The sequence below is a fragment of the Schistocerca piceifrons genome, chromosome 9 (assembly GCF_021461385.2).
Source record: "Schistocerca piceifrons isolate TAMUIC-IGC-003096 chromosome 9, iqSchPice1.1, whole genome shotgun sequence".
NCBI classification, from domain to species: Eukaryota; Metazoa; Arthropoda; class Insecta; order Orthoptera; family Acrididae; genus Schistocerca; species Schistocerca piceifrons.
The window spans coordinates 102,921,326-103,209,683 of NC_060146.1; the positions used below are offsets into that span (position 1 = coordinate 102,921,326).

The 288,358-nt window shown below is 41.5% G+C and overlaps 3 protein-coding genes and 1 pseudogene across 5 annotated transcripts; 2 read left to right on the top strand and 2 right to left on the bottom strand.

The window, feature by feature from the left end:
• Positions 1-32,273: 32,273 nt before the first annotated feature.
• LOC124717361 (sex-regulated protein janus-A-like) lies at positions 32,274-81,002 on the top strand. 3 transcript variants are annotated; one of them, XM_047244192.1, is made up of 5 exons: positions 32,274-32,399; positions 41,707-41,842; positions 72,234-72,389; positions 74,770-74,871; positions 80,820-81,002. In XM_047244192.1, the coding sequence occupies exons 1-4, from the start codon at positions 32,320-32,322 to the stop codon at positions 74,860-74,862; spliced, it is 465 nt and encodes a 154-aa protein (XP_047100148.1). In that variant the 5' UTR covers positions 32,274-32,319; the 3' UTR covers positions 74,863-74,871; positions 80,820-81,002. The 3 variants fall into 3 exon arrangements, with proteins under 3 accessions (XP_047100148.1, XP_047100150.1, XP_047100149.1); XM_047244194.1 differs by having other exon boundaries at positions 32,291-32,317; XM_047244193.1 differs by lacking the exon at positions 32,274-32,399 and adding an exon at positions 32,621-32,758.
• Positions 81,003-91,614: 10,612 nt separating this feature from the next.
• Positions 91,615-92,049, bottom strand: LOC124716737 (molybdenum cofactor biosynthesis protein 1-like). The gene has a single exon (XM_047243280.1). The coding sequence runs from the start codon at positions 92,047-92,049 to the stop codon at positions 91,615-91,617; it is 435 nt and encodes a 144-aa protein (XP_047099236.1).
• LOC124717062 (molybdenum cofactor biosynthesis protein 1-like) lies at positions 91,911-203,608 on the bottom strand. The gene is made up of 9 exons (XM_047243745.1): positions 203,091-203,608; positions 202,643-202,754; positions 182,249-182,416; positions 167,717-167,943; positions 155,379-155,603; positions 146,215-146,360; positions 134,387-134,472; positions 120,937-120,994; positions 91,911-92,399 (listed from the first exon to the last, which is right to left on the bottom strand). The coding sequence occupies exons 1-8, from the start codon at positions 203,175-203,177 to the stop codon at positions 120,939-120,941; spliced, it is 1,107 nt and encodes a 368-aa protein (XP_047099701.1). The 5' UTR covers positions 203,178-203,608; the 3' UTR covers positions 91,911-92,399; positions 120,937-120,938.
• Positions 203,609-215,808: 12,200 nt separating this feature from the next.
• Positions 215,809-215,926, top strand: LOC124717443 (annotated as a pseudogene).
• Positions 215,927-288,358: the final 72,432 nt, after the last annotated feature.

Here is a 288,358-nt window from a genome sequence, read left to right on the forward strand (position 1 = left end):
GAAGCAATATATTCGATACCTCATCCAGAAACGCACCCTCTCGAAACCTGGACAGCAAGCTACACCGCGATGCAGAGCGCCTCTCTTGCAGAGTCTGCCACTTGAGTTTATTAAACATCTCCGTAACGCTATCACGGTTACCAAATAACCCTGTGACGAAACGCGCCGCTCTTCTTTGGATCTTCTCTATCTCCTCCGTCAGACCGATCTGGTACGGATCCCACACTGATGAGCAATACTCAAGTATAGGTCGAACGAGTGTTTTGTAAGCCACCTCCTTTGTTGATGGACTACATTTTCTAAGCACTCTCCCAATGAATCTCAACCTGGTACCCGCCTTACCAACAATTAATTTTATATGATCATTCCACTTCAAATCGTTGCGCACGCATACTCCCAGATATTTTACAGAAGTAACTGCTACCAGTGTTTGTTCCGCTATCATATAATCATACAATAAAGGATCCTTCTTTCTATGTATTCGCAATACATTACATTTGTCTATGTTAAGGGACAGTTGCCACTTCCTGTACCAAGTGCCTATCCGCTGCAGATCTTCCTGCACTTCGCTGCAATTTTCTAATGCTGCAACTTCTCTGTATATTACAGCATCATCCGCGAAAAGCCGCATAGAACTTCCGACACTATCTACTAGGTCATTTATATACACTCCTGGAAATTGAAATAAGAACACCGTGAACTCATTGTCCCAGGAAGGGGAAACTTTATTGACACATTCCTGGGGTCAGATACATCACATGATCACACTGACAGAACCACAGGCACATAGACACAGGCAACAGAGCATGCACAATGTCGCCACTAGTACAGTGTATATCCACCTTTCGCAGCAATGCAGGCTGCTATTCTCCCATGGAGACGATCGTAGAGATGCTGGATGTAGTCCTGTGGAACGGCTTGCCATGCCATTTCCACCTGGCGCCTCAGTTGGACCAGCGTTCGTGCTGGACGTGCAGACCGCGTGAGACGACGCTTCATCCAGTCCCAAACATGCTCAATGGGGGACAGATCCGGAGATCTTGCTGGCCAGGGTAGTTGACTTACACCTTCTAGAGCACGTTGGGTGGCACGGGATACATGCGGACGTGCATTGTCCTGTTGGAACAGCAAGTTCCCTTGCCGGTCTAGGAATGGTAGAACGATGGGTTCGATGACGGTTTGGATGTACCGTGCACTATTTAGTGTCCCCTTGACGATCACCAGTGGTGTACGCCCAGTGTAGGAGATCGCTCCCCACACCATGATGCCGGGTGTTGGCCCTGTGTGCCTCGGTCGTATGCAGTCCTGATTGTGGCGCTCACCTGCACGGCACCAAACACGCATACGACCATCATTGGCACCAAGGCAGAAGCGACTCTCATCGCTGAAGACGACACGTCTCCATTCGTCCCTCCATTCACGCCTGTCGCGACACCACTGGAGGCGGGCTGCACGATGTTGGGGCGTGAGCGGAAGACGGCCTAACGGTGTGCGGGACCGTAGCCCAGCTTCATGGAGACGGTTGCGAATGGTCCTCGCCGATACCCCAGGAGCAACAGTGTCCCTAATTTGCTGGGAAGTGGCGGTGCGGTCCCCTACGGCACTGCGTAGGATCCTACGGTCTTGGCGTGCATCCGTGCGTCGCTGCGGTCCGGTCCCAGGTCGACGGGCACGTGCACCTTCCGCCGACCACTGGCGACAACATCGATGTACTGTGGAGACCTCACGCCCCACGTGTTGAGCAATTCGGCGGTACGTCCACCCGGCCTCCCGCATGCCCACTATACGCCCTCGCTCAAAGTCCGTCAACTGCACATACGGTTCACGTCCACGCTGTCGCGGCATGCTACCAGTGTTAAAGACTGCGATGGAGCTCCGTATGCCACGGCAAACTGGCTGACACTGACGGCGGCGGTGCACAAATGCTGCGCAGCTAGCGCCATTCGATGGCCAACACCGCGGTTCCTGGTGTGTCCGCTGTGCCGTGCGTGTGATCATTGCTTGTACAGCCCTCTCACAGTGTCCGGAGCAAGTATGGTGGGTCTGACACACCGGTGTCAGTGTGTTCTTTTTTCCATTTCCAGGAGTGTATATTGTGAAAAGCAATGGTCCCAAAACACTCCCCTGTGGCACGCCAGAGGTTACTTTAACGTCTGTAGAAGTCTCTCCATTGAGAACAAAATGCTGTGTTCTGTTTGCTAAAAAATCTTCGATCCAGCCATACAGCTGGTCTGATATTCCGTAGGCTCTTACTTTGTTTATCAGGCGACAGTGCGGAACTGTATCGAACGCCTTCCGGAAGTCAAGGAAAATGGCATCTACCTGGGAACCTGTATCTAATATTTTCTGGGTCTCATGAACAAATAAAGCGAGTTGGGTCTCACAGGATCGCTGTTTCCGGAATCCATGTTGATTCCTACATAGTAGATTCTGAGTTTCCAAAAACGACATGATACTCGAGCAAAAAACATGTTCTAAAATTCTACAACAGATCGACGTCAGAGATATAGGTCTATAGTTTTGCACATCTGCTCGACGACCCTTCTTGAAGACTGGGACTACCTGTGCTCTTTTCCAATCATTTGGAACCTTCCGTTCCTCTAGACACTTCCGGTACACAGCTGTTAGAAGGGGGGCAAGTTCTTTCGCGTACTCTGTGTAGAATCGAATTGGTATCCCGTCAGGTCCAGTGGACTTTCCTCTGTTGAGTGATTCCAGTTGCTTTTCTATTCCTTCTTCGAGTGTGTCGATGATTGAAAACGAACTGAAGTTCAGGCTTTGTTAAATGGACTGAAACGGAAATTTCCTTCAGTACTTTTACTGGGAGTGCCAGTCCTGACAAAATACTACCATCTGGTAAGCAAGATGTATGAGACAAGCGAAGTACCCTCAGACTTCAAGAAGAATATAATAATTCCAATCCCAAAGAAAGCAGGTATTGACAGATGTGAAAATTACCGAACTATCAGTTTAATAAGTCACAGCTGCAAAGTACTAACGCGAATTCTTTTCAGACGAATGGAAAAACCGATAACAGCCGACCTCGGGGAAGATCAGTTTGGATTCCGTAGAAATGTTGGAACACGTGAGGCAATACTGACCCCACGACTTATCTTAGAAGAAAGATTAACGAAAGGCAAATCTACGTTTCTAGCATTTGTAGACTTAGAGAAAGCTTTTGACAATGTTGATTGGAATGCAAATTCTGAAGGTGGCAGGGGTAAAATATAGGGAGCGAAAGGCTTTTTACAATTTGAACAGAAACCAGATGGCAGTTACAAGAGTCGAGGGGTATGAAAGGGAAGCAGTGGTTGGGAAGGGAGTGAGACAGGGTTGTAGCCTATCCCCGATGTTATTCAATCTGTATATTCAGCAAGCAGTAAAGGAAACAAAAAAAAAAAAAAAAATTCGGAGTAGGAATTAAAATCCATGGAGAAGAAATAAAAACTTTGAGATTCGCCGATGACATTGTAATTATGTCAGAGACAGCAAAAGACCTGGTAAAGCAGTTGAACGTAATGGATGGTGTCTTGAAAGGAGGGTGTAAGATGAACATCAACAAAAGCAAAACGAGGATAATGGAATGTAGTCGAAATAAGTCGGGTGATGGTGTGGGATTTAGATTAGGAAGTGAGACACTTAAAGTAGTAAAGGAGCTTTGCTACTTGGGTAGCAAAATAACTGATGATGGTCGAAGTAGAGAGGATATAAAATGTAGACTGGCAATGGCAAGGAAAGCGTTTCTGAAGAAGAAAAATTTGTTAACATCGAGTATAGATTTATATGTCAGGAAGTCGTTTCTGAAAGTATTTGTATGGAGTGTAGCCATGTATGGAAGTGAAACGTGGACGATAAATAGTTTAGACAAGAAGAGAATAGACGCTTTCGAAATGTGGTGTTACAGAAGAATGCTGAAGATTAGATGGGTAGATCACATAACTAATGAGGAGGTATTGAATAGAATTGGGGAGAAGAGGAGCTTGTGGCACAACTTGACGAGAAGAAGGGATCGGTTGGTAGGACAAGTTCTGAGACATCGAGGAATCACCAATTTTATATTGGAGGGCAGCGTGGAGGGTAAAAATCGTAGAGGGAGACCAAGAGATGAATACACTAAGCAGATTCAGAAGGATGTAGGCTGCAGTAGGTACTGGGAGATGAAGAAGCTTGCACAGGATAGAGTAGCATGGAGAGCTCCATCAAACTAGTCTCAGAACTGAAGACCACAGCAACTTTTACTTAATTTTGTGCTACAGGCGTTAATGCGCACATCTGTGCTATTCTGAATTGCCGTTTTTTTCATTTGTTTGAGCAAATAATGGAGATGCTGCGCTTTGAAATTAGTACGTAATCGAAAACTACGTTTTTAATCAGTTCAGTGTTTCGTTTTACACTGAAGAACGCAGAGGAAAGAGCAGACAGGGGGAAAGGAAAAGATTATGTTCAAAGCCTTACAAGGTGGAAGACCTGTCTGATGACGTGACAGAAGAAGAAACAGAAGTCGATATTATACTGAACAACGAAAGAAACTGGTACACCTGTCTAATATCGTGTAAGGCCCCCACGAGCACTCAGATGTGCCGCAACACGACGTGGCATCGACTCGACTAATGTATGAAGTAGTGCTGGAGGCAATTTGTAAAACTCTAATTCCTCTCTCTCAGACCTCTCCCTATGGGGGAAGGGGGAGAGTTTTAGTTTTAGCGAATCAAAATTTAAGAAATAAATATTTTCTCTTTATCCGTAACCATTTTCCACGCAAAAATGAGAACATGGGTTTTCTTGAATTACAGGGCCAACTACCAAGAATCAAAACAAATATTTAAGACAAAATGTACGAAGCTTTTTATGTACAGTCTGATTCTGCAATAAAAAATGGGGGTTCCCATTTGAAATTTTAAAGTTTCGTCCCGCCACACCCGCAGTGGGCTGGGGTGGCGGGCTAATTTTAGCACCAGCAGATGTTCCCCTCGAATACAATCAACGTTGGAATCTACACATTTTTTCATGTGAAGCTTATTTTTCGAGTTATTCTGGTTTGTCAACTTAAAATTTACACCCTGTATATGACACTCCCTCGTGGGTCAAACAAACCTGCAACCACTCGTGCCGCCCTTCTCTGTACACGTTCAATACTCTCTGTTAGTCCTATATGGTATGAATCCCAAACACTTGAGCAGAGATTGTGAGCGATCTACTTTGTAGACTGATTGCATTTCCCCATTGTTCTGCCAGTGAATCGAAGTCAGCCACCTGCTTTATCTACAACTGAGCCTATGTGATTATTCCATTTCATTCCATCACAAAGTGTTGTCAGTTATCTGTATGAGTTGGCCGATTCCAAATGTGACTCATTGACATTTGCAACATCCACACAACAACACTATCCTTAGATGTGCTATCCATAGTAATAATTCTGTAAATAATAAAAATATAAAGTGTCTAAAATCCTTGAATTTGTAAAGAAAGCAGTCTGGTGGCTGCTTGTCACACTACAAACAACTTGTTTTACTCAACTAATCAAACAAAGAGGCACTCACAATAACGACCATTCACTATAAACACTTTTAACAAACTGAGCGAAAGGGGCTGGGAAGCAGAAGTACGGAGAATGGAAAGTTTTGTCGTTATGTGCGTTGGAACATTGGGTGATGTATTCTGATGCCCTACAACACCGACTGGGGATTGATATACTTTAATTGGCATAATAGTTATAATCATTTTTAAAAGCATAAGGAAGCTAAAAATGAGTACCACGGGATACATAAGTTTACACTTCCTTTTGGGCCAGATCTGGGCCACGGTTGAGGAATGTGGTACATGGGTAATGTAACAACAGCACACTTTGTTGCTGAAGCAAGACGTCATCTAAAGCGAAAATATCGTCCAGGATGAATGGGTTAAGCAAAGTCCAGGAAGGAAAAATAAACTTTTTGAGGTTTTCAAATGACATTGTACTTCTGTCAGACACGGCAAATGGCTTGCAAAAGCAGTTGAACGGAACGGTTAGCGACTTGGAAAGAGGTTATAAGATTAACATCAATAAAAGTAAAACCATGGTGATGGAATGTAGTTGAATCAAATCGGGTGTGCCGAAGGAATTAGGTAGCAAGCGACACACTAAATATAGTAGACAAGTTTAGCTATTTGGGCAGAAAAATAATTGATGATGGCTGGCAATAGCGAAAAAACATTTCTGAATAAGAAATTTTTAACATCTGATATGGATTTAAGTACAATGGAGTGCTTTCTGGAAGCATTTCTCTGGAATGTAGCATTTTCCAGAAGTGAAGCATAGACGATAATCAGTTGAGACAAGAAGAGAATAGAAGCTTTTGATAAGTGGTGCTACAGAAAATTTCGGAAGATTAGATGGGCGATCGAGTAATTAAGGGGGTAGGACGTCAAACGGGCCGACGTGGAGCAGGAGAGGCACCACAGGACATTTTATTTTCTACTGTCTATACTTTTACAAATAAATTCATAAAACTTTGTCAGCATGACCAGGAAGGATTCAGGATTCACACTCATAGCAGTGGAAGTGCAAAAACATAACAAAATATTTTTTTTTAGATATGAAATATCATCATTTTTTCACTTACTGTTGGCTGCATTTGTTGCTATAGGTACATTTTTCTTCACAAGTAAGATTCTTTGATGAATTTTGCACAGCATACAAACCATACTTACAGGTGTATGAAACTCTAGAATTTTTCAAATCTATTAAAAACTGTGATAAAAATTGAGATAATTAACTACAAAATTTGATTTTTTTTCTAAACATAAAGTTTAAAACGTAACAGCCCATTCACATTTTCATAAATTAAATAGATTCTAGAGTTTCAGACACCTCTAAGTATGGTTTGTATGCTGTGCAAAATTCATCGAACAGTCTCTCTTACTTATGAAGAAAAGTGTACGTAAAGCAACACATGCAGCCAATAGTAAGTGAAAAAAATGATGAAATATCACAAGCAAATATATATATATATATTGTTACGTTTTTGAACTTCCGCTGCTACGAGTGTGAATCCTGAATCCTTCCTGGTCATGCTGACAAAGTTTTATGAATTTACTTGTAAAAGTATATACAGTGGAAATTAAAATGTCCTGTGGTGCCTCTCCTGCTCCAAGTCGGCCCGTTTGACGTCCTACCCCCCTTAATGGGGAGGTACTGATTAGAATTGGGGAAAATAGAAATTTATGACCCAACTTAACTAAAAGAAGGGGTCGGTTGGTAGGACGCATACGTAGCCATGAAGGAATTTGGAAAAAAAAAAAAAATTTGGAAATTTGTGGCAAGGTCTTGTGGGACCAAACTGCTGAGGTCATCGGTCTCAGCGCTATAGCCCTTGGTGAGCCTTGGCTTCTTCAACGATCTTCCCCCACACTTCTCGGTTATTTGCTGCTCTTTTCCATCCCCGGACTCCCATACTGGTGATATCCATTATTACCTCGTCGATCCATCTTCTTCTAGGTCTCCCTTTTCGCCTAACTGGATGGATCATGCCTTTCATCATTTTCTTTGGAATTCTATCCTCTGCCATTCTCTTCAAGTGTCCTAGCCATCGTATTCGCTGTGATTTCACAAATTTTACTATGTCCCTGCCTTGTATTAACTCTTGTTATTCGGCATTGTAGCGTATTCTCCAGTCTTCTTCCTCCCTTATTCTCCCATAGATTTCGCATAGTATTTTCCGCTCAATGGTTCTTAGTACATTTTTATCGTGTTCTGTCAACGTCAATACCTCTGAGCCGTATGTTAGTTGCTTAGTTTTTCTTGTAACAAGCCTATTTTTGAAAAGTTGCATATTTGCAAAGTAAGCTCTGTTTCCTGCTTGTATTCTTTCCCTTATAGCCTTTCCAATACTGTTATCATTTGTTATTAGAGCTCCCAAGTAGTTAAAAGAGGACATTCCATTGAAGCATTTCCCATTGATGTTTAGGTTTTGGGGGTTCTTCTGGCCTCAGATTGTGACATTACCATATATTTTGTTTTGTTTTCATTTACTATGAGGCCAATATTTAAGGATTCTGTTTCCATTGCCCGGTATGTTTCTAGGTGTGTATTGGTATTTCCTCCTACTATAGCAATGTCATCAGCGTATGCACATATCTGGCTAGTTTTCATAAATAGGGTGTCTCTTTTGTTGATTTTATTTTCTACACTATGCAGGGCTATATTGAATAGGACAGTGGAGATACTATCCCCTTGCTTCACACCTTTATTAAAGTCAAAGTTTTCACTTGTTCTGTTAAGAACCTTTACTTTTGCTCTTGCCTCTGTCATTGTCATTCTGATTAGTCTCATTAATTTAGCACATATAGCAGCTTCTTTCAGTACTTTGTATAGTTCTTGCCGATTTATGCAGTCAAAGACCTGTTTGAAGTCGATGAATAGGTAATGCAGATCTATATCATATTCATAGAACTTTTCCATCATTTGTCTTATCACAAATATTTGATCAGTTGTTCATCTGTCTGGTCGAAAGCCACACTGATATTTCCCTAGTATGCCTTCTCACACTTCTGTATCCTTTCGTTTAATATACTTGTGAAGTTCTTATAAGCTGTACTTAGGAGTGTTATACCTCTATATTTTTCACATGCTGTTCTGTCTCCTTTCTCATAAATGGGGATTATCATTCCAATTTTCCAATTATCTGGCATAGTTTCTGTTTCCCGTATATCTGATATTAATGTGTGCAGTTCCTTTATTACAGCCTCACCACCAGTTTTTATTAATTCAGCAATTATGCTGTCTTCCCCAGGGGCTCGATTGTTTTTTGACTTGTGCACAGCCTGGGAGACCTCTTGTAGTGTTGGCTTTCTTGCCTCATTGGTTTCATTGTCTACTTCCAGCTCCACTCTTCCCTCCTGTGCAGCTGTCTCTTCATCTTCTAGGCTGGTGCTTAGTGTATCTTTGAAATACTCTGTCCATCTTCCCACTATCTGTTCTTCCTCCCTTATCATCTTCCCATCTTTAATGGAACAGGCCATTGTTTTTGGTTGGAATCTATTCTTCATTTTGCCTGTGGCATGATAGAACTTTCTTATTTCACTCTGTTCCTTTAGTTCTTCGAATTCTTGAAATTTCTTCTTATTCCACTCTCTTTTCCTTCTCTTGCACAGTCTGTTAGCTCTTCTCCTTGTCTATATTGTTCCACATTATTTCTGGTTTCTCTCTGTAGCACTTTTGTTCTTGCCCTGTTCTTTTCCTCTATTGCTGACCTGCAATCTTCATCACACCATTCCTTGGTTCTTCTGTTCCTTCTTATGCCTATTATTTCCTCTGCAGCATCCTTAATGGCTTTTTCAAACCTGTACCACCTTTCATCTACTCCTACTGTGGCCTCTTCGTTGCTCAACTTTCTGCTTAGTGTTACTTGGTATTTTTTTTTACTTCATCAGGGATGTTCAGTTTGTCTGTATTCCATATCATCATCTTTCCTATTCTGTTGCCATTTGTTAGTGACAGTTTCTCTCTCAAGACTGGTTTTATCACAAAGTGGTCTGAATAACACTTTGGTCCTTTGCAGCTCCGTACATCCGTAACTGACGTGGAGTGGCGTGCAATCACTAAAATATGGTCAATATGATTGACTATTCCATTGGCTGCAGACTTCCAAGTACCCAGATGGATCCTTTTGTGTGGAGAGCAGGTACTTCAAATAATCATATTATTCCTTGCTGCAAATTGGCATATTAAGTCTCCGTTCTAGTTGTTTTCTTCATGTAGTGAATATTTTCCAGAAACTCCATACGGATGTTCATTCCTCCCTATTTTTGCATTAAAATCTCCTATTACTAGCATCAGGTCATATTTAGGTACTGCTCAGCATACTTTTTCCAAGTCTTCGTAGAACTGTTCTTTAATTATATCCTCTTTTTCCTCTGTTGGTGCATGTGCATTAACTATAGATATATTCCTAAATTTACCTCTTAGTCTGAGTCTGCACATCCTTTCATTTATGGGTTCAAATTCTAGAAGGCTTTTCCTAACTTCCCTAGTTATTATAAACCCTGTTCCAAGTTGGCCTGTTCTTTCTTCTGGTCCACTATATACCAATGAGTACTCAAGTTTATCTATCTGCCCATTCCCCTGCCATCTTATTTCCTGTAGCCCTACGATATCATATTTGAATTTTAAAAATTCATCGCCTATTTCTTTCATTTTTCGAGGCTGAAGCATTGTCCTCACATTCCATGATGCTACTGTTAGGTCCTTTATCCGTTTCCTTTTCCGGGGTCCTGATACATGCTTTCCATCCAGTTTCCAAGGCTTCTGTTGAATTTCCGTATATTCTTTTTTTTACATTATGAGGTTATTAGCCCCATGCCCAACCCCCAACCTGGAGGACCAGGATTAGTATGAGGTTTACTCCTCTAGGGAAGCTGGCTTCACTACGCCTCTAGAGCCCTCCCTGCCCTATGTTGTGGGGCACACTTTGTCTGGCTCCTCTGTCGAGACCAATCCGGCTTGGGTGGCCCTGCCAGTAGCTATGCTACCGCCGGCATAGCTCTCGACTTCAACGAAGCACGCAAACGCTCCCGCCTGGCACTGAAGGTGCCTACTATAAGGCGGTGTCCCCTGGGAGGGTCCTTAAGCTTACGCGGCGATGAAGGAATTGTCTCTGGTAATTGAGGAAAGTGCATGTGTGAATGGGGGAGGAGGTAGAGATTAAAAGTTATAAAGGAAAACCGTGGGATGACTACAATGAGCCGGTTGGACTGGATGTGGGTGAATACTTCAGAGATGAAGGAACTTGCACGTGGTACATTAGCACGGATAGGTGCATCAAATTAGTCTTTGTACAAAAGACCAGAGCTACAACGTGTCAAACAGGGCCTTTAGTTTAGCCTCAGTCCTACAGATTTTTCTGTCTGTGATCGTCTCAGAAGTGATGTGTACAGCACTCTCGTTGATATTTATTTATTTTTTATTTACTTATTTATTGATTTATTTAACCTGTCAAGATTAGGGCCATCAGGCCCTCTCTTACATCTAACCAAGCATTCTACTTATATTACATTCATATGTTTTGGTAGGCGTGTTAAACTACATCTAGTACATAAAGTGAAATACACAATTACAAAGGCACACCTGGAAAAATATATACATATAGAGCTTATATTCGTAGATCATAAGTACTGTTATAATTAGACATTATTGAAGAGACAGGTTTTAGATAGGAGTAATAGCAGCAGGAAGTATGACTGATGGTGAAGGGAGGAGAAGAATAGAGACATGATGAAACATAAAGGAAATATAAAGGAAAAGAAGATTGCGTGGCTAATAGAGATAGATGAAGAGGAAGGTATCTCAGGAGCGAGATAGGAGACCTTAGCTTTGCTATTTGACAAATGAGAGGATTATCCTTGTACATTAATTTTGTGGAGAACGTTATGAGGATGATAGTAGAAAATGCTTCAACTTCTTCTTAAAAGCAGCAGGGAATTGAATTTTGCGCAAGGTAAGGGGCAGTTTGTTCCAGAGGCGGACCGTGGCAACTGAGAAGGAGTTTGCCAAAGTTTTTGTTTTGTGAGTGGGCACAGTTAGGATACCAAATATGGTGTTGGTGGCAGTAGTGAATTATACAGACTTTTCAAGACTTGTGAGATAATCTGGGTGTGTATGTGAAAGAATTTGCAGCTCAGTGCAGAGACAAGTGTGGTATTGCATCCAAATGCGGATAAGACACTTCCACAAGTACAAGTTTATAGGGTATTGTGACACGCAACAGAAATAAAGGTTGTATCAAAAAGAATCATCCGGCTTTAACAAAATCATAATTATTATATTATTTGAGATATGTGCGTGAGCAACATACTGTAGAAAAGAGCAAACTCTCAACTTTTACATGATTCCCGTTAGGCAGCAGCAGTATGCGCTAGGTAGTAGCAGTTCTTGGCAAGACGGAGGCTGACAGTTTTCTTCCACAGTTAGCGTTTAGTGATGAGGCAATATTCCATTTAAATGGAAAGATGAACCGTCCTAATGTGAGAATATGGGGTACGGAACAACCGGTGTCTGGACATTTACCACACCGGACATTTGCCACAGCGGACATTTGCCACGGTTTTACCTGCTCCGAAGGGTCGGGTCCCCCCCCCACCCCCCCCCACCCCCCACCCTCCTCATCCTTGCTTTCGAAGCTCCGAACGCGACATCAGTATGGAAGATATTACAACAAGCAAGGGCAGGCCTCCTGCTCATTACAAAGGTTACGCGTGTCTTAAACAGAGGGAATCTAAAGAAGGTGTTGTTACATGGATGTGCTTACCCCGAAAAGCGGATGATTGCAAGGGAAAGTTGCTTTCGAGGAACGCAGAAGTGTTGAGCGTATTAGAACATCTCTGTGGACCACGTGACGATGCAGCTCTGAAAGTGAGAAAACAAGTGGAAAGGGCGGAGAGAAGGTCTCGAGAAGAAACTACACAGTTATCGGAGATGTACGCGGATGAAATGGGAAATCTACACAATACAGTTTGTGACTTTGTTACAGTGATGCCTAATTCAGAATCTATGAAGAGAACCATGCGTCGTCAATGGAGTCAAGATCAATTGATCTTCATGAAGATCTATTAAAAATGGGAGATGGCAGTAGTTTTCTTCTGGAAGACGATCGATTAGAGGCGAGAATAATTATTTTTAGTGGAAGCAAAGGAAAAGAAATTTTAAAAACATGTGCCCATTTTTTTATGGATGGAACATTTAAGAGATGCAGCAAGCAGTTTGTACAGACCTTCACCATACACGTAGACTTAGGAGGCCTGATTAAAGAAACAAACATTCTTCCTACTGTATTTGCACTGCTCCCTAATAAGAAGAAAGACACATATGTTCGTCTGTTTCGTCTGATAAAACGGGCAGTCTCTGAGTGGTGTCCTAAACAAGTAAAGGTGGACTTTGAGGCAGCTGCGATATCGACCATTCGTCAAGTTTTTCCCACAACTGAAATATATGGATTCTATTTCCATATGAAGAAGAGTTTATGGAGAAGAATTAAAGTTCTCGGTCTAACTGAGGAGTACCGCTAGAAAGAGGATTTAGGACTTCACGTCAGCGTGTGTGCAGCGCTGGCAGTTGTAAAACCGGAGGACGTAAGCAATGGATGGATTGAGATTCATGCAGAAGCTCCTGATAACGGAAGGTTCTCTCATTTTCTTGACCACTTTGTGGATAACTGGCTAGAGAATGAGGATATCGCAATAGAAATGTGAGACTGTTACGGAAAACGGCACCGAACGACGAATGCTGTTGAAGGGTGGCAAAACAAAATAAATAGTATTATTGGATACCCTCACCCTAGAATCAGTTATTCGGTGGATTGCTTGAAAAAGGAAGCAGAGCTCACAAACTGCATGTACATGAAATTGGAAATGAATCTTGAAGGTAAGAAGAGGAAGAAGAAGTACTTGGAGCTGGACAACAGGATAGAGAGAATCGTAAAGAATTATGAAGAGACTGGCAACATTAGGCCTTGCTTGAAAGCCATTGCCCATATTCAGAAACTGGACTAAAATACGTTAAAATAATGTATTAAAAACTATGAAGACCACTGAGTCTTCACAGATTACAGAGATAAAATTATTAAAACATTGAAGCAGCATTATCGGAGCTAATATTAAGTTGTAATTGTAAATAGAGTGTAAATTAGTTCAGCGTGTTTAGGCTGATTTTACACACGCCAGAATGGTAGATGGTCATTTATCATTTTCACGGTCCAAAGCCTGTGCAAAGTGTGATGCGAATCAGCCTTTAATGTAAAAATTAAAAAGTGTTTAAAGCCTCACAAAAGTATCCCTATTGTTGTCACGTTAAGATAACTTTTTTTCTACCTTCCAATATTATGGCCAAACTATTAAATAATTGTGAGTTCTAAAATAATTTTCTGAAGCTTCAGAATCGCAACTATCACCTAAAATATCATGGTTTGTTAAACTGATAGTATACGCTTTTGTAAAAGAAAATGGGAACTGAACCTTTGAATTGCACCTAAAATTGACATCCCAAAACTGATCTGATCCTAAGGTTGACAATTTAAGTTTAGCTGCAAACATTTATAGTAGATGTAGATCTACTTAAGTACATTTAAATATAGTCCTTTAAAAATTAAAATTTCTTACTAAATTGTTGATTATCTTTAAACAGGTCAGTAAAAGCAAGGAGCTTACTACTGAAAATTAATTGTTACTAAAGAACATCAGAAACAAATGTATTAGACCTACTTTTCTTATACATACATTAGAGATTTTTTGAAAAGATATTTGATCATTTCCTCTGTCACTGACAGTGTAATTTCAGTTGCTTTGTAACACCAGGGATATCTACTTCTAAATTATGTTTGCAGCTGTTCTCATTTCGAATTCTAGAATATTTACTTCGTCTTCTTTGGTGAAGGAATTTTGGAAAATGCGTTTACTAACTCCACTTTAGTGGCACTGTCTACAGTAACATTACCGTCGCTGTCGCGCAGTAAATGTACTTACTGAGCTTTTCCGCTGGTTTACTTAACATGGGACCAGTATCTCTTTGGATTTTCCGCCACATTTCTAGAACGAGTTTCGTTGTGGAAGCTATTAAATGCATCTCGCACTGAAATCCGCACCAAATTTCGAGCCTCAGTAAAACTTCACCAATCTTGGAGATTTTGCGTTCGTCTAAATTATACGTGCCTTTTGCGGTGCTCCTGCAGCGGCTTTCTGTCGTGTTTTGTGTTCCATGGGGTATCAGTTCCGTCTCTTATTAATTTATTTGGTATGAATATCTCGAGTGCTGTTGATACTATTTCTTTGAACTTAAGCCACACATGGTCTTAATTTACATAGTTTGGAAGGATTGGAGACTACCTCTTGGAAAGACGTCACCTGAATTTTTAGCTGCTTTTATAAATAGATATATTTCGCCTTTAGTTTTGGTGAATTTTTTTGTTACGGAAGTGAGCCTCGCTACGACTGCGTGTTCACTAATCCCTGTATCCGTCGTGATGCTCAGGATTATTTGTGGCTAAGAGTTCAAGTGTGTTTTCGTAACCATTTACAATTTGAATGGCCTCGTCAACTAATTGTTGAAAATAATTTTAAAAAAGCATTTAGAACGATTACGGACGTTGTTTTCTATTTACAATAGGGTATGAAAATGTATTTTTGTCGGTCCGCAGCTCGTGGTCGTGCGGTAGCGTTCTCGCTTCCCGCGCCCGGGTTCTCGGGTTCGATTCCCGGCGGGGTCAGGGATTTTCCCTGCCTCGTGATGACTGACTGTTGTGTGATGTCCTTAGCTTAGTTAGGTTTAAGTAGTTCTAAGTTCTAGGGGACTGATGACCATAGATATTAAGTCCCATAGTGCTCAGAGCCATTTTGTATTTTTGTCAACATGCGGAAGGTAGATTGAAGTAACTGCCAACTATAATTGTATGAGTAGGGTACCTATTTGTGATGAGACTCAAGTTTTCCTTTCTTTGAACTGTTCAGCAAGTGTTTCATCTGAGACAGGGGGTCGGTAAAAGGAGCCAGTTATTAATTTATTCCGGTTGTCGAATATAACCTCTGCCAGCCGCGTGGGATTAGCCTAGCGGTCTAAGGCGCTGCAGTCATGGCCTGTGCGGCTGGTCCCAGCGGAGGTTCGAGTCCTCCCTCGGGCATGGGTGTATGTGTTTGTCCTTAGGATAATTTAGGTGAAGTAGTGTGTAAGCTTAGGGACTGATGACCTTCGCAGTTAAGTCCCATAAGATTTCACACACATTTGAACATAACCTCTGCCCATACTAAGTCACAGGAACCATCTGCTTCAAAGTCGATTGTGGGCTTACATTATTTTTCTTTAAGTTGTCCTTCTTGTTTCTGTTGTAGTGCAGATAATTACAATTACGGCTTTTCCCTCCAGAATCTAAGATGCTTTCTCTGTGACCCTGTGAATACCAGAGCTAAACAATGTAGTACAACAATATACGTTATAAGCGTAGCATTCTGTATTACTTCATTTCCTTATTTCTAACGTTTTAAAATTATAAGTCGACTTTAGATGACATGTCGATCATAGATGTTCTTATCTCTATTTAGTGAACGTGTTTTCAGTTACGTTTTGAACATTGTCCCGCTACACTTTATTAACTAATGTTTTTAGAGAGTAAATTAATGTGGAGTACGTCGTTCTTCTTTTCAAACATTCACAAACCCATTTATTCTTTCCCTATTGTCTTTTGGGTATGAAGCTGTAGTAATTAAAGTAGGCACAAATGCAGAGATCAAAAAGAAATGATTAGCGTACATTCGCATTCTCGTTTCATCGTGAAAGGAAGCTACCGTACAGACAGAGGAATCTGTATTTATACTTGGCAGAACTAATTACATACTGACATAATCGTCGGTATTGCTTTCGTTTCCCAAAAGTTATAAATATTTCGATTTCGGAAAAGAAGCTCTGTATTTGGCCAAGATGTCGAAGAAGAAGGTCCCTTACGTACTGGTTGTATCTGGTAAGATGTGGAGACGGAGGTTTGAAAGCGGACAGAGGTAGTGCGGGGAAGGGCGTCCCTTACCTGAGGGATCGCTACTCAAGCTACCTGGCGAAGGGGCATGTCCGGCGTGGCAAATGTCCGGTGTGGCAAATGTCCGGCATTCGGAACAACCACGTGAAAGAGGGACTCTCCAAAATTTAATAGGTTGTGTGCAGTTTCACGGGAAAAGCTGTACAGTCCATTTTTCTTTGCCGAGAACACTGTTGCAGGAAGCACATATCTCGATATGCTTGAGAATTTTCTTTTCCTACAGTTGGAGACTTCATTTACCAACATGGGCACCACCACACTGGCATCTGGAAGGGCAGGAATTTTTAAATCAAAGGATTACTGAACAATGGATTGGTTGCCTTGGACCAAATTATCCAGCCTTACATTAGTGGCCTCCAAGGTCACCGCACCTGACTGTGTGTGATTATTCCTTGTTGTAGTTTATAAAACACTCTGTTTCTGTGTTACCGCTACCAACAACAATGAATGAACTGAGACTTTGCGTAACAGTAGCCGTGGAAGCTGTAACTCAAGACATGCTCGCTGCAGTGTGGCAAGAACTTGAATACCGCATTGACGTAAGACGTGCATCAGATCGGGTTGACGGAGGAGATAGAGAAGATCCAAAGAAGAGCGGCGCGTTTCGTCACAGGGTTATTTGGTAACCGTGATAGCGTTACGGAGATGTTTAGCAAACTCAAGTGGAAGACTCTGCAAGAGAGGCGCTCTGCATCGCGGTGTAGCTTGCTGTCCAGGTTTCGAGAGGGTACGTTTCTGGATGAGGTATCCCCCTACTTACACCTCCCGAGGAGATCACGAATGTAAAATTAGAGAGATTCGAGACGTCACGGAGGCTTTTCGGCAGTCGTTCTTCCCGCGAACCTTACAGGAAAGGGAGGTAATGCAGTGTCACGTAAAGTGCCCTCCGCCACACACCGTTGGGTGGCTTGCGGAGTATTAATGTAGATGTAGATGTAGTCTAGCATGATTCGCTGGAAGAGCGATTGCCGGTAAGCCTCCGTGTGGATCGAATCTCTCTGATTTTATCTTCATGGCCATTTCGTAAGATATTCTTGAGAGGAAGTACTGTAAGATATTGGTTGACTCTTCCAGGAACGTACGCTTTCGGAACTTTAGTAGACCACAGCGCGATGCAGATCGCCTCTCTTGCATCGTCTTCCACTGGAGCTGGTTGGTCATCTCTGCGACGTATTCGTACGTACTAAATGAACCCATAAAGAAAGCTGCCACTCTTCTTCGGATTTTCTCCCCTCTATCAATCCCATCTGGTACAGATCCCATACTGACGGGTAATATTCAAGTATTTGTCGAATGAGTATTTTGTGAGCTACTACCTTTGTTGATGAACTACATTTCGTGAGGAGTATAGGTTAAAAACAATCTTGGTTGCAATTTTATTTTTTTTATTTTTCAACCACGCGTTTCGCCTTATTTAGACATCTTCAGGTTACCTTAATTTGGTATTTCTTAGAAGGAACCTTTAGTCAGTGTAGCCAAAGGGCATCGAACATATCAGGCCAACATCGCCCTCGTTAAACTCAATAAAACTTATCTAAATGGACGCCAGTGACACCAAGACCTGCATAACGCGTTCCCGTTCACAGGAGCGAGTAATATTCATTATTCTGTTACTCGCTCCTGTGAACGGGAACGGGTCATGCAGGTCTTGGTGTCACTCGCGACCATCTAGAAAAGTTTTTACTGAGTTTAACGAAGGCGATGTTGGCCTGATATATTCAACGATGCCCTTTGACTACACTGACCCTTGGACACTTATTTCGATGTCAGCCATTTTTTCGTTTGTGCGAGGATTTAGAGAAGGAACTGCAGTCTTCCTCTGTGAAACAGCTTTGGAAAGAGGTGTTTAGTATTTCAGCTTTACGCGCGTCAGTCTCTGTTTCAATGCCATTATCATCCAAGAGTGTCTGGATATGCTGTTTCGATCCACTTACTGATTTAACGCAAGACCAGAACTTCGTAGGATTTTCTGTCAAGTCGGTACACAGAATTTTACTTTCGAATTCACTGAACGCTTCACGCATAGCCCTCCTTACGCTTACTTTGACATCGTTTAGCTTATGTTTGTCTGAGAGGGGAATGGGGGTTGTTGGGGGGAGGGGGAGGGTTGACAGTTGCACACAAAGTATCCTCCGTCACATACCGCGAGGTGGTCTGCGGGGCTTTAATGTACACCACTGGCCATTAAAATTGCTACACTAAGAAGAAATGCAGATGATAAATGGGCATTCATTGGACAAATATATTACACTAGAACTGACATGTGATTACATTTCCACGCAATTTGGCTGCATAGATTCTGAGAAATCAGTACCCAGAACAACCACTTCTGGCCGTAATAACGGCCTTGATACGCCTGGGCATTGATTCAAACAGACCCTGGATGCCGTGTATAGGTACAGCTGTCCATGCAGCTTCAACACAATGCCACAGTTCATCAAGAGTAGTGACTCCCGTATTTTGACGAGCCAGTTGCTCGCCCACCATTGACTAGACATATTCAGTTGGCGAGAGATCTGGAGAACGTGCTGGCCAGGGCAGCAGTCGAACATTTTCTGTATCCAGAAAGGCCCGTACAGGACCTGCAACAAGCTGTCGTGCATTATCCTGCTGAAATGTAGGGTTTCGCAGGGATCGAATGAAGTGTAGAGTCTCGGGTTGTAACGCATCTGAAATGTAACGTCCACTGTTCAAAGTGCCGTTAATGCGAACAAGAGGTGACCGAGACGTGTAACCAATGGCACCCCATACACGCATCCAATGTGTGTTCACCACGATGTCGCCAAACACGGATGCGACCATTATGATGGTGTAAACAGAACCTGGATTCATCCCAAAAAATGAAGTCTGTGGTGCAGCGTCGTTGGTAACTGTAGCCATGGTCTCTGAGCTGATAGTCCATGCTGCTGCAAACGTCGTCGAACTGTTCGTGCAGATGGTTGTTGTCTTGCAAACGTCCCCATCTGTTGACTCAGGAATCGAGACGTGGCTGCACGGTCCGTTACAGCCGTCTGGATAAGACTCCTGTCATCTCGATTGCTAGTGATACGAGGCCGTTGGGATCCAGCACGGCGTTCCGTATTACCCTCCTGAACCCACCGATTCCATATTCTGCTAAGAGTCATTGGATCTCGACAAACGCGAGCAGCAATGTCGCGATACGATAAACCGCAATCGCGATAGGCTACAATCCGACCTTTTTCAAAGTTGGAAACGTGATGGTACGCATTTCTCCTGCTTACACGAGGCATCACAACGTTTCACCAGGCAACGCCGCTCAACTGCTGTTTATGTATAAGAAATCGGTTGGAAACTTTCCTCATGTCAGCACGTTGTAGGTCCGGCGCCAATCTTGCGTGAATGCTCTGAAAAGCTAATCATTTGCATATCACAGCATCTTCTTCCTGTCGGTTAAATTTCGCGTCTGTAGCACGTCATCTTCATGGTGTAGCAATTTTAATGGCCAGTAGTGTAGATGTAGAACAAACACCACTGCGCTGGATGAGAGAGAGAGAGGAAACGCCAATTTTAGAATCTTGTCCCCTCTTCATAAATTTCTGTGGACGCCTGTGGTTGTATCAGATTGTATTTTCACTGTCGCTGCTTTGATTTTTCTCGATCAGTCGATAATAGCTGACGTCGAGAGATTGTGAATAAGATATTGGCCCCGCCTTCTTTGCCAGCCTCCTCCACTTTCGTCTCACACGCCGCTGCTACGTAAGACCTCCATGCAGCAGCGAATACTCGATCGCTGCTGCCCTTCGTTCTACAACTTGTTGTTAAACCTAAATCGCACTACACTGACTTGTGACCGCTTTGAGTTTCCCGTCGTTTCGAGTCAGACGAAACTCACACACAGGAGTGGGTATGATGACAGTTTTTCATACCGGAAATTATCAGGTTTCTAAATTACCACGATTAGTCGTAATTTTTACTTCATACTTGGTGTTTCTTCACTCAAGCCGTACCCAGACCTATACTGGTTCTGCAAACAAGTATGCTGTATGAGTGCGAAAAACCACAGGATTGTTACTGTTTATCATGATTAACATTTTTTTGAAATTTTTGAGAAATCGTTATTTTCACTAACAGAAGCAATAGTTTTCTATTATGTTGCCTCATCTGGTAAGAGGGTTTGAGCTGATTTGGGGTGAGGGGCCCAAATAGCGAGGTCATCGGTGGTCGCATCGGATTAGGGAAGAATGAGGGAGGAAGTCGGCCGTGCCCTTTCAAAGCCGTCACCTCGGCATTTGCCTGAAGCGATTTTGGGAAATCACAGAAACTTCAATCAGGATGGCCGGACGCGGGTTTAAACCGTCGTCCTTCCGAATGCGAGGGCAGTGAGCTAACCAATGCGTCAGCTTGCCCAGTCATATGGCAAGAGTGTTGCGCAAAAGAAACAGGAAGGACAAAGTCCCGTAGGCTGGCGTCATTCCGTCGGTCACGTGATGACGTGCTGGCACGGGATTGGCTGCCTTGAAGTGGCGTGATACTCACATAGCAGCACAGAGCAGGGTGTGGTCGCATCCACCTCATCTCAGCACACAGATCGTTGGGAAGAGTGATATTATATTTCTCTAAATACAATTTTAATAACATTCTCGGATTAACACATTAATTCAAGAATGCAAAATTAGCCTCTCAGACAGCGCAATCTTTATGGTTAAAGCCTAACACAAATGTGAAGCTAGTACCGGTATCTATTCCCTTTGTTTCCAGCGTCTCAAGCATAGTAATACGGAAAATATAATAATAATAATAATAATAATAATAATAATAATAATAATAATGCTGCCAATAAAACGTGATGTAGTTGTTGATGTGGTCTTGAGTCAAAGACTGGTTTGTGCAGCTCTCCACCCTACTGTGTCCTGTGCAAGCCTCCTCATGTCGGCTAAATACAACCTCTATTTGAATCTGCTTAACTGTATTCATCCCTTGGCCTCCCTCTACAATTTTTACTCAGCACACTTCCCTCTACTGTCAGACTACCGCTACTTTCATGCCTTAGGACGTGTTGTACCAACTGGTCCCTTCTGCTAGTCAAATTCTCCTATAAATTTCTTTTCTCCCCAATTAGATTCAGTACCACCTCATTAGATACTCGATCTACCTATCTAATGTTCAGCATTATTCTGTAGTACCACATTTTGAAAACTTCTATTCTCTTCTTATTTGAACTGTTTGTAATCTACGTTTCATTTCTGTACAAGGCTATACTCCACACAAATACCTTCAGAGAACACTTCCTGACACTGAAATTTGTATTAGATGTTAACAAATTCTGCTTTTTGAGAAATCTGTTTCTAGCTACAACCAGTCTGCATTTTATATCCTCTCTGCTTCCGCCATCCTCAGTTACTTTCCTGTCCAAACAGCAAAACTCATCTAAAACTTTTACATGCCTCATCTGTGAACCAATCACCTAATTCTTTAAAGATTCAAACTCATGCATATGAAACACCTTCAAACGTCTGATTAATATGCGAATGAGGTAAGGTGTTAAATATTGGATATTAACCATGTAAGGAAGAAAAAATTTAACAAAGATTTAAAATTACATTTAAAGTTATGTTTCATGCTCTTCAATTTCATAACTGCAATATGGTCTGTTCACTAGCTGTACATAACCTTCTGCTCTCTGTATTTTATCCAAGCTACCTTTAGAATTTAAAAGACTGTATTCCAATCAATATTGTCGAAAGCTTTCTGTGGGTCTACAAAATTATAAATGTAGGTTCATCTTCATTTCAACTGTCTTCTAAGATAATTCATATTCTCAGTATTGCTTTGTGTGTACCTTCATACTCCAGAACCCAAACACATATTCCCCAATATCAGCTTTAACGGTTTTTTCCATTCTTCTGTGAATATTAGTGTCTGTATTTTGCAACCATGACTAAACAATTGATGGTTTGATAATATTCAGACCTATCTGCAGTCGCCTCTTTTGAAATGGAATTAATACATTCTTCTTGAATTCTCAGGGTATTTCGCCTGTCTCTTACATCTTGCATATCAGGTAAAATAGTTTGTCATGGCTGGCTCTCTACAGCATCTAATAATTCACACTGAATATCGTCCAGTACAAGGCCCTTGTTTCCACTTAAGTCCTCAGTGTTCTGCCAAAATTCTTCTTCCAGTGCCATATTTTCAGTTCATCTTCATCTAATTCCTTTTCCCTTCCCATAACAGTACCTTCAACATAATTTACATTGCATTGCTCTTCTGTGTATATCTTCCACCTTTCAACTTTGCCTTCTTTGATTAGTACTACCTTGCCATTGAAGTTCTTGACATTTATACAGCAGCTTCCCTTTCTCAAAAGGACTCTTTAATTTTCCTATGGGCGGAATTTATCTTTGCCTAGTTATGCATGCTTCTTCATCCTTGCATTTCTCATATAGCAGGTTCTGCTTAGCCATTTTGCACTTGCTGTCAATCTCTTTTTTTGGACATCTTTATTCCGTTTTCATGGCTGCAGTTGCCGTAGTTTTATATTTTCTTCTTCATCAATCATTTCAATATCTCATGCATTATCCAACTGTTTCTACTGGTCCTTTTCTTTTTACTTGTTTGATACTCTACTATCTTCACCATTTTATCTCTCAATGTTACCCATTTGCCTTCTGTTGGGTTTCTTAAGCTTCTTGCAGTCGATAGTTGCCTACTTCTTCCTTGAAATACTCATCAACCTCTGCTTATTTCGACTTATCTGTGTCCCATCACGTTAATTTCTTACCTTTCTGCAGTTTCCTCCGTTTTAATGTGCAATTCATAACCAATAAAAATATTTGCAGAATCCATATCTGCACCTGGAAATTTTTTGAGTTTAATATCTAGTTTCGAAATCTCTGTCCTACAATCAGGTAATATATTTGAAATCTTTCTTGTGTCTACAGGTCTTTGCCATGTGTACAGCCTTATTTCATGATTTTTAAACCATGTATTAGCGATGATTAAATTATGGTCCATGCAGAATCTGCCATAATCTTTCATTCTTTCCCCCAGTCCTTGTCCTGCTACTCCTTTTCCTTCTTTTCGTTTTCCTGCTACCTACTTCCACTCCTCATCAAAGTTAAATTTTAGTCTCTCTTAACCATCAGAATACTTTATTTTATCTCACCCAAAATTCTTTCAATCTGTACATCATGCGCAAAGCTAGTTGTGATATAAACATGTAATTTTGTAGTGGGTGTTGGCTTCATTTTTTTCTTGACTACGATAATGCATTCACTATGCTGATCATAGAAACTTAATCTACAGCCTTATTTTCTTCTTCATCATTAGACATATCCCAGCACTATCCCCAATTGATTTGATATTTATAACCCCGTACTGACCTGACCAAAACTCCTGTTCTTTCTGCCACCGCACTTCACTAATTTCAAATATATCAATCTTCAAGCTATTCATTTCCCTTTTTAAATTCTGCAAACTACCTGCTCGATGCACCCCACTTGCAAACAGCACTTGGCAAACACAAACAGTGACATATCCAAGTGCTAGCCAAGCTCTACAGCGCTTAACTTAGGTCATCCAATGGAGATCGGTGTTACCACTGTGACAAACCCATTGCCTACATGTAGTTATAGAGTTATGAACCCTGAAGTGCAGTAGGCACGCTGCACAATATTGTGACAACCTGGGGTTAGAGTATAATCTTGTTTCTTCAGTACTAGGCTGTTAAGTCAGTTCTACTGGTTAATTTGAGTTTTTTGGGAGCTTAGAATGCTGACTGTGGATGGAAATTTATCCAAATAAACCAAAAAAGAAACTTCGTTTTACTTTAATTTTACAGGTCAGCCCTAAACACTGGATGGTGTGAATATAATATAATAAATCCATTCACATGATCAGACTTTACATTTTGTAAGCCAGATGACTACAAAGTTCCTATTTTAATCAGTCACACTTTTTATGGTTATTTTTGTGAATTCCAACAAGGTTTATGTGGCCAGTCAGACTTTTTCGTTCTCTTGCAGTATTCAGTGACAATCTAAACATTATCACTATATGAATGAAAATATCTTTTGTGAATATTTTCAGCCATAATTTCCCGATTTGTTGAATCATATGCAGATGTCATTTTCGATCGTTTAATCGAAAAGAATGTATCCATATTCATTATTAATAGTACAGAAAGATTTACTTTGCATTTATTTATCAAATATGCTTGTTTTTTGGGTTATGAAAGTAGTGTGTCCTTCAAAATATACTGAGTCAACTACCAATGCTTTGAGATACAATAAAACTGATAATACCATGTTAAAATTTATTCCTTGGATATAATCATCTGATGAGGGGCATAGAATAAGTCATATCAAATACGAAAATTTTAAAACCTTGGCCACTTCTGAATAAATTTCTGCAAACAACCACGTTTGCTGCATTTAAATATGACTGCCATCAATGTTTGTACCATATCATAGCTCAGAAAAGAAAATACACACTGTCATCTGAAGCTGTCAAACCAAAAAAATGTCTCCCTTATTAGTTGGTTAGTAAATAACTGCCTATAACAGCTCATTTTACAATGGTGATGAGTAATGTCATTCTTATGGCGTCAGGTTAGACTTACACAATGACTTTTCAATCGAATTATCGTTTAAACAATTTCAAATACAACCAAAATGATGTTCAGGTCTCCTTTCACACTGTCTCTGTTGTTTGGAGGCAGAACGTGTTTCTATTATATTGACCAAACTGGGTTTGTGTGGGGACAGAAGGGCTAAAAGTTACGAAAACGATAATTACTACAAAATCAAAATTGTACATACTTTAACTGGTATATCGAAAGACTGTATCTGATTAGCACATTACGTATTAGGCGTTGGATTTTGTAAGGTTAAGTTATCTCGAAATTTGCTGCTACATCCTTATTTGTGTTTTAGTTAATTAATAATGACTAAAACATCTTCTTTTAGATTAATCAGATCACCTCCATCACGGCATTTTGACCCCGTAGTTTGATCAATCTATCTCAGATGCTTAAAAACTATATTTAACGAAAGTACCAAAAAGCAAAGTGAAACACACTTTCGTATCAGAGTTAGTGGGATTAGTCCATAGAAGCCATCCTCCACACACATAATGTTACTGTGGGTGGTTCTGATTTCCACTAAGTGTTAGTAATGCTGATGATAGTTTCTAAATAAGTAAACTTAAATTACAAAATGAAAGCTGATAAAGTAGATATAAGTGAAAAGATTTATATGAAAAGATACAATAAATTGATAGCATTTTTATGTTGTATCAGGGACTGTTTCTTATGCTATGAGTGACTGAAATCAGGAAGTACCACAATGGCTTGACTACCAGATTTATGAGAGCACTGCTAAAGATTCGGTCATAACTAAATATTTATGACAAGCAAGGCTATAAACATAATTGCTGCTCATTTCATTTGCACCAAGTTAATTTGTGCTCCCAGGTTTCTGCATAACCAGACCCTCAAAAATCGTGGCTTATTTCAAAGAAACCACGAAGTGTTGGTAACAAGCAAGACTATAAATATGATTGCTGCTCGTTTCACTCGCAGTAATTTAAGCTTTACTCGTACCACACCCTCAGGAATCGCGACATATTAAAAAAGAAGTCAATTATTTGTGATAAGAAGAAAAAATATCAAATTCATATGATATAAATGTCTTCACTGGTTGTTTCACTAGCAGCAGTTTCATCATTCGTTTTTTAATCAGATTGAAGCCATGAAAGCGAAGAAACTCATTCCATGCAAATGATATTCGAATATTGTGGGACATACATAAGAAGATCCAGATTGAGTTACAAAAGCAAAGCTGGAGAAAAAAGGTATTTGTGCGTTCCAGGATACTATCCTACTTCTTTCAGTTCTGTAACAACACATCTCTAACCACAGAGAATGCATTTCATCTTGAAATCTCCTAAGGACTGATGTGTCTAAGCGATATTTAATTATAACAAATCGTATATAGAGTGATGTGTTTGAGATAGATCTTCTATTTGACGTTGCCTTGGAATGGCATACTGTCAAAAAATCCAATTTATAACATGGAAACAACGAAATATGATGAATGCAACAGTGTGTCTCAAAATTAGTGAGTGAGGGATGTCACATGACCGATTTCTGATTTCAAGCCACTAATTTCTGATTTCAGCCAAATGCGAGCCACAGAACATAATACTTCCTAATTTTAGTCACTCATGAAACGTTACGTTATAACCAGTGATTAGTATGTGAAAATTTAGGTTATGAAGGTACCACTTTTGTTCCAGCTGGTAAAGATTGAGGGGCATTAAAGGAGTAAAGTAGGGATCATTTCAGAGCAGCCAGTAAGTGATTCCATCTCAATGAATTTCGTACTAATCATATCAAACTTTAAATAATCTCTTTAGCTTATCAATTAAAGAGGATGGCAATGACTGCTTCAGTTAAACTTCTTGACATCTGTCTTTACACGAAATTAACATGGAAGAATTATACCAAGTATATCTCTACTAACTTAGTATGTGTTACATATTTGTTAGATAAACTAAGGTCATGTATTAATGTTAAGCTATTGCTCAGTGCATGCTATACCTTTTTCCAAGCACAATTGACATGCCATTGTGTTATTGAAGAATTTCCCTGGAGCAATAAAAGATCACATTTGGCAAAAATAAGGAGTTCAGATGCATCTGTGGGGCTATAAATAATGAGTCTTCAAAAGCTATTTCAAAAAAATAAAAATATCAACATCTACATCCCTCTTCATATTAAGACATCTAATACATAAAAAAGAAAAGTAACACCATTACAAACTAAAACACTGTCCATCAATGTAATTTTGGAAATTTGTGGTAAGTTCGTATGGGGACAAACTGCTGAGGTCATTATTTTATCTAACTTAAACTATCTCATGCTAAGGATAACACACCCATTCATGCCTGAGGGAGGACCTAAACCTCCAATGGAGGTGGTTGGGGGAACTGCAGGAACTGTGGCAAGGTGCCCCTGACCCCGCGATGTAGCCATGTGGCCCATCAATATAATACACACCTAAAACAGAAGACAGAGATCACAGTCGCTAGACTTAAGGAAACTCCAGATAGTTACAAATACATGAGGGTAAAACAGTTTAATATGTTGTCACTACAGGCACACAATGTGTACCAATATGTTTAAAAACGTCACACAGAAGTGGCTTTGAGAGAAAAAACATTTTATACAATAGAAAAGTTCGAAATAGGCTTTAAAAATTATCTCAGACACTAACATAGTATCATTACATTAAACGTATGTATGTGATTCTACAGAATACATCATGCGCAGTATGATGGACAATTTAATGTCTGACAATAATTATGTAAAATATTTTTTTAGACTGTGTGTGTTATTTATGTAATTGTATTGCTATGTCTGTGTACTCAAAAGATGATGTTGGTTGCATTATTCATGCATAGAGGAGTATAATAAATAAATAAATGAAATGAAAAATCCTTCATCTGAAACACTTGATTAAATAGAAAGCGCGTATTTGTAATTGACCTTGATCTTTTTTCCTTTCAGATGATTTTACAGTCATCTCGAATACAAGCTGCTGTGGCAGACATGTCCATTTATGGAATTTATCAAAATATTCTATTTGTTCTGTTCGACTGACGTAGAGACCCATAAATCTTCCTGTCCATTCCAAAAATTGGGAATCTAGCACTTTCTGCAGTGTTCGCTTATTTTTACATGATATCCATCTTCTCACTGTCATTTCTGGGGGTGGTAGATTTCATATTTCCACAATATTATTTTCCAGTTAATGAGAACTAATGAAGTAGATATATATGCAAAACAGAACTAAGAGCCCCCTTGGTTTCCAGAGCTCTTACTTCCACAACAAATGTGTGCAAAGTTAACATATTTATAGAAATACCAGTAACTTGATGTTTTTAATTACTGGATCTTCATTGTTTACTAGTCATGGCGGACAGACTGTGTGAAGATAACATATGCAGGGGTTATTTATCATTTTTCATATAAATAAGGAAATATATATATACTTACACACTGAAGAGCCGAAGAAACTGGTACATCTGCCTAATATCGGGTAGTCCGCAGCTCGTGGTCGTGCGGTAGCGTTCTCGCTTCCCACGCCCGGGTTCCCGGGTTCGATTCCCGGCGGGGTCAGGGATTTTCTCTGCCTCGTGATGACTGGGTGTTGTGTGGTGTCCGTAGGTTAGTTACGTTTAAGTAGTTCTAAGTTCTAGGGGACTGATGACCATAGATGTTTAGTCCCATAGTGCTCAGAGCCATAATATCGGGTAGGGCCCCCGCGAACATGAAGAAGTTTCGCAGCACGGCGTGGCATGCACTCAACTAATGTCTAAAGTAGTACTGGAAGGAATGACACCATGAATTCTGCAGGGCTGCCCATAAATCTGCTAGAGTGTGATGGGGTGGAATCTGTTCTGAAGAGCTTGTTGCAAGGCATCCCAGATATGCCCAAACATGTTCATGTCTGGAGAGTTTGGAGGCCAGCGGAAGTGCTGGACGTGTGGGGTGTTGGATTGACCTGCTGGATTTTTCCCAGTCCGTCGGAATGCGCAATGGCCTTGAATGGATGCAGGTAGACAAGACGTTTACATATGTGTCACCTGTCGAATCGTATCTAGAAGTATAAGGGGTCCCATTTCATTCCACCTGCACACGCCCCACGACATTACAGAGCCTCCACCAGGTTGAACAGTCCCCTGCTGACATGCAGGGTCCATGAATTCATGAGGTTGTCTCCATACTCGTACCTGTCCATCCATTCGATACAATTTGAAAAGAGGCAACATGGTCTCAGTCATTGTTGATGGGCCCTGGCGAGGTGTAAATCTTTGTGTTGTGCAGTCGTCAATGATACACAAGTGGGCTTTCGGCTCCGAAAGCCCATATTGATGCTGTTTCATTGAACGGTTTGCATGCTGATGGCCCAGCATTGAAATCTGCAGCAATTTGCAGGAGGGTTGCACTTCTGTCACACTGAACGCTTCTCTTCAGTCGTCGCTTGTCCCATTCTTGTAAGATTTTTTCCAGCTACAGTGATGTCGTAAATCTGATGTTTTACCAGATTTCTGATATTCACCATATGCCTGTGAAATGGTCATATGGGGAAATCACCACTTCATCACTACCTCAGAGCTGCTGTATTCCATCGCTCCTGCACTGACTATAACACCGTGTTCAAACTCACTTGGATCTTGATAACCTGCCATTGTAGCAGTAGGTACCGATCTGACAACTGCCCCAGACACTTCTTGTCTTACATAGGAATTGCCATATTCTGTCTGTTTATATATCTCTGTATTTGAAATCACATGCCTATACCAGTTTCCTTGGTGCTTCGGTGTTTGTTTGTGTTTATGTGTGTGTGTGTGTGTGTGTGTGTGTGTGTGCGTGTGTGTGTGTGAGAGAGAGAGAGAGAGAGAGAGAGATTACTCTTTCATATCTTGTGCAGTTTTCGTTTTGAATGGTCCTGGTGACAGGAACTGCACTTTTAAGGCAATGAGTTGAATATTTTTAAAGCAACCATTGAAAAACTATCTTGTGTTCGAGACAGTCGACAACATGGTGTATCAATGTTCCTCTTGTTGTGGGTGTCATGATTATGTATGTCTTGCCTCATGCAGATAACACCTTGGTTTTCTTTTACACTGATGTGGCATAAAAACAAGTATTGGATGTAGACTGTCATTATTCCTAATTGGGTGAACATAGGCTTGCAGTGCTGCAGTCTTTAGCTTGATGCAATGATTCTGACTGTTTTTTTAATGTAGCACTGCCACCTTCTTGCAACCTTCAGAGTATTCCCATAACAGTAGGCCATGATTGATGTGGCTATGAAATATTGCATAATGCACTGTTATAAGGTATGGGTCAGCTAATACACCTTCTGTTCTCCTGAGAAGGTATATTATTGTCCGCGCAAACTAAGTGTGAGCCCGTGGTCTAGTGGTAATCGTCGTGCATTCTAAACTTATAGTCGCCTGTTTCTCGTCCAACTGCAGTTTAGGAGAAAGGATGATCTTCACTATTCAAGATTAAATCTAACTTTGGCACTCGGCGAAGTGGCTGAAGCGAGCGACAGTGGAGGCATTTCCCATTTACAGTCGTTCCCATAAGCCACGGCGCCGAGTGTCAACATACTTTCTGCAGACAGTACATCGGAGAGCTGGTAGCACACATACACTGTTTGCTCATTCATTATTAATTTGCTGCCAATCAGGAATCCCAGCAGTTTGATAGCCTCCATATTGTCGTGGTATGCAACATTTGTAAGGCTGCATGACAGATTTTGTTGTGTTTTTTCTTCTTTCGTTTTTATTTTATTGTCGAAGAACCATTTTTGATGTTTTGTAAGAGCACATTTGTTGCTTGCAGAGCTTGTGCAGCAGTGCACTGGCAGCAGTGCACTGGCAAAAAAATAAGTTAAAAGCTATGTGAATGATTGGTGCTGTACAAACAAAACACAGAAGGAAACATATACTGCAGACTGCCCAACCGAATGAAATGCTGGACAAGGAAATATGCATTTGTGGTTGGACATTTAAAAAAGTAAAATTCGTAATGTCCTGTTGGTGCTGAGTTTACTGAAGACATGATACATGCACGGATTGGAGAAGGATAGGAGGAAACTGTCTCTGTTATTCTCCTTGAGTTATTTAGTGAGATTACAGACTACATAAATCTGGCAAATCAGTCGAGGATTATACACTTCAGAAAAGTTGCAGTAACATTTTGAGGGAACAGAACACTTTCTCATATGGTTATAACATTTTTTTTTTTAATAAACAGTAAAAGTAGGGTTCGATGGAAATTATATCTTTTTTCTCTCGGATGATGTGAACTCGGATGCTGGTTGGACAGTGGAGTTAGGAATTAGTCCTTAATTTCCTCTTTTGGCTAAAAACAAGACGTTTACTCCGGAAGACTGCACGGTTTATATATCTTGATAGCTGAAACAAGGGCCGGCCGGAGTGGACGAGCGGTGCTAGGCGCCACGATCTGGAACCGCGCGACCGCTACGGACGCAGGTTCGAATCCTGCCTCGGGCATGGATGTGTGTGGTGTCGTTAGGTTAGTTAGATTTAAGTAGTTGTAAGTTCTAGGGGACTGATGACCTCAGAAGTTAAGTCCCACAGTGCTCAGAGCCATTTGAACCATTTTTTGAAACTAGTAAAGAATTTAGGAAAGTGTTTTTTACTGAGTGACTAAAACAGTCAAACAACACTTCGAAAATGTGCCTCTGTTTAATGGTTCTGTTTACATTTAAATAAGAAACTCTCGTATTACAATGAGCCAATAATAGCAACCAAAGTATTTAGCTGTAAAAATGATATGTAAAATTTATGATAAAGAGAGTGACATTTATAATAAGTATCCTTTACTTCCAAAGCAGTTCGTATTTTTTCCTTGAGTTTCATTCTTCTACACATTTTTCTAGTGCACACTGTGCACATTTTTATAAGTGAATGCTAATAAGCAGAGGTAAGTTACTGGAAATTTCTTGTTTAGTTATTAGTGTAAGATCTACGGTCTCTATTGGATTGGCTTGGCTTTGTCAATAATGATGTTTAATTCTGTCATCAAATGCCCCCACTTTCGAGGTCAGTATGTTAATCTAAAAGGCCATGGATTCATGTCAGTAAATAACAACTCATTTTTTCCTTCACATTTTAAATTAAACAAATAAACTGGCTTGTTCTAGTGCGTAGTTCTGTTGCTTTGTTGTCTTTGGTTGCCGGTATTATTAAAATCCACTGCTCCGGTATGTCTTCATTTATTAAAATACAATCTCTGAAACGCAGTTTATTTGGAGGCGTACGAAATCCAGTGCTGTGTTTATCTAGGTTTGTTGTTTTGAGTATGCGTATGGTGTCCATTGTTATGTAATCGTATCGTGTTAAGAAGTTATTTGTGTGTTCGAAGTTTGCTTGCGCGATTACTTGCTAGTTGCAAGCAGTTATTATTATCGGTGTACTGCTACAAATTATTCGATTGTTGTAAAAGATGTCTCCAGGACTATTACGAGTCATATCGTCTCAAAATTGATGAAAATTCGTCCTAAAATAAGTTTCGTTCGTTGTCTGATACTATTGTTGTTATGTATACTGTCTGATGTTTTGGATTCCGGAGGAGAAAAACCTGTAAATTAACTTTGTAATCATTTATTTGATGGTTTCAGGAGAATTAGTGACATCCAGTACCGGTATGTAATTTCACTAAAAAAATAAAACCATTACCGTTGGACCCCTCCAGTTCTGTAGGACTGCGGTTTTGTTGAAAACACATTTTTAATTTGAACTGAATCAATCACCCCTTTTGTGTGTAATCATGCTTATCTCTAGATGTCGGTATATTCATTTTATTACGCATTTTATCGCAGGCTTGTTTTACGTGAATTTTCATTGCTCACATCGAAATAACTATGACACATTGCCATTATTTCATCTGAACCAAGTATGTAAAGATTTGTATTTACGAATACCGGTACATGAAATGTGTAGCTATTGTAATTAGAATTGTGAATAAGTTTTATTTTTATTGTAGCGTAAATCATTGGTAAGGTCTTGCCATCATAACTAATATCTAAACTCCAGAAAGCACGAAGCTGATATTCTGATGTGGGTGTGGAATCTGAGAAACAACCAGTATTGAAGAATATCGCTATCAAAAAGATATTATCTTTGGAAGTTAATTTAACAAAGTTAACCATGATAATCTCATGACACTTCTTCAAGAAACAGGACTAAATAATAAATGTGTTTAAAAAAATACTAAATCTGTTTGGAGTCCAGTGAACAACATGAGCCATAGGTAGCCTATATGAAGTTTTGATGTCATACGGCATCTAGGATATTATGTTTGTTTCGGTAAAATATTTTGATTGTGTGCTTTGATCATAATATGAAGTTTATTTTTTGTGGCTGGTAGCTTAGACCGTATTGTTTGCTATGTGTAACTTAAGTCTAGGCCAGCTGGAGATGGTGATGCACTGGGGGATGCTTGTGGTATACAAGATGTATATATGTGTTCTTTTACATTGACAGGCTGATTTGTAGACTAGTGTAAACATACATCTAGGATAGGTTGGGTTGGTAGGTCATTCCATAGATACATTTAAGTAACTGTGTGAGGCTCCACTTTTGAATTATGGTCTGATATTTTCAAGTTTTTAATATGTTTGAAGGATTAATAGAAAGAACGTTCCGGGCCCAAAACTACCTTTTCCCACAGAGATCCTGTTAGTCTCTCGCTTTTTATTTCGCTAATGTTATTAGTTACGTGAACAGTTGGTCGGTTCTGTGAGTCTTATATCTCCACCACGTTAAGGGTATTGTTGTTCATAAGTTTGGTATCACATTTTTAACTAATCCTGCTGTTGGCATTTCAAAGATTGATTTGGAGACAACAGTTCATAACGTGTCCTTTGTCTTTCCTTTCTCCAACCAGTCAGTTATAGAGAGGTCTGTGTGGTTTAACATGAACTCTAAAAACAGTGGGGCAGCTTTGTAGTTTTTATATTAACAGATTGTTGCCAGAGGTTAAAGATGTGATAAATGACAGAAGAAAGCGGTTGTGACATTTTGAAAACTTAAAGTAAGTGCAATTTTAGGCTATGCCTTCTTAGTCAGTGTCCACGTTCGCAGACTAAAATGTAAAAATCTTTTTATGTATCATGATATTATGTCTTAGAGTTGAAGTTTGTTGCCTACATAACAATAGGGGGAACAATCTTACACATGAGGTGACATCAGTGCAAGAATCCACATATTAAACAATGAAGTTATTAAGGAATTGTTTTATGAAAAGACAGTATGGCTGGTCACTACTGACAGTCAAGGAAGCAAAATCCCAGGAGGTTCTACTGCCGATTGACACTTTTAAAAGTGAAACGCTAATCTTATCTTTCAGAACTATTCATCCTTGCCCTCACAACCTGTCTGTCTGCGTGAGGTAGGAACTAAGTTAAGGGGCCATTGGAAGTGTTCAATTCCACCCGTCTCCTTTACCCATGACATAACGGTGTGTGTGTTTTTGAATTGGTTTGTGTTTGTAGATGTCAGGTTGTTGTATTTGATGGCGTCCTCTGGTAGTGGATCTTCACATGTTGAGTTTAACATGTGGTGTTGGGTTCATTCAAGTCTTGGTTATCACTGTTGTAACATGGGTTTATTTGAGTCTGGGTAGCCAGTGCTGCAATGTGGATTTGGAAATCTTTGCATTTTTCAGTGAGGGTTTTTTATGTGCGTGGCATTTTGTTAGGGTCGATTAGTTTGGGATGTGTGTGTGTGTGTGTGTGTGTGTGTGTGTAGTGGTAGTGGCGGTCAACCTAGGTGATTTTGTTGCAGGCTTTTTTTGGTAATAAACTTTTATTTTGGTTTTATTCTGTAGTAATACTGATGTTCTGTCTGTTTATCGTACTTCGGTTGGTTTTAATTGATCTGGTGTAGCCTATATAGGAGTTTTTGCGTTTTCGAATTGAAGGTTTTGGTTTTTGTGATGTTTTTTGAGTTATGTAGGTGTGTGAAGTGTACATTGTTTTCATTATTATTTTATTATTATTATTATTGCTGGTAGGTATTGAGAGCTGCATTTGAGCTCCATAGGTCAAGGGAAATGTCTGATTCCACTCTTTGGAGTTGTAGCTATTGGTTCCTTGATATCAGGGCTTCATTTCAGCTGTCTAGGTCGAGGGAAACATCCGATTCTGCTTTTCGTGGCACTTAGTTTAGGGAGTACATGCGCTGATCACGAGAAAAGTACCTATTTTTGAAGGAAACACCTATTTCTGATGATATAAGCATATATATGTGCAGAATACCAAAAAACTTTGTATTTCAAAACTTGAGTGTTACAGTCATATCTGATGCACTCGTCACCAAAAAAGTACATATTTTCATTTGGATGCCAAAAAACTGTCTCAAAAAAAAAAATTATTTTTATCAAAAATGATGTATTGCATATGTATGCACGGAACTTCAAAAACTATTTTTTTTAATTATTTTTTCAAAAAGAGATGGATTTAATAACATAATTTTCTCAAGAAATCAATTTGTTTATTTTGCACAGATATACATTAAGGCTCGAATCACAGATTAGATAAAAACAGCTACCTCGAGTTAATTTGCAGCATTAGGATAGATTTTTCGAACATGCTCAATGAAATTGTGGAATGGATTTTCCCCAAAACGTTGACGCCAGAGAAATTCCGCCAGGTAGTTATTCAGCATAGCACGGTGAGTTCCGAAACGCCTTATATTTTTTTCTTTAGCTTTTTGACAGACTGACTCCATGTGATTTGTGGTTGCGTTTGTAAAGGGATTGACAAAATAAAGCGAATGATTAACAGCCAGATGATTGTAGCCCAAGTTACCTATGGTGTTGTAAGCTTCCCACAAATCAGAAACTACTGTGGTTCCAGGCAAAACATACTGTTGCAAAATTGGCAGCAAATGGGTAGCACAGCAACCATAAAGCTTGGCTTTGCCTCAACGTGATAACCACCAAAGACCCATTGCTCCGGCCCCGTATGACCTCAATGGCACTTTCTCCTGACAAAGCAGCTCTCGTCTATTTCAACAGTATGGCAAGGGCCACCCAAAACTATTGGCTGAATTAAGAAATATTCATGGCAGATATCCCTACAAAATTGGCACCAATCGACCACAGTGTGCTCACTGCCAATTTGGAGCTCACTCATTAAAAACTTTTGCTTATTGAGTTTGAAAGCCCACATGTAAGACAGTCGCAAAATTTTAGAAATGTCTAAATGACTGCCAGCAAAAAATGACATTTTCCTGATGGAACATTTCTTTCTACAGTCCCTGCCAACGGAGCAGCGCCAAATTTCGACATCTTTCCCTGTAGTTTTCTCCAGCTTCATCTCGTTGTATCCAACACAATACCCATTTTCACACACCAAATTGTTCTTCAAAAGACCTTGTTGCCTAGCCCATTGTATAAAGCTTTGGGTGTTCTCCGTAACATGGTATAAATCTTCCATTACAAAGTCACTCAAATCTGGAAAATTTTATACGAGACTTCAAAACAGACAGCCTCAACAGAAAAATATAGGTTGTTGGGCGCACTAATCAAGCTACATAACTTTGAGCAACTGGGAAATATACCATATGCAACAATATGCAAAGCCAACAATAGCTATCACGGTTTGGATTTATGAAACTGTAAGCAATACCTATGGGTAAAGAACTCTGTGAAGAAATATATTAAAGTGTCTGCAGCACATTGGCAACATGAATAAGTTGGTGAAAGCAGACCGTTAATGGGTCCTTCTGCTACTTCTTCTTTTTTTTTGTATTCTGTGCATACATATGCTTATATCTTCAGAAATACGCGTTCCCTTCAAAAATACTTTTCTCGTGATCAGTGCATGTACCCCCTAAACTGCATAAGTGCCCTTTTCACTATTGCAGATATTGGTTTTTTGGTATTGTGGGCTTGGTTTGAGCTATATAGGTCGAGTGAACTGTAAGATTCCTGCTGGCTTTGTGGCTGTAGCATTATGTTGTAAGTTGAGCCTTTTTTTGGGGTGATGTGATGTTTTGTATTGTTAAATTTAGCTTGTCCCTGTCCTAGACCCCCTATTTCCTGCGGTTGTTCTTTAATTTCATTTTATCGTTGAAGTAAAATTACTTTCACTGTTACTATTTTTCTGCAGGTTTGTTGACATGTGTACATAGTGACAATATTGTCGACATTTTGTATACTCTGGACGTAGGCATTTCTGTTATATTGATGATGTCGTGGGTCAAAGCAGATGGATTAAATCAGATGCTTCCCTAATGCCGAGTTCTGAAGGTTTAATTGAATCTACTGACACTGCCTTTGACTGGTAGCATGCTACTGATGTGGTGTGTGTGATATCCATGCACAAAACTTCCACATGAACACATGGGTTGTTTCACAATGCCATACTTAGTTTCAACCAGTCAGTGGTCGTCCGCAGACTAAAGTCATGTGCTGAAGCCGACAGTAGATATAGATCTGTTTCTGCTGTTGTGTTCAATGTTGTTGAGAAGAGAATGGAAACCAGTATGTGCCTTTACCCTAAAGGCGACAGCTGGCTTGTCAAAATTGGATACAGCGTTGTGAAATGCTTGTGAGATTATGTCAAAAAATATATAAAAGAATGTTAGATCCCTTATCTCTAAAACAGTATGTCATTTTTTTCCATATTTATTTTGCTTCTGCATTATTTTTAAATGCAAGTTGGTGAAGCCTATGATTGTTTCGTTATGAGAATAGATAAAATTCTCATTGCAGTGTGTGGTTGATTTCGATGAGTGATTTATGTCCAGCATTTTGATGATGTGATAGGTGAAAGCAGACAGTTGGTACTGATAAAATCAAGATTTCTGTTATGAAAGCTAGGACTAGTGGGTCAGGGAAAAAACTAACTAGTCGTTCGGTCATTTGAGATAAAATTTGATATTTGCTGGATGAATTCCTGAATGTTTAATGGGTTTAAAAACATTTATAATTTTTTTATTGTTAACATTTAGAAACAGTGGCTATTTTTTGTTTTTACAGGCATCTGTGGTTTTTTTAAAAGTATTCAGTACTGAGTTGCCCCAGACATTTCAAATAAGAATCATTAACTGGACTATAAATTAAAACCTTGATAACTATGCTGAATGTATTCCTTAATATACTTTTAATGGCTCAAACTTGTTGATTGCAAGCTAAAAAAAACTCATTCTTTAAACTATTTAATTGGATAGATAAAAATTCTACTCACCAAGCGGCGGCAGAACACACATGTAAAAGACGGTTGTAATTGGCAAGCTTTTGAAGCCAGTGGCTCCTTCTTCAGGCAGAAGGGTGGAAGGGGAAGTAATGGGGTGAAGGAGAAAGACTGGAGAGGTCTAGGAAAAGGGGTAGATATTGGGAAAGTAACCCAGAACCGCGGGTCAGAGGAGACTTGCCGTACGGGATGAGAAGGAAAGACGTTGCTTACAGTAAGTCTCCTGTGACCTGCTGTTCTGAGTGACTTTCCCGATATCTACCCATTATCCTAGACCTCTGCAGTCCTTTTCCTTCATCCCTCTTCTGTCTTCTATATGTGAGTTCTGCTGCCACTTGGTGAGTAGATTTTTTATCTATCCTAATTGTATTTTCCCAAGTAAGAGTAATTTCTCAGCCTTAATATTTATTGTGCTGTTGCACTACACAGTATAACTACTTCTAATAGTGAGAAGCTTACACAAAGTGTACACTATTTTTAAAAAATGGATTTTTTGAATTTTTTCATTCTTTGACCTGCAATATCTTTGTAAGGAGAGCAGATAAAAATCTGAAAATTACACACTTAATGGATCTTTATGATATCAAGCTTAAATTGGAAGTAACACACAGAAAATATTGTGAGGAAGGCTAACCAAAGACTGCATTTTATTGGCAGTACTAAGGAGATTGCCTACTCTATGCTTGTCCGTCCTCGTTTAGAATATTGCTGCGTGGTGTGGGATCCTTGCCAGATAGGACTGACGGAGTACATTGAAAAAGTTCAAAGAAGGGCAGCTCGTTTTGTATTGTCACGAAATATGGAAGAGAGTGTCACAGAAACGATAATGGATTTGGGTTGAACATCATTAAAAGAAAGGCGTTTTTTGTTGCGATGGAATCTTCTCATAAAATTCCAATCACCAACTTTCTCCTTCGAATGCGAAAATATTTTGTTGACACTGACCTACATAGGGAGGAACGATCACCACGATAGAATAAGGGAAATCAGAGCTCGTACAGAAAGATATAGATGTTCCTTCTTTCTGCGCACTATACGAGATTGGAATAATAGAGAATTGCGAAGGTGGTTCGATGAACCCTCTGCTAGGCACTTAAATGTGATTTGCAGAGTATCCATGTAGATGTAGACAAGCCTGTACAAATCTTTGTGTTGTCGTATTCCCCCTTCCACCAACATCTGTTCACTCACAATTAGTTAATAATGAGCCCTTGAAGTGTGCAGCTGAACAATGGAGTCTCAAAACCACGAGAAGAGTTTTTTTAAGTGTTGGTAACTAACCTTGAAAACTCGATAATGCGTCATTTAATTGCCAAAGTCAGGATAAATCTCTGAAGGACAAAAGCAAACTTTGGCAGTTGATGAATGTGTAGTTCTTGCCGACTTTTCTGAAAACTGTTCCTTTGTTGTTCAAGTGAAATACAAGGGCACCACTAGGTAAACAAACAGGCCACAGTTTGTCCATTTGTGTTATGTTATAAAGATCCAGATAAACTAGAGTCATAGTTTTTGTGTTGTAAATGATTACCTTGAACACAAAGCTACAGCAGTGCATGTTTTTCACCTGCAGTCAACAAACTACATAAAACAGCACAACAATTCCATAAACAAACTGATGTACTTCTCTGATGGTGCTGCAAGCCAATATAAAAGCAAACAAATATTAACATCTCCTTTCTCAAAGAAAGAAATACTGTTGGCTTGATGCAGAATAGCACTTTTTTGCATCATGCCATGAGAAGAAAGAGTGTGATGGCATCAAGGGTACAACAAAGCAAGCTGTCACAAAAGCTAGTCTGCAACGGACCTATGAGAACCAAATCTCGACACCTCTAGAAATGTTCAAATTCTGTAAAGAACAGGTAAAAGGGATTACTTATGCTTCATTAAATGTGAGGAAATATGAAAACTCTATGCCAATGTCTTGGAGGAAAGACTCAAAACTTGTCAGAAGAAGAAAGGCACCCGATCTTTTCATTGTTTTATTCCTCAGTCATACAACTTGCTCAACTGTAAGTTCACGTCGCGGCATCCTCTGATAGTGAACGTCATCACTGTGGAAAACTTGTACCACTGACACTTCAAAAGTAAGGACATAGTAGCTTGTGTCTATGGCAAACAGTGGTGGATTGCCAAAGTTGGTAACATTGCTCGTCAAAACCAAGATGTGGATGTTACATTTTACCAGCACCAAGAACCCCACTTAAAAAATTTGAAAAGGATCAATTCGAGAGGCCCGTTGAAAATGCATTGAAGGAGCTGTCTTCTTCCCTGAAATTAATGACGGTGACTAGGCGAACATTTAAGCCAGTGCCCAAAATGAATGAAGAAATATCTGTGTTGTTTAGTGAAGAACTAGTAAAAACAAATAAGTTGAGAACGTGATAATGTAATGAATTGTCTCATTTTTTAAAAAAGTTATCCTAGATATTTTTAAATTATGTAACTTATACACTTTTTCCATCAGCCCAGATATTGCAAACATTAATAAACGTATTTTTGAATCATTTGTAATTTTTATTCGCCCACGGAATCTCAAGGTTGAAATTTATACAGAAGTTTTATATCATAAAGGTCTATTAAGTGTGTAACTTTCAGATTTATATCTGGTCCATTAACAAAGATATTTGCAGGCCAAAGAATGAAAAAATTCAAAACATGTTTTTAAAATGTTTTTAAGTATACGCTTGTCATAATTGTTTCTAAAAAAAAAAAAGGTATCTCTACTGAGTAATGTAATAGCACAAAATGTATTAAGGCTAAGCAATTACTCTTTGGTAAAATAATATTAAAAATGGGTTTTTTAAATTTGCAACCAACAAATTTGAGACATTAAAAGTGTATGAAGGAATACATTCAGCAGGGTGATCATGGTTTTAATTTATAGTCCAGTTTCTGCTGAAATAAATACTTCTTATATGAAAGGTTTGGGGCAATCCATTACTGAATAATTTAAAAAACCACGGACACTTATAAAAGTGAAAGAATGCTTGCAGCCGGAAACAAAAATGGCTGCTCTTTCTAAACGATAACCAATAATTTTTAAAAAAAATATCTTTGTGTCCACCAAACATGAAGGAATTCACCCAGTGAATTCTTTCTATGAGGATGCGATTCTCTCTCTGTGTAATTGTATGGCTTTGGATACAATTAATTGATAGTTTTATGTTTAGGATGGTGTATGATCTCCCACGGAATGCCTGCATTCACTTAATAGACACACATTTCAAAATCCAAATATTAGATCATTATTTCTCTGAAAGAAACATTGTTTCCAGTATAAATTTTAGATGCAGAATTGTATTGTTTACATTGTGACTGCATCCCTATTCTTCTCTCACCTGTTGTATATAAATATTTCTGGAATAATTTTAACATCTGTTTAACAGGACACTAATGACAGCAGCAGAGAAGCTTGCCGCCGTTCCTGATGTGGATATCGACCCAGAAGGAACATTTAAGTATGTTCTAATACGTGTCTTTGGTCCAGAGGGTCCTGATGGCAAAGAACCAAGCAAATTAGTGGTCAGTAACTGGTAAACTAATATTTGGTCTACTTGGTGATACATTATTATTTGAGAGACAGTCCTTAGCATCATTTTTCAATTTTTTCAGTTGAATTTTTCTATTGATGTCAGTGACTTGCAGTGGGGAATTGTAGCCTAAGGTTGGTTGGTTATCTGCATAAAATAGTGTTTCACTGTTTACTGTTAAGTTGAAGTGAGATGGTGGATGGCGATACAATTAAAATACACAAAAGATTTTCACTGAAACACTGTTGAGCTACACAGTTATGACCCTGTGTGCTATGGTATCCTTGCCAGATAGCGTTGACAGAGGATGTGAAAAAGCGTTCAAAGAAGGGTAACTATGTTGTTTTATTGCTAAGAACATTGCTTCATGGACATGAAGGGTGTATATGACCCGAGAGATCTGGGAAAAACCCGGGAATTTTTTAGAATTCTGGAAATTTTTCATTTTTTTGTTTTCAGTTCAATTTTTGTAATTTTGATTGGTAAGGACCGATACTTTAACAAAGGATATTACTGTGTCCCGATACTGCAGCAGTAAAACATGAACGAGAGAAAAAATGAAAATAAAACTTAAATTGCAAGGGAAATGCACCATATACAGCAACAAAACAGTGCTCATACAAGTGTCTGCCAACAGCAGAATGTGTCAAAGGCTTTAGGAAGGCTGTGCAATGCTTCCTAACAACAAATTGCCTCCGCTGAACGTGACGTCACAACTGTTTACGTTGGATTCGTTTTAGCAGTTACGAGCGGGATCATGCGCATGCACAGTTGAGCAGTACCTTCTCCAGCTTCTGGCTACGGAAATGTCGCTGTTGGCTGTGTAAGCAGTCGCAGCAAGCAGCTAGATGCTACCGGGAAAAATTTTACTGGAGCGCCCAAGCTGCCAGATTTATGCATGCGCAGGAGGCCCAAATCGAGGGGTTGGGGGGGGGGGCAAATTCGTATTCTTGAGGGGGGGAAAATCTTGTTTCACAAAGCAACTAGCATCCAGCGCACGTTAGGTTGTTAGTTTATCGATTATTCATATGACTTTGAAATGCATCCCTGTCAGTTGCTGAACATTTTTAACACATTCTAATGGTCATTCCATGTCAGTTAACCTGGAGCTCCACCTCTTAGTCACAGATTTGACTGAAATTCAGTACACTAATTCTACCATGTGTGGAACACTCATGTTCAAAGTATTAGTTTCCCCTGCCAATTAGTTCCAGAATTATGACTTGTGAAAGAAGGTGGCGTGACCCAGAAAATGTAACCCGCATCTGGCAATCTATCTTCAGACCCAACTTCAGGTCTTAATAACTTTGGAACTATTCCGCACCGTCCAGTGAAATTTTAACAACCCAGTAACATCCACTTAGAGAACACACACTATGAATCGAAACACCAACAAATTTCTGAGGGAAAATAAAAAAATCCAAAATGTGATTAAAAATGTAATACGTTAAAAGGTACATATGGTAGGTGCCTTCTGTGCCAAATATAATTCACTCAAAAAGGGTATAAATTTTTTTGTGGTAAACTTAATGTGGCCCAAATACACACAGAACTCATCATGCCCATATCAGTCACAAAAATTCAGTTACATGTACACGAAAATACAAAAATTTGAGAAATTACCTGAAAAACATGGATTTTCAAAGTGTGGTAGCACAAAAGGGATAAGTGGTACCCAAGCCAAATTTCACACACTGCGTAAGTAGACCATAACGGTATATATCTCAAAATTTGAACATCATATTGCAAGACATTTGTGTACAAGGGAAGTTGACAGATGTATTTGGTGATGTGGCCATTGTTCCACAACACAATTTTGTAAAAACATATCGTAAACTGTTCTGCCTCTTTTTATCCTCTCCCATGACTGTTTTAAACACTAAGCAACAACATATAGAGAGATTAACACAACCTATCATTAATGTTTACTGCACCTTAACTGCTAAAAACCAGTCGATTGTACGTCGAACAGACGTTCTCCCACACTTCACCTCTACTGTACTCTGTACATTGAGTGGCATATTATACTGTCTTCCTGACACTGTGGTAGGAACTGAAATTGTCATAAGAATATGTTCAAAAGGAATCCAACACCTATCTGCCAAACATGGCCAATGAAATATCTTGCTGGTCCTGCTGGTGCCATGAAGTTCACAAATACATCACCTTCTGCTTCACAGCACTCTGCAACACATCCTAAGTACCATTTGTCATCATAAACAGCAATAACATAGCAACCTGGTTGTATGTTGCTGCTTTTGCTTCTGAATCCTGAGTCAGACACACTGTGAAGACACATGTTGTGCATGAACCTATAGTTATAACCGGACAGTCTGCTCATCTGCACATTGTCAGAGTCCGCTGGAGAGAATTGATGATGGATCCTTGTGTCTGCAACAGTTTTAATGTGTTCTAGTCTGCTTTTTAGCAACTCTTCGACTGATTTCACCTCATGTTTCGAAACATAAAATGATTGTATGCTAGAGATATTTTTCTGTACCCAGGTAAATAATTGAAGAGGTGTTAGAATGTGACCTTCTGTAGGGTGCTGCAGACTAGCTCGTGATGCCATGCACTTAATGGTAGCACCAATACCATCACTTACATTTTTACCATGACTTGTTGCAAAAAAATTCCATTCTGCGTGAATCTGAAAATCATGGTAATGCATGCATAAATTTTTGAGATTTTTACAGTTTTTGTACTGACTAGCTGCCCCATCACTGAAGTACTTTGCAAAATGTATGTGAGGCAGCTTGTTTTTCACACGTCATGACAGTGCGAATGTGGACATGAACTACAATTTTATCATGAATTAAACAGTCACTAAAAACACACAAGTTCATGACAGGCACATCACCTGATTCACCTCTATAGTAAATCTCAAATGGCTGGAGAGTTGCTTGACTGTTGAGCCAATGATATCCTTGGATGGCATCTTGAACTATAAATGCATAATTTTCAGAAAAGTCTAGTATTACTATTGTTGTGTCGGTATCTGGGCCGACACCGTGAAGTGGAGATGGCTGAAAAGGCAAGCTAGACTAACGCAGACGGGCGTGAAGTACTGGAACAGGATACGTAATTAATGTTAGGAAGAAAAGTACGGAGCAGGTTTAATACTTAACTTTACTCATTCCTTGTGGTACATCGATCTTGACGATACACAGAAGACTTTAAGTACAATCACTGTATGGCTAATGGCGCCTTGCTAGTTCGTAGCCATTAACTTAGCTGATGGCTATTCTGTCTCTCGGCTAATGAGAGAGAAAGGCTTCGTACATCTGGTCGGTAGCTAGGTTCTCGTACAACTGGGCGGTAGCTAGGTTCTCGTACAACTGGGGCGAGTGCTCTCTCGTATCACGAGACCTGCCTTGGTGGTGGCGCTAGGTCTGCGATTACACAGTGGCGACACGCGGGTCCGACATGTACTAAATGGACCGCGGCCGATTTAAGCTACCACCTAGCAAGTGTGGTGTCTGGCGGTGACACCACAACTATAATTTCATCTTGTTTCAAATTATCCTTACAAAACTGGAGATAAGCCGATTGTGCTGTTGCTGTGAAGCTGTGTGTGGTCAGTTTGTCCGTTTTTTGACAACACATTTCAACAAAATCTTCCACTGTACTTTGCTTTGTTTCAAACTTGTGCGATCCATGTGTGTCCATTGTTTATAAGAAATAAGTTCATCGTCATCCGTAAGGAGTTCACCATACAGTTTGTTATTCATGTGTTCTGCAAGATTTGCCTTACCAGGACACTTTTCACACCTGTGTCATGCTCTGGTAGGAACTGATGTCACACACTAGCAGCTTCATCGCACCTTTGTAATCTAGACCAGAATCCTTTATAGCAGCAAACATCAGCTTAGCATTTTGATGGGTCTCACATACACAAACATTATGTGTGCCCCTTGCACTTACAGGCACAACCCATTTTGGCCGAAGATTGAAAAAAGATGATAAACCTACTTTGGTATTGGGATACTATTCCTTGAGTTCTACATATAGTTCTGATGTGTTGCATAGCAACAGTCTTTTTTGCATCTGTACACGTACGTTTCCCATTTTCAGCGTTACATAGTCTTTTTTTCTAGGCATTATTTGGCTGTAGTCATTATTTTCATAAAACTCCGACACTAGCACCTTTATTTCTGAACTCAAATGCTTACCCTGAGCTGCCGAAGTTGTGGAAGCACTCCTTGGGTTGCTTTTATTTTCCTAGCTTGCTTTACCATATATGTAGAAACATTGAATTCCTTTGCAGTGTAGCTACTTTTTTCTGGCGTGTGGATATGGCAAATTTTTCTTTCAAATCATGCACAATTTTGTCCAAATCGGAGCATTTCTGGCATGATTTCTGTTCCTTTGGAGCAGATAGTTCTTCCTCTTCCACCATTAGTGTATCAGCTATTTGGTGTTTTAATTCCATTTGAGCTTCTTGTAGTTTTCTTCTACCATAGCTGGGCCTGTCTCTTTTCCCAACTTTGTGTGTCTTCATGGGAGACAAACCAAGAGCAGTCACTGAAGTATTTAATTGCTCATCCACTGTGGTTGTAGGTGGCTTATACTCTTTGTCACTGTCATGTAAATTATCAGAATATTCTTCATTTTTTAGCAGTGTAACACACCTGGAACATAACTTTTGTCCTGGTTTCATGTTAAGTCCCATGCACTGATTCACTTTCAATGCTGATTTTATATCAATTTCTCTGAGGCTACACTTCACTCTCTTCTTATGAATCCGAAATGGATCAAAACAACTTCTTTATAGGAAAGAATACTTATCCAGAAACATTTTCATATGATGATGATAAACACTAAAGTTTCCTGGAACTGTACTTCTTGTGGGGGTGTATCCTGGATCTCCATAGCAACAAATCTTGGTCCGATTCATCCAGATCATACAGTACAAAGCGAATGCCACATTTTGTTCCATATATTGTTTTATGACATTCAGATGCTTGTGCTCTACCAATACTGCAACTTGTTTGAACAAAAGCACCACTTGTACACTCTTCTGCCTCCATACTGATTTTCCACAACAGTGCTAACCAGTCTGAACTAGAATCTTAAAAACACGAGTAATCTGTAATTGTTGCTTGTTTCGTTTTTTGTTCCTGCCTAACAATGACCGACTCTGGCCCTGAAAACTACCATTGTTTAATTTTCTGTTGCCTAATGGTTCCCAACAATTGCTTTATCTGAAACAAGCTGTCTGCATCATGACTGTTACTTGCTAAATCGTGTCAAAAGAAATGTAATCAAATAAATCTGTCAACTTTTATTGTATACAAATGCCTTGCAAGAACAAGTTGAAATTTTGCCACTCATTATATTATGGTCTACTTATGCAGTGTTTGAAATTTGGCTTGGATATCACTTGTCCCTTTTGTGCTACCACACTCATAAAATCCATGTTTTTCAGGTAATTTTTCAAATTTTTGAATTTTCGTGTGCATGTAACTCTGTGAGACTGATATGGGCAAGATGAGTTGTGTGTGTGTTTATGCCACATTAAGCTTACCAAAAAAAAAAAAAAAAAAAAAAAAAAGTTTTTGAGTGAATTATATTTGGCATAGAGGGCACCTGCAATGTGTACCTTTTAACATATTACATTTTGTAATCACATTTTGGAATTTTTTATTTTCCCTCAGAAATATGTTGCTGGTGTTTTGATTCATAGTGTGTGTTCTCTAAGTGGATGTTACTGTGTTGTAAAAATTTCACTGGACTGTGCGGAATAGTTCCAAAGTTTTAAGACCTGAAGTTGGGTCTGAAGATAGATTGCCACATGTGGGTTGCAATTTCCGGGTCACGCCACCTTCTTTCACAAGCCATAATTCTGGAACTAATTGGCAGGGGAACTTAAAATTTTGTACATGAGTGTTCCACATTTGGTAGCATTGGTGTGCTAAATTTCAGCCAAATCTGAGACTATCAGCTGGAACATTTTCTTGAATTGGTTGAATGGACATGGAATGACCCCTAAGTTGATTCTGAATGAATCGTAAGTTGATTTGTGAATGCGTGCATAGTGTACATGTTGCCTCTGTCAGTGGAATCTGACAGCTGAGCGGAGTAAGGCTGAACGGATGAATGCCAACCGCTGTCTGATTGTGTGGTTGATTGGATTTGCGAATGATGAGCGTTGTTACAATTACTAGCAAAATCCATAGATTCAGACTACAGGAGTGGAAATAAACGAATAACAGGTAAGAAAGATTACAACTATCTTCTCGGTGTATTCAAGAAAATGAAATTTTGAGAGAAAATTTTTGGACAGATTGCTATACTAGTAAGGGCCACTTGTAAAGCCCCTGGCTAGCAGCTGCTTTTAAGTTCTGTTTTGGAAGAAGCATGGAAAATGCGTTGTACGAACATGTAAAAATGCCTAACCGGAGAATAATCGCGGAATAGCTAAACTGGTGATTCTGGTAGAGTTAATGAAGTTAACCTGCAAATAAGCTTTGACATTGGCAGGAATATTTACAGAATTAGTGATAACAAGACTGTTTGTTAGAATGAGGAAGGATAAGAAACGGGGGCATCACACAAATTATGGAACAATATGACGATTCCAAGTTTGTATAAAAATTTCGTACTACTACTTTTCGATCTTGTGCTTGAGAAACTGGAGCGTATGAATGAAGTGTGAAACTATTTCCTAACGTAAAGCTTTTTGCTTGTAGTAGGCCTAATAGGCATTTGATATTGGTACTTCGTGAATTATATTCTGTCGTTACAATAAAGACCGTTTGTGCCAAAACAGTCTCGTTTATTTTGTGTGTATTACAATTTTTGCAGTATTAGAAAGGCCTGTTTTATTTTATCTAGCAGACAGTGACTAAAAATAGACATAATCAGATTGGGAAACCACACCAGTCTTGAGTCCTATTTGTATTAACAGCTTTTTCAGTATTAGACAAAGACATTTCGACTTTTCATGTAGCAAAATGTTTGATGAACTTTGATGAGGTAATAGATTACTTCGCAGAAAGGAAAGCACACCATGTAAAACTGTACTAAGATTAGAGAGAAAAAATTCTAGGAGCTAAGGATTGAAGAAACGTGTATTGCCTTGCTCGTCTAGTGTCTTTACTGGGTTTATATATCCTACATTTAATTTTATGTCACACAAAGCAGCAAGTTGTTAGCTGATAGGGAACAAAGAGTGCAAATTTTCTGAAGAGTTTCTTTTTTTTTTTTTTTTTTTTTTAAAAAAAAAAAAAAGAGGGACAGAATGTCAAACCAGCCAACTGTAAGGAGGAGAGGCACCACAGGACATTGTAATTTCCACTGTACTGAATATGGTTTGATGGCATCCATTACAAAATGTACACATTTCAATTCCACAGAGCGAAGTACAGTGACGTGCGATAGAAGAATGCTGTGTGAGGAAAGAGGCACTGCACTTTGGCACACTTATGACATGTCTTACATTTCCTCGAACACATATGTTGTATGCATCATACTGTTCAGAAAGATGTGTGCTACAAAATGAACATATTTTTGAAAATTCGTTTTTATTTTTTTAACGTCCTATCTCAAACGATCGAGGGAATGGTGGGGTATTGCCCCGGTTCGGAAATACTAGAGGTCTGGGACTGATGCGCAGAGTGGTCTGAGTTACAGTGAGGAAGTGGGTAGTCTCCACGTGACCCGTGTTTACATTTAGTGTCATTGTAACTGCTGTCTGCGTCACGTCTACAGTGCAGCGAGCTAAGTTAATTTAAGTATTAACTGTGTTTTTCTTACTTGTCACTTTTTCTTCCATGTGTTTTTGCTTTTAGAAAGCTTTAATTGTCAAGTGCTAGTAATAGTGTTCCATAGATTTCATGTTTGTTTTGAATACAGTCCAGAGACAGGTAGTGCTATTTTCATTGTTTTCTACAAGAAGTGTCTAGTAACCACTGTTGTGGATTGGCAAGAGAGCCAACCCGGTATGAGAGGAAGCCGAAAGGCACGCGTTTTAGCTCACGCAGGCTGGCTTGAGGTCTGGAACAGGTCAAGGAAATTAGACTAGCAAAAAAGGACGTAGCTGTGGAATACTTAACTTTAATCCATAAATGGTGAACATCGCTCTTGACGGTACATGTTTTACAGCATCATTAGTAACTGGTAATGGTGCCTTGCTAGTTCGTAGCAAATGAAGTAGCTGAAGGCTATGCTAACAATCGTCTCAGCAAATGAGAGCGTATTTTGTCAGTGAACCATCGCTAGCAAAGTCGGCTGTACAACTGGGGCGAGTGCTAGGAAGTGTCTCTAGACCTGCCGTGTGGCAGCGCTCGGTCTGCAATCACTGATAGTGGCGACACACGGGTCCGATGTATACTAACGGACCGTGGCCGATTTAAAGGCTACCACCTAGCAAATGTGGTGTCTGGCGGTGACACCACAACCACAGTTTAGTCAACTATCAGCCACCTTTAGTGAATTAGCAGTCTAGTTAAAAGTTGATTAACTCTACAGTAAATTGATTTCTTAGGATGGATAGGATGTGTGACTGCTGTGTACGGACGCAGGAGGAGCTGGCCACTGTTCCCGAACAGCTGAACGTGTTGATGGCCGCAGTCAGCCATCTTCAGGCTGCTGCCTCGGAGTGTAGCGGCAGTGGGGAGTACGGTGCGTCGCATGGTACACCCCGCGTGTTCCATGCTTCACCCACAGTCCCTGCTGTCGAGACATCTTTGCAGGTACTGGGCACACTTGGGCCACCCTCTCCCGATGGGGAGTGGCGGGTTCAACGGCGTGCACGGTGCACGAGGCGGATGGTCAATGTGGAGGCTGGCCTTCTGGCATCACCCACTCTGCCTGCGTGTGGCCATGTGGCCGCTCCTTCATCAAGGTCCGAGCAGGGGGGAGGGGTTTATTAGTGATAGGGAGCTCCAACATTAGGTGGGTGATGGAGCCCCTTAGGGAAATAGCGGAAAGGTCGGGGAAGAAGGCCAGTGTTCACTCTGTGTGCTTGCCGGGGGGGGTCTCATCCGAGATGTGGAGGAGGCTCTGCCAGCGGCGATAGAGAGCACTGGGTGCACCCGACTGCAAATTGTTGCTCATGTCGGCACCAATGACTCCTGCCGTCTGGGTTCAGAGGTCATCCTCAGTTCATACAGGCGGTTGTATTTACTCGAATCTAAGCCGCACCTGAAAAATGAGACTCGAAATCAAGTAAAAAAATTTTTCCCGAATCTAAGCCGCACCTGAAATTTGAGACTCGAAAATCAAGGGGAGAGAAAAGTTTTAGGTCGCACCTCCAAATCGAAACAAAGTTCGCCTAGTTGTAATATGAGACACAATTTAGGTCGAATGAATGACGATACAGCTGCAGTAGTTTGGTTCGAGTCGTAATCTTAGCAGTTACGGTTTACCAGGTAGCCATTGCTACGCGTCACGCGCTCCGTCCGTATTGATACGGATATCCTTCCTTTTTCACGTGCTTCGTCTGGTTTGAATTGATTGCTTATTTTTCTTTGATCTGATAAGTGCCGTTCTCTTTGTTATAGGTGTTTACGTCACTCTAAGCTGAAAATGCATTACTGTACTGTGTCATGCATTGTTTGTCGCATTCTAATAGTGCGTGTTTACGGCCTGTCGCCGCTCGCGGCGTGGCTTGCTTTTGTGCGCGCTACCGCCGCTTACAAATAAAAAATAGAGAGGAGTCGTCTCATTAGCGAAACATTTGTTGTTACTTACACTACTTCTTTCTTTGATAATGATCAACAAGAACCAAATAATAGACTGCGAATGATAGATGATGTTCTGAACGAAATTTTAGCGAAAAGTTTTCTCCGTTTGAAAATCTTTGCAGGCGCCTCTTTAGTTCATTACATTCTGCACAGAAATTAGAGTCATCTTAGATTTAAAAATCTAGTCAGTTGCCGTGCTTCATTTCTGACTGTATCACTATCAGGCATAAGAATAACACGAATATAAACATGACATGATATGTATATTCTTCCGCGTTTGCTGTTGTCTCACTCTAGTTTCGTAGTTTATTAGGCAGACAGGATTTAAATGAGATAGTAGCAAACATGAAACAATACATGGCAAAATGTTTATATTCGTATTAATCTTATGGCGAAGAGAATACTACATGTGATTCACAATTCATAAAAGCTCCTATTAGCAACCATCTCTTCTCACAGGTAGAAAAAAATTCAGAACGTAGAGTTGGCCATATTGACAAACATCCCAAACAGTCTTGCCAGTCGGATTTTCGTAGTACATTGAAATGCTGCTACATTCGAAGATCAACAATACAGAATTTGTATTTACTTCGTTGGATAATGTACCAAAACGCAGTGGTCAAAACTCTGGGCGGAGGAAAAAGGCTCGTCTTCCACTTCTTTTTTTTTTTTTTTTGATTTATTTACTGACGCAGAGATTTTGGTGCCAGTATTTATCTTTGTGCCCTACAAAGCATGCCTGTGTGGCGCTACATATATTCGACGGCAGAAGTTAGTTGTGGCGGCACCCACCAACATTTTTCAGAACTCCCGCTTGCTTTGCACTCGATTCTAAGCCGCAGGCGGTTTTTTGGATTACAAAAACCGGAAAAAAAGTGCGGCTTAGATTCGAGTAAATACGGTAGCGGAAAGGTCGGGGAAGAAGGCCAGTGTTCACTCTGTCTGCTAGCCGGGGGGGTCTCATCCGAGATGTGGAGGAGGCTCTGCCAGCGGCGATAGCACTGGGTGCACCCGACTGCAAATTGTTGCTCATGTCGGCACCAATGACTCCTGCCGTCTGGGTTCAGAGGTCATCCTCAGTTCATACAGGCGGTTGGCGGAGTTGGTGAAGGCAGAAAGCCTCGCTCACAGGGTGGAATCTGAGCCAACTATTTGTAGTATCGTTCCCAGAACCGATCGCGGTCCTCTGGTTTGGAGCCAAGTGGAAGGCTATCTGGTGGAGAAATGTAGGGTCCCCCTGAGTAGGTCAGGCGTGCACTACACGCAGGAAGCGGCTACAAGGGTAGCGGAGTACGTGTGGAGTGCACATGTGGGTTTTTTAGGTTAGAGAATTCCCTCCCTAGGCCCGACAAGACACCTCCTGAGACACGGCAAGGTAGGAATAGGCAAAATGCAACAGGGAATAACAATATTAATGTGCTACTAGTAAACTGCAGGAGTGTCTATAGAAAGGTCCCAGAACTGCTCTCATTAATAAACGGTCACCATGTCCACACGGTACTAGGGACAGAAAGTTGGCTGAAACCAAATGTAAACAGTAATGAAATTCTAAACTCAGATTGGAGTGTATACCGCAGAGGCAGGCTGGGCAGTGAAGGGGGAGGCGTGTTTATAGCGATAAGAAGTGCAATAGTATCGAAGGAAATTGATGGAGGTCCGAAATGTGAAATAATTTTGGTGAAGGTCACAGTTAAAGCAGACTAAGACATGGTAATTGGATGTCTCTATAGGCCCCCTGGCTCAGCAGCTGTTGTGGCTGAGCACCTGAAGGATAATTTGGAAAATATTTCCACACCATGTTATAGTTCTGGGTGGAGATTTTAATTTGCCTGATATAGACTGGGAGACTCAAATGTTCATAACGGGTGGCAGGGACAAAGAATCCAGTGAATTTTTTTTAAGTGCTTTATCTGAAAACTATCTTGAGCAGTTAAACAGGGAACCGACTCGTGACAATAACATATTAGACCTTCTGGTGACAAACAGACCCGAACTATTTGAAACAGTTAACGCAGAACAGGGAATCAGCGATCATTAAGCGGTTACTGCATCGATGATTTCAGCCGTAAATAGAAATATTAAAAATAGATAGTAAGATTTTTCTGTTTAGCAAAAGTGACAAAAAGCAGATTTCAGAGAGCCTGACAGCTCAACACAAAAGTTATGTCTCAAGTACAGATAGTGTTGAGGATCAGTGGACAAAGTTCAAAACCATCGTACAATATGCGTTAGACGAGTATGTGCCAAGCAAGATCATAAGAGATGGAAAAGAGCCACTGTGGTACAACAAGCGAATTAGAAAACTTCTGCCTAAGCAAAGGGAACTTCACAGCAAACATAAACATAACCAAAGCCTTGCAGACAAACAAAAATTACGTGAAGGGAAATGTAATGTGAGGAGGGCATTGCAAGAGGCGTTCAATGAATTCAAAAGTAAGGTTCTGTGTACTGACTTGGCAGAAAATCCTAAGAAATTTTGATCTTACGTCAAAGAGGTAGGTAGATCAAAACAAAATGTCCAGACACACTGTGACCAAAATGGCACTGAAACAGAGGATGACAGATTAAAGGCTGAAATACTAAATGTCTTTTTCCAAAGCTGTTTCACAGAGGAAGATTGCACTGTAGTTCCTTCTCTATATTGTCGCACAGATGACAAAGTGGTAGATATCGAAATAGACGACAGGGGGATAGAGAAACAATTAAAATCGCTCAAAAGAGGAAAGGCTGCTGGACCTGATGGGATACCAGTTCAATTTTACACAGAGTACGCGAAGGAACTTGCCCCCCTTCTTGCAGTGGTGTACCGTAGGTTTCTAGAAGAGCGTAGCGTTACAAAGAATTAGAAAAGGGCACAGGTCATCCCCGTTTTCAAGAAGGGACGTCAAACAAATGTGCAGAACTATAGACCTATATCTCTAACGTCGATCAGTTGTAGGATTTTGGAACACGTATTATGTTCGAGTATAATGACTTTTCTGGAGACTAGAAATCTACTCTGTAGGAATCAGCATGGGTTTCGAAAAAGACGGACGTGTGAAACCCAGCTCGCGCTATTCGTCCAAGAGACTCAGAGGGCCATAGACACGGGTTCCCAGGTAGATGCCGTGTTTCTTGACTTCCGCAAGGCGTTCGATACAGTTCCCCACAGTCGTTTCATGAACAAGGTAAGAGCATATGGACTATCAGACCAATTGTGTGATTGGATTGAAGAGTTGCTAGATAACAGAACGCAGCATGTCATTCTCAATGGAGAGAAGTCTCCCAAGTAAGAGTGATTTCAGGTGTGCCGCAAGGGAGTGTCGAAGGACTGTTGCTATTCACAATATACATAAATAACCTTGTGGATGACATCGGAAGTTCGAAAATTGTACTGAAATGCAGGAGGATCTGCAGCGAATTGACGCATGGTGCATGGAATGGCAATTGAATCTCAATGTAGACAAGTGTAATGTGCTGCGAATACACAGAAAGATAGATCCCTTATCATTTAGCTACAATATAGCAGGTCAGAAACTGGAAACAGTTAATTCCATAAATTATCTGGGAGTACGCATTAGGAGTGATTTAAAATGGAATGATCATATACAGATGATTGTCGGTAAAGCAGATGCCAGACTGAGATTCATTGGAAGAATCCTAAGGAAATGCAATCCGAAAACAAAGGAATTAGGTTACAGTACACTTGTTCGCCCACTGCTTGAATACTGCTCAGCAGTGTGGGATCCGTACCAGATAGGGTTGATAGAAGAGATAGAGAAGATCGAATGGAGAGCAGCACGCTTCGTTATAGGATCATTCAGTAATTGCGAAAGCGTTACGGCGATGCTAGATAAACTCCAGTGGAAGACTCTGCAGGAGAGATGCTCAGTAGCTCGGTACGGGCTTTTGTTGAAGTTTCAAGAACATACCTTCACTGAGGAATCAAGCAGTATATTGCTCCCTCCTACGTATATCTCGTGAAGAGACCACGAGGATAAAATCAGAGAGATTAGAGTCCACATAGAGGCATACTGATAATCCTTCTTTCCATGAACAATACGAGACTGGAATAGAAGGGAGAACCGATAGAGGTACTCAAGGTACCCTCCGCCACACACCATCAGGTGGCTTGCGGAGTATGGATGTAGATTTAGATAGATGTAGTGATTTTGCTGTTTCCTCTTCATTTATTGCTCCCATGTCAAATGAAAACAAAGCAGATTTCTGTGGCCGGGAGCTATCAAGTGAATTAAAGTACATTCACTTAATTACGGAAGGCTAAAACGTGTTCTTAGTTCCAGATTTTATTTTATTTCCACCTTTCTGACAGTCTAGCATTAATTGCCTTGCAGAACAATGAAGTTATTTTTATTGGTTTGCCAAAGAAATTTTCTTTTATTAATCTTTTCCGCTAAGGCAGACAATATATTCGAGACAAAGTGTTTAATTACACACACTGAATTCGCTGCTTTTCAGGTGCACGTGTTCAACTTCTAGCACGTTTGGCATTGTGCCATAATAAAGAACCAAACATGAGATAGCACAGTACTGGTACTCCAAGAAAATTTACATCCTGAAAACCACATTGAAAAGCTTAATATCAGGTCATGGCCTACTTCACTGGGAGTCTGGACATACGAATGTGCGTTGTAAATGTGCACATTTTAGTATTGGTCACGAAATTCCAATTCTCTTGGAGTATCCTATGATGTATTGTTTCTTTTGTGACATAATATAAGATCTTTTAATGTTTTACACGTACGAACATACGGGCTCCCTACGACATCATAGCTGTACAAGCACGGTGACGCCTGTCATCTGGCGCTCTTTGGCAACTGCAGAAACGAACCTATTTCTAACAGATCGTGGGAAAATATTCCGAATGGTGGTTTGAAAAGCGTTACCATCAAAGTACCATTCTGGCGGTTACACCGGAACTATGTGAGATGATGTACAATGAATTTCTTAAATCACAGAGTGTTTGACTCTCATTTAAAAATCAACTCTTTGATGGTGAGCCATTGAGATGTATTTTGAGCCTGGAAGATGCCATTTAGATGAATTTTGAGCCCGGAAGATCAGACATTTATGTTGTTATTAAAAATTTTACTGGCACCTTTGTGTGATACATCTTAAATTGTAATACACGCATAAGAGACCAACATTGTATGTGAAAACTTAGCGTCTCTTGCAGCGTATTAATCTTATAGATCAATATTATATGTGAAAGCTTTGCATTTCGTGTAGCAACACTATGTATATTAATTTAGACCGTTAACTTTTTCTGTTTGTGTGTTCGCACTACTTAACAGTGATGTTGCTATTGGTCAACTACATCACGTGTCCTAAGCTCTGAATACCTGCTGTGATCGGCTGGCAAAATCACGTGACATGAGCTATGACTGGCTTACAAAAGCGCATCGCAATATTTATTTCAATGCTTCTGAAAGTAACATGCAGTGTTTGGTGGAATTCCAATTTATACTTTTGTAATACGAAAATATGCAGCATACGTGTTGCTGCACATCAAAGATCTTTCCAAAACGTGTTTTTTTTTTTTCTAAAGCGCCAGGAAATTCGACGCCCGTGTATAAAACCATAATCATTCAAAGGACTTATAAGTTATACAGTTCCAAGAGAAAATATACTGTCAGTTGACAGGGAAAAAGTATGTGCTCACCTGGGAGAAAGTGTATTTTTAACTGAGAAATCCGGAAATTTTTTTTCCTTGTCCGCGTATACCCTGACATGATATACGAGTTGGGGTGGCAATCATTAAAACAAAGGTGTTTTTTTCTATGATGAGATGTTTTCAGGAAATTTCCTCTGAATGGCAAAATATTTTGTTGACACTCACCTACACAGGGAGAAATTATTATCGTGATAAAGTAAGAGAAGTCAGAGTTCCCGCAGAAAGATTTAAGTGATATTTTTCCCCAGTGCTGTTGAAGAGTGGAATGTTACAGAAATAGTCTGAAGGCTTTTCGATGAATCCTCTGCCGAACACTTAAGGGTACAGGGTACTTATAAATGGTGGGAAAATCAAAATTTTTTAAATGACTTTATTAAATTTTATAGTCTTTCCTGATTACATTTATATATACACTGTAGGGTTTGAAATGAAAAATGACCTATACATAATTTTAAAGTTATGGTCATGTAGGAGGTGCGACAATAAAGTAATGAGACCGATTTTCTGTGCAAGATGTGGAAACCGTGCGTAGGCACAATATCTGTGACCTTGGTCTATAAGCTGCTTCTAGTCCAGGCGGCACATTGATGCAACTGCTCAGTCATGAGTTGTGCTGTAATAACTTAACACGTGTTTGTGTGTCTCGTCACGGAAATGGAACTGCATAATATTGCACAGCAGTATGCCATTTCTTTTTGCGTTAAATTGGGTGAAAATGCAATGACAACTTATGGTAAGCTTCAGAAGAATTTTGGAGAGGAGGTTATGTCAAGAGCTCAAGTTTTTCATTGGCATAAAATGTTTAGTGAAGGCAGAACGAATGTTGAAGATGAAGACCGCAGTGGACAACCGTCAACCTCACGGACGGATGTCAACTTGGACAGGGTGCGTGAACTCATACGATCTGATCGAAGATTATCCATGAAAATGATTGCAGAAGAACTGAACATCAATCGAGGAACGGTTCGTCTAATAATAACATTGCTGATAATTGGATTCTGCATCATGATAATGCGCCATCCCATACTGCTCTGTCAGTACAGCAATTTTTTACCTCAAAACAAATTTCAGTACTACCAGAGCCACCGGCGGTCAAGGAACACATTTTCAAACAACACAAGATGTCCAAAAAGCTGTGACGAAGGTCTTGGAGGATATTACAGAAGATGAGTTCCAGAAATGTTACCATCAATGGCAGAAGTGCTAAAAAAAGTGTTGCAATCAGAAGGGAACTACTTTGAAGGAGACAACACTAAAATTGACTAAAACGATAAGCAACATTTTTTTTCACATCAGTGTCATTACTTTATGTTCGCACCTCGTCTACTGCCATGCCCCCTTTATCTCTGTTACAGAAACCAGTATTATTTTGAAAAGAACTGTGCACTTTCTTTCTGTTTCCAGCGATTATATGTATGATACATTGTATATGTTGGCAACAGCACAAGTTTCTAGTGTCTGTAAATGATTATCTTTGCAAGTATTTACTTCTGTGTTCTTAAGCAGTTTGTTCACGTGTTAATAAATGTTTGTTTCCCAAGTGCTACATATATTTGTGAATAAATGTTTGTTTCCCAAGTGCTACATATATTTGTGAAAATACATATTTTTTAGTGTGCAATAAATACGAACTATGCCACACATCAAGAAATTCAATAAAAGGAAATTCTGTGGTAATCAGTTAACAAACAAAACAAGCCACACTGTTGAAAGTAACCTACGTGTCAGTTCTTCAGTGAAGAAATTCGCACATGGCACGCCTCCTGGTGATTCAAATTTTTGTGTCAACAATGACGTTGTTTGTAGTGGATTTGTTGTTGTTGATGTGGGTATCTTATTGCCTTTGATAAAAGAAGTGTAAAAATGTAAACGATGTGATGGTGTAGTCTGGAAATAACTGAAAAACAAAGTAGCAGGAAGGGTTTAGCGTCAAAATTAGTTGGTCTGTGTAGATCCTGCAATAAATCTACCTCGAAAATGACTTCGAACATTGTGCATAATTCGTATGATGTGAATTTGAGGTTAGTGTACGCAACGCGTGCAATAGGAAAAGGAAAAAAAGGCTGCACAAACGTTTTGTCATTTGATTGACCTTCCTCCTCCTCCCAGTAGGTTCAGCGAGTACATAAGAATACTTTTAGGTGCCTTGACGGTTGTGTCTAAAGCATCTATGAAATGTGCAGTAGAAAAAACTGTGTAATATTTGTGAAACCAGGGGCCTCGCTGTTGCACTTGATGGGACATGGCAACATTGAGGACATCGTTCCTTGAATGGCGTTTTAAGTGCTAATTCTGTGGAGAATGGAAAAGTTATGTTGAGTGCTTATCTAAGTACTGCCACACCTGCCATAGTAACACTGAAGGGCATATTGAACATCAGTGTTCTAATAATTATGATGGTTACAGTGGAGGTATGGAGTGTGATGGAGCTCTAAAATTATTTCAGAGGTCGGTGCCCATTTATAACGTTAGATATACAAAGTACCTAGGCGATGGGGACTCTAAAGCTTTCAATAAAATTAATGAGTTCAATGTTTATGGTGATACCTTTGTAACAAAACTGGAGTGTTGTGGATATGTGCAAAAGAGGATGGGTGCTAGATTGAGGAAGCTAAGAAGACAAATGAAAGGAAAATTGCTATCTGATGGAAAATCCCTGTCTGGCTGAGGCAGAGTGACAGAAACTGAAATAGATCTTCTTCAGAGCTATTAAGGACTGGCCATTAGACAAACTGCACCTCTGAATGATGTTACAGCAATGAGAAAAGCTGTATGGGCCACCTAATTTCATAAGTTGTTCACAGATGACCATCCTGTTCATGGACTTTGCCCTAAAAGAGCAGATTCTTGGAGTGGTTACCACAAAGCAAAAGAAAGTGGTCAAATATACTATCAAAAGATCATAAGCATCATCTTCTTGAGCCTGTTATGAATGGAATAAAACCAATTTTTAGAGACCTGAGTGGACCCTGTTTTGCTTAGTAAATGTCTTCCATGGGGGGCACTCAGAATACAAATGAACGTTTCAACCATTCCATATGGGAAAGATTACCCAAGAATGTTTTTATAGGGCTAAATACATTAAAAGTTGGTGTACTAGATGTTGTGCTTTGTTTCAATGATGGAGTGATAGGAAGGTTGGAAGTCCTGAGAAATTTAGGCATAAAATGTGGCTCTAATATGGAAGATCAATTTCTTGCGTGTGACAGACAATGGGTGCACGAAGCTGAAAGATTCGCTCTTCAAGTTATCAAAGAAGCAAGAAGTGCTAAAAGGAATCCCAAGAGGAAGCTTGAAGATGAAGAATTGCTGCAGGATGAAAACTATGCTTCAGGAATATTCTGAGGCTCAGTTTAATTGGACTCATATGTTCATTCGCAATTTCTCGCAAGTTGTGTTCTTCAGAATTCAGGTACAAATATTTCCTAAAGTTTATAAAGTTGGTAGCCCTGCACCTGCTATACGGACGTCTGAGTCACAGCTCTCGTACAAGATAAGTAATGTAAGTAGTAATAAACTGTTTTTAACACTTTAAACTAATTTATTACGTTAATTATAGTGCTCTTCAAGCTTACCATTAAAGGTTTTTGTCTTACTCGCGTATTTTCACAGTAATCATGTAAAGTTCGTTTTGTTTACATTTCGCGGCCAGACCGAACTTTTGAGCTTTAAGATTAAACTTCATACCGCAATTTCAAGTGCATTTACAGATAGTTTAGTGTGCTAAATACGTTTGCTGCCCCTTTATATCTGTAGAGTATCGTCATCTCTTAAATAATTTCCAGTAAAAAAACTTCTGATCCACTGTCTACATAGTCGTGAGTAGGCCTAATTTTTCGTACACATATTTTCATTGTTTTCCGGTAACTTCAATTGTCTTTCTGTCACTAAAATCGATTTGTACCATGAGTGTAAAGTGCCTGACGTGCTGTAGAATTGTTGGCTCCGGGGTCTGGTGTGATGGATGTAGTAACTTTTTTCATTGGGGCGATTGTAGTGGCGTGGGAATTGGGAAAATGAGCGAGACTCATCAGTGGCTCTGTAGGCTATGCAGTAGAGATAGAAAGATTGTGGAACAGGAGGGGAAAATTGCTGCCCTTCAGGCTGAGTTAGATGAGGCTAGGTGAGAACTGGGCAGGTTAAGGGGGGAGAAGGGTAAACAGGGGTAGGAAGTGGCAACAGGCATAAGGAACAGGCCAAGAAATTCTTCTGACAGCTTTGTTATTAAGGTACAAAATAGGTTTGACCTGTTGCCTCAGTCAGGAACTGATGAGCCTCTCACAGAAGTAGATGTAGACAGGGCTCAACAAGCTTTCAGCAGCAAATTGAATAAGAATGTAGGGAAGTCTGCAAAGAGAGAGTCTTGTTGCTAAGCAGTTCGCATGCTAGGGGTGTGGGCCAAGTTCTGCAGGATGAATTAGGGTCAGAATACCAGGTCACAAGTTTTTTCAAACCTAGTACTGGGCTGGGGCAGGTTACAGAGGATTTAGGTTCACTATGTAGAGGCTTTACTAAGGAAGATACCGTGGTTATTGTGGGTGGGTCGGGCAACAGTATTGACAGAGATCTGGGGTACAGCATAGGGTGTGACCTGGCAAAGATTGCATCAACATTGAGTCATACCAGTGTTGAGTTTGTGTCGGTTCTGGAGCGCCACGACTGACCCCATTTGAGCTCTTCTGTCAGGAGAGTTAATTTGGAGTTGGAACGGCTACTTGGATCTGGTGCAGGGTCACACATTGGTGTGGTTCCTGTTGATTCACTCTGTAGGTGGGACTATACTAGACATGGCCTACACCTCAACAAGAAAAGGAAGGGTAAACTGGCTGGGCTGATGGCAGGAAATGTAAAGGGGGGAGGAACTACATCTCATGATGGAAACTTTTTTTTTTTTTTTTTTAGTGTAAGATCAGTGTCCAGTGGGAAACTCAGCCAAGCAAGTACTAAAGATGTTAAAAAAGTTTAAGATACTCACAAAAGTAAAGTGAAAAATAATGTTAGTATATTTCATCAAAATATTGGGGGATTGAAGAATAAAATTGATGAGCTTCTGCTTTGTTTAGAAGATATAGAAGCTGAGAATGTAATAGATGTACTATGCCTGTCTGAGCATCACATTGTCACTGATACGCAAAAGGTTAGCATCAATGGGTACAAATTAACTGCACATGTAAGTAGAGATAATATGATGAGAGGAAGAGTTGCCATATATGTCAAAATCTTCCACATTGTAAAAAATTTAGAAACTAAAAAATTTTGTGTAGAGCAACATATGGAAGCATGTGCCACTGAACTTAAACTAAATTATGGCACTTTCATAATTGTAACAGTGTATAGACCCCCCTCAGGGAATATCCAGCTATTTCTAGAAAACTTGGATGTTTTGTTGTGCTATCTGTCAGACAGGGGGAAGCAAATTATCATTTGTGGGGATTTCGATGTTGATTCCCTGAAAGAGTGTAATAGGAAGAATGACCTTGTAGTATTACTCAGTTCTTTCAATTTGAGCTCCGTCATTGATTTTCCTACTCGGATAACAAAGAACAGCAGTACATTGATAGATAACTTTTTTATAGACCAAGATAAGTTTAAGGACATAAATGCTTATCCAGTTGAGAGTGGTCTTTCAGATCATGGTGCACAGCTAGTTACAGTACATGACATAGCTCCATGCAGTATATCAAATCAGCTTTTCAAAGCAGTGTGTTCAATTAACAATATAAATATTGCAAACTTTAGGGAAAGCCTACAGCAGCTAGACTGGGATGAAGTGTATAAGGAACCCGATGCAAACTTGAGATATAACTTATTTCATGATACATTTTTAAGGGTATTTGAAAATTGTTTTCTCAAGAAAATAGTTAAACATAATTCCAAGAAAACATATAAAAAACCTTGGCTAACTAAAGGAATAAGAATATCTTGCAACCATAAAAGAGAACTGTATCTAACAGCAAGAGGGAGACCACGAAATTGTTCAATATTACAATAACTATTGTGCGGTACTAAGATAAGTTATTAAAAAGTCCAGAAGCATGTGTGTGTCATGTCTGACATCAGTAACTCTGATAATAAAATTCAAGCAATTTGGAATATTATTGAAAGGGAAACAGGGCAACCAAGAGCACGGGAAGACTTAAGTGCCATAAAACAGAATGATAAGTGTACTAACAAACAATCAGAAATTGAAAATATTTTCAATAATCATCTTTTAAATGTTGTGGAGAAAAAAGGATCTAGATCTTCACTAGAAGAGGCAAGGCTACTAATAGAAGAGGCAATACTTGTGCAGTTTGAAACAACTGTATTTCCACCAACCTCTCCCTCTGAAATCAGTAAAATAATAAACCCACTGAAAAGTAAAAGCTCTTACGGAATTGATGGCATTTGCAGCAAGGTACTTAAAACTTGTTCCCCACAGATAAGTAGGATTCTCAGCCACGTGTGTAATAGCTCTTTGGAGCAGGGTGTTTTCCCCTATAGACTGAAATATGCCATTGTAAAACCATTGCATAAAAAGGGGGATACGTTGGATGTCAACAACTACCACCCAATCTCTCTTCTGGCAGCTCTATCAAAAATTTTTGAGAAAGTAATGTATTCAAGAGTAGCCTCCCATATTTGTAAAAATAAAGTACTAACAAAATGTCAGTTTGGTTTTCAGAAAGGCTTTTCAACAGAAAATGCTATATACGCTTTCACTGATCAAATATTAAATGCTCTGAATAACCGGACATCACCCATTGGTATTTTTTGTGATCTCTCAAAGGCCTTTGATTGTGTAAATCATATGGAATTCTTTTAGATAAGCTAAATCCTTATGGTTTGAGGGGGGCAGTGCAAAAATGGTTTAATTCATACTTAACTGGAAGAATGCAGAAAGTTGAAATAGTGGTTTATGTGATGTTAAAACAACAGCTGATTCCTCAAACTTGGGGGGGGGGGCTATCAAGTACGGAGTCCCACACGCTTTGGTCGTAGGTCCTTTTTTTTTTTTTTTTTTTTTTTTTTTTTTTTCATCAGTCTACTGACTGGTTTGATACGGCCCGCCACGAATTCCTTTCCTGTGCTAACCTCTTCATCTCAGAGTAGCACTTGCAACCTACGTCCTCAATTATTTGCTTGACGTATTCTAATCTCTGTCTTCCTCTACAGTTTTTGCCCTCTACAGCTCCCTCTAGTACCATGGAAGTCATTCCCTCATGTCTTAGCAGATGTCCTATCATCCTGTCCCTTCTCCTTATCAGTGTTTTCCACACATTCTTTTCCTCTCCGATTCTGCGTAGAACCTCCTCATTCCTTACCTTATCAGTCCACCTAATTTTCAACATTCATCTATAGCACCACATCTCAAATGCTTCGATTCTCTTCTGTTCCGGTTTTCCCACAGTCCATGTTTCACTACCATACAATGCTGTACTCCAGACGTACATCCCCAGAAATTTCTTCCTCAAATTAAGGCCGGTATTTGATATTAGTAGACTTCTCTTGGCCAGAAATGCCTTTTTTGCCATAGCGAGTCTGCTTTTGATGTCCTCCTTGCTCCGTCCGTCATTGGTTATTTTACTGCCTAGGTAGCAGAATTCCTTAACTTCATTGACTTCGTGACCATCAATCCTGATGTTAGTTTCTCGCTGTTCTCATTTCTACTACTTCTCATTACAGGACTGGAGTAGGTATTGTAGCTGGTTACCAAGCCCCCACAGAACGCATCTCTGCCTACGTAGATCAACACTTTCAACCCATACATGCAGTCTCCCATCCTTCATCAAAGACACCAACCACTTTCTCGAACGCCTGGACTCCCTATCCAATCTGTTACCCCCGGAAACCATCCTTGTAACCATTGGTGCCACTTCCTTATACACAAATATTCCGCATGTCCAGGGCCTCGCTGTGATGGAGCACTTCCTTTCATGCCGATCACCTGCCACCCTACCTAAAACCTCTTTCTTCATTACCCTAGCCAGCTTCATCCTGACCCACAACTTCTTCACTTTCGAAGGCCAGACATACTAACAATTAAAGGGAACAGCCATGGGTACCAGGATGGCCCCCTCGTACGCCAACCTATTCGTGGGTCGCTTAGAGGAAGCCTTCTTGGTTACCCAGGCCTGCCAACCCAAAGTTTGGTACAGATTTATTGATGACATTTTCATGATCTGGACTCACAGTGAAGAAGAACTCCAGAATTTCCTCTCCAACCTCAACTCCTTTGGTTCTATCAGATTCATCTGGTCCTACTCTAAATCCCATGCCACTTTCCTTGACGTTGACCTCCACCTGTCCAATGGCCAGCTTCACACGTCCGTCCACATCAAACCCACCAACAAGCAACAGTACCTCCATTATGACAGCTGCCACCCATTCCACATCAAACGGTCCCTTCCCTACAGCCTAGGTCTTCGTGGCAAACGAATCTGCTCCAGTCCGGAATCCTTGAACCATTACACCAACAACCTGAAAACAGCTTTCGCATCCCGTAACTACCCTCCCGACCTGGTGCAGAAGCAAATAACCAGAGCCACTTCCTCATCTCCTCAAACCCGGAACCTTCCACAGAAGAACCCCAAAAGTGCCCCACTTGTGACAGGATACTTTCCGGGACTGGATCAGATTCTGAATGTGGCTCTCCAGCAGGGATACGACTTCCTCAAATCCTGCCCTGAAATGAGATCCATCCTTCATGAAATCCTCCCCACTCCACCTAGAGTGTCTTTCCGCCGTCCACCTAACCTTCGTAACCTCTTTAGTTCATCCCTATGAAATCCCCAAACCACCTTCCCTACCCTCTGGCTCCTACCCTTGCAACCGGCCCCGGTGTAAAACGTGTCCCATGCACCCTCCCACCACCACCTACTCCAGTCCTGTAACCCGGAAGGTGTACACGATCAAAGCAGAGCCACGTGTGAAAGCACCCACGTGATTTGCCAACTGACCTGCCTACACTGTGAAGCCTTCTATGTGGGAATGACCAGCAACAAACTGTCCATTCGCATGAATGGACACAGGCAGACAGTGTTTGTTGGTAATGAGGATCACCCTGTGGCTAAACATGCCTTGGTGCACGGCCAGCACATCTTGGCACAGTGTTACACCGTCCGGGTTATCTGGATACTTACCACTAACACCAACCTGTCAGAACTCCGGAGATGGGAACTTGCCCTTCAGCATATACTCTCTTCTCGCTATCCGCCGGGCCTCAATCTCCGCTAATTTCTAATTTCAATTTGCCTCCGCTCATACCTCACCTGTCTTTCAACAACATCTTTGCCTCTGTACTTCCCCCTCGACTGACATCTCTGCCCAAACTCTTTGCCTTTACAAATGTCTGCTTGTGTCTGTGTATATGCGGATGGATATGAGTGTGTGTGCGCGAGTGTATACCTGTCCTTTTTTCCCCCTAAGGTAAGTCTTTACGCTCCCGGGATTGGAATGACTCCTTACCCTCTCCCTTAAAACCCACATCCTTTCGTCTTTCCCTCTCCTTCCCTCTTTCCTGACGAAGCTACCGTTTGTTGCGAAAGCTTGAATTTTGTGTGTATGTTTGTGTTTGTTTGTGTGTCTATCGACCTGCCAGTGCTTTTGTTTGGTAAGTATATATATATATATATATATATATATATATATATATATATATATATATATATATATATTCCCACGTGGAATGTTTCCCTCATAAAAACAAAGATGATGTGACTTACCAAGCGAAAGCGCTGGCACGTCGATAGACACACTAAATTCTAGCTTTCGCAACCCCCAGTTGCTTCGTCAGGAAAGAGGGAAGGAGAGGGAAAGACGAAAGGATGTGGGTTTTAAGGGAGAGGGTAAGGAGTCATTCCAATCCCGGGAGCGGAAAGACTTACCTTAGGGGGAAAACAGGACGGATTTACACTCACACACACACACACACACACACACACACACATCCATCCACACATATACAGACACAAGCAGACATATACAGAGCCTCTGTGTGTGTGTGTGTGTGTGTGTGTGTGTGTGTGTGTGTGTGTGTGTGGGCGCGCGAGTGTATACCCGTCTTTTTTTCCCCCTAAGGTAAGTCTTTCCGCTCCCGGGATTGGAATGACTCCTTACCCTCTCCCTTAAAACCCAAATCCTTTTGCCTTTCCCTCTTTCCTGACGAAGCAACTGGGGATTGCGAAAGCTAGAATTTTGTGTGTATGTTTGGGTTTGTTTGTGTGTCTATCGACGTGCCAGCGCTTTCGTTTGGTAAGTCACATCATCTTTGTTTTTAGATATATTTTTCCCACGTGGAATGTTTTTATGAAATTTGTTGTTAATAATCCAACCCATTTCAAAAGTAATAGCAGTGTGCATAGCTATAACACCAGGAGAAAGGATGATCTTCACTGTGCAGGGTTAAATTATGCTGCCACAAAAGTCTTTGGTCACCTACCAAACAGCATCAAATGCCTGACAGATAGCCAACTAACATTTAAAAATAAATTAGAAGAATTTCTAGATGACAACTCCTACTCATTGGCTGAATTTTTAGATATAAATTAAGGGGGAACAACAACAACAACTTAAACATTAGTGTCATGCAATGTTTTGTGTAATGTTATATCTTGTACAGACATCTTTTATTAACCTGACACGTTCCACATCATTACGAAGTGTCGTATTCATGATCTATGGAACAAGTATTATTGTAATCTAATCTAATTTTTTTCTGTAACTTGCAGTAGTCCATACTTATGTAGTAGACCTAAGCTTTATTGCAGAATTAGCTAAATCATAGAAAAAATAACATTTTTATTAGGAAAAACATTATAAATGTTAAAATTTGGTCTCCTTCAAATGTATAACATTGGATTAAATGGTACCTCAGTGTGAGGAAGCATTTTGGAAAATAGAGCATCAATTTCCTTGTTAATTTTTTTAAATAACCCTAAGCAGGTTCAAAAATATTCAAAATACTTCTAATTTGTTTAGAAAGTGTGCTCTATTATCTGATATCAACAAAAAATCTGTAAAACATATACATTATAAACAGTGCCTGAAAGAAATAGGTGTTGATTTTTACATAATATTGAGCTGGAAAAATGCCCTGTATCCTTAAGTGTGGACTGCCAGAGTGTCATGTAGATTTACATGAGAAATATCTTCGGGTTTGTACTGGTGATGTATGATGTGAGGGGCCTGAATGCATAATTTTTTCTTACTGCTGTCTTTGGTGACAGAAGCAATGCATTCAGCTTCCAGAAAGAAATTCTCTCACCTCACAAAACAGGCCTTTGACTAAACTTTATAAAGTGCCATCCAAGTACTGTGCTGGTTTATGGTATAGAGCAGATGTTAGCAACACGTATCTCCATGGTTCTCCATCATTTGAGAAAAATGTCGTTTTCACTAAAACACACAACTACATTTATACTTCCATTTTTCCTGTACAGTGTTCTATAATACATACAATTGTGACTTTAAATGAGAGCTTCAAATTATCGAGGGCATCAGTTTTTTTTTCCATTTACAAATTTAATGTGCCATTATCAACAGGATAATTGCATGCAGACCATTATATTGGCGTGTGAGGTTTTGGGATTGCCAATTTTTTTTTTTTTTAAATCTGATATCTTGAGACTTTATGAGCCAAAGCTCATGGGATGAGGTGGTACCTAGCTGAATATAAAATTTTAAAACAAAAAATTACAGAATTAATAAAATACAAAATTTAGAGAGATTAGGATAAATTACATATTGCATAGAGAAGTTCTCAAGTATTGTGAGGGTCTCCTGTGCAGTAGATGAAACGGTTTGTTTACTGGGATTTAATGCATCGTCGCTGGCTGGGTGCAGCTTAATACATGCACCACTTCCCTACTCCCTCGTTCTTACTGCTTCTCCCCTTCCTACCACTCCCCTCAGCTTGCAGTCAGTACTGCTACCACTTCTTGCCACTAGCCTAGTAGCTGCCGCTGGGACGCGTGAGGAGTGATTTGTTTTGATATGATTCTTGGAGATTGTTGACCCAGCGGCTGGAGATGACGGTCATGTGTGCATGAGTTGTGTCTGAGTGATTGTGTGAATATGTGTGTGTGTTGTCATTTTCTAAGAAAGGCTATGGCAGAAAATTTAGTTGTGAGAGCGTGATTGTCTTTTCTACGTGTCTGCCCATGGTTCAGCGATCATCTTTACTGTGAGTTGCCATCTATCTTCATTAGCATTAATTCTCAGAGTATTTGCACAAATTGATGGATTTACCACCACCATCTCATTTCATCAACATAATGGCAGTGACTTATGAATGACAGGCCATTTCTGTGGGTGTCTGTAAGGGATTGGGGCTGCCGATTTGAAGCCCATTGTTTCCCAATAATGTGCAAGCCCTGCCCGTCGGATCTAGTCTCACCGATCTGCTCCCAGGCTGGCTCTGTTTGTGTGTGCAGTGGATTTTTGTGATTTATCCAAGGACTCAGGACTGTGGTGCTCCTCGGCAGGCCAGAGGCCACGGGCGATGGAGTTCAGGAATTGCGACTTTCTCACTGCAAGTACATTGTGCGGTACATTGTCTTATAAACATTTTATTTATTCTAGTACATTTTGGGGCTTAGAAAATCATTTATACAGGATGTACATAAAGTTCGGGAACACTTCCAATAATTTATTGCACAAGAACTAAACATTGTACAGATGTCATACATATTGCATTTTGAAGAGAAACTCTGAAAGTGTTGTTGTTGGTCCCCCTCCCCCCCAAACATTCAATACGCAAAACATGAGTGACCCGGCAGACATCTATACAGTAATCGAATTCGTGCCACACCTGTCCCAGCGTGGCATCGTCGACTGTGACATTCTCTTCTCGTATTCTCTCCCAGAGCTCTGCTACATCACGTGGTAGAGACCATACATACACCAGATCTTTAATGTGTCCCCACAGAAAAAAAAGTCACACCGAGTGAGATCTGGTGATCAGGGAGGCCATTTCATGAAACAGCTGTTCCCTTCTGTAGCACGGCCAGTCCATTGATGCGGCAGCTCCGTGTTCAGGTACCCACGAACTTCACGATGAAAATGGGGTGGAGTCCCATCCTGCTGAAAGATGAACGGAGAGTCCGATTGCATCTGAGGCATCAGCCATTGCTGCAACATGTCCGAGTAGGAATATCCAGTGACAGTGCTCTTGACGGAGAAGAATGGCCTGTACAGTTTTCAACATGACAAAGCACAAAAAAAAAAAAATTACATTTAGCGAATCACACTCAAATTCAATGCATTCATGTGGATGCTTTGTACCCCAGATTCGACAATTATGCCTGTTCACTTTCCCATTGCTAAAACTTAAGCGATCAAAAATGCCATCCCCATCCTTATTCAGTTGTTGAGCAAAACTCAAAACACTTGTCCTTGTCGTCGTTATTGACCTTCTACACTAGCTCCAGTTTGAATGGTTTCATAGACAACTTCTGTCGCAGGACTTTCCACAGTCAGTGGAGCAATTTCGAGTTCACGGGATGCACGACGCACCAATTTCTTTGGACTGCTTATGAATGTTTCTTGTACGCAATCCAAATTCACTTCACTCACACTGGGACGTCTGCTGCTCTGTGCTGGGCACAAGCAACCCGTCATAATAAATTTGTTGTGCCTTCCTTGTTGGTGGTTTCTTAGCGTACTTTGTTCTAAACATCCATTGAACAGCTGTCGAACTCCAACACACAGAAAGCTCGCTCCGCACCTGAACTTGCCATGTTTACGACTGGTGCTATCGGCAAATCACCAAACTGTGCTGTGGTGGTATACATGAAAAAGAACTTTCAGGGTTTTTCTTCAAAATGACATGTGTGATATATGTGCAATGTTTGGTTCTTGTGCAATAAATAATTGAAAGTGTTCGCAGACGTAACCTACATCCTGTATATTAGAAAGTACGAGCGATAGGAAGAAGAACTTGTGGCAGTCACTGGCGGTTCGTATGCTATGTACCCGTATATTTTGGCCTGCCTTAATACTTCTTTCAATAGGCCTACTTTTTTCTGAGGTTATTTCTGAAATCAGTGTAGGTATTTTAAATCTGTGTTGCGACTCCAAGGAAATGCGTATTTGTGTCACCAAATATGTTTAGTTTTATTGAAATAAAATAACGACAGTGGTCTCAATGAAATACTGTATACCATTGTCTTTCTTTCTCCATCTAAAAACTGTTCATTACAAAAGATTAGATTAGTACTTAAGATTTTTGCTCATGAGGTGAAGAAATACAGAAGTCCTTACTTCTCTCTCTCTCTCTCTCTCTCTTTTGTGTGTGTGTGTGTGTGTGTGTGTGTGTGTGTGTGTGTGTGTGTGTGTGCTTGCCCTTGAGACCTCGAATTTTGTCAGGGAAAAATGCTAAAACTTGCTGGAAATCAGGGAATGTCACTTGGGGAAACTTGCGGCAACCCTGAATGTTCACAACCTGACACTGCAGAGCTTGCTGACTACATTTTTAAGGGATGAGAATATTCTTGCTAAGTGCACAGAATTGCCCCAAACTATAACACCATATGAGATAACAGAGCAAAAGTAAACAAGCTTTTGTGTTTGTGTCCAAGACATTGTGTATAGTGAAGACAGAAGTGTTCATTTTCTGCTTAAGGTGTTGAACATGATACTTCCGAGAGAGCTTTTCATCTACCTTCACTCTTAAGAATTTAAAATGTCTGTTCGACCAAGAGTTCAGTTGTTGGCAGTGAAGTGTTAATCTGTTCTCCAAAAGCCACATGCTGATGTTGCCAACTACCTTGTCAGCTAGATGGTTTACATTATGTTCCATGTTTCCCGAGAGAACACATGTCCGAATCTACAAAAGCTTTCATTTTCATTTGCAGTAGGTACTAGAAAACACAGAAGCTCCTGTTTGTGTTTCCTATAGATAGTGGATATAACATCAGCTCTTTTAAGTTTTGTTTTCAGATTATTTTTGAGGCCACAATTTCCACTCACATTGCTACTTTTGTGTTTTCTTCTTGCTTAGTACTTTTTGTTCAAAGTTTGACTATGGTCCCTGCTACTAGGTGCGAGGATACAAGCGAGCTGGTTTCCATTCGGACGTCTACGATGAGACGATGGACAGGGTGAAAGGCCTCGGCGTTGATACCGAGTGCACTGGTGGTGGCAGAATACAGCACGATCCCAGTGCCAAGGTCATCAAAGTGTACGGCTACTCACAGGTAATACCAAAAGCAGTGGGTTGTAGAAATGACAGTATGTGTCATCTTGAGCTGTTATTCAACTTAATTTTTTACTGTGTGACTGGTTTCAGTTGACCATTTTCAGGCTCTTGTTGTATATACATCGTGGATACATGAAAATTTTGGGTGAAAAGAATGTTTGAAAATTATAGTAACAATACCAGCGGCACTTACAGAATTTGGTTAGCAGCAAAAACTATATATATATAAGTTTTGTTTTCAGATTATTTTTGAGGCCACAATTTCCACTCACATTGCTACTTTTGTGTTTTCTTCTTGCTTAGTACTTTTTGTTCAAAGTTTGACTATGGTCCCTGCTACTAGGTGCGAGGATACAAGCTTGTCTGCTTGTGTCTGTATGTGTGGATGGATATGTGCGTGTGTGCTAGTGTATACCTGTCCTTTTTTCCCCCTAAGGTAAGTCTTTCCGCTCCCGGGATTGGAATGACTCCTTACCCTCTCCCTTAAAACCCACTTCCTTCCGTCTTCCCCTCTCCTTCCCTCTTTCCTGATGCGGCAACAGTTTGTTGCGAAAGCTTGAATTTTGTGTGTATGTTTGTGTTTGTTTGTGTATCTATCGACCTGCCAGCGCTTTTGTTCGGTAAGTCACCTCATCTTTGTTTTTTATATATATATATATATATATATATATATATATATATATATATATATATATATATATATATATATATATATATATATATATCAAAAGAATACAATGTCAGAAATATAAACATCCACAAGCATTGTGTGTATTGTTACTACAATTTTGAAACATTCTTTTTGCCTGAATTTTCCCTGTTTCTGTGCTGTGGGTACATCAGGTGCTCGAAAATGGTCTTTGACCAAAACTGGTTGGATCGATAAAAAAAAAATTTATCAATAGCTTAAAGTGTTACGTGATGTCATTTCTACAATTCGTATAAGCTTCAGACCACAGTTAACAAAATATATTTTAAAAACAGTGAAGTTTCTGTTCATACATTGTGTGCCCTATAATTCAAGTATTTTTAAAGTTTTTAAGAATGTTACTGTTTGTGTATAATTTGTCCAGTCACATTAATAGCTCTCTCTGGTACATGCAACATCCATATTTTTCTGTGCATATTCCTCCCTAAGACTGAATTGTCAGAAACTAAAATATTTTAGTTGATTATTTACCACCTTGTCCAATCCAACCTCACTTTAGGACAGTACAGGACATTGTGCAATCAAATATACCAACTGTTCTATTATTTATTTTTTTTATCTGTGTTTTGCCAGTATTCTGTGAAAAACAGGTCATAAAACAATTTTGTTCAATTCCATATGCCAAGCTCCTCCATGGGAAAGCAGTTTCTGCTTTGGTTACATGGCACAAATTATAGAATACCTTGTTAGATGGTCAGAAGTAAATGTCACCAGATGTTAATTCCTGTAAATCATCATGATGCTTATTACAACTGTGTACAATAATTTGGGTGTGGTGTTGTGGACAAGTGTTTTGGTTGAAATTGCTACTTTTGTTCTGGGTAGCAGCCATGATTATGAAACTTCCTGACAAATTAAAACTATGTGCTGGATCAGGACTACATCCTGAAACCTTGTCTTCCGTGAACAATGCTGATACCAACTGAGCTATCCAATCTGATTCATGATTTTCTCTCACACCTTTCAGATTATTTTTGAGGCCACAATTCTTGCTACCACCTGTATATTCAGAGAGAGAGAGAGAGAGAGAATGACATTATTACCAGCCTCTCTATCTTTTGATTGAGTATAGTTACGGCAGCACATAAATTGTGGTGATCCTGGTGTTTTTACAAGACTTTTTCCAGTTGCCAGGTCAGTTGTTGTTGTCGTAATCACGCAAATCAACAATTCCTTGCACTTGGAGCAGATCAAATGATTCCTCTGTACCCCTCGAACCTATTTTATATTTTTCAGACTGTGTTTCACATATTTTGTGACCTACCTGTTTCATTTATCACAGTTAATACAGTTGCAGATTGTGGGTATGTGTTTAATTTTTTGCGTGATTACTGCTGCTTGTGTTTCAGTGTTGTGTACAATGCCAGACCCATCAATACAAAAATTAATTCAGATGCTACAGCTTGCACATCTGGTCTGAAGGTCTTTACACACTTCCTTTTTCTGCTGCTTTTGTGTTGTGATGTGTGGTTTAGAAAATTTCAGATTGCTTTACAGTTTCGTGTGCTCTGTATTAGATGCATTTTTAGTGTACGTACAAGCACATTGTTTACATATGATGTAGTTGTAGTTAAGATTCTCGTTTTAGTGTTTAATTATTATTGTGATATGTAGCACACTGTTTAATTGTACTTTAGTTTTAAAATATCCAAGGACTGCTTCATTTCAGGGGTTTGGGAAGGCAGACCACAGCAAGACTGTAGAAATTCTGAAGACTGCATATCCTGATTACAACATTACTTGGAGTGATGAAGGATACTGATCTGCTCAGGTGATTAAATTTAAATATGTGTGATACATTCTAAATGTCTCTGACATTACGACAACCTTCGTAATGAATGAAGGTGATATTTTTTCCATTTAAGCTGTTGTATTTTAATAAGACCTCTCTTTAATTATACGGTTAGTTCTGGCCCAAAAAGCCATTTTAAATGTTTTTAAAGTACAACAAACAGTAGCATTTCTACTGTAATTTGTAAGCCATGATGAACAGCAGCACATAGTGTGAGTTTGCTGCCTTTTTATTTCTGTGGGACTTCGCTATGTGTGTAAACCGAAAAATGGCTTTTCGAGCTGAAACTAGTTGGTTAACTAAAAATATTTTTAGTAACTATATTATCTTAAGTTGAAAAATATCATTTTCATCCAATGACATTAATAATTTTTGTGTCCCCTTTTTCACTTTTGCCATATGGGTCTGTTCTGAGAAGATCTATCACATGACTACTGCTTTGTTTCTCAGATTGGTACAGTTGTTTTCTGTCATTAGTTATTGTATGCTGCTTTTGACCACTGAGAATCAAATTTTTCAACTGTTTAATATCAGGATTTAGCAGCAGGTTTTTTTACTCAAGTGTTGAAAGGTGGTGTATCTAACAACTATTTTTCTGATCTGAAGATTGCCATGCAGGAACTCAACAAACTAGTTCTGATCTGATTCAAAGATTGCATTCATTTTGTTGGTAGAGACAGTGGGGAGCTGCCCTCTTCAGTCATCATTATCCAGAGGTGAAGCTAGTTTTCTTCAGTAGTGGCTGTCATTATTGACTTCAGTCTTCAAGAGTGTGTCTCAGAAATCATTAAATCAGCTGCAGACTGTTGGTTTATTGCATGAAGATATTCCAAATACTGCTTTAAATTCACTTCTATCTTAAATTCAGTGCCATGTATGAATGTCTTCTTTTAAACTCCACTGCTACCTCAGTCTAACTGATGTGTGTACAAAAGGAGTGAACAAGTGGCCCGTGTAATATGCCTAGTGTGTTAACAGTGGACACCATTACACACTGTCTATTTTAGAAAATGAATCACTCTGCAGCAACCCAGGATGTCTCAGAATTCCCACATTATGCAGTACAGTATCCAAAGATTGTTATTCTGTGAAAAGAAATCCATTGGTGTTAATTAGATGTGTACTGTACTCTCCATTTAATGTACAAAAGCAGTTGTCCAGTAGCAATTCATTGCAAGAGGAGGGACAATTTCCAGTTTTTTGTTATTTATTTTATTTACCCATTTAAATAAAGCTGACTTAGGAATTTTCCCTTATGTGGGGACTGCTTGTACTAGATAATGTGTCTATTCAAAGTTCTGTATTTGCATATTTTGCTGTTCATGTCACTTCTGCATAATTTTTCATTGATTGTATTGATACTTGTTTGTATTCTGATATGTTGTGAAATTTCGAACATTTGGGAATGCCATGAGAAACTATTACTATTATTGTCAATTGTAGGCTTAAACTAAATTGTTCTCTTTCAAAAATTTTAAGAACAGTAGGCCTATCATCCTCATTCAAAATAGTCTGTCTCTAATTTTGTTGTCCAATTATGTGAGAAATAGTTTAGTTTCAGAATTTTCAGACGCCTACAAAACTATACTTTGTAAGTTAGTGCTACCATTGTTTTGTATACGTAATTTACTTCGTAGCAAATCAATGCTTTGTGGTTCACAGTTCAGCCAAAGTATACACCACCCCTGAATTTCATTGTATATCAATGCAAATAAACGTGTGTTTTTGAGAATTTTCGGAAGTTACCATTGTCCATTGCATAATCTGTGAGCAGTCGGGGTTTGTGATTTAGTTACTGTAGCAGATTTTCTGACAGACATTTTGTGTTACATCTGATTTTCCCTTAACCCATTACTGGCCAAAACTCTATCGGATTATTTTTTGCAAACTTTTATACATAAATACGTTACATTGAGTGATCAATTGAATAAAACGTTGTTTTGAAAATTTTCGGTTTACTAGAACAAAAACTACAGACCGTCCCATTTTTGGGACATTGGCCAAATGCCCTATCCAAATTCACAATCTTATTCTCCATGCATAATATTGTAAGAAGCAACACAAACATTAAATAAAGAATGTTTTAATATTATGGAATGTGAATTCAGCATGAAATGAAGCAAAACACTTGTCTGTACACCAGCATTGCATCTATCCCAAATTTTTGTTGTTTTTTTTCTTGCAGTAAACACATCTCGTCTGTGTTTTTCTTGGCACAATGAAATGATTTCCTGGATCTAGTCGTACATCTGTGCTCACCCGTCCTCCCTTCAATTTGCTTCCTTGTGGTCCTCTGCGTTTTGGTACTGATTCTGTTTTCCTTGCTAGGTAAAACATCACTATTCTCCATCGGACATCCAAAAGTAAGAGCTTCTCATTAGAGTTAGCAATTTGGTATGCACGCCGTGTGTTTACTATGCAGATATCTATCATCTGTGTGAATAATGGCCACCACCATTCTTTGACCTTATCCTTGTCCTATAAAGTGATATCTGCTTGTCCAGTAGATCTACGCCACCCATATGGGCATTGTATTCTTCAATGAGATGTGGCATTGTAACAGATATTTCCTTTTTCTTTGCCCATGACTATCTTTTAGTAGAACTCAGAGGAGTAATAGTACTGTAATTTGTCGCTACACATACTGGTTTGTTGTCACTCCATTTCACAACCAGAACTTCGTTCTCTTTGTCAAATATGTAGTCATAGAATCCTCGTTCCTTTTCTTTTGCCATTCTTTGAGTCAATCAAAGGACATGCATTAGTTTGGATCTCTGTTATTGTTCCTGTAGCTTTCATTTTACTCTTTCTGAGTGTGATCAGTGTGTCAACACTGGTGAAAAAGCTGTCAAAGAAATGCTTGTAATTCGGATACTTTGATTCTGGAATCATGCTGGTTAGTTCATTTATTACCCTTGCACCTAAAGGCTCCTGTTGTCAGTCTTGCCACAGTATGGCGAAAAATTATAAAGAAAGCCACCAAATTTTATATCCAAATTTGATAGGCTTTTCCCTCAGAAACATTTTAGCTGAATGTTTGCCATAATAAAGTACCATCATTTCATCAGTTGAGAGTTCTGAATGAAATACGCCAAATTTACCAAATTCCTATTTCAGCGTTTCAAAGCACAACCTCAGTTTGTGCATCTTGTTGTTTCTGTCTATTTTCGAGTTGTCATTGAGATGAATGAATCTCTTTATTTCCCGAAACCTATTTCTTGTCGTGGAGTTGAAGACTAAAGGAACACCGACATCAGGAGCCTGTTCTCATGGGGAAGTTTATGATAACCACTCAGAAGTAGTATGCCAATAAATGATTTTAGTTCTTCTTTGGTTAGCAGAAAATTTATGTTGTTATGTTGGCAAGCATAGATTTCATTTGTTCGATAATAGTATTCATTAGTTTCTCAGAAAAAAAATCCTCAAACACCTGGGCCACTGTCTTATTTGCTAGACATTCCGCAACATAATGTTCGTTGCTCTTCCCTGGTTCACTAGTGTTTGTTTACGTTGGTTGACATTTATACCACTTACATTTATATTTTTTTGTAGATAACGTACCACTTTCTCCTCCATCTCCTAACGCTTTCCTTCTTTTGGCTTCTGGAGGTACAACTGTAGCATTAGCTTCATCTCAGCTGCTTATGAGCTCTAAAGTACCGGCTACATCTTGTACAACAGACTCATTGTTCAGTTCAGACGCACAAGAGTGGTGTTGGTAGAGCCACTATGAGGATACAGATTAGGTTTGCTTTAAATACCGTCTGTAATGATCGTTAGCATTAGTTACTTTTGAAGTTGGACGTGGTTAGTTGATGTTGGTGAAGAATGCCTTTAAGGTGACAAAAATGTAATTGTGAACACCTCACTTAATTTGCACAAGGTCATGTAATAGGGCTGTGAGAAACTTGATGTTCCTTCTGCGCTATTGCAGAAAGACTTGTTAGGAATGTAGCCACTGCACACGTATGCTGGCAGTGATGGCACCAAAATTTGTGGAGGAAGAGATTAGTGTTTAATGTTATGTTGATGAGGTCATTAGAACTGGACCCAAACTTCGATTAAGGAGGAAATCGGCCATGCCCTTTGAAAGGAATCATCTCGGCATTAGGCTGAAGCAATTTAGGGAAATCGTGGAAAACCTAAGTCAGGATGGCCAGACGCATGTTTGAATTGAATGCAAGTCCAGTGTGCTAACCACTGTGCCACCTCAACTCAGTCACGAGAATGTACAGTTGCAAGAAGACGGGGCTCTGGACAGCCGGATGGCACTGCCGAGAGGCAAGACCACTGTGTCCGGCATATGGCTGCGGCACATTGTACTGCATCAGCAACAGCAGTTGGCACCACAGTGACACAATGAATTGTTACAAATTGATTATTTCAAGAACAGCTCGGAGCTAGACGTCGTGTAGCGTGTAGTCCACTGACCCCAAAAAACCGCCATTTGCGACTTCAGTGGTCTAAGTGAGACTCATTGGACGGCAGGGTGGAGGTGTGTTGTGTGTTCTAATGAAAGCTGCTTTTGCCTCGGTGCCAGTGACGGCTGTATGTTGGTTAGGAATAGGCCAGTTGAGGGCCTGTAACCAAGCTGTCTGTGTGCTAGGCACACTGGACCTACACCTGAAGTTATTGTGTCGGGTGCAATTTCTTCCTACACCAGTGGCACTCTTGTGGTTATCCCAAGCACCCTGATTGCAAATTTGTATGTCGGTCTGCTGATTTGACATGTTGTGCTGCCATTCATGAACAGCAGCATTCCATAAGGTGTTTTCCAACAGTATAACACTCAGCCACATACCACTTTAATAGCCACAAGTACTCTACAGTGTGTCAACATGTTGCCTTGGCCTGTTTGATCACCAGGTCTGGCTCCAATTGAGTGCATACGGGACATTATTGAACAACTCCAGTGTCTTCCAAAAACAGCATTAACCATCTCGGTATTGGTGACAATGTGCAACAGGCATGGAACTCCATCCCACAAACTCACATCCAGCATCTATATAGCACAATGCATGCACGTTTGCATGCTTACATTCAGCATTCTGGCAGTTACACTGGATTTCATTGTATTAGTGTATCACATTTGCAATGGTGTATCTCGCACTTATATTAACCTGTGATCGTGCAACATTAATCACTTAAATATGTTACCTAGACAAATGTTCCTGAAATTTCATTACTCTACATTAATTACTTTTTGGTGGTGTTTCCCCCCCCCCCCCCCCAGGATGACTACAGTAATACATTATAAAGTTACTCCAGTGGTTTCAACATTAACTTTTTAACATAAAAGATTTTGCTTACAGTTCATTTTTGAGTTAAAAGTTTAGAAATGTTAACAGCCCATATTAAAGCTAGCAATAATAACTATATTAATAATTGCTAATGTAAAGATACACACACGGACATCAATTTTGAATAATGTGTTTTGACTGTAAATAATGTTTTATATAAGTCTTTGTATTGATACTTAATTAAATGTTGTGTAATGAATATCCAGATACTCATATAAAAAGTTTTGCTGGATCAAGTTATTTACAAACGCGGTGTACTGTGTTCTTCCATTAGAGAATGAGACTGTATTGTTGATCGGTTTCATTACAAAATCGTAATAAGTGTTTAGTTAGAAAACCTTCTATAACTAGAACTATTAATATGAGAAAAATAGGGACAATGAAAGAACGGAAGATCAGTTGTAGAAACAAGAGTATCTCGAGCGGTTGCTTTTCCCACACATGTAATTAACTGGCATTATTGCCACTATTAACTTACCGTGGTTTCACATCTCATCTGTTCAATGTTCCCCATGTCCTGCCCTTCTGTTCCCCCTTCCTATTAGACCATATATGCCTCTGTTACTGTAATCGATATGTAAACAATATTTATCATATTACTTTTTTTTTAATTTTTTTTTTTTACAGGTTGTAATATTTGACATTGCATCTTTTGAAAATGGGGCAGGATGTTGTGCCCTGTTTCCTATTGGAGTGTTTCTCTCTGATCAGAATTGGAGGCGGACAATTCACTTGAACTTCCATTGATGTTGTTGATGTCTTTGAATCATGTTGTTTCATTGTGATTAATAAAAAAATTATACAATCCAATGGTTTCTTCATCTTGTCTTTAATAATTCCAGACCTATTGTTCAAACTCATATTTTAAGAGTTACGCATATGAGCATTTTTGTGGAAAGTGCGTTTCACACATACTTTCAAGATAAATTGAATAATGACCCCATTTTCAGGGAAGATAATTTGATACAGCTAAACGCATATACAGTACACACATTTGCTTGTGCCTGAGACAAAGTGAGAGTGATTCAAAGAAAGAATTCACTACTTTTTACCTACTTTCTGAATAACTTGCACTTTCGGCAGAAATGTTACAAGGCAAAGTCAATTAGATAAAGGGACGAAAATGAGAGCAAAATATAATTTGAATATCGGAAAAAATAACCACTTAGTGCTTGTGTGATACTTTACAGCAAGCCTAAAATTAATTTTTAAACATTGGGAAATCTGGGATGGAATAACAATAATATGAAATACGATAGATTTCTGCTCCCCACCTAGAGGAGACGCTGAGTGGCAGACAGGCACATTGAAGGAAGACTTTTAGATATTAGAAAGTGTGGGACAGAGTCCTCATCCAGCAGTTGTGGTGGGGGATATCAGGTGGTGTGAGGCTGGGGTGGGAGCAGGTAAAGGCCTAGATATGTGAGACACAGAGACTAGCAAAGGTTTAGGCAATGGGGTTTACAGGAATGAAAAATATGTTGCAGCTAGAGTTACTAGGCTTCGTTCCTGTGGCCCCACACCTCAATGCCCTCCCTTGCTCCCATTTCCCTGCCAACCAGCAGAGACTCCTTATGCTGAGATGGGCTCTGTCCATTAGATTACAGTCATAAGATAAAAAGAAACATTATGCAGCATGAAAGACTAATTCAAATGGGATGGAAATATGTAGATGTGATGTACGTGCACAGACAAAAAAAAATAATTGACAATTTCAGAAAAATTGAATGATTTATTCAAGAGAAAGAGCTTCACAAATTGAGCAATTTGGTCCACCTCTGGATGTCCTACTGAGGAACATCGTGCCAAATTCTATCCAAGTGGTGCATTGTATTGTCTAAATGATGAGCTGTTTGGGTGGCCCTGCCCATAATGCCCCAGACATTCTCAGTTGGGGAGAGATCCCGTGACCTTGCTGCCAAAGGTAAGGTTTGGCAAGTATGAAGACAAGTTGTGTGTGGGCAGGCATTATCTTGCTGAAATGTAAGCAGATGATGGCTTGTCATGAAGAGAAACAAAATGGGGTTTATAATATCGTCAGCAGACATCTGTGTTGTAAAGATGACAACCAAAGGGGTCCTGTTATGAAAAGTAATGGCACACTAGACTATCATTCATCGTTTGGCTGTATAGTGCACTGTTATCTGGTGTGTCCCCAGGCACGTCTCTGGTCTGGAATTGCATTGACTGGAATATAATTGGCTTCAGTGATGAATCCCACTATGAACTGAGCCCCGATGATCAGCACAGATGTGTCTGAAGACTCCCCAGACATTGGTGGGATACCACCCTGAATGTCGCCTCCCATACGAGTACGGTCCAACTACCAGGACTGATGATCTGGGGTGCGATTTCTTTTCGTAACAGATCTCTTTTGGTTGTCATCCATGTCACCCCTACAGCATACTCGTCTGTTCACAATACTGTGTAGCCTATTTTGTTTCCCTTCTTGGCAAGCCATACTTTGCTTACATTTCAGCAAGATAATGCCTGTCCGCACACAGCTTGTCCTCGTGCTTGCCAAACCCTACCTTGGCCAGCGAAGTTGCTGGATCTCTCCCCAATTGAGAATGTAAGAAGCATTATGGGCAGGGCCGTTAGACCACCTCGGGATTTTGACAATCTAACGTGACATTTGAATAGAATTTGGCATGATGTCCCTCTGTTGGACATCCAACAACTCTATCAACCAGAGCCAAGCTTGTATAAGGGCCAGAGGTGGACCATCTCATCCAATTTGCGATGCTCTTTCTCTTGAATAAATCATCCAGTTTTTTCTGAAACTGTAATTATTTTTCTGTCTTCACATGTATGTCACATTTACTGATTTCAGCCCTATTTGGTATTTGGATAATTCCTTTAGTACCTAAGTGTTTTTTTTTTGAGTCTATAGTATCTGACAGTTCTTTTTTTCAATATGCCTGTCTGCTGCCCATTGCCTGCTCTAACTAGTGAGTAGCAATCTGTCCTATTTCATATTGTTAGAATTAACTTTTGACACTCAATATTTACGATGCAAGCAAAATGCCACTTGACATAATGATCAATGGTACTCTGTTAGCCATTGGCACAAATGGATTGACATGATAAAGCAAGGGTCCACAGCTTTTACAAACTTTTTGAATGTGATAAATACATCTTACTGCTGTCAATACTTTTGTTAATTACAGTTTTGATCGTTTTGTTATTTTCAAGCGTACATATCAGGTGCCACGACACCTTTGAATTACTGCAAATGAACAAAGATGACCAGACTCATTTGTCTTCAGTAGAAACAACTATTGGCAAGAGAAGAAACTTGATGTCATTCAAATCTACTTTTTCATTGGTAGAGATCTTTCACTCATGGGATTAGCAGCAGAGATTAAAAAGAAGCAGCAGCAAACAGATCCAAGGCATCCATTGTTTGGAACTCGTTCTTCCATCACAACTCCTTATAATAGCATCAGCTCCTCATGTTCTTCCATCACAACTCCTTATAATAGCATCAGCTCTGGAGAACTAAGTCCCATGGTGGATTGTGGACAGCAAGATAGAAGTTGGCATCAGGCTATCATCTCCAATGATGACACCCAACAGACTGAGAACTGGAGTGATAATGTGCAAAATTAATTTGAGGAAGTGGGTTATATTGGTGGTGATGAACTTAAATTATTGCATAATGTAATTGTTTGAATGTGGGACAAAAAGGTGAGGGTCTGTGAACATTTGTTGACCCAGTATATTATTGTCTTCCTCTGATCTGGGAACCACTTAACCCTTATCAGTTGTAGGGGGTCTTACAGAGTTTAGCAAAGGATTCCATCTATTTTGCAACTTGCTGTATACACAAAGCATTTCCAAAAGTGAATATCACATTATCATAAGAAAGTGCCCTAAAGTCGAACAGGGATCAATTGAAGACCTTAAATTTGCATTTCAATCAATTTTAATTTCAACAATATTTTTGTTGTACGAGTCATATAAGACTGATTAGATTTTTAATAGCTACCTAAGGGCCAACGGTAGTAATTTAATAGTATTCTGGTAAGTTGTTTCCATTTTATGCACAATATTTTGATGACCAACCCATCCATTTTCTTCAGATTAAACAGCTTGGTAGAACACCTGGAAGCACACTATTAATCAGATATGCCAATAAAACCTGAGAAATGACATTCATTTTCTTGTAACAAAATAGACTGGCATTACTTTGCAGTTAAAAATGGAAAGCTTTACATGAATGTCCTACATGCAGTTTTTTTATACTTGTGCTCTTTGAGTTCCTGTCTTAGAATACATTAAAATATTAAAAAATGTGTAAATTAATCTTTGAAACAATCCAAACCTTTCAATGGAAACCAGGAAAGACATAGAAACATTATCATTTTTTAAAGAAAAGATCAAGGAAAGGTAATGAAAGAAACAATCAGGGAAAGTCTGCTGTACCCTTCCTGTTGTGTATCGTATTATTGTTATTCTCAATTTTTTAAAATTTGATAATGGCTATTAAAGACCACGCAGAATAGCAATTGCACATTACTAGAAGCCGCCTTTGCATTCTTCCTCCAGCACCCTGTCTTATTTGCTCTGTCCATGCACTGTTCACAGTTTATGCTCAGTGTAGAAGCCTTTAAAGTTGTAACTCTGGTCGGTCTGAGATACCGCCTAGATTTAATCCAGCTTGTCAAAGATCCTTTCTCATTCCCCTGAACTATGGCAGAAACTTTAGGTTTGTTTCCAAGTGTGTTAAAAATCTGTTTTGTCAACGTCATCTCATTTATCCTAAACTGATGACCTTAAAACTTTCGTCTTCCTGACGACAGGTGCAGGCAATATTTCTCGATTTCTGAACAGCTTTTGACTTGGTGCCAGATCGATGATTATTATCAAAATTGCTACCGTGATGGGTATCGAGTGAAATTTGTGACTGGATTGAGGATATTTTGGTAGGAAGGACTTTACATATTATCTTGGCTGGGGAGTCATCATCTGATGTAGAAGTAATCTCACATGTCTCATAGAGAAGTATGTTGTGACCTTTGCTGTTCGTGTTCATGTACATTAATGACCTTGCAGACAATATTAATAGTAAAGTCACTCTTTTCACAGATAGTGCATTTATCTAGAATAAAGTACAGTCTGAAAGAAATTGTACAAACATTCGTCAGATCTTGATAATTTTAAACTTTCTTTTAAATGTTCAGACATGTAAAATCGTGCATTTCACAAAATGAAGAAAACGCAGTGTGGTACGACCACAGTATCGGGTGTCTTGCTTGGATTAGGTCTATTCATACAATTACCTGTGTGAAGCACTTTGTAGGGATATGAAATGGAACAGTCATATAGGTAATGACTAATTTGGCAGTAATATGCAGTGCTAGATTTGTTAAAAGAAAAAGAAAAAAAATAGACTTCTTAACATATATTTATGGTAAGTAGCACTCTGTCATTTCCTTAGTTTGATTTAGACTTCTGAAAAAGTTAGAACACTTCTCTGAGCTTTTTAAAAGTGTGAATACAACATTTGTCTTATACCGCTTCAACTAGAGCAAAAGTTCTATTGTACCACACCTCAAAATCTTTGGGTCTAATTTTTTTTTGTCATCAGCGGTATACTGTCACAAATCAAGCCTTGGTTATGTGTATCGTTAGATTTTGTTTATTATTATTATCTATGTGGGGTGCATGAGCACTGCAGCTGACTGGGATTCACCTGCTGCAAGTCATAGACTGACTGCTGCTATGTTCACTGCCTGGGCCAAAAATGCTGAAAGGATGAGCTCAATGATGCTATGGAGACACTTCTGTGTTTTATTTTAATGACAATTATTGTCAGTTTTTTCCTGTTTCGTTTATAAGAAAGGAATGAGGACATAATTAGATCTTTTGAAGAGTACACAATATAAATCACAAAATGTTATTTCTGTATTAGCAAAAAATTGGACTAAGTTGTATGACAGAAACTACGATTAAATTCTTTCTGTGTTAGATTCCTGAACCTGCTGATCTTTGAGAGAGAGGGGGGGGGGGGGGATTTAATTGTATCTCCCCATGCAGCCGTAGCATTTCGGCATGTCGTACATTGGTCAGGTCATCAGTAGCTTGGAGGACTCGTATGTAGGGCATAAGCATCACACACACTTAATAATAGTCAAGCATATTTGCAACCGCAAAATATTGACTGGGCACAGGTCATAGAATCTAATATAAAACACAGGTATTTCAATATGCATGTCCAGTTACTGGAACAGTGTTATTAAGGAAGCTGTTGAGAGACAGAAGTTTTTGCTTAAATTCTGTTTGGATCTGTATTGTCCCGGGTCAAACAACAGAGGGACAGTGTTGGTGCCTTTTGACACCTGTTCTCGGTTAATATTTCACTATCAATAACATCTGAAGTCAGTCATATTTGACTGTGTCACGGCATTAATTATTATTGGCACCGTGTGTTACCTTTCTGCATATACTGTCTGTTTCCACACTGATGCAGCTTCACTCACTGAGGATGTAAAGTGCTTTGGACAGTAATGTCTTATTTAATTTGTGGCAGAAAATGATGGAATGTTCACCAATGAAATTCCTGACACGTTAAAGACATTACCCATTTGCATGGCTGTAAGTTATCTGAACATCAAACAATGGAACGTCCAGGATGTAATAATGACAATTCTATGAAAAGGATAGGTTGCTACTCACCACATAGAGGAGATTTTGAGCCACACACAGGCATAAGGAAAAGACTGCTATAGATATGAGCTTTTGGCCAAAAGGATTTCTTTTAAAGTAGAAAACACACACACATTCGAACAAGCACAACTCACACAGCAGCCTTTACCTTGCGCCACATTGTGACTTACCGTCTCCTCTATATAATGAATAGCACACCATCTTTTTCTTTATTTGGTCATCAAGCTCTCAGTAACAGGCCACAGCCTACCAAATCAGCAAAAACTTGGAATTCTACATTGAATTCGCTGAATGATAGATGGCGTGTAATGTGTACGAAAGGATCAGCAACTACCTTGACAGCTTTGTGCATCAAGAGATGTCTGGTGATTATAACAAGGGACATTGTCGAGATGTTATGTCAGGTATGAGCATGAAGTAGCACACGTGAGAAGACATCACACAATTTTGTTTTGTGACCTCTTCCACTGTGTGAAGTGTATGATCCCTTTCTGGAATTTTTCAAATAATTAATGGAAGAAAACACCAGAAGAACAGCATTATTACTTTCACCTTTATTAAATACCTTATAATTTACACCAGATGATGTACAAAATAAACTCCAAATTACTGTAACAACATAGTGCATCAGGCACACATTCATTTTCTAAGTACAACAATCATACCCCAAACTATAACAATTAAAATATTGAAGACCAACATTTAATTTTAGCTGCTACAAAATTATGTCACAGATAACAATTATTTAATTCACTTCTTAAATACAACAATTTAATTTAAAAAAGACAACAAATAACATTTTAAAGTACAATATTGAAGTTTAGCTGCTGCAAACATGCATAACAATCATCTATATTTCAACATTCTTACAAAAAAATACAACATAAAAAGGAAGAACTGATTGTAGATCATCATGGATGGGCTACGTAAAATAAATGACAAAAATCAGCAGCTGTAAAAGGCAGATTTTTTTTCCAACTACAACCAATTCCTGCATTTTACAATAGCATAAATGTATGCAGCTCTTTTTCCCCAAATTTGCTGCTTCAGATTATTAGTGTCATTATGAATTCTTTTAAGAATTAGAGGCACAAACAGATTAATAAATACAAACAAAAGCAGGAATATTCAATTTGCTCGAGGCTACTAAATGAAAGAAGAAAGGGGGATAGGGAAGAGAAAAAAGATCGCGAAAGAAAGAAATAAACTGCTGATTGTTTGCAACATTCCTAGACTCAAAACCCTAAGCAAAAGAAACAGTAATGATAGCATTGATTTAAAATCATGTCAGAAAAGACGGCAGATAATTCTAGGTGATCCTCCATAAAGCCATGGTCTCATGTTGTTAAACCCCTGCAGGATTGTTTGAGGGACAATGATTTGACATTGATTGTTAAGTCAAAAAGGCAATGCATCTTTGACTGAAGAAACAATCAAAAATATATTCTTTTAATGGAATATTTACATTGCAGTGTACTGATCTAAGAAACATACTGAAAAGAAACATGACTATGTTGAGAAATTTTCATTTTGTATTTTCTTATATTTGTAACCGCAGTACATGAAAAAAGTGACACTCGACATTTGAGTTAACTGAAAGATGAAAGATTAGGATTTCATGCCCTGCCGATCCTTGTCCCCAAACGGGGACAGCCCGCAAACAGTATTCTACCAGCCAGCTTGGACTGAAAACATAACACACGAGGATCGTGCCTGTGAGTGTAGATGGCACTCGGAATATCACGGAACACAGATACCCGAGGATGGTGTCTGTCAGAGCAGATTTCAGATGAAGCAGGAAGGCAGAGGGAGCAAATTACAGACCTGCTCCATCTGACGGTCAGTCTCAAGTAGCACTTTATAAAAGCAACGACTAATGTCACCGAAATATGCAAGGAAGACAATGATGTCCGACTGTGCAAAGAACAACTCGAGAATTTCAGCAAACTTCTGGAAAAACCTGAAGAACTAAATTGACAGAAACCTGTTCTGGATTGATAACTTACAAAATAAAACATTTTCAATCTCTGGACAAGTCACACACAAGAAAGATAATAGGCCTTTAAAAAAGAGAATACCATAATGCTGAAACATGTAAATGAGCCTGGCCAATATGCTCTACACCTCAGCAAAAGTGTCAATGAAGTGGTGCACCTTTTAGGAACTGTTAAAAAAGTGTCATTTTACATCAATAAACACAGCAATGTCAACCTGATCCTAGGAGAAAAGAGCTGATATACACTATTTACTTAAGAATGAACACTTCACCTCAACTTATCACAGCACAGGACCATAAAAAATTGAAATAATAGAGAAACACAGAGGACACTACCACACAGCTGGGGGAGAGCACAGAGAGAGAGGGAGGGTGGGAGGGGGAGGGAGAGAGAGAGAGAGAGTCTAATGACCTACTTACTCACTCTTTACTGGCAACAAGATAAGAGAGGAGGTGGTGTCATATCAAAATTGTAGAGAAAATGCACGAGAAAAAGTTTTGACAGTAGCAAATTAACATACTTGCTAGGGCTTATTTTCTGTTTTAAATATCTCTCAAATTGATCAGGTATTGGAAGTAGAAAGATAAATATTTTGAATTAAGACTTAAAGCAGGATGGAAACAGGTATCATACTGGCCTGAATATAAGCTACACTATTTCTACAAAAAATGTCCAAAAAAATTAGAGTATACTGCACACCCCATAAAAACTGGGACTTTTATGAATCATAGAAACCTCAACTGTAGTGCTTCTTAAGTTTGAAACAAAACAAAAATATCACTACAGTTTGTAAATCAATTATTGTGTATAAGGTAGCAATTCAAACATTCTCTTTGTTGATATCCCATTTAGGTAGTGACGACAGAGGGATCCAGAAAAATGTAGACATTCTCTGATAGTTATTACCTTTGGAACAAAGTGTTATATGGCTGCAATTTTGAGCGGTAGCATAATCCACTGTTTTCCCAACAGATCTTGTTGCGTGGGTTTCCATCAGATGACAATGCAGCACTGAATGAAGTACAACTATTGTTTGAGCAATGCAAGGCTGTACTGAAGTGGTACTGTAAGTACGAAAACATGATGAAGGTACAATGGCAATGGCATAATGTGTATGGAACTCAGCCACCAACATATACAATAATTAATTGTATTTGAGATAAATTTTAAGCCGACGATACTGTTTAAAATGTGCACAAGGAAAGGCCCACCGACCGAGAACATCAACCTCCAGGTTCCAGCACTGCTGTATTGCAACATTTTTCTAGATCATCTCAAAAATCTGTGTAGCAGGGTGTATGGGAAAGTGGGGTAAGCCGATCAAGTGCATGATAAATTCTGAAGGCTGCAAAGTGTAAAGTGTACATTCCAAGATTGTTTCACACTATGAATGAGGACAACCCAAATTGAAGGATGGAGCACTACGAGTGGTCTGAAGGCATGCTTCACGAAGATGAATGGTTTGCAGGGAAGGTTATCTGGCCTAACGAGGCGCAATTCAACCTGAACGGTATTGTAAACTGCCATAGCTGTGTGTACCGGGCTGCTGAAAATCCTCATATTCACATGGACAAACATGTTACTTCACTTGGTGTTAAAGTGTGGTGTGGTCCGTCATAGCGTTGTTTCTCTGACCCATTCTTCTTTGAAGGTACATAACTGGTGAGGTGCATCATTTGCTGCAAACATTGATTTTATTAGCCATCCAATAAGTGTTTGGAAATAAAAGATTTTTACCTACAAGACTGCACTCCACCTCACCACCACAGAGATGTCAGATCCTACTTAAATGAAAATCTACCTGGCCGATGGATAAGTCGAGGAGGAGCTGTCAAGTGCCCACCAAGGTCTCCAGACCTTACAATTCTCGACTTCTACCAATGGGGGACCTCGACAAACAAAGTTTACCAACAGAACCCAGCTACACTGAATGAGATATGAGAAACCATCAAGACATCCTGTGCAGCTACCACACCGGCAACACTGACAGCTGTACTTCAGTCAACAATTCAGCAGCATCAATGTTGCTTGGCTGCTAACAGGTGTCACTTTGAAAACACAAAATGATCTTCCTCCTATGCAATAATTTTGACACTATGCCATTTTGTTCCATCAATATTGACTATAAAAGAGAGTCTACATTTTTCTGGACGCCTCTGTATTACCATTCTCAAAGTTTCACTATTTTAGACAATGGGACAGGCACAGTTTTTCTCTAACTAAAGAATAAAATTTATTCTTCCCCAATGAAGCACAACATTTGAGAAAATTTTGGGATTCAGTACAGTTACGATGCAAATTTCAAACTCACAGTTATTCATCTAACAGATGTGCTTTTGAAAGGTACGGTTCAAGAAATGCTGCATGTGCAATGCCCGGGATTGTAGAGACGGCACTGTACTTTGGGAGGAGAGTGACAAAAATACTGACAGTGACAAAACAATGACTGGTAGTAAAGTTAACAGTGTCTTACATGAAAATTGCAATTGAAAGCTTTGTTTTTATGTGTAATTTATCTACAGTGTAATACAAACAAACTAGTTAAGGGTAATCACATTCTGAAAAGCTTTTGTAAATGGGTAACGTGACAAATTATTTTTCATTAAGTTTCTCTCTTTTTCGAAATTAAAAGTGCAACTTATATTCAGGCCAATTCAATGTGTATATAATTTATGATAACTATGAACAGACTTTGAAATTTGCATACATCACACCACGTATACTTAACTTATTTCACTGACCCACACAGGTGCTCATGTCCGGTGGAAGTCTCCTCTAGTTCCCCCACTTTTGGCCAGAAGCATTATTTCAGATATCACAATGTCATGACTCACAGCTTTGCACATATCGTACACTGTTAAGGCGGACACCGATACAGCAGTGAGAGCTTCCATCTCCACGCCTGTCTGCCCTCTACACTTTGCCGTGCCAGTTATAATCACACAGTTGAGAGCAGAGTCCAGTTCAATGTCCACAGCCACAGAGGATAAAGATATGTTATGACACAGAGGGATAAGGCTGGACGTCTGCTTGGCCCCCACAATTCCCGCCAGGCGAGCAACGCTAAGTACGTCACCTTTCTTCAGGCCATTTTCTCGTACAAGTTTCATCAGTTCGGGTCCCACAAAAACCTTTGCTTGTGCCGTAGCAGTCCGTTCTGTAACTGGCTTCGAACCCACGTCGACCATTTTCGCTCTGCCGGTCCGGTCGACATGAGTCAGACTTCCGAACTGTGCTCCCGAACTGCAGAAACAGCGAGAGAAGACAGAGGGCTGTGCTCTGTGCATTTGTCTTGTTAGGAGTCCTGCACTGCACATAATGCTTGAGGTACAGGGAAGCAAAAGAAACTGTTTTCTAGATTCAGTCACTACACTCAAATTATGTGATAACAACTGAGACATCTGTGTATCCGACACAAACAGGGGCGGAATATTGGTATCTGAGAAGAAGTACTTTTGAAAATCTTGTTTCTGAAGGTTTAACAACTTCCGACTTTGTGCCTTCACGACATCACTGCAGCCATCGAGTTCAGTGCCACCTGGAACCAAAATACATGCTGTAACAAAGAACTGTTCATAATCTGAAAATAGGTTAACTACAAAAGAATTTTTAAGCATTCGTGTTCAAGACAAGTTCTTTGAACATTAATGATCTGTGATGATTCTTTTCTTTCCTAAGCTAAGGTCGAAAATCTGTTTTGTCTGCAGAAGTGTGCAATATGAATATTACACAAAGTTGATAGGAACATCTCACATAAATCTCCTCAGTGGCTTTAGATTTCTCAATCTTGCAGGTGTGGATACAAGGGGAAGTCGTGGCAATGGTGATAACTACCACCCACTTCCCAAACAACATATTATACTGGGGTGCACTTAAGAAGACAGCAGTGTGGTGCGTTCTGTGCAGAAAGAGATGGGGAAAGCTTTATGGTGCTGTCTGTGTGTTCTCTCTCTCTCTCTCTGTCCCACAATTCACATTCCAGCCACTTCCAACCCTCGTATCTGGCACAGGCCACTGTGTCTGCTTCTGACTCTGCCTAGCAGAATTTATGCGGTCGAAAAACTATTGCTGTTGCTTTCTAATGTAATACTTGTCATGTTTCCTTTATGCCAGCCATTGTGAACACTAATGGCTAAGTAACCTCACCATACCTAAATGCCTTGTATCATACATGCACCCCAAAATGCACACGACAGGCAGATGTGGCAGAATGACATGATGTCTTTATATTTTTTACTTCAGCAATTTCCAAATTTCACACATAACTTTTGGAGAAGGAGGTAGCATGGAAACTGAAGTGTCTCAAAAATGGCAAGTACTTCCAGAAATGACAAGCTACATTTAATAAAGGACAGTTTTCAGTTGCTCGTGCTAGGGTCTGCCCACGAGGACATGCTTTTGGTCTGATTGACAATATTCCAGCCGGGTAAAGCTGCACGCCACTAGGCTGACCATACCAGCTGTCAACAACAGATTCGATACAACAACAACAACAGAAAGAACGACTTCCCGAACACAGTTGGAAATCACTGATAGAAACAGTATTCCCCTCATTCACATATGTCTGCAGACCTCTGTTCAGTCATAATGTTTATTGAAATAATGATGGTGAGTACACACTTTGACAGAGTTCAACTTGATTGTTACATGATTGTTCAATTTTTTCCTTCTTTCCTCCTCCCTTTTCTCTTCCCAAAATCTTTTCATTCTTTGACTGTGTTCTTGTTTCCTTTGATATGTACAGAATTTGTCTCTTTCATTTATCATTTCCATTCTGATTCCCGCTTGTTTAGGCTTCTTCTATTTCTTGAAACCAACTGTTTTTTTTTTTTTTTTTTTTTTTTTTTTTTTTTTTTTTTTTTTTTATTCAGGCATTTACTACATCCTAAATCCCTTTGTGAATCTGTCGCTGTTCATTGTGTGTATGTGTCCAAAGAATGTTAGTCGGTGTTTTCTAATCGTGACTGTGAGTCTGCCTCTGTGTTCTTATAATTCTCTGGTAGATCTCTTCGTCCATATACCATCTCTGTGCACTGCTCCAAAAAAAATTCTGAGGATTTTGCATTGTATTCTTTCTGCTTTGAGGTGCCTGGTCCTCAGATTGTGGTAATTTCTGATACAAAGAGTGCTTCTGATACTATAACTGTATTTTAGCGCATGCGTTTGCCTTGTACTGAAATGTTTCTTTTATTATAGTGTGTCCATGTCAGTTTGTACACTTTCTGAAGGTCTTTTGTTTGTTCTATGTTTTCTTCCTTCTTTGATCCACCTATTTGTATTGTTACTATTATATTGAAACATTTAATATATTTTTGTGTGTTTATTATTGTTATTAAAATTGTAGATGTCTGTCGTATGCTAACAGCGAGGTTGCTAGTGTGTTGCATTTTTGAGGGAAGCTGGGTGAGGGGGGGATGGAAACAATAACAAATGGTCACTCCCCCCCCCCCCCCCCCCCCCCCAAATAACCAAACCCTGGATGCCAATACATTTGCTCTGTATAGGTGTTTGTGTCCAGAAGTAAGAGTCAATTTATCAAAAAAAGCAAAGCAAAGCTTCGTGTTCTGGCCCACATCAGAACCAGATGACCAACCACAGTGTCATCCTCTGCAATGGCATCACTGAAAGCAGTATTGGGGGGGGGGGAGTCAGCACACCCTGTTCTGGTCACTACCAGCTTTCTTGACCTCGGAGTCGCTATGCCTCACTCCAACAGTTCTTGGTGCACCTCATTCCAGTCCTCCCACCAAGGAAAACCACGGGCAGTACCATGGGTGAGTCACAGCTGAGCAGCTGCCTGCCCCCTGTACCCACAGTAGCTGCCACAGGACACTCTTTGGAGTGTCACTAACAAGCACACACTTCACAGTGCTAGGTGGCCAAGAGTTCTGGCTCAAAGTTCCTGCAACTGTGGTTGCAACTTCCCCAGTGTGACTTTCCCATTCTTTAACAGGGTATTTCAGTGTTAGGGGCATGTTCACATTGGACAACACTGTCCAGTACAGGCTGCTACCTTCCACCCGTGCTCTCTTGCACTGTGCATTGCATCTTGCACTAGTGGGTCATAAGGACTCTCCTCTTCTGTATGTACACTAAAAAAGCAAAATTGTCTTTTCAGACAAAAAAGTAAAATTTTCACATATCCACATTCTACCCTCAATATAAGTATCCTTATGCCTGGAAGACGGCAGATCCACCGAGCAGACCCCACCCGACGACCTGTAGCAAGACCGCAGCACAAGAGGCAGGAATGCCATCTGTTCCCTTTCATGTTTCTGTCTTCCTTTGCCACCTATCAGTAAGTGATGAACCAGCTATAAATCTGGACTTCGCTGCCACCAATCGAGAGGCACTGGCTCGCAGACAGCACGAGCTCATTGTCCTACTGATGGGCGGAAGCAACACAACAGCAACACCAACGCCAGTCACACCACCAGTGAATATACTAGAGAGGCCCTCAATATCACCGCTGTAGTCCTCGAGCTGGAAGTGACAGCTCCGTGGAACAAAGATGGACCTTGGAAGCTGGTGGGTCCAAAATGCAATCAGCAGCAACATACACGAACAACTGAGCCTACTGACTCACACGGCAAATGCAGCACGCTTTTACCCACACCAGTTCCAGCATCGGTAATATGAGGGACCATACAAACAATTCTGCAGCACATCAACAACACAACACTACCCCAGCTGCTATGCAGTACACTACACCGACTGGCTTCCCACTGGTCATAATACACAATTACACTTGCCTCGGCAAGCTAAACAAGACATTTGTAGAATGTCACTCCCCACCATATACCAAACACAAAACTCACAAGGGACCATGTATTACTGTATGTATGCAACAAAACAGATTGCACCAATATCCTGAACTTCATCAAAGCTGGGGGAATTGAGTATCATAAATATAGCACCCACAGGGGCAAAACTCGAATGTACATTGTGAAAGGAGTTGACATCACAACCCTCAATGACATTCTTCATGATATAATCACAGCTCTCAGCTGGGACTGTGAGAGCACGAGATGAATTCTGGGATTCGTGACACACAGACTGCAGCCAAACTATTTAGTGGAGTTGGCCAACGCAGCTTACACCTGCACCTTTCTGAAGCAGATGCTCCTGCTTCACATGGTCGTAGTAGAAATATAGACACCTCCACGTGTCCCCCAACAGTGCCAACACTGCCAGCAGTTTGGCTGTGTAGCACCCGATGTGATCTGGCACACGGTGCCGTGTAGCACGACACTTTAAACTTGGTACAACTATCAAATGTACCAAATGTGGAGGGGTCCATGTGCAAACTACAGATGGTGTGCAGCATACAAAGAAGTTCTAAGGTGCAAAAGTCCCAAAGACAGACAAGTGGTAACCAGAACAGCTCCAAGGCACTCCCCACCCCCCAACCAGTAAACCAGTAAGGTGCGGAATCTCTTTTACTAGCACTGTCAGTGGAAGTGGATGAACTGAGGATGCACAGAGCTCCACAAACTCATGGCACACTCCCCCAACAACAGAACCACAACCCATACCTGCAATGCTAAAAACTGCGCCTGTACTGATGACAACACTGCCGGTCCCAGACAACACCAAGTCAACTCTGGTCATCTTAATGCTAAACACTCTGCTTGGAACTAACAAAGATCAAACACCAATAGCAACAAACTATACGAACATGCACTGCGCCAAAACTACATTACACTATTGCCAGCTGAGGTGACACTTAAAACAGGGAACAGAGACTAGATGTGATAGACATTAGATGTGATAGGCATTAGATGTGATAGACATTACAGTCACAATCAACATTGAAATTATACACGATTTGGCCTCACCAAACACCTGTAATACTTTACATGGAAGAAACACTGCAGTATGATGAATCTCACAGGATACTGAGCTACAAGCGCGTGAATTGGGCATTGTTCAAGGAAATGCTGGAAAGTCGTATCCCACAAATTCCCAAAATTACACAAAGCAAGAAACTTGATGAAGCTGTCAAAGCCCTTACCACTGCAGTTCAGGATGCAATAGCAGGCACCATTACAGTACTTATACCACAAGAATGCTCAATGGCCCTGCTCCCAGAAATCCAGGGGCCGATGTCAATGAGAGATCATCTCAGGAGATACTGGCTGTACAAACAACATATTAACAGGCTCCAGGGGATCATACAGGGTAAATTAAAACTTTTAAAAGCACAAACTGGGACAATACACTCGCAGGGCTGCACACCACATGACCTGGAGTGGGGCAATTAGCTGTCCACTCCACCAAGAAGAAATACTACACAACAAGTTTACAAATACCTTACAGACCAGCATACTCCATGGAGGAGAAGCATGAGCTGATGACCAGAACACTAGCAACATCATTCACACTGAATCTGGCTCCTTCCAAGCCAGCACTGCTACTTGAAATGGACCAGGAGGTTACATGGCTTGTAACCCAGCCCAAGTGCAATGTAACAATACATACTGCTACACATGAAAATACACAGGTTATTAAGCACAAAACAGCTAGAAAAGCTCCTGGTCCCAATCACTTTCAAAATCGTGTCCTCCAGGAGTTCACGAATAAAGCTATAGAGTATCTCACACATATGACGAATACCATTCTACAACATCAACACTTCCCTGTCCTGATGTTCAGGACGCCAGGGAAATACCACTCCCTACCAGAAAATTACGGAGCCATCAGCCTGCTGAGCTCCCTGAATAAGATTGTTGAGAAGATGATTCTCAAACATCTTACCATGCACTGCAACACCAATGACTCACTGAGACTGGAGCAATTTGGATTCAGCAATCACCACTCCACAACACAACAACTCCTCCGTGTAGTAGAACATATTACACACACACCCCCCCCCCCCCCCAACACCAACAAAGCTACAGGAGCGCTGTTCCTAGCCTTCAGTCATCTATGGCACAATTGTCTCATTCACAAACTCTGCAATGCTAGTCTCCCCGACAAGCTCATACATCTTACACACTCATATCTCACCAATAGAAGCTTCAACACCGACGTTCAGGGCAAACAGTCAACACAACACAGTATACAAGTGGGATTACCCCAAGGCAGCATCCAAGGGCCCCTCTTGTTTAATCTCTACGTCAATGACTTTCCAACTGAACAAAACACGATGGCGGCCATCTACGCAGATGACACTGCCATCCTAATGCAAGACTGGAACCCACCAGGCATAATTCACGACTGCAAACAAAACTGCTGAGCCTTTGCTGGAATGACAGTGTGTTAAAGCAAACACTGACAAGTGTGAAGCAGTTCTGTTCACTGACAAACCATAACAACTGCACAAACATTAAGTGTTCTGGCATACCCACAAGCTCTGGAATGAAAATTAAGATCGCAAGAGCAAAAAAGGCAGTGAACGCACTGTCAGCCAATAGCCCACTGCCAAGGGCCGCACCACGACGGGAGCAGGCCCCTAGACAAAGAGAATATAAGTGCCGCTCCTGCCAGCCTGGGCCACTCAGTATTTTGGACAGGATTAGGACAGTATACGGACAGGCCTAGCACAGAATGCTACAATAACAGTTATTAGTGATCCACAAACTGTGTGTCAAACTTACACGAACATTGTATATAACAAAGGACTAGGATTTATACTGCATGTCGCCTATCGCTTGCGACACCATTGTAAATTCCAGATTAAGCATTGTCAAGCTTCTTGTTTGTAATAAAAACTATTAATGTTGTTTGCTTGAATTGTTCTATAGCATTTTGGGAATGCAGCATCCTTTAGGCACCCTATACGAGATGAGTGGGCAGGACCTCACACATTAAGACTGCAGACAAATAACACTACACACGTGCCCAATACGTTTCAGTGTGAAAGTCAAATACTTCGGTGACAAGCCAACTGAGCAAATGCAAGGTTCAAACAGTGTTACTCTAAGCTCAGCAGGTAAAGCACACTGAACAGGAGGGTATCGAGGTCCATGTACACGACACTATGACGATACGTGCACCTCCAGTCTGGGGTTACTGCCAACAGGTGATACAGGACAAAGTGCTCCATGATACACACACACTGTGGACCTTCACAGAGAATACTGCCTTGAGACTCTCACATAGGTATTCAAAAAACTCATCACACAACTGTACAAGAACTTGAGACACTCTGACAATCCCTTCATTCTGAACCTGTGAAACTACAACCACAACCATGGGTGGAAACACAACTGCTAAAAAACACTTCTATCTAGGGACAATTAATCACCTGTGGACAGCACAAGCTCACAGACAAAATAAACACTGGTAAATCCCTGCATTACAGCAAAACTAAATGGCATTGCCAGCTGCAAATATCTAGCTGACCAACCGGCAATACGGGAAAGCAGTATTGCACACTAAACATAAACATATCCAACCAAACCTCTTAAATCGTGGATCGCTTTATGGCCAATTGACCACTCGTATAACGACCTTGGCATGTTACAAGTACAGATGCTGTAGGTAGCCCAGGAGACACTCAGGTGCCCAGCCCAGCAGTACCCCTCCTCAATAGGACTGACACTCGTAAAGAGTGTTTTAAGCTGCGACAATGGTATCGAGCATCACACGATACCCAAAACTAACGACAACCTCATCCTTGCAGACAGAAAGAAACTGCTACTGCTCTTACTATCTGTCCAGACTATTGCAGAAGTTCTTTTCCTCTGGTGCTTGCCTCGGCACTTTTCTCCCTCTGCCCTTAAAACTGCTACATTCTGCTCACTTCTCGACCACTTCTATCGCCTCAAAGTGCCTTTATTAGTGGGTAATCCTATGGACAACATTGTGACCCCACATCCTGTGTACGTCTCAATTGTAACTAACCAAATGGAGGTGATGGTAGAACTTTGGTGATGGTCACCATGTCAGTGTGGGGAAAAAAAAAAGAGGCATTACCAGGAATTTGACCTGGGTCCTCCACATAGCAGCAAGATATGTTGACCACTGCGCTGCTCAAATGGACAAGAGAGAATTTAGCATTAATTGCAAAGTTTGCAACCATAACAATCACAATATAAATAATTTACATACAGAGTATGCATTGAAGCTTAGGGTTAAGAAAGCTGTTTTATATTCAGGTGTAACACCCTTTTAACATCTGCCAGCCGACATTAGGAGCAATCTGGAAATCCCCAAATATTCAAAATTAATGTAAAAAATGCTTTATTAGCCAGTCCACCAATAATTTATCTGGATATGTGAATGTGAATTTACCTACCTGTCCCACCTCAGATACACAATGCACAGACACTTTCTAACAGAATCCCACATTTGGCCATGCAACATATTCTCTAGGAGCAGACAGGAATGGTATATGGTTTACTCCACAGAGGGAAGCTGGCAGCAGCTTTGGAATGCCTTTTGAAGTGGTGATTCCATCGAAATAATAGCCTATGTGCAGGTACGGTTGGTTCTCCACAGAACAGAAACTACTCTACTGGTCCCATTGACAGCATAAAGGGCATTGCACAGGAAGGAAGTATATGAATTTATCAGAATAAGTTTAGATGACAGTGTCCTGTGTAAAATTAAATGCCCATTTAGCATGAAGTATTAAGTCAAAATAGTGGCAGAGCAGTTTAAGTAGCAGAGCATTGGCTTTTTTCAAGTAGTTGCTTCTCTGTATATTTATAAGAATAAAATGATGTAGAACTGATCCCCCTTCAATAATGATTAATCTGAGCAGATTAGTAGTAGATGAAAATGGTTGTTAGTAGTTCAGTGGCACTTCTCGCTTACTCGTTTTACACCCCTGAAGGCTCTCATCGGTGATGGAGCTGTTGCAATATTACATGTGAATGAATGGCTGAACTCGATAATTTTCAAGGTATTCAATATTCTTGTACAGTGCATTCAAAACAAAGTTATATAAAAATGAAGAGGGATGTGTACTTCATAAACTGGCTTGACACAAGCACACAACAAAGCAGTGTGATCTAGCTTACTCAAGCACCTCAGTTTCGCAGGAGACCCTGACGCAACAAGTACACACATCATGTTTGCTCATTGTTTTTTATTGCCTGTGCTCGAGCACAGTATGAAATGTATTAATTTTTATGGAGTCAGCTATGTACTGAATAGGACTTTCAGCAATTGTTTCCCTGTGATTTTCTTAAATTGCTTTGAAATGGACACATCCAATTTCCTTCTCCAATCTGGGGCTGCATCCCATCTCTAACTAATTTGTCATCAACAGGACATTAACTGTAATATTCCCTTTAATGAACTCATTTCCAGCAAATTGCTAAGCCGGTAATCTTCCTTTCTGTATTGAATAATAATAGTAACCCTGACATTTACATAAAGAGGCATACCAGCAGCAGCAGTTCACTGGCTTTTAAACTTCATTTGATGCATACAGAACATTGGAGATATACTGCAATGTCAGTAGGACATATTTACTGAGAAAAATCACACACAACACACTTGCCTCCACTGAACACATCCACACCCATTAATGAACAGGCAAAAATCCACAAAACCTAACATTCTAGAAGTGGAACAAAATGAATATTTTTCAAATACAGTGCTTAAAAAAAAGTTTCACACTGCCCTCACAGCCTGCATACTTTGTTTTTAACCCATTTGTGGGCACATTTTTTGTAGCAGCCCTGTAAAGTTAATTGTTTTGGTACCATTTTAGAAGTGTCAACTACATTTAATTTTCGATTATTTTATTTTTGTGATTTAGGAGCAAAAAACTATATGGTAAGTATACTTCCCACTGTCTTTAGGAAGCTTTCTGAGTTACTATTACATGTGAAAAAAAAAAAAGGAATTTTCTGTTTTTATTTTACTATTTACTACTATTTTACAACCCTAGAAACTTCATTTAACACTACTTAAAGAAACGAGCTGAGACAAGTCACAATAGCGTATATTGCAGAATGAAACAATGTGTTCTGTTGTAACAAGTGACAACAGTACTGACGTCATGACAGACAGACACTAATTGTTTACCATATTACCACAAAAGGTCAACCACGTCCAGAGGAGGTACGACATATTCCCAAGAGCATAGTAAAACAACTAAATTAGTGGTAAGTGTGGTCAGTTGGTGGTAAGTATCCTTTCTGCAGTTCAAAAAAGAAATTAATTTTGTGGTAAGTATATTCCCCTTGTATCATGGAAAAATTACTTTGGTAGTAAGCATACTTCCCAGTGGTCTTCAAAACAACATTATTTGGTGCCACATATAGTTGCAGCTGCTTCTGAAAGGAACAAGTGACATTTCATGACAATTAAAAGCTACATTTCATAACAGACAGAAAGTTCAGCTGGTGCAGCAAACTAACATCTGGCGCCATGTGCATACAGAGCTCGTATGATGTATTCTCAGGAATACAGTAAAGAAATACAGTTGGTGGTACGTACACTTCCCACATCCCATAAAATGGTTAAATCAGGAACTTCTCTCACAACCTATCGAGCGAGGTGACACAGTGGTGAGCTCACTGGACTCACATTCAGGACGACTAATAGTTAAAGTCCATGCATTATTCTTCTGTGGCAACCTGTTCATCGCAGAGTAGCCTTTTCAACCTACAACCTCAATTATCTGCTGGATGTATTACAATCTCTGTTTTCCTCTACAGTTTATGCTCTCTACAGCTCCATCTAGTCCGTCCAGACTTGGGTTTCCTGTGCTTTCTCTAAATCATTACAAGCAAATGCTGAGATGGTTCCTCTGAAAGGGCACAATAAATAGCCATCCCATCCTTGAAATAATCAGAGTTCGTGCTCAGACACTAAAGACCTCAATGTTGATGGGACATTAAACACTTATCTTCCTTCATTTCTCCTTTCTCGATACTCTTTTGTCTACCAGAAATTACAAAGTACAACTGACTGTGTAATGTAGGTGAAAGCGAACCTGCATTCTCATTTACTTTAGCAGAGTGCACTGTCTCTCCATTCGTTAATGGGACAGTATGACTCATGTGGGTTGTACAGTCTGTCGACCTGCTGCAAAGAGTGACTTAAGGCTTTTACTGGTCATAAGTGATATACTTAGCAGTAGCTGTGTTTCTTTACTGCATTTAGGGGAATACATTGAACCACTTCTGCATGCTCCTGGCATCCAGTGATAGTCTGCTGCACCAGTTTACTTCTTTTTGTTATGAAATATAGCTTTTAGGGCTGTGAGAAGTATACAGCCCACCAAGTAACAGCGTTTTAATGGCTCTTGGAAAATATGCTTTCCATCAAAATAGTTTCTCAAAAAGGCTTGGGAAGTACACTTATTACAAAATTAATATGTCTTGTGAATCTCGGGAAGCATACTTACCAAGCACTTAGTGGTTTTACAAAACTTTTGGGAATATATATTACCATCTGTAGATGTACCTGGTATCTTGTGACAGTACACTGTACCAGATGCATAAAAATTGCTACAACAAACAATTTTTGTTTGTCGTCAGATCACTACTATCGTCACTTGTGTAGCCGGAAAAAAAATTGCCTCATTTTCACAGTGGGAAATACACTTGCCACAAAAATAGCAGCTCACAAAAGGGCTGTAGGAGAAATGCACTATCACCACAGTTTTTGTCCTAAACCACAAAAATAAAATTAGAAAAATAAATAAATAAACTGATCACAGTTCCAATATAACATCAAAAAATTTAACTTTGCAAAAGGATTAAAGCGTTAATGCTTAAAGACTGCCCACGCATTGTCACTTTACAATAAGAAAGTTTGTCAGCCCGGAAAGTTACCCCCACAATTGGCACACGCTACAGCGACGTCATATGAACATTCCACAGCCTTTGCAGTAACAAAATGTTAAAAATCTCCACTGTATAGATTGCTCAGAGCCAACAACAACTGACAACTGCTAACTTCAAATTATAGCTGACAGGTAGTACCTCAGGGGAACTTACTGTAACTGCACTGTGACTTTTTTGCAGATAATGGGGAGAGCTGTGTTGACTCACACGGTACACAACCATCTCGACACATTCAGTGGGGCCTCTAGGTGTCCATTACATACTACAGTACAAACCCCCGGGGAATGTGGTGCACAAATAATCATGATTTACATGGAAACCGGTGGATGGAAAGCGACATTCTTTTTGAGGAGCACTAGTGAGAAAATTTAGAGAAATGGCTGTAGACGTTGACTGCAGAACAATCTACTGCGACTAATGTACATTCCATGTAAGGGCCATGCAGACAAGTTTAGAGAGATTAGGGCTCATACAGAGGTATATAGACAAGTCATTTTGCCCTCATTCTGTTTGTGGTGCAACAGGAAAGGAAATTACTAGTGGTGATACAGGGTGTCCTCCAGCATGCACCATATGGTGGCTTAGTGAGGGAACACCTGGAAAGGAACTTGGATCAGTGGTATTGTTTTCCTTTCACAATAAGTGAAGCATTTCTTTGATACCTGATGATCCTTGTAGAAGGGTGTGGAAATGGCCAGGTACCAATGCATGTCTCAAGTGTGAAGACCCACAGATTCAGCAGGTAGTTGGGTCAGTCTGGTTTTGGTCTGGTGTCACCTATGGATATCAAATGCCTCTAATAACTAGTAAGTATAATTTGAGAGCTGTGCAGTATCAGAACTGAATCCTCCAGCCTACTGTCTAGCCAACATAATGTCAAAATTTCAGCAACGGGTCTCTCGACAAATAGTGCACTACGGCATTGGTCCTGTACTTAGCATGCATTTATTGTGATTTCTTGCTTAATGCAAAGTCCAAAGCAATTAGAAAAAAGCATGGTAATTCCTGTATATAAGAAGGGTAAAAGAATGGACCCGCAACATTACAAACCAATAACCTTAACATTGGTTTGCTGCAGAATTCTTGAATGCATTTTCACTTTGATTTCCATGAAACAGAAAAGCTTCTGTTCACAAATCAGCACAGATTTAGAAATCATCACTCGTGTGAAACTCGGCTTGCCCTTTTCTCACAAGATATCCTGCAAATCACGGATGAAGGGCAACAGGCAGAATTCACATTGCTATTTCTAAAAAGTGTTTGCCACAGTGTACCACTGCAGACTGTTGATAAGGTGTGAAATTACAGATTAGGTTTCAAGATATGTGAATGGCTCGAGATGACTTCTTGTGTAGTAGAAGCCAGAATGTCGTCCTTTATGGTGAGTGTTCATCAGACACAGGGGCATCGGGGTTATTCTCAGGAGTGCCCCAGGGTCACCTATAGGATCACTCTCATTCTCTATATAGACTGATGGTCCAAAACATTATGACCTGCTTAATAGCTTGTTTGTCCGTCTTTGGGACAAAATACATCACTGATTCTGCATATCAGGGATCAGACAGTTTGCTGTTAGGTTTGTGGAGGTATGAAGCATTAGATGTCTACACACAGGTCTTGTAATTCACATAAATAACATATCACTGATTTGCATACGTGGTAATGATGCTCGATAGTGACCCAGATGGGTTCCTTTAGTTTTACATCAGGCAAATTTGGCCAACGTGATGTCACTATAATGCTTCTCAAACCACTGTAGCATGATTCTGGCTCTAAAACGCTAACAATTACATTGCTGAAAGATGACATCGCTGTCGGGGAAGACACCAAGTAAGAAGGGACATAGGTGGTTCACAGCTGTCGGCATGTCTTCGATTACTAACATAGGTCCCATCAAGTGCAGGAGAATGTCTCCCAAGCATAATACTGCTCCCACCAGCCGACATCCATGGTGTGCTGCAAATTTGGAGCTGCCATTCACCTCGATGATAGTTTTTGTGGAGACACCTATCAACCTAGTGTAGCAAAAATGGGATTCACCCAAAGAGCCAACATTTCCATTGAGTAATGGTTTAATCCCAATGGTCCTGTGCCCACTGCAATCATAACTGATGATGATGTTGGGTCGACATGTGAACATGTAGGAGTGGTCTGCTGCGGAGCTCCTTGTTCCAGAATTTACAATGAACCGTGTGCTATGGAACATTTGTGGGTCCACCAGCATTGTGATCTTTCAGCAGAGTTGCTACAAATCTCCGTCTATCCTACATTGCAGCTAGACATACCTCCAAACCCTGTGTTCTGTGAAGAGTCACAGACGTCTAACCATTTAGCACCTAGTGATAGATGGCACATGAACATTTGACCAGCGTTGCCGCTTTTGAGATGTTTGTCACAGGCTCAGCATAATAATAATCTGCCATTTGTCAGAATCACTTATCTCAACTGATTTCCCCATTTGCAACCCATATCTTCCCTAAAGTGAGCCCCCGTCTGTGTCTGCTCTATTTACATATTTTTGTTACCGCATCACATGCCCGCAGTGCCACCAGGCAGCATCCAACTCGCAGTGGGCAGTGGTCATAATGTTTTGGCTAATCAGTGTACATTAAGGATCTGACAGCCAATGTGGCCAGCACTATGAGGCTGTTTGCTGATGACGCTATTGTGTATGAGCAAATGTCGTCATTGAGTGACTATAGGAGGATATAAGATGACTTAGACAAAATTTGTGATTGGTGAGATGAATGGAAGCTTACTGTAAATATAAAAAAAAAATGTAGGTTAATGCAGATAAGAAAGAAAAAATCCCATGATGTCTGAATACAGCATCAGTAGTATGCTGCTTGACAGTCATGTCAATTAAATACCTAGCCATAATGTTGCAAAGCAGTAAGACATGAAACAAGCAAAATTGGTTGTAGGGAAGGCAAATGGCCAAATTGGTTTATTGCAAGAATTTTAGGAAAGTGTAGCTTATCTGTAAAGGACACAACACTAGTGTGACCCATTCTTTAGCATCGCTTGAGTGTTTGGGATCTGCATGACATTGGATTAAAGGAAGACATTGAACCAATTCAGAGATTTGTCACCAGTAAGTCTGACCAGCACATAAGTATTATAGAGATGCTTCATGAACTCAAATAGGAACCCCTGGAGGGAAGATGATATTCTTTTCACAAAACACTATTAAACTATTTAGGTACCTCGTACTTGAAGCTGACTGCAGGACAATCCTACAGCCACCAATTTACAATTCATGTAAAGGCCACAAAGACAAGAGAAATTAGGGCTTGTACAGAGGCATATAGACTTTCATTTTTCCTAGCACTATTTGTGAGTGGAACAGGACAAGAAATTACTAAGGTGGCTTGTGGGGTATGTACGTAATTTTAATCAGCATGATAGATACATTTTTGTACATGTTTACTTTCAAGGAACTTTGTTGTGCTGTTCTTTTTTAATAAAAACAAATACGAAGCTCGTGCTTATTCACTCCATTCCTGGCTGATGAAAGTATCTAATGTAATTATCATCTTTCTCATGTTCCCAGTACCTCGGAAACTCTCTGTCAATTGTATTTCTTTTTATTTGGCATTTATGGTCTGGACATCTTGGAGCTCACGAGCATCTATTCTGTTATCAGAAACATTACATTCTCTTCAGACCATTCTGCCACTCAAAGATCTTGAGTTGAAGACAAAAGTTCACTGATGAAACACCAGAATTTAGATCTCTCTCTCCTGCTCTCACCAATGCAGAGATGATGGAGACTTCGTTTGACAGTTCATCGAAAGACTGATAATGGGCAGAACATGAGTGAACACCTGTGAATGCTAACCAAATGCAACAGAATGGTGTCTGCTTGTGCTCAGCTACTGTTCAGAACCACAGAGAATTCTTGTTCACTTGTGTCCACTCCAGTGAAAAATGAGTTTCAGACCTGCAGTCCAGTCTTTTAAGTTTAGCACGCAGATGGATCAGTCATGTTTTGGGCCAGTATGGTATACAGATGTCTGACACATCTAATTTCTAATGAGACTATTTGAGGGCTGTGCAATATGATGATAGGATCCTCCAACCTACTGTCCTGTAATATAGTCGATGTTTGGATGATCATTGGTTGTGTTTCAAGATGACAATACACAAGCACACCATGGGATACGAATGATGGAGGAAATCAAAGTCAAAATGAGGGCAGCTCAGTCTGTATTATTGTAAAATATTAGGAGAGAGAGAGTCACGGAGATGATATGCAAGTTGAGATGGTAATCACAAAAAGAAATACTTTTTTGCTGTGGCAAGATCTTTTCACGAAATTCCAGTCTCCAACTTCATCCTCCGAATGCAAAAACATTTTCATTTTCATAGCACTCACCTTCATAGGGAAAAATGATCATTATAATAAAACACAACAAATCAGAGATCACACAGAGCAATTTAAGTGTTCCTTTTCCCCACACATTGTTCAAGAGTGGAACTGTAGAGAAACAGTATGAAAGTGGTTTGATAAATCCTCTGTCAGGCACTGAATTGTGAAATGCAGAGTAGTTATATAGATGCAGACATTTCATATCCCATAAGCACGGTGGTTGTGGTGCTCTAGTGGGTAGCGCACTGGACTCCAATCTGGAGGTCCCGGGCTCGATTCCCCATAAAATGTGGGGATTTTTCCTTGTTCCAGTCACTGCAGGATGGCCCCAGGTGACGTCAACCTGCTATCAGATGACTCCTGGGGATATTTCCCAGGGTAAAAGGAAGCTGGGGTGATAGGCCCATAACCCTCTCCCTCCTAGTGCCACAGCGAACAAAGGCTGCACCCTACCTGCTGTCAGGACAACAGCCCAGTCACTGCCTGCCATCATAGACCTCACTTTAACTTTTATGTTTTATGCGTCTTAACAATTACTTTAGCACAGAACAAATATGGAAATGAACAAGACCAGAATAATTAACATATTCTGTTGTATTTTCTGTTGTGGCTATATCATAAATTAAACAACAGAAAGACATCTTCAATCAATTTTCTAAAATTCATGACATAAAAGTATTGTATAAATCATTAAAACCCTACTGTACTCTATCGAAATTGTAATACTCCTGGGTAAATGCCAAAGTTAGCATGCAGCTAGGGCCAGTGTTGACATGGTTTTTAGGCTGTTGTCCACATCCGACTAGATGAATAGCAGACTGGTACGCACACCCCACATCAGTTACATTATCCTTAAACATTTTGAAAACATTCTCACACTTTCACACACGATAATATTAGATACATACAGATACAGGGTACATAACTTTCATCCTGGTGAGGGTTGGAAGGGGGGGGGGGGGAGGTGGCATGGAAAGGGCATCTGGCCACAATTTACCACTAATACTGCCAAATCCACATTAACATGCTGAGACTGTGATAACAGGGGATAAAGACTAAGAAAAAGAAAAAGTAAAATGTATCAAAGTTGTGAGGTAAAAGTCTGTGCCCACTGCCAGAAGAAAATTCACTCCAGATTTAATGTTGCAACAGCGCATATTGAGTACATGAAATGATCACGTTTACAGATCAATACTGCAAATGCTTCTCAGCTACCATGTATTGAGCCGTGCCAAAACACACACATTAGTATGTGGTGTAGCCCTCACTGGTGACAATGCAGGCACTGACTATGGCATTCAGTCGATAGTACAGATGGCAGAAATTGTCCTGAGATAAATTATGTCACACATGCTCAATCTGTTCACATAGTTATGTAAGAGTTGTTGGTTGACAAGTTGCACGAGTCACTTCTCATCCCATTGTCCCCCACATGTGCTCGGATGGAGACAAACTCGTAGAACATGCTGGCCAGGGAAGTCACTGCTCATCTTTCGGAGAACATAGAGTTTCATGGGCAGCGTGTGGGTGAGCACTATACTGTTGGAACAGTACATTACCTTCCAGTTGCAAGAATGCAAAAATAATGGGTGTAACATCATTCTGCATGTACCAAGTGCAGAAACACCACAGATGAATGAGAGTTGTAGTTTATCGCACCCCAGGCCATAAGGGCCACTGTGTCTTGGACGAATGCACTCTACAAGAGTGTGCTCACCAGGTTTATGTCATTTGCTGATACGACCATCACTTGTGTGCGAGCAGAATCTGCTTCCATCACTTACGACCATGGCGTGCCATGCCATCCTCAAAGAGATCCTCTGATGGCACCACTCGAGCCATGCATGTCAGTGCTGTGGCACAATTGGAAGACGGGCTAGATGTGTGCATGTCCGTAGCGCAACTGTCAATAACCGCTTCGCAACAGTTCGTGCTGACACATCTGGGGCTCACAAGACCTTTTATCTGTGCTGTGGTAGCGGTACAATCTGCAACTGCTGGCCTTACAGTACAACAATACTAGTGAGCATCTGTGCTGTGTGGATGTCCAGAACCTCGGCTACGTGTGTGAGAATGTTCATGTGATCACTGAGACTAGCAACGTTGCACAACTGACGCAGCACGTCCACCTAGTGTGGCAATTCCCTTGAAAGGACCATCCTGCCACTCGGAAGCCCACAGTTTGACCCCTTTTTAAACTCACTCGTTGGCTATAAGAACCACGAGCGTGCCTTCCTGGCTTGCTTCACATATCTGCATCACACTGGCTGTGAGCATTTCCTATTAAAGGGTAGACACATATAGCACTCTGGTAGCTACGCCATTACGCTATCTGTTGGCGGATGACACTAAAACCATTGCCAGTAAATCTACTATTCCCAGGTGACATGTGTTGTCATCGTAACAAAATTGACATTGTATTTCCAGGTGTGCTAATATGAGCTGTATCAGCAAAAACATGTGACTAAAAAGATGCTAGCCTTACATTATTCTTGCACATTATCATTATCTTTGATGTTAATATGACAAGAAACATTAAAAATGCAATATCGAAAGTGAAGTTCATGGGAGAGATCTATGAACCGTTCAAAGTAAAGACAGGAGTGAGGCATGAAGATGGCCATCACCTACTCTATTTAACTCAGTTTTGGAGAAAATAATCAGGACATGGGACAAAAGAGACAGATGGGTAAAGACTGAACCCTCACCCTCCAAGTGCCGTGCCAAACAAAGACTGCACTCTACGTGCAGTCAGACCGTGTCACCCACAATATGGAGTGTGGAATATATTTGCACATGTAGATAAAATGTCTGGCCTTTGCTAATGATATAGCCATCATAACAAATAACAGAAAAGAAGACAAAGAAGCTCTACAAACTCTCTATCAAATCTCAGTCAAAATGGGACTACAAATCTCACATGAAAAAAAGTTGTACATTGACACAATGTAAAGAGACGGACACCCACTGGTAATAAAGTATGGAAAGATATCACATGAAGAAAGTTTCCAGTGCCTGGAAGAGATTACACAGAAAATGGGACTGAACTTAACATCCAATAAAAAAAGAATAACAAAACTACATAAGGTATTCAGACTTTATAACAAAATAAGTTTTTCCATCGATGCCAAATTAAGACGCTATATTACAGTAGTTATCACAGGCCTTGTGCACCCCAGAACAACAGTAATGAAGGGAAGAACAAAAATCAAGGAGATGGAAAAACAGAAGGAAATATCTACAGGCCAGTTCATAGAGAAGGGATCTGGATAAAGATATTGACAAAAGAATTGTACAAACACAAACAGAGGATTAAAAACAAAACTAGGTAAAGAAGGACAAAGTTCTAGAGACACATACAAATGATGCACAAAATCAGACTTACCAAGAATAGTTTTAATATAGTGATGACTAATAAAGTGAAAACCAACTGGGTATAGGAAACCATGGAGGACCTCAAGAAACTCAACATCTCCACAGAAGACATCACAGACAGGAAAAAATACAGAGAAAAAAACTGGAAACAGAAATTTCAGCAGATATTGAAAGAGAAGGAAACAGGGAACAACTATACAGAACAGAGGAAGAAGAATCACAATGAATATATGAGAATTTTTTGGAAAGACAAACAAGAGAGACAGAAAAAAAGCCTTAAAAATTGATGGCACTTTACTGCTCTCCGTAAGGGGGCATTAATTAACAATAATTCAATATAATAGTAATAATAATAATATATAATAATAATAATAATAATAATAATAATAATAATAATAACAATAGTAATAATGACACTGTCTCTGTCTCAAGAAACTGATCTCCGAAGATCAGCTGAAGCTATCTCCCATGTCTTACTCTGTTATGTTTGAAGTTTTCTATGAATTTTTGTAACATGATACTCTGTCCATGTGAATAACAATAAAAGTTACGCTTATTTGGGAAAACAGCATCAAAGAAATTGTTTATTACAAATGGAACAACAGTATTATAGATTCCCCATGACAAAGATTTATTGTCACAAATTGATGTTATCACCACTCTTGATAAATCCTGTTAATACAGTACAATAAAAAATAACAACACCTGATAAATCTCTGTACACACGCCACAGTTCCACAAGTGAAAACTACATGGAGTGGAAATAGAGGGAGATACTACGACGCAAAATTGTTTCCATCTTATGACCTTTTTGTTGTTGCTGTGGTAGTCTGAAGATTGGTTTGCTGCAACTCTCAATACTAATCTATCCTGTGCAAGCCTCATCACCTCCACCTCTACATATCTATTACAACACCCATCCATTTAAAACTGCTAGTTGTCGTGAAGTCTTGATCTATTTCTACAGTTTTTATACCCCTTCCCTTCCAACACACACACACACACACACACACACACACACACACACACACTAGCACCAAGGAAGAGCCTACAGCTTTGATACAACCCCCCCCCCCCCGCCCCCCCCCCCCCACCACCACAGTCATACCCTCATACCTCCCTAACTATGCTTTGTTCATTACTCCATCTTCCACAATCGCAACGAATTCCTCCATCCTCCATGAGATATATACATCCTAAACACCAATCCTGTAAGACTGTTGTCAACCTTTCTGCCACAACTCTTAGCCCTGCAGAAGTCTTGGTACTTTCTAAAGGCCTCACCTTTAGCCCAAAACCTAAATTCAAGTGTGCTGGACTTGTAAAGGATCTTCTTTCCTTACCTAATCTCTGCAGTGTAAATTTCTTCAATGTGCATTAGGGAGGTATAAGGGTATGACTGGAGGGGGGGGGGGGGGGGGGGGGGAGGGGTTGAATCAAAGCTGTAGGCTCTTCCTTGGTGGCTAGTGTTTGTGTGTGTTGGAAGGGAAGTGGTATAAAAACTGTAGAAATAGTTCAAGACTATGCTCCAGACTGAACGCTGAAAGGCATAATCAGTCTTAAATGATGATGATGATGATGATGATGATGATGATGCATCCCACTAATAACAGCCAACAAAAACCTCACACAGAACCTTGCTTAAAACAGTTCCAGCCTCCCTCCCACCCTGAACCTCCCCTTCCAGCCAGTCATCTCTTGGTTATCTTTCAGGAATTCGTCACTTCTAACCCGGTCTTACTTTCCTTTCCTAAATCCTCCCTAATGAGACCAACATCACTCCTATGTAACACACAGCTACCCATATCCTGAAAATCAATCCGTGCCTTATCATCTTTCCCACAGATAAAAGCTTCACCACAGTGTTCATGAATCATAGTGACTATGTGGCTCAGAGTCTTCACCAACTTTCTAACACCTCTGCATACAAACCTTACAACCATGATCACATCCTAGAATTCCAACAAGACTCCAGCAGCTCTCCAAGACCTTAAGTCCATCCCATAACCTGACTCCTGGATCAATCTCCCTCCTCACACCACTCCTTCCTTTTTACCTATTCACCAAACTACACAAACCCAACTACACAGGTCTCTCCACTTGTCCAACTGTGGCTGGGAACAATCCTCCCACTGAACATCACATGCAAACCATTGTCTGTAACCTCCCATCCTACAGTGAAGACAATGCTCACTTCCTTCACCGCCTTTCCGCAGTTCCTGTTTTGTTACCACATGACTCCTTGCTGGTTACTACGGATGCAACATCATTTTAAAACATCCCCCATGCCCATGGCCTCACTTTCCAAACATCCTCCTGATACCAAACCCACCACCTCTTTCCTAATCCCCTTACCCAATCACATCCTGACCCACAATTATTTCACTTTTGAAGACCAAGTCACAGGGTGAAATGCCTAAAGCTCGCACCACAAGTATGAAGTGCTATTGATTTGCGGCTTTGACAGAATGGATTGGTAGTCAGGACTCATTATCGTTACCCAATCAACAGATTGTAAAGATACTTTCTTGTGCAGATGTACACTTTTTAAATGAAACTGTGCTTACTGACATTAACAAACTAAAAATACGGTAAATCAGAATGTCAGTTGGGTTTGTTGCATGATTCTAGTACAAGTTGTCAATGAGATACAGCATTTTTAAAAGTTTCCATACCAATACTAGTTTGTGCCACTCAATCTGGGTAGTTGCTAGGTATTATGATGTTTGCTTACAGTGTGTTTGTGTGTGTGTTCCTCGAGTGCATTGTGACTTGCAAGTCAGTAAGTGTGTGACAGTCCAAGCAGTAGGTCATGAGTGGGATTTACCAACGCAGAAAAAGGTGACATGCTCATGGTGTATGGAGAGTGTACGAAGAATGCGCTTCATTCTTGTACAGTATATGCAGCAATAAATCCCAATAAATGTCAACCATATCGGCAATCATTTATCGACCTCTTCAACCAGTTATGTGGAAGTTATAGCCTAACTCCTAGCAACATAACAGATGAAACAAGTAGTTGATCCACATGTTACCTCCTGCACAATCGCACGTGGAAATGGCATTAATCGGGCAAGTGTCCTATGCATTCTCCATTGACATAGGTTTTATCCCCATCTATAAAGACTGCATGGAATTGATCAAGAGAATCGTGTTAACTTCCATACGTGAGCATTAAGACAGGATACTCCAGATGTATCATGTATCTTGTTTAGTGGTGAAGGGAATTTTAACAATCATGGCCTGGTAAAGTGCTGAAATAATCACTATTGGTCTGTTAACAATTCTCTTTGGCTGTGGCAGGTGGAATGTCAGCATCCTTGGAATGTAAACGTGTGGTGTGGGGCAGTGAACCATCAGCTCACAGGCCCGTTTTTCTTAGAAAGAACACTGAATGCGCACAAGTATCACAGCCTCCTAACAAACCATCTTCCACGGATGCTAGAAGAGATTCCTCTGCAGACTAGGAGCAACTTGTGGTACCAATATGATGGCTGTACAACGCACAGTGCACGAACTACAACATGGCTTCACAAACTGTTTACAAATCATTAGATTGGATGCAGAGGACCTGTATCTTTGTTGACCCATTTGCCAAATTTCGTGCCTGCAGACTTTTTTCTATGGGGAAAGCTGAAAGACCGTCTACAAGGGCATACCAACTACATCTGATGATATGCAATGATGTATTACTGCAGCCTGTTGGATTGTCCCTGCTGAAATACTGGTATGTGTGCAGCAGTCTTTCCATACCAGACTGGAAGCATATACTGGTGCTGCCAGTGGTCATTTTGAACACAGCCTGTGATGGTCAATTGTCTCATTACTGGTCACAATCCACATAACTAGTGTATGGACTTGGACTGTTCTTTAGTGTGTGTGCTACCGCAGCTAATGTACAAGTGTTGGCGTGGGAACTTTACAGCTAATGTACAAGTGTTGGCGTGGGAACTTTTCAAAATACAATATCTCTTGAATGGCTCACACTAGACTCCTGCAACAAACACCGCTGATAGACTAATTTACGCTACTTTTAGTTAATACCAATAGGCATAGTTTCATTTAAAAAAGTGTATGTTTGCACAAAAAATGCACTTTCTAATATCAGTACAATCTGTTGGTTGGTTACTAGCACAAGCCCCCAACTACCAAACCATCCTGTGAAAACCACACATCAATAGCACTTTCCATTTCTGCAATGTTTGTGGTGCAGGTTTTAAGCGATTATCCCTGTATAAACAAATCTGTAGTACTGCCATGGGTACCCGCATGGTGCCATCCTATGCCAACTTTTGTATCGGCCATCAGGAGAAGTCCTTCCTATCCAGTCAATACCTAAAACCCCTTGTCTGATTCAGAGTAATTGAGACATTGTCATGATCTGGACTCATGGTATAGACTGCTTCTTCCATAACCTAAAAACCTACTCCCAAATCATCTTAACCTGATCATTCTCAACTCAATGCGCCATGTTACTAGACATCGATATCCATAAATACATGTCAAGTGGATCAACCACCAACAGTACCTCCCTCCACTTTGACAGCTGCCACTCATTCCATGTCAAAAAGTCTCTTCCATACAGTCTTGTCACATGTGGACTCACTATCCCCAGTGGAAAGCAGGAGTTGTCTAAATATGGCAATAGCACTACCAGAGCCGCAGTATCTACCCATCTCATTCATAAATAGATCTCCCGTGCCATCTCCTCATCTCACACCAGTAACCCTGTTAACCAGACAATGGTCAGCACTTCTCTAATCATCAAGGCCTTGAAAAGCTCAACCACATCCTTCACTGGGGCTTTGACTATCTCAGACGGGGTATACTGTACTCAAGATACTACCCACTTCCTGCAAAGTAGTGTTCCATTGCCCGCACAATCTAGAGAACATCCTTGTCCGCCCCTAATCCTGTGAGTGACCCAGGTGCGAGACCTGTCCCACAAGTCCACCCACCATCTCCTACAGCAGTCCAGTCACAGGCATCTCCCACCATATAAAAGGCACGATCATGTGCAAAAGCAACCTGTTAAAAATCAGCTATGCTGCAATTACCATACAATTTTCCATGTAGGGATGACAAGTAACCAACTGTTCACTCGCAGGAATGTCTAGCACCAAACTGTGGCAAACCACAGACTTGACATTCCAGTTGCCAAGAGGCTGTACACCACTTCAACAACTGCTTCACTAGACATACCATTTGGATATTCCCTACCAGTGCAAGTTTCTCTGAACTACGCAGGTGGAAATTGTCTCTCCAGCACACCTAGTGCCATCCACCTGACCTAAACCTCTGCTAACTTGTTTCCCACTGTATCACTTTACCTTTTCCCTTCTCTCTTCTGTACCCACCAATCTTTTCCCATTCAGACCATGTACTGTCTTCTCCAATCACTCTGCTCCCCCCCCCCCCCCCCCCCCCTCCTGCAGCTACTGCGGGTGTGGACATTTGGGTGTTTGTGTGGTTTCCAAACTAAACCATGTGCATTTTAGATATGTTAGATCCATATAATTTGCCTGAAACTAATTCTCTGAGGTACTGAGATTGCTGCTTACTGGCTCAGGGTTTCTATTTTCAGCTAACACAGACGTATTGTCTACAAACAAAAGTGTATGGGACAGGATATTTACCAGTGAATCATTCACACTGGACACCAAAAAGACTGTTGCGTGGCATGTAGACAACCCCCGAGATGGTGCACCCAGGCAGTGTGACTGTAGGAGCAGACAGTAAAAACTCTACACAAAAGATGGTCCAGCACTTCTCAGAGCTTACAGTCAAAAATTATCAGGCAAGGTGTCCATCTTATGCAAATTAATGTAGGATTAACAAGTGACAAATGCGGTTACCAAAGCAAATTAGATGATGAGCATGCCATCAGTATTATAGCTCTATAGGAAATGCATTTAGGTATTAGTGATGTAGAAGTAATTAGGATAAAACTCAAAGGCCTGGTTATTACATCAGTTCACAAATCACCTAACAAAAAGTGTCTGACACTAGTCTTACACACAGCAACTAGACAGCATGTATATGTTTAAGATTTTAATTCCAAAACACAACCCGGACATACATAAATAGAGACAAAAATAGAGAACCATTGTTCAAATGGATCAACACACAAGAAATTATCTAAGTTTGATGCCAAGGAATTTAAAACGTTTTGCGCAGGCAGATGGAAACTGATACAAAACCTGACCCATCCATCTTTTCCACTGATAAGAACAAATTACCACTGAATCACTCAACAGTAGTACTGAAACATTTTTCAAGGAGTGTACATTGGCTCACAAAAGTCATCATTGGTGCTGAAATATCAGTTACAAAATACATTGATAAACCCACATGGAAATTTGAAAAAGCTAACTCGATACAATACACCCATGAACTGGAGAGCAACCTGCACTGGACACCTCAAAAGGCAGAAAATTACACAATATCTGTGGGAATTATTGTAGATGTAGCTAAATGGAATATCTGAAGGAAAGTAACAAAATAATGTGTACTAGGATGGGACAAACCTGCCCAAGTCCTCTACAAAGGGTACCAAGGGACTAAATAATTTTTTGATGACATTTTGTATTTAAAAATATTTGTGTGTAGAAATTGTTCATGTTGATGTAAATTTGACAATTTAAGAAATGGTCATGCTTAGGAACAATGTAAGAAATAGGTGTTATGTAAAAGCCAGTGTGCTTTTGTTTGAAACGAAAATGGCTGTGGGGAGTGGAAAAGGTGGCAAGGGCGAATTGGCGTGCTACCTTGAGCAAGTGTGGGAAGTAAGTCACACAGTCTGTAGGCAGCAGTGATTGAGGTAACTCCTTTGTGAAGCAGGAGAAGCTTTGCCTGCAAAATTTCATAAAAATGCCTCGGTTGAAGACTGCAAACAGCTTACAGCATAGCTGCGAGTTGTTGAGCTACTGTATGTAAAATTGAATGAAGCCAAGAAGAGAAATTGAGCCCATACAGCAAGAAACTTGCAGGGTAGTGTAGCCATCATAACTGTTCACCACACCCAAGCCTACAGCCACCAGATAAGATTTTTTTATTTTTACTTTTGTACAGCATGAATCATTAATTTAAACTGTGTTTTAATAATCATTCTTGAACTTTACGGAAACTGGCTCACCCTGTTATTTCATCCTAATCATACATCTGTATAGGGTTCCTTCCTGGTGTTTGATTAATCAGAGTGTCCTGTTTTACAGACTTATGAAGTGCCAAGTTAATATAAAGAGGCACCATTTAAATTGCTTTAGTGTAAATAATAAAAATGTTTTCTTAACTATTGCAAAGTGTTATAGTTTGCTTACATAAAATTCAATTAGAGTGAAGCCAAGTTACTAGAATCTGTTAGATGGCTATACAGAATCAGTTCAGTGGTTCATGGTGTGGGTTCCTGTAGTCATGTCCTAGTTCATGAACCACGGGCAACGTATGAGTGGCCAAGTAAGTGGTCCCGACAGTCGGGATACCAGTTACTTTGGAATAAGGCTGGGCATCTCGGACATATTCTGAGTCGTGGTCACCTTTGTGCTCATACGGCAAAGACTACCAAATCCACCGGTTAGTCCCTCAGCCGTTAGGGGTAAAACCCAATGGGACTCGGGGCAAGTAAGGCTAGCAACCTGCTTCCCTGATACTTTAAATATGATGCTGGCAACAATCAGAGCAAAATGCCTCGGACCTTTGGAGGTGACGGAGTCCCACCTCTAACTGACAAACCAGGGACTCCCAAGATAGATTAAGATATGTGAACACAAAATAAGCAGTCTTGCATATGCGGATGACTTAGTTGTGATGGCAGATTCGATTGAAAGTTTGCAGAGTAATATTTCAGAGCTAGATCAGAAATGTAAGGACTATGGTATGAAGATTAGCATCTCCAAAACGAAAGTAATGTCAGTGGGAAAGAAATATAAACGGATTGAGTGCCAAATAGGAGGAACAAAGTTAGAACAGGTGGACGGTTTCAAGTACTTAGGATGCATATTCTCACAGGATGGCAACATAGTGAAAGAACTGGAAGCGAGGTGTAGCAAGGCTAATGCAGTGAGCGCTCAGCTACGATCTACTCTCTTCTGCAAGAAGGAAGTCAGTACCAAGACTAAGTTATCTGTGCACCATTCAATCTTTCGACCAACTTTGTTGTATGGGGGCGAAAGCTGGGTGGATTCAGGTTACCTTATCAAAAAGGTTGAGGTTACGGATATGAAAGTAGCTAGGATGATTGCAGGTACTAGTAGATGGGAACAATGGCAGGAGGGTGTCCACAATGAGGAAATCAAAGAAAAACTGGGAATGAACTCTATAGATATAGCAGTCAGGGCGAACAGGCTTAGATGGTGGGGTCATGTTACACGCATGGGAGAAGCAAGGTTACCCAAGAGACTCATGGGTTCAGCAGTAGAGGGTAGGAGGAGTCGGGGCAGACCAAGGAGAAGGTACCTGGATTCAGTTAAGAATGATTTTGAAGTAATAGGTTTAACATCAGAAGAGGCACCAATGTTAGCACTGAATAGGGGATCATGGAGGAATTTTATAAGGGGGGCTATGCTCCAGACTGAACGCTGAAAGGCATATTCAGTCTTAAATGATGATGATGATAATGATGAATAATAGCTTTTCAAAGTAAATTCCATTAAGAAAGAGGTTTTCTTTAAGTGAAATGTTCAGTATAAAAAGTGTGTGCTTAAGTGTCAAAGTATTTAAGTTTCTTGATTATGGAAAGTGCTTTTCTAAAGGTTGTCCCCCCCACCCCGGCAAATTTTTTTTAGCTTCCTTGAAGTTATCTACTGGGCTTTTTCTTTTTTAAAAACATAATGTATAAAGGTGTAGCCCAACATTGTTTAAGTGGGGTAATTTATTTGAAGAACCAACAAAACAGTAGCAAGAAAGTAGGCAAAATTCACATTTCTGCTTCTCCAATACTTCACTATTTCATTGCCAGGATAAGTTGGTGACCATTAAGTACATATTTTAAACCGCTAAATGAACTTGGAACTGAGTTGTCCTAACTTCAGTATATTATTATTCATACTGTGTTTCTATCTAACCACTGGGTAAGATCTTAGGAAAAGAAGTGAAGAGTCCAATTTACTTATGCATTAGACGCCACACACAGTAAATCCTGTAAGAAGGATAACTCTATTGATTATCTTTTCCTATAAACAGGACTATCCTTCCATAGTGTATTTTATTTGGAAACTAAACTAAATTTTAGTAAGAGGGTTATACGTGGAAACATAGAGACAGGGTTTCTGTTATTTACGTAAAAGCATACTAATATCATAATGGTAGTGTTATAAGGTCCTATTAATGTGTGGCCATGACATTTGTTAAATGTCTCACCACATTCCTATTGAAACTATTTACTCTTCTTGTAAATAACTCCTATGACAGTTTTATACAAATGTCCACCAAGACTTTGTTCGTCAACTTTCATTTATGTAACAGCGATCTTTTAGATGTATTTAAATCAGTACTGTTAAGAAATCAGTACTATAAAGAAATACTGACTATACTGACTAGCTTTATTTTCAAGAATCTCAAGTTTAAGTTATACATACTGTTATCCTCCAATAAGAATCATTGGCCGATTCTTCATCTTTGACAGGTTCATCATGCCTGCAATGCAAAACATTATCTTTTGCATTAACAGATGAAATCCAACTTTTTTAATTTAATAAATGCTTATACAAACAAAGTTTCTTCAAAAAATGTATTTCTGACAACTGGCTGTCACAGATTATTTTCACTGAATGTTGCAACCCAGTTATATTGCTGATGAGAAGCAAATGTTGATCTTTTCCCTCTCTTCCTTCACCATCTCCTGTTTTGTTCACCTTGACATATTTCTACCAAAAAGACTACCCCAATGGATCCACTGCTTATATTTAACACACAGCAAATTCAGTGCAAATATTTCCTTAACACAGGATGTGCATTGACAAGCTTGAATTAATCAGAAAAATATAAATAGATACTAACCATTCCACAACTCTTACAAAATACATGCATTAAGTAATCATCAAAGCTACTTTTTGTACAAGAGGACTAACAGCCAAAATGGTGCTACATGCTACAGGCAGTGCAATACGAATTTATTTTACTCATTGCTACAGCAATAAATGTACTTATAAAAATATTCAGACTTAGACTATAACCAAATACAGACAGAGAAAATATTCTAACTAAAGAGATATAGCAGCCATAGGCAGAAACAAATAAAAAAACTGATACGAATCTTAACTTTGAGAACCAAAAGTTTCTTCATCTGGAAAAAGTAAAGAGAGAAATGAGACTGTTCAAGAATTAAGGATGAAAATTCAGGATCTTGAGTCAAGGCAGATGGATGGTTAAATGAATGAAAAAACTAGACTGGACATGATGAACTTCAGTTGCGAAAGAGCAGCAGATGATGTGATTTTAAATGCTGAGAAGTAAGAAGTCTTCAAGAGGAGCCACCAAAAGGTCACATAAGTGAAGAACAAACTGAAAATACTCGTAAATGGGCTAAAATGGCGGCAAATAGATAAAGAAAACAGAAAGAAAGTGCTGAAGAACAGGCAACCAAACAACAATAACAACAATAATAATAATAGCACATTGTAGCAATATATAATAGCAGTCCCACAACATCTGGAGGAAGATTTCCCACTAACAGAGCAATAAATACATGAAGCCATCAACTCATTCGAAAACATCAAAGCAACAAGTGAAGACTCCACTACAGCAAAATTATTCAAATAGTCAGAGCACATAAATGATCTACAACTGCTTTTTGAGAACATTTGGAAAGCTGAAGAGATTATGGAAAGCATTAATCCACAGCTATGAAAAAAAGGGGACACACAAAATGTCAACAATTGCAGAGGTGCCTCACTTCTGCCAGTGGTGTACAAAATATTATCAAAAATTCTCTGGACAGAGTTGTAGAAACTTTAGACAAATAACTGGGAGAATCTCAAGGAGCTCTAGAAAGGGAAGACCCTGCACAGAACAGATTTTTAATAGAAAAACAATAATTCTCCACAGACTGTTAATCACCAAACCTATAATACTATCATGTATTGGTTTCAAGAAAACATTTGATTTGGTAGGCAGAGAAATTATAGATAAAATCATCAAAGAATTGTGTGTTAAAGCAAACATAATCCTCAAAACTCTAGCAAATAGGATGACTGAAGCTAAATTTATGGGAGAAGTATCTCAACCATTTGAAATAAAAACTGGTGTTAGACAAGGGAACAGTTTATCACCTTTACTGTAACACTGCATTCTAGAAAAAATAGAAAGTATCTGAAATTTGGAGAAAAAAAATCATAAAATTGAACCAATAATTCTAGGATGAAAAACAAACGGAATTAAGGTAAACTGCCTGGCTTCTGCAGATGATTCCGATATACTTTCAAAAAATCTGACAGACATAGTTATTGAAAGAAAGCTTCTGGAAGAAATAGCAAATAGAGCTGGTCCCAAAATTTCCGCAAAAAAACCAACATTGATGACAATTTCAAACAATGCATCAACATTCTTAGAAAAACAAAAATGTAAAATAGCGTTAGTAAGTAAATTTAAATATATTGGACAAACTGTACAACAGAATGGACTAGAAGAATTTACAGTAGATGCAAGAGTCAGCAAACTGGAGAGAGCAAATTGTTTAGCAAAGGATATTTACAACAAGAAATGTACGACTAAAAAAACAAAACTAAAACACTATCCCACAGTGGTATGACCAGGATGTTTATATGGATGAGGATGCCTAATGATGAACTATAAGCTCAACAGAACAGAGGGTCCTCAAAGGAGCATTATTAGAAAATAATGGTTGCAATACAAGCTACAGATGGCTGGAAAATGAGAAGTAATAAGGAGATCTACAAAAATTTTGAGGAAATATCAGAAGTAATGGCTAAAAGAAGATTAATCTCTTTTTAGAGACCTCTACTGAATGAGTAGTTCTGGAAAAAGGAATCAACAATAGCATGGATTGCAGAAATAAGAAAGAAACAACATCAAAGAATCATAAATAATAGAAAGAAACCTTTTTACAGATAAAATACTAAATTTAAAGGATCATTACCTCTCCAAGATCAAAATTAATTTCATCCCTCTCAATAAGACCGTGAAAACCGGAAACAATATTCATAAATATGATGTTGCGAAGCTCAAAATCAATCAAAACATATTGGAACAATGCCACCAGTAACTGACAGTTGAATCCCATAAATGGGCAGACATTGCCTCCACGATCCAACAAGCAGCTAATACTACAATCCTGACAGCTAAAAAGAGGAAGCATAGATGGTGGAATGAGGTTTGTAATGAGGTGGTGGCCCAAACAGCAAGTGCATGGAAAAAGTGGAACTCCACTAGGAGACCTGAAGATTCTGATGTATTCTATGAAGTTCGAAAATATGCAGCCGGAACTCTACGAAGGGCTAAGCAATTGTATGAGAAACAGCAGTTAGAACAGATCGATCAGTATTTCCGGATAAACAATGCCAGAGACTTCTATCAGACGTTCAAATCGAATCTGAAAGGATACCAAGCCTCTAGTTTTTGTTTTAAAGACGAAAATGGAAAGCTCAGTGTTGTGTACATAGTTTCGCGTATTCAGCGCGTACACAACTTTCCCACTAGAGCGCGACCCGCTAAGCACAACAGCGCAGGCGCAGCGCTCGTCCGTCTCCGCACTACGAGATGGCGCTGCCATAGAGATGGACCAAATTCTGCTTCCTCCGATCCGCTTATTAATATGTAACGCAGCCAATGAGATTGCTGCTAACGTAGAACCTTTTCTCCTCGCGGATCACACTCGCACAGTGATACATGAACGCACGAGATATTATAACGAGTGTAAAGACCTCCAATCAGTCAGTCTGCATTTGTCTGCACCAGTCCGCATTAGTCTGTACCAGTCTGTATGAGTTCTACATTTGTCTGTACCAGTCCGTAGTCAAGATTCAGTCTGCCCCTAATAAGATTACCATATTCCTTTACATAGCCATGAAGATAAATGTATAGACACTTTCGTCAAGTATCCGAGATATATGTGAGAATAAGATTAACGTACCAATACCAAAGGAACTTCAGATTGTCAATTGTAAATAGCATCCAGAACCAAGTTAAGTAATTTTTATGCTTGTTATTATTTTAATAAATGTGTGTGAAAATTAATCAAGTTCTGTTTAAAGTTGGTCACCGTCAATCTGCTACTCTAAGCGTGCAAGTGGCATTTCTATCGTCTGACCTAATGGCAGAAGACAAACACGCTACAATAAGACCACGAGACATATTGCTGATACTCGCCTACTTCGTTAGAGCAACAAGTCAAATAATCTGATGGTGTGTGTACTGAAGGTCTTACAGTATGCACACCACACTCTGCCTGACCAACAAAGAAAACTGCAAGATCATGTCTCGTTATTTTGAAAACCTACTTAATTGTGATGAACTGAAAGAAAGATTCCCAGTATGTGCCCCAATCCACAAACTACCCAACTCACCTCAATCTAGTAAAGAGGAGACCAAAGAGATCATCAACAACTTTAAGAATAATAAGGCAGCTGGAGAGGATTCAGTAGTGGCGGAACTACTGAAGCTGGCAAACAATGAAACTCTAGATGTACTAGTCCAACTTTTTGAGGAGATCTGGAGAGCTGGGATGATACCAACTGAATGGCAATATACGACGAGCATCTGTGAAGGACCTGAATGGATGATCACCAACCTGGGAAAAATCAGACGAGTTAAGAATTTCAGGTATCTCGGTGTAGTCATCCACCAGGAGAATGGATTGAAAGAAGAAGCAATTGTCAGGATGAGGAAGTTAGACCAAGCATACCAACTGACAAAGAATACTTATAACAAAAAGTCTATGAGTATATGGGCCAAGTTCCAACATTATAATACAGTTGTAAAACCTGAGGGCTTATAAGCATCCAAAACTTTGACCATGAATGGACAAGGTCAAGCTGAGCGGCTGGAAAAGCGAGAGCGTACAATATTAAGGGAAATCCTAAGGTAATAGATGGGTTGATGAACAATGGTGAATGAGAGCAAGTGAGGACTTGTACAGCAAGACAGAACCTATCACAGCATCCATTACGAAGAAACAATTGTTATTTTATGGTCATCTCAGGGGGATGGACGGTGATCGACTAACAACAAGAATATGAAGTTTCATCTGACATAAGAAAACAAGGCCAAGATGGTTCAAAGAGTGTGAAAAAGATCTTAGGCAGATTGGTATCTCAGAGAGAGAAATTCCTGAAAGGAACAAATTTAGAAGATTGGTGAACAACTACCAAGGTTTTAAAATGACATCAACATCCAAAAGACAGAGAGGACCATTATCTGAAGAGCATAAAGAGGCCCTTCTTGGTGGGCTCAGAAGATACTGGAAGGAAGTCAAAGCTGGAACAAGAACAAGACCTGAACACTAGAGTGAAGTTGGTTGTTACCACGCAGTCCATAGAGACTCAACTTGATAATAAAAATAAAATAAAAGGCTTTCAATGCAGAAGAAATAGGGGATTGAGAACAAAATGAATAGAATAAAGGGGAAAATCAAAACATGGAAAGGAGATGGCCGAGTACTGGAAAAACAGGAGACAACAAGGGAAGAAGAGGAAGTGAAGTTGTTACATGACAACAGATGGTGATTGAATTTGATTAGATTCAGTTTTTGTTCCATAGACCCAAAAAATGAGATGATTCTTGAGGGTGCGGAACATGTCAGAGTGTATAACATAAAACATTTTAATATAATACATACTACTCTGATCATTTGTCACAAGATTGTCAAAATAGGTGAATACAATACAGATAACTGGAAAAGCTAATATTTACAGAATTAATATGCTGTCAGAATGAAACACTGTTATGCACTATTAATAAATTTATCATACACAAAATACCTAATCTTGACTGTTGCAACCAAGTGCTGTCAAAACTGAAATCTAACACATTTTTTACTTAAGCTGGGCTAACAGTCTCTGTTAGGATATTCATCTACAGAGTAGAAGGAGTTGCCTATCAAAAAGTCATTCAAACTCTGTTTAAACTGTGCTTTATCTGAAACCAAGTTTTTAATGGTTGCTGGTAATTTATTGAAAATGTGTGTTCCTGAATGTTGGACCCCCTTTTGGACCAACATAAGTGATTTTAGGTCTTTATGTAGATTGTTCTTATTCCTAGTATTGATAATATGTATTGAGCAATTTGTTGGAAACAAAGATATATAACTTGCAACAAATTTCATTAAGGAGTAAGTATACTGAGAAGCAATGGTTGGAATACAAAGTTCCTTGAAAAGGTTCTACATGATGTTCTTCAAAGACTGGTCCCAGATACTCCATTGCACCATTCGCTGAACCTGATAACCCCAAGTTGTCAGTAACAAAAATGAAGTCTTGTTTAAGAGGTTTACAACACTACATGCACTTGTTACCAAAGTCTCATTTACTTTTAGAGCTATCTGTTCCTCTTCCTTTTTGGCCCCACCTCTCTCTGTCTTCACTATATCCCATACAGTTCTTATTTTGTTGCCCGATACAATTATCTTTTTCTCTTAATAAAGCTGCTTCGATTTCTGGATTACTTGATTCAATATTTTGCAATATTTTCTGTAATGCATTACAATGCTAATATCAGAGCTGGTCCTAGATAGTAGATACAGTCTCCTTTTTGCCCCACATGATATCTTTATTCCTTGTGTAATCCATGGTTTATTTTTCGACTTCTGTGTGATTTGAGTTACCTGTAGGGGAAAACAGTTTTCAAATGTGGAGGTAACTTTATTAATGAATGCTTTGTATTTTCCATTTGAGTCAGGTAAACATCTATCCAGTTCATGCTTTTGAGCAATTTCTTGAATTCCTCAATTTCTGGCTTATTTATTACCATCCTGTACTCAGTTTTAATATATTTTTTATCCTGACAAGTTTCAACATTTAACACAAGATGCTGCATGTCGTGATTAGATAGTCCATTTACTATTGGTTTTGTGATATGACTTTTTTTCCCCTAGATTTGTTCATAAAGATATTATCAATAGCAGTCTCAGAGCATTTACATATCCTAGCTGCAAAGTTCATACTAGGAACTAAGTTCACAGTAGGAACTAAATTGAACGATAGTGTTAAAAACACCAGCAACCACTATTTCCTCTCTCTCTCTCTCTGTCTCTCTCTCTCTCTCTCTCTCTCTCTCTCTCTCTCTCTCTCTCTCTCTTTTTTTTTTTTACAAGCCATTCCTTTCGCTTTGTGAAATGAAGCACTGCCTAGTTCCAAAACACAAGACTACTATGACAAGGTGAAGTGTTCTCAGATGATAAATATTAATGAAATTTTGTTTTTGTTATGTGTGTACATTCTGTATGATAGTAAATGTAATCAGCACTATAGTTGTTTTCTGAGTAGTTATGCTGTGTGCGTGTTTCATTCAATCAGATGAAATGGAATAAAATCATCAATTTATTTATTTTGGCTCTTTATCACCAAGATCGAGATTCGAGCAGTGATTAAGTACTTTGTAAAGAAAGGTATGAATGCGAAGGACATTCATGCCGATTTCTAGAATACACCGGGGGACTCTGCTTCTTCATCTTCAACTGTTGCCAAGTGGATAAATGAATTTAAATTTGGTCGGGAGAGCTTAGATGATGATCATCCATGAAATGGTCGGCCAAGATATGTCACTACTCTATAAATCATTGCAAAAGTGTACAAAATGATCAAGGAGGATCACCAATTTAGAGTGCATGAAATTGCTCACACTTGCCAGATGTCATTTGAAAGGTATCCGCAAGACGTGTGCCGCGACTCTTGACGCTGGATCAAAAACGCACGAGAATGGACATATCACAACAATGTTTGGCCTGTTTTAGGAGAAACGAACAAGATCTTTTGCGCTAGTTTGTGACCACTATGAAACTTGGGTTTACTACTATACCCTAGAGACAAAACAACAATCAAAGCAGTGAAAACACGCTGAATCTCCGCCGCCAAATTCCTTCAGCGGGGAAGATCATGGCATCAGTGTTCTGGGATGAGAAGGGGATTCTGTTTGTACACTAACTCCCCACTGGGCAAACAATTACTGGAGAATACTATGCTAACCATCTGGACAAATTGCAACAAAAGATATGCGAAAAAGGCCAGGTTTAACAAGGAAGAAAGTCATCTACCATCAATCCAATGCACGCCCGCACACACGTGCCATCGCCATGGTAAAATTACACAAACTAAGGTATGAATTGTTGCCACACCCGCCTCTTCCCTAAACTGAAGAATTGATAGCCAGAGTTGACAACTATTTTGTAGGCCTGGAGGAAAATCATTGTCAAGATGGCACTGGAACACTGTTGGACCAAGTGAATTAATCTACAAGCAGAGTACATTGAAAAACAAAAAAAGTTTCAGTGATATAAGTACTTTTTTTCTATTCTGTTTCGAGAACTTTTCAAACCACCCTCGTAAGCATCCCTGACACCTAAAATAATTAAAAACAAATAAGTCGCCAGTTGCAGATGGAATCTTAACAGACCCGCGAAATTAAAGACCAATACCTGTACACATCAGTTTGCTGCAGAATTCTTGAACATATTCTGGGTTTGAATCTAATCAGTTTCATAGAGACCAATAAGTTTATGTCCACAAATCAGTACAAAGCAACTCAGCATGCCCTTTTCTCATATGAAGTCTGTTCAAAAAATTCCAGAACTTTGTCCACAAAATTTTCTATGCTTATCTTTTAGTTGCTATGCATTGTCTCCTTCGAAATACTCTCCTCCAAAATTGATACACTGCTCCCAATATCATTTCCACTTCCAGGAGCAGTCTTGACATACCTCTTGCTGGGTCGCATAAAGTGCCGTCTGTGAATTTTCTTTTATCTCATCTACCAATGACCTTCATCCTTTTCAACTTTGGAAATAAAAAGAAGTCTGCAGGGCCATACTTTTCTAGTAAGGAACATCTCATTCTCATTTGTGACATCCAAAAGCTTGTTTTGGTCTTGACTCATGAGCCGTGGAATGAACTTGGCGGCAACACAATGCCAAGATGCTGTGTCATTTCATAACATGATCCAATTGAAATGTTACATTCTTCTACAATCTCTCGGACTCTGAATCTTCGACTGGCACACACAATTTCGTTGACGTTCCTGACACGAGTGTCATCAGGGGACAACTAAGAGTGTCCTGAACGAGGGTCATTTATGACTTTTGTAAAGCCATTTTTAAAATGTGTGAACAATACGTAACACCGAGTACGGGTTAAGCACTCGTCGCTATAGGCTCCCTGCATCATTTAGTGTGTCTCTGTAAAGGTTTTCTTGAGTTTCACCCAAAATTTAATGCAGATGCATTGCTCCTCTAACTTTGCCATCTCAAAATTCACAAACCCAAATTCCATATTTCTTGATTTCCAAGAAGCATTTGACACAGTGCCTCACTGCAGACTTTTAACAAAGGTACAAGCACATGGAATGGGTTCCTAGACATGTGAGTGGCTCAAAGACTTCTGAAGTAACAGAACCCACTACGTTATCCCGACGGTGAGTGTCCATCAGTGACTAGGGTATCATTAGGATCATTCCAGGGAAGTGTGACAGGAGTGCTATTACTCATATTTTCTATGTGCATAACTGATCTGATGGACAGAGTGGACAGTAATCTGTGGTTATTTGCTGATGATGTTGTGGTGTATGGAAGGTGTCATCGTTGAGTGATTTAGGGGGATACAAGATGACTTGGACAAAGTTCCCTGTTTGTGTGATAAATGACAGCTAACTCTAAACGTAGAAAAGTATAAGTTACTGCAGATGAGTTGGAAAAACAAATCCATAATGCCAGAATCTACCATTAGTAACGTCATGCATGAAGAAGTCACATTGTTTCAATATCTGGACATAACGTTGAAATGTGATATGAAATGGAACAAACTTGTGAGGGTCATGGTAGGGAAGGCGAATAATCATCTTTTGTTTGTTGGGTGGATTTTACTACAGTGTGGCTCAGCTGTAATGGACATCACATACAGGATGCTAGTGTGATCTCTTCTTGAGTACAGTTCGAGGGTCTGGGATCCGCAAGGGGTCGAATTAAAGCAGACATTGAGGTAATTCGGAGGCAGGATACTAGATATGTTACCAGTAGGTTGAAACAACAACATACAAGTATTATGGAGATGCTTCTGGAACTCAAATGGGAATCCCTGGAGGGATTTTGAGGAACACTATGCTGACTGCAGAACAATTCTGCTTGCACCAACATACATTACACATAAGGACCACGAAGATAAGAGACGAGAAATTAGGACTCATACAGAGGCATTTAGACATTCACTTTTTCCTCACTCGATTGGCAGATGGAACGGGACAGGAACTGACTACATTCGAATCAAAATTGCTTGATAGTTGGCACCTCAAACGCCAATAAGAGTAGTCAGCGTCACACTTGAACTGTCTGCTGTTGCCAAACTCCACCAAAATTGGCCATTCACTTCCAATTCCTGGTTCAGCATTCTTGATGTATTTGTATCCCGAATCACGGGCCCAACACTTTTATTATGTATTTCATGACATGCGATAACTACACAAAAACAACACACACTAACAATGCTAATGAAAGACACACATTTCATTCACAGCACTAACCAAACACTACCGAATAACTCAGCACAAGATGTAATTCAGTATCATACATATAGTTATCATATTCACAGAGATCGTCTTACATTAGATAAGCTTTGCATTACACTGCGCGAAACTGAAATTTTTAAGGTTGCAATTCATAGTTGCAACTGGGTCACTACAGTCACATATATAAATACTTCATGCAGAGCTATGGTATAGTGCAATGGTTGGCAGATTAATCTAATGTGTCGCATGTCCTAGGTTTGAATCTCATCATTGTAGCAAAATTTTTATTTCTAAATCTAACCAAAAGAGTGTGATTATTATTATCATTCAATTATTTGGTTTAAATGTATTCTTTTATTTCTAATACGTTGCTGCATCATTTTTCATCATTGTTTTGACTTTTCTATTTGGTCTTATTTTTCTTCCAGTGATTATTTCTTCATTTGGAATCTGCCTCTGTCATCTATAATCCACGACCAAGTGCCAACATGGACTGTTCACTGGTTTCTAACATGGCAGCATGTGCAGCTAGTGTAAGGATAGTTACAGGTAACAAATGACAGGGAAAAATTTCAATTTGCTTTCAGCCCTGAAACTGAGTTTTTGTTGTCTCGAGTTTGCCCTTAAGGGTTAGCTTTAATCGCCATGAACAAAGCGATCATGATATTAGTACTGCTGCAGACTGTTGACCACAATTTTCTCGGCTGGGTTAGGACACAAGTTTACTGTCAGGGATACAAAATGGGTTGTCTGCCCCAGTTCAGTCACTAGTCACTTTAAATCAATAGTTGACAGAGCATCTAACATTTCTGACATATCTTGCACCAGCCACTAGAAACATTGCTCCGTGTTAAACATTTAACATCATTTGTGAAGTGAGCCGCTTGTTTGTTGTCATCTGTAACCAAACGGTAGCTGGTAGCCAATGTGGCAACATTGTTGCAGCAAGTGATTGATGTCAACTATCAAGTAATTTTATTCAGACTATTGTAGTGGGACAGGGTACCTTCTGCCATGCACATGCCTTAAGACTGATTCGTGTACCTCAGTGGCAAAGGTTTATTAGCTGGTTGGTGTCTAAATGCTCTTGGTGTTTTGGATTTGCCAATTAAAGTAAGACACAGTTTACGATTGCCAGTGGCATTAGCGCAAGCGAGGACAGTAAATCTTTCTTTGATTTTTTATATCCGGAAACCATTTTTTCTTCTTTAGAGGCAAGGGTTTCTGTTGCAACATTTTGTAATTCAACCCAGTTTCATCACATTTGTAAAGTTCATTGTCAGTATAACCTCCTTTGTCGATGACTGTGTGCAGTTTCTTCTTAAAATCAGCGATAGCAGCTTCATCCCCAGATAATGATTCGCCACTGATTGCAATTTCATGAATGCCATGCCACTTCTTGAAACGATCCTGCCGACCATCACTTCCGAGGAATTCTTGCTTCTTTCCTTCAATCGGCTCATCAGCTCATTTTGACCAAGTAGAGGACCTGAAACTGGCACACCTTTGGCTCTTATTTATTCGTGCCACAAAAATAATGCCTCTTTTAACTGAGGATGTGCACCTTTTCTCATTGTTTTTCGAGATTTCACTGCGCTGCCCAATGCTTGGATGAAACAAAATTTTTCAATTTCTGATCGATTTGTCTTCCAATCAGTAATCGTACTCCTACTCTGCAGCAACTTTTGTGGGTGGCTTACCAGCATCAATTCTCTGCAAAGTGTGAAGCTCTTGTTCCAACAAGATCACATTCGTTTTATGTTTCGTGCCCGTAGTCATGTTCAGTGTTCTTTTTACAGACACTCGACTGAGTCCTTTTTGGTTTTTGGCCCCTTTTATCTCTGGACATTTTATGGCACATAGTGGGAGCACAAAACCTCAAATCAAAAACACACAAATGCACAACTTGACAAGACTCGGGACACACTACACAAACTTTTGACTTTTGAAACCAGGCTGTGACAGCCATCAATGAAAACATTTGATACATCTATCCAATCGCCTCTGTTCTACCCAAGCCCACGTGGCAACACAACAGGGTGTTGTACGTTCACTATTAAACACTTGGCTTTGTCTGATGTACCAACAACAGGCAGAAAGTGTTTGGGGCCGCACTCATTGTCAGTTTGGACAGGGCTATGTTGCGCTGCATAGAACAATACTGTATGTACTGTACTTCCAAGGAGTTTCAATAGATGGCAGCGGCATGAAACCATGCAATACGAACCAGAAACACACTAAAAGTTCAACCAACACACACACAAATTGACGACACTCGGACTTTTGATACGTGCCAGTGCACTGATTAGCAGTAGACTGCAAAAAAACACCAGTGAATGCTTGGCTCCAGGTGCAGACAAGTTGAAACTTGCAAGTGTCAGTCTAGCTAGCCAAAAGCGTAGCTGCGCGATGCAGCAGACAGCGCCAATGTGACCCACGAAGATCGGAAAAATTTATTCGGATAAAGCAGATTTTGGTTAAACATGATTCGGATAAATGGGAGTTTACTGTACTTGTTCTCATATGTCAGTCACAGACGTGAACAGGTTACAGTGTGCTCGGTACACTATACAGTGATGCTCCCTTGTAGTGATCAGAAGATGTAGTTGACTGGAACCTTGATGACGAGTATGCCCTTACTTTCCAACATCAGGCCACTGTCAGATCCAAATCAGGCGACCAAATGGACATCCACAATGAGGTTTCTTTCAAAATCTCATCAGGTGCAGATAATGCTGTCTCATACCAATATGCAGCACCTTCATGTCCTCCAGAGTGAGAATTCAACATCTGATGCTATTCGCATCCCTTATATACCACACTATGCTTGCTAAACAGCAATAAAAACAAAGAGCGCTAATGAATAATGCAGGAAAAGACAGACTGTTACTTACCATAAAGAAGACACCTTAAGCTGCAGACACTTACATAAAGCTTTCAGCCACAACCTTCATTAGTAAGTAGCAATCTGTCTTTTCCAACATTGTTGATATTCCTACTGGAGTTTCCATTGTTTCAAGAACACTAATGCTTTTCTGTGAGTGTACCCTTCATGATGTTTGCTGCATTTTAGCCTTTTCTTAAAAAAAAAATGTTGCTGGAAAACTTCTGAAGTCCAATAAAGGAGTAACAAGAGCCACAGATGGTTATATGGTGGAGGGCTGAAATGTACTGTTGACCAATGGGCATTAATCAGAATGAATATTAAATAAAAAATTAAATCTATTTTTACATAAAAACCACAGGCTCTATCACTGTTATTTTTCGTTCTATTTTGCTCTTATGTTTGCTATGACTTGTTAGGTAGAAATATTATTTCTGTCTATAGAGTTACACTTGCTGTAATGTTTTTGAATATGTTACCTGCATGTTGTTTCTTCTTTCTTCTCACTGCTGCTCCAATCATGGCAAGTAAGTCATCCTCACTGCATTTGCTTCGTATTGCATCTCTGAAACAACAGTTAAAACGTCCGTTAAACAGTACCAGGCAATTACCACACAGTGAAATGTCGGTACACTAAAGAGGGAGAAAAACTTTACGGAAATTTTCAACAGCAATCTTGCAGTCTGCAGCAGGCAACAGCAGGATAACAAACCCACTGGACAAGAATGGCAAAGTCATGATAGAAGTTACGTTTCCTTTTATAAGTAAACAGGTACCTTACACAAATGCTCAAGAGTGTACATATGACCGCGAGCTGGAGAGGTGGAGCAGAAACCGACATTAGTTTTGTTGAAGAGGGTGTAGTGGAACACAGCACAATTTCTTGCAAAATGAAGCCAAATTTATTGATAAACTGTTAATTAATTGCCAAGCTTACTAATGTGACCATTTTACAACAGGTACTTACTGCTTGGAGTATATGTGAATTTTTAGGCTTGCCTGGTAGATCTGTTGCAAAAACACTTTGGCTTTCCCGCCAGATAACATTATGCAAGTCCCTCCCTCAATACTTCAGTGACGCAACTTTTTGGCATCTTCAGGTGGTGGTGATTGCCACCATCACCGCTGCAAGATGCAACTGGCAATTTCTGTATGACAGCTTTGAAATTTATCAGGCCAGAAACAGGAATTACACGTCTAAACATCACGCTTGCTTTTGGGACCTCTCGTGGACAACTATGACCATCATATTCCGAATTCGGAGGATTTCATAGGACACCTGAAAATGCTTAAACTAGAATCTTCAGATCGTTTGGTTAGCTCTAATGTTATATCATTACTTACAAAAGTGCCTCTATAGGCCTCATTAGAGGTTATTAGCAGCAAGTTTTAGAAAGACATTGTGGTGTTGTTTAAACATGTGCTTCCCCCATACTATTCCTTACATGACACCCACTACTTTGATCAAGAGGACAGTGTTTCATGGGAGGTCCCCAACTTCCCTTGGTAAATATCCAACCTTCCTCCATCTGGTAGTATGCTGAAGAGACATTTGTGGTGTGGCCCACATAATTCAGACACTACCTATGTTCCTGCACCATTTGTATTTGCTCCATCTGAATATTGAGTTCACTGTGGAAGTGCAAAAAGATGCAGCTTACCATCCCTGGATGTCACGGTTAGAAGAAACAATACCAGAGAAGGAAAGTTGCTACTCACCATATAGCAAAGATGCTGAGTCACGATAGGCACAATAAAAAGATTCACACAATCATAGCTTTCGGCCTTTATGGCCTTTGTCAGCACTAGACACGTGCACGTGCGCACACGCAACACACACACACACACACACACACACACACACACACACACACACACACACACACACAACTTGCACACGTCTGCAGTCTCAGAGAGTTGAAACTACACGGTTAGAAGAAAAGCTGACATAACACTGGGGCATAGTCTCTACAGCAAATTAACTTGTGCAAAGTTATATTTGTGGGCCAAAAGTTGTCATCACCCTGCACAATGTGGCAGTGTCTTACACTCCCTGGCACATAGAGCACACACAATCTCCGATACCGACAGTCTGCCTGGTGAACTACAACACCTAAGAACAATGTTCCAGCAGAATGTTTATTCTTGTAAACACATTTGCAATGTGTTCTGAGCAAAGCAAGTTCAGTGTGAGGATGTAAATGAAGATACTGATGCACACACTGCAAATGGCTTTCTTGCCATATTTCAGTGGCACGTTTTCAAAAATAGAAAGAATCGCTAAGAGAAACAGAATCAAGTGTGTTTTTCATCTACCGGCAAAACTAAGGAATTGTTTGTGTTCAGTTAAAGACAATCTCGACCTTAGAAAACACAACATCTCATGCCATTATGGGAAATCTTATATAGGGCAGACACCTCACACTGTGCAAGAACACTGTGTTCAACAACGCTGATAAAAATGCCACCCAGTAAATCAGTGGTAGCAGAGCACTGCCTGAATACAGGACACCTCACGTTTCCTGAGAAGACTGAAATTTTATCCTCAGCATTATCACCCTAGGATTGTGTTTTTAAGAATGAGGCATGTACCCATATGGTGGGCAATCTTATCAACAGGAATGTGGAATTTTGACTAAGCACTGCCCAGAATCCAGTACTGGCTTGCCATGAAATTAAAACAGTAGAAACCAGATCCTCCGATGTATGACCTGATGCAGCACCTTGCAGAGAGTTAATTCAGCTTTTAACCACATGAGTGTCCAGAAGTGCAGTCATTGCCCTCAACACATATTTCAATTCTGCTGTGCGAATATCACCAGTCACATCTTGCAGCAGTGATGACAGGGGCCACCACTACCTGAAGATGACAAACAGTTGTGTTGGTGAAATATTGTGAGGCTTGCACAAAGTTATTCAGTGGCAACCTCAGAAGATTTGTATACATTATTTTTCTGTGATGCAGGTAATGTGCAGCAAAATGTGATAACTTTCTGCATTTGCCTTTTTGCACATTTCAGAATACCCCAAAAATTGGTGAGAAATACTGAACATATGACGTAACCAGATGACATACCCCACAGCATGTGCAGCAGTCGGGGTTGGGTGTAAAGGAATGATTGAGCAGTGCAATACTTTCGTTTGAGCAAACGGAGCAAATTTCAAAAACACTTTGTAACTATGATCTGTTGTAAATGTAGATGTTACAAAATTATTGTCCTGCTGTAATCAAGCAAAAGCTGTCCTGATTTAGTGTTTTTTTGCTTCTGTCCCTTCTCTTTTTGTTTACAGACATTAGTTAGTAAAGAAAACATAGGTCATTTAATGGCAATGTTTATACTCATCTACTTCTTATGCAATGTGGTAGGTTTTTATTGTACTGTACTTTGCAATAAATCAAGGAAACTGCAAGACCGGTAAATAAAATAATAAACCTCAATATAAACACATAATTGTTTAACACAATGAAAAAATACTGCCTGCCAGATGCACAACTCAAATCCTGAACGCCATCACTAAAGTCGCACACGTGTGTCCGTAGCCACAATGATATGGATACTTGACTTGGGTTGGGATGATCAAGTGTGACAGACCGAGAGGCTCAACCACTGCAAGCATGGCAAGGTACATCATCTGGTGACATTTGTCATTCGCTTTTAACACATTTCCCAACATTTGCGACCCCATGTGTCATATCCAACATTTGCGATCCCATGTGTCTTGCATTAAATTACTTCTCTGGGTCATCTACAGTGCTTTGGAGGTTTTTAAATGTTAATACGAATCACCCTGTCTGTGTGTGTGTGTGTGTGTGTGTGTGTGTGTGTGTGTGTGTGTGTGTGTTTATACATATGAAACAACCCCCCCATAAACCATGGACCTTGCCGCTGGTGGGGAGGCTTGCGTGCCTCAATGATACAGATAGCCGTACCGTAGGTGCAACCACAACGGAGGGGTATCTGTTGAGAGGCCAGACAAACGTGTGGTTCCTGAAGAGGGGCAGCAGCCTTTTCAGTAGTTGCAGGGGCAACAGTCTGGATGATTGACTGATCTGGCCTTGTAACATTAACCAAAACGGCCTTGCTGTTGTGGTACTGCAAACGGCTGAAAGCAAGGGGAAACTACAGCCGTAATTTTTCCCGAGGGCATGCAGCTTTACTGTATGGTTAAATGATGATGGCGTCCTCTTTGGTAAAATATTCCGGAGGTAAAATAGTCCCCCATTCGGATCTCCGGACGGGGACTACTCAGGAGGACGTCGTTATCAGGAGAAAGAAAACTGGCATTCTACGGATCGGAGTGTGGAATGTCAGATCCCTTAATCGGGCAGGTAGGTTAGAAAATTTAAAAAGGGAAATGAATAGGTTAAAGTTAGATATAGTGGGAATTAGTGAAGTTCGGAGGCAGGAGGAACAAGACTTCTGGTCAGGTGAATACAGGGTTATAAATACAAAATCAAATAGGGGTAATGCAGGAGTGGGTTTAATAATGATTAAAAAAAATAGGAGTGCGGGTAAGCTACTACAAACAGCATAGTGAACGTATTATAGTGGCCAAGATAGACACGAAGCCCACGCCTACCACAGTAGTACAAGTTTATATGCCAACTAGCTCTGCAGATGACGAAGAAATTGAAGAAATGTATGATGAGATAAAAGAAATTATTCAGGTAGTGAAGGGAGACGAAAATTTAATAGTCATGGGTGACTGGAATTCGACAGTAGGAAAAGGGAGAGAAGGAAACGTACTAGGTGAATATGGATTGGGACTAAGAAATGAAAGAGGAAGCCGTCTGTTAGAATTTTGCACAGAGCATAACTTAATCATAGCTAACACTTGGTTCAAGAATCATAAAAGAAGGTTGTATACATGGAAGAATCCTGGAGATACTAAAAGGTATCAGATAGATTATATAATGGTAAGACAGAGATATAGGAACCAGATTTTAAATTGTAGGACATTTCCAGGGGCAGATGTGGACTCTGACCACGATCTATTGGTTATGAACTGTAGATTAAAACTGAAGAAATTGCAAAAAGGTGGGAATTAAAAGAGATGGGACCTGGATAAACTGACTAAACCAGAGGTTGTACAGAGTTTCAGGGAGAGCATAAGGGAACAATTGACAGGAATTGGGGAAAGAAATACAGTAGAAGAAGAATGGGTAGCTCTGAGGGATGAACTAGTGAAGGCAGCAGAGGATCAAGTAGGTAAAAAGACGAGGGCTAGTAGAAATCCTTGGGTAACAGAAGAAATATTGAATTTAATTGATGAAAGGAGAAAATATAAAAATGCAGTAAATGAAGCAGGCAAAAAGGAATACAAACACCTCAAAAATGAGGTCGACATGAAGTGCAAAATGGCTAAGCAGGGATGGCTAGAGGACAAATGTAAGGATGTAGAGGCTTATCTCACTAGGGGTAAGATAGATACCGCCTACAGGAAAATTAGAGAGACCTTTGGAGAAAAGAGAGCCACTTGTATGAATATCAAGAGCTCAGATGGAAACCCAGTTCTAAGCAAAGAGGGGAAAGCAGAAAGGTGGAAGGAGTACATAGAGGGTCTATATACAAGGGCGATGTACTTGAGGACAATATTATTGAAATGGAAGAGGATGTAGATGAAGATGAAATGGGAGATACGATACTGCGTGAAGAGTTTGACAGAGCACTGAAAGACCTGAGTCAAAACAAGGCCCCGGGAGTAGACAACATTCCATTAGAACTGCTGACGGCCTTGGGAGAGCCAGTCCTGACAAAACTCTTCCATCTGGTGAGCAAGATGTACGAGACAGGCGAAATACCCTCAGACTTCTAGAAGAATATAATAATTCCAATCCCAAAGAAAGCAGGTGTTGACAGTTGCGAAAATTACTGAACTATCAGTTTAATAAGTCACAGCTGAAAATACTAACACGAATTATTTACAGACGAATGGAAAAACTGGTAGAAGCCGACCTCGGGGAAGATCAGTTTGGATTCCGCAGAAATGTTGGAACACGTGAGGCAATACTGACCTTACGACTTATCTTAGAAGAGAGATTAAGGAAAGGCAAAACTACGTTTCTAGCATTTGTAGACTTAGAGAAAGCTTTTGACAATGTTGACTGGAATACTCTCTTTCGAATTCTGAAGGTGGCAGGGGTAAAATACAGGGAGCGGAAGGTTATTTACAATTTGTACAGAAACCAGATGGCAGTTATAAGAGTCGAGGGGCATGAAAGGGAAGCAGTGGTTGGGAAGGGAGTGAGACAGGGTTGTAGCCTATCCCCGATGCTATTCAATCTGTATATTGAGCAAGCAGTAAAGGAAACAAAAGAAAAATTTGGAGTAGGTATTAAAATCCAGGGAGAAGAAATAAAAACTTTTGAGGTTCGCCGATGACATTGTAATTCTGTCAGAGACAGCAAAGGACTTGGAAGAGCACTTGAATGGAATGGACAGTGTCTTGAAAGGAGGATATAAGATGAACATCAACAAAAGCAAAACAAGGATAATGGAATGTAGTCGAATTAAGTCGGATGATGCTGAGGGAATTAGATTAGGAAATGAGACACTTAAAGTAGTAAAGGAGTTTGCTATTTGGGGAGCAAAATAACTGATGATGGTCGAAGTATAGAGGATATAAAATGTAGACTGGCAATGGCAAGGAAAGCGTTTCTGAAGAAGAGAAATTTGTTAACATCGAGTATAGATTTAAGTGTCAGGAAGTCGTTTCTGAAAGTATTTGTATGGAGTGTAGCCATGTATGGAAGTGAAACATGGACAATAAATAGTTTGGACAAGAAGAGAATAGAAGCTTTCTAAATGTGGTGTTACAGAAGAATGTTGAAGATTAGGTGGGTAGATCACGTAACTAATGAGGAGGTATTGAATAGAATTGGGGAGAAGAGAAGTTTGTGGCACAACTTGACTAGAAGAAGGGATCGGTTGGTATGACATGTCCTGAGGCATCAAGGGATCACAAATTTAGCATTGGAGGGCAGCGTGGAGGGTAAAACTCGTAGAGGGAGAGCAAGAGATGAATACACTAAACAGATTCAGAAGGATGTAGGTTGCAGTAGGTACTGGGAGATGAAGGAGCTTGCACAGGATAGATTAGCATGGAGAGCTGCATCAAACCAGTCTCAGGACTGAAGATCACAACAACAACATATGAAACAAATACTAACAAAGAGATAGAGGGACTGGCCAGTACTTACCTCAGCTCAGTACAGCCGATAGATACACAAAACAGAACAGAAAATTGACGTATCCTAGCTTACGGAACTTTGTTCCTTCTTCAGGGAGGAGAGAGGGGAAAAAAAGGGAAGAAGGGAAAGTGGATTCAGTTATTCACAACCCAGGTTATGAAGCAACAGGGGAAAGGTAAACAGGGAGGGTAGCAAAGATGGAGGCATGGATGTCAGAGGGAAGCCAAAGATATTCTACTGTAAGTACTGTGCCAGCTTCAAACCAAGGAGTATGCATACAGAAGTAAAGAGGTACATAGTATAAAGATACATGCAACAATGTAGGATGAAAAGATGCATAAATGGCTAAAGAGCAAAGGGAAAGAGGGGAAGACTAAAGAGTAAATGGGAGTGAGGTTGGTTAACGTAGGTTCAGTCCAGGGGGATGGCGGGATGAAAGGATGTGTTGGAGTGCAAGTTCCCATCTCTGCAGTTCCGAGGGACTGGTGTTGGGTGGGAGAAGCCAAATGGGACATATGGTGTAGCAGGTTCCTAGGTCCCTAGAATTATGCTGGAGGGCATGCTCCGCTACTGGGTATTGGACATCTCCTAGGTAGACAGTTTGTCTGTGCCCATTCATGTGCTCAGCCAGTTTAGTTGTCACCATACCAATGTAAAAGGCTGTGTAGTGCAGGCATGTCAGCTGATAAATGACGTGTTGTCTCACATGTGGCCCTGCCTTGAGTTGTGTATGTTTTACCAGTAGCGGGGCTGGAGTAGTTGGTTGTGGGGGGATGCACGGGGCAGGTTTTGCATCGGGGTCAGTTACAGGGGTAGGAACCGCTGGGTAGAGAAGGTGGTCCGGGAATATTGTAGGGTTTGACAAGGATGTTACGGAGGTTAGGGGGGTGACAAAAGGCAACTGTGGGTGGTGTGGGGAGAATATTGTCAAGGGATGATCTCATTTCAGGGCTTGACTTGAGAAAGTCATATCCCTGGCGGAGTAATTAGTTGATGTATTCGAGGCCAGGATAATATTGGGTGACAAGGGGGATGCTTCTGTGTGGTCTGGGGGTAGTAACATTGTTGTTGGATGGGGAGGAATGTATTGCTTGGGAGATCTGTTTGTGGACAAGGTCTGCAGGATAGTTGTGGGAGAGGAAAGCACTGATATATAATATAATACAGGGAAACATTCCACGTGGGAAAAATATATCTAAAAACAAAGATGTTGTAACTTACCAAACGAAAGCATTGGTACGTTGATAGACACACAAACAAACACGCACACAAAATTCAAGCTTTCGCAACCCACGGTTGCTTCATCAGGGAAGAGGGAAGGAGAGGGAAAGACGAAAGGATGTGGGTTTTAAGGGAGAGGGTAAGGAGTCATTCCAATCCTGGGAGTGGAAAGACTTACTTTAGGGGGGGGGGGGGGGTGGCTGGGGGGGGGGGGGGGAGGGAAGGACAGGTATACACTCCATTTGAAGGCTGCATAGTACAGAATCAGTATGCCACACACACACACATATCCATCCGCACACATACAGACACAAGCAGGGTATGTGTGTGTGTGTGTGTGTGTGTGTGTGTGTGTGTGTGTGTGTGTGTGTGTGTGGCATACTGATTCTGTACTATGCAGCCTTCAAATGGAAGTTTTTTGATCACTCCTTATTTTGCACCCTGCCACCTTGGCAATATGTACCGCAAATCATCAGACAGACGACCTTCCCGCATGCTTCGAGCATCCACTGGTGCTGTTCCGAACCAATGCTAATCTTTGTAACTGCGACGAGCAGTGTGCAGAGTGCATCTTTGTATCCCACAAAGAGGTGACAGTTCCCAGTGGCATGAATGGTTACTGTTTATTGACTGTCACTGAATTGGTGAGTCATTTGCTACATTGTGGCCCACTTGTTCGCTGCTAAAGCCATGCTAGTCAGTGGTAACCCCTGTCGATGATATCTTGTTGCCCATAGCAGTTCACTCTGCTGATTGTGGCAGTATTTTCCTTGAATAAAGCTGCTCACAGTTCACCTTTGACACTGTGGTACAAGAAAGCCCAATGACTACACACCCTTATAGGCTAAGTGTCTCGAGCCATGGGTACCCACGATATGGCAGTGATAAAATCACCCTGTGATCAAGTGTCGCACTGCAGCTGTAAGCTGCACCTCCTTTTTCAAAATACTCAGGTTTATTAATTTGAAGTAAATCAGATCTTTTGAAGGAAGATTTAACAAAACGAGCACATCCAGGAAAGGATGTCTAATTAACTGGCACACAAAATTAATAATTAGTGGTGACAAAGATCCTCTGCAATAAAAAATAATGTCCACTGACTTCATGTATTAGTCTTCAAGTGACAGAATATACGTAACTGTGTCCTTCTTATTTACACTGATTAAACAATGGAAATTCCAGGTCAGAATATCAACAGTGCAGGGAAAGATAGATCACTATTTACCGTAAAGAAAACATAGTTGCACACAGGCACAACACACAAGCAAGCACACCGCGCGCGCGCCTGGGCCCCCCCCCCCCCTCCCCCCCCCCCCCCCCCCCCACACACACACACACACACACACACACACACACACACAGAGGAAAAAAAAACCCTGCCAAGTCCAGCAGCTAGGGGCAAGCTGCTGGAGTTGGCAGTCATGTGTGTGTGACGTGCTTGCCTGTGTGTATGAATGTGTGTGTTTCTCTGTATCTCTTTTGCTGATGAAGGCTGTGGCCAAAAGCTTTGTGTAAGTGCCTTTTTAATTGTGCCTGTCTACAATGTAACATGTCTCCTTTACAGTAAGCAGCAATCTATCTTTTCCTATATTTTTCATTTACACAGATGTAATTAACAAATCAGAGTCTATTTATTCCAGAGAAGTGACAGTTTGTTCATGACAGTTCAGCACAAATCTGATTTTTTATATATAGCAAGGCTACCTATAAATTATTCTGTGTGCCAGTGTTCATGCTGACTATAGGGATTCACACTGATCATGTGTAATTTGACATCTGGTCCTGTAAACCTACTTCTGCTCAACGTGAAAAATTGTCCAATTCACATTTTGTAATTAACCTTAATATATCAAATAATGTACCCTTCGATATAACTACTTATTGTCCACTTCCCACCACTCTACTCCCAATGTCAACCCAGCTGACCTCTACTTCTAATCCAAAAACCATGGTTGACTCAATGTTTGCTATTGCAAGCTATTGCTATTGCAAGCTATTGCTATTGCAACACAAAAGTGCCAGAGGCACCAGTAATGATACATAATTAAAAATACTAGAAAGTAAGGCTCACCGGTTAGTATATGCTAAGACAAACACTACAAGTGTCTAAGACACTGCGCTCTCACACAAGTACGAGGTCTGAATACATTCCAGTTACGGTACACTAAACTGTTTCATTCACAGTGGCAATATACATACTCTCTCCCCAATAAACAGAATAGTTATAACTCAATTGTTCACAAGTGTATATATGACTCTTGCCACAGCTATGCAGTCAGTATGCCACAGGCGTGCCATAGAAAGGGATCAGGTTCAATTCCTTGTAGACCCGGGAAATTCTGCTTGGTGGACAGACTGGAATAGGGTACACTCTGCTTGTAGTTCCAGCTGAGGAGCTACTCAAGTGAGAAGTAGTGTCTTCAACTTCTGGAAGTTGATAACAGCCTGGAGAGTTGTGTACTGACCCCCTAACTCTCCATAGATATATAGTAGAGGACATCTCTCGATCAGCACTGCGTGGTCTTCCGGGCCCAATGCAGAGTTCCTTTATCAATGTATATTGTATATCACCACCTGTACACACTCATCAGCACAGTACCATATTGTCTCTTCACGTGGCAAATTTTTATTTCCTTGTTTCCAGATCAACATTTTTCCTCTCTCTCTCTCTCTCTCTCTCTCTCTCTCTCTCTCTCTCTCTCTCTCTCTCTCTCTCTTTTTAAGAATATGTTCCTTGCTTATTCCTATCTGCTTCTGATACATTTCCATTCTCACTTTTATTTTGTTTTGATCCATTTCTTTTTTCTTTGATAAACAAGTCAAACAACAATGGCAATATGTTGCAGCCCTGTGTTTCACCCTACTTACTACGAACTTACTTTTCTTAGCTTTCAATTTTATTAGTCATTTGGTTTTTAAGATACTTAAATTAATTGTTTGACCATGTATTTTTATATCTTATTTTACCTTGGGTTGATAAAAGGATTTCTGGTATGCTCACAAAGAGAGAGCTGATTCTTCCCACCCCCCACCCCCCTTACCTTGTCCTGAAACAAACTTATCGCCAAGTATCTTGCAGTTTTTTCCTATTATTAATCTCTTAGTCTAGCCATCAATTTAAAAGTGTCAGTTGTTGGTCCCATTGTCTAATAATTTGTACATTTATACACATGAAGTTCCAATTTTTATTTGGAACATATAGACTCTGATAATCATGAATCACAGTTCAAATGGCTCTGAGCACTATGGGACTTAACATCTGAGCCGAGGCAGGATTCAACCGTGCGAACGTAGCAGTCGCGCGGTTCTGGACTGAAGCGCATAGAACCGCTCGGCAACTGTGGCTGGCGAATCATAGCTAAAAATGTCTTTACACAATTTCCTGTCCTGATTACTTTCCTTTAATTTAATCTCACAAATAGGTTAGTGTAACATGATGTTGACAGAGGCAAATTATATATACTCACAAATTATTTAGCTAGAGGTATCTGGTTTGTATGTCTCGGAGGGGGGAGGGTGCAAGCTGAAAACTTCAAGAAAAGATTACTCATTTCATGCCTGCTGGATTTAACTGCAGTTTATCTCTTCCATATACCAACCACATACCTAATGTGCATGGGCAAACAGTTTGAAAGTATTATTCTATACTCAGCATTTGGAACTATCAGTTCCTTCATGAGAGAGGAAAGAGGGATAAGTTTCTGAAGGTCTGAAAGGTCACTCGGACTCCACGACTAATGTGAGGACAAGAGGAACGAATGTGTCTATAAGAAGTTTTGGAATTTCACCTCCTGAAGGTAAAATACTGATCAGTCTGTCAGCCTTCTAGTAATTTTATGGTTTCCTCGCATGAATTTTCACTTTGACATGATTATTCTATGGTTCATCACTCACCTGAGAGATATCTCTGAATTCCCAAAGAGACACACCTTCAAATTGCCATCAGCTGTTATCCGTAAACGGTTGCACGTGCCACAGAAGTGTTCACTCATTGAGGTAATAAATCCTACACGTCCTTTGAAGCCCGGGACATGGTATGCCTGCAAAAAGAAATTGTAAGAAAATAGCTACTGCTGTTGTGAAAATACTATAAATGTGTTGCTCACCAAGTGGAGGAAGGAGAAAATGTGCATTAAGGGGAGTTTGAATGCCCTATCCTGACAATGTTAAATTTAGTGCCTTAGCTTCCCCGTATTTCAGGAACAACTGTAGCCATTGACAAGAAACTTTTACAGGACATTAAACTATATGTTCTGAGTCTTACAATAATTGCATTTCAGCCACTACTTTTGGAAATACAATTTTTTAATTACATAGTTAAAATTTTGTGTACTTTTTTGTATGTTATTCTAAATAATTTTATTTATACATAACATTATGTTCTTCTTTTAGTTCAGAAGACTCAGGATATGTATGTTATTACTCCCTCAAAATTTGAATTCGCTACTCGAAGTAGTTTCTGGGATTTAGGGAAAAATGCAAGAGAAAATGTAAATTTTCAGGAAGAGTTTATAAAGTTTTAATAGACTGTAACTCAATATATGCTTAACATTTTATTTTTAGTCACTCAGAAGCACCCTGCAGCATACTGTATATCATCCTCTTGATCTTTTTCTAAGTGTTTTCTTCTTTTTGGACTCCGTAGTGGCCAACTGTGCTGCATACTCTGCTTTACCAGTGCAAACCTTGTCCATCCATTCAAATTCTCTGATGCAGTTTGCTCCAGGATTAATTCCCATATGTTGTAGCACTTTCAAGCTACCAATGTTGCCATCATTAAAAGCAATAACAGCATGACTGGCCCCACTTTAGTGTCTTCATTCCAAGAAAAATATTTTTTGGTCTACATCTACATCTACATCTACATCCATACTCCTCAAGCCACCTGACGGTGTGTGGCGGAGGGTACCTTGAGTACCTCTATTGGTTCTCCCTTCTATTCCAGTCTCGTATTGTTCGTGGAAATAAGGATTGTCAGTATGCCTCTGTGCGGGCTCTAATCTCTCTGATTTTATCCTCATGGTCTCTTCGTGAGATATACGTAGGAGGGAGCAATATACTGCTTGATTCCTCAGTGAAGTTATGTTCTTGAAACTTCAACAAAAGCCCGTACCGAGCTACTGAGCATCTCTCCTGCAGAGTCTTCCACTGGAGTTTATCTAGCATCTCCGTAACGCTTTCGCAATTACTGAATGATCCTATAACGAAGCGTGCTGCTCTCCATTGGATCTTCTCTATCTCTTCTATCAACCCTATCTGGTACGGATCCCACACTGCTGAGCAGTATTCAAGCAGTGGGCGAACAAGTGTACTGTAACCTAATTCCTTTGTTTTCGGATTGCATTTCCTTAGGATTCTTCCAATGAATCTCAGTCTGGCATCTGATTTACTGACGATCAACTTTATATGATCATTCCATTGTAAATCACTCCTAATGCATACTCCCAGATAATTTATGGAATTAACTGCTTCCAATTGCTGACCTGCTATATTGTAGCTAAATGATATGTGATCTTTCTTTCTGTGTATTCGCAGCACATTACACTTGTCTACATTGAGATTCAATTGCCATTCCCTGCACCATGCATCAATTCGCTGCAGATCATCCTGCATTTCAGTACAATTTTCCATTGTAACAACCTCTCGATATACCACAGCATCATCCGCAAAAAGCCTCAGTGAACTTCCGATGTCATTCACAGGGTCATTTACGTATATTGTGAATAGCAACGGTCCTATGACACTCCCCTGCAGCACACCTGAAATCACTCTTACTTCAGAAGACTTCTCTCCATTGAGAATGACATGCTGCGTTCTGTTATCTAGCAACTCTTCAATCTAATCACATAATTGGTCTGATAGTCCATATGCTCTTACTTTGTTCATTAAACGATTGTGGGGAACTGTATCGAACATCTTGCAGAAGTCAAGAAACACGGCATCTACCTGGGAACCCGTGTCTATGGACCTCTGAGTCTCGTGGACGAATAGCGCGAGCTGGGTTTCACACGATCGTCTTTTTCGAAACCCATGCTGATTCCTACAGAGTAGATTTCTAGTTCCCAGAAAAGTGATAATACTCTAACATAACACATGTTCCAAAATTCTACAATTGATTGATGTTAGAGATATAGGTCTATAGTTCTGCACATCTGTTCGACGTCCCTTCTTGAAAACAGGGATGACCTGTGCCCTTTTCCAATCCTTTGGAACGCTACGCCCTTGTAGAGACCTACGGTACACTGCTGCAAGAAGGGGGGCAAATTCCTTCGCGTACTCTGTGTAAAATTGAACTGGTATCCCATCAGGTCCAGCGGCCTTTCCTCTTTTGAGCGATTTTAATTGTTTCTCTATCCCTCTGTCGTCCATTTCGATATCTACCATTTTGTCATCTGTGCGACAATCTACAGAAGGAACTACAGTGCAGTCTTCCTCTGTGAAACAGCTTTAGAAAAAGACATTTAGTATTTCGGCCTTTAGTCCGTCATCCTCTGTTTCAGTACCTCTTTGGTCACAGAGTGTCTGGACATTGTGTTTTGATCCACCTACCGCTTTGACATAAGAGCAAAATTTCTTAGGATTTTCTGCCAAGTCAGTACATAGAACTTTACTTTTGAATTCATTGAACGCCTCTCGCATGGCCCTCCGCACATTACATTTTGCTTTGCGTAATTTTTGTTTGTCTGCAAGGTGTTGGCTATGTTTATGTTTGCTGTGAAGTTCCCTTTGCTTCCGCAGCAGTTTTCTAACTTGGTTGTTGTACCACGCTGGCTCTTTTCCATCTCTTACGATCTTGCTTGGCACATACTCACCTAACGCATATTGTACGATGGTTTTGAACTTTGTCCACTGATCCTCAACACTATCTGTACTTAAAACAAAACTTTTGTGTTGAGCCGTCAGGTACTCTGAAATCTGATTTTTGTCACTTTTGCTAACCAGAAAAATCTTCCTACCTTTTTTAATATTTCTATTTATGGCTGAAATCGTCGATGCAGTAACTGCTTTATGATCGCTGATTCCCTGTTCTGTGTTAACTGTTTCAAATAGTTCGGGTCTGTTTGTCACCAGAAGGTCTAATATGTTATCGCCACGAGTTGGTTCTCTGTTTAACTGCTCAAGGTAGTTTTCAGATAAAGCTCTTAAAAAATTTCACTGGATTCTTTGTCCCTGCCACCAGTTATGAAAGTTTGAGTCTCCCAGTCTATATCCGGCAAATTAAAATCTCCACCCAGAACTATAACATGGTGGGGAAATCTACTCGAAATATTTTCCAAATTATCCTTCAGGTGCTCAGCCACAACAGCTGCTGAGCCAGGGGGCCTATAGAGACATCCAATTACCATGTCTGAGCCTGCTTTAACCGTGACCTTCACCCAAATTATTTCACATTTCGGATCTCCGTCAATTTCATTCGATACTATTGCACTTCTTATCGCTATAAACATGCCTCCCCATTCACTGTCTAGCCTGTCTCTGCGGTATACATTCCAATCTGAGTTTAGAATTTCATTACTGTTTACATCTGGTATCAGCCAACTTTCTGTCCCTAGTACTATGTGGGCATTGTGACCGTTTATTAATGAGAGCAGTTCTGGGACCTTTCTATAGACGCTCCTGCAGTTTACTATTAGCACATTAATATTGTTATTCCCTGTTGCATTTTGCCTACTCCTACCTTGCCGCATCTCAGGAGGCATCTTGCCGGGCCTAGGGAGGGAATTCTCTAACCTAAAAAACCCACATGTGCACTCCACACATACTCCGCTACCCTTGTAGCCGCTTCCTGCATGTAGTGCACGCCTGACCTATTCAGGGGGACCCTACATTTCTCCACCCGATAGCGGAAGTCGAGAAATTTGCACCCCAGATCTCCGCAGAATCGTCTGAGCCCCTGGTTTAAGCCTTCCATTCGGCTCCAAACGAGAGGATCGCGATCGGTTCTGGGAACAATACTACAAATAGTTAGCTCAGATTCCACCCCGTGAGGCTTTCCGCCTTCACCAACTCCGCTAACCGCCTGTACGAACTGAGGATGACCTCTGAACCCAGACGGCAGGAGTCATTGGTGCCGACATGAACAACACTTTGCAGTCGGGTGCACCCAGTGCTCTCTATCGCCGCCGGCACGGCCTCCTCCACATCTCGGATGAGACCCCCCGGCAAGCAGACAGAGTAAACACTGGCCTTCTTCCCCGACCTTTCTGCTATTTCCCTAAGGGGCTCCATCACCCGCCTAAATTTGGAGCTCCCAATAACTAATAAACCCCTCTCCCCATGTGCCTGCTCGGACCTTGCTGAAGGAGCGGCCACATGTCCACTCACAGGCAGAACGGGCGATGCCACACGGCCAGCCTCCACATTGACCCTCCGCCTCATGCGCCGCGAACGCCGCTGAACCCGCCACTCCCCTTGGGGAGAGGGTGGCCCAACCGTGCCCGGTACCCGCAAAGATGTCTCTACAGCAGGGACAGTGGGTGAAGCATGTAACACCTGGGGTGTACCATGCAACGCACCAGACTCCCCACTGCCGCTACACTCCGAGGCAGCAGCCTGAAGGCGGCTAACCGCGGCCATCAACACGTTCAGCTGTTCGCGAACAGTGGCCATCTCCTCCTGTGTCCGTACACAGCAGTCACACATCCTATCCATCCTAAGAAATCAATTTACTGTAGAGAGTTAATCAGCTTATAACTAGACTGCTAATTCACTAAAGGCGGCTGATAGTTGACTAAACTGTGGTTACTAGACACTTTTTATAGAAAACAATGAAAATAGCACTACCTGTCTCTGGACTGTATTGAAAACAAACACTAGCACTACTGGCACTATGGCTGACTAAATGGACTCTCTCTGACTGTATTCAAAACAAACACGAAATCTATGGAACACTATTACTAGCACTCGACAATTAAAGCTTCCTAAAAGCAAAAACACACGGAAGAAGAAGTGACAAGTAAGAAAAATAGAGTTAATACTTAAATTAGCGTAGCTCGTTGCACAGCAGACATGACGCAGACAGCAGTTACGACGACACTGACACTATAAGATTATTGAACAACTCATTGGGATTTTGAGTCTGACAATGCAGACACTTCTTCAATAATTCAGGATTGCCAGGTCTCTGTAAACAGGTTTTATGATATCCACAACTGCTGCCGGGATGGAATGTTTATGGCTGTATGACCTGTTTGAGTACTGGGCATTGCGGTAATTGCACCATGAACCAGATCCAAGAGGGCAAAGATGGTGTACTGGTTTTTCATCAGCTGACAGTCTCTGGAAGAAGGTAGCCCATACTGCCTGCTTCATTTTCAACAAATCCTCAGTATTATTTCTAATGGCAATCTCATAATACTGTTGTAGTTCATCAATCATTTTGCCTGTCAGCCTGCTTCTTATGGTCTTACCACCTGAAAGTTTCTTGTCTCTCAAACTTTGTTTCAACTTCCTCAATCTGGTACCCATCCTCTTCTGGACATGACCAACACATTCCAGTTTTGTGATAACCTTCTCACCATAAGGCTGAGTGGCTACTACACTGTTATATGCATTTGAGTCTGCATAACCTAAGAACTTAGTGTAACACACTCCCCTTTAGTTTACAGATCTATTATAAATTTCAACAGCTGCACAGGCCTCCGTACCATTAGTTGTCCTTCATAATTTCTATCACAGATATGCCCTTCTTCATTCCCTGATTTATACTTATAACAATGTTTGGTTAAAATCTGGAAATCTATTAGCTTTCCAGTATCCACACTGGTCACTGTAGCAACAGAATTCTTAGAACTGTAGCTGCGCTTCTACCAAGTGCCCCAAAAGCTACTGATATGTCAATCATACCATCGTTTATTTCAGCAGCTTCATTTGCAGCACCCTTCATTGACTCACATGCAGCAGATTCCACAGCAGCTCCAATAAATCCTGCATACTTGTCGATTTTATAAAGTAGGTGTGGCATATACATCACGACACACATTGTTTCTGCTGCAGTGTGTCCTTTGCCAATAGCTCTCAATCCATAAAACCACCTAACATTTACTTCAAAATAATTATCTTTACACTTATCAGAATTCCAAAATGAATGAATATATTGGCAACTGGCACAATTAATGATAAGTTTTCTGGCTAGTCCATTTGATACCTCAATGTCTTCATGTAAACTAACTGGCCCTCCACGTACATACAGCACACACATTCACATAACACCCCTGTTAGGATGTGTAAATCTATCAGAATATAACCTAACCTACCGTTTACATGACTTTTGTTTTGAGAAAACTGTGTTATCACTATGTTTTATTTTAATCTTCGAAGCACTAATAGGTGTTTCTCTAGATACTGATGAGATTGCCAGTATTTCATTGTCTGTAACTTCACACACCACATGCTGAACACAATGTTTCCCTTTATTCAAAAATCTATTACCATGAAACCCACATTTCTTAAAAACACTTCATTTTGGAGTCATACTTTTTGAGAGATTTATCAGTCTATTCGTCACTTTTCCTCGGAAAAACATTAGCCCTTCGATATACAAAGCATGTTTATACTATGAAAAGATACGATACTATTTTTGACAGTGCTACCAATACAAACACATAATTTAACCTTTATAACATAGCAATCCACAGCCTCCTACAGGGTGGTCCATTGACAGTGATCGGCCAAATATCTCACTAAATAAGCATCAAATGAAAAAACTACAAAGAACGAAATTCGTCTAGCTTGAAGGGAGAAACCAGATGGCACTATGGTTGGCCTGCTAGATGGCGCTGCCATAGGTCAAACTCATAACAACTGCATTTTTTAAAAATAGGAACCCCCATTTTTATTACATATTCGTGTAGTAAAGAAATATGAATGTTTTAGCTGGACCACTTTTTTCGCTTTGTGATGGATGGGGCTGTAATAGTCACAAATATATAAGTATGTGGTATCACATAACATTCTGCCAGTGCGGACAGTATTTGTTTCGTGATACATTACCCGTGTTAAAATGGACCGTTTACCAATTGCGGAAAAGGTCCATATTGTATTGATGTATGGCTATTGTGATCAAAATGCCCAAGGGGCGTGTGCTATGTATGCTGCTCGGTATCCTGGACGACATCATCGAAGTGTCTGGATCATTCGCCGGATAGTTACATTATTTAAGGAAACAGGAAGCGTCCAGCCACATGTGAAACGTCAACCACGACCTGCAACAAATGATGATGCCCAAGTAGGTATTCTAGCTGCTGGGGCAGCTAATCCACACATCAGTAGCAGACAAATTGCGCGAGAATTGGGAATCTCAAAAACATCGTGTTGAGAATGCTACATCAACATCGATTGCACCCGTACCATATTTCTATGCACCAGGAATTGCATGGCGATGACTTTGAATGTCATGTACAGTTCTGCCACTGGGCACAAGAGAAATTACGGGACGATGACAGATTTTTTGCATGCGTTCTATTTAGCGACGAAGCATCATTCACCAACAGCGGTAACGTAAACCGGCATAATATGCACTATTGGGCAACGGAAAATCTACGACAGCAGTGACAAGTGGAACAGCAGCGACCTTGGCGGGTTAATGTATGGTGTGGCATTAAGGGAGGAAGGATAATTGGCCCCCATTTTATCGATGGCAATCTAAATGGTGCAATGTATGCTGATTTCCTGCGTAATGTTCTACCAATGTTACAACAAGATGTTTCACTGCATGACAGAATAGCGATGTACTTCCAACATGATGGATGTCCAGCACATAGTTCGCGTGCGGTTGAAGCAGTATTGAACAGCATATTTCATGACAGGTGGATTGGTCATCAAAGCACCATACCATGGCCCGCACGTTCACCGGATCTTACGTCCCCGGATTTCTTTCTGTGAGGAAAGTTGAAGGATATTTGCTATCGTGATCCACCGACAACGCCTGACAACATGCGTCAGCGCATTGTCAATGCATGTGCGAACATTACGGAAGGCGAACTACTCACTGTTGAGAGGAATGTCGTTACATGTATTGCCAAATGCATTGAGGTTGACGGACATCATTTTGAGCATTTATTGCATTAATGTGGTATTTACAGGTAATCACACTGTAACAGCATGCGTTCTCAGAAATGATAAGTTCACAAAGGTACATGTATCACATTGGAACAACCGAAATAAAATGTTCAAATGTACCTACGTTCTGTATTTTAATTTAAAAAACCTACCTGTTACCAACTGTTCGTCTAAAATTATGAGACATATGTTTGTGACTATTACAGCGCCATCTATCACAAAGCGAAAAAAGTGGTCCAACTAAAACATTCCTATTTCTTTACGTATTACACGAATATGTAATAAAAAATGGGGGTTCCTATTTAAAAAAACACAGTTGATATCCGTTTGAGCTATGGCAGGGCCTTATAGCAGGCCAACCACAGTGCCAACTGGTTTCCCCCTTCGAGCTAGACAAATTTTGTTCTTTGTAGTTTTTTCGTTTGACACTTATTTCGTGAGATATTTGGCCCGGTCACGATCAATAGACTACCCTGTATATAAAAAATTACCGATTTTATTAGGTCTTGAAGTAATGCATGTAAAAATTTTAACATTTTCAACTGGTGTAGATTATATTTTAGAAAATAAAATAAAATACTTCCCACGCAAGTTTAAAAGTGATATACATATCATTTTATTCAGAAAATTGCAAATTTTATAATCAGATAAAAACCCGAAAAAGTGAAAAATAATTTTTTCCCCTTCTAACTCCCCTTAAAGTTACGAAAATGTGCAAGCTTTCGGAGCCAGTGGCTTCTTCTTCTGGCAAAAACAATGAAGGGGTAGGAAAAGGGAAGAAAGAAAAGGATTGTCAAGGTTTAGGAAATGGGGAGAGTTGCAGAAAAGCTGCACAGAAACCCAGGCCAGGACAGACTTACTGAATGAGATGAGAAATATGTAACTAAACCAGCCCATCTCTCATACCACCAGCAGATGTGAAGTATTCTTGTGATTGGTAGTAAGTCACAAACATTAAATTATTTTCAATGTATGTTCATATGTAATACTGCACGTACCTTTGAGGTATCATTGGGCCCATTGGGAAGAGGTGCAAAATCAGGCCACTGCTTTCTAATTATTTGGAGCATTTCACTAAATGAGACCATCTTCCCATCATTCCATTTGTTGCCGCTGAAAGGCATGTACTCGATAAATCTTACATCAACATTTTTCTCTTTTGTTAACTCCACAAAACTGCACACTTCATCTTCATTAAAACCTCGCATTACAACACAATTTATCTGTGGAAGAAAGACACCATTAAAAACTTGGTATCAGATAAAGCATGGTTTAAACAGAGTTTGAAAGACTTTTTGATAGGCAACTCATCCTACTCTATAGATGAATATCTTAACAGAGGCTGTTAGGCCAGCTTAAATAAGAATGTCTGTTAGATTTCAGTTCTGAGAGCACTTTGTCACAACAGTCAAGATTATGTACTTTTTGTTTGATAAATTTATTAATAGTGCATAACAATGTTTCAGTCTGACAGCGTATCAATTCTGAAAATATTAGCTGTTCCAGTTTGTATTGTATTCACCTAGTTTGACAATCTCCTGACAAATGCTCAGGGTATTCAAATGTTTTATATTTTTTATGTTATCCTTTCTGGCATGTTACTCACCCATGAGAATCATCTCATGTTTTGGGTCTTGGAACAAAAGCTGAATCTAATCTAATCCAACCTACAAAATAATGGTTCTACAAACCTGTTATATTTGTATACCTCACTGATTCTGGATTCTGTTAAATTAATCTTTTTCTCTCTTTTTAGAGAATGTGGGAATTTATCTTAGCATGCCAAGCTGTTAACCTTCTTAACAATTTACGAAAATTAAACTACATACATCTCCAATCTTTTCCCCCACTCCAACGCACACATCTTTTGCTGAAGGTATTATTTTAACTATTACATTAAATTAAGAAGCTTTCTTGGAACTGTGCTGCCATTTGTGAAACAAAGTTAAAAGTGTTCTCAAGATAAAAGGTCTTCACAAAAGGAGCATTTAGTATCTGTGCAGGTGGTAATACTGACAGCCTTCATATAAAAAAGCCCAAATGCTTTACATATACATGCAATGGCAGAAAAAAGGAAAAGAGCACACCTTTCATTCAAGCATTGAATATATAAACTGATGAGATAGAACACTATGACCTCCTGTTTGATAATGTGTTTGTCCACTGTTGGAACACAATACAGCAGTGATTTTGTGTGGGACGAGTTCAACAAATTTCAGGTATGTTCCCAGCATTATGTGAAGTATGTTCCCAGCATTATGCAGCACCGCATGTCTAAGCACAGGTCATGTAATTCCCATAAAATGGAGATCAGTGGTTTCTGGGTGCAGAACTGGTATCTGATAGTATCCCAGATGTATTCCATCAGATTCAGAAGGGGTGAATTTGATTCTGGCCTCGTGACACTGAAAGTCATATTGTTGAAACATGTCACCTTCATTAGGGACAGGGTGCGGACAGTGCACAATAATGTTCACACAGAACAAAGCTTTATGGAGCCTTCAGTTACTACCACAGGACCCACAGAAGACCAGGTGAATGTCCTCCATAGCATAATATTGATCCCACTGGCCTAAGTCTGTAGCAAAGTGCACCTTTCAAGCACCCATTCACTCTGTTGACATTGAATGCGCACACAACCATCAAGCAGGTGTAATGCGAAACACGAATGATTCAACCAGATGACACATTTCTATTGATTCACTGCCCAATCTCAATGCTCCTGAGCCACAGAAATTGTAATTCAATAGTGTTGTCAACATGGGAACATACAGGGGTTGTCTGCAGCAGAGCCCTATGTTTAACAATGTGCAATGAATGGTGTGCTCTGAAATACTCGTGCTTCCACCAGCACTGTGTCATCAGACCTGCCATAGAAATTCGCTTCCTCAGCCGAATGTCATCTTTTTCAAAGGAACCATCCCAGCATTTGTCTTAAATCATTTAGGGAAATCAAGGAAAACCCAAATTTTGGTGGCCCGATGGGACTCGGGTCCGTTGTCCTCTTGAAGGCAAGTCCACTGTGGTGGCATGACCTAGTCTTAATTAAGCCAGAAAATCCTGGGAAATGCTGACATACTTATTGATTTAAGATATAACAATTTAAAACAATCCTTTCATGAATTTCACTACAATTTTCTGCTCTTTTGAAAAAAATTTTCTTTTGATTGTTTTGATTTTGTTTTGTATGTTTAAATAATGATAGCAGTCTCTATAAATGGGCAGTTTGACTTTTAAGTTTAGTTATACTGTTTTAAACTACATCCTTCATCCATTTGCCCATCCAGAAGTGCGATAGGTTAAAACTTGAAGACTATGGTGGGGTGGTGGAGGACAGTCATGTGTCAAGGAGGAGGTGCTGCCAGAAATGAAGAGTGTGTGAGGTGACCTAATTGACACTGCATACAGGGAGAATAAAAATGCTCTATTCCATATTCATTTACAATCTACGTCTGGCCCCCATGTCGTTTTACTTTTCTCCAATAAGAAAAAAGAAATCATCAGTAACTGTCTTTATAAGGTCTTAAAAGGAAACAAACAACAGAAAATCTAGGCTGGAATAATGACCATATTATAAAAAAGATACATTGCTATTCACTGTATACAGGAGATGTTAGGTCACAGACAAGCACAACAAAAAGACTACTAAACACGTAAGCTTTAGATCAGAAAGTCTTCTTCTAAAGTGGACAAAACACACACACACACATGACCATTGTTTCTCCCATGATGCGCAGTTGCTCCCAGTCTGGCCCTGGCAGCCAGAGACAATGGTCATGTATGTGTGATCTGCATTTGCATGCACGTCTGTGTGTGTGTGTGTGTGTGTGTGTGGGGGGGGGGGGGGGGGGGGTGTTGCCCCAGAAGCTTATGTGTTTAATAGGATTTTTTTTTTTTTTTGCCTGCCTGCAACTCAACATCTACACTATACGGTGAGTGCCAATCTATCCTTTTCATAATACTGTCGATATAAGGTCTATAAACTTTGCCTGAATAACCTTGCCAAGAGGCATATTGTGGAGTAATCCGAAAGGCTCTACTAATATGTACAAGAGGAAGGAGAGCACAATCTCAATGTAAGTTTTTAGAAAACTGGTGTGTCCATTACTTCTGCAAACCTTTCAGAACGGACACGGTCTGCACTTCATTCAGCAAGATGAGTAATAAACAATATTAGCAATACTGCATCAAACTTGTTCACTTTCATCTTTGGATTAAACATTCGATTTCAGAGAGTACAGAATTTGGCAGAATCAAATTTTGGGGATATGTGGAACTGGGACAATGGCATATTTTTTACCCATTCAACAAACTAAGCACTGCTGATTGCTACATGTTGTAACTTTTATTGTGTCTGCTGCTGCAATGCATATATGAAACTGTAAGTGCAGCATCTATGATGGAATAAAATGTTATACAAATGAAACAAACAGGCACAGTGAAATAGAGTAGTATGGCTCATCATTTTGGTCTCACAGATTAGCAGATGTTGACTTGAAAGATAATACTGAAGAAGTTGAATCCAAAGGAGAGGATGTAGATGGTATTTCAACTAATTCTGACTATGAAATAAAACAAAGTACAGCAGGGAGCTCTGACGAATCAAAGAGCAGCGATGAAGATTCTGATGAATAGTAAAGTACGAGTTAAGAAATAAGATGCTACTGAGATCGTAAATTTTTGTTGTGTTGATGAATCTGTTAACAAACATCAAAAATGCACTGAAACATTTGCACATGTAGTGTTGGGAGGTGACAAACTGTCATTACTGTTGGAGGTGCTACATATTTCTTGCTGTTCTACTCCTACATGACACTGTATCTGAAGGTATAGAATGAATCTTCATTGGTCAGAGAAATGGGTAACACAATTTTACAAGTCTCTGCTGTCATGCAATCTCTTCAGGGAAATCATGACTGTACCAAGATTCGGTTTGTGGTCGACAAGGTCAGAGTGATTAAGAAATGCAAGGCAGCTACCGTGTCAGTCCTACAAGAGAGAGACGTAGCAAACTGTCAAAGCATGTACATTCCCGGTCCATATATTTGTGGTGATGTACTAACCAAGTAATACTGAAGTGTGATCCAAGTCGCACAAATATGGCTTTAATAATAACCTCTGAACAATATGCCTCTAAGGACTCCTCAAGACGCAGAACACTGATGTGCACATTACAAACTAGAATCACACAGAGAGGCAGTCAGCACTGTTCCACACTTATATATGTGCGAGTCGCCAGCAGATGGCACGGCAGGGGCCGCGCCGCACGCTTGCCTCCCAGAGGCGGCCTCCAGCACCCGGCCTGCACTAATCAGTCGGTGGCCAATTCAAAGACGCCCGTACGGCAACACCACTCTGTACAATCACACTGACACGTACTAGTAGCACAATACAGCAGTGATGAGCAGTAGTACCCCTCCTGTCTTGCGCGCTTTTTATCTGGTTCTACAATTTTCTTTCCTAGACCCACACAAATGCCTAATCCTCCTAATTCAATTTGCTCTGCAGACTATTTAAAATCCATAAAGAAAAAGGAGCCACAATTGCACTTGGTGTGCCAGTTACTTTCCAATGCATTGGCACCAGCTGATCTTATTTAAGAATACTGAACTTTGGTTGCCATACTTCCAGCACATCCTTTGCTCCTGTAACTTTCCTGGTCTAAATCCAAGTTAACTCCCAGCCCCCACCCTTGCCACGCACACGCACACGCACACGCACGCGCACACGCACGCGCACACGCACGCGCACACGCACACGCACACGCGCACACACACACACACACTCTCTCTCTCTCTCTCTCTCTCTCTCTCTCTCTCTCTCTCTCTCTCTCTTCGCCCCCCTCCCCCTCCCATCAGCCACGTGTGTGCTGTTATCTTACGTCACGCCCTAGTCTATGAATGCCCAGCTGTCTGTCACCTGACCCCTCTACCAGCACCCCTAGCTAGCCCACAGATGGCTCCCCATTCTCCCACGAGCCACTAGGTGCTACACGCTTCCCTCCAAACCCCTCCCTGCATCCCATCTCTCTCCATCCCTCACATCGCCTCAACCCACCCCATCCTACCCCACTCTACAGACCCACCTCACTCCAGAACACTCACCGTGGGCCAGTAAAGGCCTGGCAGTCGACTGACCACAACATAAGGAGACATGCATGCGCATGTGAGTGAGTGTGTGTGTGTGTGTGTGTGTGTGTGTGTGTGTGTGTGTGTGTGTGTGTGTGTGCGCGCGCGCGCGCGCGCGCATGTTTTCCCTACAGCAACAAAAAGAAAGTGCATTCTTGAAGCTCGCCAAACAACATACCTTTCAAGTTTGGAAGGTAGAAGGCGAGGTACTGGCGGAAGTAAAGCTGTGAGGACGGGTCGTGAGTCGTGCATGGGTAGCTCAGATGGTAGAGCACTCGCCCACGAAAGGCAAAGGTTCCAAGTTCAAGTCTTGGTCCGGCACACAGTTTTAATATGCTAGGAAGTTTCATATCAGTGCACACTCTGCTGCAGAGTGAAAATATCATTCTACGTACCTTTTGTTTGTGTGCCTATTGATGACACAGCGCTTCTGCCTTTTGGTGAGTTGTCTCCTTTATTCCTAAATAATTCGTAATTTTCAACCGAAACTTTCCATACGTTATTATTCCATCCTACATTACAATATGCAATTTCCAGAGTATGTGGTCATCTGTGAATATGATGGGGGTAACAACTGTAGGAGACCAAAAACTGACTGCAGTAAGCAAGTTCAAGTTAATCTAGGCTGCAGTAGTTACGCAGAGGTGAAGAGGGTCACACAGGGTAGACTAGTGTGGGCAACTCTATGAAACCAGTCTTCAGATGGAAGATCACAACAATAAAAACATTTGATTCAGCATACACCAGACTCCAAACAGCATACACAACCTGTATGTTCAGAAACACAGAAAATCACTGGGGAGTAATAAGAGAGTATTGTTGTAACTTCTTATCAACCTGGTTACCAAAATGCATATTAAGAAGACTGGTAAAGTGTTATTTTAAAGGGGTCACTCCAAAGCACCACGAAAGTATCTGAGCAATGTATAAAATTAGAGAATCAGTGCACAATATTGAAAGCCTATCTACATTATCTATATCTGCATGACTAGTCTGTAATTCACAATTAAATGCTGGCAGAGGGTTCAGAGAACCACCCTCAACCTATTTATCTACCATTCCATTCCCCTACAGCATTTGAGGAAAAACAAACACTTAAATATTTCCGTAAAAGCTCTGATTTCTCTTATTTTATTACAATGATCATTTCTCCCTATGTAGGTGGGCTCTAACACAATATTTTCACATTTGGAGGAGAAAGTTGCTGATTAAAATTTTAAGAACCTGCTGCAGCAGAATGCTTTTGTTTTAATGACTGCCACCCCAATTCACATGCGATATCTGCGGCATGCTCTTTCAAGTTTCCCAATAATACAAAATGAGCTGCCCATCTTTAAACTTTTAAATGATGTCCTCTGTCAGTCCAATCTGGTAAGGATACCACACCATGCAGAATACTCCAGAAGAGGACAGACAAGTGTAGTTGTAGATAGTCTCTTTAGTAATCATAATCTTCTAAGTATTTTACTAATAAATCACAGTGTTTTGTTTGCTTTCCCACCACATTATCTATGTGAGCATTCCAATTTAAGTTATTTGTAAATGTAATTCCCCAGTATTCAGTAGACTTCACAGCCTTTAGATCTGCGTGAATTATCATGTAACCAAAATTTAGTAGATGCCTTTTACTACTCTTGCAGATGACATCACAATTTTTATTATTTAAGGTCAGTTACCACTTTTTGCATCATATGGATATGTAGTCTAAATCATTTTGCAGTTCATTTTGATCATCTGATCACTTTACAAGACAGTAAATGATTTACAAGACTGTAAATGATAGCATCATCTGCAAACAATCTAAAAGGGCTGCTCACATTCTCTCTTAAATTGTTAATGTAGATCGGCAACAGCAGGTGGTCTATAACACTTCCTTGAGGAATGTCAGATATCACTTCTGTTTTACTTGATGATTTTCCATCAATTACTATGAACTGTGACCTTTCTGACAGGAAACCACACATCCAGTTGCACAACTGAGACAATACTCCATAGGCACACAATATGATTAGAAGTCACTTGTGAGGAACTGTTTGAAAAAGTCTTCTGGAAATCTACAAATATGGAATCAATTTGAGATCCCCTGTCGACAGCACTTATTACTTTGTGTGAATAAAGAGCTAGCTGTGTTTTGAAAGATCAATATTTCTGAATCTGTCTTGGCTATTTATCAATAAATCATTATCTTTAAGATAATTCATAATATTCAAACACAATATATCTTCCAAAAACCAAATGCAAATCAACATTAGTGACATGAGTCTGTTATTTAGCAGATTACTCCTCTTTTCTTTCCTGAGCATTGGTGTGACCTGAGCAACTTTCCAGTCTCTAGGTACGGATCTTTATCAAATGAGCGGCTGTATATGATTTCTAATGGAGCTATTGTATCAGCATACTCTGAAAGAAACATAGCTGCTTTATTGCACTGAGGATAGCTACTTCTAAGTTACTCACAGTTGCAGTTGTTCTTGATTTGAATACTGCAATAATCACTTTGTTGTCTTTGGTGAAGAAATTTCAGAAATCCGTGTTTAGTAACCCTGCTTTAGTGGCACTGTCATCAGTAACATTACCACAACTATCGCACAGTGCAGGTATTGGTTGTGTCTCGCCACTGGTGTACTATACATGCAACCTGAACCTCTTTGGATTTTCTTCCAGATTTCAAAACGAAGTTTCACTGTGGGAACTATTAAACACATCTTGTACTGAAACCCACCCTAAGTTCCGAGCTTCAGTAAAATATCGCTAATCTTGGAGATTTTGCATTGTTTTAAACTTTGACACGCTTTTTTTCATTACTTCTGAAGCAGTGTTTTGACCTGTTTTGTGAACTACCCTTTTAAATTATTTGGTATCCTTTCAATTTATTTGGTATATATCTCTTAATTGATATTGGTACTATTTCTCTGAATTTAAACCACACCCGGTCTACACTTACATCGTCAGACTTGAAGGAGTAGAGACTTAGGAGTAGAGACCGTCTCCTTGGAAGGCATCAAGTTAATTTTTATCTGCTTTCTTATTAAATGCCCTGTTGTGTAGGATTGAAAATTAATAGAGATAAGGCAGACAGAATGTGCAAAGTAAGTGGAAATTACTCATCTCTTCCCCGATTGCAGTGCAATAGAAGATACTACAAGATGTTGACTCAGTAGCTTTATCTGTAATAATGAGGTCACAGATACTTAAATCACCAGCAGAACTGGAAAACCAGTCCCTATGGCAATTAGGTCTGTAATATGTCAACAAAGCTTTGGCTGTACTCCTCTATCATTCTACCAATAGCCATTTATGTGTGTGGGACCTGGAAAATGTCAGTAAAATCAGCACACAGTCTCAATATTTTTCACCAACAATGTTCGAGGCGAATTCTGATGATCAGTTATCCCAACCAAGTTACAAACGATGAAGTGCTGAGAATATGAGGTCTACACAGCCTAAACAAAATTCTTGCTGATAGAAGACTGAAGCTTGCAGGTTATGTTCTACGCGTGTAAGTTGGAGGAATTGCAAAATTAACACTGTTGTGGAAATCAATGGACAGATACAGATGTACAGGAAGACCTTTTAACACCTGGAACTTTTGCAAAGAATCTTCAATGCATGGACACAAACTTGGAGGAAGATGAGAACTTGGCAGCTGATCAAGTGCACTGGTGGAAACCAGTTCCTTATATGGTACATAGCAAGTCTGAGTAAGTAAGTAAGTAAGTACAATTAGGGATTTTACAAAACTGTTGGATGATTGATATTATTGTATAGATTTGACACTGTTGGACTTCTACTTTTTCCTTGGTGTGTATTGTTCAAATTTTGAGTTTTATGAGAAAGCTGATAGGTACTTATCGATCAACCTTCCCTCACACGAACTGACATTGTCTCCTTATAAATTCTACTGTGCTAACAATTATTTACTGAGAATCCTCGACCAGGTCTCCACAGCTCAAATAAGCCAGTTTCTTTTAAATTTCTGTTTATGGCTATAATTGTCTTCCAAGTATGGTGACACAACATCCTGTCGTGAAACTTTTGTCTTTACTCTTGTTTACTTTTCTGGGCACTGCCTTTTGCTGCACTGTACACTAAATACACTATGTGAGTAAGCCCAATCTCCAACAAACAATTGTGAACTGTAAACAGTCGTAAACTCTACCAGGACACATAACAAACAATTAACATTTTTGTTTTAGTGTTCCAAGCTGTGAGGTCATCAGCGGACAAATAATTTAGTACCTATTCCTGACATGCTGTTGTTTGGAACAACAACTGACATGATCCAAAATATTACTTTCTTTTATTATAGCTTCACTTTTATTTTGTCTAATGATTACTAATTTCAGTATCAAATACCATCATCAAGCCACTCTATGATCAGAAAGCACAGTATATCGTTAAAATATCGTTTAATAGACAGATTACCATTAAATCATCATTCCTTAAAGTAATGTCCAAAGTGGAGGGACAAATGACTAATTTTATATACAAAAGTCAGAGTACTGAACCGGATATGAAAGAAGGAAAATCAGAAGGGCAGTGAGAGACGGGTGCCTTCTATCACCTTACTTATTTAATATGTTCATCAAGGAAGTAATAACAACAACAAAGAAAAGATTACAAGAATCAAAAGGTAATTTCTGGAATACTCCAAGGAAATGTGATAGGACCATTACATTTACAATGTATATAAATGATCCAGTAGAAAGTGTCAGAGGCTCCTTAATATTGTTCAAAGGTACTACACTTGTCCATCAGAAAGTAGCAACAACAGAAGACAGTATCAATTTGCACAATGACCTGCAGAGGATTGGTGAATGGTGCAGGCTCTGGCAGTTGACCCTGCACATAAATAAATGTAACATATCACACACACACACACACACACACACACACACACACACACACACATAGGAAAAGAAATCCAATACTGTACAACTACACTATTAGTGACAAATTGCTGGAAACAGAATCTACCATAAAATATCTAGAAGTAACTATCCAGAGCAACCTTAAAGTGAATGACCACGTAAAACAGCAATAGGAAAAGCAGATGCCAGACTAAGATTCACGGGAAGAATCTTAAATGAATGTAAATCACCCCTGTGTCCTTACCCAGTAGGACTGACAGAAGAGAGAAAGAAGGTCCAACAAAGTGCGAAGTGTTTTGTCACAGGATCATTTAGTCACCGTGAGATCATTATAGAGATGCTCAGCAACTCCAGTGGCAGATGCCATAAGAGAGCAGTTGTGCATCACGGAAAGATTTACTACCGGAATTTCGAGAGAGTAGTTTCCGAGAAGAGTCCGACAACATAATAGTTTCTCTCATATACAATTCACGAAATGATCACGAGAAGAAAATTTGAGAAGTTAGAGATAATACAGAAGCGTACTGACAGTCATTCTTCCCAAGCACTGTTCACAAGTGGAACAAGGCAGAGGGGATCAGTTGGTGGCATGAGACGTACTCCCTGCCACACACGGTTAGGTGGTTTTTGGAGCATGATGTAGATATGGAAACTTAATTGCATGCATATACACTGCAGATTGACGACATTGCAATAGTAAATCAGAGTAGGAACTAAATAAAATGTTTCAGGCCTTAAATCAAGAAATGGTACAACTAAAGCTAAAAATGAATACAAAGAAGACAAAAGTTATGGCTACAGACAAGAAAGGAGGTGGAGGTAGGACTGACACAGAACAGGCAATGAGCAACTCAAGAAAGGAACTGAAATTCACTATCTCAGTAGCATTTTGCAAGAAAACAATCAATATTTCAAGGCATTCAAGAAAAGAATAGCACAGGTGAAGAGTTCCTTCCAAAATAAGAAGAAGCTGCCACTGAATAAACATATCAGCTTCCACATTAAGAAAATATTTGTAAAGACCTTTGTGCGGAGTGTTCTGACACACAGATGCAAAATCTGTACATTAGAAAAGCCAAAGGAAGCTCGCCTCAAACCTGCTGAAATGTGGTTCTGGAGGAGAAGTACAAGAACTAGCTGCAATGACAGAAAAATTAAAGGAAATAGGAGAGAAGAAAGAACCACTGAAAGTTATAGGCCAGGGCAAAGCAAAATACACTAGACACTTAACTGGAGACGATAATCTTTTAAAAAACATTTCTGAAGGCAAGATCGTAGGTAAGAAAACAAGGGGATGACTGAGAACGTCCTACTTAAACAATATGATCAATGAATGGGATTTTCTTCATACATGGAGATGAAGACAACTGCTGAAGAGAGGAAGCTGTGGCTGCAGAGACAAGGTTTAACCTTTTGGAAGAGTAAGGACAAACTAATACAAAATATGATTCTGCATGGTAACTACATATGGAGTAAATGACAAACTTCTTGTGTGCAGTCATCAAGTCACTTACCCCAGTAGGTGTCTTATCTACTAAAAGTAAAGGTCACTGTTGTGCTTTCAATAGATGTGAACTGCACCCTGAAAATGGTATGTCTAGTTTGCAGTTGTACAGAAGCTTTTTATTTTGCAAAATGGTTCAAATGGCTCTAAGCACTATGGGACTTAACATCTGAGGTCATCAGTCCCCCAGACTTAGAACTACTTAAACCTAACTAACCTAAGGACATCCCTGCCCAAGGCAGGATTCGAACCCGCGACAGTAGCAGCAGCACGGTTCCGGACTGAAGTGCCTAGAACTGCTCGGCCACAGCGGTCAGCTTTTATTTTGCAAAGAAATTTTTGATAATAAGATGAACTGATGTTGGTACTTGCTACTGAAACCAGTAGTACTTAGACACAACAAAAGTGTGACTACAGAATTAAGAATAATTTTTCCAAACAGTCGAGTATTTTTTTCAAAACAACACCACAATAGAGGAAACTTATTTTAAACTAAAGACACAAAAGAAAAAAAGAGAAACTGTAAAGATCTTGAGTCTCATAAGACTCTTGGGAGGAAAATATAAGATATTTAATTGGTAAACTTGCAAGGCATACTTTTTTATGTTGTATAAACTACGAAACTGTTAGCATCATCAGCTAAAATTTACTTCTTCTGTCTTAATATACCTTCCTTCACTTACAGCTGCAGTGTGGAGGCAGGGGTGAGGGTGGGGGCGAGGGTGAGGGCGTACTGCTTTAAAATGGTGATTCTCGTATTGATATTCTTAACAATAGATTTATATCTTTTGCTTATGAAAGTCTGCATGCGATGACAGCTGCACTAGTAATACCTTCACAGGGTCGTATTCAAGTTGCAAGGCTAGATCTATGCCAGCCATGACACGCTCCCAGCCTTTCCTCCTCGTGATCTGGTTGTAGCGTTGGGACTGCAGGGTGTCTAAGCTGATGTTCAGACCGTCAAGCCCTGCCCTCTGCAAGGCAACCAGCTGTCTTGTCAACATGAGGCCATTGGTTGTCATTAAGACACTTTCAAGATCTTTTATTTTCTTCAAGGCACCTGTGAAACAGCAAATTATTCTAAAGAAACTGAAATAAATAATTTGTAACACTGCTGCTGCATATGAAACAAAACTCCAGTTAATAAATTGAAAATACAAATTCCTTAAAAGTTAACTGTACATTTGCCCGAATACAAAGAGATTAGAAGGGTTAATAAACTGTATTGAAGAATGCAAGTTAAGATAGCAATGAAAAAATAATTAGAGGCATAAGATCACCTAACGCAACAGGGAAATGGGAATCAATATGAACCATTACCCAACTACTGTCAACTGATTCCATGTCAACATGCACACTGTATAAACCACTGTGGGTTGTACGACAAAGTACATTGTTGTACCACACATTATGGTTTTTCCCCATTCAATGCTCATGTGGAGTGTGGGAAGAATGATTCTTTAAATGGTTCTGTGCATGCTGTAATTAATCTTGCCTTTATGGTCCCTATAGGAGTGATACATATGTGGTTATTGTATAATCCCTAAATACCTCGCTTAATACAGGTTCCTGAAATTTCATAAGTTGGGTTTTGTCATATATTTGGCATCTATCTTCACTTGTCTGGCATTTCCAATTTTTTTGTAGCTTCTTGACGCTCTCCCATGCATCAAATAAATCTATGATCAATCATGCTACACTATTTTGTATACATTCAATGTCTGCCATTAGCCTTATTTGTTATGGGTCATACTTAAGCGATATTCTAGAATGGGCCACACAAGTATTTTATAAGCAATGTCCTCTATAGACTGATTGCATTTTCCAGTATCTTACCAACGAATTGAAGTCTGCATTCTGCTTTGCCTACAAGTGAGTCTATGTCATCATTTCATTTCATACTCTCACAAATTGTTACATCCAGATATTTGTATGAGTTGACCAATTAAAACTGTGATTATTTGATAATGTAGTCATACAATACTGTCTTATTTGTTTTGTGATGTGCTGCAATTTACATTTCTGAAAACTTAAACTCAGTTGCCTATCTTTGGACCATTTTGAAATGTTATGATCTGACTCAATATTTGTGCAAATTTTTTTTCAGGCAATACTTCATTATAGACAACTCTATCATCCAGGAAAAGTATGAGGTTCCTTATAATATCGTCTTCCAGAACATTAATGTACAACATTAATGTAATGGTATAAATTACTATAACTGTATAATAAGTTTATAAGTGTGTAAAATACATTGAACTATTTGTTACAATAAAACATTGTACTGGTATACTCAGCAAGATGTTAAATCAGCAGATAGCTACATTTTATGTTCAACATTTTGTGTACAGCATATATTATGGAAAGGATTTATAACCAAATTAAATAAATCTGAAGAAATGGTAGTGTGTGTCTGGGAAAAAAAATCCATAAAAACTCATACAGTCCTATTTGCTATTATGTCACTGTTACTGAAATATAATACAAAGTAACTGAATTCGATGAACATTCTCAGAGCGCAATATGCCTCAGAGTGAAATGGATGAAAGCAAACCACACATTTTGTTCTCAATCTGCGGAAGCATTATGCACTGTGAAACACTGTACTGCTGTTCTACATAAAAGCTGTCTCATTGCCAACATCTTTCCCCTGCTGGCTGTTCTACACTTCTCATCGCTGATTCAACACGTTGTAAGATATTTTAAGCTGTATGACACCACAGTCCAATCTGGTTAGGATAGCATAAAAATAATATATGAATTTCAGTATTGAAACTGGAACAGCAGAAAAGGTAGGAAACAGCAGAAATTTACTTGTAAGGGTGCATACATGATTAAATTTTGGGAGTATTGGGTGCAGACTTAAGTACACAGAGCTGCTGCCGACTGACAGGAACAACAGCTCTCAGCACACTGGATATCAAATCGAGCTTGGATTACAGCCATGGGTACATCACTTCATGCTACTCAACTGTATGTCATATGTCAGAGTTCATCAGCTGTAGTGGCTGGCGATTGGTGGCATACCCATCTCTTGGCATCCTGTGAACAGACGTTCCCCACAGGTGACAGATTTGAAGAAAATGCTGGATACGGCAACAGTGGAACACTCTTTGTATCGAGGTAGCTCAGTACAGCTCGGGTGATGTGTAGTCTTGAAATTATCTTGTTAAAAGATAACATCACGGAGCCCTTGAAAATAGGGCACAGCGATAGGCCTTAACAAAACACAAATGCAATGGCTGCTGTCCAAATTACTGGCTATGTGAACCAGAGGTTGTGACATGTATCCAGTTGCACCCCATACCATCACATCACATGCTGGACCCGCATGAGAATGACAGGTACAATCTGGCCAGGTCTGTTGGCATCAGAGCCTCCACACACAAGTACATCAATTGTGACGATGTTGCAGAACTGAGACTCATCTGATACGATGACACAGTGCCATTCCTGTGCCTGGCATTGTTGTCAGTTGCACCGCTGTCAGTTCACCTCTCTCTAGACCTGCATTAAGGGCTTGACAGTCTGTGCTGCTCCAGATGCCATCCCATTGTCTGTGTGGATACTTGTCTCACTGTATACAAGCCCATTTCCTGACTAAATGTACACAACTTCGCTGCAGGATCACGTACGCATGAGCAAACACTTGTCTGCCCTCTCAGGTGCTAGTTGGGTGGCACTACTGAGGCCCTGCAAGGCATTTAGCATGGCCCTCCTGAACCTACCAATTCTATGTTCGCACAATATGAGATTCTGAGCAATGCAAGCAGCAATATAGTGAAACAATAAACCAGAGTCTCAGCAGACCATGAGCCTGCCACTGCCAAATCTGGAATGCTGATAAACATTTCTCCTTCTTCCATTATGCTTAACACGGTCTTCTTGTAAACAACCAGCACTGTAATAGAATTTCTGAATGAGAAACCTGCTCCATAAGCTTTTCTTACATACAGAATATGCATGGGAGTGCTGAATAGTAATGCCTCTGAATTTTTTATTCTGTTCTCAATATCGGTCGAGGAATGACACGTCACACTCGGTCGACTTTCCCACTTCACTGACTCGTGGCACACCCCCCTCCTGCAAACAGATGGAGTCGCAATAGGCAGTCCACTCCGACCAGAGATTGTGAATATGTTTACGGTGCACTTCGAGGAAGAGGCCCTGATGTCATCCAAATGGAAATCCATCTTCTTCTTCTTCTTCTTCTTCTTCTGTTATGTGGATCTGGCCTCATGGAAGAGACAAACTTCTTGACTTCTTTGTACATCTGAACTCCACACGCCACAAAATCAAATTCACTATGGAGACCAAAGAAGAAGGAAGACTACCATTCCTGGACAGCATAGTCAGGAGAATAACGGACAGCACCCTGTGCCACAGCACGTATCAGAAGAGAAAGCACACTCATCTGTATTTGCATGCAGATAACTGCCACCACTGGGTCACGAATAGTGGGGTACTAAAAACACTAGTACACAGGACGCACACCAACTCAGAGGCAGAGTTTCTGCTCCAGCAACTCGAACACCTCAGACTGTATGCCAAAAGAACAGATACTCAGAATGGCAGATTAAGCATGCTCTTTGCCCCGCCACTACAGTATAACCTGTGGAAATGGAAGAAAGCACAAAGGAAGAGTTATTCACAACCTTTATACCGTGCACTGGTGTGCTATCAGGGAAAGTCGGGCGCATACTGAAAAAGCACTTCGTTATAACTGTCTTTTACCTGTCCAATAAAACACGGAAATTTTTAGGGAGTGTAAAAGATGGTTGCAGTTTGCAGGAGGTCAGGGTGTACTAGAATCTGTGCTAGTGTGGTAAGACACATATTGTACAAATAGAGCACAGCATCAGAGATCGCTGCCAAGAACACCAGCAGCCCACTTGATTAATGTACTCCAGCGAGGAGGAGGAGGAAATTAGTGTTAAAGTCCCATTGACAACAAGGCCTTTAGAGATGGAGCACAGGCTTATATTAGGGAAGGAAATCAGCTGTGCCCTTTCAAAAGAACCATCCCAGCATTTGCCTTAAGCAATTAAAAGAAATCATGGAAAATCTAAATCAGAGTGGCTGGACACATGTTTGAACCATTGTAGTCCTCCTGATAGTGAGTCCAGTGTGCCAACCACTGTACTACCTCACTCAGTTGCAGCCCACCAAGTCAGGAGTCTTAGAGCACTGTTCATCAGACAATCATGATATGGAATATGAATGTAGCAGGATTTGAGTGCTGACCTTAAAATACTGGGACAATGTTGTTAGAGAAGCCACTGAAATTCGCACCAGGGGGTAATCTTATCAATCGGGACTGCAGCTAGACTCTCAGCAAGGCTTGGGAACTCACACTGGTTCTAATTAAGAAGAAGCTCAGCAAACGCAAAAATCTGGTGACCAGGGCAGATAGAGCTGCTATATTGACACTACCACAGATGCCGATGCAAGCATCTCCAAGGCTTCTGATGTGCATCCTCGGGCATGGACCACAGGAAGAACGGTTTGCAGTGGGAGGGGGATATACGCTGAAATGTCAAAGAAAATGGTATAGGTATGTGTACTCAAATACAGAGATATGCAAATATTCAGAGTACAGCGCTGCAGTTGGCAATGCCTGTATAAGACAACAAGTGTCAGGTGCAGTTGTTAAGCTGGTTACTGCTGCTACAATGGCAGCTTATCAAGATTTAAGAGAGTTTGAACATGATGTTACAGTCGGCACACGAGCTATGGTACTCAGCATCTCCAAGGTAGTGATGAAGTGCGGATTTTCCCATACAACCATTTCAAAAGCGTACCATGAACATCAGAAATCCAGTAAAACATCAACTCCCTGATATCGCTGCAGCCGGAAAAAGATCCTGCAAGAACAGGACTAATGATGACTGAAGAGAATCGTTCAATGTGACAGAAGTGCAATCCTTCTGCAAATTGCTGCAGATTTCAATGTTGGGCCATCAACAATTTGGTTGGTTGGTTGGTTTAAAAGGGGGAGGGGGGATCAAACTGCTAGGTCATCGGTCCATCATTCCTATTAAAATAATTCCACAAGGGTGGGAGCAAAATAATTGAGACATACAAAACACAGGTGGAAGAAAGGAGAAAACCACAAGCATGACAGAAGGACAACAAACATTAAATTGGCACAATCAGACAAGAAAACCACAGAGAGACGCAAGAAATGTGTAGAAGAGATCAAAACAAGAGAACAGATTACCATGGCTGCCTGACCATGAGAATAAAAAGGAGAAGCCAGCCAACACATTAAAACCTCCACCGTATAAGCACTAGGGTGGAGGACACAGTGGGACAAAGGAGTTGCACTAAAACTTAGATCAAATGACAAAACCCACCCCCCTAAATAAAACATAAAGCTGCTGTTGAGGCATTGTCACCCAACACCGAAGGTAGGGTGCTGGGAAAGTTAAAAGTCTGCCACAGAGCGGCTAAAGTGGACAGTCCAGCAAGAGGCGGACAACCGTCATTTGTGAGGCACAGTGACGCTGAGGTGGGTCCTCGCGACGGAGGAGGTAACCACGCATTAGCCACATATAGCTGTATGGCCAAAGCGGAGCCGGCAGAGGACAACTGATTCCCTGCAAGAGGACTGCATGGAAGACTTCCACACATTCCTAGTCCCCTTAATTACACGCAGTTTGTTGTGCGTACTGTTATGCCATTCCGTCTCCCAAAACCGAAAAACCCTGTGGCGTAAGGCAGAACGCAAGTCAGTTTCGGAGATGCCCATTTCCAAAAGCAGTTTCTGCGTAGCCTGTTTGGCAAGCCTGTCAGCAAGTTCGTTGCCAGGGATTCCGACGTGTCCCGAGGTCCACACAAACACCACTGAACAACGGGAGCATTCCAGGGCATAGATGGACTCCTGAATGGACACTACCAAAGGATGGCGAGGGTAGCACTGGTCGATAGCTTGTAGGCTGCTCAAGGAGTCAGTACACGGGAGAAATGACTCACCAGGGCATGAGCGGATGTGCTCAAGAGCACGAGAAATGGCCGCCAGCTCTGCATTGAAAACACTGCAGCCATCTGGCAAGGAGTGCTGTTCAGTATGTCCTCCACGAACATACGAAAAGCCTATGTGACCGTCAGCCATTGAGCCGTCAGTGTAAACCACTTCATGGCCCCGGTACATGTCGAGAATCGAGAGGAAGTGATAGTGAAGAGCCGCAGGGTTAACGGAGTCCTCAGGGCCATGCAAAAGGTCTGGAAGAATCTGTGGCCTATGTGTACACCATGGAGGCGTATGTGAATGGACCTCGTGGAGAGGTGGTAATGGACTCCAGTTCAGACAGAAGAGACTGGACACGAAACGCAATCATAAGCCCTGACCTGGGCTGCTGATGTGGGAGATGAACCACCACGCTGGGAAAAGGAGACAGTAACTAGGGTGCGCAGGAGAACTACGAATGTGTGCAACGTAACTGCGAGCAGTTGTGCATGCCTAACTTTCAAAAGAGGGACTCAGGCCTCCACCAGGACAATGGTCACCAGCCTCGTTCTAAAAGCTCATGCCGCTAGGCGAACACCACAGTGGTGCACTGGGTCAAGTAGTAAACGTAACGTTGAGGGCGCCACGAAACCTTAAACCAGACTCCCATAGTCAAGGCGGGATTGAACAAGGGGTTTATAGAGCTGCAGCAGCATAGAGCAATCTGCACACTAGCTGGTGTTTCTCAGGCAGTGGAGGTGCTGAGAGCACTTCTGCTTAAGTTGATGAAGGTGAGGTAGCCAAGTCAATCGGGCATCGAAAACCAGTCCTAGAATTGATATGTCTCCACTACAGTGAGTGGTTTGTCATTAGGGTAAAGTTCTGATTTTGGATGAACGGTGTGATGCTGACAGAAATGTACGACACACGACTTCGCAGATTAAAACTGGAAGCCGTGGGCTAGAGCCCATGACTGTGCTTTGTGAATGGCTCCCTGTAGGTGCCGCTCAGCAACAGCAGCACTGCAGGAGCAGTACAAAATACAGAAGTCACCTGCATACAGAGAAGGTGAGACCGACAGCCCTAAGCTGCTGCTAGACTGTTAATAGCCACTAAAAATAGAGAGACACTCAATACAGAGCCCTGCGGAATGCCATTCTCCTGAATACGGGGAGGGGGGACTATGGAGGCACTGACTTGGGACACTGAAAGTACGGAGCTACAGGAAGTTTTGGATAAAAATCGGAGTGGGCCCTGGAGACCCCACTCGTACAATGTGGCAAGGATATGATATCGCCAGGTCATGTTATATGCTTTATGTAAGTCAGAAAAGAAAACAACCAGGTGTTGGCATCTGGAACAGGCTGTTTGGATTGCAGGCACGGGGGACACAAGATTATCAGTTGTAGGGCAACCCTGGCAGAAGCTACCCTGACATGGAGCCAGTAGGTCACACGACTCCAGGACCCAACCCAACTGCCGACACACCATATGTTCCAGGATCTTACAAAGTTGGTGAGGCTGATGGACCGGTAGCTATCCACATCAAGCAGGTTTTGACCGGGTTTGAGCACCGGAATGATTGTGCTCTCCTGCCATTGCGATGGAAAGATGCCATCGCACCATATCCGGTTAAGATGACGAGATGTCGCTTGTAACCAGATGAGAGATGTTTAATCATCTGACTGTGGACCCGACCAGGCCCTGGAGCCATGTTGGGGCAATGTGCAAGGGTGCTGAGGAGCTCCCACTCTGTAAATGGGGCGTTATAGGGTTCACTGTGGCATGTAGTGAATGAGAGGACTTTCCTCATCCCCCATTTGAGAGTGTGAAAGGCTGGCGGTTAGTTCTCCGACGCAGAAGCTCGAGCATAGTGTTCAGCAATCGCGTTTGTGTTGGTAGATAACACGCCATTGATGTTAATGACAGGGACACCTGTTGGGGTCTTGGTGCCCAAAAAGACGTCTAATCTTCGTCCAGACTTGGGAGGGTGACGTGTGGCACCCAATGGTCGACATGTACCTCTCCTAACACTCCTGTTTCCACCTTTTTATAAGCTGGCGAATGCAGGCACGGAGCCACTTAAAGGTCATTAGGTGCTGTAGGGAAGGGTGCCACTTATGTCGCTGTAGAGTTCACTGACACACTTTAATTGCCTCAGCGACTTCCGGCAGCCACCAAGGGACTGTCTTTTGCCGGGGACCCTAAAGAACGAGGGATCGCATTTATCGCCGCAGAAACAATCGTTGTAGTGACCTGTTCAATGACAACATCAACGGCACCCTGTGGGGAGATTCAGCAGTGACAGCAGAGGTAAGGCTTCCCAGTCTGCCTTGTTTAAAGCCCACCTGGGTAGGTGTCCGTGGGCATGATGCCAGGGAACTGACAGAAAGTTGGGGAAGTGGTCTACGGGTAGCGTCTTTGATTCATAATCAAAACGTCTTCGGTCCCGGGTTCGATCCCCGCCACTGCCTAAATTTTGATAAATAATCAGCATTGGCGGCCGAAGACTTCCGGCATAAGAAGTCACCCTCATTCTGCCAACGGCCTTGTCAAAGAGGGTGGAGGAGTGGATAGAGGTTCAGGGCACTCTCTTGTCCTAGGGGTGGGAAATTGCCCCTAAAGGCGGAAGAATCAGCAATGATCAACGACATGAGGATGCAGAAGGCAATGGAAACCACTGCATTAAATACATGTAATGTGTATCCACAGTACATGTGGCCTGTAATTGAAGAAGTGTCATGATGATCTCTCCATTGGCAAAAGATTCCGGAATAGTCCCCCATTCGAATCTCCGGGAGGGGACTGCCAAGGGGGAGGTTACCATGAGAAAAAGATTGAATAATCAACGAAAGGATAACGTTCTACGAGTCGGGGCGTGGAATGTCAGAAGCTTGAATGTGGTAGGGAAACCAGAAAATCTGAAAAGGGAAATGCAAAGGCTCAATCTAGATATAGTAGCGGTCAGTGAAGTGAAGTGGAAGGAAGACAAGGATTTCTGGTCAGATGAGCATCGAGTAATATCAACAGCAGCAGAAAATGGTATAACAGGTGTAGGATTCGTTATGAATAGGAAGGTAGGGCAGAGGGTGTGTTACTGTGAGCAGTTCAGTGACCGGGTTGTTCTAATCAGAATCGACAGCAGACCAACACCGACAACGATAGTCCAGGTATACAAGCTGAAGATGAACAGATAGAGAAAGTGTATGAGGATATTGAAAGGGGGATGAAAATCTAATAGTCATGGGCGACTGGAATGCAGTTGTAGGGGAAGGAGTAGAAGAAAAGGTTACAGGAGAATATGGGCTTGGGACAAGGAATGAAAGAGGAAAAAGACTAATTGAGTTCTGTAACAAGTTTCAGCTAGTAATAGCGAATACCCTGTTCAAGAATCACGAGAGGAGGAGGAATACTTGGAAAAGGCCGGGAGATACGGGAAGATTTTAATTAGATTACATCATGGTCAGACAGAGATTCCGAAATCAGATACTGGATTGTAATGCATACCCAGGAGCAGATATAGACTCAGATCACAATATAGTAGTGATGAAGAGTAGGCTGAAGCTCAAGACATTAGTCAGGAAGAATCAATACGCAAAGAAGTGGAATACGGAAGTACTAAGGAATGACGAGATACGTTTGAAGTTCTCTAACGCTATAGATACAGCAATAAGGAATAGCGCAGTAGGCAGTACAGTTGAAGAGGAATGGACATCTCTAAAAAGGGCCATCACAGAAGTTGGGAAGGAAAACATAGGTACAAAGAAGGTAGCTGCGAAGAAACCATGGGTAACAGAAGAAATACTTCAGTTGATTGATGAAACGAGGAAGTACAAATATGTTCCGGGAAAATCAGGAATATAGAAATACAAGTTGCTGAGGAATGAAATAAATAGGAAGTGCAGGGAAGCTAAGATGAAATGGCTGCAGGAAAAATGTGAAGACATCGAAAAAGATATGATTGTCGGAAGGACAGACCCAGCATACAGGAAAGTCAAAACAACCTTTGGTGACATTAAAAGCAACGGTGGTAACATTAAGAGTGCAACGGGAATTCCACTGTTAAATGCAGAGGAGAGAGCAGATAGGTGGAAAGAATACATTGAAAGCCTCTATGAGGGTGAAGATTTGTCGGATGTGATAGAAGAAGAAACATGAGTCGATTTAGAAGAGATAGGGGGATCCAGTATTAGAATCGGAATTTAAAAGAGCTTTGGAGGACTTACGGTCAAATAAGGCAGAAGGGATAGATAACATTCCATCAGAAACTCTAAAATCATTGGGGGAAGTGGCAACAAAATGACTATTCACGTTGGTGTGTAGAATATATGATTCTGGCGATATACCACCTGACTTTCGGAAAAGCATCATCCACACAATTCCGAAGACGGCAAGAGCTGACAAGTGCGAGAATTATCGCACAATCAGCTTAACAGCTCATGCATCGAAGCTGCTTACAAGAATAATATACAGAAGAATGGAAAAGAAAATTGAGAATGCGCTAGGTGACGATCAGTTTGGCTTTAGGAAAAGTAAAGGGACGAGAGAGGCAATTCTGACGTTACGGCTAATAATGGAAGCAAGGCTAAAGAGAAATCAAGACACTTTTACAGGATTTGTCGACCTGGAAAAAGCGTTCGACAATATAAAATGGTGCAAGCTGTTCGAGATTCTGAAAAAAGTAGGGGTAAGCTATAGGGAGAGACGGGTCATATTCATGGCGGGCCGCATCAAACCAGTCAGTAGACTGATGACCAAAATCAGTGTAGCTAATACATTCAGGGATACTGCACCATCTGGAGGAAGATGTACATCGCAAACAGTTATTTCCTGTGTCGACCATATCCCAACAGCTACAGCTTCAAGAGGGGTTTGAACGGGCATAGGTTCACTACATTCTGAGTTCAGGGAATAGATGCAAACTCCACCTGACACACTATTACAGTCACTACAGTTCCTGTAATATCCTTCATAGCCCCGGAGGGCAGGGGACCGCATTGCCGGGAACTAGGTTTCCTGGAGGGCAACGGAGAAAGCAGGTGTAAAGCTTAAGGTTGCCGTAGCTCAGCCACGTGGTGGAAAAAACCACTGCAGTTTCACTGGAGGATTACGTGATCATGAGACTGGGAAGGCATGAAACACTCAATGAGGCAGTCTACACCTCAGGGTCACCTGCTGCCACCAGATGAGTACCTGTGCAATCGACATCCATTGTGTCTGAGGGCCCAGCAAGATCTAGGTCCTCAGCAGACAACAGAATCTCCATTTCATCCTCAGACACAGAGCTTGTAGGTAGTGGTGGTGTGGGTGCCACCACAGTGCCTAGGTTCTTTGGGGTCTTTTTCTTTTCAGGTTCCTCGTGCTGCTCCTTAGGTTTGTCTGGCTGGGAGGGCTTCACTGATTCAGTCTCAGGGACTGAGGAGGACTGTGAAGCCCTACGACCAGCTACCTGTGGTTGCTTCAGCCACTGGCGGGTGTCAGCTTTGCCACTGGTAGGAACCTGAGAGCCAAAGAAGACTTATGCTTCTCCGGCTGAGAAGTGGGGACTGATGTCCCCGATGGTTGGGGGGATGTTGCTCCTGAAGAAGGTTGTGCAGGAGCAACAGAGAGTAAAGTGCCTCCCACCATCAAGGGGGTAGGTGGAGTCTGACAGCTCTGAGAGCAAACTGTACGTGGTGGAATGGAAGATGGGAGAACTGCTGTCATAGTGGAGGCGTAGGTTGATGTCATATGTACAGGATGTAGCCTCTTATATTTTCTCTTAGCCTCAGTGTAGGTCAGTCGGTCCAGGGTCTTGTATTCCATAATTTTTCTTTCTTTCTGGAGAATCCTGCAGTCTGGTGAGCAAGATGAATGGTGCTCCCCACAGCTGACACAGTGGGAGGCGTGGCACAGGGAGTATTGGGATGTGAAGGACGTCCACAATCCCGACAGGTGACACTGGAAGTACAGCGGGAAGACATTTGCCGAACTTCCAGCACTCGAAGCACCGCATCAGGGGAGGTATATATGGCTTTACGTCACAGCGGTAGACCATCACCTTCACCTTCTCAGGTAATGTGCCACTCTTGAAGGCCAAGATGAAAGCACCAGTGGCAACCTGATTACCCCTCAGACCCCAGTGGACGTGCCGGACGAAATGGACGCCTTGCTGCTCTAAATTGGCACGCAGCTCACTGTCGGACTGCAAAAGAAGGTCTCTGTGAAATATGATACCCTGGACCATATTTAAGCCCTTATGGGGCGTGATGGAAACAGAAACATCCCCCAGCTTGTCACAGGCGAGTAGTGCCCGTGACTGGGCAGAGGAATTTTGAACAAGCCCTTCACCTCCCCAAACTTATCCTCTATAAATGCTCAAAAAAAAACTGAGGTTTCATTGACAAGAAAAATTCTCCATCAACTCTCGTACATACAAGGTACTGGGGTGAATAAGCTTTGCTGCCATCCTTAGCCAGCCATTCCTCCAATAGTGTGGGAGCGATTTGGGGTCATATTTCTTAGCATTGAAGTTAGACCTTGACCACTTGGGGACTGCTGGTGTTTGACCACCAGCAAGAGATGATGTACTACACTTCATGGCGTGTCATCCGCCCTGATGCCACCCACTCCGACCAGGGGCCCTCTCCACGGGTGCCACCCAGTTGCAGCAAAGGCCACCTGGCAGCATGGCCATTGCCGGGAGTCTCGATGCCTCCGGGCGACGGACATCTACTCCTTGGTATAAACGGTGCAGGCATCAGCAGAGCGATCCCTGTATGGTCAGGGGGCTACAACCAACAGGTTACATGGCGGCCCCACCAGAAAGGACTGGCTATCGTGCTGGATATCAAGTGCAAACAGGCTAAGAAGTCCAGCACAGAAAGCAATACTGCACAGAGGATGGAGGAAAACACACCCAGGAGGGTGATCTTGCCCAGCAGCTAGAGAAAGAGTGGAAGTGCAGATCCACGTCAACGAAGGATGCGAGAGGTCTCAGCACATGATGGACACTATGCACCATGAAAGGCACCCTTCCCCAATTGGCTTGCTCTTCGGGAAAATTTTAAAACCCTACAGGGGACCATCACATAAAGGTCGAAACATGTGAGACTCCTTTTAGTCACCTCTTATGACAGGCAGGAATACCTCGGGCCTATTCTAACCCCGGGACCCACTGGGGGGCCATCAACAAGTGTCAGTGAGTGAACCGTTCTTCGAAATATCATCCGTATGGGCTTTCAGAGCCGAAGGCCCATTCGTGTATGCTTGATGACTGCATGACTCAAAGCTTTAACCTCACCTGGGCCCGTCAACACCGACATTGAGCTGTTGATGGCTGGAAACACATTGCCTTGTCAGATGTTTCAAATTGTATCAAGTGGATGGACATGTACGGGTATGGAGATAACCTCATGAATCCGTGGACCCCGCATTTCAGCAGGAGACTTCTCAAGCTGGTGGAGGCTCTGTAATGGTGTGGGGCATTTGCAGTTGGAGTGATATGGGACCCCTAAGATGTCTGACAGGTGTCAAGTATGTAAGCATCCTGTCTGATCACCTGCATCCATTCATTCCATTGTGCATTCCAACAGACTTCGGCAATTCCAGCAGGACAATTCGACACCCCACACATCCAGAATAGCTACACAGCGGCTCCAGGAATACTCTTCTGAGTTTAAACACTTCTGCTGGCCACCAAACACCACAGACATGAACATTATTGAGCATATCTGGGATGCCTTGCAACTTGCTGTTCAGAAGAGACCTCCACCCCCTGATTCTCTTATGGACTTATGGACAACCCTGCAGGAAACATGGTGTCAGTTCCCTCCAGCACTACTCCAGCCATTAGACGAGTCCTTGGCACGTCATGTTGAGGCACTTCTGCATGCTCGTGGGGGCTCTACACAATATTAAGCAGGTGTACCAGTTTCTTTGGCTCTTCAGTGTAAGTCAGCCACCTACCCTCAGGATCTCAGTTCCGTTCATCAGCACACCTGATGATGACAACATGTCTGATCACTGAAATATTGTGGCTGTCAGACTCTACGGACCAGCATTACACCCATTGACTGTTGATCAACAAATACACCAGGAGAAACTGTACAATCTCATGTAGAATGTTAATAAAGTTTGTTTTATTTAAAAAGCTTTAATAGTCTTCATATAAAAATGGAGGCATTACTTTGAACCACAACCTTGTACATAGCATCACTCCTTGTGTTGTTACACTGAAATCCTAAGCATTTGCATATCCAAGCATGTGGTTCATTTCAAGCCAATTTGATGTGTAATGCCAACTCCATGGTGTTACAATTTTAATGTCCATCAGTGTATTTAGCAACAGCAACCAAGAGATCAACATATCACACATAGCAAAAGGAATGTCGAACAGTGTACGAAGACATTACAATATTTGTTGATAAACACTTACCGACAATGTCTACAATGTCCCTCCGAACAGTAGGTTCACCACCAGTCAGTCTTATTTTCCTAACTCCTTGTTTAACGAAAAGTTCAGCCAGGTAGATCATCTCATCCGTAGTCAGCAGCTTTTCTTTCTTTGTTAAAGTGACACCTTCCTCCGGCATGCAATACTGACCTGAAAATGATGTAATAACTGAATAATTATATGAAATCTACAGAATATACTGTCCTTTTCAAGAAATCAAAAACCACACACATTGCTGGGGAAATACAGCTAAAATATATCAAGTTTTGAAGCAGCAGCAGCAGTGAACGTAATAATATAGGATAATGCAGGTAACCACACATCTGGCATCAAGATCAAGACATAGCACATAATCTTTGCACTTTAGTGTGGTAAGCCGCAGCAAGGTGGTGTCTCCCTGAGGCAACAGCGAAAGTTGTTTGGGTGAAATAAAAAGTGCATTGTGGAGTCGACATGGAAGCCAGTTACTTTAGAGGGAATCTTCGTGCAGAGATAAGGTCATAGATGTGTATTATAAGCCAAATCGGTGTGATACAGCACCATCATCAGAGATAAGCACCAAGAAAATGTAGCTGTGTAGCATGCCATATTATAGCAAGTGGCTATGTGGTTTATTGTGACAGTGTCATGCATATAGTACACTTAAATAATAACACTAATAATAATATTATGAAAAGGATAGATTGGTACTCACCATATAGAGTGGATGTTGAGTCACAGAGAGGCACAACAAAGAGACAGCTATGCATTCAGGCTTTTGACCAAAAGGCCTTCTTCTAAAGTAGAGTGTCTGTATATGTGTGGATGGATATGTGTGTGTGTGTGCGAGTGTATACCAGTCCTTTTTTCCCCCTAAGGTAAGTGTTTCTGCTCCCGGGATTGGAATGACTCCTTACCCTCTCCCTTAAAACCCACATCCTTTCGTCTTTCCCTCTCCTTCCCTCTTTCTTGATGAGGCAACAGTTTGTTGCGAAAGCTTGAATTTTGTGTGTATGTTTGTGTTTGTTTGTGTGTCTATCGACCTGCCAGCGCTTTCGTTCGGTAAGTCACCTCATCTTTGTTTTTTTTTTTATATATATATATATATATATATATATATATATATATATATATATATATATATATATATATATATATATATATATATATATATATATAATGGAAGGAAACATTCCACGTGGGAAAAATTATATATAAAAACAAAGATGAGGTGACTTACCGAACAAAAGCGCTGGCAGGTCGATAGACACACAAACAAACACAAACACACACACAAAATTCAAGCTTTCGCAACAAACTGTTGCCTCATCAGGAAAGAGGGAAGGAGAGGGGAAGACGAAAGGAAGTGGGTTTTAAGGGAGAGGGTAAGGAGTCATTCCAATCCCGGGAGCGGAAAGACTTACCTTAGGGGGAAAAAAGGACAGGTATACACTCGCACACACGCACATATCCATCCACACATACAGACACAAGCAGACATATATAAGTCTGCTTGTGTCTGTATGTGTGGATGGATATGTGCGTGTGTGCGAGTGTATACCTGTCCTTTTTTCCCCCTAAGGTAAGTCTTTCCGCTCCCGGGATTGGAATGACTCCTTACCCTCTCCCTTAAAACCCACTTCCTTTCGTCTTCCCCTCTCCTTCCCTCTTTCCTGATGAGGCAACAGTTTGTTGCGAAAGCTTGAATTTTGTGTGTGTGTTTGTGTTTGTTTGTGTGTCTATCGACCTGCCAGCGCTTTTGTTCGGTAAGTCACCTCATCTTTGTTTTTTTAATATATATATATATATATATATATATATATATATATATATATATATATAAAAAGAAAGATGATGAAACTTACCAGACAAAAGCGCTGGCAGGTCGATAGACACACAAACAAACACAAACATACACACAAAATTCTAGCTTTCGCAACCAATGGTTGCCTCGTCAGGAAAGAGGGAAGGAGAAGGAAAGACAAAAGGATATGGGTTTTAAGGGAGAGGGTAAGGAGTCATTCCAATCCCGGGAGCGGAAAGACTTACCTTAGGGGGAAAAAAGGACAGGTATACACTCGCACACACACACATATCCATCCACACATACACAGACACAAGCAGACATTTGTAAAGGCAAAGAGTTATATATATATATATATATATATATATATATATATATATATATATATATATATATATATATCTGTGTGTGTGTGTGTGTGTGTGTGTGTGTGTGTGTGTGTGTTATCTACTTAACAAGAAGGCATTTGGGCAAAAACTTAAACATACAGCAGTCTTTTTGTTGTGCTTGTCTGTAACGCAAAATTTTCTCTATATGGTGAATATGGTGAGCAGCAATCAATCTTTTTTTATAATAGTATTGTTGTTCCAGCCTAGCTTTTCCATTGTTTACTCTTAAATAATACTAACATTTGATGAAATCATGAACTATGGGGCAATATCTAAGATAGTTACCTAGAGTCCATTAAACATAAATGATTGTTGCATTTGTGATGGGCATTACCATGTACCTACTATAGGGTTTATATGTCTGTTAAATTGCCATATTCTTCAGTGTAGTTCCGTAGGTTCATGCTATTAGTCATCCCTATTTTTTTCCCCCCTTCTGTAAGGAGGAAGACTTAATTCCTACTATAATAAAAGGAAATACAGCAAAGGGTGGACTCCATTAGCTTCTCAGAAGCTACAGTGTTCAAATTTGTGGCTTCAAATTCTGATTCAAATTTCCTGAAACACATTGTTCACAGAGACTTCTGTGAAATTAATGTCAAGAAGCATGGCCATCCCACACAGACAATGACCTTAACACCAAAATACCATAAGCGTATATCTGTGCAGAGTAATAAACTTCCTAATGTCATATGTCTGCTTGTCTTTACAGGATGTGTCAAATGCCCCTGCCTATGGCTTTTATGCATCCTGTCATGCAATACATTAGCCCTAAAAAAACAGGACTTTTTACAGGAAATTTAATTTAGTTAAATTTTGTGCTAGGATATGTTTTCGGAAGAGGCCGTAATATATTTCTCTTGAATAATTCAGAAACTACAGCCTCCAGCGAAAATGTATTCCAGTACAAAATTTAACTACATTAAATTTCCTACAAAAATATCCTGTTCATATTTCACTTAAGACTAAAAGTTTCCACATATCAAGTGAAGAAATATCAAAATCTTGCATATGGTATTTGAAGGAGTTGCAGGCCGAATAAAACCCATCAGTACGGCAGTTACCTCGCCCTGTATATACACCTGAGGTGTGTCATGGGTATTATTTGTCTCCAACTCATTATGAAGCCGGAGAGCAGGTTGATGAACCTGAATTAATTAATGGTAGTGTATTAGATTACACTGAGAGCAATGCAAACTGCGATCAGCAAAGAAACTTTGGTGATATATAATGACAAGCCAAAAAATTATATGTATTCCTTGTAATTACTAATGAATTCACTATGTGCAGTGCTTTAAAATGTCCTATTTAATATGAAAAGAATATCTTAATGTATGTAGTACCTCATTGTACAATATACAGGGTGTCGCATCTATCTTGTCCACCCAAAATATCTTTGGAACAATAACAGCTATTGGAAAACGACTTTCACCGGTATCAATGTAGGGCTGGGGCCCATGAATGTACATATTTGGAAACATTCTAAAACGAAAGCATATGTGTTTTTTAACACAAACTTATGTTTTTTTAAATGGACCTCCTATATTTGTTCTTCAGCAATCAATAGCATGACAAAGCACATACACAATGGCGTTGATTGCATCGCAATATTCCCATTACATCCTGAGATATTGAGACGCGAAGTTGACGCTTCAAACACCCGACATGCGCTGCTAGCGCACGTCCTGAGGCTCAGGCGTGAACCCCATGCTGCCCGTAATCGCAGCAGGATGGCAGCAGACCGTATTATTCGTTTCGGACCTCTTGATAAGTATGGAGGGGTGATTACACATGTCAATCACATCGCGATTACGGGCAGCATGGGGTTCACGCCTGAGCCTCAGGACGTGCGCTAGCAGCGCATGTCGGGTGTTTCAAGCGTCAACTTCGCGTCTCAATATCTCGGGATGTAATCGGAATATTGTGATGCAATCAACGCCATTGTGTATGTGCTTTGTCATGCTATGAATTGCTGAAGAAAAAATATAGGAGGTCCATTTAAAAAAACTTAAGTTTGTGTTAAAAAACACATATGCTTTCATTTTAGAATGTTTCCAAATATGTACATTCATGGGCCCCAGACCTACATTGATACCGGTGAAAGTTGTTTTCCAATAGCTGTTATTGTTCCAGAGATATTTTGGGTGGACAAGATAGCTGGGACACCCTGTATATATCTCTTATGTCCATCACCTGATTTATGAAACTTTTTGAACATTCATCTGTCTCTCCTGTATAATTTACTTAATGTGACTTAACATTATTTAGCCCCAAGCACCTCAGTTCTTACACTCAGTTTCCAACACCTCCTAACACCATCACCAACAAGATTCAACTTCAAATGTACTGCAATTTAGAGTCACCACCATTATTTTCTTTGTTCTCCCCCCCCCTTCCTCACATAGCATTTATCTCCTTGTGTTGGGTTTTATTAATACAAGAGAATTTGCATCAAGTCAAAACAGTTAAAAGGAAAGAAGATTAGGGTTTAATGAGCCGTTGATGACAAGGACATTAGGGACAGAACACAATCTCAGATTGGAGAAGGGAATCATCTGCGCTCTTTCAAACGAAACAGCCCACTATTTATGTTAACTGATGCAGCGAAACCATGGACAATGTAGATTTGGATGGCTGAACAGGGATATGAACCCCCGTCCTCGTGAATACTAGTTCACTGTGTTACCTCTGCACTGTGACACTCATTCTCAAGTAGTCTGCTTCAGTTATATTACAATATGGCCCAACATATTTTCATATTATAAGGATATGAACCACAAATAATTCATCTAAGTTTCCTTTAATTTATGCCTACAGTAACAAAGTTTTTGTTAACAGATTACCGGTGTTTCTTCATTTCTTTTTTTTTTTTTTTTTTTTTTCCTACTTTCTTGAAATGAAGGTTGTGAAACAGGACTGATTTTTAGTGTAGCCTGAGGTATAGGTTAGGTTGTAAGGGATAGTGTGGTTGAGAAATGGCAAAGCTTCACAAATGTGATGTCAAGAGGAAGCTCAGCTACAGTTAACAATATCTTGAGAAAAAACTCAACTTCAATTAATAGTTCAAGTAGTGATTTTGACTGTATACCGTGCGCCACAAAATTATTCTTATTTTTATGTTGAATATAAATACGGTCTACCACTATTTTTCCAAATACAATGCACATTCCATGATTATTTTCACATTAGGGAGGAACACATCACTTGCCCCCTGTTTCTCGTTGGATACTTACAATCAGCCGTTGAAACAACCCCTTGTGTTCTCATCACACCTCACGGTGAATGCTGCCAGCTGTCAACATTTCTCAGCTAAATGCTTAAGAAAAGGCACTGTCTCTAGTCTGGACTCTCAGCTTCTCAACAAGCACATGATAAACAGTCCACCTAAGCCCATTCATAAACACTTCTAGATATTGTGATGTCACTTCTCCCACATATGCAGTAACAAGATACATTGGCAGTTTGCTGTGCTAGCCCATCATTTTATTTTGCCCATAATTAAAGGAGAGAGCACATGGTATACAGATGGTGCAGATTTCTTGGAACTGTCTCCTGTGGTGCTATCTGGAAACCTTTAGCTGAAATTGTGGTGTCACCGCCAGACACCACACTTGCTAGGTGGTAGCCTTTAAATCGGCCGTGGTCCATTAGTATACGCCGGACCCGCGTGTCGCCACTGTCAGTGATAGCAGACTGAGTGCCACCACACGGCAGGTCTAGAGAGACGTCCTGGCACTCGCCCCAGTTGTACAGCCGACTTTGCTAGCGAAGCTACACTGACCGGTACGCTCTCATTTGCCAAGACGATAGTTAGCAGAGCCTTCAGCTACGTCATTTGCTACGACCTAGCAAGGCGCCATAGCTGTTGATAATTAATATTATGAAGCATGTACCGTAACGAGAGATGTTCTACAATTGTGGATTAAAGTTAAGTATTACATCCTATACGTGCTTTATTTGCAATTCTCAAGATATTGTCCTGTTCCAGACCTCATGCCAGTCAGCGTGTAATTAAACGCGTGCATTTCGGCCTCCTCTAGAAAAACAGTGTTGGCTCTTCTGCCAACACTACAGAAATATTCTCTCGTTGCCTGATATTACAATTCTGAAGTACATTTTCCATCCTAGCTCTTCACGGAAAGACATCTGGGAAGAGACAGGACAACATCTTGAAACCTCATAATAGATTTGCCAGGAGACAAAATGATAGGTCCTGGGTAAATAGGTTAGCCGTCAACAAAGGATTTTTTTGTGCCATAATTCACAGAACCAAAAAGATATCTTTATGGAAAAAATGGTTAAAACTCCACAAGTTAGATGCTACCCTACATCTACAAGACTGTTCTGCAATTCACACTTTTAAGTGTTTTTATGTTGTTTGGTTTGTGAGGCACTCAACTGCGCGGTTATCAGCACCCGTACTCATTTGCAACTTGTACACACTACAATCTAGCCACTTACATGAATGATGAGGACAACACAAACACCCAGTCCCCAGGCAGAGAAAATCCCCAACCCAGCCGAGAATCGAACCAAGGACACCGTGATCCAGAGTTAGCAGTGCTAGCCACTAGACCACAAGCTGTGGACTTCTTTAAGTGTTTTGCGGAAGATTCACAGAGCCATATTAATGCTATTTCTTGAGTGATCCACTCTCGAATAGCACATGGGGGAAACAAACAGCTGGCTCTGATATACCCTATTTTATTAAGATTTTCATTTATCCTATGCAGCAGGAAATAAACAAAATATTTTCGAACTTGCAGTAGCAAGTTTGTGGTTGAAATTTTGTGAAAATATCTTGCCTTTGTGAAAAGATGTCATTGTTTTAATGATTGCTATCCCAGTTCATATATCATATCTGTGGCCATTATATCCCTTGTTTTGTGATAATACAAAACAAGCTGCCCTTCTTTGAACATTTTCTATACCCTCCTGTGGTCTCTGTGGTATATTTATTGCACTTTCTTGTTCTGCCAAAACAATCTTTTGTTCACCTTAACCACAACATTTTCTATGTGGTGGTTCAAATTTAAGTTGTGATCCATGGTAATTTAGTTGAATCAATAACCTTTAAATTTGCTTCATTTATCATGAAACCAAAGTTTAATATTTTTTAGTTTTCATGTGGAAGACTTCTCTTTTTTTTCTTTTTTTTTTATTGTTTAGTGTCAATTGTCCCTGTTTACATTATATAAGTATCTTGTGGAAATCATTTTACAACTTATTCTGGTCTTCTGATGACATTATTGGATGGTAAATGACAATATAATCAGCAAACAACCCAAGAGGACTGCTCAGAATGTCTCCTAAATTGTTTATATGCAGGACATCTCAGCTAACTCTGCCACTTTTTATATTCCCAAAATGAATCGAAAATAATGCAATTGGCCAGGGAAGCACCTACGTCAGGAGCTCACACAATGGGCACGAATACATAATCCATAAAGGTCAATGAACACTACTTTCAACACAAAGTTAGGCTTTTATAATGGCACATACATGTTTTTTCTGCAGAAATAATAATTATAGGTACAATTAGTGATGGCAAACTTGGTTTCACAGTTCTAAACCTCATACATTCTGAAATGTTAGACTTAAAAGATGGCAATGCCACTGTGGTTTTTGTCATAATTCCCAGGGCAAGGTTTGCTGCACTGTCCTGCAGCTTGCTGTGAACAGACCACTGTCAGTACGCATGTTCTACCTTATTGATCAGTCTACTAGTGTCTCTTTCTCGGGCCTGCTGTACTGCTGTAGGGGTCAAAAAGGAAAATACACTGTGATGCATCAGACGTATGCTTCGGACAGTGCTTCCCCGTTTTGGTATAGCTTGGGACATTTGGCGTCATCTCATCTATATGCAGACCTTGAGTAACGAATAAAAACTAGATGTGAAGATAATTTATGGCGAGTGTTATGGAAATGCAACCACAGCTGCAGCAGTATACACTGAGTGCTACCCCACTGGGGCTGCTGCACTGCACAATCTTGAGGCGAGTGTAGACAGGTTGCACACAGTTATGGAGTAAGCTGTAGTAGTGTGTGAAGAATGTGACACAGGCATACGTTTCATTTATATCATACCTCAGTCCGCCAAGAACTGTACAGGAATGACTTTAAATCCTACACTGAATTCTGTCATTTTGCAGATCAGTGGATGCTTTACAGATGAAGCTTCATTCACAAATCATGATCATGTGAATCTGCTGAACATGCACTGTTGGTCCGGGCAAAATCACTACTGGCTCTGCACGGTTGTTCATCAGTGACATGGGGCGTCACTGTTCAGTGCTGCATCAATGGTACCCGTTTTGTAGGTCCCTATTTTTATCAAGGAACATTAACCGGATGACAACATACATTAGTTCTGCAAGACACACTGTCCCATCTCATGGATAAGGGATTGGAAACACATTGATCAATATGGTTCCAGTGTGATGGATGCCCCGTACGCTAAACACGTTTCCAGAAAAGTTGTGGATGCAATGTTTGTAAATAGGTGGATAGTATGTGGAGGTCCTGTGAGCTAAATAGCCTGCCCCCCCCCCCCCCCCCCTTCCTCCCAACTTTACGCCATTAAAAGACTTTTCTGGAGCAGAGTGAAGGAGTTTGTGTACCATGAGCCTCCAACGACACGAGTTGATGTGCAAGAATGTATTACTGCTGTGTATGCAGCAATATCTGTGGAAACACTACACTCCGTGTAACACTCACCTGTTCTTGTCTCCACAAGTGTATTGATGCAAAAGGCGATCAGTTTTAACATCTGCAAAAGTGACACAGGTTCATCTGATGTGACATTACTGGCTATTTGTGAGTGTATTTTCCATGCCGCTAACAATTGTGTTTATGACACTAGAACCATGTCTTGTCACTAAACTGTACCTCTAGTTTTCATTTCTTTAGAAAAAACATACATGTGCCATACAAATAAATGTTAATTGTACTGAAAGTGATGTTTGTCTACTTTTATGGGTTGTGCATTACTGCCCATTGTGCGAGCCACTGGCAGCAGGCAGCAATACAGTGCAGGCAACCCTTGCCCTGTGTATTTCAGCAGAAACTGCGGTTCAATTGCCATCCTTTAAAATCAAATATTTCGGACTGTATGAGGTTTAGAGCTGTGAAACCAAGTCTGCCATTGTTCACTGTACATCTGGTTTTCATTTCCGTAGAAAACACACATAAACATACAGATTAGTCCATCAACACTGGCAGTTTTCCTCCAGTCACATTAGATGGCTTTATCAACTCACAACCAAAATGTAAAATTTCAGCCTAACCTCTAACAAATTATCAAAACTATGATCATATAAGATTTCAAGTGGAATTTGTGACTGAACTGAGGATTTTTTGGTAGGGAGGACACAAAAAGATACCTCATATGGAGAGTCATCAACCAATGTAGATGGAGAGTCAGGTGTGCCCTGTTGCTGTTTTTGTATATTAATGACCTTGCAGACTATACTAATAGTAACCTCAAACTTTTTGCAGACAATATAGCTATCTATAATGAAGTACTGTCTGAAAGGAGCTGCTTTAAACATTCCGTCAGATCTTGAAAAGATATCAAAGTAGTGCAAAAATTGGCGACATGCTTTAAGGGGATACGGAATCACCTATCCCCGCAATGTTAATATATGCCTACTATAGGGAACATTTTCTCACAAACTACTGGAGACAGAGAGGTAAAAATTTTACTGTATGTGCATTCATATGTTACAACAATACTGAAACAACAGTTTATTGTCAAAGTATTTTCTTACAGAGATATTGTACATTTATTTTTAAGTAAATTTTTTCCATCGCTTTTTACTAGACTATCACCCCTAAGTCTTTTGTAAATCAAGTAATTAAAAAATCGTTGTTTCAGTATGTAATAGGGACCTATGTCACTACGTCACAAAAATTTCAGACTTCTAGGTTGACCAGTACCTGAGATAATGTTCCTAGATGAAGTAAAAAGTAAACTTACGGGAAACGGAGAAAGAAGATTAAAACATTCCTGATCCGTAGCTAATACCCCCTTCACAGTCTTCATAATCATCTTCAAGTCTTCTTTTGGCACCCCTCTGCACCTGTCTTGCTTTTTTCACTAATGTCTTGATTATATTATCAGCATGCCTTAGTCTGTGCTGATCTAAAAAGAACATAGCACGTACCGTACGGGAACCAGCACACATACCCAACTTTTGAAGGACCTGGCATTTAGTTATATTTCCAAGATTGAAGGTTGCCACAGCATCATACACACCAAAATGTAGTGTATTAATTCCGACAAACACTGTTTTTGGGAGACGATGCCATATCACACTATTCAAGCACTCGTTGGGGTTCTGCGTTTTTCCGTGAAGACATTTCATCAGAAGACTTCTGTCAGCCAGATCTCTGAAAATGGGCTTTGTTTCTGCCATGATGGCTGATGGTAGACTGTGGTGGTGAATGTATTTCTCTCCTGTTGTTAGTCCCCTATTGTATTTACACCAGCTGTTTTCACCTTTGGGGCACAAACCATGTTGTGGATGCTCATCCGTGGATGCGGTGTGGAAATATAAAGCCCATATAGCTCTCCTCATTTCTTCAAGATTGCCTGTATTTTGCCTGATTGCAAGGCCATAGCAGTTCTGAATGTGGTCTATTATGGAATCAGTCAATCTTCCTCTGCCATCCAAGGTTTTCCCATCATCTAGTTTTTTCCCTTTCATAACTGATTTTAACCTTCTCAGCCTGGCACCCATTCTCTTCTGCACATGTCCTATACATTCAAGTTTGCTTATATTTACACTGTTCCCATATGGTTTGCTTTCCAAAACTTCTTTGAATGCTTTAGAGTCACCATCTCCCAGATATTTGACATAGCGAACATTATACCACTGTGAAGAGCGATGAAAAATTTTCTTCACCCCAGCAACCTCCATGCCACCACTACTACCATAATAATTAGCAATACAGTCATCACTATGTTCATTTTTCAGCCTGCCTGTGCACCTACAGTATTTAGACATTATTGCAACATCAATAACCTTGCCAGTATCAACACTAGTTGCTGTTACAACACCATTGTTGGAGGTGTGGCCCCTTTTCTGCCACGTGCCATCAAACGCCACTGTGAGGTCACGACTGCCGTCATTTTCTTCCACTGCTTCTTCCACAGCAACCTGCATTGACTTCTGTGCTACATCTTCAACTGCAGATCCTAGTACATAATTGTAAGCTTCAAACTTTGAAGGTGCACTTGGAAGATTTAGAACACCACATAGCATATCACCAGCTGCTTTGCCCTTACCAATTGCTCGCAATCCATAAACTAACCTAATATTTACACTATAAAGTTCAGTTTTCTTGTATCCATTATTTACAGTTACTGAAACCGAACTTGGAAACTTACAGCTGTATTTACAAACACTGCATATTAAATTAAACTGGGCAGCCAGGCCAACATGGGATTCTACTTTCAGAGAAACGTTTCCATGACATTTTTTGGAGCACAAACTGTTTTCAAGAGCTTCACACAATATATTCGTATCAATGAGTTCAAAAACTTCATTCCCTCTATCAAGTAAATTATATTTCTCTTCCAAATCTCTTAGTTTTTTTATGAGAAGCACTGTTTTCATTTGGTGTAAGTTCGTTCGGCAAATCAGTAATAAGTGGATTCACATTTTCCAACAGTGATGATGATGAACTGCTTTGCTTTGCTAATGAATCATTATTTCTTTTCTTTTGCCAGTTCACACGCTTTTTAAATACTTTTGCTTTAGCTCTAGGCATTTTCACTGCGAAAAATGAAGCACTAAATACGAATAACTCAACAACAACTACTTTCTTATATCACACTGTTTACAAAACAGTCCCGCCACAAAGTCAAAGAGTAACTTGAGGAAACCAGAGAGAAACATTTTCGGGCAACTAGTGTATAAATAGTCGCTGGAAACCGGGATATTTGAATTCATGTCACTTTAAAGGTACTGCCAAAAAGTTCATGGTCAGCCACGAGAGACGTGTATAACTAAAGCGCAATACCCGATCTCACAAATATATAAAAATAAAATAGTTATAATTGTAGTAGAGCTATGTATGATACGTCATTTTAAAGAGGAAACATGGCAGAATATAATACGCCAATAAAAAAAAATTCGATTTTTTAACCCAAAATCCGATTCCGTATCCCCTTAAATATTCAGAAATGTAAAATTAAGTGTTTCACAAAAGAAAAAATGCAGCATCCTATAATATCAATGAGTTACAGCTGAAAATTCATACAAATACCTGGGTGTAACACTTTGTAGGGGTATGAAATGGGACGATCACACTGGCTCAGTCATGGGTAAAGCAAGTGGTAGACTTTGGTTTATTAGTTGAATACTGGAGAAATGTAATCTGTATACAAAAGTGATTGCTCACAAATAACTCATGTGACCCATTCTAGAATACTGTTCAAGTGTGTGGGACCACACCAAATAGTACCAGAAGGTGATATTGAATATATACAGAGAAGGGCAGCACAAATGGTCACCATTCTGTTGGACACATGGGAGAGTGTTACAGATATGCTGAAGAAACTGAACTGGTAGACTCTTGAAAGTAAGTGTAAACTATACTGAGAAAACCTACTTACAAATTTTCAAGAATAAGTTTTAAGTGATGATGCTATGTATCATTCCCATAGGAATCTGGAGAACAATCAGATTAATAACAGCACACAGAGCAACATTTAAACATCACTCTTGCTGTACTTCATATGTGAATGGAACAGGGGAAACATGCTAATAACTGTTATGATGAGACATACCCTCTGCCATACATTTCACAGTGGTTTGCAGAGTACAGATGTAGGTGTAGAGCTACGCTGCAAACCAGTCTGTCACCACAGCCAGTTTACCCCCAGTCACATTCATTGGTTTTGCAAACCCACAACCGAGCTGTTACATTTCAACCTAGACCTTGACCTACACTACAAATCAGTCCGTCACCATATCCAGCTTTCCCCCCACTCATAACCATATTATAACATTGGTGTATGAAAAGATATCCCAAGATTCCTGTTATATCCTGAAAAACAAACAATACAAGAAATAAATACAAACATCAGTAACCAAACAGCGAGGTCATTGATCCCACGATCTAAGCTGACAGAAACTAAGGGAGGAACAACACAAACACCAAAGTCCAGAAAATGGGCAAACAGAGATGCTGGGATGCAGGAAGAATAAATGAGAGGGAGGGGGGGAAGGGCGAGAGCAGGGGTGCACCAAAGGTGCTGCACACGATGGGGTACCAACACTGCAACTGGCCCATCCTGACGTCACATCACACCATGAGCATGACAACTGGAACAGCACCAGGGGACGAAGACACAAGAAAAGGCAAAACAAAATGACACAAAATAGCAGACAAAATGTAGGGAAAAGAGGGGGTATGGGTGATCTAGCCGGCATGGAGGCAAGACCAGAGGCCTCCCAAACCAATGCCAATCCTAACCAAAGGACTCCAATACCAGAATGAAGGGCCAAAAAACAGAGCAGTCAACCACAATATGGGTCACCATGAAGGAGGCCCCAGAACTGCAAAGGGTACGGCTCATATGGAGTAAAAAATCATGGGTTAACCTGATAAAGCCAATACAAAGACAGCAGAGAGTGGTAGATTCCCACCGGGAGAGGAGGAGGAGGAAGGAAGAATGCCACATGGTGGGAGTTCCTTATTCACATGAAGTTTATTAGACAGAGGAAGAAATGCAGGGGTGAGGGGCACAGAGCGTGTGGTCTCCCAAGAGTGGGACCATGAAGGAGCAAAAAGGGAGAATAGGAGGTAGTTGGTGGCCCCACTAGTCAGCTCATTACCCAAGGTACCCATTTAGCCAGGAACCCAAAGGAACGAGCAGTACAGTCAAGATTGTGGAGAAGTTCACGGATAGCAGAGACCAAGGGATGGTGGAAAAACTCTGAGTGGTAGTCTAAGGGCCACTATCTAGTCCATACATAACAAAATACATTTGAGGGAGGACCGTTTAACAAAGCAGAGGACCCGATAGATGGCCACCCCACACATGTCAGGCAAGAGATGGTATTCCATGCCAACGGAAGACGTGAAGGCATGTTACACGTGATCAGCAAATTTAGAGCCAATGGTGTAAAAAACAACAGCACATCCCAGACCTGCCATAGGATCAGGTGGAACAAACAACAGAAACAAGAGATTCGCTGGAATACAGAAAAGAGGAACATTGGGGGTTGGGGGGGGGGGGGGGGGGAGTGTTCGAGAGAGAACATGAGGAACAGGGCAGAGAGGGAAGATGGAAATCATGGTGGAGAGAAGCAAGGCAGAGCCCAACAGATAAACCAACAAAAAGGAGGGCAATGGGCAGGTCACTTTCCTAAGCTGCAAAAAGAGCAGTGAAAGAGCAGATAGTGATGGCATTGCAAACCAGAAGCTGGGACCACTCAACCAAAAGAGGTGAGGGTCCAAGTGCCAACCAGAAAACTATCAAAAAGGCTAGTGGGGAAGGTATTGGTGGCCAATGAATATCATGATGCTGGACTGGGTCCAAGAGGAGCAGTGTGGAAGGGGCAGCTGACTCGTGAGTCATAAACTTGACAACCATAGTCCAGATAGTACGGAATTAAGGCCTGATAATGGCGGAGAAGAGTCGAACAATACACACACCAAGAGGTGTGGACAAGGAAGCAAAGGACTGAGTTTACAGAAGCCACGGCCACCAGGAGATGGATATGGGGCAACCAACTAAGCTTGTTGTCCAAAAGAAGACCCAAGGAATAGGACTGGGGAACAACGGTCAGGCATTGGGCATTGAAGTAAAGCTCTGGATTGGGATGGACTGTAGTTGTTGTTGTTGTGGTCTTCAGTCCTGAGACTGGTTTGATGCAGCTCTCCATGCTACTCTATCCTGTGCAAGCTTCTTCATCTCCCAGTACCTACTGCAACCTACATCCTTCTGAATCTGCTTAGTGTATTCATCTCTTGGTCTCCCTCTACGATTTTTACCCTCCACGGTGCCCTCTAATGCTAAATTTGTGATCCCTTGATGCCTCAAAACATGTCCTACCAACCGATCCCTTCTTCTAGTCAAGTTGTGCCACAAACTTCTCTTCTCCCCAATCCTATTCAATACCTCCTCATTAGTTACGTGATCTACCCACCTTATCTTCAGCATTCTTCTGTAGCACCACATTTCAAAAGCTTCTATTCTCTTCTTGTCCAAACTAGTTATCGTCCATGTTTCACTTCCATACATGGCTACACTGTAGTATGGCAACAGAAATGCACCACACATGTTGGAAATGGGGAGAAGTGAAACGGAGAGAGAGTGTCCATGCGGAAGTGCATTGGATGGCACTCTGGAGCTGTTGCTCTGCAGAGGCCACTGAATGGGAACCAGTCCACATATAAAAATCATAGCCCAATGGAGGACACGAGTCCATCAGTAGTGATTAAAAAAAATGGAGGAAACTAATTACAGAGCCCTGTGGAATGTCGTTCTCCTGAGTCTGCAGAGTGCTGAGAACAGTGCCAACCTGAACCCTGGATGACCAGTGAGGCAGAAACTCGTGAATAAATATGGGAAGGAGGCCCTGAAGACCCCATTCATGGAGTGTTAGGGAGACGTGATGGCACAAAGATGTGTTATAGGCCTTACAAAGAGTGAAGAAAACTGCAACAAGATGGCAGTGTTGAGAAAAGGCCTGCTGATCTGTGGTTTCCAATTGACACAGGTGTACAGGCGGAGATTGTCTCTGCCGAAAGCTGTACCAGTTCGGAGATTCAAGGACCCAACTGAGCCAAAAAGCCACCATCAATTCAAATAACTTCCAGACGATGCTGGCCCGACTGATCGGCTGGTAACTATCAACAGATGACATATTCTCACCAGGCTTAAGGACAGGAACCACAATACTGTCCCTCCACAGAGAGGAGAAATCACCTTTGAGCCAAATGTGGTTAAGCAATCGGAGGTGACACTGTTTTCGTGGAGGACAGAGGTGTTGAAGCAGTTGGTTCTGGATGGAATTGCGGCCAGTGACTGAATCATGGGAAGAAGAGAGGGCCACAATAAGTTTTCATTCAGTAACAGGTTTATTGTAGGATTTCACCTGACATTTGGTAAAACATGTGGAAACCTTCAGCCAACTATTTCCAGAGGAGGAAGGTGACGGGATAGGAGGCTGATGCCGAAGCCGTTGCAGAACGAGTCACAAAATGTTCCGTGAGGACCAATGGATTCATACAAAGGCCACCCGGAAGGACAAGATGCAGGATGGACGATTACCATTGGTAACCTCAGAGGGTGCAGAGCGTAGCCCACATCTGTGACGAAGGGACAGAAGAACCTAAGGAGGAGGCAAAGCATCCCCAACACACCCACTTGGTCTGTTTCATTAACTAATGGGCTTTGGTGCAAAGAATTTTAAATAAGACCAGCAGAGGACAAGTGCTGGTTAAGGCACTGCAAAGCCCGACGGTGATCACAGATGTTTATGGCAATGACCATGTCCCACCACAGAACCAGCTGGTGGCGAAAGGAGCCTGTCGAGTTGGGGATGACAATATCGGCGGCGCAAATAATTGTATCGGACTGCTGACTCGGCACGAAGAGGGGGTAAACATGACCTGGAGCAAGGTTGCAAACCAGCCACATCAATGGCTGTCTGGCACCCCAGATGGTTTACACTGAGAAAATTTAGAAGGGGAGGTCAGACCCCAATGGGGGACCAAAATTGCCAAAAAGGAAAGGTGAAAACGAAAAAGCAAGGCGTGAGAGAATGAAGCCCTGGAAGGAAGAAAGGCCCACAATAGCTCAGGTCTTCAAGTGCGCCAAGCATGAACTCACGAAAGAGCGAAAGAGCCATGAGCCCTCAGAGGGGAGGGTAAAATTGTGCTCTCCAAGTTGAAAACAAAAGTAATAAGCTTGTATTTTCTGCTGAAACAACTCATTAGATTCAACGATTCTCTTTGGCTACTGTACACTATCATCTGATGGGCTATGGCTTATGGAAATGAAGGGTCAACAGCAACACGCAGCAGAAAAGCCGCTGACGCCAAAAGCGCACTTTAGCCACCCTCCACCACTAACATAGCTAAATCCAGGTTAACATGCTGACCCCATGAAGATGAGGGATAAGGTAAAAAAACATTAAAAAATGAATGTCAGGAGAAAAACAGCTAACAGGTACTTCGGAGAAAGCCACTGCTCCGGCTATGCTACTCAGCTGCCGTTTTCATATTGTTGTGCTTTAGCTTTGTATAATATGTAAACATTTACAGATACTTTGATGACAATCACACTCTTAGATGTGCAACTGAAGACAAAAACTATATTTGTTCTGTTAGTGTGGATAAAATGTACCCACATTAACAAATTAATTTGCAATATGAATATAAAAATACTTGTTCCACGTCATTACAATTTATCGTGCATAACGATCCACAGAACATGAAACTGGCCAACTGATTAATTAACAATATTGTGTATAGTTTTCGTGACAGTTATGTTTGCATCCTTGAATTCAATGTTTGCGTAAAACTTATTACTGATACCTAAGAATCACTGTAAGGATAATGATCTAAAGTCATTTAACTTTAAAAACTAAATTTAAGTATTACAGTGTTATATTTTACCCATTCAAACATAATTATATTCCATAAATCAGATCAGGAAGGAAAGCCTTTACGAATGCGGAATGAGTCACACCATACTAAAGCTACACTAAAAGGCTGGAGCCACAATTGCCAGCTATTTATGTGAAGTATACTGACGACAAATTATTATTAGTGCCAATCTACTGAAAACAATATTTTTGTAATTACTTCTGGATTGCATTATATGGAAACTTAACTGCAGAAAGGGAACAAGTCCCCTTCTTCAAAGTTTACAGGCGAGTCAAAAAACTTTTATACAGAAACTCTAACGTAAAATTATTCTACACTTTTTCTATAAATATGTGGTTGTAAGGTATTTAAATTTCGTAATTTTTATCCATTTTGTGTTCCCAGCAGCTCAATTTTTTTCTTCTTTTTCTTTTGAACTTGACATACTCCCTTCTTGTAGCAAAAGATGTGGAATATAAATTAAAAGACTTATATTTTGAGGAAGAAAATTTATTTTACATATTTTCCTCAAACTAAATACATTGTAATCAATATTATATCAAATTAAGTCAATGGGCTTATCATACTCTTCCTTTTCATCACTCTCTTTGTGGTCAAATAAGTCATAATTTCATTCCAAAAATGCAGCCTTTCTTCCAGAACATAAATTAAACTTTATTTCATATGATCCATTTTAAGATGTTTATATGTAGTTTGGGTTTGTAGGCTGGTTCCTTGGGAAGTTCTAGATTCACCTTAATATTTCTTACATAAAATCTATCAGTTCACATAGTTTTGATGTTTATCTTACATTGAGCTATCGGTGGTGTATCTTTATTGAAACTAAATTCGTGATTGACAGGACAAAAGAAATCTTTTACCTCTTTGGAAAACATTTTCCATAAGAACTGTTACTAGGGGAAGCTTTTATGGGAAATACGGAAGCGTCCGATCCCGCCCGTCTGCTTTGACCCATGACGTCACAAATATGGCGGAAACAAAAACAAACACACACACTTTCCACAAGAAGCCTAATGACACTAACGGGACAAGCGCGGGAAATGGGGTGTTTTGGGTGGGGGCAAACTAAATATAAACAAATTTAGACGCCTTGCGTAGCTACAACGTGTAAGTGAAGACAGCCATGCATGAATACCCACCCACCTCCCCAGGGGTCGTAACCCCTGCAACCTATAGAAGATAAAGATGCTTCAGTAGCTGATTAGTGTTTTTTGTCTTTTAAAAAAAAAATCTCACGGGATAGAACGAACAGATCAGAAAGATAAATATAATAAACTAAAACAGAAATTGGAGGAAACAGATAACTAAAATAAGTAATAAGTGTTTTTAAATTTAAAAAAATCCCACGAGATAGAACGAACAGATCAGAAAAGTAAATAAAATAAGATAAAACAGAACTGGAGACAGCCACACTCAAACAAAACTCCGCGCCCTCATGACGTCGCACACGACAACACCCTTACGTCACGGGTCAAAGCCGACGCGTGGGATCGGACGCTTCTGTTGACCCCTTTTATGTAGAGTCTTGACCACCAAGTATCGTAGTCTGTGAAGTTCGCTGTTTTTATGAGAACAACCTAAATTTGTCTTTCTTCTGTGATGATCCAAATATGAGTTTTATCACCTTACTAACAGTGTAATATCATTCCTGATTTCTAAAGTTTCTCCTGATGATACCAAACTCTCCACACAGTTCACAGCAGAAAGGGAACATGTCTAGGACATGATCTCTTTCTGCAGTAAGGAGTTAATTGTACCAAGTTACTAGAAGCACTTTATGACTTCTGCAATAAAAGAAATTTTGAAAATTTTTGACCTGTTGTTTTTCTGCAGTTAGCTATTCTTGTGGATGTTAGGAGAAAAACAGCTATTTTGAAAATGTGTAGCTTTACACATACTACTCTCAGCTTATGTGTTGGAAAAGCATGGGCCTGTCTACTACCAATATTAGAGTTACCATACATAGTGTTTACACTGACTGTAAATATCAAATTGTAAGAATGGCTAATGAGTCATTCTTGTACTTTTTTCATACATTTGGGAAAGTTCAGTTTCATGTCTGATATTCACTGGTAACCTTTTATAGACTTTTGCTCCGGAATATAAAACTCCATTCAGAACCCTCAAGAGGAATGGATAGTCTATGGAAATTACTGCTAGTATTGTGATTGTGAAAAGTTGAGTTCATCCTAAATTCACTTTGGTTGTTCAACCACAAATATCATTAGGGAATACATATATTGGCATGTACTTGTAAGAATCTGTAATACCTGAAGAGGTTTCTACAAGATATTTGGCTACCAATTATAAATGATATTCTCATTGCACATTTCTATAGAACACCTTTTTTAACCTTAGCTGCAATGCTCCAGAAGATTACGCCATATTACATAATTTAATGAAGGTATGCAACATTTCATATACAAAAGTATTTGTTTCAATGACACACAAAATGTTTTGCATATTCTGTGAGTTCTGAAACAATCGGAAATATTAAAAAATATAGTATGTTAACAAAGCCTATTGCTACCATGGTAAACATCGGTTTATAAACTAGAGTTACAAGATACTTACATCTCAAATTGCATCTTTCTGTCAGTGATATCCGTAAATATGTGTGATATCGCCCAAAAGTATCTGTCAGTATGTTTTGTTCTTCAACGCTCGCTTTCTCTTTCACTAAGGCCTAAAACGAAAAAAAAGTTAAATATCAAACACTATTCCCTTAAACACAAATTTGATTTCTTACAGGGCTTGCCCACTATAGTAACTTTCACTCTGCATTATTGTGGCGAATATTTATCATACACAACAAAAAAAGGTAGCGAAGTCCGAACGGTTAGACAGCTGTTATGAATGTGCTCAACAGAGCACTGAATTCATTAATATCAATGATAACCGGCACAGTTTTTCACTCTTGAAGAACTATATATGACACTCAAAAGGTACGTGAACGATTTTATATTATGCAACAGATATCTCGTCCACTGTTAACAAACAATGTTATTTTTGAAATGCTTACACCGACAGCAGATATCTGCGAGTTGTTGGCATCTGTAAACAGACTCCTGGACACGCATGTTGTGCGCTTCAGCATACGCAGTAACATCACAGGAAATTCTTCTATGCGTTTGTTTCGTAACAGGCAGCGAGTTTTCTGTACAGAAGTCGGGAGATCACTTGCATAAATACACTCATACAAAGGTGTACATTTATCTTGGACTGCAGACGAAGAAAAACACCAATTTAATCTCGACGATTAGAAAGGATTAAACTTTGAGAGCGTCAGTAGGTAGTCGTACACGAGACACACGATAGACGACACGTAAAGAAATGTTTTCTCACGGCGCGTGGGAAGTCGGTGGGTCTGTTATTCGAGTTGTGCAGTAATAGCAGACGTGTTGTGCATATGCAACAGCGTCGCTCTCCCAATTAGTCTCTATTCTTCCCAGGCTTTTCATGGTCGCACGCAGACTCTCTCTGCAGCGCTTGTCGTTCCTCCTTTTCGTTCTCTGCCTTATCATCTCCTCTCCCTCTTTACGTAAACTTGGCCTTTGAAAGCACCAAGTCAGCTGATATACAAGTAAACAACAAAGAAGAGGAAGGGGAAAAAAAAACACACCCTCTTCTGCGCAGGCGCTACGCTGCATCTCAGTAAACAGCCAGTGTAATTAGAGCTCGCTGACGTCACAAAGATACAAACGCAAAGGCGGTAAAGTGACATTGCATGTCACTCTGACGTAGCTGTTCAACAAGCCATCGCACCATACCTTCTTTTTGACATGACTTGAATTCTCACACCGTAGAAATTTTGCGACTGTGAAATAAATGGGTCGATTATTAGTTTAATAAGAGCTCTTAGCAGTAACGAATCTCATGTGTGTATTTGGCCGACAACGAACTTACATTGTGCGTCGCGGAGTACGAAATGTACCGTTTTGCTACCACCACTAAAATGAAAATCCACCGAAATTTATTATTAATGGCATTTCTCCTTTTTTATGTTACACTTATTTTAGGTACTCCATCGCAAGAAAGTGCTTGCTTCTGAACTATGGATTTAATGCTGCAAAGGAGTACATGGCTATCTCTACTACGTTTTAGTTACTAGATTTACATTTCAAATTGATAAAACCCACAGTGTGATTTGCAATGTGAGGGTGTATTCCGCATGTCTAAAACACTGGCAATGTCCAGTGTCTTAATTGTGCAAGATTTTAACAAAGAAGTGTACAAATTAAAATTATCTGCTGTTTTGATATTTTCATTGAAAATGCCGTTCGAAATTTGTCTTCAAGCATATGTTTATTTCTATCACAAAAGTTCCGTTAGTCACAAGCCATGATAGAACAGCCACATCGCGATTACCTCTTGATTTTGAAGCTCAACATCACATTAACTGTCAAAGAAACTACGAAACCGTCCGAGTAGCACAGAAGATTTCAAAGAGGCGCAAAGATTGGCAACTCGCTTTAAATGCTCAGAAATGTAAAATTGTGCACTTCACAAAACGAAAAATCGTAGCATCCTATGACTATAATATTAATAAGCCACTGGGGTGTAAACTAGCTCGCGTCCGTAGTGGAAACTACACGTGCACCCCGGGTAACGCTAAATGAGCTAGAACGAATAGGCAGCCAGACCAGATATTGGATTTCCTGGCTACAGACGTGCAGACAAACCAAAATCAAAAAGCTTTAAAAAATGGACGTTTTCAGGACCAACTGATTAAAAGACTTGGCTCTTCAATCCGAGTATTCCATTTAAAAATAGAAGTTATTAGCCGAGTTGAAAGAGGGTACCTGTCTAAACTCCTTGTAGACAATGATACTGACGTAGATCTAATCCAGGAAACACTTGCTCCAGCTATGAAAGAAGAGGTAGGATCCATGGCTACGATCTTATGGGTGATACATATCACAGTGTGTATGGTGTTGCCACATATGTAAGGAGCAATATCGAGCATGCTAGCTAGCCTCATATCGACAAATACAGAAAATGAGATCCATTAAGTCTTTATGCAAGTGGAGGAGACCATTATAAATAATATTCTCAAGCCACCAAATGTGCCACGGCCACTGCATATTCTGCCAATTACCGCCCACCCATCGATTTATGCTGGAGATTTTAATAGTCACCATTGTCACCGGGACTATGCACGTGACAATGAATGTGGTGTTGCACTCACCGACTGAATTGAATATGAAAATCGATTCGGTACCTGGTTTATGATGCCATGGATTTGGGAACTTTCAGATCGGCCGCTTGAGATTACAACCCGGATCTCTGCTTTGTGTCCTGGGACTGCAGAGGGCACCCAGTGCCTGTTTCCAGAGAGGTCATACCTAATTTCCCTCACAGTCAGCACAGGCCAGCAATACTCGATATGGGGCTCTCTGTCCCAATAGCGAGACCTGTACCACAGCCCAGATGGAATTTCTGCAGGGCTGATAGGCGGAGTTTTGCTGACCGCCTAGATAAATATATCTGTTTTATTCCACCAGAACCTAAAAACTACCCTCGATTCGTCGGGGCTGTTCTTACTGCTGCTGAGAAGTTTATTCCTCGTGGGTACAGAAAGAAATATACTCCAGGCTGGAACGAACATTGTAAACAACTTTATGAACAATATAGCGAAACTGGCGTCAGCGATATTGCAGGCGACCTCCTCCAAAGTCTTGATTCTGCTAGAAGAGTACGATGGTGTGAGATGGTGAAAAATGTAAACTTCAGACATTCAAGTAGAAAGGCATGAAGCCTTCTGCATAAGCTTGGCAGACCCTCCAATAAACCCGGGCAGAAACCCGGTATTTCAGGTAATCAAATCGCTAACCATATAGTTGAAACATCTAGATCATCCTGTGACAAAAAACATACTTCTAAAATAAAACAAGAACTTACCTCTCTAAAAGCTCAGTACCCACTTCACCATTTACACTGGCTGAATTGGGTGAGGTCTTGAAACAAACTAAATATGGTAAAGCAGCTGGTCTGGATAATATATACCCCAAGTTTCTCATAAACATGGGTAATGGTGGAAAAAATGGCTGATTCGCTTCTTCTCCAACATCCTAGATAGTGGATCGCAGCCCAAACAGCTAAAGAGAACAAAAATAGTGGCAATTTGAAACCAGCTAACCACCCACAAAAGCTTCAGTCCAATTTTTCTTTTGAGCTGTACTTATAAACTTTTAGAAAGGCTCATCTACAGGGTGTTACAAAAAGGTACTGCCAAAGTTTCAGGAAACATTCCTCACACACAAATAAAGAAAAGATGTTATGTGGACATGTGTCCGGAAACGCTTAATTTCCATGTTAGAGCTCATTTTAGTTTCGTCAGTATGTACTGTACTTCCTCGATTCACCGCCAGTTGGCCCAATTGAAGGAAGGCAATGTTGACTTCGGTGCTTGTGTTGACATGCGACTCATTGCTCTACAGTACTAGCATCAAGCACATCAGTACGTAGCATCAACAGGTTAGTGTTCATCACGAACGTGGTTTTGCAGTCAGTGCAATGTTTACAAATGCAGAGTTGGCAGATGCCCATTTGATGTATGGATTAGCACGGGGCAATAGCCATGGCGCGGTACGTTTGTATCGAGACAGATTGCCAGAACGAAGGTGTCCCGACAGGAAGATGCTCGAAGCAATTGATCGGCTTCTTAGGGAGCACGGAACATTCCAGCCTATGACTCGCGACTGGGGAAGACCTAGAACGACGAGGACACCTGCAATGGACGAGGCAATTCTTCGTGCAGTTGACGATAACCCTAATGTCAGCGTCAGAGAAGTTGATGCCGTACAAGGTAACGTTGACCACGTCACTGTATGGAGAGTGCTACGGGAGAACCAGTTGTTTCCGTACCATGTACAGCGTGTGCAGGTACTATCAGCAGCTGATTGGCCTCCATGGGTACACTTCTGCGAATGGTTCATCCAACAATGTGTCAATCCTCATTTCTGTGCAAATGTTCTCTTTACGAATGAGGCTTCATTCCAACGTGAAAATTGTAAATATTCACAATCAACATGTGTGGGCTGACGAGAATCCGCACGCAATTGTACAATCACGTCATCAGCACAGATTTTCTGTGAACGTTTGGGCAGGCATTGTTGGTGATGTCTTGATTGGGCCCCATTTTCTTCCACCTACGCTCAATGGAGCACGTTATCATGATTTCATACGGGATACTCTACCTGTGCTGATAGAACATGTGCCTTTACAAGTGCGACACAACATGTGGTTCATGCACGATGGAGCTCCTGCACATTTCAGTCGAAATGTTTGTACGCTTCTCAACAACAGATTCGGTGACCGATGGATTGGTAGAGGCGGACCAATTCAATGGCCTCCACGCTCTCCTGACCTCAACCCCCTTGACTTTCATTTATGGGGGCATTTGAAAGCTCTTGTCTACGCAACCCCGGTACCAAATGTAGAGACTCTTCGTGCTCGTATTGTGGACGGCTGTGATACAATACGCCATTCTCCAGGGCTGCATCTGCGCATCTGGGATCCCATGCGACGGAGGGTGGATGCATGTATCCTCGCTAACGGAGGACATTTTGAACATTTTCTGTAACAAAGTGCTTGAAGTCACGCTGGTACGTTCTGTTGCTGTGTGTTTCCATTCCATGATTATTGTGATTTGAAGAGAAGTAATAAAATGAGCTCTAACATGGAAAGTAAGCGTTTCCGGACACATGCCCACATAACATGTTTTCCTTCTTTGTGTGTGAGGAATTTTTCCTGAAAGTTTGGCCGTATCTTTTGGAACACCCTGTATAACAGAATTAGCCGCTTCATTCTGGAACATTTTCCAGCTGAGCAAGCGGGGTTCAGACCACAGAGAAGTTGCTGCGACCAGGTACTGGCCCTAACACTTTCATAGAGGCTGGTTTCCAAGAAAACGTAAGATATCTGTCGCGTTCATAGACCTAACTACGGCATATGACACAGTCTGGCGAGAAGTGATGGCATACAAATTACTTAAAACAGTCCGATGCTGAAAAACTGTAACTCTCATCAACACCATGATAGACAACAGATATTTCCGTGTCTGCTTGGAAGAAGATGTGAGCAAGGAGATGAAATTAAGTAATGGTCTACCACAGGGCTGCGTCTTAGACACCCTACTATTCAGCCTATATATCTCTGACCTCCCCAACACCAGGTCAACAAAATTCTGCTACGCGGATGATATCGCTCAGCTTGTAAAACCAAGGATCTAGGACGAGCGGAGACAATTCTCACAGAAGATGTAGCTGTAATGAGTGCCTATTTTAGCAATAAATCCAGTACAAGTGAAACTGAAGTATGTACATTCCATCTGACAAGCGAACAAGCTAATGAAGAGCTCAGATTGAATCTTAACAGAAACGCTCTTTGTCATAACAAGTACCCCAGGTACCTTGGTGTCACCTTTGCCTAGGTCCCGAGTTCGAGTCTCGGTCCGCAAACAGTTTTAATCTGCCAGGAAGTTTCATACCAGCGTACTCTCCGCTGCAGAGTGAAAATCTCATTCTGGTTTTGGCATTGTTTTGCGCGTTAAAATGACCACTGTATTAGGCGTAGTACCGTCAGCACAACATGATAGAAAACAATGTAATGCATTCATGGCAAAATTCTGTTACTCGGCACATCAAATGTCAGAGGAGTTAGTTCCACACCGCTATTCTTTCGATGTTGAATGGCAAAGCTGGGAAAAGATGATATTTTCTCTTCATACTCTCGTGGCATTTTCTGAGATATTTTGATTTTGGTTCGCATGCTAAATTGATGACGCTACATAAACTTGTAGCATCAACTAACTCCAATCAAGTTCCACTGCAGCGCTAGCTTACGACCGTGTATTTGAATTATCTTTGAATTAATTCCAGTGCCATTTTGACGATGTCCTTGAATCTATTGCAATACGTCACCTTCTAGTTTTGGCAATTTCGCATTCAGTCCTCTGATTTTCACATTTAGTCTTCCTCAGTCTTTTCAGTTCTTCTTTATTAGCCCGCCAATCTCGGTTTCTTTTTTTCTGTTGGTGGAGGGTCGAAGTGCTTCTCAGCTGGTCGGCTTCCATGTTCTTCTGCATATTCTACTACTTTCCATTTATAGCTCGCATCATATGAATACCTTTTATTTTTTCCTTTATGAAATTAGCCACTAACAGAAATATCGAACTGCTACTGAGAACACAAATCACGTTCAATTCAAGTTCACTGCCACCGTAGACTGCAATGATGCATCATGGGCTAGACAGTGTTCTGGGTTTACGATGGCGGGGCGTGAGGGAGACTAGCTGCGGGAATTTTTCACAGCATGCTGCGAAAAACGCGTGCGAGACCCCGCTGTCCACTCGCAAATGCAAACATACGAGACCTTTTTCCTTGGGTACGGACAACGCAGTGCCGGCGTGCTTCGGGAGGAGTCTGTCCCGCACGTCGAAGCGATTTATTAGCCCAGAATTATTCAGGGCGATCCCAGTTGAACAGGCAGGATTTCGGCCAGGAAGAAGTTGTACTGACCAGGTGTTGTCACTCACTACTTACATTGAGGCGGGATTCCAGAGAAAATTGAGAACATCAGTCACCTTTATTGACCTCTCAGCACCTTACGACACTGTGTGGAGAGAAGGTATCATGTACAAAATTCTTCGAGAAATTCCTTGCAAATCTATAGCACGTTTAATAGACAGCATGCTCAATGATAGGGTGTTCCAAATAAGTATGGACACTGACTACAGCTCCATCAAAAAACTAAAGAATGGCTTACCACAAGGATCAGTGCTTGCACCACTGCTGTGTAGGCTCTACATTGCAGACCTGCCGGAAACACAATCAAGGAAGTTCGGGTATGCTGACGACTGGGCCCTCGCTACAAGATGTAGCACAACTGAAGCATCTGAGGATATCCTAACGAAAGACCTGAAGATAAAGGGTGAATATTTCCGTAAGTGGACACTTCAACCAAATGCTTCCAAAACAGAGGTTAGTTGCTTCCATCTCAACAACAAACTCGCTGGAAAGGAACTCAACATTCGATTTGAAAACACTGTTCTCAGGCATAATAAAACTCTGAAGTACTTGGGCATGACGCTGGACAGAACACTATCTTTTAAAGAGCACCTAACAAAGACTGCCGAAAAATTAAAGACAAGAAACAACACTATTCAAAAGCTCTGTGGTACTACCTGGGGAGCAACGGCCTCCACTCTCCGCGCCTCTGCTTTAGCAATTGTATTCTCGGCTGCCGAATACTGTGCTCCGATTTGGCTAAACAGCCCACATGTAAAAAAGGTGGATGTCCAGTTGCATAACACTCTAAGGATGATTTCAGGAGTATTTAAACCCACTCCAACGCAATGGCTCCCAATATTAAGCCACATCCCGCCGCCACACCTGCGACGCACTGTCGCCCTTGTACGTGAATACAAAAACATAATGGGAAACTGAAGCCTGCCAATCCACCAAGACATTGAGGCTGCAAAACCCTAATAGGCTTCGATCTAGGAACCGGCCCACAAGAACAGTAAGGAACTGTGTACAAGAAGGTTTCAGTATCACAAACGCATGGTCTGAAAAATGGAACGTATGGCAAAATCATAACACAAAAGCCACCTGGTTTTGACCTACCACGCAAAACGTGGTCCACTCTAAGTCTTTTTTTTTTTTTTTTTTTTGGTCGTCAGGCTACTGACTGGTTTGATGCGGCCCGCGGCCCGCCACGAATTCCTTTCCTGTGCTAACCTCTTCATCTCAGAGTAGCACTTGTAACCTACGTCCTCAATTATTTGCTTGACGTATTTCAATCTCTGTCTTCCTCTACAGTTTTTGCCCTCTACAGTTCCCTCTAGCCTCTAGTACCATGGAAGTCATTCCCTCATGTCTTAGCAGATGTCCTATCATCCTGTCCCTTCTCCTTATCAGTGTTTCCCACATATTCCTTTCCTCTCCGATTCTGCGTAGAACCTCCTCATTCCTTACCTTACCAGTCCACCTAATTTTCAACATTCGTCTATAGCACCACATCTCAAATGCTTCGATTCTCTTCTGTTCCGGTTTTCCCACAGTCCATGTTTCACTACCATACAATGCTGTACTTCAGACGTACATCCTCAGAAATTTCTTCCTCAAATTAAGGCCGGTATTTGATATTAGTAGACTTCTCTTGGCCAGAAATGCCTTTTTTGCCATAGCGAGTCTGCTTTGGATGTACTCCTTGCTCCGTCTGCCATTGGTTATTTTACTGCCTAGGTAGCAGAATTCCTTAACTTCATTGACTTCGTGACCATCAATCCTGATGTTAAGTTTCTCGCTGTTCTCATTTCTACTACTTCTCATTACCTTCGTCTTTCTCCGATTTACTCTCAAACCATACTGTGTACTCATTAGACTGTTCATTCCGTTCAGCAGATCATTTAATTCTTCTTCACTTCCACTCAGGATAGCAATGTCATCAGCGAATCGTATCATTGATATCCTTTCACCTTGTATTTTAATTCCACTCCTGAACCTTTCTTTTATTTCCATCATTGCTTCCTCGATGTACAGATTGAAGAGTAGGGGCGAAGGGTACAGGCTTGTCTTACACCCTTCTTAATACGAGCACTTCGTTCTTGATCGTCCACTCTTATTATTCCCTCTTGGTTGTTGTACATATTGTATATGACCCGTCTCTCCCTATAGCTTACCCCTACTTTTTCAGAATCTCGAACAGCTTGCACCATTTTATATTGTCGAACGCTTTTTCCAGGTCGACAAATCCTGAGAAAGTGTCTTGATTTTTCTTTAGCCTTGCTTCCATTATTAGCCGTAACGTCAGAATTGCCTCTCTCGTCCCTTTACTTTTCCTAAAGCCAAACTGATCGTCACCTAGCGCATTCTCAATTTTCTTTTCCATTCTTCTGTATATTATTCTTGTAAGCAGCTTCGATGCATGAGCTGTTAAGCAGATTGTGCGATAATTGTCGCACTTGTCAGCTCTTGCCGTCTACGGAATTGTGTGGATGATGCTTTTCCGAAAGTCAGATGGTATATCGCCAGACTCATATATTCTACACACCAACGTGAATAGTTGTTTTGTTGCCACTTTCCCCAACGATTTTAGAAATTCTGATGGAATGTTATCTATCCCTTCCGCCTTATTTGACCGTAAATCCTCCAAAGCTCTTTTAAATTCCGATTCTAATACTGAATCCTCTATCTCTTCTAAATCGACTCCTGTTTCTTCTTCTATCACATCAGACAAATCTTCACCCTCATAGAGGCTTTCAATGTATTCTTTCCACCTATCTGCTCTCTCCTCTGCAGTTAACAGTAGAATTCCCGTTGCACTCTTAATGTTACCACCGTTGCTTTTAATGTCACCAAAGGTTGTTTTGACTTTCCTGTATGCTGAGTGTCCTTCCAACAATCATATCTTTTTCGATGTCTTCACATTTTTCCTGCAGCCATTTCGTCTTAGCTTCCCTGCACTTCCTATTTATTTCATTCCTCAGCGACTTGTATTCCTGTATTCCTGAGTTTCCCGGAACATGTTTGTACTTCCTCGTTTCATCAATCAACTGAAGTATTTCTTCTGTTACCCATGGTTTCTTCGCAGCTACCTTCTTTGTACCTATGTTTTCCTTCCCAGCTTCTGTGATGGCCCTTTTTAGAGATGTCCATTCCTCTTCAACTGTACTGCCTACTGCGCTATTCCTTATTGCTGTATCTATAGCGTTAGAGAACTTCAAACTTTCGTCTTAGCTTCCCTGCACTTCCTATTTATTTCATTCCTCAGCGACTTGTATTCCTGTATTCCTGAGTTTCCCGGAACATGTTTGTACTTCCTCCTTTCATCAATCAACTGAAGTATTTCTTCTGTTACCCATGGTTTCTTCGCAGCTACCTTCTTTGTACCTATGTTTTCCTTCCCAACTTCTGTGATGGCCCTTTTTAGAGATGTCCATTCCGCTTCAACTGTACTGCCTACTGCGCTATTCCTTATTGCTGTATCTATAGCGTTAGAGAACTTCAAACAATCTCGTCATTCCTTAGTACTTCCGTATCCCACTTCTTTGCGTATTGATCCTTCCTGACTAATGTCTTGAACTTCAGCCTGCTCTTCGTCACTACTATATTGTGATCTGAGTATATATCTGCTCCTGGGTACGCCTTACAATCCAGTATCTGATTTCGGAATCTCTGTCTGTGCTTACTCCCTGTATAAATGGGGTAAAATACCATCCCCTCAGTGTGACTGCGGAGAAAGTCAGACCATCAGCCACATTGTTGAAGAGAGTTCCAGGAGAGCCTATAATGGGAGTCCCGACGACTTCCTGTCCGCAACTCCAGAGTCGATAGGTTATATTAATAGACTTGATATTTGTTTGTAATCCATAAACTTTGTTATATTAGTAATGTTGTTTTGCAATTGCCTGGGTTACTTGCCTTCAAGTGGACTCTCCCAACATTCCACTGTTTCGTTTCTCAGCCAGCGTCAGTAGTATCGTTGGTGTGTGTCGTTACGTGCTGACGTGAACGTTTACGTTCCTTTGTTCGTTTGTTTCGTTTTTGTCACTGTTACAATGATAACCATTGAAGAACCTGTGTTTTTAGTCGAACAAGTGTCAAAGCTGGCGGTAAATACACAGTTTCAATTCGTCAAACATTTAATTCAGTTTTCCCGGAGACAACACTCCCACATCGCGATACTGTGCGAGATTTGATTAACAAATTTCGAAGTACGGGTTCAGTGACATATGCACCGAGGAGTGGTCGTTCTAGCGTTTTTTCTGAGGATAAACTACTCGATATTTCCGATAAAATGTCCACGAGTCCGAACAAGTCAGTTAAGAAAACTCGCCCAGGAAATCGATGTTAGCGTCGGAACGGCCCACACAGCTGTAAGGAAAAAATTAGAACTTTTCCCATACAAAGTGACAGTCGTGCAAGAACTGAAAAATACTGATCATGGCAAGAGACTGCGTTAAAGTCAATGGTTCAAAAATTTAGTTCAACAAAATGGAAGGGATATTCTTAATGAAACGTTTTTCACTGATGAGGCGTGGTTTCATTTATCCGGGTACATGAACTCGCAAAATTCTCGTATGTGGAGTACTGCAAATCCATTGTGTATTCGCAAGGAACCACTTCATTCTGTGAAAATAGGAGTTTTGATTGCGATGTCTAGACGGCGGATTGTGGGTCCCATATTTTTCAACGAAACAATAAACGCACAACGATACTGCAGTGATATTCTGTACCGATTCATAGGAGAGCTTGTGTTAAGTGAAGCACTGAACGGTTATTTTCAACAAGATGGTGCAACCGCGCATACAACTCGCGTTTCAATGTCACTGTTTGCTGATGATTTTGGTGATCGCATAATTTCACAGGGAATTTGGCCTCCACGACCTAACATCACCTGACCTTTTCTTCTGGGGTGCAGCGGAAGCAACTGTCTATAAAAACCGTCCAAAATCCATCGATGAATTGAAAACTGCAATATCCACTTTTACTGCTTCTGTTGCAGAAGAAATGTTACAGCTCGTGTTTGGAAACATGGTTAGACAAATTGAACTGTGTATTCAACAACAGGGGGGGGGGGGGACACTTTCAACATTTAATGTGAAAATTTGTAAGTAAAAATAAATATTCAATAAATTAATAATTTGTATTTCACAGAGTTTCATTTCGTTACACTCACTGCGGCATACGGCACGCGCGGCTAACAATCATACGACACTGTGGGAGACTTTTTGAACACCCCGTAGAAACAATCACCAGAAATGTCAGCTGACCGATTCTTTGCTCCGAGGATGAGCAACTTATCCACCTGGTTTCCGAAAAGCCAATTTTGTGGAATACGGCCGACGCCAAATGACAAAATCAAATGAAAAAGGACTTAATTTGGGCAGAAATCGGAAGAAAAATGAATAAAACAAGTAATTAGAAATGTCTTTTATTATGTTCGATGTATTTGTACTAATTTTTTAATCAAATTTATGATGAGTTGGATGTCGTTATTGTGATCAGTACTGCGAACGTCGATTAAAATTCGGGCCATTGAAGGAATCAGTGAATCCGCTTCTCACAGTGAATCCCTCAGCTTTGGGGTAACCGCCAGCTCCTGCCAAGGGTATCATGTTGTCCTTGGGCAGTTCATTAATTTCTGATAGATCTGCGTTATAAGGCTGTTTGTCTCCAATTAACGAAAGCAGATAATGAAACTGGTTGGGTATGAATCTGAGAAATGCCTTAAAACTTCTCCGCATCGTCGAGCAAATGTTTTGTACCTAAAATTTTATATGCTCTTTCTTCACGATGCAAGGACATTTGTCGCACTGCTTTGCGCTTCCTGAGTATTCCTTCTAATAACGTATAGTCCTCCTCCTCTTTCCTAACTTCCACTACTTTCGGAGCGCCAAAATCAACAGTTTTTTAGCTCGAGCATTGCACTGCATGTTTGGCTTCCGGTGTCTCCGCTGCTACTGTTGCGCCGGGCTTAGCAGAAAGCTCATCGCGGCGCGCATTTGAACCACACGAAACTGCTCTCGTCTACGAGAAACTGTAGCACCCCCCGACTTCCAGCAAACTGTAAAAATTATTGCAAGCCTTTCCGAAACTTTCTCCTTCTTTCACCCCGCACAAAAATCGTAAATGGAAAAAGTTTGTCACTTACTACATTTTGGACGTTGGTGTGCTAAATTTTACGCGTCAGACGTTACATTTTAATTCATTACTTCACTATTAACGACTCGAGGCAACGGCCTTGCCGCAGTGGATACACCGGTTCCCATGAGATCACCGAAGTTAAGCGCTGTCGGGCGTGGTCGGCACTTGGATGGGTAACCATCCAGGCCGTCGTGGGCTGTTGCCATTTTTCGGGGTGCACTCAGCCTCGTGATGCTAATTGAGGAGCTACTCGACCGAAGAGTAGCGGCTTCGGTCAAGAATACCATCATAACGACCGGGAGAGCGATGTGCTGACCCCACGCCCCTCCTATCCAAATCCTCCATGAGGATGACACATCGGTCGGATGGTCCCCGTAGGCCACTCGTGGCCTGAAGACGGAGTACTACTATTACCGACTCTATTGGCCAGAACTTTTGCAGACGTTGTCGGCATATACCACTGAAGGCAACTATAAAGTTATGTTGTTGTACGACACTTATTTTAGGAGATATGGCGTTATAAATATCGAGTAGTGCAAAAAATCAACTGTTCTTAAAATCCTAAATATTTATCTATTTAATAACACAAAATTTTCATTCAGTTAAAAAAACGGTATCAGAACGCAGTTCTCGTATCACTCTATCAGGTGCCGTTGCCAAATTCTAAGGAAAATTTCAATTTTTAGGTTCCGCACCTACGAAAACGTTTCACGCAGCGCCCTGCGACCCGCATCACACAGCGGAAGACGCAAGCGTATTCCGCAGCACGCTGCGACAAATTCCCACAGCTAGGAAAACGTAGCTTTTAGCAAGAATGTGAATCCTCGCAACTCGTTTTCTTCGCCTGGGAGCATTGCTGCTGCCAATTGAATCCAATGTTGTCAGATAGATGTAGGTTCCCCGCGGCATCTAAATCAAATACTGGAATGTTTATATTATTTTCGTGTAGAAAACGCACCTAAGTTTTGGAGGCAAATTTTCAAAGAAAAAGTGCATCTCATAGTCCGTAAATTACGGTATTTTTCTTTGGAGGCGTGAGAGGCAGCTGCGCGCATCTGCCCGGTTACTGCGTCACATACACTGATAAGCGAAAACATTATGACCGGGTGCTTAGTACAGAGCGGTTCTGTGCGGCATGGATTCGGCAAATGCAGGTGGTTTATAAATGAATATCGGGATTTTAACGCTTTATAATATTTATTATATTAAACTTAGTTATAAATGATATGTCAAATGAAAGAGCAACTCAAACAGTTTTACCAAGAATCTTATAAATGTTCAATGTGAGCACTATTTGTGACGCGGTACACATCAAGTCTATAGCCGAGTTCTTCCCAAACGTTGATAAGTGTGTCTTCAGGCCGGCCGGGATGGCTGAGCAGTTATAGGCGCTACAGTCTGGAACCGCGCGACCGCTATGGTCGCACGTTCGAATCCTGCCTCGGGCATGGTTTGAGCAGTTCTAAGTTCTAAGGGACTGATGACCTCAGAAGTTAAGTCCCATAGCGCTCAGAGCCATTTGTGTCTTCAGTGATTGTAGTAACAGCGGCTTCAATCCAGTTTCTTAATTCAGGGAGGTCTGCTGGTAGTGGAGGCACGTACACGCGATCCTTGATGAAGCTCCAAAGGAAAAAATTGTATTGCGTTAGGTCGGGTGAACGTGGAGGCCATGCGAAGCAAGCCCTATCATTGGGCCCCTTGCAGCCTATCCAGCACTTGGGTGCAGTGAAGTTCAACCAATCGCGTACTTTGCTATGTCAGTGAGGTGACGCACCATCTTGCTGGAAAATGAAGTTCTCTGGCTCATCTTCTTCCAGTTGAGGGAAGAGCCATTGCTCTAGTGTATCAAGGTAAGAAGTGCCAGTTACAGTAGGTTCACCAAAAAAGAAAGGCCCATAAACTTTCCGCCAGGATACGTCACAGAAAACAGTCGCTTTAGGGTAATCTTGTTGCATTTGTACCACCTCGTGAGGGTTTTCCAAGTCCCAGATGAGCTCAATGTGAGTGTTAACATGTCCACTAAGATGAAAGGTCGATTCATCACTGAGGATAACATGATCCAGAAAATCTTCATCGTCATGAAACAACATTTCATTTGCGAAGTTGGAACATAATCCATAGTCTACCAGATTTAGAGCCTGTAATAACTGTGAATGGTAAAAACGTGGTTGTAAGCATTTTCTTAAAACTTTCCAAAAAAGTCGACACGGGAACTTGTAATTTATGACTAGCCTTCCGGACTGATTTCTTTGGGCTACGGGTGAACGACTCTCTCAGTTGTTTAACAGTCTCTTCACTAACTCTTGGTCGTCCCATGCTCTTCCCTTTACAAAGGCAGCCGGTATCTTCAAATTGATGACACAATCTACGGATGCTATTATCACTTGGAGGATCGCCCGTATCTCGTGGTCGTGCAGTAGCGTTCTCGCTTCCCACGCCCGGGTTCCCGGGTTCGATTCCCGGCGGGGTCAGGGATTTTCTCTGCCTCATGATGGCTGGGTGTTGTGTGCTGTCCTTAGGTTAGTTAGGTTTAAGTAGTTCTAAGTTCTAGGGGACTGATGACCATAGATGTTAAGTCCCATAGTGCTCAGAGCCATTTGAACCATTTTGAACTTGGAGGATCACAACCGAACTTCAGGCTCTGAGAACTATGGAACTTAACATCTGAGGTCATCAGTCCCCTAGAACTTAGAACTACTTAAACCTAACTAACCTAAGGACATCACACACATCCATGCCCGAGGCAGGATTCGAACCTGCGACAGTAGCGGTCGCGCGGTTCCAGACTGAAGCGCTTACAACCGCTCAGCCACAACGACCGGCCGCATGTTGCACAGTAGCTACAGATTCGGTCTTTGCAAACTGCAAAACACAAATCGCTTTCTGTTCACTAGTCGCCATCTTCGATACTACCGCTGTCTAGCGGATTGCGGCGGAAACATTGCGCGCTGCGCATGCGCACTGGTGCCAAACACAACTGCTTGAGTTGCTCTTTCATTTGACATATCATTTATAACTGTAAGTTTAATGTAATAAATATTATAGTGTTAAAACCCGGATATTCATTTATGAACACCCTGTACTTCGGATGCTCACTGACAATGGAAATATGTCAGATATAATGACAACAAATAGACCTGACCTCTTTGAGGATGTCTGTACTGAAACTGGTATCAGCGACCACGAGGCAGTTGTAACAACAATGTTTACTAAGTGCAAGGGGCAGTCAAACTAGATAAAGCAGTCATGTCATATCTCAAATAGAAACTCAGAACATTTACCTCTGGCTAGAAGCGTGCAGGGGCACTACAGCTCAAGTTTTTAACAGTAGCTGACCATGCACTGGACAGATACCATTCGGTAATTTTTGAGAACATTTCTCTTGGAAAAAAAATCAGCGATCTATCAAAAATACTTTAAGATAAATTAAAAACAGTCTTGATCCCAGTAAAATATGCGTTGAAGTCCATCGAGCCACAGAATTTGCTTCGTTCACTGTGTACCGTCCCCAGTAGAAATATTACAAAAACCTTAAAGTGGTATCTGAAAAAAAATTTAATATTGGATCCCCTCCCCCTTCCCTCAAAATGTGATGAAAGGAAAAACAGTTTATCGCTTTCAGTATTTTCTCTGTCCATGCAGTAATTAAACCTAACTAACCTAAGGACATCACACACATCCATGCCCGAGGCAGGATTCGAACCTGCGACCGCAGCGGTCACGCGGTTCCAGACTGAAGCGCCTTTAACAGCACAGCCACACCGGCCGGCTAAATAATATTGTGGGTACAGCAAACCAAAGACTGCGATTCATTGGCAGAACACTTAGAATGTTGGCAACAGCTCTACTAAAGAGACTGCTTACACCAAGCTTGTCCGCCCTATTCTGGAGTATTGCTGTGCGGTGTGGGATCCGCATCAGGTGGGACTGACTGATGACATCGAAAAAGTACAAAGGCAGCTCGTTTTGTATTATCGCGAAATAGGGGAGATAGTGTCACAGACATGATATGTGAATTGGAGTGTCAATCAATAAAACAAAGGCGTTTTTCGTTGCGACGGGATCTTCTCATGGCCGGCTGGTGTGGCCGTGCGGTTCTAGGCGCTTCAGTCTGGAACCGCGTGACCGCCACGGTCGCAGGTTCAAATCTTGCCTCGGGCATGGATGTGTGTGATGTCCTTAGGTTAGTTAGGTTTAAGTAGTTCTAAGTTCTAGGGGACTGATGACCACAGATGTTAAGTCCCATAGTGCTCAGAGCCATTTGATCTTCTCATGAAATTTCAATCACCAGTTTTCTCCTCCGATTGCGAAAACATACTGTTGCCACCCACCTACATAGGGAGAAATGATCATCACTATAAAATAAAAGAAATAAGAGCTCGCACAGAAAAATTTAAGTGCTGTTTTTTCCAGCGTGCTGTCCGAGAATGGCACGGTAGAGAGACAGCATGAAGGTGGTTCATTGAACCCTCTGCCAGGCACTTTATTGTGAATAGCAGAGTTATCACGTAGATGTAGAATGTCAAAGAAAACTATCAGTGTGGCTTTGATATTTGACCTGACCTGTTGAGCTTTTCCTGATCTTGGAGAGCCTTGAAACTCATTGTAAAGATTGAACCTTGGACACATCATCATAACCGTAGACACACGTCTCATCACCAGCTATGATTTTCTTAATGAACATCCCCTTCTCATTTGCGCCATCCAAAAGCTCTTCACAGATTGCGAGCCCAAGGTCTTTCTGTTCTCAGCTCTTGAGCCGTGGGACACGATGCATTCCAAGATCCTGTGTCAGGATTTATTGACATGATCCAACTGCAATGTTACATTCTTCTGCAGTCTCTCGTACAGTCAGTCTTCGATTGGTACACACAGTTTCATTGACGCTTCTGACATGAGCGTCGTTGGTAGACATCGAAGGGCATCCTGAACGAGCGTCACTCGTAAATTTCGTCCGCCCGTTTTTAAACCGTTAGAACCGTTTGTAACACCGAGTACGGCTTAAGCACTCATTACTGTAGGCTTCCTGTATCATTTGGTGTGTCCCTGTAGAGGTTTCCTTGGGGGAGTTTCACGCAAAATTTAATATCGATGAGTTGCTTCTCTAACTCCGCCATCTCGAAATTCGCGACTTTCTACTTAATAAAGTACTCAACAATAACTAACAGACATAGAACAATGAAACTTCAAGCAGTTACACATTAAATACAGGCTTGTGCAGGGATGCCAGCAGCATTTCGCTCCAACACACCACTTGCGCGAATGTTCCGGAAGTTTTTGAAGAGACTTCGTATTACTGCTTTACTATTGACTCTATTCGCAACACATTTTGCAGATTGTAGCGCCATGTATCACTGACCGTACTTACAAAATCATAGGCATGAGGAACTAAAATAAATGTCGTGTGACTAGGGCCTCCCGTCGGGTAGATCGTTCGCCAGGTGCAAGTCTCGATTTGACGCCACTTCGGCGACTTGCGCGTCGGTGGGGATGAAATAATGATGATTAGAACAACACAACACCCAGTCCCTGAGCGGACAAAATCTCTGACCCAGCCGGGAATCGAACCTTGACATTCTGTCGCGCTGACCACTTATTCGTTGCATCTGCTCGAGGCGGACGTCGTTAAGTCGCCCGTTTAAGCTACCGTGCCGTCTCCTCTCAGCTATCGGGGTCGGACATTGAGGAACTCATAGGTAAGGAGGTATCGCGTTATAAACATTGAGATACGCGAAATCCTAGCTTTGCTTAACATGGAGAGCAAATTACCCACTTTATACTAATCAGGTGTTTCAGACTGAGAACACTTAGCGACTTTCTAAACTGACGGGAAAAAATAATGTAGTGTAATGAAATTTCGGGAGTAGATTTGTAACATACACTACTGGCCAATACAACTGCTACACCACGAAGATGACGTGCTACAGACGCGAAATTTAACCGACAGGAAAATGTGATATGCAAATGATTAGCTTTTCAGAGCATTCACACAAGGTTGGCGCCGGTGGCAACACCTACAACGTGCTGACATGACGAAAGTTTTCAGCCGATTTCTCATACACAAACAGCAGTTGACCGGCGTGGCCTGGTGAAACGTTGTTGTGATGCCTCGTGTAAGGAGGAGAAATCGTACCATCACGTTTCTGACTTTGATAAAGGTCGGATTGTAGCCTATCGCGATGGCGGTTTATCGTATCGCGACATTGCTGCTCGCGTTGGTCGAGATCCAATGGCTGTTAGCAGAATATGGAATCGGTGGGTTCAGGAGGGTAGTACGGAACGCCGTGCTGGATCCCAACGGCCTCGTATCACTAGCAGTCGAGATGACAGGCATCTTATCCGCATGTCTGTAACGGATCGTGCAGCCACGTCTCGATCCCTGAGTCAACAGAGGGGGACGTTTGCAAGACAACAATCATCTGCACGAACAGTTCGACGACGTTTGCAGCAGCATGGACTATCAGCTCGGAAACCTTTGCTATGGCTACCCTTGACGCTGCATCACACTCAGGAGCGCCTGCGATGATGTACTCACCGACGAACCTGGGTGCAAGAATGGCAAAAAGTTATTTTTTCGGATGAATCCAGGTTCTGTTTACAGCATCATGATGGTCGCATTAGTGTTTGGCGACATCGTGGTGAACGCACATTGGAAGCGTATATTCGTCATCGCCATACTGGCGTATCATCCGGCGTGATGGTATGGGGTGCCATTGGTTACACGTCTCGGTCACCTCTTGTTCGCATTGACGGCACTTTAAACAGTGGACGTTACGTTTGAGATGTGTTACGACCTGTGGCTCTACACTTCATTCGATCCCTGCGAAATCCTACATTTCAGCAGGATAATGCACGACCGCATGTTTTAGGTCCTGTACGGGCCTTTCTGGATACAGAAAATGCCCGACTGCTGCCCTGGCCAGCACACTCTCCAGATCTCGCACCAACTGGAAACGTCTGATCAATGGTGGCCGAGCAACTGGCTCGTCACAATACGCTAGTCACTACTCTTGATGAACTGTGGTATCGTGTTGAAGCTGCATGGGCAGTTGTACCTGCACACTCCATCCAAGCTCTGTTTGACTCAATGCCCAGGCGAATCATGGCTGTTATTACGGCCAGAGGTGGGTACTGATTTCTCAGGATCCATGCACCCAAACTGCGAGAAAATGTAATCAGATGTCAGTTCTAGTATAATATATCTGTCCAATGAATACCCGTTTATCATCTGCATTTCTTCTTGGTGTAGCAATTTTAATGGCCAGTAGTGTATTTAAGCGATTAACAATGCAAGATTACAAGTTAATGTAAGAGAGAAATAAGCCATTGCAAACATGAAATGCTAGTACATTAATAACCGGTGTAACCGCGAGAATGTTGAATCCAAGCATGCTAACAACGTGCGTGCATTGTGTTGCACACGTGCCAGATGTCAGTTTGTGGGATGGAGTTCCATGGTTGTTGCACTCGGTCGGCCAGTACAAGGACGGTTAATGCTGAATGTGAATGACATTGGAGTTGTCGGTCGATATTGTGTAATGTGTTCTCAATTGGAATACAGATCTGGTGATCGAGCAGACCAACGCAACATTTGGACAATCTGTAGAGCATGTTGGGTTACAACAGTAGTATGTGGGCGAGTGTTATCCTGTTGGAAAACACCTCTGGAATGCTGATCATAAATGATAGCTCAACAAGTCGAATAACCTACAAATTTGATTTCGGGGTGCGCCGGATAACAACGGGAGTGCTCTTGTTATTATACGAAATCTCACCCTAGACCAAAGCTCCAGGTGTAGGAGCAGTGAGAATAACATGCGAGCAAATTGGTTGCATGACCTCAACTAGCTTTCTTCTAACAAACACAGGGCCATCACTGGCACCGAGGCAGAACCAACTTTCATCAGAAAACATAACAGACCTCCACTCTGCCCTCCTACAAGATTCCGCTTGACACCACTGAAGTCGCAAATGGTGGTTTGGGTTCAGTGGAATGCACGCTACGGGGTTTCTGGCTCGATGATGATGATGATGATTAGTGTTTTAGGTTTCACAACAACGAGGTTATCAGCGCCCGTTCCCAAAATAAATGTTGACGAATGCAGCCAAGATCTGTTAAACAAGGATCAATTCAGAGCCGATCTTTGCGAGAATTGTAAATGCTCAAATTTCAAGATTGGACACAGCACATCAAAACAAGTAGATAAAACTAAAAATAAAATATCAGTACAAAACAGGTAAAAATAATTAACTATGGCTGGGTGACCACTTACAAATAATGGGTGACCAAACCACTTTACAGCACATTAAGATCTCAATCCCAAGTCCAGATATCACACAAAAACGTAAAACTCTAGCCACACTCGCCTCATTATTAGTTAAAATAGAGGGCAGATCTGGTGGGAAACTTAAATCTTCCCTCAAACCCGCATATAAAACACACTATTTTAAAATATGCCGTATCGACAGCTGTGTCCCACATGTCTGACACGTTGGTGGCTCCTCACGACGTAACAGAAAACCATGTGTCAAAGGACAATGTCCTATTCTAAGCCGTGTAAGGGCTACTTCCTCAGCGCGTCGTTGTCGGAAGGAGGTGAGCCACGGTCGGACAGAATCCTTCACCGCTCGCAACTTATTATCCCTCACTTCCAGCCACTGAGCCTCCCACCAACGCATGACCTCCCGAGTCATGAAAGATGTTATTGCCTGCAGGAGGACGGAACAGCGAGCAGGAGGTGGGATGGAGCAAGCCTCCTTGGCAGCCGCGTCTGCAAGTTCATTTCCAGGAATTCCTATGTGCCCTGGAACCCAACAGAAAATTACATCCTAACCCTGCTTTTGCAAGAGAAGGAGTGCGTCCTGCACTTCTTGCACCACCCGATCTGCTGGGAACATCTGTTCAAGAGCGTGTAGAGCACTTTGGGAATCGGAGCAGATGATGAATTTCCTGCCATCATGTCGTCGCATATGCTCTAATGCGTTCAGAATGGCAAAAGTTCTGCATAGTAAACTGAGAACTGCTCTGGGAGCCCTATCCTACGGACAGTGCCGGGAAACACAGTAGAGCAGCCCATAAAATCCCCCTGTTTAGACCCATCCGCGTAAACATTTATAAAATGTGAATGGCGGTCTGAAATCTCAGTAAATTTAATTTTACAAAGGTGGTCCGGGGTACAATACTTCTTGTAAGCAGCCAGATCAAGAAGTAATCTCGAGCGTTGTAGTAGCCAGAGAGATCCCCTACTCCATCCCTGGTTGAGGACCTTAATGCCCTCCAGATGTACAGACTCGAGGCTCTCCTTTGCACGGATGCCAAACGGCTTTGTTGCCTTCGGACGGTGGCGGGAGAGACGTTCCAGTGCCGGCTGTGAAAAGGTGTTGGACGCCAACGAAATAGGAGTGGACTTGGCCCTGTATGCTTGCCGTACCACGAGGAGAAGACGCCGAATGGACAGCGGAGGCTCTCCAGCCTCGGCACATAGACTAGCAACTCGATTCGTGCGATAAGCCCACGTTGAAAGCCTAATACCCTCATGGTGAATCACATCCAACATTTTGAGGTACGAAGGTCTTTCAGATCCATAAACTTGACATCCGTATTCGAGTCGAGGTCGCACAAAGGCCTTATAAAGTTGGAGCAGACGTGCTCTGTCAGCGCCCCAGGACCCACGACTGACACATTTGACGTTTAAAGCCTTGAAACAGCAGACTTTTAGATCCTTTAGGTGTGGCAACCATGTGAGCTTCTCATCAAAAATAAGCCCGAGATATTTTACTTTTTCCTTAAAGGTGAGAACAGTGTCTCCTAGTTTTAAAACAGGGAGATTAAAAAGAGAACGGGAACGGTTAAAATCTACACAAACAGTCTTCTCCAAAGAGAATTTAAAGCCTGTGGTCTTAGACCATTCCTCCAACCGCAGGATCGTCAGCTGCAATTGGCGTGTAGCAGTTGTAAGGGAGGAAGACGCACAGAAAAAGTTGTCCTTTAAGTAACCGATTTGTAACAGTTCGTTGTGTCACTGTGGTGCCAACTGCTGTTTATACTGTTGCTGCAGATGGAGTAAGATGCGCCAGAGCCACACGCCGAACACGATGGTCTTCCCCCTAGAGCCTAGACAGTACCACGTCCCCCTTCAGGTGTACGGTCTGCTTTGCGACCGTACATTCTCGAGACCAACGTTGCCAGCAATCACGTATAGTGGTTACATTCCTGCCAAGTTCTTCTGCAATATCGCGGGGGGGAACATCCATCTTCTCGTAGCCATATTACACGACCTCGTTCAAACTCAGTGCCTTAAAGGCATTCTTGACCAACAACTCACCACGTCCAGTCTCAAAGGTAACTAACGCTCACGACCTTTACAGCGTGCATTTAAACCAAACATGATTGGCAATCTCATGGTGGCGTTAGTAGTGCCACTCTTACGCGATTGGCGCAAAATTTGAATGGACATCGACTTTCATCTGTGGAAACACACCTGACAACTTTCTTTTATGTCGCCACAACTCCTTGGTGCTGCAATTTTTTTCCTTCAGTGTACAAATAGTATCCGGAAACAGGACTCCCATAAGCTCCTTGTTTTTGAGAGAAAAGTGCTTCGGAAGATCTTCGGTCCGGTTCTGGATGCAGATACAGGGGAATGGAGGATCAGATACAACCAAGAGCTGGAGGAACTATACCAGCAGCCCAACGTAGCAGGAACTGTCAAAGCCAAACGAATGCAGTGGGCCGGCCCTGTGGCCCAGATGGAGGATCACAGATGGCCTCGGAAGATCCTGGATTTCACACCTACAGGAAAGTGACCGCCAGGGGGCCCAAGAAGCGTTGGAGGGATGGACTCCATGAAGATTTAAACCAAGAGTCAATAGATGTGAACGGATGGCGGATAGCAGCAATGGACAGAATACAGTGGAGGAGGAAACTTGTAGAGGCGTGCGGTCCACTGGGCCTGATCACGTAGTAGTAGTAGTAGTAGTAGTACAAACTTTGAGCATAATTTGAAACCTTTCCTAACTTTTTCTCGCTTACTTGCTTAAAGTCAAATTTTTAGCACGTTACGTCATCTGTAAAGTAATCGGACGTTTCAAGGTTGTTTTATACATGGGAGTTCGATTCGTTAAAGAATCTGGAGTTTAGTGGTTGAAAGTTAAGATCCGAGAAGCAATTTCCGAAATTCCTGATGAAATGTTACTACAATCCGTGCACAATTTATTTATCATAAGAGAGTGCACAACTATTTGTACAAATTAATATGGTTCTCACCTGCATCATGTCATCTTCAAGAAATAAATTTACTTTATATATTCTTAAATTGCATTTTTTACTATTAAATAGCATAGAAACGTATATAAATTTTTGTATTTATAACCATACTTAATTTTTTCAATTTTCCGTATTTTCTGAAACGCCTTTTGCTTTTAAAGTGCAGCTCATGATGTTCAGCAAGACGACGTTTATTAGTCATGCCGTGATGCAATCCAGGACAGAATAGAGGTCAGCATCGATCTAACGTCATCTGTCTTTTTTACTGCAGATTTAGGTTTCAACTTACAGCGCAACTACGTAATTATGAAGATTCTACGTAATTATGACGACACATCTTACGATTGTATAAGCATTAGTCCAAGCATTAGTTGAACTAAGCTTAGACTAAGGTTTATAAATACCTGAGATAAACTGGAAAATGTGTCGTTATAATTACGTTGAGTCTACATGATTACTTATAACGCACTGATGATAGCTGCATAGTTGAAATCTAAATCCGCAATAAAAAAAGCCAGATGACGCTACGGCCGATGCTGACCTTCTTAAGATCCTACTCGAGCTCTCCTTTGCTCTGGAAGTTTATCTAGCTGTTTGCGCAGCCACACCGGAATGTGCGGGGAGTTTTACATTCTGGAACAATAGCTACTGCACTCAGCAATACTGTGATGTGTTGGAGTGCAGAACTGAGGAGCTGCTACAGTACAGGGTGTTGGAAACGTGCAGCTCCTCGAACATCATTACCAGTCATTCCAGAACATATTCTGAGTACAATCGTAATGGGGTATCTCGAACAGAGTCACCTCCTCCATGCTGACCAGCGTGCATTCCATGTACCACCTAAAATCCAATTCGACATTTTATCACATGACATCCTGAAAGACTTGGATCAAGGCAATCAGGTAGACGAACAATTTTTCTCTTTCCGAAAAGCATTTGACTCAGTACCACTCCTGCGGTTATTATCAAAAGTACGATCGTAAGGTTAGCCGAGCGGTGTAAGGCGCTGCAGTCATGGACTGTGCGGCTGGTCCCGACGGAGGTTCGAGTCCTCCCTCGGGTATGGGTGTGTGTGTTTGTCCTTAGGATAATTTAGGTTAAATAGTGTGTAAGCTTAGGGACTGATGACCTTAGTAGTTCAGTCCCATAAGATTTCACACACATTTGAACATTTTTTTTACGATCGTAGGGCGTATGAAGCAAAATTTATGGCTGGACTGAGGACTTTTTGATAGGGAAGACGCAGCAAGTTATCTTGGATGGAGGGTCGTCGACAGATGTAGAATTAACTTCAGGTGTGATCCAGAGAAGCGTATTACGACCCTTGCTAATCCACATTGTATTTTAATGACCGTGCAGACGATATTACTAATAACCTTAGACTTTTCGCAAATGATTTTGTTATATATAATCGAGTAGAGAGATAGATATCCAGCTATCACAGGCCCTGCAGACCACGCGCTGCTTCCACGAATTGCCTCCATTCCTTCCTGTTTTGTGCCCAGTTCCTCCAGGTGTCTTCAATTCTCAGGGCTGCTAGGTCCTTCGCCAGGTCGTCCATCCAGCGCTGCCTTGGTCGTCCAATGGTGTTTGGTATCCCCGCTAGTACCATCTTCGCCTGTCTTCCATCTGGTATACGGGCTACATGGCCCACCCATTGTATTCTTTTGCTCTTTATCTTCTGTAGGATAGTTGTTTGTCGCGTCAGAAGTTAGATTTCCTCGTTTTTCCTCCGCTTCCATTCTTCGTTATCTAAAACTGGTCCCTAAATCTTCCTCATTACTCTTCTTTCAAATATTAATAGTTTTTCCTTTTCTCGCTTAGTCATGCTCCATGTTTCTGAACCGTACATTACTGCTGGGCATATCACTGTGTCGTAGATTTTAATATTAGTGTTCACTGAGATCGATTTAGAGCCGAGCGTCTCTCTGAGGGAATGCATGCATTTCATTCCCACTGCTAATCTTTCCTTGATGTCCATTTTTATGTTGTTGTCCGTGGTAAACCAAGATCCCAAGTTTGAACTTGAACCTTTTGCCATCTAAAGAAATTCTTCCTGCTCTTATCTTCTTCCTAATTGCGTGAATTCTGTTTTGTCTCGATTCACTTTGAGCCCTACCTTCTGTGCAAATTTTTCCATTTTCTGGTACATTCCTTTCAACTCGTGCTTTGATTCGCTTAGTAGTTCTATGTCATCTGCATATGCGAGACAACTGAAGTTACCGTCCGTCTCTACTAAAGCCCACTTCTGTTGCCTACACTCTTTTATTACTTTCTGTAAGATGACATTGAACAGAACACATGAGAGAGCATCCCCTTGTCTGAGGCCTGTCTCAGTCTCGAATGTTTCTGATGCGGCTCCTCGGAAACGCCTTTGACCCTTCCATACAAACTTGCACCATTCTCACTAGCTTCTCAGGGATTCTGAAGTCACGCATTGCATTGTATAGGCTATTCCTGTGGATGCTGTCATATGCACGTTGAAAACAGGTTGTAGATATCTTTATCATATTCCCAGTGTTTTTCAAACAATTGTCTTAGTGTGAAAATGTGATCCATTGTCGATCGGTTTGGTGTATAATCGAGTACTATCTGAAGATTGCGAAATAATTTGCCGGTCCTTGCAGTACTTCGCAATCTTACCATCTTGTGCAGCTACTTTTATATAATCGAGTACTGTCTAAAAATAACTGCAAAAGATAGTAATATTGCGAAGTAGTGCAAGGACTGGCAAATTACTTTAAATGTTCAGAAATGGAACATGTGGCCCTTCACAAAATGGAAAAACGTAGTGTCCGATGACTACAATATCAATGAGTCACGGTTGGAACCAGTCAACTCATACAATATCTAGGTGTAAGACTTTGTTGGGATATGGAACGAAACGATCACATAGGCGCAGCTTTAGGTAAAGTAGGAGCAGACTTCGGTTCATTGGTAGCAAACATAGTAAATGCAGACCGTCTACAAAGGAGCTTGCTTACAAAATAACGATGAGACCCTCAGGACATTGTTCTAGTCAACAGTGTGTGACCCGTACCAGACAGTACAAACAAGAGGTACTGAAAGTGTACAGAGAAAGGCAGCGCAAATGGTGACAGGTCTTTTCTGCCCCTTGGGAGAACATCACGGGGAGGATGGAAACGCTGAACTGTCAGAAGCTTCAGCGTGCATAGACACAAACTATCCCATGAAAGCCTATTTACAAAGCTTGAAGAACATCTTTAAGTGAGGAATCTAGGACTATAGTAGAGTCCGCTACATAAAGCTCTCGTAGGGACAGCAGTGACAAGTTTAGATTAATTACAGGGCGCACAGAGGTATTTCCGGAATCATTCTCACCCCGCTCCATATGTGAATAAAACGGGAAAATTTCCTAATAACTGGTACAGTGAGACGTACCCTCTGCCATACACTTCACAGTGATTTGCCGAGAACAGATGTAGATGTAGGTGTGAATGGTCACGGGAGGTCTTTTTTGGTGAGATTTAACAACAACCTCGTGTTATTTCCCGAAGCTCCAAACTGCATGTTTCTACAATTAAAATAACAGTCCCATGTAGAATTCATTTATGAATAACGCGCTTATGTGGAAACCGGCATCAGTGTCATTTTTATGAAGAAACCACTCCACAGTAATCATGGTTTATTTGCACTGACTGACTATCCGGTCGGTTCTTGGTAGGATAGTTACTATGAATGAAAACGCAAGTGACAGTGGTATAATATTCTAGAATATTACACCAGTGTAGTGCGTCATTGATTTTTTCCCCAGAAGAGATGAGGAGGGTACTTCTGGTACCACTATCCCCCCCCATCCCATTTCCCTGTTATATTCGCGAATTGTGCGTGGGTATGACAAATTATGGGCCTTGCTATGAGATCTAATTTTCATGTACACCATCTGTTCAAAAGTATCCCCACACCCCTAAGCAAAACAGAATTGACCGCTGTGTCTCGAGAGACGAACACGCCAGTTTAAAAGGAGACGGGGAGTATGGTATTGCTATTATACACTGAAGCGCCAAAGAAACTGGTATAGGCATGCGTATCCAAATACAGAGATATATAAACAGGCAAAATACGGTGCTGCGATCGGCATCGTCTGTGTAATACAACAAGTGTATGGCATAGTTGTTAGATCGGTTACAGCTGCTACAATCACAGGTTACCAAGATTTAAGTGAGTTTGAACATGGTGTTATAGTCGGCGCACGAGTGACGGGACGCAGCATCTCCGAAGTAGCGATGAAGTGGGGATTTTCCCATACGACCATTTCACGAGTGTACCGTGAATATCAGAATCCGGTAAAACTTCAAATCTCCGACATTGCTGCGGCTGGAAAGATATCCTGCAAGAGCGGGACCAACGACGACTGAAGAGAATCGTTCAAGGTGACGAAAGTGCAACCCTTCCGCAAATTGCCGCAGATTTCAATGCTGGGCCACCAACAGCGTCAGCGTGCGAACCATTCAACGAAACATCATTGATACAGGATTTCAGAGCCGAAGGCCCACTCCTGTACCCTCGATGATTGCAGGACCAAAGCTTTACGCCTCGCCTGGGCCCGTCAACAACAACAGTGGATTGTTGATGGCTGAAAACATGTTGCCTGGTCGGACGAGTTTCGTTTCAAATCGCATCGAGAGGATGGAGGTGTATTGGTATGGAGACAACCTTATGAATCTAGCATGTCCGCAAGGGGATGTTCAAACTGGTGGAGGCTCTGTAATGGTGTGGGGGTATGCAGTAGGAGAGATATGGGACCCCTGCTACGTCTAGATACGAGTGTGACAGGTGACACGTACGTAAGCATCCTGTCTGATCACCTGCCCATTGTGCATTCCGACAGACTTGAGCAATTCCAGTAGGACAATGCAACACCCCACTCGTCCAGAATTGCTGAAGTGTGGCTCCAGGAACACTCTTCTGAGTTTAAACACTTCAGCTGGACACCAAACTCCCCAACAAGAACATTAGTGAGCATATCTGGGATGCAACTAGCTGTTCAGGAGAGATCTCAACCTCCTCGTCCTCGATTTATGGACAGCCCTGCAGGAAACATGGTGTCAGTTTCCTCCAGCACTACTTCGGACATTAGACGAGTCCGTGCCACGTCATGTTGGGGCACTTCTGCATGCTCGTGGTGGCCCTACACAATAATAAGCAGGTGTGCCAGTTTCTTTAGCTCTTCAGTGTAAGTCAGCCGCCTACCCTCAGGATCTAAGTAGCGAGCGGCTGGACGTGTACAGGTATGGAAACAACCCCATGAATCCATGAATCCTGCTTGTCAGCAGGGCAGTGTTCAAGCTGGTGGGGGCTCTGTAATGGTGTGGGGCGTGTGCAGTTGGGGTGATATGAGACCCCTGATACGTCTTGATACGACTCTGACAGGTGACACGTACGTAAGCATCCTGTCTGATCACTTGCACCCATTCGTGTCCATTGAGCATTCCGATGGACTTGGGCAATTCTAGCAGGACAAAGTGACACTCCGCAGTTCCAGAATTGCTGTAGGTTGGCTCTAGGAACGCTCTTCTGGGTTTAAACACTTTCGCTGGCCACCAAACTCCCCAGACATGAACATTATTGAGCACATCTCGGATGCTTTGTAATGAGTTCTTCAGAAGAGATATCCACCCCCTCGTATTCTTACAGCCCTGCAGGATCATGGTGTCCATTCCCTCCAGCACTACTTCAGACATTAGTCTAGTCCATGCCACGTCGTTCTGCGGCACTTCTGCGTGCTGCCAGGGGCCCTACACGATATTAGACAGGTGTACCAGTTTTTTGGGCTCTTCAGTGTAGAAGCAGCACAGTAGAATGGTCGATCAGCAGAGCTGTGTGACTTCGAACGTGGATTAGTCTTTGGATGTCACTTGAGTAACTAATCCATCTGGGACATTTCATCTGTTCTAAAGCTACCCAAGTCGGCTCCTGGTGACTTCATGTACTGACGAATAGAGACTGTCGACTATTGTGGAAGGCGGTTGTCAAAAAATCGCATGAAATCAGTGGAAGCAATCACTCGTGAGCTCCAATGTACTAGCAGTCCAGCTAGCAGAACGACTGTGCCTGGGAGTTTCAAAGGAATGGGATGCAGTGGTAGGGCAGCTCCTAATAAACCACAGTTTCTGCGGTCAGTGTTAAGCGACGCTTTGGGCTGTGTAGAGAGTGACACCACTAAACAGTGCCTGAGTGGAAACGAGCGATTTGGAGTGCTGAGTCACGCTGTACCCTGTGGCAATCCGATGGAAGGGTTTGGGTTTGGTTAATATCTAGAGAACGTCACCTGCCATCATGTGTACTAACAAGAGTGAACTGTGGAGGAGTTGGTGTTACGGTTTGGGGGTGTTTTTTGTGGTTAGGGTGTGTTCCCCATATTGCGGCTCGAGAAAACGCTAATTGCGGAAGGATATGGACACATTGTACAACACTGTGTACTGCGTACAGTAGAGGAATAATTTGGAGGCGATGATCGTGTGAGCATGACAACCCTGTCATAAAACAGCATCAGTAACACTCCTGAAATAGACTGGCCTTCCCGAGTTCCGACCTGAATCCAACAGGAGATCTCTGGAATGATTTGCACTCATGTTCATAAATTAAGGATAATGCTGTTGACGGTGAAACAACGCTCTGGTTGTCGGTATGCGTGTTTAAATCACCTCGGGGTATGACCATGTGGTGCATTTGACGTGTGGTCGTCGCACGGTGGCGCTGGCAGCAGTCCACGTACGCAGAGGTGTGTTGGTGAATGTCAGAGTACAGTGCAGCGAGTAAGTGTGCAGACATTTTCAGACGTCCTAGTGGTGACTGTGTGCTGAAAATGGTTCAGAACACATATTGATGATGTTATGTGGGGTAGAATACTAGAGCGACTAGAAGCTGGTCAAACACAGCAGGTCATATAGCATGGGCCCTCCATGTGCCACAACGTGTGATCTCAAGATTATGACAACGATTCCAGCAGACAGGAAAAGGGTCCAGGCAGTACAGTACGGGACGTCCACAGTGTACAACACCACATGAAGACCGATATCTCACCATCAGTGCCCGTAGATGGCCACGGAGTACTGCAGGTAACCTTGCTCGGGATCTTACCACAGCCACTGGAACAGTTGTCTCCAGACACACAGTCTACAGACGATTGAACAGACACGATTTATTCACCCGGAGACCTGCAAGGTACATTCCACTGACTCCTGGTCACAGGAGAGCCCGTAAAGCCTGGTGTCAAGAACACAGTACATGGTCATTGGAACAGTGGTTCCAGGTTAGGTTCACGGACGAGTCCAGGTATAGTCTGAACAGTGATTCTCACCGGTTTTTCACCTGGCGTGAACCAGGAACCAGATACCAACCCCCTAAAGTCCTTGACGGGGACCAGTATGGAGGTCATGGTTTTATGGTGTGGGGTGGGATTATGGTTGGTGCACGTACAGCCCTGCATGTCTTTGACAGAGGAACTGTAACAGGTCAGGTGTATCGGGACGTCATTTTGCACCAGTATGTCCGCCTTTTCAGGGGTGCAGTGGGTCCCACCTTCCTCCTGATGGATGATAACGCACGGCCCCACCGAGCTGCCATCGTGGAGGAGTACCTTGAAACAGAAGATATCAGGCGAATGGAGTGTCCTGCTTGTTCTCCAGACCTAAACCACATGCTCTCTGTCGACTTCAGGAGTTCCGACAGGCGTTGGTGCAAGAGTGGGAGCCTATACCCCAGCAGCTGCTCGACCACCTGATCCAGAGTATGCCAACCCGTTGCGCGGCCTGTGTACGTGAGCATGGTGATCATATCCCATATTGGCGTCGGGTTACATGCGCAGGAAACAGAGGCGTTTTGTAGCACGTGTGTTTCGGGATGGTTTTCTCAACTTATCACCAATACCGTGTACTTACAGATCTGTGTCGTGTGTGTTCCCTATGTGCATATGCTATTAGCGCCAGTTTTGTGTAGTGCCACGTTGTGTAGCACCACATTCTGCAATTATCCTTAATTTATGAGCATGATTGTAGTATGTCGATTTTGCATCAGACTCCGCTATATGACATCACTGCTTTCTCTGTTTCGGCTGCTGTTGAGGACGACTGAGTTGCCATTCCTCCACACACTTTCAGGTAACTCATTGTAAGTGTCAGCAGAGTTCAAGGCGAGGGGTAGACACACTTCATATTAATGTCTACTTACAGGTGTCCGGATACTTTCGATCACATAGTGCATATCAGAGAGAGTAACATGTTGGTTCACCATTACAGGGATTCACGCGCCCGTAATCTGAACAGCAACCCTCTCCACGATTCTCAACGCCCCTCTCGTACGAGACATTCCTTCAAGTGCACGCTAAGGCGAATGGGAAATGAAGCTCCACAAAGCAGACGTCGGTAGACTCTACTGCATGTTGAGAGAGCAAGCTTTCACGGCGTGCAGTACTAAAAGGAAATTAGAAGTTCCAGCTTTCTCTGCGGCCGCTGCATTGAATAGTGAAGTAGTGAACAACGTGAGAAGAAGGAAACGATTATTATGTGTGAAAACACAGATGAGGAGACGGGAGGAGAGGCAAGCTTGGCATTTCTTCGAAAGTAGCTTCGTTTAGAGGACGGATACACGATTTGAGATTGGGAATGGGCGGGGATAATTATTATCGATGCCCTCTAGGTCTTGTGCGGCAGAAATTACGACAGCGGGACAGTATGATTTGAAAAACAACCAATACTTCCGAGAAGTTATCGGCTACTTTAAGATTCTGGCGAAACGAATCCTGTCAAAAAATTATGCCTTTGGTAAGTAACTACATCACTGCCAGTTCAACTTCAAGGTCTGAATGACACGTCTTAAGTAACTACGTCACTGCCAGCTCAACTTCAAGGTCTGAATGACACGTCTTTTTTGGCCAGTAGTACGAACGCATAGTTTTTGTTTTCTTTTTAATTTCGTCAACTGTTGACTGCAGCCTACACTCTTTAACTTACAGCATATTTCGTTTAATGCTGTACTATCTATGTTGTTCTAGTGTCAAATAGACGCAACTTCGGACAATATTGCTCAGTTAAAACATTCACGTGTTTTTGCACCAAGCTGCCACGTTCCACTCTTGTTTATGCTGTCAGAGCATTGCGAGAGCTGTGAAATGCAGAGCTTCCGACGACTTCACTGCTTGAATGCACACCTATGAGTGAACGCTCCGGCTTCTATCGGTCCCAGGGTTGCCAACTATCATTCCATGAAAATAGCAAAACAGCCAGAAATGGCTAAATTATAACTTATATGTTTAATATATAAAAAATTAAAATATGAAAAAAGAAAACAATCACCTAGCAAAAATAAATATCATCTGCCCTGCCCCTCCCTCATTTCCTTTGCACGTGCTTTTATTTAGAGGTAGCGTGGCTGCGCTTCTTTCCTTTGGTTTCCTCGAATCTATGTCTGTTGTCACACTCACTGCTGTGAAAGTTGTTACCATTTGACAGTTCAAGTGACACTAGCGCCCCTAGCGGCCAGAAAGCTCGCCTTCCTCTGACGGCAGATACGATGTAAAAACAATGTTTGTTTTTAATTCGTTTTGTACGTAATTTACAAAATAGTTAGTATATTTTTGAGTCACAAGTGTTAGGAGAACAGCGAGAGACATAAAGGATCATGAAATATAAGTAAACAGAGCACGAACTACTGAATGATGTGACATAAACTGCAACATATTCTTGAAGAAATAATTGAGAAGTAGCATGCAGTCGCACTTATTCCACTGAAAGTAATAGAATGCACACTGTGTATCCCACACATGAAGTATATAGATGCCCTTCCTTGTGTAAAAATGAAGCGACACACAACTTTTCATTATGTTCTGCTTTGCAGGAAGCCTGCTTCCAAAAATACAATTTCCATATTATTCTTTGTGGTGTCAGTTTATCTCTATAAAAAGCATGACTGTTTTAAAACTTTATTATATCCCATTGATACATTTAACGAAAATAAAATTAAATGAATGAGTCAGTCCTAACACTTTAGCAACCGAAATGAGCCGGCTTTATCACTTTCTTATTTCTTCTCTTGCTCCTACAGACTAAGTCTTGCTTCCTGAATTTAATAATGTAAAACAGCCTCACTTTCACAAACAGTCTTATTGACAGCAGCTTGGTTTCAGCACAGCACCCAGGTGGAAAATTGGGTATGTCCATCACGATGTTCACGAAGAAAGCACCACAATTACTTATGTGAGCATATTCATCAAAAGTAGAAGTCATCTTAGTCTCACAATGGGTTAAAAATTCTTTGACATCTTCTGTACATATAAATAGGCTTCCAAAGTTGCCTTCATATTCCATGACTGTATCCATGGCTTCAGTGTCTTTAATATTTCCAAATGTCTTGAGGCACTTGTAATGCAGTTCCTTAAGGATACAGACCCTTTAACACTATATGCATTAAATATGTCAAAAATGTCGTTTACTTTTTGGCAAAAATCTGCAGTAGCAGTAGCAGAGTAGCAGTAGCAGATGATGATATGGTGCCATAAGTAACAAGTGTCTCAATGCCTGCTCCTACTGTATGACTCAACACACGAACTGCAGTGCTTATCTTCATTTTTGAAAATGCTGGCAGTTGGACAGCTTTTTTAGTGAACTTGGGGGCCAACTTGTACTTCCTTCCACAATCACTTGAGTATAACTGACAAATGTCCTTCCATGAAGCAGTGCCAATCCATCCTTCATCTGTTGTGTGGATAATGTTATACCTGAATAAATTATTACGTGTGCTTTTTATCAGGCATGGGGTGTCATAAAAAAAGTATATCTTACTACCTTCGTGTACTAAGCACCGATTAACTGGTGTGATACCCAGTCTGTGCGTTCACTCCACAAAATTCGAGCCTTGGTCAGTCACACATGATTTTACAACCAAACCAATCTCTGTGAGTTTTTTGACAACTTCAAAAAATATGCCCGTCAGATGGATGGCTCCTACTGGTCCTTTGGAGAAATAATATACTAATGGCTGTTTAAAATTTGAGAAGATGCCGTTAATCATTATAACTAATGCAGTATTGGCATGTGCGTATGACACCCACGTCTTCAAATCCAATAACACGATCCCTAGAGCTGTCATATATCAAATTTTCCATTAGTGACATCTCATCCATAGACAAATTAACAATTATATCAGTTTCTGGTAACTGCTGCTCTTTCTGCTTTAAAAGATGAAATATGTTATTATTTATCCCACAATTTAATTGCGTAGTAGACTAGCCTCCACGTGGTGCACCCCGGGCAACGCGAATATATCGCGGCTAAATAGTCTACAAACTTGGCTACCAGACTATCCTTTGGGATCTCCTGGTAATTCAAACATGCAACGAAGCGACCAAACGAACGATTCCCTTGGGAACCATCCGACTAGAAGATTGGGACCATCAGTCCGGATCTGCCAGCTAAATATTGAGGGAATTAGTCGACCCAAATCTGAATATCTTTCAAAGTTTCTATTGGACAATAGCATCGATGTGGTACTCCTTCAGGAAACACATACCGACTCGCAGGAAGGCTTACAAAGAAGAGGACGTATTCAAGGCTTCCAACAAATAGGCGCAACATATCATCACGCCTATGGCACCGCCGCATATGCCCGATCCGATATTGAACATGCACACCTGCTGTCCACAAGTACAGAAAACAACATCCATGTCGTTGATATAAAAGTAGACAACATAAGACTTATAAATGTCTACAAACCACCAAACCAAATCTGGCCAAGTATTGTACTACCCGTACATGAACACCCAACGATATATGCCGGTGATTTTAATAGCCATCATGAAATGTGGCGATACACCCAAAATAATGAACATGGAGAAGCGCTGGTGGAATGGGCCGACGAGAACAATCTACATCTTATATTAGATGCCAAGGAGAGGGGCACATTCCACTCGGCCGCCTGGCGCAGGGACTACAATCCGGACCTCTGCTTTGTAACTACCGATAACGAGGGAAAACCAGTGCCTATACATAGAAGGGTTGCCACGGATTTCCCACACAGCCAGCATAGGCCTGTTATTTTAGACATCGGTGTCGCTATACCCCTGATACGGTCCTTACCTCGACCTAGATGGAATTTCCAAAAAGCTGACTGGGAGAAGTATTCAGCGGACCTTGATAAATGCATCCGGTTTATACCGTCACTACCTAAATGCTACGATCGTTTCAGGAAAGCTATAATTACCACAGCTAAAAAACACATCCCAAGGGGGTTTCGAAAAGAATACATCCCAGGATGGGATGCAAAATGCCATCAGCTATATGAGGATTTTACTAGTAGTGGTGACCAAGAAATAGCTGATGACCTCCTCCACAATCTAGATTCCGCAAGAAGACAACGATGGACTGAGGCCACTGAAAGAATGAATTTCACTCAATCAAGTAGGAAGGCATGGAGTTTGTTACGTAAACTCGGAGGTACGACAAGACCTGCCCAGAAAAATCCAACCATAACACCAGAGAAAATTGCAAATAACATTGTCGAAATGTCAAGAGCTCCGAGAGACAAACACATACCAGGATGATTAAGCGCGAACTCAGAACACTAAAAAAGAATACTCCAAATATATCAGAGCTTTCCAGACCATTCACTGAGGATGATGTCATTACTGCCCTCAAGGATATGAAACCGGGCAAAGCCCCAGGTTTTGACAACATACATCCAGAATTTCTAACATACGCTGGAAAGAACGTAGTCAAATGGCTGGCAAATTTCTTTTCGAACATTTTGACTACAAACCATCTCCCTAGAGAATTCAAAAAGGCAAGAATAATAGCTTTGCTGAAACCAGGGAAACCAGCAGACCAACCGCTAAGCTACAGACCAATAGCACTTCTTAGCTGTACATACAAACTTCTCGAACGACTTGTCCATAATCGAATAAGCGGCATTATTATGGAGAACTTACCTATAGAACAGGCAGGCTTCAGACCTGGGCGTAGTTGCTGTGACCAAGTTCTGGCATTAACATCCTACATAGAGGCTGGCTTTCAACAGAAATTGAAAACAAGTGCTGTATTTCTAGACTTAACATCTGCATATGATACTGTTTGGAGAGATGGAATAATTTACAAACTCTTAAGAGTGTTTCCTTGCCGGATCCTAACATCCTTAATACATAATATGCTGAGTAACAGAACCTTCCAGGTCACTCTAAACGGAAAGACAAGAAAAACAAAACTTATTAACAACGGGCTTCCGCAAGGCTCCGTATTGGCCCCTCTTCTGTTTAACCTCTATATAGCAGATCTCCCAAACACAAAGTCAAGAAAATTTTGCTATGCGGATGACATAGCACTGGCTACCAGAGACGAGTATCTCTTCAATACAGAGGAAGTCCTTAATAATGACGTTGAAATACTATACAATTATTTCAAGAAATGGAGACTCAAGCCAAACCCTAACAAAACTGAAGTATCTACATTCCATCTTAATAACAAAATGGCAAATGAAATTGTTAACATAAAACTCGGAAACACCAACCTCAAACATAATAAGTTTCCAAAGTACTTAGGTAAAACATTGGATCGCACTCTTTCTTACCGAAAACATCTGGAGAAAACCACTGCAAAAATTGGAACACGGAATAACATCATCCAAAAACTTAGCGGTACTACTTGGGGAGCTAACGCAAAAACATTACGCACCTCATCTATCGCCTTAGTGTTCTCTGTGGCTGAGTACTGCGCTCCAGTCTGGATTAATAGCTGTCACACCAAACTTATTGACAGGCAATTAAATAACACAATGAGGTTGATTTCTGGAACTGTTAAATCAACGCCCACGTACTGGTTACCGGTGCTATGTAATATCCTGCCCACGGACCTGCGTAGAAAAGCGGCCCTACTGCACGAATTCAGAAAGATTGAGACAAAACCAGAACTACTAATTAAAGAAGAATTCTCACAACTGCGACACACTCGATTGAAATCAAGAAAGCCACCCATACGCACAGCTGAGCAGCTTCAAAATAATAACTATGACCACATGAAACAAAGGAGACTAGATTGGAACCAAAAGACAAATGACCAACTGCAGACCTGGTTTGAGAGCTATAACTGCAACATCTCTGGAATGGAACTAACACGGAAAACATGGTGCGCATTAAATCGAATACGTACTGGACATGGCAGGTGTGCGGATTCATTACACAAATGGGGAAGAGCGATGTCACCAGAATGCGACTGCGGTGCCCCTAGACAGACGATCCAACACATCCATGGTGAATGCTCCTTGCGAGCATATGCAGGGAACTGGTCCGACTTCCTGGAGGCATCCCCATCGGCGCTAGAATGGATCTCAAACCTCGATATAACCTTTTAACTGACCAATATAAACATAAATTATATTTATGATTGTTATAAGATTTTAATGTCCAACACTTGATGTATTAATGTTGCATGTATAGCCATACGCTAAATAAATAAATTGCATATCTTCCACATACCTTTGTAAGGTACGTACTGGTGGAAGGCTAAAACAGTGTGATAAAAAACTGTATGCCTGAGTACTATAATACAACAAATTAAGTGCAAATAATTTAGTTTCATCTTTCCATCTCGCACCACGTTTTCCATTCAATGGTATACTGATTTGGCTTATCAATAAATCGAGAGCATCTTTTTTCAAGTACTTGGAAACAATATTTTTTAAAATGAGCTTGTCCTTTTGTGCTTGTGTCCTGTGACGTTGTGGTTGCAGTTTATTCTTACGATGGGCACTTTCCTTGTCACGTAGTAATTTTGTACGAAGTCTAATGATTTGCACGTTTTACATTTCACACGATTTTCCAACACGCGAATAATTTCACGCAATCTAAACATTTTATCTTTAAAATATCTCTGTGTTGCAGATTCCGTTGTTAGTGGTTTTATATATGTTTCTCGTGTAGGAACACTTGTGGCAGCTGTTTCTTCTGTGTCAGGAGACAGTTATATTGTTTTTGCAGTAACACTTTCACGTTTGTACGGCAATTTTCTCTTCATCGTAACTAGTCGTGGCTTATTCGTCACCCCAAACAACGTAGGAACTGCATTCCATACCAATGTCTTCTTTTCCGCGCTCATGAGCTGGTCTGACTCGAAATATAACGCACAAAACTTTACGTTATTGTCGAAATAAAGGGCATCTTTTTGCAGCAGGTTCTGTCTTCTACTATTTATTAACCATTTCTTGCTCCTAAAAAAGAGAAAAAAATTCAGTAATTCAATACAGTTTAGAAAAAAAAATCGTAAATAAGGAGCGCTCTAATGTGATGTTTCATACCTCTCAGGGTCCTTAGGAAACCTGAAGAATGACAAATGTGGTGTCTTCTTCCTATTATTACAGCAGCTGATTGCGCTACATACTCTGTCTTTCGTAAAAACCATGTTAAAAACGAATATAAACGATACTGTTTACATTTACTGAATACCGTATTCAGCAGCGTAGTTCTCCACCGCTTGGGGCGCTGTTGTCGCGGTGTATAACAAAATCAGCGAGAGTGTCGCGACTTTACATATTAGACTGTGGTATCATTGTGATTGCCATTCTATCTAACCTTGCATTCTATCAGACGAACTAAAGCAGAAGCTCTTTATATGTTCAACTGGTTCATTCATTGCAAATCTGGGAACTATTGCTATCTTTTCTTTCTTTCAAAGTCATCCTCTGCCCACTTCATACTCGTTATTTACTTAGTGGTATGCATAAGTAGTACGAATAGTGATTAACAAGCTTCCCCAACGGTAAATAAGTGTGCTGGTTGTGTGAAGCGTGTTCTAATTTGTGCAAAAATTACAAATATTGCTATATTTTCTTTCTTTGAAAGTAAACCTGCCAACTACATTCTAGTTATTTACGTAGTGATATGTATTACAAAAATTACTTAAGGATAAATTTACCCCTCTCCCATGCTAAATAAATGTGCTCGTTGTGTGAAGAATGTTCTAATATGTGCTAAAAATTACAATTCATTGTCAGGAAAGTAAACTTCTTCCTTTCCTCTTGAAAGTAATTGAAACAACTAGAAAAAACACCAGCAGATATATGCCTGCACCATTATTAGAATACGTTTGGTACACATATGTGCTTAATTTGAGGACGTTCTTGTTTGGAAAAGAAGTCACCTAAAATGACTAGCTTGTTTGTAACTTTTCTTTCGTAATTTATAGGCGACTGACAGTGAGACTAAGTCACCTTTTAATTCCTTTTTGTATGAGTCAGTCTAGTTTACGCTTTTTCTTCTGAATGGTAGTTTGTTTTTACCAGATAATCAACGTGTTTTGAGTATTCGCTCCCACTTCCGTATATCATGCTAAATTTGTAAATAGTTGACAATGACAAGTCACAGAAGCTGTCAGAAATGTGAAGATGAATATTAAAATTTTTGCGAGTGGCAGGACCCTAACCAAAAAACCTGCTGTCATTCCTTCAAATTTCGTCTAGGTTCATTACCTACTTCTCCACAGTGGTGACTAGCATGCTATTACTTTATGTAATATCGTTACTGAAACCTTAAACGCTGGTAACTCGTTATTTGATCTTCGGTATCAATAAATCGTACCTTTGGAAACATCCCACAGGCTGCTGCTAGTTCTGCAGGTTAGCAGGAGAGCTTCTGTGAAGTTTAGAAGGTAGGAGACGAGGTACTGGCGGAAGTAAAGCTGTCTGGACGGAGCGTGAGTCGTGCTTGGGTAGCTCAGTTGATAGAGCACTTGCCGGCGAAAGGCAACGGCCCCGAGTTCGAGTCTCGGGCCGACACACAGTTTTAATCCTCCAGGAAGTTTCAAATGGTACCTTTTCGAAAGATACTCAGTGTGCTAGTATTCTGGAACAGAATTTATTTACAGGGCAGAAATTATAAGTTCGTTGTAATATAAAACGCACCAGATATGAGCTAGACGAGATCTATCATCGTCTCACACAGATGCTTCAGCCAAAGCATATCTTTGAAAAGAGTGTAGCCACAGTTCCTCTCCTGATGTATATACACTCATCAAAAAAAGTTTTGCATCACCTCGGTTCCGAGAGCTCCGGAACCTGTAGAAAAAAATGGGATAGAAATCAACATAAACATCATTTCCGCCATTTTTATTGCTCATGAACATCACACATTGCATGTTGTCTTATGTAGGCGTTGCCGACCGCAGCGCCGCATTCTGCCTGTTTACAAATGCCTACTCTGTATTTGAATGCGCATGTCCGTGTCAGTTTCTTTGGCGCTTCAGTGTATTATTCTGCCGTTTATGGACCGAACTAAATTGGTCAAACTATCTAACAACTTGATGAAATCCGCAGCCACGGATTTAAAAAGTTCATTAGATTTTTGTTGTGCTGATGGAAAATGCCATCACTGTTGGAGGCGACATCAAGCATGAAAGAATGAAGGTGGCCCACAATAATATTCCCGAGGTCCGCAGCTGTCACAGCGCCTTTGCTTAGTATCATATGTACCCTGGAATGTTCCCCGTACCACAATATTACTCTCACTGCCCTCCGTCCATGGTGTGGTGAACGTTTCGAGCACTGATTCGTCTGGATGAAAGCGTACGTGGACGCGACCATCGACCTGATGTACCAAGAAATACTATTCATCCGAACAGCCGACACGTTTACATTGACCCGCGGTCCAAACTCGATGATCCTGTGTTCACTGTAATTGTAATTGATGATGTCGTTGTGCCACCATGGGAGCACGTAGTGGACGTGCGCTACAGAGCCCCATGGCCAACAGCGCTGAAAGGTGTGCTCCGCAACGCTTGTGGCTCTGCAGAATGCCGGATATTTGCCATGCCAGACATTTGCCACACTTGCCCCTTCGCCAGGTAGCTTGAGTAGCGATCCGTCAGGTAAGGGACGCCCTTCCTCGTTCTTCTTCTGTCCGCTTTCAAACCTCCGTCTCCACATCTTACGCGATACAACCAGTACGTAAGGGACCTTCTTCTTCGACATCTTGGCGAAATACAGAGCTTCTTTTCCGAAATCGAAATATTTATAACTTTTGGGAGGCGATAGCAATACACGCGATTATGTCAGTATGTAATTAGTTCTGCCAAGTATTTATATAGATCCCTCTGTCTGTACGGTACCTTCCTTTCACGCTTACTGATTGCGATAGAAACAGTCCATCGCCATGGGAGCAACAAGAAAAAAATGGTTCAAATGGCTCTGAGCACTATGGAACTTAACTTCTGAGGTCATCAGACCCCTAGAACTTAGAACTCCTTAAACCTAACTAACCTAAGGACATCATACACATCCATGCCCGAGGCAGGATTCGAACCTGCGACCGTAGCGGTCGCTCGGCTCCAGACCGTAGCGTCTAGAACCGCACAGCCACTCCGGCCGGCGGAGTAACAATAAAGGAACGATGTAAAGAGAATGCGAATGTACGCTAACCATGTCTTTTTCGTCACTGCATTTGTGCCTACTTTAATTACTACAACTGCATGCCCAAAAGACAATAAGGAAAGAAGAAATTGGTATGTGAATGTTTGAAAAGAAGAACGACATACTCCATATTAATTTACTCTCTAAAATCCGATACCCTTGCGGCGAAACATCAGTTAATAAAGTGTAGCGGGACAATGTTCAAAACATGACTGAAAATACGTTCACTGAATGGAGATAAGAACATCTATGATTGACATGTCATCTAAAGACATGTTGGAAATAAGGAAATGTTGGAAATAAGGAAATGAAGTAATACAGAATGCTATGCTTGTAACGCACTTTGTTGTTCTACATTGTTTAGCTCTGGTATTTACAGGGTCACAGAGAAGGCATTCTAGGTTTTGGAGGGAAAAGCCGTAATTGTAATGATCTGCACTACAACAGAAACAAGAAGGACAACTTAAGGAAAATTAATGTAATGTGTGTTCCTGCTTACAAGCGACATTGAAGCAGAGAGTTCCTGTGACTTAGTATGGGCAGATGTTATATTCGACAACCGGAATAAATCAATAACTGGCTCCTTTTACCGACCCCAGGTCTCAGATGAAACAGTTGCTGAACAGTTCATACAAAATTTGTCTCCTCACAAACAGAGTACCCTACTCATACAATTATAGTTGGCAGTGACTACAATCTACCTTCCGTATGTTGACAAATATACATTTTCAGACTCTATTGTAGGTAGAAAACAACTTCCGTAATTGTTCTAAATACTTTTTTAAAATTATTTTGAACAATTAGTTCACGAGGCCATTCACATTGCAAATGGTTACGAAAACACACTTGATCTCCTAGCCACAAATAATCCTGAGCATCACGACGGATACAGGGATTAGTGGACACAGAGTCGTAGCGAGGCTCAATTCCGTAACAAAGAAATTCACCAAAACTAAACGCGAAATATATCTATTTATATAAGCAGCTAAAAATTCGCTTGACGTCTTTCTAAGAGACAGTCTCCAATCCTTCCAAACTATGTAAGTGACGACCATATGTGGCTCAAGTTCAAAGAAATAGTATCAGCAGTACTCGAGAGATTCATACCAAATAAATTAATAAGATACGGATCTGATCCCACATGATACACAAAACACGACAGAAAGCTGTTGCAGGAGCACCGAAAAAGGCACGTATAATTCAGACGAACGTAAAATCTCCAAGATTGACGAAGTTTTCCGAGGCTCGAAATTTGGTGCCGATTTCAATGCGAGATCCATTTAATACTTTCCACGACGAAACTCTTTATAGAAATGTGGCGGAAAATCCAAAGAGACACCGGACCTATGTTAAGTAAACCGGCGGAAAGGCTAAGTAAGTACCTTTACTGCGCGAAAGCGACGGTAATGTTACTGATGACTGCCACTAAAGTGGAGTTACTAAATGCAGTTCCAGGGGTCAAGCGGCAGGTGAGGAGGGGGACACAAGGGACGCAACCCTTCGAAGCAGGTAAAATGGTGGCAGATGTCCGGCGTGGCAAATGTCCGCACACCACTCTGCAAGCGCTGTCGTCAAATCTGTTACAGGTAGCCGCCAATTCCTTCATAGAGAGGGCGAGCCTCCGATCTTCAAGTTCTGTGAAGAAGCGTGCATGTTACCTACTCGTGATTTCACCGTCGTTCAACCACTTGTCGTAGACTCTTACGTCAGCAACACTCGAATAGCTTCGTTGTTTCCGGGTTGCTCGTCACCAAGCGCCAGACGATAACAATCTGTCTTCACAAAAGAAGACGAAGTAAATATTCCAGTGAAACTTCCTGGCAGATTAAAACTGTGTACCGGACCGAGACTCGAACTCGGGACCTTTGCCTTTCGCGGGCAAGTGCTCTACCAACTGAGCTACCCAAGCACGACCCGTCCTCATAGCTTTACTTCTGCCAGTACCTCGTCTCCTACCTTCCAAACTTAACAGAAGCTCTCCTGCGAACCTTGCAGAACTAGCACTCCTGAAAGAAAGGATATTGCGGAGACATGGCTTACCCAGAGCCTGGGGGACGTTTCCAGAATGAGATTTTCACTCTGCAGCAGAGTGTGCGCTGATATGAAACTTCCTGGCAGATTAAAACTGTGTGCCGGACCGAGACTCGAACTCGGGTTCGCAGGAGAGCTTCTGTTAAGTTTGGAAGGTAGGAGGCGAGGTACTGGCAGAAGTAAAGCTGTGAGGACGGGTCGTGAGTCGTGCTTGGGTAGCTCAGTTGGTAGAGCACTTGCCCGCGAAAGGCAAAGGTCCCGAGTTCGAGTCTCGGTCCGGCACACAGTTTTAATCTGCCAGGAAGTTTCATATCAGCGCACACTCCGCTGCAGAGTGAAAATCTCATTCTCTAAATATTCCAGTATTCGAAACAAGAACAGCTGCCAACATGAGTAACGTAGAAGTAAATATTCTCGGAGTAGTGAAACAAGATAAATCACTTAATAAAAACAAGTCTTCTGGTCCAAACTGTATACAAATTAAGTTCCTTTCGGAGTATGCTGAAGCATTATCTCCATACTTAACAATCATATACAACCGTTCACGAAAGATCCGTGCCCAAAGACTGGAAAGTTGCACAGGTCACACCAATATTGAAGAAAGGTAGTAGGAGTAATCCACTAAATTACAGGCCCATATCGTTAACGTCGATATGCAGCAGGATTTTAGAACATATATTGTGTTCGAACATTATGAATTACCTCGAAGGAAACGGTCTATTGACACACAGTCAACATGGGTATAGAACACATCGTTCCTGTGAAACACAACCAGCTCTTTATTCACATGAGCTGCTGAGTGCTATTGACAAGGGATTTCAGATCGATTCCGTATTTCTGGATTTCCGGAAGGATTCTGACACTGTACCACACAAGTGGCTTGTAGTGAAATTGCGTGCTTATGGAAAATCGTCTCAGTTATGTGACTGGATTTGTGATTTCCTGTCAAGAGAGGTCACAGTTCGTAGTAACTGGCGGAAAATCATCGAGTAAAACAGAAGTGATTTCTGGCGTTCCCCAAGGTAGTGTTATCGACCCTTTGCTGTTCCTTATGTATATGAACGATTTGGAGACAATCTGAGCAGCCGTGTTCGGTTGTTTGCAGATGACGCTGTCGTTTATCGACTAATAAAGTCATCAGAAGATCAAAACAAACTGCAAAACGATTTAGAAAAAATATGTGAATGGTGCGAAAAGTGGCAGTTGACCCTAAATAACGAAAAGCGTGAGGTCATCCACATAAGTGCAAAGTCATTAAACTTCCGTTACACGATAAATCAGTCTAATCCAAAGGCAATACCTAGGTATTACAACTACGAACAACTTAAATTGGAAGGAACACATAGAAAATGTTGTGGGGAAGGCAAACCAAGGACTGCGTTTTATTGGCAGGACACTTAGAAAATGTAACAGATCTACTAAGGAGACTGCCTACACTACGCTTGTCCGTCCTCTTTTAGAATACTGCTGCGCGGAGTGGGATCCTTACCAGATAGGACTGACGGAGCACATCGAAAAAGTACAAAGAAAGGCAGCACGTTTTGTATTATCGCGAAATATGGGAGAGGGTGTCAGAGAAACGATACAGGATTTAGGCTGGAGATCAATAAAAGGAAGGCGTTTTTCGCAGCGACGGAATCTTCTCACGAAATTCCAGTCACCAACTTTCTACTCCGAATGCCAAAATATTTTGTTGACACCGATCTACATAGGGAAGAACGATCACCACGATAAAATAAGGGAAATCAGAGCTCGTACGGAAAGACATAGGTGTTCATTCTTTCTACGTGCTATACGAGATTAGAATAATAGAGAATTGTGAAGGTGGTTCGATGAACCCTCTGCCAGGCACTTAGATGTGATGTAGATGTCCTTGTCGTAGTCGCTTATGTGAGTGTATTTCCCTACTAGCGGGCCCGTATCGACGCTAGAATGCTCCCGTAGTCGTTTCTGCTCTGCTTATGCAGTGTGATTCACGAAGATATGCGCCCGCATCTCGTGATCGTGCGGTAGCGTTCTTGCTTCCCTCGCCCGGGTTCCCGGGTTCGATTCCCGGCGGGGTCAGGGATTTTCTCTGCCTCGTGATGGCTGGGTGTTGTGTGATGTCCTTAGGTTAGTTAGGTTTAAGTAGTTCTCCAAGTTCTAGGGGACTGATGACCATAGATATTAAGTCCCATAGTGCTCAGAGCCATTTGAACGAAGATATGCTAATATTTTAACATGCTATTCTACAAGTAAAACTAAAGAAAAAAGTTCATATAAACATATGTCCGCAAATGTTTACTTATGGAGTTAAGGCTAATAAAAGATTTTGCCTGAAATTTAGTAACTTCAATAATATGAAGCCATCGCAAAACCTTACGAAGTTAAAGTAAAGTACGATTTCCATTTATTTTGTTGTTATTGGTCTGGTGAATCTAATAAAACATGTCCCAGACGTTTATCTGCAGTAGTTTTCCAGGACATTCAGAGAAGCAAAGATTTTTATACAAGTAAATTTGTTTACTTCCCATTAAGAAAGTAGTAACGTCTATTTCATTGTAGGCAACCGTTAGTGAGTTGTTTCAGTCGTTTCCTAATCTTGAAACGAGTTAGTTATCTGTATTGTTCAGTGGAAGAACACAATAACAACATTGTATTTAAGTGAAACCACATAGTAACTGTTGTAGTTTGTAGATAATTTATGATATAGGGATGGTTCTACACGTCTCTGGCATCCCAGATCGCCCTATTTAACACCAATGAATTTTTGTGTATGGGAATGGTTGAAAGACATGGTTTATAAGGACAAAGTCAATACGCGTGAGGCATTACTTGCTCGCATTCTGAGTGCAATAGACGAAATTAAGAGCAACTCTGTGAAACTGAAACGAGCAACAAAATCTGTTCATACACGTGCAGCTAAATATAATGAAGTGAGTGGAGACATTTTAAAACATTTATTGTGAAATTGTATGTGCACTGCCGGCCAGCCCGCACGGTAGCTCACCGTGTTCGGTCAGAGGGTTATGTGGCTTCTGTAACAAAAAAACTGAGTTAATCGATCCACAACGAACATAAACGGATGTCTTACGACGTCCGCCCCGAGCAGATGCGAAGAACAAAAGCGAACAAAATGAGATTTAAAAAAAAGCTGTTCTAGGCGCTTCAGTCTGCATCCGCGCGGCCGCTACGGCCGCAGCTTCGAATCCTGCCTCGGCTATTGATGTTTGTGATTTCCTTAGGTTAGTTAGGTTTAAGTAGTTCTAGGGGACTGATGACCTCAGATGTTAAGTTCCATAGTGCTCAGAGCCATTTGAACCATTTGTATGTACACTGTACAACTTCCTTAACACTGAACTTTGTTTTTTCCTGTTTAACATGAATTCTCGTGTGCTATGTTATTAATAAAAGCAGATTATCTGACACAATCATACAGTTTCAGTTAACGGTATTATATTACCATCATTATTCCAAAAATAAATTCTCTACAACTTCTGTTGAAAACTTTGTGCAGTTATCTCGAATTAAAAAAAAAACAAATTGGGTCAAGTAGCCAATAAATTAAAATTTTTACGAAATTACTTCTTTACTTCTCTGGATGTTCTGGAAAACTACTGCAGATACACGTCTGGGACATGTTTTATTAGATTCACCAGATCAATAACAACAAAATAAATGGAAATTGTGCTTTACTTTAACCTCGTACTGTTTGCGATGACTTCATATTAACGAAGTTGCCAAATTTCGGGCAAAACCTTTTATTAGCCGTAACGCTGAGTCTAAACGTTTGCGGACGAATGTTTATATGAAGAAAAAAAAACACTTAGTAAACATGGGCTCTAAAATGCATACCTTAAGAGCTATGAGCACTTGTTCAGCTTCACTACTGCGAAACACACGCATCTAATTGAAAAATGTACTAATAGGTATGGAATTTAGAGCCCTTGTTTAATGGATGTTTCTTTCTTGTTTTGATGTATACTGGGTCCCCTCAAAATATGCAAACCAAGTAATTTGTATCGTCTCTCTCCTGTTTGGTAGTAAAGTATGTTAGTGTAAGATCGTTTGCAAAAAGGTAAACGATATTTAATACGCTGTTGACGTCGCGTATATTCTGCTCGCTCGTAAATGCGTCTTAGATAATCAAAGTTAAAACGCAGGCAAAAATATTAGTAGAAGTGGGTGCAGTTTTGCTTGCAATGGTTTAGTTACGTATCCGAACGTTGTGACTAGCTCAAACAGAATCAGAAGTAGCGTGAAACTATTATTGTTACTGCCCGATAAATTAATTGTTCCGAAGGGAGAGGCGATGTAATCACCTACGTAGTGTAAGGATTTGTACTCACGATAAATAATTTCATTTATATCACAGTGGCTAGTCTGGTTAAGCATTTACTTGACAGAAATAAAGTTAATTGTAAACTCAAATATTTCGTGAAGCAAACCTAATGACCAACTGCACCAACGCCAACTAAAAAGCAAGATAAACACGGGTCCCGTGATCACGGTTAAAACTTAATCTAGATTAAGTTGTCTCTGTGCTGCACCAACGTTAAACGCCCATTACCAAAACGCGGTTAGCTAATCGGGAGTTTGACCGCAGCTAACTCCGCGTGTTACAAAGGAAAGCGCCCATATACATGCAAAGATAATGATATTTGCTGTCTGCCTGTGGCAAGGGTGTTGTAACCGCCTTGGTCTGTGGTACTTACGCGCGCTTTTCATATTGTTCGCGTAACGTGAGCGTTGTTACTGCACTATGGAGAACAAGAAAAAAAAAGCACTTCGTCTTCAGGCCACGAGTGGCCAACCGGGATCATCCGGCCGCCGTGTCATCCTCATGGAGGATGCGGATAGGAGGGGCGTGGGGTCAGCACACCGCTCTCCCGGTCGTTATGATGTTATTCTTGACCGAAGCCGCTACTATTCGGTCAAGTAGCTCTTCAATTGGCATCACGAGGCTGAGTGCACCCCGAAAAATGGCAACAGCGCATGGCGGCCTGGATGGTCACCCATCCAAGTGCCGACCACGCCCGACATCGCTTAACTTCGGTGATCTCACAGGAACCGGTGTATCCACTGTGGTAAGGCCTTGCCCATGGAGAACAAGAAAGGGACGCCAAATTTTTCCAAATTCGAAGTAGACGTACTTTTGGAGTTGGTTGACTCCAAATCAAGTATATTAGAGTGTAAAAAAAAGAACGGATAGTTGCACAGTTGGGGAAAAATTGGGTGCATGGAAAGATATAGCAACACAATTTAATTCAACTCCAGGTAAGATTAAATTTTATTTCAATCATAAATCAACAAATATCTGTTACTAATGTACATTAAAACACTAGTTTTCATTGTGCTTAGATTAATATTGAATAACAATTCAAGATACACACAACAAAAATATCAGCTACTACAAAATGTATCCATTTCAGGTGTAACAAAAAGAAGGCCTGAAAGGCTTAAAACGTGTTACAAGAATTTGAAGAGGAGGTTGCGGAAGAATTTGGCTGAAGAGAAGGTTCAGGTCTATAAAACAGGAAGAAGGAAGGCAGTACCAGTACCTAAAAAGAGTCCACACGAGTCAAAACTACTGGAAATAGTTGGCTCATCATTCAAGCCACTGGGAAATATCTTTGATTCGGATGCAGAGGACAGTGTAACAATGGATCTAAATGTTGATGAAGTTGATGATGCAGCAGTTGGCGATGCCAGCAGTACCACAAACAGTAAGGGAACTGTAATTGTTGCTGAAGCTGGCGAAAGCCTGATCCGAGCACAGGTTGTTATGGAGAATGTTCAACAACCATTATTCAAACCTTCAGGTGCAGGAACACAAGAAACATGTAATCGGAGAAGGATGTCACTGAGACCTAAATCAGCTTCATTCTCTGCACTGTATAGTGTGATGCAGAAGCTGGAAATGATGAAGAGAGAACATATGAAAGAAATGAGAATTAAAATTTCAAAATTTTGGCACTAAAAGAAAAATTAAGACATTGGAAGCGGAAGAATTCTACCGAATGTAATGTATATGTTTAAAAAACATTTTGTTATTTGTGCACTATAATAGTTTCAAATAAAAATAATTACATATTTTACATGTATTGAGTAACAGTTTACTTCAGCGAAAATGTTCATCAATTATAGTGCGACGAACTGCTCGTCCTGGTAAAGTGTCATCACGATACATTTGTTGAGCGGGAGGCATTGGCTCATTATCGTCAATATCGGGGCCCGTCTTACTACGTAATAGCCTCATCAGCCACATAATTTCTGTATCTTCTGGTGGCTTTCCCTTGCTTGTGCTCCTTGCAATATTACACAAGACAGCCGTACTCACTATAATTGCCATTGTCTTTTGTGGATGACACCTCATTCTCATAGATGAAATGGGGACTCTCCTCTTCCACAAACCATATTGCCTCTCCGCAGTGTTCTTTGTTGTAATGTGAGACCTACTATGTCGGTGCTCTGCCGCACTCTATGGATTTGAAAGTGGTGTCTATAAGTAAGGTCTGCATGCGTAGCCACTATCTCCTAGCAAGTGACCGGCTGGTATTTCACCATTTTCAAACTGTGCCCTTCGCGTGCAATTACGAAATACGAGGTGCATTCAAGTTCTAAGGCCTCCGATTTTTTTTCTAATTTTCTAAATCGATGAAACTAGCGTTACTTCTCGACGTAATCGCCCTGCAGACGTACAAATTTTCCACAAGGCTGACGCCATGATTCCATGGCAGCGACGAAGGCTTCTTTAGGAGTCTGTTTTGACCACTGGAAAATCGCTGAGGCAATAGCAGCACGGCTGGTGAATGTGCGGCCACGGAGAGTGTCTTTCATTGTTGGAAAAAGCCAAAAGTCACTAGGAGCCAGGTCAGGTGAGTAGGGAGCATGAGGAATCACTTCAAAGTTGTTATCACGAAGAAACTGTTGCGTAACGTTAGCTCGATGTGCGGGTGCGTTGCCTTGGTGAAACAGCACACGCGCAGCCCTTCCCGGACGTTTTTGTTGCAGTGCAGGAAGGAATTTGTTCTTCAAAATATTTTCGTAGGATCCACCTGTTACCATAGTGCCCTTTGCAACACAATGGGTAAGGATTACGCCCTCGCTGTCCCAGAACATGGACACCATCATTTTTTCAGCACTGGCGGTTGCACGAAATTGTTTTGGTGATGGTGAATCTGTGTGCTTCCATTGAGCTGACTGGCGCTTTGTTTCTGGATTGAAAAATGGCATCCACGTCTCATCCATTGTCACAACCGACGAAAAGAAAGTCCCATTCACGCTGTCGTTGCGCGTCAACATTGCTTGGCAACATGCCACACGGGCAGCCATATGGTCGTCCGTCAGCATTCATGGCACCCACCTGGGTGACACTTTTCGCATTTTCAGGTCGTCATGCAGGATTGTGTGCACAGAACCCACAGAAATGCCAACTTTGGAGGCGATCTGTTCAACAGTCATTCGGTGATCCCCCAAAACAATTCTCTCCACCTTCTCGATCATGTCGTCAGACTGGCTTGTGCGAGCCCGAGGTTGTTTCGGTTTGTTGTCACACGATGATCTACCTTCATTAAACTTTCGCACCCACGAATGCACTTTCGACACATCCATAACTCCATCACCACATGTCTCCTTCAACTGTCGATGAATTTCAATTTGTTTCACACCACGCAAATTCAGAAAACAAATGATTGCACGCTGTTCAAGTAAGGAAAACCTCGCCATTTTAAGTATTTAAAACAGTTCTCATTGTCGCTGCTGGTGGTAAAATTCCATCTGCCATACGGTGCTGCCATCTCTGGGACGTATTGACAATGAACGCGGCCTCATTTTAAAACAATGCGCATGTTTCTATCTCTTTCCAGTCCGGAGAAAAAAAATCGGAGGCCTTAGAAGTTGAATGCACCTCGTATTGTACTATCGTGCACAGACCCAGGCCACCGATCCACAATGTCCCGTATTATTAAATTGTGGTCGCTGATTGTTTGGCAATTAAAGGAGAAATATGGTTTCCTATTGCGGATAAGTTCTGCATTCTGTCCCCCATGTGACTGAACCCCTATGCGAGTGCAATCCACACTGTACCAATGACTCCAGGATATCCAGCCAGTGTGTTGAAACCATCCGTCACGGAGCGTACTTCCGCTCGAGAAGGAAACTTTGTGTATTGACGAGACATTGTTGCTATGATTCCCGACACTTCACTTGTAATTCTTTGTGCCGTTGTAGAATGTACATTAACACTGTCACCAATTACTATATTAAATGCTCCAGTTGTGTATGCCCTTAATGCCATCAAAAGTGTCTTCGTGGGCGAGACCGGATTATTTCGGTATGTTGGAAATTCTAACCTATCGTGGATTTGATCCAATAACTACCACACTGTTTCTTTTGAAAGACGAAACCTCTCTTCAAATTACCGGTCACCGTAATCTTCGAAAGGATTTCCTCTTTCCACAAATACACCAACACGGTTACGACAATTTATATGTTGAAGATATAGCATTTCTTCGTCTTCTCTGCCATCTAAAACGTCAAAACGAGCTGCCATGTTACATGTTTACAATAAGTTAACCGCAATCAAATCAAGATAATCAACCCTTCGAGCTCGGTTAACTTTAATTGCGATCAAATCCCTGGATTAACTTTGATTAAGGTTGGTGCAGCCGAATATAGAGTTAATCAGGGTTAAATACTGACTTGACTGCAGTTAACTATTAATCGGCGTTGGTGCAGTCGGCCTTGAGTGTTCAGTCACCAATAGGACTGACTTGGGACCTGCTGCAAGATCCAGTCACAGATACAGAACTGAGTAAAGATTTTTACCAATACGTCATTCTGTGACTCAACTTTGCCAACCAACATTCTGAGGAGTAACAGATCGCTTTGGCTAAAATCAGTGTGCTATATACTGAAGCGCCAAAGAAACTGGTATAGGCATGCGTATTCAAATACAGAGGTACAGTATGTGATCAAAAGTATCCGGACACCCCTAAAAACATACGTTTTTCATATTAGGTGCACTGTCCTACCACCTACTGCCAGGTACTCCATATCAGCGACCTCAGTAGTCGTTCGACATCGTGAGAGAGCAGAATCGGTAGCTCCGCGGAACTCGAACGTGGTCAGGTGGTTGGGTGTCACTTGTGTGATTCGTCTGTACGCGAAATTTCCACACTCCTAAACATCCATTGGTCCACTGTTTCTGATGTGATAGTGAAGTGGAAAAGTGAAGAAACACGTACAGCACAAAAGTGTACAGGCCGACCTCCTCTGTTGACTGACAGAGACTGCCGACAATTGAAGAGGGTCGTAATGTATAATAGGCAGACATCTATCCAGATCATCACACAGGAATTCCAAACTGTATCAGGATCCACTGCAAGTACTATGACAGTAAGGTGGGAGGTGAGAAAACTTGGATTTTATGGTCGAACGGCTGCTCATAAGTCACACATCACAGCAGTAAATGCCAAACGACGCCTCGCTTGGTGTAAAGAGCGTTAACATTGGACGATTGAACAGTGGAAAAAAGTTGTGTGGAGTCACGAATCACGTTACACAATGTGGGGATCCGATGGCAGGGTGTTGGTGTGGCGAATGCCCAGTGAACGTCATCTGCCAGCGTGTGTAGTGCCAACAATAAAATTCGGAGGCGGTGGTGTTATGGTGTCGTCATGTTCTTCATGGAGCGGGCTTGCACCCCTTGTTTTGCATGGGACTATCACAGCACAGGCCTATATTGATGGTTTAAGCATCTTCTTGCTTCCCACTGTTAAAGAGCAATTCGGGGATGGCGATTGCCACTGTTAAAGAGCAATTCGGGGATGGCGATTGCATCATTCAACCCGATCGAGCAACTGTTCATAATGCACGGCCTGTGACGGAGTGGTTACACGACAGTAACATCCCTGTAATGGACTGGCCTGCACAGAGTCCTGACCTGAATCCTATAGAATCACTTTGGAATGTTTTGGAACACCGATTTCGTGCCAGGCCTCATGGATCGACATCGATACCCCTCCTCAGTGCAGCATTCCGGTCTGCCATTCCCCAAGAAATCTTCCAGCACCTGATTGAAAGTATGCCTCAGAGAGTGGAAGCTGTCATCAAGGCTAAGAGTGGGCCAACACCATATTGAATTCCAGCATTACCAATAGAGGGCGCCACGAACTTGTAAGTTATTTTCAGCCGGGAGTCCGGATACTTTAGACCATACAGTGTATATAAACAGGCAGAATTCGGCGCTACGGCCGGCAACGCCTATATAAAACAATAAGTGCCTGAAGCAGGTGCTGGATCGGGTACTGCTGCTACAATGGCAAGTTATCAAGATTTAAGTGAGAATGAACGTGGTGTTATAGTCGGCGCACGAGCGATGGGACTTAGCATCTCCGAGCTAGCGATGAAGTGGGGTTTTTCCAGTATGACTATTTCACGAGTGTACCATGAGTATCATGAATGCGGTAAAACATCAAATCACCGACTTCGCTGCGGCCGGAAAAAGATCCTCCAAGAACGGGACCAACGACGACCGAAGAGAATCGCTCAACGTGACAGAAGTACAACGCTTCCGCAAATTACTGCAGATTTCAATGATGGACCATCAACAAGTGTCAGCGTGAGAACCATTCAACATCATCGATATGGGCTTTCGGAGCTGAAGGTCCACTCGTGTTCCCTTGATGACTGCACGACACAAAGCTTTACGCCTCGCCTGGGCCTGTCAACGCTGATTTTGGACTGTTAAACGGAAACATGTTGCCTGATCGGACGAGTCTCGTTATAGTTTGTATTGAGCGGATAGACGTGTACTGGTATGGAAAAAACGTCATGAATCCATGGACCCTGCTATTCAGCAGGGGGCTGTTCAAGCTGGTGGAGGCTCTGTAATGGTGTGGGGCGTGTCCAGTTGGAGTGATATGGGACCCCTGATATATCTAGATACGACTGTGACAGTTGACACGTACGTAAGCATTCTATCCGATCACCTGGATCCATTCATGTCTATTGTGCATTCTGACGGACTTGGGCAATTCCAGGAGGACAATGTGACATTCCACACGTCCAGAATTGCTGAAGTATGGCTCTAGGAACGGTCTTTTGGATTTAAACACTTCCGCTGGCCACCAATCTTCCAAAACATGAACGTTATTGAGCATATCTGAGATGCCTTGCAACGTTTTGTTCAGAAGGATCTCCACCCCCTCGTACTCTTACGGATTTATGGACAGCCCTGCAGGATTCATGTGTCAATTTCCTCCAGCGCTACTTGATTAGTCGTTTCCGTGCCACGTCATGATCGCGTGATCGCGGGGGCCCTACACGATATTAGACGGGTGAACCAGTTTCTTTGGCTCTTCAGTGTACCTCCCCCTTTCAATGTGACGCATGTTGTACGCGATCTTCAAGAGGAATTTTCTTTTTGTGCTGTGGTATGCAATTGCTTTCTTTGTACCTGTACCGTGTGTCGGGGTGAACGCAGTGTAACTGCGAAGCAGGGTGGCGATGTTACGCTGCAGCGAGCGATTAGTCCTTGTCACTTACGTCCGCCTAGGAGATACTCTCCGGTCCATGGAACCACCGGGAGGTGAGACTTTGCTGTTGATGTAGCTAGGAAGGAAAGTCAGTTGTTGGTTGACAACCCTGATATACGACACACGTTGTATAAGGCTGACGTTGTATAACTCGGGTTTGTAAGCATCTATAAAAGTGCAACGTACTCGTTGTAAAGGAAATTGAATACACATGTTGCAAAGAGGAAGAGTCCGAAATCATTCAGCAATAGCTGTTTTTTTGCGTAACTTTTTAGGCTGACACAGGCATCGGGTTGGGGGAAAAGGAGTCTGAAGTCTAGATATCTGGGCCATAGTGTTGTGTCGGTAGCTGGACCGACACTGTGGAGTTGACTGCTGCAAAAGAAATGCTAAACTAAAGCTGTGGCCGATAGTGCACGCACGGCAATAAGCATACGGGCGTGATTTCACTGTATTTATGTATTTAGAATATCTCGGCATTCAGGCACGAGAAAGTAAAAGCTAAGAATTATTACCGTGTGATAGTGAAATTGTTTCCCCGGCGCGACGTAGCAACTCTGTCATACGAGGAAATTTTGTCTGCATTAGATGCCTATTTCAAAGAAACAGTTAATGTGGTTGCAAAACGGTATACGTTTTTTCGTACAAAACGTACGGCCGGTCAAACTAATAGGGAGTGGGTAGCAACATTGCAAGGACTTACTAGGGACTGTGCCTTTGAATGTGACTGTGGTCTTTCTTATTCAGACAACATATGGCGACGTGATGAAGAGTTTGTATTACTTTGTTTGTACCATTGATGACGTTTCAAGTGTTCTGATTGTTTCTATTTAATTGTGTCATGGCTTCGCCACATTCTCCAGATGTACTGTCCGAATTTTATCGCTTGCAGAATCAGCAGACGCAGGCGTTACTGGATGCCCTTGGACAGCTCGTCCAGGGTCAACGTGCGCTGCACACCGATGCGGCCGCAGCCGCTTCACCGCTACCGCAGCCACAACCTGCCGTTGCACCGCCTTTTAGGCACTACGACCCGAACCACGAGACCTGGCAAGAGTGGTCTCGTCAGTTCCACTTCCACATGGCTGCCTACAGAATTCAAGGTAATGAGCGGCAGCCGTTTTTGCTTTCTTGTGTCGGTGTGTCCACATACCGTGTGGCGTAACAGTCTTGTTACGTCACAACACATAGTACTTCTGCAACTGCTTCCAAATGCAAGAAGGTGAAATATACAAACAAACGATCCACTACAGACGCATGAAACATAACAAATTCGAGGTTACCCACAAATAATGATGCTTTTTTAAAGCTAGCCTAAACGGAGGGTTATGTTATTGCAATGTGTTCAGGGAACACTCATTCACACCGTGGCTCCTCGTTATCATTTATACTCAGGATTAATGAAGCGGTGAGTGCTGGAGGAGTTCCATTGGTTGAGGTACGTTTCTATATGACGGAATCTGATCTTGGCTATAACTCTATTTTTACCCAGCATAACAACCATATATTTGCCAAAAAGGGGTAGTCCATTCATATTTTACATGTGATATATTACAGCATTTTAAAGGCGAGGAGAAGTTGGTAATATTTCTTGAATTATTACTTGATCACAAGTCATTACTGGCAAGCAGTGTGCTGTGTCTGGCATCATTAAAAGGGTTAGGCACATTGTACCCAAGCGAGGTTTGTTGTCAGAATGAGATTTTCACTCTGCTGCGATGTGTGCGCTGATATGAAACTTGCTGGCAGATTAAAACTGTGTGCCGGACCGAGACACGAACTCGGTTCCTTTGCCTTTCACGGGCAAGTGCTCTGCCATATGAGCTACCCAAGCACGACTCACGAACAGGCCTCACACCTTTGTTATGCTGATTGACTACCAGGCAAAGCATACAGGGGGTCTCTGGATTGGGTTGGGTTGTTTGGGGAAGGAGACCGGACAGCGAGGTCATCGGTCTCATCGGATTAGAGAAGGATGGGGAAGGAAGTCGGCCGTGCCCTTTCAAAGGAACCATCCCGGCATTTGCCTGGAGCGATTTAGGGAAATCACGGAAAACCTAAATCAGGATGGCCGGAAGCGGGATTGAACCGTCGTCCTCCCGAATGCGAGTCCAGTGTCTCAGGGGGGTCTCAAAAGGTATAATACAACTTTAACGTGTTATGGCATCCAAACTAATTAAGATATTTACATCACGCTCGACTTATGTGACACACTATATCACAAAGTTTTTATGCCATTCGACCTACTTCTGTGCGCGTTTGGTAGCACGCACAGCATCCAGTCTGTATTTAAGTTCTATACACACTCGGCGCAACAAATCCGCGTAGACTGTGGCAATGGCAGCAACGATTCACTTCTTTAAACAATTGATGAGGCGTTTGGTAGACTCCGTCCATCCATACCTCCGTAGAAAAAAGTCCATCAGTATATGTCAGGCGACCTAGAAGGCCAGGGAATTGGACCACACGTGTCAATCCGACGACATGGAAACACTTGGTCTAGAACATCTCGCACAGTATGAGCTCAATGTGGCGGTGTGGTATCTTGTTAGAAAACGACAGTGTCTTGGCGGAGAGTGAGTTGTGGTAATGCAGATAGCTGCAGCGTATCAAGGTAATTGTTAGAATTAACTATTTTAAGACTAAAATGGTTCCACAATGCGATCAATCATCAAACAACACCACACGTTCACTTTCGGCCTGTCACGCACGTCTTATATCACAGTATGCGCATTGTTTGTGCTTCCGATGCGAATATAGTATTTGTTTAGCGTACCACACATGTAGATTGCTGCTTCATCAGTGGTAGCCTTTAAATCGGCCGCGATCCGTTAGTATACGTCGGACCCGCGTGTCGCCTCTATCAGTGACTGCAGACCGAGCGCCGCCATACGGCAGGTCTAGAGAGACTCCCTAGCACTCGCCCCAGTTGGACAGCTGACTTTGCTAGCGATGGTTCACTGTCTATATACGCTCTCATTTGCAGAGACAACAGTTTAGCATAGCCTTCAGCTACGTCATTTGCTACGACCTAGCAAGGCGCCATATTCAGTTACTATAATTACTTCAAGAATGTATTCTGAACAGATAATATTATGAATCATGTACCGTCAAGAGCGACGTTCATCATTAATTGATTAAAGTTAAGTATCAAACTAATTATTTCCGCTTTCTGAATTCTCATTCCTTATCATGTTCCAGACCTCATGTGAGTATGGTTCTTCCCTCTTCACGCCAGCCTGCGTGAGCTAAAACGCGTGCATTTCGGCCTCCACTCGTAACACGGTGTTGGCTCCTCTGCCAACACAAAACGTGCAATAGTTGCAATTTGCACAGACACATCTGTAAACGTTTGAGAAGGGCCCGGTGCCTGGCAGCGCTAGGAATTCACAGCTCCTACGACACGCACGAGCAGACTTCTGCGGTGAATGTTGAAAAGCCAGCCGTAACCGTTCTGTGTCGCCTTCACACGTTCCTGGTCGATCAAAATGGTGCTTCACATCAACGCTCCCAGTCTAAATACAAGCACTGTACCACTTTTGAATCAACGTATGCAAGGGCCGTTGCTTCGTGTATCATGGATGGAAGTTTCTTTAGACTTGCATGTCCAATTTGGTCTGAATAAACCACGCCACACACCGAGCATTCATTATGCTTCACTTCCGACAGCCTAGAACACAAACAAACAAAATTGTCTGTCACATAAAACAAACACGTTGTGAATATCTTAATTAGTTAGAGTGCTAGTGCGGTTAAAGGCGCTGCAGTCTGGAACCGCAAGACCGCTACGGTCGCAGGTTCGAATCCTGCCTCGGGCATGGATGTTTGTGATGTCCTTAGGTTAGTTAGGTTTAACTAGTTCTAAGTTCTAGGGGACTAATGACCTCAGCAGTTGAGTCCCATAGTGCTCAGAGCCATTTAGAGTGCTATAACACATTGCAGGTATAGCATACCTAACGTCTTTACAATCCCTTAAAGTGACACCTAAGCCGACATTGGAACAAAACTGCCAGCATACATTTCTTTTCCGTTTCTCACGAGTAGTGAATACACACACAAAAAAAACCATAGTGGGAGAGACCCTGCGCATATCAGGCTCATTCCTACCGATTTACCTGTAGGCGCATGATACGTGACGGGATAGAGAATAGTCTGTGACTATTATTTTGCGACAAGCCAGCCATTTTAAACACAGTTTCATTATTGTCATTTTAATGATCGCATGTGTCTACTACGACTTTCAATCATGTCCACGAGACTGAAACCTCATACCAACTTATGAGAATGTCCGCGATTCGCACGGAAGACATATCTCAAAGCGGTCAACAGTTCAATATACACTACTGGACATTAAAACTGCTACACCAAGAAGAAATGCAGATGACAAACGGGTGTTCATTGGACAAATATATTATACTAGAACTGATATATGATTACATTTTCACGCAATTTGGGTGCATAGATCCTGAGAAATCAGTACCCAGAATAACCACCTCTGGCCGTAATAACGGCCTTGATACGCCTGGGCATTGGGTCAAACAGAGCTTGGATGGCGTGTACAGGTACAGCTGCTCATGCAGCTTCAACACGATACCACAGTTCATCAAGAGTAGTGACTGGCGTATTGTGACGAGCTAGTTCCTCGGCCACCATTGAGCAGACGTTTTCAATTGGTGAGAAATCTCGAGAATGTGCTGGCCAGGGTAGCAGTGGAACATTTTCTGTACCCAGAAAGGTCCATACAGGACCTGCAACATGCGGTCGTGCATTATCCTGCTGAAATGTAGGGTTTCGCAGGGATCGAATGAAGGGTAGAACCACAGGTCGTAACACATCTGAAATGTAACGTCCACTGTTCAAAGTGCCGTCAATGCGAACAAGAGGTGACCGAGACGTGTAACCAATGGCACCCCCTATCATCACGCCGGGTGATACGCCAGTCTGGCGATGACGAATACACGCTTCCAATGTGCGTTCACCGCGATGCCGCCAAACACGGATGCGACCATCATGATGCTGTAAACAGAACCTGGATTCATCCGAAAAAATTACGTTTTGCCATTCGTGCACCCAGGTTCGTCGGTGAGTACACCACCGCAGGCGCTCCCGTCTGTGTTGCAGCGTCAAGGGTAACCGCAGCCGTGGTCTTCGAGCTGATAGTCCATGCTGCTGCAAACGTCGTCGAACTGTTCGTGCAGATGGTTGTTGTCTTGCAAACGTCCTCATCTGTTGCCTCAGGGATCGAGACGTGGCTGCGCGATCCGTTACAGCCATGCGGATGAGATGCCTGTCATCTCGACTGCTAGTGATACGAAGCCGTTGAGATCCAGCACGGCGTTCCGTATTACCCTCCTGAACCCACCGATTCCATATTCTGCTAATAGTCATTGGATCTCGACCAACGCGAGCACCAATGTCGCGATACGATAAACCGCAATCGCGATAGGCTACAATCTGACCTTTATCAAAGTCGGAAACGTGATGGTACGCATTTCTCCTCCTTACACGAGGCACCACAACAACGTTTCACCAGGCAACGCCGGTCAACTGCTGTTTGTGTATGAGAAATCGGTTGGAAACTTTCGTCATGTCAGCACGTTGCAGGCGTCGCCACCGGCGCCAACCTAGTGTGAATGCTCTGAAAAGCTAATCATTTGCATATCACAGCATCTTCTTCCCGTCCGTTGAATTTCGCGTCTGTAGCACGTCATCTTCGTGGTGTAGCAATTTTAATGGCCAGTAGTGTATGTTCTACGAGAGGCGATTATTCTCCTCGACAAGTGGCTGAATGAAACTGGTCAGTATTCTCAATGAATCCAGGACAAGCAGGAAGGCAGCAGTGTTGACCGTTTGCTGTTTGGACACGGTGGATTGGGGACCTACAAACGATTACTTAACCTGCTTCCGATATACTCAAGTGGTGTGGAAATTGTCGTTTCATACCCTGAGTCACCTTGATAAGGTGTTACTGAGCGCCCATATCGATTGCATCATATGCCGCACGTGTTCTACTTACGATGTGACAGTGAACTGAAGCTTATCTTGACATGACGTGGTATATCTCTTCTGATCCCCTCATTGTTTTGACAGTGTAGATTGCACTGTCTGCTGCCGGTTCCAACACTGAGTTATCCACGGAAGTGCATGATACCAACCCTCAGCACACGTCTGCCTGCATCGTTGCGAGGATGGATTCTGCCAGTGTGACGTCTGCAGAATGTCCCAGAAATGTTGCAGCAAACTTCGAGGGACCGTAGACCGTGTCTTGGAGAACAAATCGATGGTACGAACGCATGTCCGGAATATTGTGGCTGACAATTCGCAATTTTTCACAAACATAACTTTTATTTATGTACGTTTACAAGGCTGATGACTGAACAACAAAGGAAAGGTAACAATAACGATGCCAGTAAAAGTCTCCTAATTGAGGCAAACAAAAGCTCTCTTCTAATTTTCCACAAAGGTTCGTGGTAACATACGCACACTAGTAAAAGTCCAATTTAGAGACGAAGACGTAATTTTCAGCAACGAAGTCCCCGAGGTCGGCATCCAGAGTGAACTGAACTTCGGGGCTGGTTCTAGCCCCTAAATAGCTGTCTCCAGCCAGTCAGGTTTTGGCGTAATGATACTTCCTGCAGGCCGTGGCTCGAGCTCCCCCTGCAGGAAGTACATCTACATCTACATCTACATCCATACGCCGCAAGCCACCTGACGGTGTGTGGCGGAGGGTACTCTGAGTACCTCTATCGGTTCTCCCTTCTATTCCACTCTCGTATTGTTCGTGGAAAGAAGGATTGTCGGTATGCTTCTGTGTGGGCTCTAATCTCTCTGATTTTATCCTCATGGTCTCCTCGCGAGATATACGTAGGAGGGAGCAATATACTGCTTGACTCTTTGGTGAAGGTATGTTCTCGAAACTTTAACAAAAGCCCGTACCGAGCTACTGAGCGTCTCTCCTGCAGAGTCTTCCACTGGAGTTGATCTATCATCTCCGTAACGCTTTCGCGATTACTAAATGACCCTGTAACGAAGCGCGCTGCTCTCCGTTGCATCTTCTCTATCTCTTCTATCAACCCTATCTGGTACGGATCCCACACTGCTGAGCAGTATTCAAGCAGTGGGCGAACAAGCGTGCTGTAACCTACTTCCTTTGTTTTCGGATTGCATTTCCTTAGGATTCTTCCGATGAATCTCAGTCTGGCATTTGCTTTACCGACGATCAATTTTATATGATTATTCCAATTTAAATCACTCCTAATGCATACTCCCAGATAATTTATGGAATTAACTGCTTCCAGTTGCTGACCTGCTATTTTGTAGCTAAATCATAAGGGATCTATCTTTCTATGTATTCGCAGCACATTACACTTGTCTACATTGAGATTCAATTGCCATTCCCTGCACCATCCGTCAATTCGCTGCAGATCCTCCTGCATTTCAGTACAATTTTTCATTGTTACAACCTCTCGATGCACCACAGCATCATCTGCAAAAAGCCTCAGCGAACTTCCGATGTCATCCACAAGGTCATTTACGTATATTGTGAATAGCAACGGTCCTATGACACTCCCCTGCGGCACACCTGAAATCACTCTTACCTCGGAAGACTTCTCTCCATTGAGAATGACATGATGCGTTCTGTTATCTAGGAACTCTTCAATCCAATCACACAATTGGTCTGATAGTCCATATGCTCTTACTTTGTTCATTAAACGACTGTGGGGAACTGTATCGAACGCCTTGCGGAAGTCAAGAAACACGGCATCCACCTGTGAACCCGTGTCTATGGCCCTCTGAGTCTTGTGGACGAATAGCGCGAGCTGGGTTTCACACGACCGTCTTTTTCGAAACCCATGCTGATTCCTACAGAGTAGATTTCTAGTCTCCAGAAAAGTCATTATACTCGAACATAATATGTGTTCCAAAATTCTACAACTGATCGACGTTAGAGAGATAGGTCTATAGTTCTGCACATCTGTTCGATGTCCCTTCTTGAAAACGGGGATGACCTGTGCCCTTTTCCAATCCTTTGGAACGCTACGCTCTTCTAGAGACCTACGGTACACCGATGCAAGAAGGGGGGCAAGTTCCTTCGCGTGCTCTGTGTAAAATCGAACTGGTATCCCATCAGGTCCAGCGTCCTTTCCTCTAATGAGCAATTGTAATTGTTTCTCTATCCCTCTGTCATCTATTTCGATATCTAGTGCTGGGAATGTCTGTTACCATTGTCTTGTATGTACCGGGTGATCAAAAAGTCAGTATAAATTTGAAAACTGAATAAATCACGGAATAATGTAGATAGAGAGGTACAAATTGACACACATGCTTGGAATGACATGGGGTTTTATTAGACCCACAAAAATAGAAAAGTTCAAAAAATGTCCGACAGATGGCGCTTCATCTGATCAGAATAGCAATAACTAGCATAACAAAGTAAGACAAACGAAAGATGACGTTCTTTACAGGAAATGCTCAAGATGTCCACCATCATTCCTCAACAATAGCTGTAGTCGAGGAATAATGTTGTGAACAGCACTGTAAAGCATGTCCGGAGTTACGGTGAGGCATTGGCGTCGGATGTTGTCTTTCAGCATCCCTAGAGATGTCGGTCGATCACGATACACTTGCGACTTCAGGTAACCCCAAAGCCAATAATCGCACGGACTGAGGTCTGGGGACCTGGGAGGCCAAGCATGACGAAAAGTGGCGGCTGAGCACACGATCATCACCAAACGACGCGCGCAAGAGATCTTTCACGAGTGTAGCAATATGGGGTGGACCGTCATTCTGCATAAACATCGTACGTTCCAGTAGGTGTTCATCAGCCAGGCTGGGGATGATGCCATTCTGTAACATATCAGCATACCTCTCACCCGTCACTGACGTTTCGCTGTCCAGCGCCATCTGTCGGACACTTTGTGAACCTTGTTTTTTTTGGTTCTAATAAAACCCCATGTCATTCCAAGCATGTGTGTCAATTTTTACCTCTCTATCTACATTATTCCGTGGTTTATTAAGCTTTCAAATTTATACTGACTTTTTGAACACCCGGTAAATTGCCGATGTTTACCATGTTGCTTTTATATGCCATGGACATAGACAATCCCGTCCTCTGTTCAAAACCGCGCTCGGTACCAGATCTCCCTCGTTCATTATGCGAATGAAATAGCACAGAAAAACGAGGAAAAAATGGGGGATAAACTGGGGATAGATGGGAGAAGTCAGTTAGGCACAAACCATACGATAATTGCAAAGTGAGGGTGTGCAACTATTTCGAACACTCTGCCAATAAACAACCTGTGAAGTGCACGTTCTTGTACATTGTCCAATCACATTAATGTGACCACCGCTCAAAAGCCTGAACAACCACCTTTTGCAGCGCGGATTGCTGCGAGGTGTGCAGAAAGAGTCAGTGAGGTTCTGGAAGGGGCCGACAAGGATGTGGAGCCATGCTGAATCCAGTGCTGTGGCCTGCTGCGCCAGGTTTCTCAAAAATGTTCAAATGAGTGTGAAATCTTATGGGACTTAACTGCTAAGGTCATCTTTCCCTAAGCTTACACTCTACTTAACCTAAATCATCCTAAGGACAAACACACACACCCATGCCCGAGGGAGGAGTCGAACCTTCGCCGGGACCAGCAAAACAGTTCATGACTGCGGCGCCCTTAGACCGCTCGGCTAATCCCGCGTGGCCAGGTTTCTCGGTTGAGGATTCATGATGCTAGCAGCCCGATCGAGGTGGTACCAATGATTCTCGACTGGGCATAGATTTGAGGGGTTGGGTGGCCAGGGAGTACTGTAGACTCATCCTGGTGCTCTTTGAAACATGCACTTGCAATGCAAGCTGTGTAAACACGTTGCATTGTCCTGCTGGTAAATGCCAGCTGAGGAAAAGAAAACTACGTGTAGGGTTTGTGGTGTACGTACTGTAAGACCTTCGGTACACACACCATCAGATTAATTGACTTGTCGCTCTAGCGAAGTAGGCGAGTGTCAGCAATATGTCTCGTGGTCTTATCGTGGCGTGTTTATCTTCTGCCGTTAGGTCAGACAATAGAAATGCCACTCGCACGCTTAGAGTAGCAGATTGACGGTGACCAACTTTAAACAGAACTTGATTAATTTTCACACACATTTATTAAAATGATAAAAATCATAAACCTTATGAACTTGATTGTGGATGCTATTTACAATTGGCAACCTGAAGTTCCTTTGGTCTTGGTACGTTAATCTTATTCTCACATATTTCTGATACTTGACAGAGTGTCTATACATTTTTCTCCATGGCTATGTACAAGAATATGATAATCTTATTAGGCGCAGACTGAAACTTAACCATAGACTGGTAAAGACAAATGCAGACTAATGCAGACTGACTAATCGGAGGTCTGTACACTCGTTATAATAGCTCGCGCGTTCAGGTATCACTGCGTGAGTGTGATCCGCGAGGAGAAAAGGTTCTACGTTAGCAGCAATCTCATTGGCTGCGTTGCATATTAATACGCGGATCGGCGGGAGCAGAATTTGGTCCGTCTCTATGGCAGCGCCATCTCGTAGTGCGGAGACGGACGAGCGCTGCGCCTGCGCTGTAGTGCTTAGCGGGGCGCGCTCTAGTGGGAAAGTTGTGTACGCGCTGACTACGCGGAACTATGTACACAACAGGGTTGTACATGGTCCCCAAGGTTAGATGCATGCTTGTGTAAGGGTCTACGGATTGCGTGCAGCCGTACGGTGCTTTAACACGCGCTCGCCAGCCGACCTGTCTGGAATGATGACAATTTACTTGGACAATAGACGCCCGTCAGGTCGCACTGCGACGGAGAGAAGGCGAGTGGCTGCCGTCCGCAGCGGGCAGGACTAACTAGCGCGGCCTCGGGCGCAAATATGTCTCTTTTCTTAACCCTATGACGCCTAAGGGGGGGAGGGGGTTCGTTGAACCCACAATTTTTTTGTCCCCTGCTTTTGCCCAAGTAACTTTCATACTACATATTCCCTTTGAGTTATTGTTTGTTGGCTATATTATGAAACGTTAGTGTCAACATATTTTATAGAAAATTTCTGCTTTGAAAGAAAAAATAAATAAACTTATTATGGGTCCAACAACCCCCCCCCCCCCCCCCCCGTTAGGCTTCCATGCTATAGAAAATTTCCCTTAATACGATTTCGTATTTCTCATCTCTACAACAATGCAAGTTAGTTTCTTGTTGGTTGGTATTCTCGATATTCACAACAATCGGTTTACTATCAGAGGAAGTGATTGTTGATGTCAGTCAGCTGTAGAGATGGGCAAACTGAAACACGTAACTGTTCCGAAACAAATGCAACAGTACAACGTAATGTTTCGATACCCTGTTTCGTAACAGTGAAACAGTTTGTGTTTTACAATCTAATAAACCTACACATTTTATCAACTTGAATGTCTACTGTATAAGTATGTCTATATAAACACAAATGAGATGAGAGAGCGCTAATCATGTCGCAGAAAGTATGAAACTATCACTTAGGCGTCTTGGCAGTTTCGTATTTCCTGCAGCAAATGCGCTGCTTTCGTGTTGTGTGACTTTCATACTTCTCAGTTGGCTGAGGACAGCCATAGCTGAAGACAGAAGAACCACCACGAACAGAACTGAAGGTGGGAGCAAACTGCAGAAACAACGGATACTGGGATTCCCACATTCCGTTAGTATTGGTAATATACCCATCCTGCTAATTTCCATGCACACAAAGGGAATCATTGTGGATAATAGGCACAGTGACTATAGACTCACAAATAACACCAAATAATTCGAATAAATAACAAAATATAACAGAAAAAATTTTGATGAATTCACCATGTTTCCCAGCCCTTCCCGTTCACCATTACACTATAAGTGATACGTCAAACAGATTGCTTGCAATTATTCCTACATCAAATTTATGTATATGACTAATAACTGTCACTCTACGCCTTTTTTTATTCAAAATGTTGTAGGCTTACTTGCGTTTCTTAATATGATTACTGTACATGAACAGAGAAGAGTATGTTATAAAAAAGTGTAATTTAACTGAATGATTTTCACATATTCATTATTTTGAATGTGAATAGTATGCGTTGTTTTATTGTTTGGTTAGTGTTTATAAAGCAGATGTTACGCCATTTCGGAATAGGACAGTCAGCTAGAAACAAAGCTTTATTTTCGCATATCTTAAGCTTCATGCTAATGCTTGTCAGAAAGATTTCGACACTATTGAAAGTGTTTCATGAAGTGGTATGTTGTGTTTCAGTACCTGTGCCAAGCCCGAATCTCGACCGACACAGAGCGGAATGAAACATCCCTGTTTCGATACAATTAGTCCGTTCCAAGCACAGGTGGACTGAAACAGCCTTATTTTGAAACAACGATACAGTTTCTGTGTCTGGCTCGAGATTGAATCTCGAGACAAGGGCGGAATGAAACACCACTGTTTCGAAACAGTGAACCACAGCCGTTCCGAAACACTGAAACAGTTCCACGTATCGATACACTGTATCGAAACATAGAAACAATGGCCAAGTCTAGTCAGCTGTTATTTATCTTGTAAACTTGAAGTGAGTTAGTGCCTTTCCCAACACGTAGGCCTCCAGTAACTTTGGTGTCCTACACAGCAAAAACGAAACTAAGTAAAAATTTACTGATATTGTCAACAATGCACCGAGATAAAGGCACTGTTGGAAGGTGCCGACAAGGATGAGAGAAGAATAAAACCGAGATAAATGCATATTATAATTCCACTAAAGGTGGAATTGATACCATTGATCAAAGTATGTACACCTGTAAGAGGGGAACAAAGAGATGGCCTCTATCTGTATTTTACTCTCTCATCGACATTTGTGCTATCAATGCAACCACCATATTCATCCAACAACATCCAAGATGGAATGAAAAGAAACACAACAAACGGAAACTTTATCTTCTGCAAGCTGGGATGGAACTAGTGAAATTGCAGGTAGAAGAAAGAAGTGCCAATGCAAGAGGGTCATCTAACCAAATTGTTCAATCAGTGGAGACTATTCTAGAAAAGAAAATCAAAGAAGTGACAACAGAAGCACGTCAGCCTCCTGCAGGGAAAGATCGGTGCCATATTTGTGTAAGAAAAGCTAAAACAAAGAAGCAGAAGTACAACAATTTAAGTAAACCAAAACAGTATTGTGGACAGTGTCATAAACATGTGTGTAACACAGATTCAGAAAAAATTTTGAAGTGTGTCTCTTGCCTTGAAGTTGAGGACTCAGTCTATTGTATATGGACACATCTGTATTTTGTATTGTATTATGTCAATTTTCTATTCACTCAATCCAATATTTATAACAATTAACAACATTTATTAACCGATGGCTTAGTTAAAATACATAAACCATTTTGAAAGTTGTAATTTTTCGTCAGTAAACTTATTTAATACCTGTGGGCTCGCCGAACCCCCCCCCCCCCCCCTTAGGCATCCAAGTTAGAAAAAAAGGCTTGGGCGTCCTAGGGTTAACTCACCATGGAGCCTTTCGAAACGACTGTAATTAGCTGGTGTTAGGATGTCAGACACAGTGATGGTGGGTGCGCGTAGCGTGCGTGTTTTATAAACCGCCTTTGTTAATAGAACTGTTTAAACTTACTTCTCGTGTTCGCGTATTGCCGTACCTCAAGGATCCACCACCTACAAATCCTGACAAAATATTCGTGTAATCATCGACCGGGGCAACAACACAGACTAACCCCCTTATATTTGTGTTGATCCATTGTGCCTTCCAGAATGACGAGAACACTCAGAGAATGACACGAAAATATTCACCGGACCATAACGCTCCCTACTCCGGCCTGGAATCTTCTTACGATTGTTGCAGGGTGTTTGCTTTCAGACGTTTCTCGCCGTGCACGCCAACGGCAGACTGTCCAATGGAGCATAAAATGTGGTTCATCTGGAAAGGCCACCTATCGCCACACAGTGGATGTCCAGTTGTAATACTGCCGTGCAAATTCCAGCCTTTGTCGCCCATGAACAGCAGTCAGCACGGGTGCATGAACTGAACATCTGCTGCGGGGGCCCATATGCAGCAGTGTTCGATGAATGGTCGTTGAGGAGACACTGTTTGTAGCCACTTGGTTGATCTGGGCGGTCAGCTGCTCATCACTTGCGTGTCTATTCACCATACACTTCTCCACAACCCTGTCATCTGTTGACCATGATACACCACAGTTGCCTCAATATCTACATCTACATCTACATGATTCTCTGCAATTCACATTTAAGTGCTTGGCTGAGGGTTCATCGAACCACAATCATACTATCTCTCTACCATTCCACCCCCGAACAGCGCGCGGGAAAAACGAACACCTAAACCTTTCTGTTCGAGCTCTGATTTCTCTTATTTTATTTTGATGATCATTCCTACCTATGTAGGATGGGCTCAACAAAATATTGTCGCATTCGGAGGAGAAAGTTGTAAATAGATCTCGCCGCGACGAAAAACGTCTTTGCTTTAATGACTTCCATCCCAACTCGCGTATCATATCTGCCACACTCTCTCCCCTATTACGTGATAATACAAAACGTGCTGCCCTTTTTTGCACCCTTTCGATGTCCTCCGTCAACCCCACCTGGTAAGATTCCCACACCGCGCAGCAATATTCTAACAGAGGACGAACGAGTGCAGTGTAAGCTGTCTCTTTAGTGGACTTGTTGCATCTTCTAAGTGTCCTGCCAATGAAACGCAACCTTTGGCTCGCCTCCCCCACAATATTATCTACGGGATCTTTCCAACTGAAGTTTTTCGTAATTTATCACCCAGGTACTTAGCTGAATTGACAGCCTTGAGAATTGCACTATTTATCGAGTAATCGAATTCTAACGGACTTCTTTTGGAACTCGTGTGGATCACCTCTCACTTTTCGTAATTTAGCGCCAACTGCCACCTGCCACACCATACAGCAATCTTTTCTAAATCGCTTTGCAACTGATACTGGTCTACGGATGACCTTACTAGGCGGTAAATTACAGCATCATCTGCGAACAACCTAAGAGAACTGCTCAGATTGTCACTCAGGTCATTTATATAGATCAGGAACAGCAGAGGTCCCAGGACGCTCCCCTGGGGAACACCTGATATCACTTCAGTTTTACTCGATGATTTGCCGTCTATTACTACGAACTGCGACCTTCCTGACAGGAAATCACGAGTCCAGTCGCACAACTGAGACGATACCCCAAAGACCCGCAGCTTGATTAGAAGTCGCTTGTGAGGAACGGTGTCAAAAGCTTTCCGGAAATCAACTCGAGATCCCCTGTCGATGTTTTCTGAAACCATGCTGATTACGTATCAATAGATAGTTCCCTTCGAGGTGATTCATAATGTTTGAATACAGTATATGCTCCAAACCCCTACTGCAAACCGACGTCAGTGATATAGGTCTGTAGTTCGATGGATTACTCCTACTACCCTTCTTAAACACTGGTGCGACCTGCGCAATTTTCCAATCTGTAGGTACAGATCTATCGGTGAGCGAGCGGTTGTATATGATTGCTAAGTAGGGAGCTATTGTATCAGCGTAGTCTGAAAGGAACCTAATCGTTATCAAATCTGAACCTGAAGACTTGCCCGTATCAAGCGATTTGAGTTGCTTCGCAACCCCTAAGGTATCTACTTCTGAGAAACTCATGCTAGCAGCTGTTCGTGTTTCAAATTCTGGAATATTCCATTCGTCTTCCCTGGTGAAGGAATTTCGAAAAACTGCGTTCAATAACTCCGCTTTAGCGGCACAGTCGTCGGTAACAGTACCATCGGCACTGCGCAGCGAAGGTATTGACTGCGTCTTGCCGCTATTAAAGGCATCTCGCATTGAAGTCCGTGCCAAATTTCGTGCGTCTGTAAATTTTAGCCAATCTTCGGGATTTCGCGTTCTTCTGAACTTCGCATGCTTCTTCCGTTGCCTCTGCAACAGCGTTCGGACCTGTTTTGTGTACCATGGGGGATCAGTTCCATCTCTTACCAATTTATGAGGTATGAATCTGTCAATTGCTGTTGCTAGTATATCTTTGAATTTGAGCCACATCTCGTCTACATTTGCATAGTCAGTTCGGAAGGAATGGAGAGTGTCTCTTAGGAAGGCTTCTAGTGACACTTTATCCGCTTTTTTAAATAAAATTATTTTGCGTTTGTTTCTAGTGCATTTGGAAGAAACTGGCTTTCGATAGCATTATTTTGCAATGCTCAATGTCCTTTAACCACGGCGACACGCCAAGAGTTAACAGACTTAGCGATTTTGGAAATGCATCCACTCATGGCTCCAAAGCGAATTATCATACTCTTTTTTTTTCTGGTCTCGTGGTAGCGTTCTCGCTTCCCGAGCACGGGGTCCCGGGTTCGATTCCCGGCGGGGTCAGTGATTTTCACCTGCCTCGAGATGACTGGGTGTTGTTGTGTCGTCTTCATCATCATCATTCATCCCCATTACGGTCGGAGGAAGGCAATGGCAAACCACCTCCGCTAGGACCTTGCCTATTACAGCAGTGCAGGCCTCCCGCATCTACATCTACATCTACATGGACACTCTGCAAATCACATTTAAGTGCCTGACACAGGGTTCATCGAACCACCTTCACAATTCTCTATTATTCCAACCTCGTATAGCGCGCGGAAAGAATGAACACCTATATCTTTCCGTACGAGCTCTGATTTCCCTTATTTTATCTTTGTGATCGTTTCTCCCTATGTAAGTCGGTGTCAAAAAAATATTTTCGCACTCGGAGGAGAAAGTTGCTGATTGGAATTTCGTGAGAAGATTCCATCGCAACGAAAAACGTCTTTCTTTCAATGATATCCGTCCCAAATCCTGTATCATTTCTGTGACACTCTCTCCCATATTTCGCGATAATACAAAACGTGCTGCCTTTCTTTCAACTTTTTCTATGTGCTCAGTCAGTCCTATCTGGTAAGGATCCCACACCGCGCAACAATATTCTAAAAGAGGACGGACAAGCATAGAGTAGGCAGTGTTCTTAGTAAGTCCCCTACGCTATGTCAAGGAGTATGGCACATCATCATCATCATTTAGACCGCTCCGTTTCCGCATTACTACAACGATTGCACTGTTTTCCGCGTCTTCTCTTGCCCCCCCCCCCCCACCCTTGTACATGTTTTACACAAGGGTTGGAACTTTAATAGTGGCAGCTATTTATTTACAGCTCGTACAAAATAGATACGCGTTTCAAAGGTTTACTGGCCTTCAAAGAAGTCACCAGCTTTGTGTATAACCCTTTGCAGCGATGTGGACGTCGTAGGATACTCTTAGCAGTGCCAGTTGTGTTGACAGTTCGAGCGACGCGGTCTATTGCCTGACGAATTTGCAGCAGTTCTGAAGCGAATGCCGCGAAGTGTTTCCTTCGGTTTAGAAATCGAGTTGAACTCGCAAGGGCTTAAGTCAGGGGAGTGCAGTAGGAGGTACAGCGTCGCTATAACATGTGAAGGATATGAGAATTGGCCAAATTGACGCAAAATTTTATAGGAGAAAAGTTGTGGAGCATCAAATTGTATTTTCAGAATTTCAAACGATCTGAAAAAACCTAGCTCCGAAGTAAATAGCGCCATAATCCGCTGAGGGACTGAGTGCTGTGTCGTCTTCATCATCATTTCATCCCCATCCGGCGTGCAGGTCGCCCAATGTGGCGCCGAATGTAATAAGACCTGCGATATGGCGGCCGGACCTGCCCCGCGAGGGGCCTCCCGGCCAATGACGCCAAACGCTCCTTTCATTTCCATTCCATTATATATCACATGCTTAACGACCAGCATCAGCTTCCTACCTTCCATTTAACGAATTTTTCCGATATGCGTTCTTGTATTTTTGCCACTGGTACATAATCTCCAATCTACACGTTATCGAGCTGCTAATGTTGAAAACTATTAAATTAGCAGAGGAATATTAATATAATACATTATATATAGGACAAAAATGGTTTGCAAGGGTAATAGTGAAAATAAATACGCAAGGTTCGTTACTACACTACTGGCCATTAACACTGCTACACCACGAAGATGTGGAACAGACGCGAAATTTAACCGTCAGGAAGAAGACGCTGTGATATGCAAATGATTAGCTTTTCAGAGCAGTCACACAAGGTTGGCGCCGCTGGCGACACCTACAGCGTGCTGACATGAGGAACGTTTACAACCGATTTCTCATACACAAACAGCAGCTGACTGGCGTTGCCTGGTGAAACGTTGTTGTGATGCCTCGTGTAAGGAGGAGAAATGCGTACCATCACGTTTCCGACTTTGATAAAGGTCGGATTGTAGCCTATCGCGATTGCGGTTTATCGTATCGCGACGTTGCTGCTCGCGTTGGCCAAGATCCAATGACTGTTAGCACAATATGGAATCGGTGGGTTCAGGAGGGTAATACGGAACGCCGTGCTGGATCCCAACGGCCTCGTACCACTAGCAGTCGAGATGACAGGCATCTTATCCGCATCGCTGTAACAGATCGTGCAGCCACGTCTCGATCCCTGAGTCAACAGATGGGGACGTTTGCAAGACAACAACCATCTGCACGAACAGTTCGACGACATTTGCAGCAGCATGGACTATCAGCTCGGAGACCGTGGCTGCGGCTACCCTTGACACTACATCACAGACAGGAGCGCCTGCGATGGTGTACTCAACGACGAACCTGAGTGCACGAATGGCAAAACGTCATTTATCCGGATGAATTCAGGTTCTGTTTACAGCATCGTGATGGTCGCATCCGTGTTTGGCGACATCGCGGTGAACGCACATTGGAAGCGTGTATTCGTCATCGCCATACTGGCGTATCACCCAGTGTGATGGTATTGGGTGCCATTGGTTACACGTCTCGGTCACCTCTTGTTCGCACTGACGGCACTTTGAACAGTGGACGTTACATTTCAGATGTGTTACGACCCGTGGCTGTACCCTTCATTCGATCCCTGTGAAACTCTACATTTCAGCAGGATAATGCACGACCGCATGTTGCAGGTCCTGTACTGGCCTTTCTGGATACAGAAAATGTTCGACTGCTGCCCTGGCCAGCATATTCTCCAGATCTCTCACAAACTGAAAACGTCTGGTCAATGGTGGCCGAGCAACTGGCTCGTCACAATACGCCAGTCACTACTCTTGATGAACAGTGGTATCGTGTTGAAGCTGCATGGAGAGCTGTTCCTATACACGCCATCCGAGCTCTGTTTGACTCAATGCCCAGGCGTATCAAGGCCGTTATTGTGGCCAGAGGTGGTTGTACTGGGTACTGATTTCTCAGGATCTATGCACCCAAATTACGTGAAAATGTAATCACATGTCAGTTCTAGTATAAAATATTTGTCCAATGAATACCCGTTTATCATCTGCATTTCTTCTTGGTGTAGCAATTTTAATGGCTGGTAGCGTACTTTATTAGGAATGAAGAAACTTAATTCATCAGCAGTAAATTGAGTTAGATGAGATTATAATGAAATGTTACTTTCTCTCATTGACCTGTTCATTTTATATTGATTTTATTTTGCAATGAGACGGCAGCGGTCATGCAATCCCCTTTTCACTCACACGAACTCAGGAACAAAGGAAGACTCAACCAGCGATTCATATCTTTAAAAAAATTTAATGAGCTCTGCTCATTCATACAAAATATAACAATCAAATTTTTGCCACTGAAAAGTCCGCAAATTGATCTCAATGGGGGAACCTGTAGTACAAGGGATCGCCAGCACAATGAAAACACAGATTAATACAAACAAATGTGACTGAACACAAGGGCGTTCAATAATTTTCAATAGTGAATGATTGCCTGTTCAGAGTCATGAAGTTGAGCGAAATAAGTTAAATGGATCAGTTTTAATTAATCTAGTTTATTTCGTTTATGTAGAACATACAATATAATATGAGGTCAATGATACTCATGAAAAAATAGAATTTGTTGTAAGAATAGTACAATAAGAAAAAATTAGCTTGAAACTTAAAATCGTGGACTCTTTAACTATCCACGAAATGCTCAAGAGTCATAAACTTGGGTGTGTAACACCGTTAAACTAGAATGAGATTTTCACTCTGCAGCGGAGTGTGCTCTGATATGAAACTTCCTGGCTGATTAAAACTGTGTGCCTGACTGAGACTCGAACTAGGGACCTTTGCCTTTCTCGGGCAAGCTCTCTACCAACCGAACTACCCAAGCACGACTCACGCTCACTCCACACTTCGTCTCCTGCCTTCCAAACTTTACAGAAGCTCTCCTGCGAACCTAGCAGAACATTGCAGAGACATGGCTTAGCCACACCCTGGGGGATGTTTCCAGAATGAGATTTTCACTCTGCAGCAGAGTGTGCGGTGATATGTGCTAGTTCTGCTAGGTTCGCAGGAGAGCTTCTGCGAAGTTTGGAAAGTAGGAGACGAGGTGCTGGCAGAAGTAAAGCTGTGGGGAGGGAGCGTGAGTCGTGCTTGGGTAGGTAGGTAGGGCACTTGCCCGAAAAAGGCAAAGGTCCCGAGTTCGAGGCTCGGTCCGGCAAAGAGTTTTAATCCGCCATGAAGTTTCACCGTTAAACTAATTATTAAGAGAGACTCTTTACAAAAAATATCGATTTATCAAATCACACAGCTGAATGTGATTATTTGAATAACACGCAAATTTTTACGGATAATACCGCAATTATTTACGAGAAAATCAAATTAATAATATGGAAAACTGCTAGTGGAAGTGCAAGTGGGATTCCAGAGTATCTGAACAGCTCACAAATGCAACTAGAGGAAACTGTTGAATACTAAATTCAAGTATGAATTAATATAAATGCAATACAAGTTGCGATTTAAAGGATATGCAAGTTGCGAGTTGCTCAAAGGTAAAAGGACCGCGTCATCGCGAATTTGCGACACTTACGCAGACAGCAAACCCGTTCAAGGGCGCAGGTCAGCATAAAGGCGATTGAAAATCGTATCTCGCGAGCACACGCGCCGCTCTCCACCTTCTTCACAACCACACCCTACCGCTCCAGAGCACCACGTCCTCCAGGGAAGAATCTGTCACGATTACCAGCCTGACAACTCGGGACTTCCCTTTCCAGCACAAATCGCAGGGGAGAAACTGCTAAAATTCTTGAATAGCGCCCAGTGTGTATTCCGTAACTGTCTGAAGGTTGGCACACCGATGGCTGTCTCGCCGCTCACAGAGTAAACCAAGCATATAGGTGGGCGCCTGCTGGAGCTGCCAGAATACGTTCTCACGTTGTGGAATCACAAAATGGTGGAGTCGCATACTTCAGTGCCCTGCAGGGAGAGTGAATTCGTCACGCTTGCCACAACTCCTAGGGCTCAAAGTAATCTCCTGACTTTTAAGGGAATGCGCCCTGACGACATATAAGAACGGTCACTGGCGTCCTGTGAGTGCTTAGAATTTTACGGCCTTGGAGAAGGTTAAGAAATGAACCCTGCGTTCCGCAGCGTCCAGCGCCCCCCCCCCCCCCCTCCCACGGGATTATGATGACTCGGTGGAGCTGTTTCCCACAAAGGAAAGTACTATATTTGGCTCCAACAATCACTACATGTTTCCAGAATGAAATTTTCACTCTGCAGCGGAGTGTGCAGATTAAAACTGTGTGCCGGACTGAGACTCGAACTCAGGACCTTTGCTTTTCGCGGACAAGTTGTAATGTGTGCGTGACACAGTACTCGTTAAAGCCTGTACTAAGGTAAGTGAGTGGGGTTCACCTTATGAGAAAGGATTTTCGTGTAGACATCGACCGCGTGTACCTGAATGGTGGCAAATCAGGCTTACACCCACTTTGTAATAACAATGATCCGTCAAGCAAGTTCGAAATGCAACTACACGTCAGGATGGACCAAAAGCAACACTGAAGATGCTACCAATTTGATAATAATACGGTCGCCAACCTAATTAGGTATTAACTGAGTTTCTTCCCTATACAAGTAGGTATATATTAATGCAAAACAACAAGTTTGAACACTGCATAATATAGAAGAATTTTAGAACCAGAAAATCTATTGAACTGATAGTTTCGCGTTCTGGACTGATATGGAAAAACCATGAATACGTAACACTACACCATAATGTATACTACAGAACTTTATACTGTCTATTAATCTGATTAAAATCGGGCATAGGTTACCCTAGAAATAGCACTCTCGTGTCACACACAAATTGTCAATTTTGATAAAGATAAAACACTGATAAATTTTGACTTTTATATTGACTTTAACTTTTGCTGGTCAAACCAATTTAGATCACTTCAGAATTCAAATGAATAAAAAGGGGGTACCCTGAAACTGTTATGATCACTGTATTAAAAAAAATGATTACTGAATTTATTATGCATTCAAGACTTCCAGTATATAAGTTACTACTCTTTTCATCTTATTTACTGCTCATTTAAATACCTTTATATCTGTCTCGAAATAATAAACTTCATTACTATATCAATATTAAAGTTATCTTTCAACTTCGGCCTCCCGGGGTGGCCGAGCGGTTCTAGGCGCTACAGTCTGGAATCGCGCGATCGCTGCGGTCGCAGGATCGAACCCTTCCTCAGCATGGATGTGTGTGATGTCCTTACGTTAGTTAGGTTTAAGTAGTTCTAAGTTCTAGGGAACTGATGACCTCAGAAGTTAAGTCCCATAGTGCTCAGAGCCATTTTTTTCAACTTCGTTAGACCTTCGTTATTCATTTACTGGTTCATTAACGAAACATTTCTTTAAACACCATTCTAACATAGCTAGGTCTGCAAATAATTATTATTAACACAAGTTTTAATTTTCATTTTGGGACACTCGGATTGCACAACATTTGGAAAGGACCCTGTCTAGGTTAGTTGTGAGGATAATTAAATGATGGGAAAGTTCTGGTAAAATTTAGGTTATTATTGCACCAAACAAACACAGTTCACTCTCTGATCCACTCGAATACAGTACTAAAAGTTTCAACCTGCTAGTATCGATGCGGCGGTTGGCAGGCGGCGAGATGGCGGGGCACAGAGCACACATACAACCACAGCTATGGCTCTTGACGTATCGGACTTTCATTCTTCTTAGCGTCGCAATACTTTTCCATTTAGTGCCTATGGAATTTTACCATGCTGTGTGGGCGTTGGAACGGCATACCCGATGCTCAGTGAAGCTACGTCTTTCAGGAAAGCCTCCTCGCTCCAGAAGGTGTTGCTCAAACCAGTGCCAAAATCCAACTACTACTACTGGGCCCGTTGTGCCGTGCAGTGCCCGTGCGCATTTTCCCGCGCTCGGCTGCCGTCCACCTTTTACCGCTCCCTTACAGACAGGGTATTCACCCGAGGTTTTGCATTCTACATATCCTAACACATTGCCTACGTATGTACCAGACGTACAGTTACAATTTTAAACATCTTACAACAGTTTCAACATTTGTTACATTTCAAAAAAATGGTTCAAATGGCTCTGAGCACTATGGGACTTAACTGCTGTGGTCATCAGTCCCCTAGAACTTAGAACTACTTAAACCTAACTAACCTAAGGACATCACACACATCCATGCCCGAGGCAGGATTCGAACCTGCGACCGTAGCGGTCACGCGGTTCCAGACTGTAGCGCCTAGAACCGCACTGTCACTCCGGCCGGCTGTTACATTTCAATTCTATTACAATATTGCTTGATATTTGACATAAACATTAATATTCATATTGAAACTTGTTTACAGTTTTCTTAACGTAATGACATGAAACAAAAAAGAAATGAAATCAGAACATCAATTACACAAGTTTATCGAAAAACCAGAAGAAAAAATAGTATATGTACAATAGGACAGAGTCGTCGTTGTTACAAAGTGCTCTACCAACTGAGCTACCCAAGCACGACTCGCGTGCTGTCGTCCTCACAGCTTTACTTCCGCCAGTGCCTCGTCTCCTACTTTCCAAACTTCACACAAGCTCTCCTGCGAACACAGTTTTAATGTTCCAGGAAGTTTCATATCAGCGCACACTCCGCTGCAGAGTGAAAATCTCTTTCTGCAAACACCCCTCAGACTGTGGCTAAGACATGTGTCCGCAATATCCTTTCTTCCAGGAGTGCTAGTTCTGCAAGGTTCGCAGGAGAGCTTCTGTGAAGTTTGGAAAGTAGGAGACGAGGTACTGGCGGAAGTAAAGCTGTGAGGAGGGGGCGTGAATCGTGCTTGGGTAGCTCAATGGTAGGGCACTTGCCCCCGAAAAGCAAAGGACCCGAGTTCGAGTCTCGGTCCGGCCCACAGTTTTAATCTGCCAGGTGGTTTCAGTCACTACATGTGTCCGATCTTCCAGCTTAGTTAAGAAAACACAGATTTTTCAGACAGGGTAAAGATTGGGTCGCGATATGTAACAGACCAGTTATGTTACGTAACCCCTCTGCTTCCTCCTTTATTTTTTTTATTTTTTTTTTTTTTTTTAGAAAAAAGATGTTAAGAGAGCTGCATTGGTATCATCCCCGATTATCAAAACACAGGCATACTAAAAGAAGTGAAATCTTCTGCAAAAGAACTTTGGACGTTACTAAGAGAAAACACCAAAGTTGAAATACCCTAACAGTCTTCCTTCAGCAACAACAAAACTGGTAAAATGGAAATGCCATGTGGCTAGGCCCTCCCGTCGTGCACCTGGTGCAAGTCTTTCGAGTTGACGCCACGTCGGCGAGGCGACTTGCGTCGCTGAGGATGAAATGATAACACAACACCCAGTCCCAGAGAGGAGAAAATCTCCGACCCAGCCGGGAATCGAAACCGGGCCGTTAGGTATGACATTCCGTCTCGTTGACCACTCAGCTACCAGAGGGTGAGAAAGTTTGTTCTTGAATTAATAACAAAGAATTACTTACTGGTGAGCGTGAGTATGAAATGAGCTAAAACTAGCATCACATTCATGGAAATGAGCGTATGGCATCGTTGGCCGGGAGGCCCCCATTCGGGGAAGTTCGGCCGCCAAGTGCAAGTCTTGTTTCATTCGACGCCATATTGGGCGACTTGCGCGCCGGTGATGAGGATAAAACGATGATGAGGACAGCACAACACCCAGTCCACTAGCGGAGAAAGTCTCCAGCCCGGCCGGGAATCGAACCCGGTCCTGCTTGCATGGGAGACGAGCACGTTACCACCCAGCTAAGCAGGCGGACATCACATTAATATTTAACAAGCATTTATAAAACTGAATAAAGTACTCACTGACATTATAATGTCTATGATGACGTATGTCTCCAACCTGGCCGGGAATCGAGCCCGGCGCTGCTTGCATGGGAGACGAGCACGTTACCACCCAGCTAAGCAGGTGGACATCACATTAATATTTAACAAGCATTTATAAAACTGAAAAAAGTACTCACTGACATTATAATGTCTATGATGACGTATGTCTCCAACCTGGCCGGGAATCGAACCCGGCGCTGCTTGCATGGGAGACGAGCACGTTACCACCCAGCTAAGCAGGCGGACATCACATTAATATTTAACAAGCATTTATAAAACTGAATAAAGTACTCACTGACATTATAATGTCTATGATGACGTATGTCTCCAACCTGGCCGGGAATCGAACCCGGCGCTGCTTGCATGGGAGACGAGCACGTTACCACCCAGCTAAGCAGGCGGACATCACATTAATATTTAACAAGCATTTATAAAACTGAAAAAAGTACTCACTGACATTATAATGTCTATGATGACGTTTGTCTCCAACCTGGCCGGGAATCGAACCCGGCGCTGCTTGCATGGGAGACGAGCACGTTACCACCCAGCTAAGCAGGCGGACAACACATTAATATTTAACAAGCATTTATAAAACTGAATAAAGTACTCATTGACATTATAATGTCTATGATGACGTATGTCTCCAACCTGACCGGGAATCGAACCCGGCGCTGCTTGCATGGGAGACGAGCACGTTACCACCCAGCTAAGCAGGCGGACATCACATTAATATTTAACAAGCATTTATAAAACTGAATAAAGTACTCACTGACATTATAATGTCTATGATGACGTATGTCTCCAACCTGGCCGGGAATCGAACCCGGCGCTGCTTGCATGGGAGACGAGCACGTTACCACCCAGCTAAGCAGGCGGACAACACATTAATATTTAACAAGCATTTATAAAACTGAATAAAGTACTCACTGACATTATAATGTCTATGATGACGTTTGTCTCCAACCTGGCCGGGAATCGAACCCGGCGCTGCTTGTATGGGAGACGAGCACGTTACCACCCAGCTAAGCAGGCGGACATCACATTAATATTTAACAAGCATTTATAAAACTGAATAAAGTACTCACTGACATTGTAATGTCTATGATGACGTATGTCTCCAACCTGGCCGGGAATCGAACCCGGCGCTGCTTGTATGGGAGACGAGCACGTTACCACCCAGCTAAGCAGGCGGACATCACATTAATATTTAACAAGCATTTATAAAACTGAATAAAGTACTCACTGACATTATAATGTCTATGATGACGTATGTCTCCAACCTGGCCGGGAATCGAACCCGGCGCTGCTTGTATGGGAGACGAGCACGTTACCACCCAGCTAAGCAGGCGGACATCACATTAATATTTAACAAGCATTTATAAAACTGAATAAAGTACTCACGGACATTATAATGTCTATGATGACGTATGTCTCCAACCTGGCCGGGAATCGAACCCGGCGCTGCTTGCATGGGAGACGAGCACGTTACCACCCAGCTAAGCAGGCGGACATCACATTAATATTTAACAAGCATTTATAAAACTGAATAAAGTACTCACTGACATTATAATGTCTATGATGACGTTTGTCTCCAACCTGGCCGGGAATCGAACCCGGCGCTGCTTGCATGGGAGACGAGCACGTTACCACCCAGCTAAGTAGGCGGAGAACACGTTAATATTTAACAAGCATTTATAAAACTGAATAAAGTACTCATTGACATTATAATGTCTATGATGACGTATGTCTCCAACCTGGCCGGGAATCGAACCTGGCGCTGCTTGCATGGGAGACGAGCACGTTACCACCCAGCTAAGCAGGCGGACATCACATTAATATTTAACAAGCATTTATAAAACTGAATAAAGTACTCACTGACATTATAATGTCTCTGATGACGCATTAAAAGAGCAGAAGGCAAAATGTATAAGAATTGTTGACAATATTGATATAGAAACATAAAGAAAGTTGGCTGCCTCATTTGGCCAATGACAGAATGAAATATCTCGAAATTTTATATATTCTGTGTGTATCACGTTTCCGTGTCGTGTGTTGTATGTGTCATGAGTTTGAATAAATGAGCACCGGCGTTTACTTAGTTGACAGTAAGGTTTCTCGCTGTCGTAAAACAGAATCGCGTAGCGACCCCTTTCGTCAAAGGTGTGGGCAGCCGCTGAGGCCTTCGAAGAAAACTGCTGGCGGTGCGTTGGAAGAATCTGCCGGTAGACAAAGCTCGGATTACAGGCCGCTAACGCTGTCGGAGGGATTATCTCGAAACGCAGGCTGCCTGCTTGACGCTGTGCATCGCGATTCTCACTGCAAGCTGGCACAGACGACACTGAAACACTGAAAACATCTCTAAATGCCCCGTTCTCCAACCGTCTCTTCTTCACCAATGCCCAAAAAGACACGAAGGAAGTTACTACACATAAATTTATTGTTACACTACTGGCCATTAAAAATTGCCACACCAAGAAGAAATGCAGATGATAAACGGGTATGCAATCGACAAATATATTATACTAGAACTGACATGTGATTACATTTTCACGCAATTTGGGTGCACAGATCCTGAGAAATCAGTACCCAGAATAACCACCTCTGGCCGTAATAAAGACCTTGATACACCTGGGCATTTAGTCAAACATAGCTTGGGGCGTGTACAGGTACAGCTGCCCATGCAGCTTCAACACGATACCACAGTTCATCAAGAGTAGTCACTGGCGTATTGTGACGAGCCAGTTGCTCGGTCACCATTGATCAGACGTTTTCAATTGGTGAGAGATCTGGAGAATGTGCTGGCCAGGGCAGCAGTCGAACATTTTCTGTATCCAGAAAGGCCAGTACAGGGCCTACAACATGCAGTCGTGCACGATCCTGCTGAAATGTAGGGTTTTGCAGGGATCGAATGAAGGGTAGAGCCACGAGTCTTGACACATATGAAATGTAACGTCCACTGTTGAAACTGCCGTCAATGCGAACAAGAGGTGACCGAGACGTGTAACCAATGGCACCCCATACCATCACGCCGGGTGATACGCCAGTATGGCGATGAAGCATACACGCTTCCAATGTGCGTTCACCGCGATGTCGCCAAACACGGATGCGACCATCATTTGGCTGTAAACAGAGCCTGGATTCATCCGAAAAAATGACGTTTTGCCATTCGTGCACCCAGGTTCGTCGTTGAGTACAGCATCGCAGACGCTCCTGTCTGTGATGTAGCGTCAAGGGTACCGCAGCCATGGTCTCCTAGCTGATAGTCCATGCTGCTGCAAACGTCGTCGAACTGTTCGTGCAGATGGTTGTTGTCTTGCAAACGTCCCCATCTGTTGACTCAGGGATCGAGACGTTGCTGCACCATCCGTTACAGCCATGCGGATAAGATGCCAGTCACCTCGACTGCTAGTGATACGAGGCCGTTGGGATCCAGCACAGCGTTCCGTATTATGCTCCTGAACCCATCGGTTCCATATTGTGCTAACAGTCATTGGATCTCGATCAACGCGAGTAGCAATGTCGCGTTACGATAAACCGCAATCGCGATAGGCTACAATCCGACCTTTATCAAAGTCGGAAACTTGATGGTACGCATTTCTCCTCCTTACACGAGGCATCAGAACAACGTTTCAGCAGGCAACGCAGGTCAACTGCTGTTTGAGTATGAGAAATCGGTTGGAAGCTTTCCTCATGTGAGCACGTTGTAGGTGTCGCCACCGGCGCCAACATTGTGTGAACACTCTGAAAAGCTAATCATGTGCATATCACAGCATCTTCTTCCTGTCGGTTAAATTTCGCGCCTGTAGCACGTAGTCTGCATGGTGTAGCAAGTTTAATGGCCATTAGTGTAGATTATATTGTTGATAATTTCGTTGAAACAGTCAATCCGTTGAAGGAAATGTCATCGTCTTTTTTTAAAAAAATTATTTCAATTCAAATTTGAAAATTATTCATGGTATTCACGATATCTTATAGAAGTGTCCGCCCACGGTAGCTGAGTGGTCAGGGCGAGAGAAAGTCAACCCTAAGGGCCCGGGTTCTATTCCCGGCTGGGTCGGAGATTTCATTCCCATCGACTCGCAAGTCGCCGAAGTGGCTTCCAATCGAAAGACTTGCACCTTGCGAATGGTCTACCCGATGGGAGGCCCTAGTTACACATTTATTATAGAACTTTATAGTAACATAGAATAATGCAATGATAAGAAAACTACCG

What these genes read in the sequence shown, in the direction of transcription:
- LOC124717361 (XM_047244192.1), top strand. Translation starts at nt 32,320, where the DNA reads ATGTCTTCATTTATTAAAATACAATCTCTGAAACGCAGTTTATTTGGA. An exon ending in CCAGTGCTGTGTTTATCTAG is followed by an intron (nt 32,400 to 41,706) that starts GTTTGTTGTTTT and finishes TCTGTTTAACAG; the next exon opens with GACACTAATGACAGCAGCAG. An exon ending in AAGAACCAAGCAAATTAGTG is followed by an intron (nt 41,843 to 72,233) that starts GTCAGTAACTGG and finishes CCCTGCTACTAG; the next exon opens with GTGCGAGGATACAAGCGAGC.
- LOC124717062 (XM_047243745.1), bottom strand. Translation starts at nt 203,177, where the DNA reads ATGTTACTGCGTATGCTGAAGCGCACAACATGCGTGTCCAGGAGTCTG. An exon ending in AGAAAGATGCAATTTGAGAT is followed by an intron (nt 182,417 to 202,642) that starts GTAAGTATCTTG and finishes CATCATTTTCAG; the next exon opens with GTCAGTATTGCATGCCGGAG. An exon ending in AATTCAGAGATATCTCTCAG is followed by an intron (nt 134,473 to 146,214) that starts GTGAGTGATGAA and finishes CTGTTGTTTCAG; the next exon opens with AGATGCAATACGAAGCAAAT.
- LOC124716737 (XM_047243280.1), bottom strand. Translation starts at nt 92,049, where the DNA reads ATGGTCGACGTGGGTTCGAAGCCAGTTACAGAACGGACTGCTACGGCA.